This window comes from Bufo gargarizans, chromosome 2, assembly GCF_014858855.1.
Source record: "Bufo gargarizans isolate SCDJY-AF-19 chromosome 2, ASM1485885v1, whole genome shotgun sequence".
Classification (NCBI taxonomy): domain Eukaryota; kingdom Metazoa; phylum Chordata; class Amphibia; order Anura; family Bufonidae; genus Bufo; species Bufo gargarizans.
The window spans coordinates 346439818-346728175 of record NC_058081.1 but is presented as its reverse complement, the minus strand read 5'-3'; the positions used below and the strand labels follow the sequence as shown (position 1 = coordinate 346728175).

The 288358-nt window shown below is 45.0% G+C and overlaps 2 protein-coding genes across 2 annotated transcripts; one reads left to right on the top strand and one right to left on the bottom strand.

Moving 5' to 3' along the window:
- Positions 1-9309: 9309 nt before the first annotated feature.
- On the bottom strand, positions 9310-31587 carry LOC122925889 (eukaryotic translation initiation factor 4E-like). The gene is made up of 8 exons (XM_044277235.1): positions 31570-31587; positions 28491-28585; positions 25946-25957; positions 19968-20063; positions 15444-15507; positions 11825-11938; positions 10581-10720; positions 9310-9622 (listed from the first exon to the last, which is right to left on the bottom strand). The coding sequence occupies exons 1-8, from the start codon at positions 31585-31587 to the stop codon at positions 9508-9510; spliced, it is 654 nt and encodes a 217-aa protein (XP_044133170.1). The 3' UTR covers positions 9310-9507.
- Positions 31588-78083: 46496 nt separating this feature from the next.
- SNCB (synuclein beta) lies at positions 78084-189414 on the top strand. Its single transcript, XM_044277400.1, has 7 exons — positions 78084-78222; positions 78325-78377; positions 79502-79638; positions 107632-107673; positions 138479-138597; positions 168338-168424; positions 189339-189414. The coding sequence occupies exons 3-7, from the start codon at positions 79518-79520 to the stop codon at positions 189369-189371; spliced, it is 402 nt and encodes a 133-aa protein (XP_044133335.1). The 5' UTR covers positions 78084-78222; positions 78325-78377; positions 79502-79517; the 3' UTR covers positions 189372-189414.
- The last annotated feature ends 98944 nt before the right edge of the window (positions 189415-288358 follow it).

Below are 288358 nucleotides of genomic sequence, written 5' to 3'. Positions count from 1 at the left end.
AAGTAGTGCATGTCCTATTATTGTCCACAAATCACAGTTCGAGGCCCCATTCAAGTCAACGGGTCCGCAAAAAAATACAGAACGCACACGGAACACATCCGTATGTCATCCGTTTTTTGCAGATCCATACTCTAGAAATGCTATGCCAAGCCCATATTGCGCATGTGTTTGGTGATTAATAATTTACTGTTTCAGTTTCCGATCCCCAAAAAACGGATCGCATATGGGAACCATACAAATATGTTTTGTGGAATAACGGAACGGAAGAGGACTTAAATCAGAGAAGAAAAAAAACTCCGATACGGAACAGATCCATGAAAAACAGACCGCAAAACAACAACAGTCGTGTGCATGAGCCCGAAAAGGGATTTTTTAGGATTTTAATATTGATGGCCTCAATATCTGATTGGCAGGGGTCTAATACCCACTGACCCGTGACTTGATAAATGTGTGTTCCCATTTTACACCGCAGCCCAGGTCATAGGCCTAGTTCACACGAACATATGGCTTTTATAGTTTTTTGCGGTCCGTTTTTCACAGATCTGTTGTTCCGTTGTGTTTCCGTTTTTCCATATGCCATGTACAGTATACAGTAATTACATAGAAAAAATTGGGCTGGGCATAACATCTTCAATATATGGTTCAGAAAAAACAGAACGGATACGGAAGACATATGGATGCATTTCCATATGTGTTCCGTTTTTTTTTGCAGACCCATTGACTTGAATGGAGCCACGGAACGTGATTTGCGGGCAATAATAGGACATGGTCTATATTTCAACGGAACGGAAATACGGAGTACATTCCGTTTTTTTGGGGCGGAACCATTGAAATGAATGGTTCCGTATACGGAAGACAAAAAAACGTTTGTGTGAACTAGGCCTTATAGTTAGGCTACATGCACACGACTGTATGTGTTTTGCGGTTCGCAAATGTTCCGTATGGCATCCGTTTAATCTATCCTTGTCCGCAAAGTAGAAAAAAAAAATAGGACATGTTCTATTTTTTTTGCGGGGCAACGGAACGGACATACTGATGCGGACAGCACACAGTGTGCTGTCCGCATTTTTTGTGGACCCATTGAAATGAATGGGTCCGCATCCTATCCGCAAAAAAAAACGGAACGGAAACAAACAACGTTCATGTGCATGAGAACTTAGGCTACTTTCACACTAGCGTTAATAGTTTCCGGTATTGAGATCCATCATAGGGTCTCAATACAGGGAAAAAACGCTTCAGTTTTGTCCCCATTCATTGTCAATGGGGACAAAACTGAACTGAACGGAAGGGAACGGAATGCTCCAAAATGCATTCCGTTCCGTTTGGTTGCGTTCTCGTACCTGAGAGCATGCTGTGGTTTCCGTCCTGGGATGCGGAGCAAGACGGATCCTTCATCGCACACAATGCAAGTCAATGGGGATGGATCTGTTTTCTCTGACACAATAGAAAACGGATCCGTCCCCCATCGACTTTCAGTGGAGTTCATGACGGATCCGTCTTGGCTATGTTAGAGATAATACAACCGGATACGTTCATAAGGGATGCAGGCGGTTGTATAATCAGTAACGGAAGCGTTTTTGCTGAGCCCTGCTGGATCCAGTATAAACGCTGGGGTGAAAGTAGCCGTACGTCCAGTGAGATGTGGTGCTGAAGGACCCTGTTAGGACCTTGCAGTGCACCAGACATATGAGGGCACATGTGGGGGAAATTCATCACGGTAGGTGTATTTGAGGTCAGTTTTTGTTGGCGTTGCATCAAATTTATGAAAATAGAACACAGTAAAACGTTTGGCACAAGTGCAATGTGGTTGCACCCATTTCAGTAAGAGTGCACCTGCTGTGGAGCTGTGACTTCAAAAAGTTGCACTCAAAAGTTATCTATTATGAAATCGACACATTTTTACTTCAAATCTGTAGGTGGCGCTGGAAGGCACAATGCTCAAAAGTTAAAATTTTGGCACAAGTGACCCCCCAAAAAGTCCCCCAAACTGCTACTTGTGACCTTTTGAAGGCAGAATTCTGACGTGCAGGGGATGATCAATTCCTTCTATATTCTTAAATGGGATGGGAGGATTTCACAACGTAAAGCTTCTGCACACAAACGTAGGCGTCGCAAGTTGAATGGTTCTGGATCTGTCCCGGCGGCCGCATGGAAGTTGCCCATGCACTGGGGACCGCAAATTGCGGTCTCCAATGCACGGAATGGAACAAATACGTTTGTGTGCAGGAGGCCTAAGGCTGCAGGAGAGATATACACGTGGTATACTTTACTGTATGCTTCTACTCCACTATTCTATATAGCCAAGATGTGTACTAGTCCGGCATATGCCACGTACACATCACATAAGCAGAGGCAGTAGGCCCAATGGCATTTGAGAACCATCTATTGAAAATGTTATGCCCAGCCCAATTTTTTCTATGTAATTACTGTATACACCATACAGAAAAACAGAACAGAAATATCGGAAACAAAAAACGGAATGGATCCGTAAAAAAACGGACCGCAAAACACTGAACAAGCCATACGGTTGTGTGAAAGAGGCCTAAGTGTGAACTGAGCCGTAGCTGACCATGCATGACACACCGACACAAACGCAGATGTTACCAATTGATCTCCAATATTCATGCAGTTAGGGCTCATGCGCGCTATCGTATGATTGGTCGGTATCTGATCCAAGTTTTTTGCGGACTGGATGCAGATGTCCACACTTCCATTCTGCAGCTCTACAAAAAAAGATAGAGAATGTCTTATTTTTTTGCAGACAAGGATAAGACATTTCTACAGTAGTTTGGGGGGAAAACATGGTGGCATGCGTACGGCCAGAATCCATATTTTGGCAGATTTGCACATTAGGTGAATTGATTTTTCAGATATTGTAAAATGGATTACCAACATGATAGCTAGACAGAGGTTTTCATTCAACTCGGGTATCAATGAGAAGACTTCAGTAAAGTCCTGAACAGACTTATCAGATACCCCTGCAGATAATGCACAGGATTTGGCACAAAGATTTGCCAAAAAATGTGGTTAAATATAATCAAAATGTATCATCCGATTAAAAGTCGTCAAAATTATAGCAAGAAGATTGATAAAATAATTAAATTCTAGTTTACGTACCCCAAAATTACACAGCTACAAGGAAAATGTAGTATGGCACCTGTTGAAATGACAGATGTTTCAGGTCCATCACATCAGGAACCCTTTTTGCAGCAGAACCCCACCTTGTTTATTAGGAATCTAAATCATGTAAAAAGCTTAAATCATTTGTTTTAAATGTATTTTAATTTTTTTATTGTACCATCCTGGTGCTGGAAATATTTTGTTTTCTCTCTGAACACTTCTGATGTCTATATGCCATCAAAGCTGTCCAAATGGGACAAGGACCAGAACAGGTTAAGGAGGTTGTCCCATGAACAGGGGTGGACTGGGAAGTTGGGAGAAAAAGGGGTTGTAGGTGGATCCAGCTTGAAAGAAGGCAGGGGAACACGAGTGGGCAGGGACACCAGACGTAGATGGGGCCTGCAATACTGTAGTGCAGAACAAAATACCATAGTGCACAAAATACTGCCACCTTCACCACAGTATTCATCTGTTCACTGTCCTGAGACGGTGATACAGTTGAGTTCAGTACTTGAAGCTCCTAGCATTAATTAATGCCGAGACCATTAGATAGTTATTAGTGTTGAGCGCGAATATTCGAATAGCGAATTTATTTCGCGAATATCGGCACTTCGCTAATTCGCGAATATTTCGAATATAGTGCTATAAATTCGATATTTCGAATATATTTTTTTTTTTTATTATTATATTTTTTCCTTTCCCACTTCCCTAAAGTTGTTCTTACCTGTCCTTTGGATTCCGGGCTTCCTGGCTGCTCCAGTCAGTGCCCGTTGCCGCTTCTGCCGCCTTCCGTGCTCATGGAGCGTCCCCATCACCATGGGAACGTCTCCATATACTAGAATGTACTGTCGGATTTGAGAATTACGTTGAAATCGCAAATGCGATTAATATAACTTGAAATAATCGCATTTGCGATTTCAACGTAATTCTCAAATCCGACAGTACATTCTAGTATATGGAGACGTTCCCATGAGCATGGAATATAGCATTACTAAGTTGAAATCGCCATGCGATTATTTGGTGTTATATTAATCGCATTTGCGATTATTATTATTATTTTTTTTTTTTTTTACTATGGTTGGCGTCAATGGTAGAATTAGCGAATATGATGAATATATTCGTTATATTCCACAAAACGAATATACGAATGTATTCGTCATATTCCACAAAACGAAGATAACGAAGTATTCTCCATCTTCGTTTTAGCTACCTATCCATCAACTTCGCTAATTCTAGCAATCATATAGGAAAGTTTACTATAGAGACAGCTAAGTATAATTCGCTATGCGATTATATGACTGCTTTTTTTATATAAATAGAATAATTATAATACCTGATAATTATTATAATCTATTTATAAAAAAAAAAAGCAAAGTAATATAATCGCATAGCGAATTATACTTATCTGTCTCTATAGTAAACTTTCCTATATGATTGCTAGAATTAGCGAAGTTGATGAATAGGTAGATATAACTGAACATGCAGAATACTTCGTTATCTTCGTTTTGTGGAATATGACGAATACATTCGTATATTCGTTTTGTGGAATATAACGAATATATTCGTCATATTCGCTAATTCTACCATTGAAGCCAACCATAGTAAAAAAAAAAAAAAAAAATTGATAATCGCAAATGCGATTAATATAACACGAAATAATCGCATGGCGATTTCAACTTAGCAGTGCCAACTTAGTTAGCACTGCTATATTCCATGCTCATGGAGCGTCCCCATCACCATGGGAACGTCTCCATATACTAGAATGTACTGTCGGATTTGAGAATTACGTTGAAATCACAAATGCGACTAATATAACTTGAATTAATCGCATTGCTATTTCAATAGGAGAGTAGCCTTTAAGTTAAAAATCGCATGTGCGATTATTTAAATTGCATATTATTCGCGATAACTAGAATAATAACGAATATTCGATTTCGACCGACGAATATAAAACGAATATTCTATCGAATATTCGCGAATTTCGTCGAAATCGAATATGGCACCTGCCGCTCATCACTAATAGTTATATACCTGTCTGGCGGCTGAGCGGAGAGCTTCGGTGGCCCTCTGGAAATCGACCCTTGTAGGTCCTATGGTGAGTCTGCCACTGCCCATGAAAAATAGTCTACATTTTTCAAACCAACCTCTGGATCTTAATACTTTTGTAATTGGTTGTAGTTAAAAACCTAGTATAGCCACCGAGATAGTAAAGGTCCTTTAAATTAGTGACGACTTGCACCTGACAGTGGCGTGCCCAGGGTGTTTGGCACCCGGGGCGGGTCATTTCTCTGGCACCCCCCCACCCCCCACCTCTTACATCCAGGGATATCTCCTGTCATGTAGACCTTCTCTTTCCTCTTCTCCTCCGTTACACCGCCATGAGAAATCCTTTCAGCCGCATCTCATCTCTACAGAGTTTGTAACACAGACACGTTAGATTTCTCAGTTTTTCCATCAACCTCCCCATCCTGGTGTCCCCACAGTGTCATCCTGCTGTCACCCCCAATACTGTGCCTGTTGTGCCCCCCAATGCCCCAGATACTATACTGCTGAAAAAATAGTGACCCTAATAGACATAATTGGGGTCATTTATCAAACTGGTGTAAAGTAGAACTGGATTTCCAAAAGAGCTGTCAAATATGAATGATGGAACCCGATTGGTTGCTATGGGGAACTAAGCCAGTTCTACTTTACACCAGTTTGATAAATTACCCCAAATGTCCCTATAGTGTCTACAGCAGCTATAATGTCCCCTAGAGTGTCCCCAGTAATAGCACCCTATATTGTGCTCCAGGTAATAATCCCTGCATAGTGTCCTCAGAAATAATAGAATTGCCCCTACAATGCCTCCCCAATAGCAACGTCCACCACACAGTAGTGTCCCCCACACTGCTCATATAGTAATTTCCCCCCCACATAGTAATCCCTCCCATAATATTTTGCCCCCCCACGTCCCCCAAAGTTGGCACAACAACCCTAAAAGCTAAATACTTACCTTGCGCCGGGATTTCACTTCAGGCCTATGGCGGTTATCGGCGGCGGGGCAGGGAACCGCTCCGCCGCAGTATGTGGGTGTCAGCGCTTCAGCAATGAGCGCTTCCATCTGTATTGATTGAAGTGCTCATTGTTTCTGGGCCGGCTGGCACCCATGTGAGAGTCAGCACCCGTGGCAGACCGCCCCCCCCCCCCCCCCCTCCCCCGGGCACGCCACTGGCACCTCATGCACATTTCAAGTCTGGATAGGTCCCACAACCCTACCGATTTCTGTGCTCCATCATTCGAACTACACAGCACAATCAACCTTGGGTGTAGCACCATAGCCTTCCAGGGATGGAGCTACACCAAACAGTTAATCATCGGGGGTTTTGTTTGTCAGACCCCCACTGATCAGCAAGTGATAATCTATCCTGAGGTTAGGCCATCACTTAGTAACGATTGGACAGCTTACAGCAGTACCTGTATAGTGCCACCTGCTGTTTGCCCCTTTTCCTCATTTCTCCATCCACCTCAGTCACACCACTGTTCCACCCTTCAACTGCCACCAGTCATATTTTCAGTTAGAACCTGTGACAATTAAAGGATACCTTACTCTGTCTTTCAGCTACGGTAACAGCAGGCAGTGCGGGCGGGCGGCGCTCACTCACTGACATCACGCGCCTGCTCCTCCCACTAGGCAGCGCAGGCGCGTGACGTCAGTGAGTGAGCGCCACCCGCCCGCACTGCCTGCTGTTACCGGAGCTGAAAGACAGAGTAAGGTATCCAGTTAAGAGGTCACCAATGAATAAAGTTACTGATTCGTTTTTAAATGTTCTTCTGTGAGCGGCGTTGCCCTGTATATTCTAACCCCCAGGCAAGCGTCCCCGTCACCATGAATATACCATCGGATCTTCCGATTATACCAGCGGCATATAAGACTGATGGGACAAGGGGGCAAACAAGGCATTTTGCCGCCCCATTGGCAAATGCCTTATTTGCCTCGTGATAGATACGCCACTGGCAGCAGCACTCATTCTGCCAGCCAGAGACCACATTGAGCCCAGGCAGCCACAAGCATTCAGAGTTGCCACTGACTTTCAGGTCGACTCAGCAGCTGCCAGCCCAGGTAATAATTACTATCTGGCCTTGGCATGTTCTGTATATTATGTGAGCTGGCCTGGTATAAGTTATACATCTTCTGGTATATTAAGATGTATAACTGTAAATACCAGCTGTACATATATTATATACAGGAGATACTCAGGTTATACTGTATATCATCTTCTGATAGATATACATCATTGAGATGGCCTTGCGGTTCGCGGTGAACTTTGCGTGTTTGCCGAACATATGGACATATTCACGCCCGCCATATTCTTTTACATTGTGAAGAATTGCGACATTTCAGCACACAGACATAACCGCTACCTTATAAATAAACCTGATCTGGCCGCCAGTGTAGGGAGAGGTTGCTGTGTGGAGCAGGGACAGGCTGTTAGGGCCACAAACGCTAGATAATAGGGCTAAAAAAGTATTTAAGGACTGGTACAGGGTGTGCCATCGATAGGTGTGATACTCTGAGGGGTGCGATATACTTATAATGTACTTTTATAATAATGAGTCAAAAACACATAGCTCTATATAGTGATCACCTGGAAGTCAGGGGCCTAGGGGCTAGGAGCTTACTAGGGCCATTTTTATATAGAGTAAGGTTCCGGACAGGGTCACTCTCATCAGGGCGGGTGGTCTGTGGTTAGGCTATCAGGGCCAGAATAGCACCCCCCTGTAGGGCAATATCAGGGACAGTTCTTTGCCCACTGTCAATACCACATAATCTAGTCCAGGGATGGATGTTTTTTGCTTTCCCTCCTGGATTTATCAATGTGCACTGGAAACCCCCCCCCCCGGATTGTGGTAGGACATCTGGTTTCTGATTTAGTGCCACCGAGCACTTGTTATTGCCTACCACATCTATGCTTATAGGTTAACTTTAATAATTTAATTTCATTTTGAGGGATCTCTTCCATTCACACGTCCACAAAATGGGTCCACATTCGTTCCGCAATTTTGCGGAAAGGGAGAAGACCCATTTATTTTCAATGGGCCGGAATGTGCTGTCCACATCCGCATTTGCGAATCTGTGCTTCCGTTTTCACACAAAAAAAAAAAAGTTATCCTATTCTTGTCCGCAATTGCAGACATTAGGCATTTTCTATTATAGTGCCGGCGATCTGCGGTCCGCAAATTGCAGACTGCACATTGTCAGTGTTTTGCAGATCCGTGTGAATGGACCCTCATAGTAACATTACTAAAGGTTACGTTTCATCTTTATGTATATACTAATGGATTGCCTTCCTTGTACAATGTTATAATATACTTTCTATGTTAGAAAGCATATTATAGTGCATTTGTATTGTGCGGCAGTTGTGTGCGGTTCTGCCGCAATACTGCAGGTATATAGAGGGACAAGCGTTATTGGAACATATCATTTCTACTGGTGTGATATACCAGTCGCCCCCCTAAAATAAAACTGATTGAAGCGGGGTGTTATATACCAATATACTTTCTTTATAGTGCATTTGGGTACTGTAATGAATGGCGATCGCAAATTCGACCACCACATCTGGTATGTCACTGTCCATGTTGTTGGACTATTTGTGCACTTCTAGTAATTATTTCTTGGCTGCAAATATGAGCTGAAGGTTTTTCATGTTTGCCTGCCATTAAAATGAATGGGACCCGTCGCGAAACACACAGCGGGGGGTGGGCCCCATGGATTGTGTGTACACCACTGCCTAGTGTTACACAACCCCCTAATGTATGACACTGCCCTTACCATCACATAGTTCTGTATCTTGGTAAGTACTGAGTGACTGGTAACGATAATCTGAGAGAACAGCTTGTACAGAAACATACTTTACAGATGTTGGGCGACGATAACTAGAGGAAAGCCCAGCTCGCAGTTATCAGCAAAGCTGCAGGTCGCCATCACCGACTCCAGCCCAAACCCTGCGGTCGCCTCATTCTGGAAGGCGAAAAGGCTGTTGTCTATTCCATATGCAGGTTTTGATTTTGGACAGCAATAATAGGAAATTATACAAGGGTTAATTGTGAGGAGGGAGCAAATAATCCTTGTATTACAGCCCTGCTCACATAATCTGCTTGGCAGTGTAAACTATGGGTACGACGTAACAGTGGTCAATACAGAAGTAGTCATTTTTGTCATTTATTTTGTTATGCCATCAAATACAATTTCTGGAAGACCTCATTTAGTCAGGCTCCCGCTCCACAAGTCTGCACTGATTAACACTTTTATTTACACTACACAAAACCATAAATCATGCCCTCTTGACATGGCGACAAAAAAAAGTGCAGATTCTGTAGATAATAAATGCATCATCTGTAGGGTCTTCACACCACAAACTTATTCTTGCTAAGGGAGCTGCTCTTGGTAGCGGTGTCTGCATGTGCTTGATAACCAATGACCACTTTGGAAGACAGGCCCAGCCTCTCCTTGTACACTTTACTGTAGAAAAAAAAAAAAAAAAAGTGCTGAGTGAATGTTTTCACTAGTTATGATCGTATTTCTCTGGTGCTTTCGCTAACAGTATCACGTTTGTGTACATTACTATGCATTTAACCAGTCAGAGATCGGGTCATTTACTCCCCTTCCTGACTAGGTGCAGATAATGCACGAGTCTTAGGCCTCTTTCACACTACCGTATGGCTATTTCAGTGTTTTGCGGTCCGTTTTTCACGGATCCATTCTTTTTTGTTTCCGTTTTTCCGTATGGCATATACAGTATACAGTAATTACATAGAAAAAATTAGGCTGGGCATAACATTTTCAATAGATGGTTCAGAAAAAAACGGAACGGATACGGAAGACATATGGATGCATTTCCGTATGTGTTCAGTTTTTTTGCGGACTCACGGAACGCGATTTGCGGGCAATAGGACATGTTCTATCTTTCAACGGAACAGAAAAACGGAAATGGAATGCATACGGCGTACACTTTTTTTTTGCGGAACCATTTAAATGCACGGTCCGTATACAGAAAGCAAAAAACGGCCCGCAAAACGAAAAAAAAAAACTGTAGTGTGAAAGAGGCCTTAAAAAGCCATACCTTATCGAGTTCAATTATGTACATTTTTGCACCTTTTTCAGTGATACACGGGGCTTCATTTTTATTTGATCTTTTTTGTTTTTTTACATCTACAAAAAAATTTAAAAAAATGAAAAACCTAAAAACAGTACTTTGATTAAAATGTCCCTTCTCTGTAACAGGCTTCTCCTCCTCCCCCCCAATAAATAAAAAAAATAAAATGAAACCAGACAGAATGCTGATTTCCGTTATTTAGTCTCCATTGAACTATATGAGGACAGATTAAAACGGAAAGGTTTCCAGTATATCAAAGCTATAACTGAATTGAAAATGCCTGTGAACCCCCCTCCCCCGAGAGCAGCCTCCACGCAGACTTACCCAATGTGAGTAACCGCTTCTCTGTTTTCAGCCTCTCTGGTCCAGATTGCAATCTTATCTCCTTTTGCCCGAATGTTGATGACCGCGCCACAGACTTCTTCACTGAATTCCTCAAAGGCTTCTCCAATTAGACATAGTAACTGGACAAGGAGGAAACTGCTCATTTAAATACACTTGCAATGGATTTTGATAAAAATATTCTGGACAAAAGTTTGATGAAGTTGGGCACTAGAGATGAGCGAATTCCCGGTTATGAAGTTAATTTGAGATTAGTTTACTGGTAAAAGGTGAATTGTGTTATGGATTCCGTTACCATGGACCATAACGCAATTCTATGACGGAATGCAGAAACAAAATGCCTTTGGAGGCATTTAGTTATTCATTCCGTCATAATAGAAGTCTATGGGCTGCAAAACGGATCTGTCCCATTTCCGTTTTGCAGCCCATAGACTTCTATTAGGACTGAATGAATAACTGAATGCCTCCAAAGGCATTTCGTTTCTGCATTCAGTCATAAAATTGTGTTATGGTCCATGGTAACGAAATCCATAATGCAATTCAGTAAATACCACAACACACACCAGCCCCTCAAAATATGAAATTCGCTCATGGGTTCTCATTTACACATGTAACACCATAACGATTGGAGCGTCAGATACTTCCAGTTCCCTACAGTCAGGATGTTCAAGTGGATGAGGTGTGTATTTTTTTTTTCCCTATCCAGAAAAATTGGTGCCACTATGGGGTTGAGCGCTACTGGGGGGCATTTCATATACAGGGGGAACTGGTGGAAATTCATCTGTTTTTCCATGGCCATTTTTTAGCAGCCATGACTAATTGACTCCCCCCCCCCCCCCCCCACCGTCTTACACAACTGTAGCCTTAGGAGACTGGAACCTGCAACTGCCCAGTGCGACCTTTAAAGTGTTTGTCCCACAGGATAGGTCTGATCACTGGGGGCATGGTCATGTCTGACCAGCATCCCTGATTAACTCAATGTCCCCATGAAGATATAAAAAAGGTACAGACAAAAAAGAAATACACACTAGAATATATTTCGAAAATCTGTTTCCACAAGGCGGTACATCATGTTTTTGTAACAGATTTACACAAAAATCTACAAACACCAGAAAAATTAGACATTTCATATCCTCCCACCAAGGTCATGGGAAATTGGCCTTCACACAATGAAGGGTGTAGAGCACCAGATACAGAGCCTTTGTTTTCTAGCAGCTGTTACTTACAGTCTCAAGCCAAAGGGAGTCCAGGTCACTGTGACGCTGCTGCTTGGAAAGAGTGATGAGCCACCTCCCTCCCCTCTTGTTCCGACTATCTTCCCACATCGGTTCAATCCCATCCTGGGAAAAAAATAAATAAATTAGATAGATATATAGAGAGATAGAGATCTATCTATATCTACATATAATATTACATACAATAATACATACAATATACATACACAATTCTTCAAACCAAACTACTTTTTAAAGCAAAGGCTGCCACAATAACATACAAATGCTAAAACCTCCAAGTAAAGCCTAATAACTGAACTACAGCTGATGTAATTTCCTTACTAGTAGATTGTCATTTTTACTAATGCGTAAAGACTCAAGATAACAGTAACTTTTTCAGAAACCAATTTGATTTTATTTAGTAGTCAAATGCAGAAGGTGATTAACGCGTTAACCATCCAACATGTTCACGCTTCTTTTTGTAACTTATCTTAATACAGACCCTCACCCTCTTCCATATGGAGGTTTGTTGCAGTAATTTCTACTACAAAAAATCCACAACATACATGTAAAACACATACATGTTTATGCAGCAAACACATTTCTGCAATAAACCTGCCAAATTTTGCTGCGGATCTGTAACGCCCTGCTAGGGGGCATTACCACTCTTTGCCCCATCACCATCTTTAATGGTGCTTCCTGCATAATGTGTATTTACCCCTAGGTAATACACAAGGTGTAACTGTATTTGTGACTTCGTATACATTGCACTTAAACCATTACAGTCTACCAGCAGACGTAGTCACTTCTGGAAGTGCCGTGTTAACCAGAATGGAGCCCTTCTTCCATTCTAGCCCCCTCTCTAAGGAGGGAGGAGTTGAGTTAGTTAGAAGTCAGTTAAGAGTACCCCTGTAAGGGGAAGGCTGTGTGCCAGCCAGCAGAGGGCCTGAGGGCCCATGCTACAGGCCCAGAAGCCAGGAGGAAAAGGTTCCCTGGACCCAGATCAACATAAAGATAGAGTCAGACTATTGAAGATTAAGTTGCAGCAGAAATCAGCAAAAGGAAAAGTTCCTATATAATCCAGTCAAGATAGAGCTGAAAGTACAGTTGTAGCAGAGCTAAAAGTGTTTGCCTGCCAGAACTTCATGCCAAATCCTGCTGGTAACCTAGATAAAGCCGGAAGATTGTCCCTTGAGAGTTTATGCCAAGTAAAATTGTAAACCATTTCAATACAAGTCTGGACTCAATTTCTTCACTCACAACCCTGTTTGCACTACTTCAGACTACAATGCCTGGGGTTCTGGATATCCAGGTAGAAACACTGACAAATGCAAAGCTACACCTAAAGGGACACTATAGGCAGCCCTTACACCACTCGCATTCCTACACCTGGTTCCACCATCACCTACATAGGGTGACTTAGTCCCTCGTTGCTGCAATGCAACTGGCGTCAAAAAATAAATAAATTACAATCACCACATCGTAAAGAGACCCCTGGCCCATTTCACCAGTAGTCCGCTGCAGATCCATGGCAAAAACCCTCAACAAAATCAGCTGCATAATTACTTATGGTTTTTGCTGTGGATTTCACCTTCTCCATTGCAGAGGGTGAAATCTACAGCATAAATGGACGTGCTGCAGATTTTAAATCCACACTGCAGTGTACGGTTGAGATTTCTTAAATCTCATTCTCCTCGCTGGTACTGTACAATGCTACAGACTTTCTGCATGAATATCCTCAGCATATCCACCATGCATGAACATACCCTAACATGCACATATGAAGCCGTGTCTAATGCAGGTCTTGGACAATGATGGCCTAGGACTGGCATAGACATGGTTGTTACCCCATTGCAAACAACTCTGACCAATGATTAACCCGTAGAATACCAGCACCGTACATGTAGGGCACTGGTATCAGGGTCACAAATCCCAGCGCTGTACAGCAACGGTGCTCTGATCTGCAGCCACTCGATCAGCTGCAGGGGTCCTACAGTCAGATAGCCAGGACCCCTGCTGACCGCAGCATGTGTGGTATCCTGCCGGATGGCTATCGGGTCCCCACACTTCTGTGACTGGGACCCGATAGCACGGAAGTCAGCCTGATGCCTTCCATGAGCCTGTGAGATCCAGCCCCCTGGATCTCTCAGGCAGGAAGGCTGTAAGTGTATTACAGTGAGTAATACACTTACAGCCAATGCATTACAATACAGAAATACTGTAATGCATTGTAAAGGGGATCAGACCCCAAAAGCATCCTGTTCCCAAAATAAATAAAGTAGGCATTAGGTATCGCCGCGTCCATATTGACCGGCTCTATAAAAATATCACATGATCCACCCAGTCAGGTGAACGCCGTAAATAAAATAAAAACAGTGTCAAAAAAAGCGATTTTCTGGTCTCCTTGCCTCACAAAAAGTGTAATACCAAGTGATCAAGAAGTCTTATGTACCCCAAAATGGTACCAAATAGTCACCTCATCCTGTAAAAGAAAAAAAATCAGCCCCTACTTAAGACCATAGCAAAAAAAGGCTCTCAGAAAATGGCTACACAAAAACAAGATTTTATTCTGTTCAAAAAGGCTTTCACTGTGTAAAAATGTATAAAAGTAATAAACATTAGGTATTGCCGGGTCCATAACAACCTGCTCTATAAAAATAGCACATTATATGCCCCCCCAGGTTAATGCTGTAAAAAAATTGCCAATTTTTCACCTTGCCTCAAACAGATTAATACCAAGCGATCAAAAAGTCTTATGTACCTCAAAATGGTACCAATCAATCTGTCACCTAATCCCACAAAAAAATGAGCCCCCAAATAAAACAATCCCTTCAATCCATCAAAATCTGCACTGCCCAAAAACATTTTATTGGAAGAAACAAAACTTTCATTATAACAGCCAAGTGTTTCCAAAATCTGTAAAACACTTTAAGGGGTGAAATTTACAAAATGGGGTCACTTTGAGGGTTTCCACTGTAGGGGTACGTCAGGGTCTCTTCAAATACAAAATGGTCCCTAAAAACCATTCTAACAAAATCTGCCTCTGTCCACTATGGGGTATTTATGTAAACTGCAGAATCAGTAATAGAGCGAGGTTTATTTTGCCGTCTACCCTTGCTGTGTTGCAAGAAAAAAAATAACAAAAAATAAATAAAATCTACCCAAAAAGTGACATTTTGAAATTTCACCTTCATTTTCCTGAAGGTGAAATTTCATTTTTAATTCTTGTGGAACACCTCAAGGGTTAACAAAGTTTGTAACATCAGTTTTGAATAATTTAAGGGGTGTAGTTTTAAAATGGGGTCATTACCATCTGTCTTAAAAGTAGAGAAATCCAAATTTAGAAAAATTGAGAATTTTTCCCAAACGTTGGGATTTTATAAATAAAGATGAAATATCGACTCAAATTTGCCTCTCATGAAGTACAATGTGTTACAAAAAAAAAAAAAAAAAAAAAGTCTCAGAATGGCTTGGATCAGTAAAAGCGTTCCAAAGTTATTACCACATAAAAGGGACACGTCAGATTAGCAAAAATTGGCCTGGGATTTAAGGTGAAAAGTGGCCCAGTACTGAAAGTGTTAAGCATGGAAAGTACTTTGAAAACAAAGCAATACCTTAAGTGTGGTCTCACCTTAAAGATTGAGTAGTCACAGCCAGATGACAACTTGCTTGCAAGCTGAATATGTGTATACAGTCTGAGAAGGAAACCACAATGGTTAATATATTGATTCAGAGGAATCCCGGGATGCAAGTCCCGTACGTACATTTTGAGTCCAAGTTACTCTGGTTAAAGGTTTATCAATAACTTAAGGGGTTATCCCATGACTAATGTAAAAAAAACAAAAAAACAAACAAACCAGACATCATATAGTACATGACAACCTCTTTCTAGCAAAGCTAGAACCAGCCCTGTACCTCACATGGATCCAGAGTTCTCCTCATTCAATGCGCTGCTAGATTGATATCAAGAAGGCAGCTCAAAGGAAGTGTCTTTTCTGCTGCAGCTAAGGGGGCATGCCCATGCTCTCCCTATCCCAGCTCAGGAGCCAGTTGGAGGATGAAACTGAGCATGTGCGGCCATCTCAGGGAGCAGGTCAGAGAAATCAGAAAAAACAAAACCACCACAAAACCAAAACCACAAACAGCAGGTGGCGCTATACAGATATATTTTATCAAATAACTCAGTGGCTATGCAAGAATAGGCATTCCTATATAGGGCTGTGTGCATTTTGCAAAATGTGTAACACTGCCAGTATTCATGTTTTGCAGACCTGCAACTTGCAGACCTTAAAAAACGGATATGGTTGTGTGACTGAGCCCAGCATGGTCTGTCTCACTGCGAATATACCCTTCCACACTGGCTAAGTTTTTAATTGCATGCAATTGCAAAAGTATTTAAAGCCAGGTGCTTGTTTGAAAACTGTAGAATAGTTTTCATGTGACAACCCCTTTACTCATTTAGAAAAAGGTTATAAAAGTATATGTCCCAAGACATTAGTACAATGAGAGCAAATATATGAAAGACGTTAAAATAAGAAAAAAGTGTTTTTTTAAATGCGCAAGATGAAAAACGTAAAGAGGCGAGTGACCTAAATATAGTAGTGTTGGGCCGAATAACAGTCCAGTAATGCTCAATAGGGTGCACAAAGATGTGGTCATAGTCCCCACTCAGTTGTAAGGGGGACCACTGTGAACACCCTATAATTAATAAAGACCCAGATTTAAAAATACGAATCCCACTGCTACTGGTGATTGGATTTTTATATCCAGTGAGCAGGATAATTGCCACTGCACCAATTATGAGCTGGTGGGATTAGTACTAAAAAGAAGGCTATCCCCTCTGGGATTGGCAGGTAGTCTAAGGCCTCTTTCACACTTGCGTTGTCCGGATCCGGCGTGTACTCCACTTGCCGGAGGTACACGCCGGATCCAGAAAAACGCAAGTGTACTGAAAGCATTTGAAGACGGATCCGTCTTCAAAATGTTTTCAGTGTTACTATGGCAGCCAGGACGCTATTAAAGTTCTGGTTGCCATAGTAGGAGCGGGGGAGCGGTATACTTACAGTGCACGCGGCTCCCGGGGCGCTCCAGAATGACGTCAGAGCGCCCCATGTGCATGGATGACGTGCCATGCGATCACGTCATCCATGCGCCTGGGGCGCCCTGACGTCACTCTGGAGCGCCCCGGGAGCCGCACGGACGGCAAGTATGCTGCTCCCCCGCTCCCCACTACACTTTACCATGGCTGCTAGGACTTTAGCGTCCCGGCAGCCATGGTAACCATTGAGAAAAAGCTAAACGTCGTATCCGGCAATGCGCCGAAACAACGTTTAGCTTAAGGCCGGATCCGGATCAATGCCTTTCAAAGGGCATTAATTCCGGACCCGGCCTTGTGGCAAGTCTTCAGGATTTTTGGCCGGAGCAAAAAGCGCAGCATGCTGCGGTATTTTCTCCGGCCAAAAAATGTTCCGTTCTGGAACTGAAGACATCCTGATGCATCCTGAACGGATTTCACTCTATTCAGAATGCATTAGGATAATCCTGATCAGGATTCTTCAGGCATAGAGCCCTGACGACAGAACTCTATGCCGGAAGAAAAGAATGCAGGTGTGAAAGAGTCCTTAGAGATGTAATGTCTCAAAGAGGAACCCCGTGGGGTAACATTTGCAGCATACCAAACTGTCCAGTACCCAATCAGCCACTGGGCAGTTGAAGTCAGCAAGGGGGAACGGCTGTCCACTTTACTGCCCCTCATATGGTGCACAACAGTAAGAGGTAATTGCTGGTCTGGCCATCGTACCAGCTACCAGCATGCTGGTGGTACAATAGCCAGACCAGCAATTTCCTCTTACTGTTGTGCACCGTACAAGTGTCAGTGTATGAGGGGTGGTAAAGTGCACAGCCTTCAACTGCCCAGTGGCTGATTGGGTACTGGACAGTTTGGTATGCTGCAAATGTTACCCCACTGGGTTCCTCTTTGTGAGACATTACATATCTCTAAGACTACCTGCCAATCCCAGTGGGGATATCCTTTTTTAGTACTAATCCCACCAGCTCATAATTAGTGCAGTGGCAATTATCCTGCTCATTGGATTTTTATATTCAATCACCAGTAGCGGTTGGATTTGTATATTTAAATATATGGGTCTTTATTAATTATAGGGTGTTCACAGTGGTTCCCCCATACAACTACTGTGTGGGGACTCTGAAGACACTACTATATTTAGGTCGCTCACCTTTTTACGTTTTTCATCTTACGCATTTAATAAAACCTTTATTTTTTACGTCCCTTTCATATATTTGCCCTCATTGTGACAACCCCTTTAATTGCAGAGAAAGGCTAATGGTTCCTTCCCAGTCATCATCCCATGTAAAGATGGCCAGCGATCAGGTGACAAATGGGCACATTATATAAATTTTCGCGAGAACACTTCATAAATTGTAAGACTATTATAGTACCCCATTTAAGTAAAAAAGGCCCAAGCAATCGGCAAGCATGCAGACAAATAGATTTTTGAGTAGTTTGCTTAAACAGCTTTCCCTATAACATTAGGGCATGGTGAGGGGCACAAATGGGACCCTTTCCCAACTACTGGCAGTAGTAAAAAGCCACGTCTTAATGACTCTTGGCTCTGAACTGCTACTGTTCATAGAAAACAAAAGTGAGAGAATGTCAAGAAGATAGTTGTAGCAAATACTTGGTTTGTCACATGCCTTTTTAAACATTTATGACCCAAGCAATCCAAAAAGAATCCACTTTGTTTTATCTGCCAATGGGAGATGGAAGTATTGGAAAGTGGAGCGGCCCAAGTCTACTTTCACACTGGCGTTTTGGTTTCAGTTTGTGAGATACATTCAGGGCTCGCACAAGCGGTCCAAAAAGGATCAGTTTTGCCCTAATGCATTCTGAATGGATAAGGATCTGCTCAGAATGCATCAGTTTGCCTCCGTTCCATCTACATTCCGCTTCGGAGGAGGACACCAAAACGCTGCTTACAGCGTTTTGGTGTCCGCCTGACGATGCAGAGGCAAAATGATCCGTCCTGACAGAGATCAGTTTTGGCTTTGTTACAGATAATACAAACGGATCCGTCCCCCATTGACTTTCAATGGGGTTGAAGACAGATCTGTTTTGGCTATGTTACAGATAATACAAACTGATCCGTTCTCAGACGCATGCGGTTGTATTATCTGAATGGAAGCGTTTGTGCAGATCCATGACAGATCCACACCAAGCGCGAGTGTGAAAGTAGCCTAAAACAATTTGTGGCAATACTATGACAAAATTCTCTCTCAAAGTAAGCCAGCCATTGCATGGTATAAAGACTGGACAGTCAAAAGGTTCACCCGATCCATCATAAGGCATCTGCCTCTGAAAAATGTGGTGGAGTTTTAGACAGTGTGTAATTTGACAGATTAGTAAATCTGTTCCACTGTCTGGATGATTCTCCATAGGCCTTCCTTTGGGCTAATACGCATTACCCTCTGTTCTGGACCTGAGCGGATAGATTTCTATGTCTGGACATGTCAGACTTCTCAGTGACACTTCTGAGACCTTACCATGCCAGTCTCTGGATCCATAGCTCCCAATGCTAGTACACTGCTTACCGATTCTCTCTGGCTCTAAGGCACCGACCACCAACTTGTTCTTCCGCAGCCGGATTTAGGCCTCCTTTTGCTCACTCAGTGTCAAGTCCATCTGACATGACATGCTCTCCTCTACCACATCATCTAATGACACATCTGTGTAGGACTGTTAGTAATGGGCCCTGCTGACCGACACCTTCCTCCTGTAAACTGGCATCCAGGAATCCTTATTCCTGGTGCTACCTGCTCTGACAGGGCATGTGGTACTGCCACATGTCATAGTTCACCAGCCTTACAAAACATGGACTAACTGGTTCATGAGGGCCAAAAATTACATGGTGTACCACCACACGAACAGCATTAAACAGGTTCTTAGAGGCACATCTGCACAGTATAAAAACGCAAGGTGGGGGGTTAATTGGGGTCCCACCCACTTAGGGGGGCACTTTGTCACAATTTTGTTGCCCAAAATATTTTTTATGTCATCGGGGACCACTGTATGTAGTAATTTAATACGCACATCCATTTATGCTAGTTCCCACATTCCTGAGGCAATTGATATACTTACGCCCAAAAGTCTTCTACTGTGTTGAATGTTGTAACAAGGCGCAAGTTACACTGCCACGGCTGGCTTTTCACATTTTTGAAGAACCAGAGGGCCCATCTAGAAAAGTGATACAATTATCAGTAATATAGTGAATACTGATCAAATTATGAACTGACATTTCATGAAAGAGCTATACATGGATACTATAGCATTTCAGACCTTGAAGCACTGTCATATCTGACTAGCTGGACTTTCAAATCAACTTACTCTCTTCTCAGCTTGTTTTACTTGCGATGCTCCCACCCTTTTAAAGAATGAATTCCACAGCTGGGAGTATGAGCCGAGATAGCACCGATGCAGGACTATCCACTTAGTACAAAGTTAAAGCAGTACTCTTTCCAAATTCACAAAATGCTAATACACAGAAGCAGCATTGAAGTCTTTTTTAAAATAAAAATATGGACCCACAGATTTCTTTGGTTATGTTACAGATCTGTAACACACAGATCCATAATTTGATCTTGGGGAAAACTGGACATAGACCCTACAGAGACCCTTCCTTGTGAGTCAATGCTCATGGGGCAACCTGAGCCCTCCTCACAGCCACCAGAATGGTAAAGAATAATCTGATGCTCCCCTCCTGACTCCTAAATTCAACTATTACTATCCTGAGGCAACTTGAGTAGGAGGACAGAACATGGCAGCTAACCATGGCCACCACAGAGGGGCTTTTTTTTTGGGGGGGGGGGGGGGGATTTTGGGCTGCTGGGGTATTCTTTTGCTCCACACCATGGTATTTCTTTCTGCTGGGGTGGTATAATGTACCGCAATATGGTATTGCTGGCAATGCCTTTTGTCAATTTGGACCAGACTCCAAAATAAGGCCACTTATTTTTTTCCAGGGCCAATTTTTGTACAGTCTGCCCCTGTATCGTCTTATACACAAGTCCTCAAGTGCCACAATATTAACTTATGCCCTAGTCACAGGAGCATCTGATCAGTGTGGGTCCCACCCCTGAGAACCCCACGAATAGCACCCTGTGCACCAGAAATTAAAAAGGAGCAGCAGGTCGAACATATACTGCTCCATTCATTTTCTATAGGACTACCTGACATAACCAAGTACAGTGCTTGGCCATCTATGGCAGTCCCATACAGAATTAATGGGTTGACCTGCTGTTCCTTTTATACTTCTGCATGGCATCCCCCATTCTCATAACTGATGGGGTACCAATGGTCAGCCTCCACCTATCAGATGCTTATCCCCCATCCTGTAGAAAGGGGATCAGTTAATATCGTTGCACAACCCTTTAAAAGGGAACGGTCACATTCAACATGCTACTTCAGCAGTAGGCAGCATGTGTTAAAGCAAAAGGAGTATAGTAAACATGACAACCTCCCTTTAAACTGAAAGGAGCTAAAGAGAATACCTAACCATCACTTGGCACGCTCTTAGAATGCCTAGATCTTTTTCACCCAAATCCCAATTTCAGAACCATGTCCTTTTGGCCCAACTAAATGTAAATAATATTCTAATGTAAACTGAATAGTTATTGGAGTGCTCTATTGTATCCTGCCAACTGAATGTAGTCAAATCCATTCTCCAGTGACCTGTAAATGGCTCCTCAGTTGGTGGGAGGGTTCATTTCATCTCATAGAAGGAGAGAGAGAATAAAAAAAAAAAAAAGGCTCTTTGTATCCAAGGCTTTAAAGTAGAATAAAAGGAAAGCCTCAAACCATCCGTTACTAAACACATAGCTTAGTACTGCTTAATGCTGTACAGAGGGTTATATCTTGGGCATATAAACGTTCATTTTAGAGAGAATTAGGCCTGGTTCACATTTTGCTTTCTTGCAGCATAGCCTGGCCAGGGGTTTACGGCCTGGTAATAGGTGGGGGTGCCCTTAGTGTCAGTGGGTGTTGGGGTGCAAACAGGGGCCCCTTGAGCAGTATAATGCAGAGGCGGTGCAGGTAAGTTGTGGCACAATGATTAGGCTGGTTGTGGGCGAGAACAAGTCAGCTGGGCAGCTGTTACACAAACACTTGCAAAAAGGCTCCAAGTCTCTTCCCAGGTAGTCTTCAATATTCCCATTTTGGCCAAATGGATGCAAATCTCCAATACTTGCTCTGTATGGCACTACAATGCCCAACTGCGGGATGTAGTTTAACAAATGGCCAGTTTGTCACCTTAGTAGGGTACCTTAAGCTCATCACTCAAAGCTAATTCAGCGCCATCCACAACCAACATATGCATTACCTTCACTGGCTTTTTGTCAATGCGCTGTGAAGTGGCGCTCAACCTTCTGTAAAGTTGTATGCTTCCCTCCCGCAGAGGCTAGCTTGTCTCACATTTAGGGCTCATTCACACTACAGTGCGAAGCCCATGCCTGTATTGCGGACTGCATTTTCGGATCCTCAATACACGGGTCCCGTTCTGTGGCCATTCCACATCACGGATGCGGACCCATTCATTTCAATGGGTCAGCAAATCCAGAGATGCAGAACAGAACACTACGGAGTGCTTTCTGAGTTTCCGTTCTTCCGCACCGCAAAAAGATAAGGCTTGCTTTATCTTTTTGCGGACCCATTCAAGTGAATGGGGCCACGATCCCCATGCAGCTTCTACACAGCAGGTGCCAGTGCTTAGCGGTACACAGCACGGGCTTCACACAGTTGTGTGAACAAGCCCTTACTTTGATTGCCTTTGACTTACAGGGGCTGCTGTGCTCCAATCTGCTGCGAATCCTTGCAATTCCATGCATTGAAGACCGCTCCTCACACATCAACTATCTCTCAGACTCACCACTGTTCCCAGATCAGAAAGGGGGGGGGGGGGGCAGCTCACACCTAGAAACTGGATATAGGGCTGGTAATTTAATGCTGTACCCCATATACAGCTCTTACAAGTTGCTGCACATACACTACTAACAAAAAGGTAGGAATATTTGGCTTTTGGGTGAAATTTATGGAAAACTTAATATCACTGTAGCGTGAACTTCTCACGAAAGTAGAGCATTTACGTAAACATGCAATTGAGATTTCCTCATCTCAATTTATATAAAAGAAAAAAAAAAAAAAGTGGTGGTTATACCCACACAAAAAATGTCAATGTCTCAATAACTTGTCATGTGGCCTTGAGCTTCAATTACAGCTCGACAACATCTCACAAGTCGACTTATCTGCTGAAACATGGCATCCCATTCTTCTTGAAGGGTGGCCCTCAGGTTATTGAGGTTCTGGGGTACAGAGATAAGGGCCTCTATACGACAATCAACTTATCTCATAAGTTTTCAATGTGAGGTCTAGAGAAAGTGCTGGCCCCTCCAGTCTCCAGCAGCCGGTCCCTAATGATGCGATCTTAATGAGCTAGTCCATTATCGTCCATGTAGGTGAAATTAGGTCTGCGTTGTTCATGCAGAGGCACAGTGACTGGATTAATGAGGTTATTCAAGTAGTATGAGCTTGTCACTGTACCATTCACAAAGTGTAGGACAGTTCTGTATTGACTACACACCTGCCCACACTAATACCACCAAAGGCTCATCCGGTAACAACAGTGACGGATGCATAGGCGTCTCCAACATTGTTGGCGGCCATAATTTCTACTCAGTGTGAATCGAGTTTCATCAGTGAACAGCACTGAGGCCCACTGGTCCAACATCCAGTGTAGATGCTCCCTGGCCCATGCAAGATGATGACGCCTGTGCCTGGTGCTGTGGTCCGGTACCTTTGGAGCTTATCTAGCACGCTGATGTAAATGGTTTTGAATGGTCTGAATGTTACACTTGGGCACCTCTAAACTCCCTTAAATGTGCCTAGAGTTGTGCGGCATTCATCATCCAGTTGCGCAGGGCATTGGTCACAATGAAGCAGTCAGTGTTGGATGTGGCCGAAGGACGTCCACTTCTATGCCTTTTCCAGTCTGTTGCAACCTGCTGACACTAAGCTCAGTGGCAAGTTCCATCTGAGACGGATCCGTCTTCAAAATGCGTTCAGTGTTACTATGGCAGCCAGGACGCTATTAAAGTCCTGGTTGCCGTAGTAGTGGGGAGCGGTATACTTACAGTCCGTGTGGCTCCCGGGGCGCTCCAGAATGACGTCAGAGCGCCCCGTGCGCATGGATGACGTGCCATGCGATCCATGCGCGTGGGGCGCCGTGACGTCACTCTGAAGCGCCCCGGGAGCCGCACGGACGGTAAGTATACTGCTTCCCCGCTCCCCACTACACTTTACTATGGCTGCCAGGACTTTAGCGTCCCGGCAGCCATGGTAACCATTCAGAAAAAGCTAAAGGTCGGATCCGGCAATGCCTTTCAAATGGGCATTAATTCCGGATCCGGCCTTGCGGCAAGTGTTCAGGATTTTTGGCCAGAGCAAAAAGCACAGCATGCTGCAGTATTTTCTCCGGCCAAAAAACGTTCTGGTCTGAACTGAAGACATCCTGATGCATCCTGAACGGATTTCTCTCCTTTCAGAATGCATTAGGATAAAACTGATCAGGATTCTTCTGGCATAGAGCCCCGACGACGGAACTCTATGCCGGAAGAAAAGAACGCAGGTGTGAAAGAGCCCTTAGTCTCATGATGTGACAACGTGAACAGCATGATGAGGATGACTTTTTAATACCAATTCTAATTGAACCAGGAAATTTGTCGATTCATGGATCAAACACCTGTTGTGAGTTTTTTTCCGGTAAGCTCCTTGTTAAAGATCAAGTTGTGTAAGAAGTACTCAAAGAATAGGACATGCTCTGTTTTTTTCAAGGACCGCGGAACAGAACTATTAATGCGGACAACACACGTTGTGCTGTCCGCATCTTTTGGGGCCCCATTGACATGAATAGGTCTGCACCCATTAAGCTAAATTGCAGAACAGATGCAGAGCCAGAAATACAGCCATCTGAATGAGCCTTTAAACAGAGAATACCTTTCCAACTGACTCCAGTGCTCGGACATGCAGATTCTGGACCCTCTTGTTCTCCCTTTTGTGCAGTACTGTAAAGTACAGATGGCTTTCTTGATGCAAAGCTCCAAGGAGTGAGGACATGTAGCTTCTCTCACTTAGGCCTCATGCACACGACAGTTTTTTTTCACGGCCCGCAAAACGGGGTTCCGTTGGTCCGTGATCCGTGACCGTTTTTCTGTCCGTGGGTCTTCCTTGATTTTTGGAGGATCCACGGACATGAAAAAAAAGTCATTTTGGTGTCCGCCTGGCCGTGCGGAGCCAAACGGATCCGTCCTGAATTACAATGCAAGTCAATGGGGACGGATCCGTTTGATGTTGACACAATATGGTGCCATTTTAAACGGATCCGTCCCCATTGACTTTCAATGTAAAGTCTGGAGTTCTGTTATACCATCGGATTGGAGTTTTCTCCAATCCGATGGTATATTTTAACTTGTAGCGTCCCCATCACCATGGGAACGCCTCTATGTTAGAATATACTGTCGGATATGAGCTACATCGTGAAACTCATTTCCGACAGTATATTCTAACACAGAGGCGTTCCCATGGTGATGGAGACGCTTCAGATTAGAATATACAAAAAAACTGTGTACATGACTGCCCCCTGCTGCCTGGCAGGTGCTGCCAGGCAGCAGGGGGCAGACCCCCCCCCCCCCTGTTTTTAACTCATTGGTGGCCAGTGGGCCCCCCCTCCCCTGTTGTTAACTCGTTGGTGGCCAGTGTGCGCACCCCCCTCCCTCCCTCTATTGTTTTAATACATTGGGGCCAGTGTGCGCGCGCCCCCCAACCCCCCCTCTATTATTTTAATACATTGGGGCCAGTGTGCGCGCGCCCCCCCAACCCCCCCCTCCCTCCCTCTATTGTTTTAATACATTGGGGCCAGTGTGCGCGCGCCCCCCCAACCCCCCCTCCCTCCCTCTCTCTATTGTTTTAATACATTGGGGCCAGTGTGCGCACCCCCCCAACCCCCCCCCCTCCCTCCCTCTATTGTAATCATCATCGGTGGCAGCGGAGTAGAAGATTTTCATACTTACCTGCTTCTTGCTGCTGCGATGTCTGCGTCCGGCCGGGAGCTCCTCCTACTGGTAAGTGACAGCAATGCGCCGCACAGACCTGTCACTTACCAGTAGGAGGAGCTCCCGGCCGGACGCAGACATCGCAGCAGCAAGAAGCAGGTAAGTATGAAAATCTTCTACTCCGCTGCCACCGATGATGATTACAATAGAGGGAGGGAGGGGGGGGGGGGGGTTGGGGGGGTGCGCACACTGGCCCCAATGTATTAAAACAATAGAGGGAGGGAGGCGCGCGCACACTGGCCCCAATGTATTAAAACAATAGAGGGAGGGAGGGGGGGTTGGGGGGGGCGCGCACACTGGCCCCAATGTATTAAAACAATAGAGGGAGGGAGGGAGGGGGGTGCGCACACTGGCCACCAACGAGTTAACAACAGGGGAGGGGGGGGGCCGCACAATGATATTCAAACTGGGGAGGGGGGGGGGGGTCTGCCCCCTGCTGCCTGGCAGCCCTGATCTCTTACAGGGGGATATGATGGGGTTAATTGTACTATCATATCCCCCTGTAAGAGATCGGGTGCTGCCAGGCAGCAGGGGGCAGTCTTGTACAAAGTTTGCAGTGTATTCTAACTAGAAGCGTCCCCATCACCATGGGAACGCTTCTGTGTTAGAATATACTGTCGGAAATGAGTTTTCACGAAGTGAAAACTTAGATCAGAAAAAGCTTTTATGCAGACGGATCTTCGGATCCGTCTGTATGAAACTAAAACCTACGGCCACGGATCACGGACACGGATGCCAATCTTGTGTGCATCCGTGTTCTTTCACGGACCCATTGACTTGAATGGGCCCGTGAACCGTTGGCCGTGAAAAAAATAGGACAGGTCATATTTTTTTCACGGCCAGGAAACACGGCTCACGGATGCGGCTGCCAAACGGTGCATTTTCCGATTTTTCCACGGACCCATTGAAAGTCAATGGGTCCGTGAAAAAAAACGGAAAACGGCACAACGGCCACGGATGCACACAACGGTCGTGTGCATGAGGCCTTAATCAGCTATCACTAGACACAGGCTGACTCAACTAAGGGCAGACCCAAGTTTATCACATAGCTTCCTACAAAAGCGCGAGTCAGGATTGTTAACCCCCGACTTAGCCATACAAAACTATACTGGGTTATACAATACACCAGAATATTTAACATTTAAATAATACTAAACAATTTTCAAAGTAACCTATGCTGGGGTACTGCAAAAGCAGTAAAATATGAAGAGTAAACCCACTTAAAGCCTTAAAGCCTCTTCTCTTGATAATTGAAGCCACTCCCCTTGGAGCCAGCCTACAGTTCCCTTTGGGCAGTGCCATCATCCTTAAAATGGCTGCAAATGGAGGGGCATGTTGAAACTTTGAAGGCCCAGATTTACTAATGTATCTGTACCTTGAATTGGTATAGATAGTGCTAAATTGTCCCAATTTGTGCAACTACAGTTTCTCCAATTTCTTGACTTGCATGAAAAGCGGCAGGGCTCGGTAGCGAGGGGCCTGGCTTAAGATGAGACTTTAGCACCAAAATGATTAGTACAGAGCTAGAGAAAAGGTATCTCTGCAAGAAGATCATCCAGTCTAAGTCTAGGCAGTCTAAGCTTATGTCATCTATGGTATTCGTAAACTTCTGCAAGAAGATCATCCAGTCTAAGTGTTTATATAGCCCAGGGATCAGCAACCTCAGTCACGCCTGCTGTTCTGAGACTACAACTCCCAGAATCCTCCATTCACTTCTATGGAAGTTAGAACAGCCAAGTGTGCATGCTGGGAGTTATGGTTTCACAACAGATAGTATATGAAAGATCACTGATCCCTGGTATAGACACATAGCTGTGGTTCACCTGATTAAAACTCTGTTTTTCACTCGATCAGATGCTCCGTTCCAGAGATGGGATACTTCTTCAAAGTGCAAATTAGGTGTTTGGTACAATGAAGGTGTCCCCATTGTTCTCATTGCACCAAACACCTAATTTGTATATCAGGAATAACTAACTCAGGAACTGAGCCTCCGATTAACAAAAGAAAAACAATTTTAATTGGGTGAACCACAGCCGTGTCTGTGCAGACAGGAAGGTTGCTAGTGAACGATTCCCTTTAAAGCCTATGTAAAGTGTCCATCCCTTTGATATACTGTATCTAGCTTCTGTACGGGCACATTTTCACATTGCAATCAGGCAAAACACTCCATCTGATGGCCATGTGTGAATATGCTCTAACACTCAGTCATTTATTATCATGAATATAACACATGCCATTTCCTCGTCTGACAGACTAGATCCAGTCTAGCTCACACAAGTCCCAATCAGGGGATAGCAAGTTATTTTCTAACTTAATATTAACCAAAATTAGTTAAGGGTCAACTGGAGGCCTTTTCTAAGCTCCATGAGTACATTTTCCAACCAGAGCCTTCCACATTGCTAGGCTGTGTTTAATCCACCTATCACAGGGCGCCACCTTGTGGACAAACCCTACCAGTTCTCACATAGAATCGAGCTTCAACTAAATTCTGGTTTCTCATTACCTGCTCTGTAAAAGATGCATTTCCACGTGTTCAACAGCAGCCACTTTTTTCTTTTTCTTCTTCTCATCTCGTCGGGGTATATTCTTAATGGTTAACTAGAAGAAAAAGATCACATAGCAAGCATGTTTGTTAGAGGTGGTTGGTACTATGGCCATGCAGGTACATAATGGTGTGCGTTTCATTGCAGCCCAAACACTCAAATCACAATGAATGCATGAAGTTTTGTAAAAATTCCTGTGATCTTCAACTTGTTGCAATCAAACCGTAAATGCACGCTGGAATACCGAAGGTTACTGATCCCCGCCTTAAGGGTATGCCACGGATTTCAAATCTCCAGCAAAATTTGTGACAAATCCGCAGTGGAACTTCCACTGAGGAATCATAACAAAATCCACTGCAGGAAATACACCCATATACTGTATGTCCATACATGATGGAAATCCTGCAGAAAATCTGCAGTGTTTCTCCTGGAAATGGCAAAAATACAATAAATAAGGTGCATTTTTCGTTGCAGATTTCAGAAGTGCTCCTGGGTTGATTCAGATTTCATTGTTAAGAGTGAAACGTGCAATAAAAATCCGCTGCCTACACAGATTTAAAATCTGTACCACAAGTCACTGTCTGCGGAAGGTTTTTCCACTGCGTGAGAATTGCAAAATCCACAGTATATCCTCTGTTACATAGCGGCCAACATAGCAGGTCCACTGAAGATCTGTCCGAAAAAAAGTGAGGATTTGGCTACAGATATGCATCAGATTTTACCCTGTACATTGCAGAGTTAAATCTGCAACAAAAGTTGACATACTGCATGTCAAGTTATGCTGGTCTTTATTAAATGACCCCCACCGTCTGCAGCAACTTCCTGCATCCCAGCTGTTGTGAAACTACAACTCCCAGCATGCTGCATTAAATTCTATGGGAGTCCGAAGCAAGTGTGCATGCCAGGGGTGCTAGTTTCACCACAGCAGGGGTGCTGGAGGTTGCCGTTCCCAGTTTTAGGCCTCATGCACACAACAGTTTTTTTGTGGTCCGCATCCGAGCCTTATTTTTTGCGGCTCGGGTGCAGACCTATTCACTTCAATGGGGCCACAAAAGATGCTGTCCACATCCGTTGCACTGTTCCGTGGCCCCGCAAAAAAAAAAAATTATAGCATGTCCTATTCTTGTAAGAATAAGCATTTCTACAATGGGCTGCCCATTCCGTAAATTGCGAAAGGCACACGGCTTCCGTTTTTTTACGGATCCGCGGACTGCAAAAAAAAACAAAAAAAAAAAAAAACTGAACGGTCGTGTGCATGAGGCCATAGGGTATATGCACATGGCAGAGTAGTTTAGGCAGACTTTCCAGTGGTATCCGCACCAAATCTGATGTGTTAAACGTGGATTTTTATGCATCTTACGCTATGTGTCACAAAGGGTAAAACCTACACTGCTGATCCGCACAATTGATGTTGTAGATTTCCAATGCTGCACCACAGGCCAGTTTCTGCACAGAACATTTCCACACACTACATGAGACTTTGAAAATCTCAGCTGGTAATGTATTACATGGCAGATTTTCTGCACAAAATACCCTAAAATTACTTTGCTGCTGGTCTAAAATATTGCAGACTCTGCACGGAGCCCCACTGTGAGAAATCAAAAGACAGCGGACCTGTTCTATATTCCCCCTATAACCACTCCCTGCTCACCTATACAATGGTCCACACACTGTAGCGTCATTTATTATAGTGTTTTGCGCCTGTTTTAGTTTAATTTTTCCTATTTTAGATTGTCTAATTTTTTTAGGTGCATTTACTAATGAAACTGAAAGTGCACCTGTTTTGGGTGCATTTGCGCCTCTTTCAACAATTCTCAGCTTTAGACAGATTCTGGTGCTTTTTGGCTTATGCATGTAGGTGCACGTTATGCATGAATTAGGCACAGCAATATACTCATTTTTACTCCCTCCAGGGGTAGCATAGTTCCGTTTGTCTGCTTTGTGTTGGGCCGTGCTACAATTTGTTAAAATAGTGGCATCAGCAGGTAGACGTGCACCTTTTCACAGACATATGTATATGGCCGTAACCTTTTAAATCTAGCATACAACCGTTTCACTGCACCAACTCATGAGCCGACCAGTGAGTAGCCCAATTGCACACGATCCACCCGCGCCCTGACAAATATAAAGACGCATCGCCAAGTTCGGAAATACTATGCAGAATAGTGACACTGGTCTAATCACCCTCTAAAAAACAGACAAGCATGAAAAAATAACCCCCCTGCATGGTCACACGCCATAACAGTTATTACATGCAGCTTTTCTGAGAGTTGCCATGATCTGCAGCTTGTTTAGAAGTAGTTCAGTGATAAGCCACATCACAGTACCATAGGAATAACCCACACAAACACCTTGCTCCGACTCGTGGCTTGGAGCTACAAACTATACAGGGGTATTTCAGTTATGTTCTTACCCCTATTCATAAAAAAAAAAGTTGACTGCTCAGAATGCACAAGGCTGGTATCAGTGTTTTGTGGATCCACAATTGGGCAGAGCGGCCGGTTGGGAATGCGTGCAGCCGCTCCACTCTTTTCTATGGGAGGTATTGACAGTCGGGTACAACGCTTTGTTATCTCCGGAACTCCCATAGAAATAAATGGAGTGACAGCGCATATACCTGATCAGCCACTCTGTTCACTTCCACAGGGTACAAGGTCCCCATTCTCATGCTCAATGGGGGTCTCAGCAGTAGGACCTATTTCAACTAGTTCACTCCTTACAAATACAATACAGACAAACATGTCAATACAACAGACATAAGACAACCAAAAAAGTTACAAGCATCTAGCCATCATCTTTTGTGTAACCTGCAGTCCATAGGAATACACGGACTGCATGTACATACATTCAGGAGATATAATGGGGAGGGGGCAATAGCATTACTATCGAGTGCAGCAGGTGTGGAGTATTTTCCAGACATGTTACTCCATAGTCTTTTCTATATACTGTAACTTCAAAACGTCTGTAAAACACAAAAGACTGCTACTGATAACACAACAAGGCACCTAACGCTGTATCTGTCTTCACTCCACCACTTACTCCTTCAGCTGTAGCCATGTTAGGTTAGCAGAGGACAGCCTGGACCACAGCTGCTATCCCACCTTTTATATGGAGCATAATTAGCTCTTAAAGTAGCAGGACATTACTTATAAAGCTAGGTGAATACAGCCATGTCTCTCTCCTATAGGCTAGGTCTACACAGCAATGTATGTCGCGTGACAATAAGTCGCAACTACACTGCAACATGTGTCGCGCAACATTTTTTATAATGGTAGTCTATGGTGTTGCACTGTGACATGCTGCGACTGCAACAGTTGCAGAAAAATCTGTCTTAAATGGCAGTCGCAGCATGTCGCAGTGCGATACCATAGACTACCATTATAAAAATTCTCGCGTGACATTGGTGTGACAAAATGTTGTTGTGTAGACCTAGCCTAAGTCTACATGATGACATTTTGTCGCACCAAATCGCGCAACAATTTTTATAATGGATTTTCTGCAACTGATGGATTTTTTTCTGCAACACCATAGGGCTGTTTGACACGAGCGAGTCCATTGCGGGAATCGCGCTCCGTGTGTGAGTGTGATCCTCTGCTCTGGACTTGCAGGAGCGCACGGCATTATCATGATTTATAATGCTATGTGCCTCTGCTTGGCCTTACTTCCACAGATTCATAGTGACATAAAGCTGTCAGTATGATTCTGTAGAAATAAGGTCAAGCAGAGGCACATAGCATTATAAATCATGATAATGCTGTGCGCTCCTGCAAGTCCAGAGCAGAGGATCACACACACGGAGCGCAATTCCCGCAATGGACTCGCTCGTGTAAAACAGCCTATAGACTACCATTATAAAAATGACCGTATGTGTTTTGCAGTCCACAAAAAAAAAGGATGACCGTATATGGTCCGTAAAAAAAACTGATCGGAGACAAACATTCGTGTGCATGTAGCCTTCGGCTACATGCACACGACGTATGTGTTTTGCGGTCTGCATCCATATGCCATCCATTTTTTATTGCGGATCCATTGTAACAATACCTAAAACGGACAAGAATAGGACATGTTCTATTTTTTTTGCAGGGCTACGGAACGGGCATACTGATGCAGACAGCACACGGTGTGTTTTCTGCATTTTTTGCGGACCCATTGAAATGAATGGATCCGCATCCTATCAGCAAAAAAACGGAACGGACACGGAAACAAACAACGTTCGTGTGCATGAGGCCTTAGTGGCAGGATATTTTACCACTTTTCTTCCAAGCTCTCTGAGACTGGGTTTCCATGTTCAGAGATTTAGATCTCATGCACACGAACGTTGTTTGTTTCCGTGTCCGTTCTGTTGTTTTTTTCGCGGATAGGATGTGGACCCATTCATTTCCATGGATCCAAAAAAAATGCGGATAGCACACCATATGCTGTCCGCATCAGTATGAACGTTCCGTAGCCCTGCAAAAAAAATTAGAACATGTCCTATTCTTGTCCGTTTTAGGCATTGTTACAATAGATATGCAAAAAAAAAAACGGATGGCATATGGATGGACCGCAAAACACAGTCGTGTGCATGTAGCCTTCTGATGCAGTTTTTGAAGCCAAAGCCAGGTGTTGGTCTCCTACTGACAGCCCCGGGAAAATGTGCGGGTGCGTTGTGGGAACACGCGCGATTTTGTAATGCGTTTTGCACTCGGGTGAGAAAAATCAAGCATGTTTGGTACCCAAGCCCGAACTTCTTCACAGAAGTTCGGGCTTGGGATCGGTGTTCTGTAGATTGTATTATTTTCTCTTATAACATGGTTATAAGGGAAAATAATAGCATTCTGAATACAGACTGCTTAGTACAATAGGGCTGGAGGGGTTAAAAAAAATTAAAAAATTTTTTTTTAAAAATATATATATATTTTTTTTTTAACTCACCTTAGTCCACTTGATCGCGAAGCGGCATCTCCTTCTGTCTGTCTTCTGTGCTGTGTGGACTAACAGGACCTGTGGTGACGTCACTCCGGTCATCACATGATGTTTTACCATGGTGATGGATCATGTGATGACCGGAGTGACGTCACCACAGGTCCTGTTCCTCCACACAGCACAGAAGAGATGCCGGGCTGCGCGATCAAGTGGATTAAGGTGAGTTAAATAATTTTTTATTTTTTAACCCCTCCAGCGCTGTTTTACTATGCATTCTGTATTCAGAATGCTATTATTTTCCCTTATAACCATGTTATAAGGGAAAATAATAATGATTGGGTCTCCATCCCGATCGTCTCCTAGCAACCGTGCGTGAAAATCGCACCGCATCCACACTTGCTTGCGGATGCTTGCGATTTTCACGCTTCCCATTCATTTCTATGGGGCCTGCGTTACGTAAAAAACGCATAAGTGATGCGTGAAAATCACCACTCATGTGAACAGCCCCATAGAAATGAATGGGTCGAGAGTCAGTTAGGGTGCAATGCGTTCAACTCACGAATCGCATCCGCGTGGAATACTCGCCCGTGTGAAAGGGGCCTAAAAGTTAGATTTCTGCAGTAATGGGGGCATAGATACAAGTAGGAATAGGCTAGTTAGGTTCAGCTGATATTAGCACATCGCTAATGTCAGCTAGCTTAATAGGGTTAATTCTGGGGACAGAAACCCTTTAAAGGGTTGTCCAGCTTTGGATCCAGTGATGTGATGCTTGGGAGGGGAAACATGGCACCGCTGTGTTCAATAATTGACTGCAGCCACACAGGGGGAGGGGGGGATTTACTGAATGAGCCGGAACTCAGTGGCAGTGGGCAGGTATGTTCCTCTCTTCTGACTGGCGAGGAAGGAGGGAATTACTGCAGCACAGGCCCATTCACTTAAATGGGACTAAACTATGCCTAAGGTTACATGCACACGACCGTATGTGTTTTGCGGTCCGTATGCCATCCGTTTTTTTTGTTTTTTTTTGCGGATCCATTGTAACAATGCATAAAACACAGAAGAATAGGACATGTTTGATTTTTATTGTGGGGCTACGGAACAGACATACACGTTGTGCTGTCCGCATTTTTTGCGGACCCATGGAAATGAATGGGTCCGGATCCTATCCGCAAAATTGAATGGACAAGGAAACAAACAACGTTCGTGTGCATCTAGCCTAAGGCAGTGATGGCTAAACTTCGGCACTCCAGCTGTGGTAAAGCTACGACACCCAAGATGTACACTTGCTTGGCTGTTCTCAGAACGCTATAGAAATGAATGGAGCATTCTGGGAGTCGTAGTTTCACCACAGCTGGAGTGCCAGAGTTTAGCCATCACTGCCTTAGGCTACATGCACACATACGTTGTTTGTTTCCTAGTCCAGTTAGTTTTTTTTGCAGATAGGATGCGGAGGAAGGGCTCACGCGCAGGAATGTGTGCGACCCGTTCCCGTATTGTGGGCCGCAAACAGCCGGCACTGGTCACGTGCGCTCCGTATCACGGAGGTGAACCCATTCACTTGAATGTGTCCGCAAGATACGGAGCGGAAGCCCACGGACATAGTACGGAGTGCTTCCGTCGGATTTTAGTCCGTTCCTCTGCACCGCAAAAAAATTGAACGTGTTCCTTTTTTTTTAGGTGCAGACATAATGTTACAGATCGGGCACACTATTTGCGTTCCACAGCATGGGCTGCACACGAACGTTCGTGTGCATGAGCCCTACGCCATATGACCAATGAATGTGAAGTCACTTGCCTAGGGAGAGGCTTCAGTGACCACCGGAGTGCCACAGTCTTTACAAAAAGCTGATTGGCGGGGTGAGAATTCAGTATTAGGGTTCATGCACATGGCCGTAGCTGCTTTTGTGCTCCGCAAATTGTATGGACACTGGCCGTGTGTGTTCTGCACTTTGCGGAACAGAATGTCCCACCCTCTATAGAATTGTCCTATCCTTGTCCGTAATACTGACAAGAATAGGACAGCACATTGTCCCATTGAAGTGAAGAAGTGAATGGGTCCGCATCCGACCTGCAAAAAATGCGGATCAGAGGCGGCAAAAACAACAGTGTGCATGAGCTCTTACACATTCGGACAACCCCTTTATGGAGGGGCATGATTCACATTTAGGCACAGAATCTGCACAGTTTTTTCTATGTGGTTTTTCCATTCTAAGACCATGTTCATACAACAGATTTTCCACACAGATTTTAGAACATATTATGCACCAAAATCAACACAGAAGCTGCTATGTAACTGATGTATTGTATTACATGCAATGTGTCTGGTTATCCAGCAGGTGGCAGTGTGTCTGGCAGAGAGAGACCTTTAGATAGAATGCAACTTACCAAACCCTTCTCCCCTCTTTTGGGCAGAAATGGGCTGGTCCTGCTTACTACCAAGGGAGGGGTTGCATGAAGTTATATTTAGTCGAGAGTGAAGTTGAGAACTGGAAGGAGAGCAGACATGTTGTAGTAAGGGGATCTCCCCCTCCTGCAGCAGGAGTCTCCCAAGGGAAGCGGCTCCTAAATCACTCCTTACTGTTTATAGCCAAAGGCACCTCGCTCCAAGGTATCAGAACTGTCATAAAGTCCAGCTACCAGATCAAAGCCAGACTAGCACAGCAGAGAAAAAGAAAGCAAGGTATCCAAATTTGTCTGCCAGTTAACCCCAAAACCTGCTGGAGCCAAGAGAAAGACCAAATATTGTCTGGATGCAAGTTTATTCAAGTAAGGCCTCTTTCACACTACCGTTTTTTTTTTTTTTCCGTTTTGCGGGCCGTTTTTTGCGTTCCGTATACGGTCCGTATACGGAACCATTCATTTCAATGGTTCCACAAAAAAAGGGAATGTACTCCGTATGCATTCCGTTTCCGTATTTCCGTTTTTCCGTTCCATTGAAAGTTAGAACATGTCCTATTATTGCCCACAAATCACGTTCCGTGGCTCTATTCAAGTCAATGTGTCCACAAAAACCCCCGAAAACATACGGAAATGCATCCGTATGTCTTCTGTATCCGTTCCGTTTTTGCAAAACCATCTATTGAAAATGTTATGCCCAGCCCAATTTTTTTCATGTAATCACTGTATATGCCATACAGAAAAACAAAACGGAAAAACGGAACGGAGACGGAAACACAACGGAAACAAAAAAACGGAACAATGGATCTGTGAAAAACGGACTGCAAAACACTGAAATAGCCATACGGTAGTGTGAAAGAGGCCTTATGCTGTTAAATTTAAAATCAGGACTCTTACTCCACTAACTATCACTCTCTCCTTTATTGCTACAGAGTCTAACCTTGGGGAGTGACGGTATCCAGGTAGGAGCATCGTGACACACACAAAACTAATAGGAGTGCATCACTACTCTGCATTCCTAAAAACCTGGGATACAATCGGCCTGGGGGGGTGTGGGAGTGTTGGGGCCGCACTTTACACATGGCAAAAAGCAGCTTTCACGCAGTAAGCCTGCATGCACACGAAAATAGTTTGTTTCTGTGTCTGTTCCTTTTTTTTGCGGATAGGAGGCGGACCCATTCAGTCCGCATCAGTATGTCCGTTCCGTAGCCCCGCAGAAAAAATAGAACATGTCCTATTCTTGTCTGTTTTGGGTATTGTTACAATAGATCAGCAAAAAAAAAAACGGATGGCATATGGATGTCATCCTCTTTTTTGCGGATCCGCAATTTTCGGACCGCAAAACACATACGATCGTGAGCATGTAGCCTAAGGCTACATGCACACGAGCGTTGTTTGTTTCTGTGTCCGTTCTGTTTTTTTTGAGGACCATATATGATCAGCTGTCAGCTGTCAACAACACAGGGACTAATTCAGGAGGTAGTAACCTTGGTGGTTCCCCAGCAGCTAAGTCCAGATCCCTGGTTAAAGGGTGAAAACCAAGGGACTTCCAGGTTAATGTCCTTAAGATTAGTCCAAAGCCAAATCTGTTGGTTGACACAGTGGTTTCACATCCACTGCTGTAACACCCTAAACTGGTTGTTTTGTGTGTCTAATTGCTGTGTCTGCCATGTAAATAGGTATCTCCCAGGGAAAGAGAACTATCTCGCTAGCTCTACTTTTTGGAAGTGGCTCCCTACGAGTCAGTGGTGTGCCAAGCGGTGGCGAGGGTTGATCTGCCCTGGGTGCCCGCTGTCAGGGGGTGCCAGGGATCTGCATTCTTGTCACTCACAGCTCAGCTCCCTGCGCTCCTTCTCTTGCGCACCAAATAGTGAAGCAAGGAGCCCTCTGCTCCCTGCTCCACCATTTAGCCTTCAGACACAGATTGCGCTGCCGGCCTGTGTGGGAGGAGCCTGCAGCCCGAGAATATGCATGTGCTCCTCCCACACAGTGCTGCAGCGTGATCTGTGCCTGCAGGATGTGAGCATCAGGAACAGGACAAGGTGAGTAGTATTTACAGTTTATTTTTGTTTTATTAACACAGAAGGGGCACAGAGGGCTTTACTATTGTGTAGGGGGCATAATGGGCGTTATTACTATGAATGGGGCACAGAGGGCTTTACTATTGTGAAGGGGCACAATGGGCAGTACTACTAGAAGGCATTGCTACTATGAAGGGGGGCACAATGGACATTATTACTGTAAATGTAGCACAATTGGCATTACTACTGTGAAGGGGGCACAGAGAGGGCATTACTACTGTGAAAGGGCACACAAAGGGCATTACTACTGTGAAGGGGCACAGAGGGCATTACTACTGTGAAGGGGGCACTACTCCTATGAAGGGACATAACTGTTATGGGGCACTAAGTGGGCATTACTACCCTGAAGGGGGCACAGTGGTGTATTACTACTATGAATGAGGTACATGGGCATTACTACTGTGAAGGGGACACAACAGACACCTGGGGCTAATGTCTGTGACCAGCGATAACGCTGATTGCAAACATTTAACACTTCAGATGCCATGGTCAAATGTGACTACTGCATCTGAGAGCCAAAAACCCAGAAGCGCAGTGTTAATCTGGGGAGCCTTTCATTCCTTGTTGCAGCCTTGGTCCCCCTGAAGGATTCAAGGCTGCTGTACTGTAGCTATTTTCCTATAGAGACCCATAGGAACATAGTGAAATGCTCATAGACTCCAATGCTAATGCATTAGATTATATAAGAAAAGCGATCTGATGATCACATGTTCAGGTTTCCTAGGGGAACTTTTAAAAAGTGTAAAAGAAAGAAAAAAGTTTTTAAACATGGAAATAGAATATACATATATACAGTACAGACCAAAAGTTTGGACACACCTTCTCATTCAAAGAGTTTCCTTTATTTTCATGACTATGAAAATTGTAGATTCACACTGAAGGCATCAAAACTATGAATTAACACATGTGGAATTATATACATAACAAAAAAGTATGAAACAACTGACAATATGTCATATTCTAGGTTCTTCAAAGTAGCCACCTATTGCTTTGTTTACTGCTTTGCACACTCTTGGCATTCTCTTGATGAGCTTCAAGGGGTAGTCACCTGAAATGGTTTTCACTTCACAGGTGTGCCCTGTCAGGTTTAATAAGTGGGATTTCTTGCCTTATAAATGGGGTTGGGACCATCAGTTGAGTTGTGGAGAAGTCAGGTGGATACACAGCTGATAGTCCTACTGAATAGACTGTTAGAATTTGTATTATGGCAAGAAAAAAGCAGCCAAGTAAAAAAAAAAAAAAAAAAAGAGTAGCCATCATTACTTTAAGAAATGAAGGTCAGTCAGTCCGAAAAATTGGGAAAACTTTGAAAGTGCCCCCAAGTGCAGTCACAAAAACCATCAAGCGCTACAAAGGAACTGGCTCACATGCGGACCGCCCCAGGAAAGGAAGACCAAGAGTCACCTCTGCTGCGGAGGATAAGTTCATCCGAGTCACCAGCCTCAGAAATCGCAGGTTAACAGCAGCTCAGATTAGAGACCAGGTCAATGCCACACAGAGTTCTAGCAGCAGACACATCTCTAGAACAACTGTTAAGAGGAGACTGTGAATCAGGCCTTTGTGGTAGAATATCTGCTAGGAAACCACTGCTAAGGACAGGCAAAAAGCAGAAGAGACTTGTTTGGGCTAAAGAACACAAGGAATGGACATTAGACCAGTAGAAATCTGTGCTTTGGTCTGATGAGTCCAAATTTGAGATCTTTGGTTCCAACCACCGTGTCTTTGTGCGACGCAGAAAAGGTGAACGGATGAACTCTACATGCCTGGTTCCCACCGTGAAGCATGGAGGAGAAGGTGTGATGGTGTGGGGGTGCTTTGCTGGTGACTCTGTTGGGGATTTATTCAAAATTGAAGGCATACTGAACCAGCATGGCTACCACAGCATCTTGCAGCAGCATGCTATTCCATCCGGTTTGCGTTTAGTTGGACCATCATTTAATTTTTAACAGGACAATGACCCCAAACACACTCCAGGCTGTGTAAGGGCTATTTGACCATGAAGGAGAGTGATGGGGTGCTGCGCCAGATGACCTGGCCTCCACAGTCACCGGACCTGAACCCAATCGAGATGGTTTGGGGTGAGCTGGACCGTAGAGTGAAGGCAAAAGGGCCAACAAGTGCTAAGCATCTCTGGGAACTCCTTCAAGACTGTTGGAAGACCATTTCAGGTGACTACCTCTTGAAGATCATCAAGAGAATGCCAAGAGTGTGCAAAGCAGTAATCAAAGCAAAAGGTGGCTACTTTGAAGAACCTAGAATATGACATATTTTCAGTTGTTTCACACTTTTTTGTTATGTATATAATTCCACATGTGTTAATTCATAGTTTTGATGCCTTCAGTGTGAATCTACAATTTTCATAGTCATGAAAATAAAGAAAACTCTGAATGAGAAGGTGTGTCCAAACTTTTGGTCTGTACTGTGTGTGTGTGTATATATATATATATATATATATATATCACCTCCCTTTCCCCACAATAAAATAAACAATTAAAAAACAAACTTCATAGGCATCAGATTTACCTTTTTTGTCACTTTACCTCCCCAAATATTTTTAATGAAAATTATTAAGAACGTCACATGCACTCTAAAAACAAAAAAGTTATGGGGATAAAAAAATTGGCGATGCAAAAAAATATTAGTTTTTTCAAAAGTTTATTTATTTTTTCACTATTAAAACACAAGAAAGATATAAATCTGTCATCGTTGTAATTCAGGATGAGCTAAATCGACTTTGGATGAAACATTCAATTCGCATAATACTTTGTTTGAATATCGTACTGAGCGCTCGCTCCGTACAGTATTCAAAGAAGTATTATGTTCCAAAGTTATTACTTTGTGAAATCTCGCGAGACTTCGCATTATAACTTCATAAATCAATTTCTACTGTAAAAAAACTTTTCCAAAACTCTGGCTCGGTTCCAAGTGGTACCTTGGCGTGATAATGTCAATCAAAGTGGAGAGGGAACGGCATTGCAGAGGGTACAGAGCCTCTAGGTGTAACGGCAACACCCACCTTGCTCCTAGAGGCTCATTTGTATATATTAAACAGTCATTTTTTCTCAGCGATGTGGGGACATATGAACATGGGACCAACACAGATGCCTTCAGCTGCCAAGTGCACATGTACCTATCAACTGACTGCAAGCAGAAATCTTGAAATCCTTGAATATTTGACACAGAAACAATATTCGTAAATTGTATAACTTTTCAGCATTGAAAGAATAAATCGTACTTTTTTAAAACGTGCAAAAATGCTGTTTATGCAGTTCCCTAATGTTTCATGTACCATAGATACCCTTACCTATGTAATGTTTCCCGACATCAATATGCTGTCCACCTTGAGTGATTAGGAATACTGTCAGCAGGATGTTTGTATTATTTCCTTTTTTATGTTTTTTCTATGTATTTTACTATGTGCTTTGCTCAATAGAAATGACTGTTATAACACTGTTGCACAGAAACATGCCGAAGCACGCCATCCTTTTTATCTCAATGACACCAGGAATTCTGTAAAATTACCGTGATTTATGTTTCCTCAATTTGTTTTCTTGTTGCGGTGCAATCCAGGAAAAAACAATAGCTTTCTGTATATGCCGTCCAGGGTTTGCTATTTGTAACCATCTCAGTAGATATATTATTGCTTTTAGAACAAGGATTTGTTGTTTCGAGATCACTAATAGAAATGACTGCAGCAGGTTTCTAGTTTTCTCTGCCTAGATGAATAGACATTCTTCTGTCAGCATTTTGACTGTGTCCTTTTCAATCCCTTTACTATACGGAACAATATCTGGATAAGGCCTCATGCAAACAACCGTATTTTTGGTCCACATCAATTTTTTGGAGGATCGGATGCAGACCCATTCATTTCAACGGGGCTACAAAATATGCGGACAGCACACGGTGCAGTCCATTCCGAAACTTTGCTGAAAAGATGTCCTATTCCAGACCTCCCAGGAGTCTCTCTCTTCTAAGGTTTTCAAACCAGCACTTGGATCTGAATACTTTTGTAATTGCATGTAACAAAAAATTTAGCATAGCCACTTAGTTATTCAATAAAATTCATCTGTACAGCGCCACCTGCAGTTAGTTTTTTTTCTTCTACCGTAATTTCTTTGTTTTGCTCACGGAGAAGGCCGCACATGCTCAGTTTCATCCTTCAAATGCCTCCTGAGCAGTGATAGGGAGAGCTGAGACACGCCTCCTTAGCTGCAGCAGAAAAGACACTCCCCTTCAGCTGTCAACTTGATATAAATCTAGCAGAGCAATGAATGAGGAACTCTATGGATCCATGTGAGGTACAGGGCTGGTTCTAGTTTTGTTAGAAAGAGGTTCTCATGTACTATATTATCTCTGATTTTCATTTGTTACATTAGTCATGGGATAAAACCTTTAAGGCTCCATTCAGACGTCCGTAATGTGTTTTGCGGATCCACGGATCCGCAAAACACGAACAGCAACAATGTGTGTTTCCGCATTTTGCGGACCACACATTGCCGGCGCTAATAGAATATGCCTATTCTTTTCCGCAATTGCGGACAAGAATAGGACATGTTCTATTTTTTTCGGGAATGGAATTGCGGACCCGAAAGTGTGGGTCCGCAATTCCAAATCCGGGCAGCACATCGTGCTGCCCTATAGAAATGAATGGGTCCGCAATTCCGTTCCGCAAAATGCAGAACGAAATTGCGGACAAGTAAATGGACTCTAAATGTCCCTCTTTTTGATCTGACAGACAGATCTGCAATTTTACAATTACAATATTTATCCAGAAAGTGTTTGACCCCATCTTGTATATTATTTTATTATTTGAAGCAATTAGAATTTGACAAATTTCTCTATTCAGATATTTTTTGCGCTTTTGTGCACTAAGAAAACTATTAAACTGTATAAATATGTAGGAAAAACAGAGTTGAACGCATTGCACCCGCACTGAATTCATTTCTATGGGGCTGTTCACATGAGCGGTGATTTTGACGCATCACTTATGCATTGCGTGAAAATCGCAGAATGCTCTATTTTGTGGGTTTTTCACGTAACGCAGGCCCCATAGAAATGAATGGGGTTGCGTGAAAATCGCAACCATCCGCAAGCAACTGCGGATGCGGTGCGATTTTCACGCACGGTTGCTCGGAGACGATCGGGATGGAGACCCGATCATTATTATTTTCCCTTATAACATGGTTATAAGGGAAAATAATAGCATTCTGAATACAGAATGCATAGTAAAATAGCGCTGGAGGGGTTAAAAAAAAATTATAAAAAATTGACTCACCTTAATCCACTTTCTCGCGCAGCCGGTATCTCTTCCGTATGTCTTCTGTGCTGTGTGGATGAACAGGACCTGTGGTGACGTCACTCCGGTCATCACATGATCCATCACATGTTCTTTTACCATGGTGATGGATCATGTGATGACCAGAGTGACGTCACCACAGGTCCTGTTCATCCACACAGCACAGAAGACAGACGGAAGAGATGCCGGGCTGCGCGAGCAAGTGGATTAAGGTGAGTTAAATTATTTTATATTTTTTTTAACCCCTCCAGCGCTATTGTACTAAGCATTCTGTATTTAGAATGCTATTATTTTCCCTTATAACCATGTTATCAGGGAAAATAATAATGATCGGGTCTCCATCCCGATCGTCTTCTAGCAACCGTGCGTGAAAATCGCACCGCATCCGCACTTGCTTGCGGATGCTTGCGATTTTCACGCAACCCTATTAATTTCTATGGGGCCTGCGTTACGTGAAAAACGCACAAAGAGGAGCATGCTGCGATTTTCACGCAACACACAAGTGATGCGTGAAAATCACCGCTCATGTGAACAGCCCCATTGAAATGAATGGAAATGGCTCCCTGCACTCGGTCAGTATCTGTGTTTAGTGGATCCGCAATTTGCAGACCACAAAACACTATGGTCGTGTGCATGAGGCCTTAGGCCTAGTTCACACTTCAGTGTTTGGTCAGTGATTTCCATCAGTGATTTGTGAGCCAAAACCAGGTGCAGCTCTAAACATAGAACAGGAGCAGATCTTTCCCTTCTACCTAATGTCTATGGAGGCTCCACTTCTGGTTTTGGCTCACAAATCACTGATGGAAATCACTGACCAAACACTGAAGTGTGAACGAGGCCTTACTCTTCTCAAACAATAATAAAGTGCCTTTTTACACCATGTTTGTCATGTTGTAGGGGTCAACAGAACCCCTGAACATATCACGAGCATACAAAAACCAGGCAAACAGAAGACAAAACGAGACTTTATTAACCCCTGAAGTATCGGGCCCATTTTTGGTTTTGCATTTTTGTTTTTTCTTTCCCATATTCCAATAGCCATAACTTTTTACATTTCCCATTCATATAGCCACATGAGGGCTTATTTTTTGTGGAAGAATAAAAAAAATTATTCTTAATCTGCGGCTAAATAAAAATACAGAATCAAAACCTTTGAAAAAAAATAAAAAATTTCTTTGCAACGTTTTCCGACAGCCGTAACTTTTCTATATTTCCACCCACAGAGCTATATGAGAGCTTGTTTTTTTGCAGGATGAACTATAGTTTTTATTGGTACCATTTTTGTGCTATGTGGGATCTCTTGATCACTGTCATTACATATTTTTTTTTTGGAGGGGGGGACTGAAAAATGGCAAATCTTTTTTTCATTTTATTCTGATCCAGCAATAGTTCAGACAATTTCAGACGCGGCAATACCCAATATGTTTATTTTTTTATTGTTATTATATTTTTTTATGGTTTTATATGTATTATATTTTAATGTTTTTCTTTTTTTTTTTTTATAACTATAAGCCTCCTTAGGGGCATAGAACCTAGGATTAGGATGAATAGGATTTTGACATACTCCTTGCTATGCTTCACAAGTGTCCAGGCTGCCATGGTAACCAATTGGAACCAGTAGCGTGCCTAGAGTGTTTGGCACCCGGGGCGGGTCCTTCCTCTGGTACCCCAATACTTTAAAAAAATTGTACCCCCTCACAGTTATATTGCCCTCATTGTACAACCTTTACAGTAGTTTTGTCCAGATATGTGCCCCCTCACGGTAGTTATGCCCATATTGTGCCCTTGCAAGGTAGTTGTGCCCTCACTGTACAACTTTTACAGTAGTTATGCCCACATTATGCCCCCTTAAAGGGTTTCTACCACTTGCAGATCACATATTTGGTGATCAGACACTAGCGATCCGCTAGTGTCTGATGTAGCTTACAAGCTAATTATTACCTTAATCCGTTCGGCCCATACCTCAAAAAAAGCACTTATATCTTTATGCAAATGAGCCTCTAGGTGCTATGCAGGCGTTTTTCCAGCACCTAGAGGCTCCGTCTACCTTGCAGTTTGCCGCCCAGCGCCTCGCTCCAGCACGCCCATCTTCAACTCTATTCGATCCTCCCCCTGCTTCTGCCTTCCGAAATCTCGCGCCTGCGCCGTTCGTCGCGGCATTCGGCGCAGGCGCAGTCAATGTCTGACCGCTCCGTGCTCAGACATTTCCACTGCGCCTGCGCCGATGACATCGGCGCAGTGGAAATGTCTGAGCACGGAGCGGTCAGACATTGACTGCGCCTGCGCCGAATGCCTCCGAATGCCGCGACGAACGGCGCAGGCGCGGGATTTCTGAAGGCTGAAGCAGGGGGAGGATCGAATACGGTAAGAGATGGGCGTGCTGGAGCGAGGCGCTGGGCGGCAAACTGCAAGGTAGACGGAGCCTCTAGGTGCTGGAAAAACGCCTGCATAGCACCTAGAGGCTCATTTGCATAAAGATATAAGTGCTTTTTTTGAGGTATGGGCCGAACGGATTAAGGTAATAATTAGCTTGTAAGCTACATCAGACACTAGCGGATCGCTAGTGTCTGATCACCAAATATGTGATCTGCAAGTGGTAGAAACCCTTTAAAGTACTTATCCCTTCATTGTGCCCCCTTCACAGTAATTATGCCCTCATTGTGCCCCCCCTCACAGTAGTAATGCCTTATCTGTGCTCCCTTCAAGAGTTGGAATGCCCTTTTTGTGCCTCTTTCACAGTAATTATGCCCTCTCTGTGCCCCTTTCACAGTAGTAATGCCCTATCTATGCCCCCATAACAGTAATAATGCCCTCTGTGCCACCTCACAGTAGTAATGCCCATTTTGCCCCTTCACAGTAATAATGCCCACTCAGTGCCCCATAACAGTTATGCCCACCCAATTCACAGGAGTAATGCTCTTTGTGCCCCCTTAACAGTAGTAATGACATCTGTGCCCCTTCATAGTAGTAATACCCATTGTGCCCCATTCACAGTAATGCTCTCTGTGCCCCCTTCATAGTAATAATGCTCATTGTGCCCCCTTCATAATAGTAATGCACATTGTGCTGCCTTCATAGTAGTAATGCCCATTTCACAGTAGTAATGCCCATTGTGCCCCCTTCATAGTAGTAATGCCCACTGTTCCCCCTAATAGTAGTAATACCCTCTGTGCCCCTTTGTAGTAGTATTGCACTCTGTGCCCCCTTTGTAGTAGTATTGCACTCTGTGCCCCCTTTGTAGTAGTAATGCCCTCTGTGCCCCTTTGTAGTAGTATCAACCTCTGTGCCCCCTTTGTAGTAGTATCACCCTCTGTGCCCCATTTGTAGTAGTATTGCCCTCTGTGCCCCCTTTATAGTAGAAATGCCCTATGTGCCCCCTTTGTAGTAGTAATTCCCTCTGAGCCTCCTTTGTACTAATATCGTCCTCTGTGCCCCTCCATGGTAAAAATGCCCTCTGTGCCCCCTTTGTTTAAAAAAGCAAAACATACACACAGTACCTACTCACCTTGTCCCATTCCTGAAGCTCACATTCCTCTCTCCTCTGCATTCACAGATCACTCTGCAGCCATGTGTGGGTGGAACTTATGCAGATTCCCAGGTTGCAGGCTCCTCCCAAAGTCTCCCTGCTTCACCATTCAGTATGGGAGAGATGGAGTGTCGGGACCTGAGTGACAGGACCGCAGTTCCTGGCGCTCCAGCAACGAGTGCTTCCATCTGTATTGATGGAAACGCTCAATGCTTCTAGGCTCTGGCACTCACTGACAGCGGCACCTGGTGCGGTCCGCACCCCCCCCCCCCCCACCCCTTAGCATGCCACTGATTGGAACCCCATGATTTCACTGCCGGGGCTCTGATCAGTACATTATGCAACATCCCACTCCACACATTACCTCAACCACCGTGACATACCAGTACGTCAGTGGTAAACAGTGGTAGATGGATCACTACTGGAAGAAGTGCAGTGGTTTGATTTAGACAATGGCCTTAGGGCAGGCATGTCCAAACTGCGGCCCTCCAGCTGTTCCAAAACTACAACTCCCAGCATGCCTGGATAGCTTACAGCTATTAGAGCATGCTGGGAGTTGTAGTTTTGCAACAGCTGGAGGGCCGCAGTTTGGACATGCCTGCCTTAGAATTTTTTGTTATCTGTGCTGGTCATCCATTGGGGGACCACTCTGGCACTAGTTTCTCTCCACCTGTCACCTCATCAGGGTTAGACAGGAGGTGAGGCTAGGCACTAGGACAGGGAGTCCCCACCATTAGGGGACGTCCCTGGGCAGAGGACCAGAGTAGGGCAGCAGTGGCAGGCACAATTTCCCCACCACTCACTTTAGTGTGTCTTACTGTGTCATGGCCCACCCTAATGACTATGTATAAGTTTGTTTATTCTCATTAAATTGAGTTATCTAATCATTTAACAGGGTATTACTGCTGGACTTGTTGATTTCCTTACTATTACCCTTATTCTGTATATATTGGTATCTCTATTGCTGGACTTTCATAATAATTCTTTGACCCCAAGTGAACCCTCGATCTTTACAGTACCCCTGATGGTGGGATAGACTTTCCAGAGGGTTCACTAGTTCGCTACCTCCTGTGATGGTCCCGATGCATTTGGCAGAGCCCTGCAAGATAACCAATGCTGGTGAATAACACCAGCGGTCCAAGCACAAAAACAAAACAGGAACTGGAACCCAAACAACCAGAAACATAGGACACAGTTCAGACATAAACTATGCTGAAACACAGATGGACAAAGACAGATGTCTGGATCCCATGCAAAACGGATGCATAGCTGTCACAGACAGAGCTGCTCAGACATGAGACAGGCAGATGCCTGAACCCTATGCGGAACGGATACATGGCGGTTACAGACAGAGCTGCTCAGACATGAGACAGGCAGATGCATGGACCCCATGCAGAACGGATGCATGGTGATCACAGACAGAGCTACATGGACATGACACTGGAACCCATGCTTAAAGGATGCATGGCGTTCCCAGTCAGACAAAGCCAAGACACAGATACATGGTAACATCAATGAATTACCAGGAGAACACCCAGGTCAGAAGCATAGACCCTTCACACAGCCAAGCTGTAGACTGCCTCGGGCACACAGCTCACAGGCCTAAACAGCTGGTTAATGAAAACACCTAATCATGCACATACAGACCATGAAATAGTAACCCTACAAACATAGAGAATACATGTCACAGGAGACAGTTCACACACATCCACAGAACACCACAGCCAGTACGCACCACACAAACAACTAGGATACCCAAAAACCTAGTGTGACAGTGAACTGTACTATACACCAGACACAGTGCACACACAAAAGGCTGCAGCCAGCATACACCACCCAAGCAGCCAGCATACACCCAGCCAGTACGCAAGGGTGGAGGCAACCAGCATACACAGCAACATGTGTCACAAACACAGGGAGTATACACATTTACAGGCCCAGGTTCACACACAAGACTTTAGCCAGCATGCAACACCGAAGGAACAAGCATACACGGCTAACAGCCTGCAGTCAGCCTGCATGGCAATATGTGTCACAGTGAACTGCACCCTGAAAATGTTATTAATCTTTTTAACTCTACATGGCTAGACTTCTTCTTTTACACACAAGGAGTGGATCCTAACTAGGAGAAGAGGACACTTGCATGTGTCTGTATTTGGTCATTGTTCAAGAAACCAATCTTCAGATGCACTTGTTTGCCTACTGTATTTACTTTGTACAGTCTGATAATTAGCACATATGCCCCAGAAGAGCCGGTGCTGAGGATGGGAGTGGTAATGGCTCGGATGAGGTGTTGTCACGTTGATTGGCAGTTTACGTAAACCCAGCCACCTGGAGCCAGTACTTAGTCCAATCACACCATGGAAAAAGCAAGATGGGACATAGTTAAGGGTCGGTTCATTATCAGGACATGCCTGTTTAGTAAGTAAATATCAATTCTAGAGCATCTTAGAACTCCATTTGTGTTGACAGCTGGATGTTACCACTTGGGGGCATTTTCCTACACAGTGTATCACTGCCCAATCAGGGCTACCAATGTCATATTCTATAGGAACACATCTATTGGACAAGGGGAATGGTAATATCCAGTTGTCAATTTAATCTATTTTGGCTGACCACTACTATGCCTTGTGTCAGAAAGTGATGCTTGACTTGGTTGGTTTTATGTATTAAAATGAGGTGTTTTTAATCTCTTTCTTCTATTTTTTCCTTTCTCTGCCCTCTTTCTCTGGACTGTTTCTATTACGGTAATATAGCTTGCTTCTACTAGTTATATTTGCTAATATACTATATAACATGTATTGTATGGTGTGTATATCACATGGTGGTGGTGATGTGAATATTTTGCCATTCTAGTGTATACTCTTGACAAAATGTCTTTTAAAATACTGGTTTGCTTAATAACATCTTTACCACAAATTGCAGTTGAATCCATTGATTGATTTATCATTCTTAACCTCCTTCCTTACATCAAGCGGCGGGCTGGGAGGAGGGGCAGAGAGCCGATTGCCCACTAGGCCGCCCTAAAGCATGTTAAAAACGGCTGCTTGGCCATCTTTAACAAATAATATATACATTTTTTTATTCCTCAGGGCCGCACCGCCAATCACCACAGGCGGCCCGGCCCTGGTTCTAGTTGCCGGCGGCGGTTGGGGGGCAGTAAGAGATGAGCGCTTCCATTGTGGAAGCGCTCATCTCCATATTCATCTGTATCGCCATCCTCAGGACAGTGATACAGATGCCTGTGCTGCGGCGGGGCAGGGGAGGGAGAGGCGTGTCCCTTCCCTGTTTTTCTGATAGGCTGCAAGCACTAATGCCTGCAGCCTATCAGAGGCCGGCCTGGGCGGCGCGATTATGTCATTACCATCGCGAAGTCTGAGCCGGGCAGCACACAGCAGGGACACAGGCCGGAAGAGGCCTGCATCGCATCACTGCTGATGGAGGTAAGTATTAGTGTTTTTTTTTTTTCTTTACGGGGGTAGCTGGCACTATGGGGGCATCTAGCATTTCTTACAACCCCATTTTTTTGGGATGGCACTCTGGGACCAATAAAAAAAATCCCCTTTAGAGCCCCCAGATGGGGGCATCTGGGGGCTCTAAAGGGGATTTTTTTTATTGGCATACTATGGGGGGCACTATAGGGGAGAGCGTCACTATGGGGCATCTGTTGGCACTATAGGAGCATTATTTGGGGGCACTATGGGGAAGTGGGGGCTCTAAAGGGGCCTTTTTTACTGGCACATTATGGGAGGCACTATAGGGGAGAGCGACACTATGAGGCATTATTTGGGGGCACTATGGGGGAGTGGAGCACTATTGGGGCATCTGGTGGCACTAAGAAGGGGCATTTTTTACTGGCACATTATGGGAGACAGGAGCACTATAGGAGCATCTGCTGGGGACACTAAGAAGGGGTATTTTTTACTGTCATATTATGGGGAACACTATGGGGAAGAGGGCACTATGAGGGTATTTATACTGGCATACAATAATGGGGACATTAGCTCAACTGCAGGCACTAAGCGGGGGTACTACTAGGGGGTATTATGGGGAGCTTTACTACTACTGGGGGGCTATGAGGAATAATATTAATAGTATGGGCACTATAAGGGCATTATTACTACTAAGTGTGCTCTGGCAGAGAATTATTTATATTGGTGGGATTTTGGGGAGCACTAGTACTTTGGGGGGGCACCCTGGCATAGTATCAGCTTAGCACAATTATTTTTGGTGGACATTATCTTTATACTATTAGTGTCTGCGCGCAGTTATTTTTTAGAGCACTGTGTGCAATAATTGTTGAAGGGGGCACTATCTGTGTGGTAGTATTTCCAGGGGGACTGTTTCTGCAGTATAGTTATAGTATATTCTGCGGTCTAGTATTGGGGGTGGCAGAAATGGGTGTTCAGAAGATGTGAAGATGATGGAAATGTGGTAAAACTAATGTCTGTTTTTCAATCTCTGCAGAGACAGGAGATGGCTAAAAAATCATCATGGCGGTCTGGTCTGAATGGAGAGGATAAAGAAAGAGAACGTCTACAACAAAGGTGACATCACTGGATGTAAGAGGTATGGGGCGCTATGTAGGAGAGGAGATGCTACAGCTCCTCCTCCTGCCATTTGCAGAAGGAGGATTCAGAGCTGGATGAGGACGGCAAAAGGGGGCAGCAGGCCACAGGTGGGTGGCAGATGGTGGGGGGAACCACAACCCTTGAGCAGGATCTGGGGAGGGAGGAGAGTGGAGGAGCTTCCTGGCTGTAGCCTGCTGTTGTTTATTGCATAATATGAAGCAGGCAGTGCAGCCAGGACAAGCCCACCTCTCTCCGTATGTTGTGTAGAGACAGGCCTCAACAATAGAATTTGTAGCTGTACAGTGTTTGTTGGGAGTGGCCTATTATATGTAGGAGGGGCTTTAAATAATGGGCGGGGCTAAAAAATGTGCACGGCGCACTATGCGTGCCGTGTTTTTCCATTCCCACAGGGCTTTTAGAAATGGGCAGGCAAAAGAATCGGTGCAGCACGCTACACGTGCCGCATTTTTAAATATGAAGGAGGCTTTGAAAAATGGGCGGGTACAAGAATTGGTGCAGCACGCTACACGTGCCACATTGGGGGGCAGTAAATGCAATGTGTTCCTGTATAAAAGAAAATAAAAGTCTGCAAAATAAAAATGGGCCACTTGACTGGATTTGGCCCCTAGGACTAAGGCTGCCAGCCCTCCCCTGCTTACATATGTTTTTACCTGAAAGTTGCAGACCCAAACCATATTGTGATTCTTTAAAGAGGTCCTGTCACCTCTCCTGACATACCTGTTTAATAACTACAGTTGAAACCAGAAGTTTACATACATTATATAAATAGACACATTTGCATGTTTTTCTCAATATCTGACATTAAATCAGAATAAACATTTCCTGTTTTTGGTCAATTATGATTACATAATTATTATTATTTGCCAAATGCCAGAATAGTGAGAGAGAATGTTTAAGGCATTTTTATTACTTTCTGCAAGTCAAAAGTTTACATACATTTCATCATTATTTGGTACCATTGCACTTAAAGGGAATCTGTCACCTGGTTTGACCATATTAAGCTCTCACCATTGCCATGTTTAATAAAATACCTTCTCTCCTGCAGTGGTTTTCTTTCTTATATTCATGCTTTCATTTAGCAAAAAATAAATAAATAATCTTTGTATTATGCAAATGAACCCTGAAGGTGCCCAGAGGGGCGTTATTCATCACCCTCTGAGCCCAGTAACACCCCCTGCAGTGCCTAGACCGCCTTTATTTAGAGCCCAAGCACACCTCCTCGCTATGCAGTATCGTCCCGCAGCCTAGTTTAACGGCGCCGTCCCCTTTGCTACGTCCGCTAATTAATTCAAGCCACGCACCTGGAATCTTCAGTTCGTCCGGCTGAAATCTCGCGCAGGCGCAGTACCGCCTACTGCCTGCGCCTGTGTGATCCAACCGCTCCAAAAGTGTCACTGTACTGCGCCTGCGTGAGATTTCTGATGGACAAACTGAAGATTCCAGGTGCATGGCTTGGCACTGCAGGGGGGCGTTACTTGGCTCAGAGGGTGAAGAATAACGCCCCTCTGGGCACCTTCAGGGTTAATTTGCATAATACAAAGATCACTTTTTTAGCAAAATGAAAGCATGAATATAAGAAAGAAAACCACTGCAGGAGAGAAGGTATTTTTATTAAACATGGCAATGGTGAGAGCTTAATATGGTCAAACCAGGTGACAGATTACTTTTAAACTGTATGACTTGGGTCAAACATTTTGTATATCCTTCCACAAGCTACTCACAATAGTTGGTTGGAATTTGGGCCCATTACTCCTGACAAAACTGGTGTAACTGAGCCATGTTTGTTGGTCGCCTTGCTCGCACCTGCCTTTTCAGCTTTTCCCATAAATTTTCAATAGGATTGAGATGACGACTTTGTGATGGCCACTTCAAAACAGACTTTGTTATCCTTAAGCCACTTTGTAACCAGTTTGGCAGTATGCTTCGGGTCATTGTCCATTTGGAAGACCCATTTCCGCCCAAGCTTTAACTTCCTGGCTGATGTCTTGAGATGTTGCTTCAGTATTTCCACATAATCTTCTTTCCTCATGATGCCATCTATTTTGTGAAGTGCACCAGTCCCTCCTGCTGCAAAACAATCCCACAACATGATGCTGCCACCTCCCGTGTTTCACAGTTGGGATGGTGTCCTTAGGCTTCCAAGCTTCTCCCTTTTTCCTCCAAACGTATCGATGGTCACTATGGCCAAACAGATCAATTTTAGTTTCGTCAGACCACAGGACATGTCTCCAAAAATGTAGGTCTTTGTTCCTTTGTGCATTTGCAAACAGTAATCTGGCTTTTTTATGTTTCTTTTGGAGTAACGGCTTCTTTCTGGCAGAGTGGCCCTTCAGCCAATGTTGATACAGTACTCGTTTCACTGTGGATATTGACACAATCTTACCAGCTTCCGCCATCATCTTCACAAGGTCTTTTGCTTTTCTTCTTGGGTTGATATGGACCAAAACACTGGAACATAGAACCCTTCTCCTTCCCGAGCTGTATGATGGTTGGACATTCCCATCTTGTTTGTACTTGTGTATAATTGTTTGTACAGATGAACGAGGCACCTTTAGGTATCTTGAAATTGCACCCAAGGTTGAGCCAGACTTTTGCAAGTCCACAATTCTCTTCCTGATATCTTGGCTGATTTCTTTAGACTTTCCCATGATGCTACACAAAGAAGCAGTGTGTTTCATGTGTGCATTTAAATACATCAACAGGTGTGTCTCTAATTAATGTTGCCAACAAACCTAACAGAAGCTTCCAAACCTCTAAAACATTAGGGGTGAGGGACTGCTGCTGATCTGACCCTCTAAAACATTAGGGGCAAGCGCCTGCTGATCTGACCATCTAAAACATTAGGAGTGAGGGCCTGCTGCTGAGCTGACCCTCTAAAACATTAGGGGCGAGGGCCTGCTGGTGACCCTCTAAAACATTATGGTTGAGGGCCTGGTTGTGACCCTCAAAAACATTATGGGTGAGGGCCTGGTTGTGACCCTCTTAAACATTATGGATGAGGGCCTGCTGCTGAGCTGACCCTCTAAAACATTCGGAGCGAGGGCAGCCTAGCATGTTGATATGATGAAGAAGGAGGATGAGAAAAGGAAGATTGAACCATATACCCTTTTTAGTGGTGGAAGGGGTGCATGGGAATACAGTGAATTCAATACACCATAAAAGCCACAGTGCCTTTATGTTAAGCCGCTTTCCTCTGGTGGAGTAGAGAAGTCAGGGGCAATACAGGCCTTGTTCATTTTGATAAGATTCAACTTGTCAGCATTTTCAGTTGACAGGCGGATGCGCTTATGGGCAGGCCAGCACCTCCAAGGTGTAGAGCGCCAGTTCACTCCACATGTCCAGCTTGGACACCCAGTAGTTGTAAGGCACACAGGGGAGGGCTGGCAGCCTTAGTCCTGGGGGGAAAATCCAGTCAAGTGGCCCATTTTAGCCCCACCCATTATTAAAAGCCCCTCCTACATATAATAGGCCATTCCCAACAAACACTGTACAGCTGACATTCTATAGTTGAGGCCTGTCTCTACACATCATACGGAGAGGGGAGGCCTCTCCTGGCTGCACTGCCTGCTTCACATTATACAATAAACAGCAGGCTACAGCCAGCAAGCTCCTCCACTCTCCTCCCTCCCCAGATCCTGCTAAAGGCCTGTGGTTCCCCCCCACCATCCACCACCCGCCAGTGGCCTGCTGCCCCCTTTCGCCATCCTCACCCAGCTCTGAATCCTCCTTCTGCAAATGGCAGGGGGAGGAGCCGTAGCATCTCCTCTCCTACATAGCGCCCCATACCTCTTACATCCAGTGATGTCACCTTTGTTGTAGACGTTCTCTTTCTTTATGTTCTCCATTCAGCCCAGACCGCCATGATGATTTTTCTGCCATCACCCGTCTCTGCAGAGATTGAGAAACAGACATTAGTTTCCCACATTTCCATCATCTTCACATCTTCTGAACACCCTTTCCTGCCACCCCCAATACTATAATGCAGAAACAGTCCCACTGGAAATACTACTACCACACAGATAGTGCCCCCTTAAACAATTATTGGCACACAGTGCTCTAAAAAATAACTGCGCCCAGACACTAATAGTATAAAGATAATGTCCCCCAAAAATAATTGTGCTAAGCTGATACTATGACAGGGTGCCCCCAAAGTAACAGTGCTCCCTAAAATCCCACCAATAGAAATAGTTCTCTGCCAGAGCACACTTAGTAGTAATAATGCCCCTATAGTGCCGTAGTAATCATCTTCCTCATAGCCCCCCAGAAGTAGTAAAGCTCCCCATAATACCCCCTAGTAGTAATAATTCTCCCTATAATATGACAGTACATTAAATACCCGCAGTTGAGCTAATATCCCCATAATGTATGCCAGTATAAAATACCCCTATATAGTGCCCCAGTAAATGCCCTCATAGTGCTCCTCTCCCCCTTCTCCATAGTGTCCCCAATGATATGCCAGTAAAAAAAATGCCACTTCTTAGTGCCCCCAGCAGATGCCCCTATAGTGCTTTTCTCCCCCACAATGTGCCAGTAAAAAATGCCCCTTCTAAATGCCACCATATGCCACAATAGTGCTCCACTCCCCCATAGTGCCCCCAAATAATGCCCCATAGTGCCGCTCTCCCCTATAGTGCCTCCCATAATGTGCCAGTAAAAAATGCCCCCTTAGTGCCACCAAATGCCATAGTGCCCCCCATAATGTGCCAATAAAAAAGGCCCCTTTAGAGCCTCCACTTCCACATAGTGCCCCCAAATAATGCCCCTATAGTGACACCAGATGTCCCATAGTGCTGCTCTCCCCTATAGTGCCCCCCATAATGTGCCAATAATTAATAAAGCCCCTTTAGAGCCCCCAGATACCCCCATAGTGCTCCTCTTCCCCATGGTGCCCCTCCATAATGTGCCAGTAAGAAATGCCCCCATAGTGCCAGCTCCCCCCATAGTTCAAGCCCCCCCATAGTGCCAGTCCCCCCCATAGTGCCAGCTCCCCCATAGTGCTAGCCCCCCCAATAGTGCCAGCCCCCCTATAGTGCTAGCTCCCCCATAGTGCCAGCTCCCCCTATAGTGCAAGCCCTCCCCATAGTGCCAGCTCCCCCCATAGTTCCAGCTCCCCCATAGCCATAGTGCTAGCCCCCTCATAGTGCCAGCCCCCCCATAGTGCCAGCTCCTCCATAGTGCCAGTTCCCCCCGCAAAGAAAAACAAACAAGCTGCCCGGCTCAGGCAGCGCGTTGATAATGACGTCATCGCGCTGCCTGAGCCAGCCTCTGATAGGCTGCAGGCATTAGTGACTGCGGCCTATCAGAAGAACAGGGGAGGGACCCGCCTCTTCCTCCCATGCCCCACAGCACAGCCATCTGTATCGCTGTCCTGTGTACAGCGATACAGATGAATATGGAGATGAACGCTTCCACAATGGAAGCGTTCATCTCCTACTGCCCGACGCAATTACATCCAGGGCCGCGCCGCCTGTGGTGATCTGCGGTGCGGCCCTGAGGAATAATAAAAAAAAATTATATATTATTTGTTAAAGACGGCCCAGCGGCCCTTTTTAGCCTGAGGGGCAATTGCCTCCCTACCCCCCGGCCCAGCCCGCCCCTGGGGACAGAGTGACACTGTCTGCTATGTACTGCTTCACCATCTTCCAAAACCTTTTCCTCCTTGTGACACTAGGCTTCACATCAGGGTGAGGGTGCTGGCGGGGTGTCATGAAACTGTCCCAGGCTTTGGAGAGTGTTGCCCTACCTATTTTGGAACTGCTGTGTGTTCCCCTCGTCTCCCCTCATCGGTTGCCCAAGGAACTACGTACTCTGCCGCCAGTGTTGTCAGCTGGAAATTTTTGGAGCAATTTATTCACAAGGACCTTCTGGTATTGCACAATTTTGCTAGTCCTCTCCACCACAGGAATGAGAGATAAGAAATTATTTTTGTAGCGGGGGTCGAGAAAGGTTAACAACCAGTAATCGGTGTTGGCCAAAATGCATATAATGCGAGGGTCACGGGAAAGGCAGTGTGGCAGGCGCAGCACTATGAAGTGCCTTTTGCACTGTGGCATTAGAAGAATTTTGTTATCTCTGACTTTTAGTCTAACCAGACTGTCTATTACTCTGTAATTCCTCTAGTGCCGTTCTATTGAGACAGTAGGTTTAACCACTTCAACCCCGCTAGCTGAAACCCCCTTCATGACCAGAGCACTTTTTACACTTCGGCACTACACTACTTTCACCGTTTATCGCTCGGTCATGCAACTTACCACCCAAATGAATTTTACCTCCTTTTCTTCTCACTAATAGAGCTTTCATTTGGTGGTATTTTATTGCTGCTGATATTTTTACTTTTTTTTGTTATTAATCAAAATTTAACGATTTTTTTGCAAAAAAATGACATTTTTCACTTTCAGCTGTAAAATTTTGCAAAAAAAACGACATCCATATATAAATTTTTCGCCAAATTTATTGTTCTACATGTCTTTGATAAAAAAAAAATGTTTGGGCAAAAAAAAAAATGGTTTGGGTAAAAGTTATAGCGTTTACACACTATGGTACAAAAATGTGAATTTCCGCTTTTTGAAACAGCTATGACTTTCTGAGCACCTGTCATGATTCCTGAGGTTCTACAATGCCCAAACAGTAGAAAAACCCCACAAATGACCCCATTTCAGAAAGTAGACACCCTAAGGTATTCGCTGATGGGCATAGTGAGTTCATAGAACTTTTTATTTTTTGTCACAAGTTAGCGGAAAATGATGATTATTTTTATTTTTATTTTTTTTCTTACAAAGTCTCCTATTCCACTAACTTGCGACAAAAAATAACAAATTCTAGGAACTCACCATGCCCCTCACAGAATACCTTGGGGTGTCTTCTTTCCAAAATGGGGTCACTTGTGGCGTAGTTATACTGCACTGGCAATTTAGGGGCCCAAATGTGTGAGAAGTACTTTGCAATCAAAATCTGTAAAAAATGACCGGTGAAATCCGAAAGGTGCACTTTGGAATGTGGGTCCCTTTGCCCACCTAGGCTGCAAAAAAGTGTGACACATCTGGTATCGCCGTACTCAGGAGAAGTTGGGGAATGTGTTTTGGGGTGTCATTTTACATATACCCATGCTGGGTGAGAGAAATATCTTGGCAAAAGACAACTTTTCCCATTTTTTTTATACAAAGTTGGCATTTGACCAAGATATTTTTCTCACCCAGCATGGGTATATGTAAAATGACACCCCAAAACACGCAGTTTGTACTGCCCTGGCATTTGAGGGTCTCCGCAATCATTACATGTATGGCCAGCATTAGGAGTTTCTGCTATTCTCCTTATATTGTGCATGCAGGTAATGAGATTTTTTTTTCCGTTCAGCCTCTGGGCAGAAAGAAAAAAATGAACGGCACAGATTTCTTCATTCGCATCGATTAATGTGGATGAAAAAATCTCTGCCAAAAAAAAAGAAAGGAGGGGAAAGGCGTCTGCCAGGACATAGGAGCTCCGCCCAACATCCATACCCACTTAGCTCGTATGCTCTGGCAAACCAGATTTCTCCCTTCACATCAATCGATGTGGATGAATAAATCATTGCCGGGATTTTTTTATTTTTTTTTATATATACAAAGTGTTTGCCAAAGCATAGGAACGCCGCCTCCTCCTCAGCTCGTATGCATCGGCAAACGTATCTGTTACTGCAGAGTAGAAATCTCGCGCCGCATACACTGACTTGCGTGTAATCTGACAGCAGCGCAATGCTTCTGTCAGAATGCACATCAGTGCTGCAGCTAGTAGATCGGTTGGTCCACCTGGAAGGTAAAAAAAAAAAAGAAAAAACCAGGCCACAACGCAATAATTTTATTAACTTTGGAACAGAATACATAAACTTTAACTTTTTGAACTAAACATGAACCTGTTTACTTACTGGTGTTTTTTTTTTTACCTTTATAGAACAAACCTCTCCTTCCCCATGGGTCAATGTGCAAAGCGCAAATCGCCCAAAGATGTGGCGAAGTGCGTTATGCACTTTGTCCCATGTGAAAGGAGACGTTTGCAGCAGCTGTGTGAGTGAATGGGCCCTAAATAGCCCTGTGTGCCTGTCCTGGTGAGATGATCCCTATGCTAATAGTGTGTGAGTGGTACTTCCGGAAACACTCTCCAAAGCATAGGGCAGGGTGGTCAGGACAGTCAGGACAGAAATAGCGGGTGTCACGCCTTATTCCACTCCTGCTACAGACATGACATTTTTTTCGGGGTGGCGGTCGGTTTGAGGTACCAGGAACGACACTGGGGAAATGTCGCTCGTGTAGATGGCTAACTACACTGGTGGATGGGGCCACGGAACCTCCTGGGTACAGGAGGTTCGCGATGATCTCTTCCTGAAATTTGAGGAAGGATCCAGTTCTCCCAGCCTTACTGTAGAGAACAAAACTATTGTACAGAGCCAATTGAATTAAATATACAGACACCTTCTTATACCAGCGTCTGGTTCTGCGGGACACTAAATACGGAGCCAACATCTGGTCATTGAAGTCCACCCCTCCCATGTGAAGGTTATAGTCGTGGACTGAGAGGGGCTTTTCAATGACACGGGTTGCTCGCTCAATTTGGATTGTCGTGTCTGCGTGAATGGAGGAGAGCATGTAAACGTCCCGCTTGTCTCTCCATTTCACCGCGAGCAGTTCTTCGTTACACAGTGCGGCCCTCTGCCCCCTTGCAAGACGGGTGGTAACGAGCCGTTGGGGGAAGCCCGCGCGACTAGTTCGCGCGGTACCACAGGCGCCAATCCGTTCTAGAAACAAATGCCTAAAGAGGGCCACACTTGTGTAAAAATTGTCCACATAAAGATGGTACCCCTTGCCGAATAAGGGTGACACCAAGTCCCAAACTGTCTTCCCACTGCTCCCCAGGTAGTCAGGGCAACTGACCGGCTCCAGGGTCTGATCTTTTCCCTCATAGATCCGAAATTTGTGGGTATAGCCTGTGGCCCTTTCACAGAGCCTATACAATTTGACCCCATACCGGGCGCGCTTGCTTGGGATGTATTGTTTGAAGCCAAGGCGCCCGGTAAAATGTATCAGGGACTCGTCTATGCAGATGTTTTGCTCAGGGGTATACAAATCTGCAAATTTCAGGTTGAAATGGTCTATGAGGGGCCGAATTTTGTGGAGCCGGTCAAAAGCAGGGTGGCCTCTGGGACGGGAGGTGCTGTTATCACTAAAGTGCAGGAAACGCAGGATGGTCTCAAATCGTGTCCTGGACATAGCAGCAGAGAACATGGGCATGTAATGAATTGGGCTCGTGGACCAATATGACCGCAATTCATGCTTTTTAGTTAGACCCATGTTGAGGAGGAGGCCCAGAAAAGTTTTAATTTCGGAAACTTGGACTGGTTTCCACCGGAAAGACTGGGCATAAGAGCTTCCCGGGTTAGCGGTTATAAATTGTGTGGCATATCTGTTTAATTCGGCCACAACTAAGTCTAAGAGCTCCGCAGTCAAGAACAGCTCAAAAAATCCCAGGGCCGAACCGATCTGAGCTGTCTCAACCCGAACTCCAGACTGGGCAGTGAAAGGGAAAACTACAGGTGCGGCTGAAGTTGGGGACTGCCAATCAGGGTTTGCCAGCACCTCTGGGATTCTAGGGGCTCTACGGGCACGTCTTTGCGGTGGCTGCGACGGGGTCACTACTGCACGTGCCACCGTACCAGCTTCAACTGCCCTTCTGGTGCTCGCTACTTCACCAGGTTGTACGGCAGTGCTGGTACTAGGTCCAGGAAGGGCTGGGTTGCTGGTGTATGCCTCACCACGTAATCCGACATTACCAGCCCCACTCTGCTGCTCTTGAAGCGGATCCTGCGCAACCAGCGGTCTAGCGACACGGGGCTGGGTACGCCTGGTGCTATCAGGGACCTCGGCCTCCTTGTCTGAACTTTGGGTCAGAGAGCCACTGCTTTCTACAGGTTCGTATTCTGACCCGCTGGATTCATCAGATGAGGGTTCCCACTCCTCATCCGACTGGGTCAGAAGCCTGTAGGCCTCTTCAGAAGAATACCCCCTGTTAGACATTTGGGCAACTAAATTTAGGGGTATTCCCTGAGACTACCCAAGAAAAAAAAAGCAAGCCTGTCTTACAAAGGGGAGGCTAGCGAAGTACCAGAGGCCGCTGCGGTTGATAAAAAATATCAAAACTGATTTTTTTATCGCGGCAGTGCGTGTAAAGTGAATGTGCAGTGATCAAAAAATAATAATTTTTTTGTCACTGCGGTGGGGCGGGCGTGGGCGAACGCACGTGTGGGCGACCGATCAGGCCTGATCGGGCAAACACTGCGTTTTGGGTGGAGGGCGAACTAAAGTGACACTAATACAATTATAGATCTGACCGTGATCAGTTTTGATCACTTTCAGATACTATAAAAGTACAAATGCTGATTAGCGATACGCTAATCAGCGAATAACGGACTGCGGTGCGGTGGGCTGAGCGCTAACTGATCGCTAAACTACCTAACCAAGGGGCCTAAACTATACCTAAAACCTAACGGTCAATACCAGTGAAAAAAAAAAGTGACAGTTTGCACTGATCACTTTTTTCCTTTTCACTAGTGATTGACAGGGGCAAGAAGGGGTGATCAAAGGGTTAATTGGACGCTGGGAGGTGATCTGGGGGCTAAGTGTAGTGTAGTGGGTACTCACAGTGATGTGTGCTCCTCTGCTGGAACCAACCGACCAAAAGAAGGAGCAGAGGAGCACAGCAGCCATATAACTCCATCATATTTACTAATATGATGGGTTATGTGGCTTCTGATAGTTTTTTTTGAAAATCATCAACCTGCCAGCCAATGATTGTGGCCGGCAGGTTAATGACGAACTTCTTCTTTGAATTTTGCCGGCCCGCGATGCGCATGCGCGGGCCGGCTTCCCCGTAAATCTCGCGTCTCGCGAGAGGACGCATCGGCGCGTCCACCCAGAGCTGCACGACCGCCAAGAAGACGCAATCCTGCGTACGGCGGTCGTGAGGAGGTTAAAGAGCACACCAAATGCTTGAAATAAATTTTAATTAACTTAAACTTTTCTTCATATAACCGATAGTCCATGTACATAACATGTGTTGAAAAGATATCACAAAATGGAGGTATGATTAAGATGGTGGTTCAATTGTTCAATCTTGTCATTCAACACAAAATAGTGGATATATTTCTCTCTTGAGTATCTGTACTCTCACTTTAAGTTATTTAAGCACTTTATGATCTCTCTGAGAGATATATCTGAGGTCTAACTAATATTTCTGCTTGCTCAACTTGGTTTGCAGTATGCAATTGCTTATAATCTGGTATGAGCAGTTTGCAGTTTGTATGCAATTTGTATGGAATCTGGTTTGTATGCTTGCAATTTGTATTTGCAATTGTATGGTTGCAATTGGTGGAACTGTAAGTAAACACACTTATCTAGTTCAGTATATAGTTCTAAACACAATACTAACAATATGAACATTATATAACTGCTTTAAATACCTATATTGGCCTCTTGTTCCCATAAAACGCAGTGGAGTGAATGTCTCTTCAGCTCCTGTCTCTGGTGAATAATGATTCTAGCAGCAGGAGCTGGGGGAATTCCCAGGTGCGTGTTTGCCATTTACTTCTTAGCATAAGATTGGCTAAGTATTCTTTCCTCCATCTATTCCAAAACTGTTCTGATAGATATTGAACTCTTCGCCATCTCCTTCTGAAATATAAATCCTCTTTGGTGAACTTGCCAGGCGGTGGCTGTATGTAATCCGACTTAAAGTGAAGTAGATAGTTGGGAGTTAAAGGGTCCAAACTTGTTGGATCGTTGATGTTATCAACTGTAAGTGGACGACTGTTAACAATAAACATTACTTCATAGAATAGGGTCCTAAGTGAAGCATAATCTATTCTTCCGGCGTTCTTTTTCAACACTGAACTTAACACATTTCTCACAGTTCTGATTTGTCTTTCCCAAACTCCTCCTGTATGGCTTGTATGTGGAGCATTCATGTGAAAATCACACTGTTTCTCTAACAAATACTCAGTTACTTTTTCTTTATCGATCTCTTTTACAGCTTTCTTCAATTAATTCTTTGCTCCGACAAAATTAGATCCTTGGTTAGATCTAAGCTCTCTGACGGTACCTCTAATGGCTAGGAAACATCTCAAGGTGTTGATGAATGCGTCAGTTGACATATCTTCTAATATTTCCAGGTGAATCGCTCTGGAACTCAGACATGTAAATATTAGTCCATATCTCTTGTACTCCTTGCGGTTTTGTTTGGTGATGAATGGGCCAAAACAATCCATTCCGCTATAAAGAAATGGTGATGATGGGTTTACACAATCTGCCGGTAAATCTGATATTCTTTGTTCTTCGGTAGGTCTACGCGCCTTTCTGCAGACTACACATTTACTTATATACTTTGCTATAACTTTGCTTCCTTTCACAATCCAGTAACCACCTTCTCTCAAACAGCTTTGGGTAAAACTTCTTCCTTGATGCAAGGATATGTTGTGGTAGTGATCAATAATCAATCTTGTTAAGGTAGAGTTTTTGGGTAGAATTGCTGGATGCTTCACTCTGCTAGGTAATGATGCATTTTCCAGTCTCCCTCCCACCTTCAGTATACCATCCTGCAGAACAAGATTAAGCTTGTACAATGGGTGGTTGTTTGGAAGCCTTTTAGGTTCTTGACTAAGTCTCTTCAACTCTTCACTGTAGAATCTCTGTTGAATGAGTCTTATGACAGTTTCTTCAGCTTTCAGTCTTTCTTCTACATTCAATGATTCCCTCTTTCTGATTCCCTTTGCCAAACTTTGAATTCGAGCTACTACGTTTATGACTGGATTCCATTTTGAGCATCTGGCTAGTCTTTCAAGTATGTCATCTTCACACTGGGCAGCCGCGCTCAATATTTGTACAACTTTTACTTCTGGATCACCCATAGACAATTCTGTGTAACCTTTACTAGGCGTGAATTCCTTTTCCCAAAGGAACTCTGGGCCTGTGAACCAGTTTGAATTTTTCAATTCTGTTACATTCAGGCCTCTTGAAGCATGATCTGCTGGGTTATGCTTTGTGTCAATGTGATGTCAATGTTCTGGATTTGTTATTTCCCGAATTTTCTCAACTCTGTTGGCAACAAAGATATGGAATCTTCGAGCTTAGTTTTTTATGTATCCTAGGACAACTTGTGAGTCTGTCCAAAATATTCGTCATCTATTTTTAATTCTAACTCTTCTCTCAGAAACTTGCTTACTGATGCTGAAACTACGGCTGCTGCCAGTTCAAGTCTTGGTATTTTCTGAATACTGGTAGGTGCAACTCTGGCCTTTCCCATAACCAGGGCACAGTGTATCCTTCATTCTCCTATTAGTCTGATGTAGGAGCACTAACCATAACCATAACTACTGGCATCTGAAAAACGATAAAGTTCTATTTTCTTGTACTTTCCGAAATCATGAGGTACAAAACATCTGGGTATCCGATCTTCTCTCAAGTTTTGCAAGTCTCTTGTCCAACTCTTCCACCTTGGCCTCAAATTTTCAGGTATGGGCTCATCCCATCCCAACTTCTGTCTGCATAATTCTTGCAGTATTTCTTTTGCTCTAAGGATTACTGGGGCCAAGAATCCCAATGGATCAAATATAGAAGCCACTGCGGAAAGAATGGTTCGTCTAGTTGCAACTTTCTCTTCAATAGAAACTTAAAAGAAGAACTTGTCGTTCTCTACATTTCATCCCAATCCAAGTACGTTCTGAACTGGAAGATGATCGTAATTGAGATCTACATTCTTCATTGTTGCTGCACATTTAGAGTCACTGATGGATTCCAATACCTCTCTGTTGTTTGAGATGAATTTGTGAAGGCACAGGTTTCCTCTTGCACATAACTCTTGGCTTTCTTTCACTAGTTTGATTGCAGATTCTGTGGACTCAAGATTTATGAGACCATCATCTACCTAAGTGTTTCTTCAGAAAATTTGCTGCTGATGGGCAATCCTTTTCATTCTGATTGGCCAGGTACTTCATACCATAATTGGCGCAACCTGGAGACGATGCTGCTCCAAACAAGTCTACTATCATTCTGTATTCTGCTGGCTTTGTATCTGTATCTCTATCCTCCCACCATAGAAACCTCTAGAAGTCTCTATCTTTATTCTTCACGATAAACTGGTGGAACATCTTTTCAACATCACACATGGGAACGGGATACTTTCTGAATCTACAGAGTACTCCAGGCAGAGTGTTGTAAGATCTGGTCCTTTTAGTAGATGATCGTTCAATGCAACACTATTGTACTTTGCTGAGCAATAAAATACTACTCTAATCTTATCTGGTTTCTTTGAGTGATAGACACCTTTGGGGTGTACCACACTTCTCTTTATTTAGGTTGGTTTTAGAGTTGGGTGGACACCTGGATGTTCGGGTTTGACGGGTTCGGCCGAACTTCACAAAAAAGTTCGAGTTCGGGACCCGAGCTTGACCCCGAACCCCATTGAAGCAAATGGGGACCCAAACTTTGGAGCACTAAAATGGCTCTAAAAAAGTCATAGAAAGGGCTGGAGGACTGAAAATGGCCTCAAAATGTGGTTAAGCGCATGGCAAGTGCTTAAAATAACATAAAATATGCAAAAATAAAAAATAATAATCTTGAACTAGGAGGACGAGGTACATATGCAGTAGGTGGTTGAGGAGGCGGTGAATGTGGCGGTGTAGGTGGAAGTGGCGGTGGAGGAGGAGGAGGTAGCCAACACTGGTTTTTGGTTTTAAGTTTTAATTTTTTTTTTTGTTTACATTAGGGTGCATTCCAAAACATTGGGAAATATAACCTATGATAACCCCCTCCAGCCGTGCTAAACAAACGTTCAGACAATACAATAACTGCAGGGCAGGACAGCACCTCCAAGGCGTAAAGGGCAAGCTCAGGCCATGTGCACAATTTGGAGACCAAGAAGTTGAAGGGGGCAGACCCATCAGTCAGTATGCGTAGGCGTGTGCACACATACTGCTCCACCATGTCACACGTCCCTGTGATGTCCACGATCCAATTGGATATCTGCTCTATCAACTTTTGATGTTTTTTTCTGCGCCTACCATGTTGATCACGGTTAGCGGCGAATCAGGGTTCCACACCGGAGAGGGAGCGTGAGAAAAGGATACCACATCCAAGGGAGGTCAATGTATGAAATTAAATGTGATCGAGCGAAAATGTGGGACAAATTATTGAAGCCGAACTTCCAAGTAAAGGAGGGGGCGCTCGGCAATTGCCCACTCCAGACTCGGGGAGGTAGTAAAAATAAATAACAATACAGGACTCTTAAGATGCCCTGTTATTGAAATGATTAATAAAAAATTATAGGGAATGTCACTGGGGTATTTTGGATTTGGAAACATTAGACAGGAGAGGCCCTGCTGCCGCTTTGTTGACTCTAGATAACTTCTGCCTGATCGCACGTCCCTGTGACGTCCACAATCCAATTGGATATTTTCTCTATCAACTTTCAAAGTTGTTTTCTGCGCCTACCATGTTGATCACGGTTAGCGGCGAATCAGGGTTCCATGCCGAAGAGGGAGCGTGAGAAAGGGATACCACATCCATGGAGTCAATGGCTGCAATGTGATCGAACTGAAATGTGGGACAAGTTATTAAAGTTGAAGGATCGAATTAAAGGGCCAATTAAAGACGAATTTTAGAAATGTAAGTTCATGTCGCCTATGCAGAGCAGGGATTTTTGTCAAAAATGGGTTAATGTCACACACCAATGGAACAGACGATTTGTAAAAATGTTGGGCCCTGTCAACTATGTAGAGCAGGGGTTTATTCACAGCAAAACTGTGTTCATGTCACCCACCAATTGAACAGGCGATTTTACAAAAAATAAGGTCCCAGTCACCTATGCAGAGCAAGGGTTTGTATACGGCAAAATTGGTAAAATGTCACCTGACAATGTAACAGATGATTTTTTGCAATTTAGGTCCTTGTCACCTATACAGAGCTGGGGTTTATTCATGGCAAAAATGGTAAAATGTCACCCAAGAATGTAACAGACTAATTAGTGAAATGTATTTCCTTGTCCACAATGTAGAGCAGGGGTATATCACAGCCCAAAATTGGTGAATTTCACCCGCCAATGTAACAGACAAATTAGTGAAATTTATTAACCTGTCTACTAGGTAGAGCAGGGGAATATCACAGCCAAAAATTGGTGAATTTCACCCAACAATGTAACAGACAAATTAGTGAAATTTATTAACCTGTCTACTAGGTAGAGCAGGGGTATATCCCAGTTAAAAATTGGTGACTTTGACCAGACAAAGTAACAGACAAGTTAGTGAAATTTATTAATCTGTCTACTAGGTAGAACAGGGGTATATCACAGCCCAAAATTTGGGATATGTAACCCAACAATGTATCAGACAAATTAGTGAAATGACTTAAAATAAAATACGTAAAAATAAAAAAAAATTATCTTGATCTATGAGGTGGAGGTCCATATGGAGTAGGAGGTTGAGGAGGGGGTGGACGTAGCGGTATTGGTGGAAGCAGTGGTGGCGGAGGACGAGGTAGCCAACACTGTTTTTTGGTTATATTTTTATTTTTTTGTTTAAATCAGGGTACACCCCAAAAGAGTGGGAAATATAAAAAATACAACAATGAGCAATTGCGCTGTAGTATAATAAACGCCTGTATACATGTCTATTCTGCACAAGGTACAGACAAGTCCGGTGGGATCCATGCCTGGTTCATTTTAAAGAACGTGAGCTTGTCCACATTGGCTGTGGACAGGTGGCTGTGCTTGTCTGTGATAACGCCCCCTGCTGTGCTAAACACACGTTCAGACAATACACTGGCTGCAGGGCAGGCTAGCACCTCCAAGGTGTAAAGGGCAAGCTCAGGCCATGTGCCCAATTTGGAGACCCATAAGTTGAAGGGGGCAGACCCATCATTCAGTATGTGTAGGCGTGTGCACACATACTTTTCCACCATGTTGCTGAAATGCTGCCTCCTGCTAAGACGTTCCATATCAGCTGGTGGTACTGGTTGTTATGGCATGCTGACAAAGCTTTTTTACATTTCGGCCATGCTAACCCTGCCTTCTGAGGTGCTGGTGGTGCCCCAGCTGCGTTGGTGACCTCTTCCTCCTCCTCTGCCTTCGCCTTTTACTTCCACTTTGCCCCCGCTGTCAGGTGGGAATGCCACCAGCAGCGCATCTACCAGCGTGCGCTTGTACTTGCACATCTTACGATCACGCTCTAGTGACGGAAATAAGGACGGTACGTTGTCCTTGTAAAGGGGAACCAGCAGCGTGGCCACCCAGTAATCAGCACAAGTTAGAATGTGGGAAACTCGGCGGTCGTTGCGGAGACACTGCAGCATGTAATCGCTTATGTGTGCCAGGCTGCCCAGAGGCAACGAAAAGCTGTCCTCTGTGGGAGGTGTATCATCTGTGTCCTCTTTATCCCCCTAGACACGCACCAGTAATTGCCATGAGCTGGTTTGGGTGCCACCCTGCTGTGAACACGGTTCCTCCTCCTCCATCTCCTCATCCTCCACCTTGTCATCCTCCTGAACTGTGCCCTGGCTGGACAATTGTGTACCTGGCGTTTGTGGGTGCAGGAACCCACCCTCGGAGCCACTTGTGAATGACTGGCCTGAAAGCCTATGAAATGATCCCTCTTCCTTCTCCTCCTCCTGTGCCACGTCCTCCTCCATCATCGGCCGAAGCAATTTTTCAAGGAGGCATAGAAGTGGCATAGTAACGCTGAGAACGGGATCATCGGCACTGGCCATGTTGGTGGAGTACTCCTAACAGCGCAACAAGGCACACAGGTTTCGCATGGAGACCCAGTCATTGGTGGTGAAGTGGTGCTGTTCTGCAGAGTGACTCACCCGTGCTGCAGCTGAAACTCCACTATCGCCTGCTGCTGCTCACACAGTCTGGCTAGCATGTTGTAATGACCGGCAACACGCTCAGGGAGGAAAAAGGGAAAGTCCTGCCCAAGGGAGAGGGAAAGGTGGTGACCCCTAACTCTCCTTGCGGCTGGCACCTGACTGCCCTGACGTCCCTAGACGGGTTCCTCACCCGTGCGGCGATCACGTGCCTAAACCCTGGCTTTCCCTGAAATGAACCCTAGATAATGAACGGGTCGGTGGGATCGCTAGTCCTCACCACTGCACTAAGAGGGAAACACCAGGGAGAGGACAGACAAACACAGACAAACACAAACACCCAGGTGGACGACAACAACTGTCCACAAAGGTCCAACAGGGATCCGGAGGGTAGCGTTCTAAAGCAACAATCAGAGAACGCAGCAACACAGCTCCAGTGGGTCAGAATAGATGTCCAGGCAGGAAGCTCTATATCTGGCAACCAGAGAAGTGTGAGAGGGGAATATAAGGAGGATTGGGAGTGCTGGACAAGGAACAGCTGAGAGAAGGAGCTACGGATCCCTGAGTGAGCCAAAAGGGTTTGCAAAGCAAACCCAGAAAGCTACATTAAGGAAACATCCCTATCTTACATAGAGCGTGCAGCCAACCTCTGCGACCTCCTGACCCCGGGTACAACGGAGTCAGGCGTGGCTCTTGACACCCTCGTGACACATGTGCAAGGTGGAGTTCCACCTTGTGGGAACGTCGAATATAAGGCGGTGAGCAAGAAGGCCGAAGTTACGCTGCAGTGCTGACAGGCGAGCAGCAGCAGGGCGAGAACGCCAAAAGTGCGCACAGACGGCCCACACTTTCCGCAGCAGTTCTGACATATCGGGGTAATTTTTAAGGAACCTCTGCACCACCAAATTCAGCACATGCGCCAGGCAAGGGATGTGCGTCAAAACGGCTAGTCCCAGAGCTGCTATGAGATTTCGCCCATTATCGCACACCACCAGGCCGGGCTTGAGGCTCACTGGCATCAACCACTCATCGTTCTGTTGTTCCATGCCTGTCCACAGCTCCTGCGCAGTGTGGGGTTTGTCCCCCAAACAGATACGTTTTAAAATTGCCTGCTGTCGTTTACCCCTAGCTGTGCTGAAGTTGGTGGTGAAGGTGTTACGCTGACCGGATGAGGAGGCGGTAGAGGATGAGGAAGCAGAGTAGGAGGAGGAAACAACAGGGGGCAAACGGAAGAGCCCTGCAATCCTCGGTGGTGGAAGAACATGCGCCAAACTGCTATCCGCCTCAGGCCCAGCCGCCACTGCATTTACCCAGTGTGCTGGTAGGGAGATATAACGTCCCTGACCATGCTTACTGGTCCACGTATCCGTAGTTAGGTGGACCTTGCCACAAATGGCATTGCGCAGTGCACACCTGATTTTGTCTCTCACTTGGTTGTGCAGGGAACAGATGGCTCGCCTGGAAAAGTAGTGGCGGCTGGGCACGACGTACTGTTGGACAGCCACCGCCATAAGGCTTATAAAACTTTCTGTCTACACCAGACGGAATGACAGCATTTCAAAGGCTAGTCATTTTGAAATGCTGGCATTTAGGGCCAGGAATTGCGGGTGGGAAGGGGGGTACTTCCTCTTCCGCTCCAGTGTTTGGGAGATAGAGAGCTGAACGCTTCCATGGGACATTGTGGAGATGCTTGGTGACTCAGGTGATGGTTTTGCTGGCAGATCCTCTGTTTGCGGGGTGGCAGGTGCCACTGTCACTCCAGAGGTGGATGAAGAGGCCGAGACTGTAGCAGAGGAGCAAGCAGGAGGAGCCAGAGACCTTTCTTTGTTTTTGAGGTGTCTATTCCACTGCAGCTCATGCTTTGCACTTAGATGCCTGGTCATGCAGGTTGTGCTCAGGTTGAGAACGTTTATGCCTCGCTTCAGGCTCTGATTGCACAGCGTGCAAACCACTCGTGTCTTGTGTTCAGCACATTGTCTGAGAAACTGCCACGCCAGGGAACTCCTTGGAGCTGGCTTTGGTGTGCTTGGTCCCTTGCTGCGTGGGCAGTAGCAGACATACTAGGGGACGGGTGCTCCGCTTTTGCACCCTGCTCCCTCTTCTGCTGTGCTGGTGGCTCTGTGCGACCACCGCCTCTTCCTCCGAACTACACAGGTCACTCGCATGACCTTGATTCCATGTGGGGTCGAGGACCTCATCGCCTTCCACATCATCTTCTACCCAGTCTTTACCCCTGCCCTCCTTTTCGGTCTGCACACTGCAGAAAGCCGCAGCAGTTGGCACCTGTTTTTCGTCATCATCCGAGACGTGCTGTGGTGGTCCTCCCATGTACTCATCCTGAAACATAAGTGGTTGGGCATCGGGCACTCAATCTCTTCCACTTCTGGGGCAGGGCTATGTGGATGGCCCTGGGAAACCCTGCTAGCAGAGTCATCAAAAAGCAGAAGAGACTGCTCCATGACTTGGGGCTCAGACTGCTTGGCTGATTTGCAAGGGGGTGAGGTGAAGGACTGATGGACATGGGCTGCAGGTGCCAACTCTGATGTTTCAGCAGGAGACTGGGTGGGAGACAATGTGAAGGAACTGGAGGCACTGTCAGCCACCCAAACTACTATCGCCTGTACTTGTTCTGGCCTCACTATTCGTAGAGCCGCATTCTGCCCTGCCAAATAACCCTGAAAGTTCTGTCGCCTACTCACACCTGAGGAAGGTGTTTCACTTGTGCGTGTAGCAGGCACAGATTGACCACGTCCTTTTCCTGCAACAGGAGCTCCACCAGCATCACCACGACCGAGGCCACGTCCCTTATTTGACACTCTCCTCATTCTTTGCATTCACCCACAAAACTAACAGATGGTTTATGTCAGGCAAAAAAATTAATCACTGAGAGTAAGGCATGCCGGTGTCATAAAGAGGAAAAATTTCTTGAGGTCACACAACAGTGTGACAGGCAAATTTTATACAATTACTTCACGGTCACAAAAAATTGTAATTTGTCAACCAACAATGTAACTGCAGTATTGACTGGTTGTATTTCACTAAGACAAATGCAGCTAAGGCTGCAAATTTAGTATCTTGCACAAAATTGGTGTTTTTTTTTATAACAGAATATAACAGCAGTATCTAACGCTTGTATTTCACTGTGACAAATGTAGCAAAGGCCTCAAATTTATTATCTTGCCCAAAATGGGTGTTTTTTTTATAACAGAATATAACAGCAGTATCTAACGCTTGCATTTCACTGTGACAAATGCAGCAAAGGCTGCAAATGTATTATCTTGCCCAAAATGCGTGTTTTTTTTTATAACAGAATATAACAGCAGTATCTAACGCTTGTATTTTACAGTGACAAATGCAGCAGATGTAGTGTATTGCAAAAAATGTTTGGTTTTTTTAAACCCAGAATATAATTGCAGTATTTCAAGCTTGTATTTCACTGTGACAAATGCAGCAAAGGCCACGGATGTAGGGTATTGCCAAAAATTTTAGTTTTTTTTAAACTCAGAATATTATTGCAGTATTTCAAGCTTGTATTTGACTGTCACAAATGCACATATGCTGTGCTGGTGTACTGAACTTGCATAAAATAGCCGCCTACACCCACTTAACTAACAGACGGATAAAAGTTATTTTTCTGTGTCACTGGGCTCAGGGCAGGGTAAAATAATAGCAGCATCCTATCCCTAAACTAATAAGAGCAGAGTGGCGTGCAGCGCTACTTGACTCCAGTTTATATAGAGGCCTGGTCACATGCTGCACTGGCCAATGGCTTCTAATGGCACACGAGTTAAACGCTTGTTGATTGGCTGCTCTGCAGCCTTTCAAAAAGCGCCATTAACTCACCGAACACTGAACCCGAGCTTTTACAAAAAAAGTTCAGGTTCGGGTCCGGGGTCCAAAAATCCTAAAGTTCGGTACGAATCCGAACTTTACAGTTGGGGTTCGCTCAACCCTAGAAGCAGGTATATCGCACCCATCAATCAGTATTTTGTGGAAGCAGTTACATTATATAACACCTCTTAATTAATATTTGATGGAAGCAGGTATATCACACCCTTCAATCTGTATTTTGTGGAAGCAGGTATATCAAACCCCTTAATCAGTATTTAGTGGAAGCAGGCATAGCGCACCCCTCAATCAGTATTTTGTGGAAGCAGGTGTATAGAACCCCATAATCAATATTTAGTAGAAGCAGGTATATCACACCCCTCAATCTGTATTTTGAGGAAGCAGGTCTATAGCACCCCTCAAACAGTATTTTGCAGAAGCAGGTATATCAAACCCCTTAATCAGTATATCGCAGGCCTCAATCAATATTTGGTGGAAGCAGGGATATCGCATCCCTCAATCAGTATTTTGTGGAAGCAGGTATATCGCACCCCTCAATAATTTTTTGGGGGGGCAACAGGTATATCACACCCGTTGCAAATAGTTGTTCCAATAGCGATTGTCCCTCTATATAGCTGCGATATCACAGCAGAACCGCGCACAACTGCTGCACAATACAAATGCACTAAACACTTTCTATGTTAGAAGTATATTATAGGTATATCACACCCCTCAATCAGTTTTTTTGGGGCAACAGGTATATCACACCAGTTGCAATTAGTTATTCCAATAGCTTTTGTCCCTCTATATAGCTGCGGTATCTCAGCAGAACCACACACAACGGCTGCACAATACATATGCACTATAATATACTTTCTATGTTAGAATATCACACCTATCGATAGCACACCTATACCAGTCCTTAAAAGGACTTTTGTGGCCCTATTATTAGCTAGTGTTTGGTGTCCCTGCTCCACAAAGCATCCTCTCCCTACACTGGCAAAACACAGAATGTAAAATGGCTGCCAGATCGGGTTCTGTTATAGGGTGGGGGTGTGCCCATGTTCTGAAACTTCTCAACTGGCTATCCTGTCCCACCTGACGTGTGTGTCATGGGTCAAAGTTCGGCGCAATGCAAAAGAATATAGCGCCAGCGGACATCGCCATATGTTCGCATGTTCGTCGAATCGCGAACGCTTAGAGTTCACCGCAAAACGACCGCCGGGCGAACCGCAAGGCCATCTCTAGTCTCTAACACCTTTCAACACTAAACCCTGCCTAAAAGAAAAACTATTTCTGTCCCTACACTATCTGTCTGCCGCACATTACATTACAGTGAGTGCCAGCACTTCCACGCATGTTTTTTGGCTGCGTACCAGCCAACAAACTTGCGGGGAGGAGACTCTAGCATTGCGCTCGAGCAGACACGATGCTTGAGTCAAAATGGTGTTTGGCCGAGCATGCTCGCCCAACACTACTGCTATACAATGTACAGCACTGTGCTTGGTAAGCTGCGAGAAGACCATGGTACTCACAGGAGCCCCAGTGCTTTCTCAAACAGCTGATCAGTGGGGGTCCCCCCCCCCCCCTCCCGATCAGATAATGATCTATCCGGGGGATATATCATCAGTATCACAATCTCAGAAAACCCCTTTAATATGTGATTTAAAAAAAATGTTGAATATAGCAGCCTTTTAATAAACAAGAACAATTCCTATTGCAACATTATACAGTATGAAAGCATTACTGAAAGCGCTGTTTCCTATAGGTTCACTTTAAGCCTAGGTTCACACCACATGGATGTAAATTCAATGTTTAACATGCAGGGGCGTTGCTAGAGACTCAAAAGATCCGGGGCCCAAGCCCCAATGAATATGGCACAGTTCTATAAATCACCCCCCTCACCTCGCACACCTCATTTAGCTGTACTTGCTATACAGCTGCACATACCTGTCATATCCAGGGCCTCCGGGTCTCCTTCAATGTAGATCTTCTCTGTCATCATCTTCTCTATTTGGTCTGTACAACTTCTTTTAGCCGCCTCGTCTCTGCAGAGTGTGACACACAGACATTTTAGCTTCCTCACATCATCTCCCAACCTGGACTCCCCACAGTGTTATATTGCTGCTCGCTGTGCCCCCCAATACCCCCAAATACTATGCTGAAGAGAAATGAGTGCCCCTATAGTAATAGTGCTCCTCATAGTCCCACCAATAATAATTCCCATGCCCCCATTAGTAATACTGCCCCCCCCAGTGGCGTACAAAGAGAAGTAAGGGCCCCATAGCAAGGATGAAACCGTGCCCCCCACACAGGACAGAAGGGTTTCCACCTAAACCCCTTTCAATGACACTTGGGCCATTTTTCCACTGCCTCATTTGCTAAACGTTGTTCCTTTAGAGGGTAGAGTCCTGATCAAGTTTTCATCTCCAGTAGACAAGGAGATAATCCCAACTAAGACTTAGCCCCCTCTTGCCCTTGGCCCCATAACATGGTCTGCTGCTATGGTAGTTACGCACCTGCTGCCCCCTACAGTGCCCCCAACAGTGATAATGCTCCCCAAGAATGCCCCCATTAGTAATACTGCCCCCTACAGTGCCTCCAACCGTGATAACGCTCCCCAAGAGTCCCCCCATTAGTAGAAGAGCCCTCCAGTATTAATAATACCCTCACAGAGCCCCCAGTAGAAATAAGGCCCCCCTATTATTCCCCCAGTGGTAATAAAGCTCTCTACAGACCCCTCAGTAGTAATAAGGCCAACATCGTGCTCTTAGTAGAAATAAGGCGGATCTATAAGCCCCTCCTATAGAGCTCCCAGTAGTAATAAGAACGCCTAATGTCCCATGGATTTATAATACCCCTACAGTGCCCCCAGTATTTATACTGCCCCCTACTGTTATAATCGTGACCCTGAAGTGTCCCCAGTATTTATAATGCCCCCTGCAGTGCCCCCTGTAGTTATATTCCTCCCCCACCATACAGTCTTATGTAAATAACATCACCTCCTCTCCAGCCTCCTTCAACATAAGGTCCCAAGTAAATAATATCGATCCCTCCCCAGGCGCCTCCAACAGGCAATCTCATGTAAACATCACCCCTTCAACGTTCATTCCCATGTAAATAATATCATTCCACTCCACCAGCCACCTTCAACATACAGTCCTATGTAAATAACATCACTCCCTCCCATAGCTGACATCAACATAAAGTCCCATGTAAATAACATAATCCCCTCCCACAGCCGCCTTCGACATACACTCCTATTTAAATAATATCACCCTGCCCAAGCCCCCTCCAACATTTAGTCCTGTGTAAATAACATCACCCCCTTCCCACAGTCATCATCAACATACAGCCCCATGTAAATAACATGAACCTCTCCTCAGCCACCTCCAACATACAGTTCCATGTAACATCCCTCCCTTCAGCCCTAACATACAGTCTCAGTTAAATAACCACAACTCGCAGCATTGCTCTGCCTCTCCCTTCACTTACCTCTCCTCATACACAGACATCACCACACCTTCTTCCCCTTTGACATCCTCTCCTGCACTGGTCACATGATGGGGACATCATCGCAGGTCCTTCTCAACCACTGCCTCTTTTACTGGTCACATGACCTGTGATGTCACCACAGGTCCTTCAGCTCTTCCAGTGCATTACATTCAATTGTATTGCCGTCCAGAGGACGCAATACAGTTGTATTTATCTGGCAGGCAGGACATTCGGGGCCTGGGACAAAACATCAGGGGCCAAGGCCCCGAATGTTTTACCCTAGCAACATGTCAACATGTATGATGGGAAATTCTCAGGACATGTATGTCTAACATTCCCATGGACTACTATTAACAAAACATATGCCAAAAGAGTGTCCCTTTGGTAAACATTTACCTGATATAATTAGGATTTATGAAGAGCTTTACATTTTCAATATAGCAGTTTGTCAAAAAAATTATACTTCAAGGTATATATTTATTTAATTGGAGGCATTGGCAGATTTTTGCACCTGGATAGACATACAATAGCAAATGTCTGCTTTATATGTCTGTCTGTCTCAACAAACATAATGCCCAAAATGTGATGTAAACCTAGCCTAAAAATCTGAAATACACCTCAAAACTAAAATATAAAACATAGTCTTCAAACAGGTCTCATTGTATGTTTTAAGCATGCACCTATGAGGTGTGCTTAGTATGGCATCATGCCTTTTCTGACCACTACAACCTTTTTTTCATCACCCACTTACCATTTTTGTCTGCCATCTTTGTCCGTTATCGTAACATTGTCACAATATTGTGTTCTTATGATATACTGTATACCTAATCTGCATTAAATGAAGTTGACACAAATTAGTATTATTATTTTATTATATAAATATGCGTTTACATTATTTTATTCTATTATTTATAATTGTATAATAATAATAATGAAGACTGTGATGGTAATGGATTTCTCTGATAAAATGTCTGATAGCCCTATACAGAGACCCTGAAATAGGAAGGAGAGCCCAGCAGGTAGACCACTTTACGTTATAAGTATATCCACCTAACATAAATACAGTCATGTACATTTATACAGATGTAGGCAATTATTACCAGAAGTGGTCTTTCATAAAACGACACTTCATAATATAGATGGCAGAAAGCTATTGGCTCATGGAATGAAAGAAATGAAAAATGGCTCTGCAGTGACCTAGCTATGGGTTCATGGTACTGGCTGACGTTTATCTGACCTTATCATATCTATTGGGAAGAGGGAAGTTACAGAGCATCCTTGCATGAAGGAGAAAAGGTCAGAGACGAGAGCTGAGGGAGGGTTTTGCATTTTACATAAATCATTTTATGGGTATGTTGGGGGCTGGTAGTAAAAGGATAGGTTCTAATGTCTTTTAGCGGCAGAGAGGGGGGAGTTGTTGATGGTGGGCTCCTGCTTCTGGTATCTGTTCTTGGTTGCTCATAGAATCTTCTACCACAAGGGGGTAGACAGCACTCACACAAGCCTTAAGCACTTTGAAGCGTAGCTTCATCTAGGAGACAGAGGCGGGTGTACAGCTGACAGAGTAGCATCCCATGGCTCTGTAGCCCTGATACTGCCTGCTGAGGGACCCCCCTGAGATATCTACATCTGATCTCTCCTTTTCTTCATCATCACATTGAGAAAGAACTGAAACCAATTCACCTCTGAACCCCAGGTAAGGGAGGGTGAGGGGCTGGCAGAGCTGCATTTATAAGGAGCTTCATCACAGCTGCTCCATCTGTCTGACATTTTCCTCTGCCTTTTTTCACACTTGCAGGCCGTCTGTTCCAGCAAAGCCACATCACCTGCAATAAGATTGGGTCTGAGAAGGTCAGTGTTTGTATTTCTAATTTCCTTCTTGTGGTTAATTCAATTGCATTGTTGTCCAACCAAACCTGTTTGCAGGGCCCCTAGGACATGAGAGAGGGAGTGGGGGTAGTTGCATCTTTCATAGGAGAAAAGAGCATTGGTTGTTCTCCTCTGCATCATGCCTGGGTAGATAATTCCAGGTCCTTCTACTAATATTGCTACTTATGATATTGGGAGATCCAGAATATAATACAGCCTAATCTCCCAGTACGTTTTAAGCCTGGGTAACAAACGAAAAATCCTGATGCTTAGGGAGGGTGTAGCTAAGGTGTCCTCAGGGTAATTTCTGATCTATCATGATCTGCTGTCTCTTGTAAAATCACAAGATGACCAAACTGTAGTCTTCTTCATCTTTTCCACCATGGTATATTCAGTGCTCTATTCTCCTTGTATCACATCTACATCTTCTGCTCATGAAAACTGCAATGCTTGTGTACAGGGTAATGCCGGGATTGCTGCACCTCCCCCCGTACCCTTCCTCCTTTATTTTGCAGTGGAAAAAAATCCAGGTTTCAAGGACATGAGGCCAATCTTGCAGAATTATGTTTCTTGATTGATTACACAGGATCACACATGTTGAGTGGATTATTAAAATATGCCACTGTATACACACTTTGCACATACACACAGTCTAAGCGTATTAGTATGACTTTGTATGTGCATCGATTAGTGTTTCTAACAAGGATCTTTGTATGATGGGCACATATAATAGCAGATTACACTGCATACAAAGAACAATATGAACACCTCCATTCAATACATCATATGTATAATAATAATAATAATTTATGGTTAGATTACATTATGTAATTATATTATTGTTGTATTGTATCTATCTATCTATTATCTGCCTATCGATCATGGATATGTGCATTCCCGAGTCTAGAATGAGATGTGTGACATACATTTCCCTGACTCATTGTTCCCCCCGTTCTATCAGAAGGAGGAATGTACTAATCTGATGTGAGTAGGGGTAGCTTCCTATTTGAAAAGCAGGTCAGAGTGAGCTGCAGGGGCTTCTGCTATCACTCTGCTTCCTGTGCTTACACTACTAAGCTGCTGCCTCCTCTCCCTCCTCTCTGCAGACTGCAACAGATCAGAATGGATGTGTTTATGAAAGGCTTTACCAAAGCGAAAGAAGGGGTGGTGGCTGCAGCTGAGAAAACCAAGCAAGGTGTAGCAGAAGCTGCAGAGAAGACCAAGGAAGGTGTTCTATATATGGGTAAGTATCTCAAGTCGATCGTTAACTGGTGCTCCACAAGTAACCACCGTTTGTAATGATTTGTCTAATGGGTTTCCTTTTATGCATAATCCTTGGTGAATGTAATCTGGAGTAAAAAAATAAATGACCATATGCATTATATATGTGTCTTCAAAATTGATATTTCACTATATTGGACATATTGTTTTAGATTTCAGTGAATGGTAGCTTGTTATCCAAAATGTCCAAGAAAGCTGAATAACTTTTCCATCAAAAATGAAAAACAAAAAACAAATAAAAAACATCACAACAGTAAGCAGCCACAAGTTTATATAAAAGTATTTTATAGGATGTCTGTGCCTAAACAGAATAGTAGGGAGCTGTCCAGTGCTGAAACCTTCCACATCATTAGATGTCCTTAATATTGAAGACTATCCTCAGAATAGGTCATCAATATTTGATCAACAGGGGTCCGGCACCTGGGACCCCTGCCAATCAGCTATTTGATGAAAAGGCAGCAGTCCATACGAGCGCCACTTCCTGGTCATTACAGTACGAGTCGTCTCCTGTGGAGTAGCAGCGTAGTGTAATTACAAATACACACTCCATTCACTTAAATGAAGCGAGTACTTGTATTACACTGCACTTCTGAGACAAAGTGCAGCGTAGTGAAAAGGAAGAAGCGATCTCATGGAGCGCCGCCGCCTCTTCAAACAGCTGATCGGCAGGGGTGCCGGGTGGACAAGCCCTTTAAAGGAGTTGTCCCATGACAACAATTTATTCCCTATCCACAGGATACTGACCAGCTGGAGAGCCCGCTGATCACTAGAATGGAGGCCATGCTCCCCCATTTAAATGGTGTTCTAGACAGGCATGCGGATCTGCTGCTGCACTCAATTCAATGAGACTGCTGGAGATAGCCTAGTATAAGCAGGGGATCACGGGCTCTGGATGTAGTGATTGAGGGACCCCAGTGGTTGGAGCCCTGCCAATCAATTATTTATCCCCTATCCTTTGGAGCGTGAAATGTTGTTGTCATGGGACAAACGTTTTAAATGTCTTGTCCAGAAATAGAAAAAGATTCTACTGTTTTCCCAGAAACTGCACCATTCTTGTCTATGGAATTGTAGTGACGTTTTTTCAGAAAATCTGTAGAATGGGCTTATCTGCGGATCAGTAGCCACAGGCAGTGGCGTACCTACCATATAGGCAGACCACACAGCTGCTATGGGGCCCGTGAGGAAGAGGGGCCCGCAGTGGAGGAGAGGCCTTGCCCCCTAATTGCTCCTATCTATCTTTCTAAAGCTGAAGGACCTTTGATTACATCATCACAGGTCCTGTAAGGGAACTGCACAGTGTAAAGTGTAGTTCCCAGGTTAGAACAGTGCATCTGCCAGGACCTGTGATGACATCATCTTCAACATCACAGGTTCTGCAGGATCTAGCAAAGGAACTACACCAAAAATGGTGTAGTTCCTAGATTTGAAAGGTACATCCACCAGGACCTGTGATGACATCATCACAGGTCCTTCAACCACTAACAGCAAGTATTAGAAGTTCACAATCAGCTTTGTATTGATCCATACAGACTGGACTGGAATGGAGTGGTAAGAGGAGGTCCTTCACTTCTCCCCATTTACCCCCCCCCCCCCGCCCTGTTTTTACTCATTGCTCACTCATGTATAATACTTCAGACAGTTTCAGTGACCACTACCTCATGTACCTCACACACAGTGACTAATGTATAACTGGCCACACATTTCTGTAAACACTGCATCCACAGTATTATACCTTGTATGTCTCACATCAATACACTGATCTGTGTGTGTGTATATATATATATATATATATATATATATATACACACACGCTGCATATATTACACAGTATTATAGATGCAATATGTACAGATATATAGTATATCCAGCAGTGTACTGATATGTGAGGTACAAGGTATAATAGATGCAGTGTGTATAGATATATATTATATACAGCAGTATACTGATATTTGAGGTACGAGGTATAATAGATGCAGTGTGTATAGATATATAGTATATACAGCAGTGTACTGATATATTAGGTACGAGGTATAACAGATGAAGTGTGTACAGATATATTGTATATACAGCAGTGGACTGATATGTAAGGTACGAGATATAATTTATACCTCATACCTCACGTCGATACAATGCTGTATTTACTATATACCTGTACACACTGCATCTATTATACCTCGTACCTCACATTTCAGTACCTGCTGTATATACAATATATCTGTACACACTGCATCTATTATACCTCGTACTTCACATATTACACTGCTGCATATACCTGTCCACACTGCATATATTATACCCTGTACCTCACATATCAGTACACTATGGTATATACTATATACCTGTACACACTGCATGTATTATACCTCGTACCTCACATATCAGTACTCTGCTGTATATACTATATATCTATACACACTGCATCTATTATACCTTGTACCTCACATAACAGTACACTGCTGTATACACTATACATCTGTACACACTGCATCTATTATACCTCTTTTGTGTGCCAGGGCTGTTTTGTAATCCCAATCTGGCCCTGATGGCATAAATTATAAAATGCAGCAGCAAGCCTAGTTCATGGAACAAAGGGAGAGGCCTGGAATTGGTAGTGGGAGGGGCTATACAAAAGGAATGGGGGCCCAATTTAGATTCTTGCTATGGGGCCCAGTGATTTCTATGTACGCTCCTGGCCACAGGACTGTCCTACAACGGTTTTGTGAACTGCTGGGCTAGAAGGGAAGACAGAGGTTATCCAACCATTCCTGCTCATTAAAGTCTCATGCACATAAACGTATTTAGAAATAGATAGGTGGTTGGCTCACACCTGGTGGCTATGGTCAGGTGCTACTAACTCACAACTTGGGTGCCCGAACCCAAAGAAAAGGGGATAATGGAAAAGAAAAAGGAGTGGGCACTCACAACATCTGGACCATAGGATACAGGGATATATTTGTTTAATACATTTATTTATTTAATAGGACCTATTGTCCAAATAGATAAAACATTCAAATATGTAAACTCAAATGTAGTAAAACTGGTAGTTGGCACCAACACATAAAATACACTGATGAAAGAATAAAAGTTCTAAGGGTGCAGTCCTTATATCATTGGTGTTCTGAGTTGGCACTTTGAAACACCTAAAATCTTACAGTGGATGAGCCACTATAAATATTGGTGGTCCCGCAGACCGCAGTCTGGATTGGAATGTCCCGAAAGATAGAAATGTCTATGTCTCCAAATAATATTTGGTCTCCTGGTACATGTAGATATATATTTCAAAATGCTCTTCAAAGTTGGTATAACCGCCCAAAGTATGTGGGCCACTTTATGCTAGATTATCAATTCAAGTTCCTACCTTCTTCCAAATTTTCCCTCCCGCTAGCACGTCCTTCCACGAGGAGCGAGTGATGCCAGCTGATACGGCGTCTCCCGTCGCAGGTCTCGGGTTGATGACGTCACTGTATCGCAGGATTGAGCAGGCAGGAATCGTACCTTGACAGTGGCATCCGTAGATATGTACTTGGAGCGGTATTTGTAGTAGGCAATTTTCTATCGCATGGCCATGCAATACTTTTAGTCGAGATCCAGTGGATTAAATGGGCGCTTTTCTTCCTGTCACCGGACGCGTTTCGGGGCGTCTACACCCCTTCCTCAGGGGGGCCATGTGATAAAAAATTGCCTACTACAAATACCGCTCCAAGTACATATCTACGGACGCCACTGTCAAGGTACGATTCCTGCCTGCTCAATCCTGCGATACAGTGACGTCATCAACCCGAGACCTGCGACGGGAGACGCCGTAACAGCTGGCATCACTCGCTCCTCGTGGATGGACGTGCTAGCGGGAGGGAACATTTGGAAGAAGGTAGGAACTTGAATTGATAATCTAGCATAAAGTGGCCCACATACTTTGGGCGGTTATACCAACTTTGAAGAGCATTTTGAAATATATATCTACATGTACCAGGAGACCAAATATTATTTGGAAACATAGACATTTCTATCTTTCGGGACATTCCAATCCAGACTGCGGTCTGCGGGACCACAAATATTTATAGTGGCTCATCCACTGTAAGATTTTAGGTGTTTCAAAGTGCCAACTCAGAACACCAATGATATAAGGACTGCACCCTTAGAACTTTTATTCTTTCATCAGTGTATTTTATGTGTTGGTGCCAACTACCAGTTTTACTACATTTGAGTGTACATATTTGAATGTTTTATCTATTTGTCTTCCGTTTTTTTTACAGGTCCATATATGGAACCATTCATTTCAATGACTCCATGTGCATTCCGTTTCTATATGTCCGCATGTCTGTTCCGCAAAAAATAGAACATGTCCTATTCTTGTCTGTTTTGTGGACAAGGACAGGCATTATTACAATGGATCTGCAAAAAACGGGTGCAACACGGGCATCATATGGATGTCATCCGTTTTATTTGCAGATCCATGTTTTTCGGACCGCAAAATACATACGATGGTGTGCATGAGCCCTAAAAGTAAAGTATTTGTTAAGGCCGATTATCAGACATGAACATTCGTACAAGCGCTCATTCACAATAATTGCCCCTTGTAAAGGTGCCGCTAATTACCCAAAGTATGAGAAAATGCTTCTTCATCGGGTGAAACCATTGTTGTTGTGGCACCAAAATCATCACTTCTGGGCAGCAAATTGCCCTGTATAAACAGGACTCTACTGCCCAGCAATAATGATTCTCTATGGGGACGAGTGACCGCAGTAGTGATTGCTTGTCCCCATACAGAGGGGTTGCTGTATGTAATCTCATGGCTGGTGTTCAAATACACCAATGTTTTCTAACAAATAATTAAATGGTCTAGTGGCTGGTTTTTAATACACTTGCCACAATTAATGTCTTCCCTTTTTTCTAAGCACTTTTAAAAACTGATAAGGTTGGCCTAAAATGATATAGTTGGTGCATGCAATATAATTCAAAGTTTTGGAAAGAATTGTGTAAAATAATATGTTCTGTGTAAGGCAGGGGTATTGCTAAGGACTCAAAGATCCAGAGCGCAAGCTCCAATGAATATGGCCCAGTTCTCTAAGTCGCCCCCACTCCCCGCACACACCGCATTTTACTGTACTTGCTATACAGCAGCACATACCTGTCACATCTAGGGCCTCCCAGGTGACGTCTCCTCTGATGTAGATCTTCTCTGTCATCAGCTTCTCCATTTGTTCCATACTACTTCTTTCAGCTGCGCCTCATCTCTGCAGAGTGTGACACTCAGACATCTTTGCTTCCTCAAATTTCTATCATCATCTCCCAACCTGGAGTACCCACAGGGTTATCCTGCTGCTCGCTGTGCTCCCTAATACCACCAAATACTATCCTGAACAAAAAATGAGTGCCCTTATAGTAATAATGTTCCTCAAAGTCCCACTAATAGTAATTCCCTTCTAGAATGCCCTCATTAGTAATACTGCCCCCTACAGTGCCCCCAACAGTGATAATGCGCCCCAAGAATGCCCGCATTAGTAATACTGACCCCTACAGTGCCCCCAACCATTATAACACTCCCCATCAGTAGAAGAACACTCCAGTATTAATAATACCCTCACAGAGCCCTCAGTAGAAATAAGGCCCCCTATTGTTCCCCCAGTGGTAAAAAAAGGTCTCTACAGACACCTCAGTAGTAATAAGGCCCCCATAGTGCTCTTAGTAGAAATAAGGTAGATTTATAAGTCCTTCCTATAGAGCCTCCTGTAGTAATAAGAATGCCTATAATGTCAGCTGGATTTATAATACCCCTACAGTGCCCACAGTATTTATACTTCCCCTTACTGTTATAATGCTCACCCTGAAGTTCCCCAAGTATTTATAATGCCCACTGCAGTGCCCCCTGTAATGATAGTCCTCCCTCCATCATACAGTCCCATGTAAATAACATCACACCATCTCTTCTGCCCCTTCCAAAATACAGTCCCATGTAAATAACATCACTCCCCTCCCTTCAGCCCCTCCAAAATATAGTCCCATGTAAATAACATTCCTCTCTATCTACAGCCCCCTCTGCCATAGAGTCCCATGTAAATAACATCACACCATCTCTCCAGCCCCCTCCAATATACAGTCCCATGTAAATAACATTCCTCTCTATCTACAGCCCCCTCCAAAATACAGTCCCATGTAAATAACACCACCTCTTCCCCAGCCGCCTTCAACATACAGTCCCAAGTAAACATCACCCGCTCAACATTCAGTCCCATGTAAATAACACAACCCCCCCCACTAGCCACTTTCAACATACAATCCCATGTAAATAACATCGCTTCCTCAACATTCAGTCCTATATAAATAACATCACTCCCTCCCACAGCCGCCATCAACATACAGTCACATGTAAATAACATCACAGGTCGATTATCAGACATGAACATTCGTACAAGTGCTCATTCCCGATAATTGCCCCTTGCTAAGGTGCCGCTAATTACCCGAAGTATAAGCAAATGCTTCTTCATCTGGTGAAACCATTGTTGTTGTGGCACCAAAATCATCACTTCTGGGCAGCAAATTGCTCTACTGCCCAGCAATAATGATTCTCTATGGGGACGAGTGACCGCAGTAGTGATTGCTTGTCCCCATACAGAGGGGTTGCTGTATGTAATCTCATGGCTGGTGTTCAAATACTCCAATGTTTTCTAACAAAGAATTGAATGGTGGCTGGTTTTTAATACACTTTCCACAATTAATGTCTTTCCTTTTTTCTAAGCACTTTTAAAAACTGTCAAGGTTGGCCTAAAATGATATAGTTGGTGCATGCCATATAATTCACAGTTTTGGAAAGAATTGTGTAAAAGAATATGTTCTGCGTAAGGCTACATTCACATCTCCAGCAGGTAAACTGCCGGAGTTACCGTACTGGCATGGCCAGACATCTGCCCACTGCTGCACACCACCCAGTCCCCATTGACTATAATGGATTATTTGGTAGAAAGACGGCGCTTTTGTTGGAAACCCGTCAGATCCCATTGTAGTCAATGTGTGCATTGGTGTCCAGCTATGCCAGAAACGCGTGTGTCTCGCTACTAATTATTATGAATTAGGAAATCCATATGAAAAATCTCATTATTTATATCTATACATCACTAATGTCATCTGCAAAGCTGTAGACAGAATGTATGTACTCATACCAGCCCCTTTCATCAGTGGTGCTTGCAATCTAATTTGTCACACTCCATGCACAGACGCGATTCCATAGAAAACCAGTGGAGTGTGGGAGGAAACCATGCAGATGTTACCCTGTTCATGTTTGAACTGTGGACCAGTGCTGACCAGTGACCATGATGTGTATTTAGTAGTGATGATGAGCAGGGGCAATATTCAAATTTGCGATATTTCGCGAATATTCAGCATTAATTAGCGAATTCGACAATTCACGGTTATTTTCTTGATTGCGAAAATCGGCAATATAATATTCCCGCAATACAGCGTGGGTCACTTTTGCTACATTTTTCAAGCTGCTAGAAGTTTCCTGAGACTGGAGAAAATGGTTGGCACGGCAGAACATTACAATATCTTTATATGCAGTTAGATTGCTCCAATATATTCGCGATTGTGCAAATCGGTAATTAATGTTGCGCATATTTTGGCGCAATACGTGCAACTTCACATTTTAGCAGATCTGACTACATATTTCTGATTGGTGCACTATGTATTGTTGTGAACTTGTACATCACAGCACTATGTCTGTATGTAGCATGCATGTATGGACAGCAGAACCTATCAGCTACACTATATCAGGATATAACCTACACTGACTATCTCCCACTAACTATCTGTAATATATATATATATATATATATATATATATATAAGCTAACTATCTAATGTAGCACAGACCACAGCAATGACACTTCTGTCTCTCTCAGAACTGCAAAAAACTGCACAAAACGGCTTTTGGGGAGGTTCTTATATAGTAAGGGGTAGGCAACTTTCCTATTGGTTGCTAGGGATGTTGCTAAGCCTATCACAGAGATATTGTAGCCTTCTCATTGGCCCACAAGCAAGAAGGGAGGTTACTGATGATAAAAGAAAATCTAGAATATTCAAAATTACGAATATACAGTATATCACTATATTCTACATCTTTGCAAATTCTCGAAGTGGCGATATTCGCGAATAACATTCGTGATTCGAATATTCGCGATCAACACTAGTATTTAGGTCTTGGTCGGCAACCAGTTTCATGATATCTAGGAATAAAATATATAATATAAACTCTACTTGGCATTTCCATATGCAATGTCATACCCATAGTTAGCAGTAGAATGTACTGTATAGCTCAATGTAAAAATAAATGCATGTTTTTTTCTATCCTATCACTAAGTGGATTATTATAGGGAAGGGTTTTATTGCACATCCTTTGCTGAACAACTGCCCAGCATACATTATACGATTATGCAAATCCCAGTGTATAAAGAAGCAGCTTTTCACGGTATACATTCACACCTACATGGCAGGAGAGGTGCCAGCTATGCTTGAGAGAGCAGCATCTCTCAGTAATTAACCAGTGCAAGGATAGCATATAAATGATCTACATATCATTCCACTGGAAAAGGGCAAAGGAACCAGTAAGGATTGATCAGGTTATTAGCAAATGTTGCTTATTACCCTAATAAGCTCCAACCGTGTATGTCCCCGAGTGACACGTCTGTGTACATAGGTAATGATTTCTTCAAATCCTCAGCTGTTCTTTCTGGGTGAACATGGGTTAATTATAGTCAATCTTGGTGTCTCTTTGTGTATAGCTGACTGTGGGTCCCGCTGGGCCTCCTGGATAAAATGCTGAACCAAATTAAATGGCCTCTCTCAAGGTCTGTTTCCTGAGCCATTCATTATACTGACAGTGATTGTTTAAGCTGAAATTACGTGTTAGTGAGATGCTTTTTGTTCTATGATTGTATGTGTTGACATGTATTGTTACTTATGAATTTGTGTTTGTTTTAAAGTCAAGTGAGCAAACATGAATATTATGTGCAGGCTTGGACTGGCCCACCGAGGAGGCAGGGAATTCCTCGGTGGGCCCCCAGTCTCATGCACCCGGAGATAAGACGAAAGAGTCATTATTTCTCTTGTTTCTCAGGATAATTATTGTAGCCACTAGGTGGCAGTATCACACAGTGATGCAGCCTCCTACTGGTGTAAATTGCACGGGAGGCCCTGCAGAATCTTCTAAACTTCCCGGGCTGCTGGCAGTGAAGGAGGAGAGAGCATGTCTGGCCATCCTCCTGCCCTCCCTGCTGTCAGAAAACTGGCTGCTAGAGAGAAGGACTCCTCTGCATTGCTGGGTTGATTTCTCAGGTGTGTGACAGTAGTAAGCTGTAGGAGACTGTAAGGGGGAAATAGGGAATTTGTATATAGCAGATCTAGGAATGTGTGCTGCTCTCTGCAGAGTTCAAAGTGGCATTGGGGGGACTCTGCCATAGGTCCCCCTAATGCCTCTGCATTAGGTGCACCCTCATAAGTGCCCCAGCTCCAGATGCCCCCCAATACCCCCACTCTTTTTTATTTTATTTTATTTTATACATGTCCAAAATATATGGACATTGTCTACCCCTTCTTCCCCACATTTTTTACAACTAAATTGTTTAGATTTATAACATTTTATTAATATCTTGGGGGAGTAGTATAAGCAATATAATATACCCCCACTCTAAATGCACCCCTAATATTGCATCTTTTCCAGTTGCCCCCCTAATACCTCTGCTCCAGGATCACCACTATTACCCTGCCTCAGGCGACCCTAATGCCTCTGCTTTAGGTGCACCCCCATTAGTGCCCCAACTCCAGATGCCCCCACTCTAAATGCACCGCTAATATTGCCTCTTCTCCAATTACCCCTGCTCCAGGATCCACACTAATACCCTGCCTCAGGTGACCCTAATGCCTCTGTTTCGGTTATGACCCTCCGTTTGTGCCCTTTACGCACATTGCTCCTCTAGCACCTTTGCTTGGGCTTTGTTAAAGGTTATGACCTGCAAAGGGGGTTGGACTTATGACTGAAAAATTCTGCGCAGTGCATCACATTTTCCAGTATGGACGCAAATGGTTTACATGGTGGTAGTTATGATATTCCGTATTTACAGGCATCACTGCAGCCATGTAAAAAGATACTGGTGGAGTGGTGGAGGATTTAAAGGGGTTGTCGAGGTTTTCAAGTTATCCTCTCCACACCATAGGGCATAACTGTATGATTAGTGGGGTTCGATTCTGCGACCCTCACTGATCCCAGGAATGGGTCCTGTTCCCCCTTCTTGATTGAGTGGCAGGCCACACATACGCCGTGCTGCTCCATTTATTCTCTTTGGGACCACTGGAATTAGCCAGCGCTGCCATCTCCAGCGACCCCATGGATGGAGAGGCAGGGCATATGCTTGACCTGCCACTCAATCAAGAAGGGGGATCAGTGGGGGCTCCAGAGTTCAGACCTCCACGGATCACTTAGTTATCCCCGATCCTGTGGATACAGGATAACTAGAAAAGTGGACACAGGCCCTTTAACAGGCGAGCGTTTCTATTTTAGTTTGACACATATTTTGGGCCAGATTTTTATCTATGTTTTTTACACCCAAAGAAAACCTTTAAAGATAGGGAATGTGAAAAGGTCCAACAGCTATAACACGACAGGTGATAAGTGTTTCAGCAGTCAGACCCCCAGCAATCTAATATTTATCACCTATCCTGTAGATAGGCAATAGGTCATTATGGTAGGACAATCCTTTTAAATATACTGTAGATTATGTGCAATCTGAGGAGGTTACAATTTGGTAAATTTCATGCCAGACATTTATGCTTAAAAGGGGTTAAAGGGTTTGTCTCATTTCAGTAAATGGCATTTATCATGCAGTTAATACAAGGCACTTACTAATGTATTGTGATTGTCCATATTGCCTCCTTTCGATCACATTATACATTATTACCACTGTGTAATCCAGCAGTTGTGGCTGAGTGATTGGTGTGCGCTGCATGTGTCTTGTTTCTGACTAACTTAAGTGCAGGATATCCATATATGTGTAAATTCTGCCACATATATGTTTGTGCATTTTGCTGTGAATGTCTGCCATCATACTTCATCTTTAATATTTCTGTTGTTACTGTAAGTGCTCATAAACATGACTGTTGGATGTTTTGCAGTCCGCAAATTGCAAATCCGCAAAACATGGATACTGGGTGTGTGCATTCCACATTATGTGGAACAGAACAGCCGGCCTCTAATAGAACAGTCCTATCCTTGTCTGTAATGTGGACAATATTAGGACATGTTCTATCATTTTGCAGAACGGCCATGCGGACATACAGACACAGAATGCACACAGAGTCTTTTTTTTGCTGCCCCATTGAAGTGAAGGGAACAGTACTGACATGGAAAACAAATAAGTTTGTGTGCAGGAGCCCTAAGGTGGGCCCCCAGAATCAGTTGGTGGGCCCTAAGTACCCCAGTCCGACACTGATTATGTGATACAAATGCTAGGTATACATATCAGCTGCCATGACATTTGAGGACCACACCAAAGCATCCAATAAACGACCATAAACTGCCCAATTTGAGATAAATGTGTGCATACTCCATCCATTCCCTCGACTCTCATTTCCAGGGCTACTTCTTTCCTGTATAAATGCCAGATGATCTTATTCTTAAACGGGTTGTGCCTGGATTAAATGTTGTTTTAATATAATTTGGCATGAAAAATAAATTATTTAGTAATTTACTTTGCTTGCACTGTTACAAAAAATGCTCCAGTTGTGAGATATTCTCTTTACCACGTGCCCCCTGGTGTTTAATCTGTATAGTAATGTGCATGTCCACCTACTGAGGTGGACGCACATGCTCGGTTCCATCTTTCAACTGCCACCAAACACATCTACTGTTAGAAGCTGTGACAGTTACAAGGAGAGAGCTGCAGCAAAAAGGCGTCGCTAGCTGCAGACCTGAATGGCCGCACACTAGGAGAGCTCCAGCAACACCTCAGCTTTTAAGCAGCTTATGCCCTTCAGATCGACCCGATTTGTGGATTATTTTATTGGGAACACGCCACATGATGACCAGGGTGAAGAGGGAGCACACTGCGCAAAGCAAGCTGGACTTTTATTTTGACAAAGACCGAGAGCATAATGGTGCAGTTGCAGGAGAAGGAGCGCACGCACATACAACTCCGCCAGTGCCTCCGTCCCCCGCAAAGCCGACAGAGATAGAGCACGAGCGCGGGAGTGAAAAACTCCAAGCACCAGCTACTAGGTCTCCGTCCTCCACACAAAGAGGATCCAGATACTCCCTGCTGACCTGGGGATCAGAAATCACGGTAGAAAATAAGACAGCAGACAGAGAAGCGCCATCTTTTCCTACCGACAGACCCGCTAAGCAGCAGTCTGGAGCGGCATCACAGAGCTCCAGTAAGAAGGTAAACCCAGCACATGGGGCCCCAACCTCTCCACTTCCAGACGCCATTACAGACACCTTTGCCTCCATTCAGACCTCAGACGAACCAGCGTTTGGTTCCCTCATTAAAAACCTGTTACTGGCATTTACCAAGTCCCTACACCAAGACATCATAAAATTACATACCCCTCCCCATGCCAAGCTCCAAGATATAACCGGCAGAGTCGACCATATTGAACAAAAAATTGATGAATTTGCAAATTCCCATAATCATCTTATTGACTCCCACTATGATTTAACTGAAGAGGTCGAGTAATTGAGGGCTAAAGTTACTGACCTGGAAGACCGGTCAAGGAGAAATAACAGAAAATTCAGGGGCATTGCAGAGGACGTCCCTTCGTCAGAACTGTTCTCATTTTTACAATCTTTGCTAAAGCTGCTTCTAAAAGGCTGCGACCCTTGTGAGTTAGTGATCGATCGGGCACATTGTGTAGCTAGGCCTAAGCACATTCCGGATTCTATGCCCAGAAACAAGTTAGCATGTGTTCATTTTTTCCATGTCAAAGAAAAAGCCATGGCGGCTGCCAGGTCCCAGAAAGAACTGTCCTCTCCATATCAACAAGTTAAACTACAGTATATGCGGACCTCTCAGCCATTACTCTCCGTCTGAGAAAACAGCTGCTACCTATCACTTCTGCATTGAGAGATAACAGCATTGCTTACCGCTGGGGATTCCCTGTAAAACTGCTGATTAACCGCAATGAAAAATTCTACTGTGTTACTTCTGTTAAGGAAGGCATACGCATGCTTCAAAAATGGGGTATCTCTACTACAAACATCCACTCTCCCCAAGAGCAAGAAAAGCAGAAGCACATGGATCCAGATTGGCGAATGGTGTCCAGATCACGCCAAAGGGTCGGATGAATTGTTCCAAATACCTTCAACTATGAAGTGTCACGTAGCTGCTACCTGAAAGACTTCCTATGTTGTTAGGTTGCTGCCCCCCAAAAAAGTGCAACTAGTTGTTGCTGTTGGATGTTAGCTCTCAAACTTGCTTATCCCTTGAAATGAGAGGGATTTCCTGTTTTCTTGTGTTTGTTTTTCAACTTTTTGTTTTCCTTACCTTTCTCCAGGTGCATCCACTGCGACCAGATTGTATTCTACTGTGAGATGATTGTCTTTTTGGTCGCTGCGTGCTGGGATGTCGTACCCCAGATCTCCTGGTTGAGGTACCTGCTCCAGTCATCAGCAATGCATTGCTTTATCATGCCGCTTGAATTCGCATCCCTGAACGTCAAGGAACTAAATAGCCCACTTATGCGTTCACTGATGTGGAAAGAGGCTTTAACCCAAAAAGCAGACATTTTCTGCACATCGGAGATTCATCTTTTAGCCTCTGATGCCCATAGAATGCATCATCATAAATTTCCACATATCTTTCAGGCCCACTTTGACAAAAAACAAAGAGGCGTACTGATAGCTATCAAAGATACAGTAGCTTTCACCCAGCAAAAGATCATGGCTGATCCAGGAGGCAGGTACATCATACTTGTAGGTGATTTCAATAACGTCCAATATACTGTGATGGCAATATATGCACCACACAGGCGTCACAGTCTTTTTTCAATAAATTAATGAACAAGGTTGATAAGCTTAAAAAGGGACACTTGGTGGTCTGTGGGGACTTCAATGCAGTACATGACTGTCTTTGGGACACTACCTCTCCTTCAACTTGGAGGTCCCACTCCCTAGCAAAAATGTTATGCAAACAGGACATACAGGGAGTGCAGAATTATTAGGCAAGTTGTATTTTTGAGGATTAATTTTATTATTAAACAACCATGTTCTCAATGAACCCAAAAAACTCATTAATATCAAAGTAAATTAATTTTTTTGGAAGTAGTTTTTAGTTTGTTTTTAGTTTTAGCTATTTTAGGGGGATATCTGTGTGTGCAGGTGACTATTACTGTGCATAATTATTACGCAAATTAACAAAAAACAAATATATACCCATTTCAATTATTTATTTTTACCAGTGAAACCAATATAACATCTCAACATTCACAAATATACATTTCTGACATTCAAAAACAAATCAGTGACCAATATAGCCACCTTTCTTTGCAAGGACACTCAAAAGCCTGCCATCCATGGATTCTGTCAGTGTTTTGATCTGTTCACCATCAACATTGCGTGCAGCAGCAACCACAGCCTCCCAGACACTGTTCAGAGAGGTGTACTGTTTTCCCTCCTTGTAAATCTCACATTTGATGATGGACCACAGGTTCTCAATGGGGTTCAGATCAGGTGAACAAGGAGGCCATGTCATTAGATTTTCTTCTTTTATACCCTTTCTTGCCAGCCACGCTGTGGAGTATTTGGACGCGTGTGATGGAGCATTGTCCTGCATGAAAATCATGTTTTTCTTGAAGGATGCAGACTTCTTCCTGTACCACTGCTTGAAGAAGGTGTCTTCCAGAAACTGGCAGTAGGACTGGGAGTTGAGCTTGACTCCATCCTCAACCCGAAAAGGCCCCACAAGCTCATCTTTGATGATACTAGCCCAAACCAGTACTCCACCTCCACCTTGCTGGCGTCTGAGTCAGACTGGAGCTCTCTGCCCTTTACCAATCCAGCCACGGGCCCATCCATCTGGCCCATCAAGACTCACTCTCATTTTATCAGTCCATAAAACCTTAGAAAAATCAGTCTTGAGATATTTCTTGGCCCAGTCTTGACATTTCAGCTTGTGTGTCTTGTTCAGTGGTGGTCGTCTTTCAGCCTTTCTTACCTTGGCCATGTCTCTGAGTATTGCACACCTTGTGCTTTTGGGCACTCCAGTGATGTTGCAGCTCTGAAATATGGCCAAACTGGTGGCAAGTGGCATCTTGGCAGCTGCATGCTTGACTTTTCTCAGTTCATGGGCAGTTATTTTGCGCCTTGGTTTTTCCACACGCTTCTTGCGACCCTGTTGACTATTTTGAATGAAACGCTTGATTGTTCGATGATCACACTTCATAAGCTTTGCAATTTTAAGAGTGCTGCATCCCTCTGCAAGATATCTCACTATTTTTGACTTTTCTGAGCCTGTCAAGTCCTTCTTTTGACCCATTTTGCCAAAGGGAAGGAAATTGCCTAATAATTATGCACACCTGATATAGGGTGTTGATGTCATGAGACCACACCCCTTCTCATTACAGAGATGCACATCACCTAATATGCTTAATTGGTAGTAGGCTTTCGAGCCTATACAGCTTGGAGTAAGACAACATGCATAAAGAGGATGATGTGGTCAAAATACTCATTTGCCTAATAATTCTGCACTCCCTGTATATGATATTTGGAGAATCCTCCATGAATCTAAGAGGGATTATACATTCTTTTCTCCCAGGCATAAAATGTATTCACGTATAGACCTTTTCCTAATCTCCAGATCCTTACTGTGCAACTCGGTTTGTGCGGTCATAGACACCATCACGTAGTCAGATCATGACACTATCACCCTGACACTAACAGAAATTTTTTAGCTTGACGGAGTGCTGACTGCCACAATAGTAACCCTTCCAAAACCTGAAAAATATCCTGTCTCTCCCCAGAAATTTTGCCCCATATCCCTCTTAAATACTGACACCAAGCTATATGCTAAGATCCTGGCCAATAGACTAACCTCCATTATCCCACACTTAATGGCTATTGACCAGGTTGGATTTGTACATGGACGGCAGACAAAACAATACGCATACTAAACATATTGGACCACATAAATAAGAAACATATTCCTACAGCCATGGTCGCTTTGGATTTTTCGGTATTGACTAAGATGGGATTTGGTACGAAGGCCATTACTGCAATCAAAGCTTTATATTCTAGCCCTACCCTAGCCCGAGTTTTTGTAAACGGCACCATGTCTGACGAGTTCGACATTATGAACGGAACTAGACAAGGCTGCCCACTGTCCCCCATCATCTTCATTCTCACCATAGAACCTCTAGCTCAGGTGATCAGACAATGTCCAGATATTCGAGGAGTAGGCATAGGAGTCAGAGATCATCGAATATCATTATATGCTGATGACATCATTTTATCCCTGACCTCCTAATCATTATCATCAGCATTACAAATCATAAATAATTTTGGCAAACTTTCCTTTTATAAACTAAACTTAGATAAATCCCAAATTCTCCCCCTACATATCACGGAAGCCAACCAACGAAATATAAAGCTTAAATTCCCTTTAGATTGGCAAGAACAAAAAATTTAATACTTAGTCATATATGTAACTTCAAAGAGAAGGGGTCAACATGACAGTGAATTCCTCTGGAATCTCTGGAGTTGTGTATAGAGGACCTAGACCTAGCAATCTGGAAAAATAAAGGAGTGAACATGATCTCTGATCTATTTAAAGACGGCCAGTTACAATCTTTTGAACAAATTCATCAAGTATATGGTATTTCCCATCACAATTTCTATAAATATCTCCGTATTAGGCACTTCTTATCAACTGTCGATCCATTTGGATAAAGGTGGACATGTAAGGACGAGCCCCTAGAATACTTTTCATTTCACAGACATTTGCAATAATAAGGTTTCATGGACTGCGATGACTACTTCCAGCCACCAGATGTTGATGTGTCTTTGGCTAAAGCAGCTGAAGTCTTGTTGGTTTTCAGAAGAAGGAGGGGCGCAGGAAGCTCCAGAGAGACAGCACGTGTGTATGCCCTGAAAAGGAGAGAGGGTCTGTTTGCCAGGTTAGAAGGGCAAGCAGAGACTGACAAATAGGCTGGCTGATTATGCTTTGAGCACTGACTGTTCCTGACACAGAGTTACAGGGAACTCTAAAGTGAAGTTTTGCAGCTGCATCCCTTAGAGGTAAAGACCACGCGTTGGGACCGTCGAGCGTCTGCATCAGGAGCCAGAGGACATCTTCTTTCACCTAGCGGACAAGACAAGCATCCACCTTGTGGGAAAAGAATTAAAAAAATCCACCCCATTCAAATCCTGGGGACTGGAACTCGGCCAATCATTTAATAATGATCAATGGTCACAAGCCCTCTCTTTCGCTACCAAAAGCTTTAAATGCGCACTTCATTATGAATCATACATGAAGACAGTCTTGCGGTGGTATTACACTCCAGAGAGTCTTAGCAAATTATTCCCTGGGACCTCACACCTCTGCTGGAGGGGCTGCAGTCATAAAAGCTCATTGTTACATATACTATGGAAATGCCCATTTCTTACTAATATTTGGAAGCACATCTTTACAGTAATCTCTGATATAACTGATTCTCCTGCAACACAATCTCCTCAGCTAGCTCTGTTGCTTATTGGCATAGAAAGATTCCCCATTAAAGACCGAGTAATAATCGCACATCTCCTGCTAGCAACTAAAATTGCTATAGCTAAATATTGGAAATCAAAAGAGACCCCCAAGATAGAAGAGATAGTCACAAAAGTAGACAAAACGTACTCTTATGAAAAGATCCTATCCTTCACTTGTTCACCCTCCCTAAAATTTAGCAGAATGTGGCAGAGCTGTAAAGGATATAGAGTGGACCATATACAATCCCTCACTCATAGTGGACAAGATTCTCACAATTTTTTTTGCGGACCCATTGACTTCAATGGAGCCACGGAACGTGATTTTCAGGCAATAACAGGACATGCTCTATCTTTCAACGGAACGGAAAAACAGAAATATGGAAATGGAATGCATATGGAGTACATTCCATTTTTTTTGTGGAACCATTGAAATTAATGGTCCCGTATACAAAACGCAAAAAACGGCCCGTAAATGGGGGGGGGGGGGGGGGGGAACGGTTGTGTGAAAGATGCCTGATAGGGAGAGAGTTGTAGCAGAAGAGACATGCCCCCTGAGAAAGGACACTCCTCTGAGCTGCTAGCCTGAAAAATATCTAGCAATTAGGACAATTGGGGCAATGAATGGGGAGATCTCTGGATCCATGCAAGGTACAGGGATAGTTCTAGTTTTGTTAGAGATTGTCATTAGGGATGAACGAATCGACTTTGGATGAAACATCCGAAGTCGATTCGCATCAAACTTCATTCTAATACTGTACGGAGCAGGAGCTCCGTACAGTATTAGAATGTATTGGCTCCAATGAGCCGAAGTTATTGCTTCGCAAAGTCTTGTGAGACTTCGCACAATAACTTCATAAATTAATTTGTACTGTACAAAACCATTTCCTGAACTCTGGTTCGGTTCCAAATAACTTCAGCTCATCAGAGCCAATACATTCTAATACTGTATGGAGCTCCTGCTCCGTACAATATTAGAATGAAGTTTTATGCGAAATCGACTACGGATGTTTCATCCGAAGTCGATTCGCTCATCCCTAATTGTCATGTACAATAATATACTGTATACTTTTCATTTTTTATGTCAGTCATGGGATAACCTTTTTAATTATATTCTCTATCTACAGCTGCCTTACTTTTTAATTCAATCTTTTACTGAAAGTGCATTATGGCAGAAGGCTAACACTTTTGAAGCTGATTTGGCGTTCATTACTTACTGGATTGATTTATAAATCAGTAATGAAAAATTAACATATACAATAGGCTTATCAAAACTGGCAACCAATTAAAACTCTAGATTGAATTTGTTTTCAGCGGCGTTTAAGGAATTATCTAACCTCTGACTGGTTTCTATGGGCAACGAGGACAGTCAGTACTAGACAGTTCTGAGGCTAAATGTGTTCTGTATAGATTGAAGGCAGAAGCATATCTTGAAACACCTGGGCATCAATGCAAAACATATATTAGTGCCCCCTAACATATCATTTATAGTACTAGTCTCCTCATCTTCGGGGCTTCTTAAAGGGGTTTTCTGGTACTTACATATTGATGGCTTATCCTTAGCTTCTTTCGGCAGGTGCCATCTCTGTAAACTATACATTGGTCGGAATTGGAAGCAAAAGTAGTGGTCATGCCAAGGCATTGCATCTCAGCTCTTCTTCAAGTGAAAGGGAGCTGAGCTGTGGTTAGCTGGTGCAGGAACGTAAACCGTGGATAGAGCCTCACCTCCACTTAGTAAGGACCATTACGTTTTTTCTAGGTCTGAAACACGTAGAACCTGTACGTTTTTTTCCTGTATGTGAGAATTTTAACATTAGAATAAAGTGACAATTTTTCAGAAGCTGGATTTCTTCATTTTTTGTCACCTCCACTTAGGGACAGACTGTCCATAGACCCTACCGCCAGGTATGTAATGATCTGACACTCTCTCAATGTTAATTAACAATGGGAGCATGAGGTACTATGTACCCAGCAGAGTACCACAGGTGCCCTCCTGAATTCAATGGTATCACCATTACTAATGGCTTCCTGCCATGGCATTCACCCTCATAGGAAGCATTTTTTTATTTTAACAATAACTCTTACACCTCTTAGGGGACCTGGGATCTTTTGATCACTTGTCCCATTCATCATAATAGAAATCTATTATGGTGAATGGGATTCTGGTTCTCTACCTGCTGAGCTGTGCCTCATACACAGTGCAGCAGACAGATTACTATGACAGGCATGGGAAGCTTCAACAGCTTCCACACTGTCATAGTAAGCGATCAGAACCCACTCATGGGTCAAAGACCCAAGGCATCTCAATCCAACAGAGATCTTTGTTTAATCTGTTTCTTATCAGTGGAAACTGAAGCACAATGAGTCATACTAATACCTTCAACTGTGCTGGGATCTGTCAGGTTTCCTTTTTTTATACTGAATTGAATAAAAAAATAGGCTAGTCTGCCCATCACAAGAAGAGAGTCGACCGAAGCCAACTGAGCAACCAAAAAAGAAGTTAACGTAGGTAAAGATTTTAATAGCGTGTGAAACAATTATAACATCTTGTGTGCGTTTGCATTGCGGCCATGGTAGCTTGCACCTGAACCCCCCCCCCCCCCCCTTTTATACATAGTTTGGAGGTGCTGGTCTCTATTGTCAGTTATAAATAAGGCTTCTTTCGCACTAACTTTATGACTTACGTAGGCTATTTCGGTAGAAAACAGCCTGCTGGAGCTCTCTGGATCAGGAATTGCCCCACTGACTATAATAGGGTCTGATCAAGATTCGTCCACTACCCGCACGCAGCGTTTTTTTGTCCAGCAGAATACAGGCATATTTGCCGGGTAGTGGCTGGATCTCTGCCAGACCCCATTATAGCCTGCCAGAACTCATATCGCAAGTGTGAAACTAGTCTAAAACAAAATAAAATAATGTATAAACTGAATTTGGCAGCACAAAGAACAGTAAAGTCCTCCATTGTACTATTCACCCCCAGAAAACTCAATGATCTTTTGAAAGGCATCTCATTGTCTGCAGTAATAAGGTTGTAACACTATCGATAACATCATTATCGCTTCTTGCTTTAGCAGGCAGCTATGCAGAACTGGACCTGGGGAAGGGGTCTATTTCCTGAGGGGAGGACATATCAGCTCACCTAAATGAGATCAATAAAGACATCTTTAGAAATAACCTCTTGTGCTTGCCCACAATAATTTGTCTGCCTAGGTTTTCGCCAAGAACGTTTCATAGATCTGGAGAATATAATATCTAATAAAAATATATTAAGAGGGAGGACTAATTTATTCTGTTTCTCTTAAAGTGGGATTCCCATATGTCATAAATGATTGGTGAGGGTCTGCTTACAGATTCTGAGAACACATCCACAATGGGCAACCCATCCAAACATCTTCCTCCATTCAGGTGACTGTGGATATGCTGTAGTTCCATGCATAGCGGTTAGGCTACTTTCACACTGGCATTTTGGCTTACCGTTTGTGAGATCCGTTCAGGGCTCTCACAAGCGGTCCAAAACGGATCAGTTTTGCCCTAATGCATTCTGAATGGAAAAGGATCCGTTCAGAATGCATCAGTTTGCCTCCGTTCAGTTTCCATTCCGCTCTGGAGGTGGACACCAAAACACTGCCTGCAGCTTTATGGTATCCGCCTGACGAAACTGAGCCAAACGGATACTGGCACACAGTGTAAGTCAATGGGGACGGATCAGTTTTCTCTGACACAATCTGGCACAATAGAAAACGGATCCGTCTCCGGTTGACTTTACAGATTACAGATAATACAAACGAATCCGTTCATGACGTTGTATTATTGTAACGGATCCGTTTTTGCAGATCCATGACGGATCCGCCCAAAACGCGAGTGTGAAAGTAGCCTTAACTAGCTATGTTTTATATGGAAAGCAGACTTTAAATGTAACTTTTTTAGCGTTCAAAGGACTGGACGCTAAAACTCTGCAAAATAATTTTGTCTTAAATGAGAGCATTGCTTTGTTTAGCTGTAATTAGATAAATCCATTTGGAGGTTTAGGTGTGTTTGTTTGAACACGGAACCTTATCTTATGATATAGCGTAGGTAACTGTATTGGGTGCCACTGAGGCGGAGCACGAGTTATACATAAAAATAAAAAAAACACAAGCTAGGTGAAAAGTATGGATACAGTACTGGAGCTAGAGGAGTCAGTGGACTCTGCTCCAGGGTAGGATGGCTAGTTAGGCCTGTATCAAAAACTTAACGTTTGGAAGAGGAGGGAAATTTGGCGTATTTATATATAAAAATACTTGTGCCTAAATCAAGGCGCTACAGTGCTCTCAGTCCTGTCAGTGTCAGGCGGTGTACAGACACACCACATGAACATGGGCAATGGTAACACCCAGTTGTCAATTTATTCATAGGAATAACAGAGGAATGGCACAGTGTACAGTTGTGTGAAAAAATGCTCCAGAACTATAGTTTCATAGGAGCAGTGATGGCCAGTTCGCCCGGTCTGAAACAAATGCGGTCACATGGAGCAGGCAGTTCCGAGAACAGCCTCCGGGGGCCTTCATTGGGCTGTTCTCGGAACTGCCTGCTCCCAGTGACCGCATTTGTTTCAGACCGGCTCGCGGCACAGGCACAGGTAAGGACTTACCTGTGCATCGCAGGACTTGTGATTTAAGATGGCAGCCCGCATGTGTTCACGGGCGAACACGGAGAACTGGCCATAACTGCATAGGAGATACAAATATTTACTAAAACAGACATGTCAGGAAAACTAACAGGTCCCCTTTAAGGCCACATTTATAAATTGCGCATCTGTTGAGATTATCTACATTCTACATAAAAAATATGCAACAAAACACTATTCACATTATGATTCTGTACAGCTGGCATGGTTTTTTTAAACTCTATTACTGTCCCAGATTACCTATTCATTAATATTTAGCTGAATATTTCACTCCATTCCTACAGCAAAAAATAGGTGCAGCAACCCAAAAGCAGATGGGAGTGGTAGTTGTGCCTCTAAAGGTGGTAGTAGAACTCATAATTTACGGTGTCAGTCCTCACCCTAGCTGTTCATGGGCTGTGTAGTGATAGAACGGCGCAGCCTTTGTTTCTTCATTCAGTAGGACCTGCGCTGACGTCACCGCGCTCACCACGTGGTAAACGCGATTACGTCATCAAAGGTCCTTTTGCAGGTCCTGAAAGAAGAAGAAAGAAGACGATGCTGGCAGCGCGAACAAGTGGATGAGGTGAGTTAATTATTTATTTATTTTTTAACCCCTCAAGCAACATTTTTGTAAACATTCTGTATTAAGAATGCTATTATTTTCCTTTATAACTGTGTTATAAGGGAAAATAATACAGTAAATTGACTTTTATTATCTCCTAGCAACCATGCGTGAAAATCGCATTGCATCCACACTTGCTTGCGGATGGTATGCGATTATTCACTCCTATGGGGCCTGCGTTGCATGAAAAACACAGAATATAGAACATGCTGTGATTTTCACGCAACGCACAAGTGATGCTTGAATATCACCGCTCATCTGAACAGCCCCATTGAAGTGAATGGGTCCGGATTCAGTGCGGGTGCAATGCGTTCACCTCACGCATTGCACCCGCGCGGAAAACTCGCCCATGTGAAAGAGGCCTAAATCCCGTGCCTGCGCAGTGCTGTTTACCCAGCACACAGGGCCGGCAGGAGGAGATGAACGCTGCCTGGCCCTGTCAATCAAGGACAGCAGGGCGTGACATGAGGTGGGAGAACGGCCCCTCTAGGAGCAGGATCAATGCCCCTCCCCCCTGCTCCTAGAGGCTAATTTGCATATCATCAAAGTTAAAACTGTGCAGTAAGGGGCGCATCCATAAGCATAAGAATAGGAGAGTTAGGGTCTGCTGACATAAGTACATTGCTAATGTCAGCCAGTTTAATAGGGTTAATTCTAGTGACAGAAACCCTTTAACTATCTGAGGCTGGCAATGGGCACAACAACAATTTGCACAAGGTGCAATGGAGTGGTGGTCATGAATGCACAATACAGCTCCATTCTCACGGGGCACTTTGTGACACTTGTGGACTCCCATTTTTGTGATCGCTGGGGATCCTAATGGTCAGATCCTATTCTGATGATAGGTGATGAGTGTTAGTGGGATAACCCCTTTAACCCACCATAGAACTATTGAAGGTGCCCATATTGTGGCCATACTATAGATAACAGGATTGGACTGATTCATCAGAGAGCCAGAGGATCCTCCGGCAGGACCAGTCTCTGATACCATAGTGGGCCCCCCAAAAAACATTTGGAGCTGCCTTTGCCTTTAGGGTCTATTTCTTTCACTTAAAATCAGACTTTATTGATAATATATACGGTTTGAGCCCTTAGAATAACTTCCTCTGGCTCATACACAAGCTCATACGCCAGATCATACACCAGCTCATACACAAGCTCATACACCAGCTCATACGCCAGCTCATACACAAGCTCATACGCCAGCTCATACGCCAGCTCATACGCCAGCTCATACACCAGCTCATACACAAGCTCATACACAAGCTCATATACTAGCTCATACACTAGCTCATACACCAGCTCATACACCAGCTCATACACCAGCTCATACACCAGCTCATACACTAGCTCATACACCAGCTCATACACCAGCTCATACACCAGCTCATACACTAGCTCATACGCCAGCTCATACGCCAGCTCATACGCCAGCTCATACACCAGCTCATACACAAGCTCATACACAAGCTCATATACTAGCTCATACACTAGCTCATACACCAGCTCATACACCAGCTCATACACCAGCTCATACACCAGCTCATACACTAGCTCATACACCAGCTCATACACCAGCTCATACACCAGCTCATACACTAGCTCATACGCCAGCTCATACGCCAGCTCATACGCCAGCTCATACACCAGCTCATACACAAGCTCATACACAAGCTCATACACAAGCTCATATACTAGCTCATACACTAGCTCATACACCAGCTCATACACCAGCTCATACACCAGCTCATACACTCGCTCATACACCAGCTCATACACCAGCTCATACACCAGCTCATACACCAGCTCATACACTAGCTCATACACAAGCTCATACACCAGCTCATACACCAGCTCATACACAAGCTTATACACTAGCTCATACACCAGCTCATACACCAGCTCATACACTAGCTCATACACTAGCTCATACACAAGCTCATACACCAGCTCATACACAAGCTCATACACAAGCTCATACACAAGCTCATACGCCAGCTCATACGCCAGCTCATACGCCAGCTCATACACCAGCTCATACACCAGCTCATACGCCAGCTCATACGCCAGCTCATACACAAGCTCATACACCAGCTCATACACCAGCTCATACACAAGCTTATACACTAGCTCATACACCAGCTTATACACTAGCTCATACACTAGCTCATACACTAGCTCATACACAAGCTCATACACCAGCTCATACACAAGCTCATACACAAGCTCATACACAAGCTCATACGCCAGCTCATACGCCAGCTCATACACCAGCTCATACACAAGCTCATACACAAGCTCATATACTAGCTCATACACTAGCTCATACACAAGCTTATACGCCAGCTCATACGCCAGCTCATACACAAGCTCATACACTAGCTCATACACCAGCTCATACACCAGCTCATACACCAGCTCATACACTAGCTCATACACTAGCTCATACACAAGCTCATACACAAGCTCATACACAAGCTCATACACCAGCTCATACACTAGCTCATACGCCAGCTCATACACCAGCTCATACACAAGCTCATACACAAGCTCATACACAAGCTCATACACCAGCTCATACACTAGCTCATACACAAGCTCATACGCCAGCTCATACACAAGCTCATACACAAGCTCATTTATGCCAGTTTCTGGTGTAAAAGATGATAAATGTGCTGGAGCCGAAGGTCCCACCCACATCCAGCCCTGGTCAGTCCCTCATTTCGCAAACTGACAATAGCATGTAAAAAGTCTCTGAACCAGGTTTTGTGACTTTTTACGCCAAATCCATGGCATAGGGGGGATAATAAATCCCCCCTATATGTAAATGCAGAGGTGTGAGTGCATTTTTACTGCTGCAGTAAATGAAATACGTATATGGTATTTGTCAAACTCCCGTTGGTAAACTGCAGAATGCCTGTGATGCTTTGGAAAATCTTGTTGGCATGCAAAGGTTACCATTAGTAAAACAGGTTGGTCAGCTTGGCTGCAAATGAACCCAAGGGTCATGTTATAGTCTAACACTGTTTCATTATGAACTGTTTATGTTGTGGTTTGCAAACATTAAGAATTTATTGCATCTTTCATAGTTGCAGAATGTGATGGGCTAGGATTTAAAAAAAAGAACGCGGCTGCCGAGTACATTCGGATGATCATAACCACATTTGACATCTCCTCATCTCCTATGTGGTTGCCTCATACTAGAAAATATATTTAGCTCCTTTCTCTATACATCATGTATATTTAATCTTTACGCTCAGTGTTTGTATGCAACCCTCCATGCTTTTCATTACTTTGGCTCACTTACCTCAGTACTATATATAGTTACCCGATATTGATCTTTCTCTCGCTTGGACTTTTGTGGTCCGTAATTGATAATCATTCTGCCCTTGTTATAATGGAGCAGCAATATGAACCAATGACGAGATGGGGGGGGGGGGGGTTCAGACTTCCTTAGCCTCCATGTAGACACTGCAGCTAAACTAGTGTCTCAGATCATAGTTCTTCCGTACTGGGTGAGATGGAAAAGAAATGCCTCGGGGGTAGTCATCACTTATATGTAATATCATATCATTCTTGAGATTCTGACTGGTCAGGATAGCATTCTTTTAGGCTTCCATTTCTTCATTTTTGCTTCAATTACTATGACATTGTATGATGTAAGCACAACATTTATAGAGAGTGGGGTAACCACACTTTATATTAGATATGGCCTCTTACTGCACCTGCAAACTGAGAATCCATATCTTCATTATACCCAATGGCAGTGCAGCCCATGATATATTTTATATGAGTTTTCAGGCTACTGATATTGAAGACCTATCCTCATGATAAGTCGTTAATATTCAATCAGTGAGGGTCTGACACCCAACATACCCACTGATCAGCCATTTCCTGCAGCCTCCTATGCTGGAACTAGCACTTTGAATGCAGCAGGAAACACAGCTCCATTCAAAGTGTAGTGGCCGTACTGGGTTACTGCAGCTTAACGCCCATGATAAGGATTAGCAAGATCTTGTAAATTAGGTGTATGTTCATGCATGTGTCTATCAACTGCTTAGCAGATAACCAATAGATGTGTACAGATGCCAATGGGAAGGAATATATTTACAGACAAAAAAAAAACATACACGTCACTATCCATTTCTTTATCAACAGATGCAAAAGTGGAGCCTACCACGGTTTTGTGTCCAGCAAAAAACCCAAACACAGTGACAGATGTTGTGTTTTTTGTTTTTGCATTTTAAATGTCCTTCCATTGGCATCTGTTAAAAATGATGTATTATTAAAATATAAATGTCAGGAGATCTGACGGGTCCTCTTTAGTGACACAGAGGAGATGTTGAGGAGGTTAAGTCCTCTATCTGTATTATTTCATATGTTTATGCTGAACAATTGTGCAGATAGTGTTTGCAGAACTGATTCCATTTGCTTTGTACTTAGAGGTATTCCCATCACATACAATGGGGGCATATCGCTAGGGTATGCCCCCGCCTCTGGGACCTGCACCTACAAGGAGAACGGAGTGAGGAGAGCTGTGGCTGGAGGACCCCTGGTTTCCCGGGGTCCGTCCACCACCAAGAGCTGCTCCCCGCTGCTCCCATAAGTGAATGGAAGCGCACCGCGCACACGCGGCCCTTGCTCCCATTCATTTCTATGGCGCAGACAGAAATAGGCGAGCCAGTGCTTGGCTATTTTCGGCAGCCCCATTGAAATGAATGGAGAGTGGCTGCGCATGTGCAGTGCACCCTCCATTCGTTTACATTTTCGTTGTAAGTGCAGGTCCCAGAGGTGGGACCCGCACCTATCAGACAATGGGGGAATATCCTAGCGATATGCGCCCATTGTATGTGATGGAAAAAACCCTTCAATACTGAAATCTCTTGTATTTTTTGTGTGAACCTATATACAATTTCAATGTAAGTTAACATTTTCTAACAATCCATCTTTTATTCTTTTCTTTTAGGAAGCAAAACCAGAGATGGAGTAGTACAAGGAGTGACTTCAGGTCAGTGTCCCCATTGTCTGAAAGCTGTGTTCTTAGTCCTGCTACAACGACTGCGTGACACAGCACCTCAGGCGGTCAGGCAGCCACAGCCAGCTCTGGTCATAATAGGATCAAAAGCTAATGGGTGACTGAGATAACCCAGGCTGAGCTAATGCAATTAATACAAGTAGCTGCTGCTCATCTTCTGTATGTTTACATCTACATTTGGAAGTAGAAACATGGGATGTCCATAAATTTATGATATGATATGACAGACAAACAGCTTGTTTAGTCACGTGTGGGCTTGAACATACGGAGCTCTGCAGTTTCAGTGCATAATATTTTACATAAATACAGAGAAATCTTCAAAGCTTCTCAGGGAAAGATCTGAGCAAACATCTCAGGAACCCCGCTGGCTCGGCAGAAGTCCTATACAGTATATCAGTCCACTTGTCACAAATAGTCCCTGCCTTTCTGGTGTTGGTTAATGCTACCAAACCAGAATCACTTGAGAATAGCGTACTTTGTACATGTTTGCCTCAGTCTCCTTCTCATGATCCATGGGTTCATTTTCCATATCCTTCATTTATGAAGGGATCTCTAAACAGATTCTGACAATACATTAAAATAAGGGCTGCAGCCAACCTGGATTAAGGCTTCCGAGTCTAGGCGCATCTTCTTGGCCTGCCTCTTGGGTATATATACCCTTGGGTCCTAACCTTCATAATCATACACTAATCAGCTATACTGTAATATGTAAATGTTAGGTGAGCTGAATAACATTGATTATTTCATGACAATGGCACATGCTGAGGTGTGGGACATATTAGGCAGCAAGTGAACAGTCAGTTCTTGATGTCAATGTGTTATGGGCAACCAATAGGATCTGAGTGATTTTGACAAGATACAATTGTGATGGCTAGATCACTGGGTCACAGTATCTCCAACATGGCAGGTCTTGTGTCATGGATGCACATCCCATTGCTGCACATAGGTAGCGAAGGCTAACATGTCTGGTCTGATCCCACAGAAGAATTACTATTAAAACTTAAGGCTGGCTATGACAGAAAGGTGTGAGATCACAATGCATGTGGGGCTGCAACAGAACCATAGAGCAATGAGACATGTACTACCTGTCTAAACATTGTACAGGCCCCTTAATGGCAATGGTATTCCCTAATGTCAGTGGACATTTTCAGCTGGATAATCTGCCTTGTCATACCGCAAAAAGTGTTCACGAATGGTTTGAGGAACATGGCAAAGCGTTCAAGGTGTTGACTTGGCCTCCAAATTCCTCAGAACTCAATCTGATCAAGGATCTATGGTGGGGATCATCAACCTCCGGCACTCCAGCTGTTCTGAAACTACAACTCCCAGAATGCTCCTTTCACTTCTATGGGTGTGACAAGAGTAGCCAAATAAGTGTGCATGCTCAGAGTTGTAGTTTAACAGCAGCTGGCGTGCCAAAGGTTGCTGATCCCTGATCTATTAGATGTGCTAGAAAAACAAGTCAGATTCTTGGAGGCTCCACCAAGAACTTACTTGAGTTAAAGGATGTGCATCTAACATCTTTGTACTAAATACCACAGGGCACCTTCAGAGGTCTTGTGAGGCGTCTATGCCTTGCAGAGTCCTAAGCAGAATTAGTATGGCTGACCTATGGCTGTAGGAGATGCTGTCCTTTTACAAGCAATGTTCTGCTGGTGTAGAAGATGTGGGCCATCTTTTTTAAATGATTTGAAGTATAACACAATTTTTTAAATTATTTGAAGTATAACACATTTAAATTGTATAGTGTTTTGCGTTACCCATTGCATTACCCAAAATGTAAACTGGCAAAAAAAATATTGCACCAAGAAGCAGTTGTTCAAATGAAATGAAACTTTATATATCTGAATGTAATAAAGATATATATAAGTGGTTACAATTAGGGATGAGCGAACTCGAACTGTATAGTTCGGGTTCGTACCGAATTTTGGGGTGTCCGTGACACGGACCCGAACCCGGACATTTTCGTAAAAGTCCGGGTTCGGGTTCGGTGTTCGTCGCTTTCTTCGCGCTTTTGTGACGCTTTCTTGGCGCTTTTTGAAAGGCTGCAAAGCAGCCAATCAACAAGCGTCATACTACTTGCCCCAAGAGGCCATCACAGCCATGCCTACTATTGGCATGGCTGTGATTGGCCAGAGCACCATGTGACCCAGCCTCTATTTAAGCTGGAGTCACATAGCGCCGCCCGTCACTCTGCTCTGATTAGCGTAGGGAGAGGTTGCGGCTGCGACAGTAGGGCGAGATTAGGCAGATTAACTCCTCCAAAGGACTTGATTAACTGATCGATCTGCAGCTGTGGATCATTGAGCTGCTGATCCTCAATTGCTCACTGTTTTTAGGCTGCACAGACCGTTTGTCAGTCACATTTTTCTGGGGTGATCGGCGGCCATTTTGTGTCTTGTGGTGCGCCAGCACAAGCTGCGACCAAGTGCATTTAACCCTCAATGGTGTGGTTGTTTTTTGGCTAAAGCCTACATCAGGGTGAAGCTGTCACACCAAGTGCATTTAACCAGCAATAGTCTGTTCATTTTTTGGCCATATACAAAATCAGGGGCAAGCTGCGCCTGTCACCAAGTGCATTTAACCCTCAATGGTGTGGTTGTTTTTTTGGCTAAAGCCTACATCAGGGTGAAGCTGTCACACCAAGTGCATTTAACCAGCAATAGTCTGTTCATTTTTTGGCCATATACTAAATCAGGGGCAAGCTGCGCCTGTCACCAAGTGCATTTAACCCTCAATGGTGTGGTTGTTTTTTGGCTAAAGCCTACATCAGGGTGAAGCTGTCACACCAAGTGCATTTAACCAGCAATAGTCTGTTTATTTTTTGGCCATATCCCAGTCTAATTCTGTCACTAAATCCATACCGGTCACCCAGCGCCTAAATACTAGGCCTCAAATTTATATCCAGCTAAATCTGTCCCTAGTGCTGTAGCTGGGCGAGTTATTTAGTGTCCGTTCAAGCACATTTCTTGTTCTGGGTTGAAATACAATTCCCAATTTAGCAATTTCATAATTTAGTGGTTTCTGCTATATCAGAGCTATTTGAAATCTATCCCTAAAAGGGTATATAATATTCAAGGTGCACATTGGGTCATTCAGAATAACTTCACACACACCCGCTACTGTGTATTTCCAAGTCTAATTCTGTCACTAAACCCATACCTGTCACGCAGCGCCTAAATACTAGGCCTCAAATTTATATCCAGCTAAATCTGTCCCTAGTGCTGTAGCTGGGCGAGTTATTTAGTGTCCGTTCAAGCACATTTCTTGTTCTGGGTTGAAATACAATTCCCAATTTAGCAATTTCATAATTTAGTGGTTTCTGCTATATCAGAGCTATTTGAAATCTATCCCTAAAAGGGTATATAATATTCAAGGTGCACATTGGGTCATTCAGAATAACTTCACACACACCCGCTACTGTGTATTTCCAAGTCTAATTCTGGCACTAAACCCATACCTGTCACCCAGCGCCTAAATACTAGGCCTCAAATTTATATCCCGCTAAATCTGTCCTTAGTGCTGTAGCTGGGCGAGTTATTTAGTGTCCGTTCAAGCACATTTCTTGTTCTGGGTTGAAATACAATTCCCAATTTAGCAATTTCATAATTTAGTGGTTTCTGCTATATCAGAGCTATTTGAAATCTATCCCTAAAAGGGTATATAATATTCAAGGTGCACATTGGGTCATTCAGAATAACTTCACACACACCCGCTACTGTGTATTTCCAAGTCTAATTCTGGCACTAAACCCATACCTGTCACCCAGCGCCTAAATACTAGGCCTCAAATTTATATCCCGCTAAATCTGTCCTTAGTGCTGTAGCTGGGCGAGTTATTTAGTGTCCGTTCAAGCACATTTCTTGTTCTGGGTTGAAATACAATTCCCAATTTAGCAATTTCATAATTTAGTGGTTTCTGCTATATCAGAGCTATTTGAAATCTATCCCTAAAAGGGTATATAATATTCAAGGTGCACATTGGGTCATTCAGAATAACTTCACACACACCCGCTACTGTGTATTTCCAAGTCTAATTCTGTCACTAAACCCATACCTGTCACGCAGCGCCTAAATACTAGGCCTCAAATTTATATCCAGCTAAATCTGTCCCTAGTGCTGTAGCTGGGCGAGTTATTTAGTGTCCGTTCAAGCACATTTCTTGTTCTGGGTTGAAATACAATTCCCAATTTAGCAATTTCATAATTTAGTGGTTTCTGCTATATCAGAGCTATTTGAAATCTATCCCTAAAAGGGTATATAATATTCAAGGTGCACATTGGGTCATTCAGAATAACTTCACACACACCCGCTACTGTGTATTTCCAAGTCTAATTCTGGCACTAAACCCATACCTGTCACCCAGCGCCTAAATACTAGGCCTCAAATTTATATCCCGCTAAATCTGTCCTTAGTGCTGTAGCTGGGCGAGTTATTTAGTGTCCGTTCAAGCACATTTCTTGTTCTGGGTTGAAATACAATTCCCAATTTAGCAATTTCATAATTTAGTGGTTTCTGCTATATCAGAGCTATTTGAAATCTATCCCTAAAAGGGTATATAATATTCAAGGTGCACATTGGGTCATTCAGAATAACTTCACACACACCCGCTACTGTGTATTTCCAAGTCTAATTCTGGCACTAAACCCATACCTGTCACCCAGCGCCTAAATACTAGGCCTCAAATTTATATCCCGCTAAATCTGTCCTTAGTGCTGTAGCTGGGCGAGTTATTTAGTGTCCGTTCAAGCACATTTCTTGTTCTGGGTTGAAATACAATTCCCAATTTAGCAATTTCATAATTTAGTGGTTTCTGCTATATCAGAGCTATTTGAAATCTATCCCTAAAAGGGTATATAATATTCAAGGTGCACATTGGGTCATTCAGAATAACTTCACACACACCCGCTACTGTGTATTTCCAAGTCTAATTCTGGCACTAAACCCATACCTGTCACCCAGCGCCTAAATACTAGGCCTCAAATTTATATCCCGCTAAATCTGTCCTTAGTGCTGTAGCTGGGCGAGTTATTTAGTGTCCGTTCAAGCACATTTCTTGTTCTGGGTTGAAATACAATTCCCAATTTAGCAATTTCATAATTTAGTGGTTTCTGCTATATCAGAGCTATTTGAAATCTATCCCTAAAAGGGTATATAATATTCAAGGTGCACATAGGGTCATTCAGAATAACTTCACACACACGCTTCTGTGCATTTCCAAGTCTAATTCTGTCACTAAATCCATACCGGTCACCCAGCGCCTAAATACTAGGCCTCAAATTTATATCCAGCTAAATCTGTCCCTAGTGCTGTAGCTGGGCGAGTTATTTAGTGTCCGTTCAAGCACATTTCTTGTTCTGGGTTGAAATACAATTCCCAATTTAGCAATTTCATAATTTAGTGGTTTCTGCTATATCAGAGCTATTTGAAATCTATCCCTAAAAGGGTATATAATATTCAAGGTGCACATAGGGTCATTCAGAATAACTTCACACACCCGCTACTGTGCATTTCCAAATCTAATTCTGTCACTAAACCCATACCTGTCACCCAGCGCCTAAATACTAGGCCTCAAATTTATATCCCGCTAAATCTCTCGTTACCGCTGTCCTGTTGTGGCTGGGAAAGTTATTTAGTGTCCGTCAAAGCACATTTTTTGTTCTGGGTTGAAATACAATTCCCAATTTAGCAATTTCATAATTTAGTCGTTTCTGCTATATCAGAGCTATTTGAAATCTATCCCTAAAAGGGTAGATCATATTGAAGGTGCACATAGGGTCATTCAGAATAACTTCACACACACGCTTCTGTGCATTTCCAAGTCTAATTCTGTCACTAAATCCATACCGGTCACCCAGCGCCTAAATACTAGGCCTCAAATTTATATCCCGCTGAATTTGAATACAATACATTGGGCCAAATAATATATTTGTTGTTGTGGTGAACCATAACAATGAGAAAAACATCTAGTAAGGGACGCGGACGTGGACATGGTCGTGGTGGTGTTAGTGGACCCTCTGGTGCTGGGAGAGGACGTGGCTGTTCTGCCACATCCACACGTCCTAGTGTACCAACTACCTCAGGTCCCAGTAGCCGCCAGAATTTACAGCGATATATGGTGGGGCCCAATGCCGTTCTAAGGATGGTAAGGCCTGAGCAGGTACAGGCATTAGTCAATTGGGTGGCCGACAGTGGATCCAGCACGTTCACATTATCTCCCACCCAGTCTTCTGCAGAAAGCGCACAGATGGCGCCTGAAAACCAACCCCATCAGTCTGTCACATCACCCCCATGCATACCAGGGAAACTGTCTCAGCCTCAAGTTATGCAGCAGTCTCTTATGCTGTTTGAAGACTCCGCTGGCAGGGTTTCCCAAGGGCATCCACCTAGCCCTTCCCCAGCGGTGAAAGACATAGAATGCACTGACGCACAACCACTTATGTTTCCTGATGATGAGGACATGGGAATACCACCTCAGCATGTCTCTGATGATGACGAAACACAGGTGCCAACTGCTGCGTCTTTCTGCAGTGTGCAGACTGAACAGGAGGTCAGGGATCAAGACTGGGTGGAAGACGATGCAGGGGACGATGAGGTCCTAGACCCCACATGGAATGAAGGTCGTGCCACTGACTTTCACAGTTCGGAGGAAGAGGCAGTGGTGAGACCGAGCCAACAGCGTAGCAAAAGAGGGAGCAGTGGGCAAAAGCAGAACACCCGCCGCCAAGAGACTCCGCCTGCTACTGACCGCCGCCATCTGGGACCGAGCACCCCAAAGGCAGCTTCAAGGAGTTCCCTGGCATGGCACTTCTTCAAACAATGTGCTGACGACAAGACCCGAGTGGTTTGCACGCTGTGCCATCAGAGCCTGAAGCGAGGCATTAACGTTCTGAACCTGAGCACAACCTGCATGACCAGGCACCTGCATGCAAAGCATGAACTGCAGTGGAGTAAACACCTTAAAACCAAGGAAGTCACTCAGGCTCCCCCTGCTACCTCTTCTGCTGCTGCCGCCTCGGCCTATTCTGCTGCTGCCGCCTCGGCCTCTTCCTCCGCCTCTGGAGGAACGTTGGCACCTGCCGCCCAGCAAACAGGGGATGTACCACCAACACCACCACCACCACCTCCGTCACCAAGCGTCTCAACCATGTCACACGCCAGCGTTCAGCTCTCCATCTCACAAACATTTGATAGAAAGCGTAAATTCCCACCTAGCCACCCTCGATCCCTGGCCCTGAATGCCAGCATTTCTAAACTACTGGCCTATGAGATGCTGTCATTTAGGCTGGTGGACACAGACAGCTTCAAACAGCTCATGTCGCTTGCTGTCCCACAGTATGTTGTTCCCAGCCGGCACTACTTCTCCAAGAGAGCCGTGCCTTCCCTGCACAACCAAGTATCCGATAAAATCAAGTGTGCACTGCGCAACGCCATCTGTGGCAAGGTCCACCTAACCACAGATACGTGGACCAGTAAGCACGGCCAGGGACGCTATATCTCCCTAACTGCACACTGGGTAAATGTAGTGGCAGCTGGGCCCCAGGCGGAGAGCTGTTTGGCGCACGTCCTTCCGCCGCCAAGGATCGCAGGGCAACATTCTTTGCCTCCTGTTGCCACCTCCTCCTTCTCGGCTTCCTCCTCCTCTTCTTCCACCTGCTCATCCAGTCAGCCACACACCTTCACCACCAACTTCAGCACAGCCCGGGGTAAACGTCAGCAGGCCATTCTGAAACTCATATGTTTGGGGGACAGGCCCCACACCGCACAGGAGTTGTGGCGGGGTATAGAACAACAGACCGACGAGTGGTTGCTGCCGGTGAGCCTCAAGCCCGGCCTGGTGGTGTGTGATAATGGGCGAAATCTCGTTGCAGCTCTGGGACTAGCCAATTTGACGCACATCCCTTGCTTGGCGCATGTGCTGAATTTGGTGGTGCAGAAGTTCATTCACAACTACCCCGACATGTCAGAGCTGCTGCATAAAGTGCGGGCCGTCTGTTCGCGCTTCCGGCGTTCACATCCTGCTGCTGCTCGCCTGTCTGCGCTACAGCGTAACTTCGGCCTTCCCGCTCACCGCCTCATATGCGACGTGCCCACCAGGTGGAACTCCACCTTGCACATGCTGGACAGACTGTGCGAGCAGCAGCAGGCCATAGTGGAGTTTCAGCTGCAGCACGCACGGGTCAGTCGCACTACAGAACAGCACCACTTCACCACCAATGACTGGGCCTCCATGCGAGACCTGTGTGCCCTGTTGCGCTGTTTCGAGTACTCCACCAACATGGCCAGTGGCGATGACACCGTTATCAGCGTTACAATACCACTTCTATGTCTCCTTGAGAAAACACTTAGGGCGATGATGGAAGAGGAGGTGGCCCAGGAGGAGGAGGAGGAGGAGGAGGAAGAGGGGTCATTTTTAGCACTTTCAGGCCAGTCTCTTCGAAGTGACTCAGAGGGAGGTTTTTGGCAACAGCAGAGGCCAGGTACAAATGTGGCCAGCCAGGGCCCACTACTGGAGGACGAGGAGGACGAGGATGAGGAGGAGGTGGAGGAGGATGAGGATGAAGCATGGTCACAGCGGGGTGGCACCCAACGCAGCTCGGGTCCATCACTGGTGCGTGGCTGGGGGGAAAGGCAGGACGATGACGATACGCCTCCCACAGAGGACAGCTTGTCCTTATCCCTGGGCAGCCTGGCACACATGAGCGACTACATGCTGCAGTGCCTGCGCAACGACAGCAGAGTTGCCCACATTTTAACCTGTGCGGACTACTGGGTTGCCACCCTGCTGGATCCACGCTACAAAGACAATGTGCCCACCTTACTTCCTGCACTGGAGCGTGATAGGAAGATGCGCGAGTACAAGCGCACGTTGGTAGACGCGCTACTGAGAGCATTCCCAAATGTCACAGGGGAACAAGTGGAAGCCCAAGGCCAAGGCAGAGGAGGAGCAAGAGGTCGCCAAGGCAGCTGTGTCACGGCCAGCTCCTCTGAGGGCAGGGTTAGCATGGCAGAGATGTGGAAAACTTTTGTCAACACGCCACAGCTAACTGCACCACCACCTGATACGCAACGTGTTAGCAGGAGGCAACATTTCACTAACATGGTGGAACAGTACGTGTGCACACCCCTCCACGTACTGACTGATGGTTCGGCCCCATTCAACTTCTGGGTCTCTAAATTGTCCACGTGGCCAGAGCTAGCCTTTTATGCCTTGGAGGTGCTGGCCTGCCCGGCAGCCAGCGTTTTGTCTGAACGTGTATTCAGCACGGCAGGGGGCGTCATTACAGACAAACGCAGCCGCCTGTCTACAGCCAATGTGGACAAGCTGACGTTCATAAAAATGAACCAGGCATGGATCCCACAGGACCTGTCCGTCCCTTGTCCAGATTAGACATTAACTACCTCCCCATAACCATATATTATTGGACTCCAGGGCACTTCCTCATTCAATCCTATTTTTATTTTCATTTTACCATTATATTGCGATGCTACCCAAAGTTGAATGAACCTCTCCTCTGCCTGTGTGCTAGGCCTAAATATATGCCAATGGACTGTTGCAGTGGTGGCTGACATGAAGCCTGATTCTCTGCTATGACATGCAGACTAATTCTCTGCTGACATGAAGCCAGATTGTCTGTTACGGGACCTCTCTCCTCTGCCTGGGTGCTGGGCCTAAATTTATGACAATGGACTGTTGCAGTGGTGGCTGACGTGAAGCCTCATTCTCTGCTATGACATGCAGACTGATTCTCTGCTGACATGAAGCCAGATTGTCTGTTACGGGACCTCTCTCCTCTGCCTGTGTGCTAGGCCTAAATATATGCCAATGGACTGTTGCAGTGGTGGCTGACGTGAAGCCTGATTCTCTGCTATGACATGCAGACTGATTCTCTGCTGACATGAAGCCAGATCCTCTGTTACGGGACCTCTCTCCTCTGCCTGTGTGTGTGCTGGGCCTAAATATATGCCAATGGACTGTTGCAGTGGTGGCTGACGTGAAGCCTCATTCTCTGCTATGACATGCAGACTAATTCTCTGCTGACATGAAGACAGATTCTCTGTTACGGGACCTCCCTCCTCTGCCTGGGTGCTGGGCCTAAATATATGCCAATGGACTGTTGCAGTGGTGGGTGACGTGAAGCCTCATTCTCTGCTATGACATGCAGACTAATTCTCTGCTGACATGAAGCCAGATTGTCTGTTACGGGACCTCTCTCCTCTGCCTGTGTGTGTGCTGGGCCTAAATATATGCCAATGGACTGTTGCAGTGGTGGCTGACGTGAAGCCTCATTCTCTGCTATGACATGCAGACTAATTCTCTGCTGACATGAAGACAGATTCTCTGTTACGGGACCTCTCTCCTCTGCCTGTGTGTGTGCTGGGCCTAAATATATGCCAATGGACTGTTGCAGTGGTGGCTGACGTGAAGCCTCATTCTCTGCTATGACATGCAGACTAATTCTCTGCTGACATGAAGACAGATTCTCTGTTACGGGACCTCCCTCCTCTGCCTGGGTGCTGGGCCTAAATATATGCCAATGGACTGTTGCAGTGGTGGGTGACGTGAAGCCTGATTCTCTGCTATGACATGCAGACTAATTCTCTGCTGACATGAAGACAGATTCTCTGTTACGGGACCTCTCTCCTCTGCCTGTGTGTGTGCTGGGCCTAAATATATGCCAATGGACTGTTGCAGTGGTGGCTGACGTGAAGCCTCATTCTCTGCTATGACATGCAGACTAATTCTCTGCTGACATGAAGACAGATTCTCTGTTACGGGACCTCCCTCCTCTGCCTGGGTGCTGGGCCTAAATATATGCCAATGGACTGTTGCAGTGGTGGCTGACGTGAAGCCTCATTCTCTGCTATGACATGCAGACTGATTCTCTGCTGACATGAAGCCAGATCGTCTGTTACGGGACCTCTCTGCTCTGCCTGTGTGCTAGGCCTAAATATATGCCAATGGACTGTTGCAGTGGTGGGTGACGTGAAGCCTCATTCTCTGCTATGACATGCAGACTGATTCTCTGCTGTCATGAAGCCAGATTGTCTGTTACGGGACCTCTCTGCTCTGCCTGTGTGCTAGGCCTAAATATATGCCAATGGACTGTTGCAGTGGTGGGTGACGTGAAGCCTCATTCTCTGCTATGACATGCAGACTAATTCTCTGCTGACATGAAGACAGATTCTCTGTTACGGGACCTCCCTCCTCTGCCTGGGTGCTGGGCCTAAATATATGCCAATGGACTGTTGCAGTGGTGGGTGACGTGAAGCCTCATTCTCTGCTATGACATGCAGACTAATTCTCTGCTGACATGAAGCCAGATTGTCTGTTACGGGACCTCTCTCCTCTGCCTGTGTGTGTGCTGGGCCTAAATATATGCCAATGGACTGTTGCAGTGGTGGCTGACGTGAAGCCTCATTCTCTGCTATGACATGCAGACTAATTCTCTGCTGACATGAAGACAGATTCTCTGTTACGGGACCTCTCTCCTCTGCCTGTGTGTGTGCTGGGCCTAAATATATGCCAATGGACTGTTGCAGTGGTGGCTGACGTGAAGCCTCATTCTCTGCTATGACATGCAGACTAATTCTCTGCTGACATGAAGACAGATTCTCTGTTACGGGACCTCCCTCCTCTGCCTGGGTGCTGGGCCTAAATATATGCCAATGGACTGTTGCAGTGGTGGGTGACGTGAAGCCTGATTCTCTGCTATGACATGCAGACTAATTCTCTGCTGACATGAAGACAGATTCTCTGTTACGGGACCTCTCTCCTCTGCCTGTGTGTGTGCTGGGCCTAAATATATGCCAATGGACTGTTGCAGTGGTGGCTGACGTGAAGCCTCATTCTCTGCTATGACATGCAGACTAATTCTCTGCTGACATGAAGACAGATTCTCTGTTACGGGACCTCCCTCCTCTGCCTGGGTGCTGGGCCTAAATATATGCCAATGGACTGTTGCAGTGGTGGCTGACGTGAAGCCTCATTCTCTGCTATGACATGCAGACTGATTCTCTGCTGACATGAAGCCAGATCCTCTGTTACGGGACCTCTCTCCTCTGCCTGTGTGTGTGCTGGGCCTAAATATATGCCAATGGACTGTTGCAGTGGTGGCTGACGTGAAGCCTCATTCTCTGCTATGACATGCAGACTGATTCTCTGCTGACATGAAGCCAGATCGTCTGTTACGGGACCTCTCTGCTCTGCCTGTGTGCTAGGCCTAAATATATGCCAATGGACTGTTGCAGTGGTGGGTGACGTGAAGCCTCATTCTCTGCTATGACATGCAGACTGATTCTCTGCTGTCATGAAGCCAGATTGTCTGTTACGGGACCTCTCTGCTCTGCCTGTGTGCTAGGCCTAAATATATGCCAATGGACTGTTGCAGTGGTGGGTGACGTGAAGCCTCATTCTCTGCTATGACATGCAGACTGATTCTCTGCTGTCATGAAGCCAGATTGTCTGTTACGGGACCTCTCTGCTCTGCCTGTGTGCTAGGCCTAAATATATGCCAATGGACTGTTGCAGTGGTGGGTGACGTGAAGCCTCATTCTCTGCTATGACATGCAGACTGATTCTCTGCTGACATGAAGCCAGATTGTCTGTTACGGGACCTCTCTCCTCTGCCTGTGTGCTAGGCCTAAATATATGCCAATGGACTGTTGCAGTGGTGGCTGACGTGAAGCCTCATTCTCTGCTATGACATGCAGACTAATTCTCTGCTGACATGAAGCCAGATTGTCTGTTACGGGACCTCTCTCCTCTGCCTGGGTGCTGGGCCTAAATTTATGACAATGGACTGTTGCAGTGGTGGCTGACGTGAAGCCTGATTCTCTGCTATGACATGCAGACTGATTCTCTGCTGACATGAAGCCAGATCCTCTGTTACGGGACCTCTCTCCTCTGCCTGTGTGTGTGCTGGGCCTAAATATATGCCAATGGACTGTTGCAGTGGTGGCTGACGTGAAGCCTCATTCTCTGCTATGACATGCAGACTGATTCTCTGCTGACATGAAGCCAGATTCTCTGTTACGGGACCTCTCTCCTCTGCCTGTGTGTGTGCTGGGCCTAAATATATGCCAATGGACTGTTGCAGTGGTGGCTGACGTGAAGCCTCATTCTCTGCTATGACATGCAGACTAATTCTCTGCTGACATGAAGACAGATTCTCTGTTACGGGACCTCTCTCCTCTGCCTGTGTGTGTGCTGGGCCTAAATATATGCCAATGGACTGTTGCAGTGGTGGCTGACGTGAAGCCTCATTCTCTGCTATGACATGCAGACTAATTCTCTGCTGACATGAAGACAGATTCTCTGTTACGGGACCTCTCTCCTCTGCCTGGGTGCCGGGGCCTAAATATCTGAGAATGGACTGTTCCAGTGGTGGGTGACGGGAAGCCAGATTCTCTGCTATGGAACCTCTCTCCAATTGATTTTGGTTAATTTTTATTTATTTAATTTTTAATTTAATTCATTTCCCTATCCACATTTGTTTGCAGGGGATTTACCTACATGTTGCTGCCTTTTGCAGCCCTCTAGCTCTTTCCTGGGCTGTTTTACAGCCTTTTTAGTGCCGAAAAGTTCGGGTCCCCATTGACTTCAATGGGGTTCGGGTTCGGGACGAAGTTCGGATCGGGTTCGGATCCCGAACCCGAACATTTCCGGGATGTTCGGCCGAACTTCTCGAACCCGAACATCCAGGTGTTCGCTCAACTCTAGTTACAATATTAGAGTGAAAGGATAAGATTATTAGAAAAAACTGTGCAAAAAAAAAAAAGAAGCCCTAGCCCGAGACATGGTTGGGCATGGAGACATACAGGTTCTGCATGGTATCCTGAGACATATTTGCGCACAGATGTTGCAGTGGGCCCTGTAGATCCTGCAGACTCATAGGTTGCCGAAGCTGGTGTCTCAGCAGGTCCCATAAATGCTCTATTGGTGATAAATCTGGTGACCTGGAAGGCCAAAAAAGTGTTGCAATCTGTCAGAGACATTCTTAGGAAACTCTTGATGTGTGGGGGTGAGCATTTGCACTGACCCCAAAGGGGGGAAAGCCAGGAGGAGGGAAACGGTAGTTGTGGCACTGAAAGAAGTTGTATTGGTTCACGGTGGCTTTCCTCAATCTATCGCTCCCTGGGGCCCTGCAGTGAATGGAGGGCGCACCCTTTCTTCCCACAGTGCACACCTTTTGGGGCCTCCTGCCTGGTGTTTGGTGGGGGTGCCCTTGATGTTAGGGAAATAAGTGAAAGGCAGAAGGGAAGGCAGATGGATGGTGAAGTCGATGACTGGGCCCATTTTGTTGCAATAAATAAATTCTCTCTTTACTGAATATATAATGGGACTGATTGTTCATATACTGTATCAGGCATAGTTCTGTAGTATGGAGTAGGCTTCTCCCAATAGTTGTGTATAGGCATGAGCAATGATGGTAGTAATCCTCCCTGAGTCGGATAAGAAACAGAACCTGGATTAATTGCAAAAGAAAATATGGTTCCAGTCTATAGTAGTCCAGGTTTCTCATTTATGACATCACTCTAAACTAAGGCAGTGGTAGCTGGCCATGTCAATAGCAGGACATGTAATGGGTACCATGACATCAAGTTTCCTTCTGCTAAGCTCCTGGAAGTGGTGTGACCAGGTGCCACCTGTGTCTGGATGATGGACAACATAAATGTGGTAGCTGCTTGTGCTTGTTGGCAGATCAAAGGATCCTCTGTAACTGTGGTCTGTTTGGCCCATTCAGAGGCTGTTCACCATTTGAACTGCCCTCATGTAACCACTACTCTCAGGATATCCTAACAGCTAGGTCAGAATGTCCTAGATGGAGTGCAATTTGTCTAAACGACCATCCTGCTTCTCTCAGTCTAATGATGTGTCCCCTCTCAAAGTCTGTCAACTGGCAAATATCTTGGAGTGCATTGTAAAGGCATGTGTAGCTGACAATGATCTCTCACTAAGAGGTACACTACCCAAAAGTAGACTCTGAGAGCACTTTTACACCCTCTTGTGGCAACACCCAGTATCTAATCAGACCACTCCTGTAATCATTTACGTATTTGTCTGACACATAACTGCATGCCAAGTTTTGCAGCCATCCAACATTTCTATCTGAGTGCATTATTTATTAATTTATTTTTTTGTCAATGAGTATATTTCTTAAGACGTGGCATACTGGTTAACTGGTGCATATTGACTACTGCACTATTTCCGTTAGCATTTCTAAAAATATCAAATTAAAAAATAAATGCATATTGAGTCACTAAGCTATATAAATGAACATAATATAATAATGTTTTTGCTGCTTAGTATGCATGAAGAACTGTGTCGTCTTTAAAGCAAGGATGATAATAAAATAAAGTTGCTGGATGGGAGCTACTCTCATCAATCAAGCTAGGGCAGGAAGACTATTTGCAACATCTACTCTAATCACTATTTAACAATGTAGTCTGACTCTTAGCTACAAGGTATTGAAGAAAGTAGAGCAAGCTTCTGTCACCGTGTTACATATTATGTTACAGATTTAGGATAGCTGTAGGCTTTGTTACATTATTTAGTTTACTAACTTTTTCAAGCCTAACGTTTCTTTTGTAAGTAAGCTTGTCACCTATAAGTTTATAAATAGTATAAGAAGCAGACAAGGCTTCTAAAGAGTCATATTTGGAAACAAGAATTAATTTCTGTATGACCAATTAGGACCTGTTCACATGATGATCATATGCAGTGACCCAGTGGTTCGCTGCTAAAGGGTAATTCTATGATTTATTGTTACAACTGTCAAATACTTAATTGCTCACACTATATACGTTATGCACTATGTACTACAAAAGGCTCCATGTAGGTGGAAATACAGTGCATTGCAAAAGTATTCACCCCCCTTGACTTTTTTCATGTTTTGTTACATTACAGCCTTAAGTTCAATGTTTTGTTAATCTGAATTTTATGTGATGGATCAGAACACAATAGTCTAAGTTGGTGAAGTGAAATGAGAAAAATATATAAATAAAACTATTGTTTAGAAATTGAAAACAGAAAATTGGCATGTGCGTATGTATTCACCCCCTTTATTAGGAAGCCCATAAAAAGCTCTGGTGCAAGCAATTACCTTCAGAAGTCACATAATTAGTGAAATGATGTCCACCTGTGTGCAATCTAAGTGTCACATGATCTGTCATTACATATACACACCTTTTTTGAAAGGCCCCAGAGGCTGCAACACCTAAGCAAGAGGCATCACTAACCAAACACTGCCATGAAGACCAAGGAACTCTCCAAACAAGTAAAGGACAATGTTGTTGAGAAGTAAAAGTCAGGGTTAGGTTATAAAAAAATACCCAAATCGTTGATGATCCCCAGGAGCACCATCAAATCTATCATAACCAAATGGAAAGAACATGACACAACAGCAAACCTGCCAAGAGACGGCCGCCCACCAAAACTCACGGACCGGGCAAGGAGGGCATTAATCAGAGAGGCAGCACAGAGACCTAAGGTAACCCTGGAGGAGCTGCAGAGTTCCACAGCAAAGAATGGAGTATCTGTACATAGGACAACAATAAGCCGTATGCTCCATAGAGTTGGGCTTTATGGCAGAGTGGCCAGAAGAAAGCCATTACTTTCAGCAAAACACAAAAAGGCACATTGTGAGTTTGCAAAAAGGCATGTGGGAGACTCCTAAAATGTATTGAGGAAGGTGCTCCTGTCTGATGAGACTAAAATTTAACTTTTCGTCCATCAAAGAAAACGCTATGTCTGGCGCAAACCCAACACATCACATCACCCAAAGAACACCATCCCCACAGTGAAACATGGTGGTGGCAGCATCATGCTGTGTGGATGTTCTTCAGCAGCCGGGACTGGGAAACTGGTCAGAGTTGAGGGAAAGATGGATGGTGCTAAGCACAGGGCTATTGCGTTTTTTGAGGCTAGGACGGAGGTTCACCTTCCAGCAGGACAATGCCCCCAAACACACTGTTAAAGCAACACTTGAGTAGTTTAAGGGGAAACATGTAAATGTTTTGGAATGGCCCAGTCAAAGCCCAGATCTCAATCCAATAGAAAATCTGTGGTCAGACTTAAAGATTGCTGTTCACAAGCGCAAACCATCCAACTTGAAGTTGCTGTAGCCGTTTTGCAAGGAGGAATGGGCAAAAATCCCAGTGGAAAGATGTGGCAAGCTCATAGAGACTTATCCAAAGTGACTTGGAGCTGTGATTGCCGCAAAAGGTGTCTCTACTAAGTATTGACTTTAGGGGGTGAATAGTTTTGCACATTTACTTTTTCAGTTATTTTGTCCTATTTGTTGTTTGCTTCACAATAAAAATAAAAAAAAACATCTTCAAAGTTGTGTGCATGTTCTGTAAGTTAAATGATGCAAATCCTCAAACAATTCATGTTAATTCCAGGTTGTGAGGCACCAAAACACGGAAAAAGTCAAAGGGGGGTGAATACTTTTGCAAGGCACTGTAGTTAATTGGCAGTCCTTGGTTATAGTTGCTGGGTAGTCGTCTGGACCTGCCTACCCTCTTGTGTGATGTGGCTATTGTGCAAAGGAGTCTAGTTAAACCACAGAGGAGTGTAGCTAAGAATTTGGGTCTGGATGCATCCTGTGAACTTGGTTGAAGCCTGTGAGTTGCAAACTGCAAGGAAATACAACTATACTAAGAACCAACCTCTGAGGGTGAACAGAACAGACATTTTCAGAAGGTTAAGGACCATTAAGGTAGAGGGGGTGGGCTAGTCAGCAAAGGTAATGTACGCCTATAGCTTTGGACTTTACTGCCCATGGTCAGGGTTAATTGCTTCTGGTGCCATCCACATTTCTAAAACAGACTGGTTATCCAGTCTAGTACTGCACCCTGCAGCTTGGGCATTGCAGATATATGGGAAAAGCATGCTGGTGGTCAATTGAGAAGATTGGATAGTGTATTCACAGAGAGCGTGCAAGAGAGACTTAGACGGTATTAATCTACTGCCTGTCCCAATACACAACCTTTGGTAAAAAGACTCATCATTCTCAGTAAGTTATTTATCATAATCAAGCTGACCTGGTTACTACGTCCATCATATACTGGCCCCCTGCACCTGTCCTCCTGCCTTGCACCCTGTCTACTATCTAGTATCAAGTGCACCCCAGCCACCACCAGGCAGGAGCCCCAAACCAAAGGTGTTCCCCAGGGGAAAAAAAGGGTGCACCCCACTGTACACTGCAGCCGTGGCCTAGGGGAAATCCAGAGTGGTATCAGCCACCGTAAAGACTACTATCCCCCTCATGGCCACCACAGCTACTCTCATCCTATCCATGAGGCACCAGCGGGCCTCCCTCCTGCAGGCCATGCTTGCTACAAAATTCACAGGCAGAATTTTGAAGCAGACACCGCAGCAAAATTAGGCTGGCAGCCGCATGGTGCATGCCTCTTGATGTTTTCAATGAGAAGCATTGCGGGCTTCTGGTTTACAGCCATGACAGTGCCAAGAACAGACATGTCCATTCTTGGCACAGTGTGTGGTTCCACACAGAGTTTTCATTTTTTAAAAACACCACTGTAGTTTTTTTATTTAGCTTTTTGAAGCAATGCCAGAAGTGGATCCAGCAGTAAGGAGAAGTGTTATCCTTCCTTTATATTCTCCATTACTGTTGGAATCACTTCTGGCTTTGCCTACAAAATACTGCATGAAATCTACCACAAAAACTGCAGAGTCTTTCAGAAAGGCCTCATGCACACGACTGTTCAGTTTTTTTGCTGTCCACAAACCGCGGATCCGCAAAAAACGGAAGCCGCCGTGTGCTTTCCTCAATTTGCGGAACGGAACGTGCGGCCCATTGTAGAAATGCCTATTCTTGTCCGCTAAACGGACAAGAATAGGACATGCTATATTTTTTTTGCGGGGCCTCGGAACGGAGCAACGGATGCGGACAGCACACAGAGTTCTGTCCGCATCTTTTGCGGCCCCATTGACGTGAATGGGTCCGCACACGAGCCGCAAAAACTGCGGCTCGGATGCGGACCCGAAAAACGGTTGTGTGCATGAGGCCAAAACCTGATTGAAGTATCATACTGATGTCAGTAAGATGACTAGCTCCCATCTCCTCTTTTTCAGTGTTTGACCAAAATGCATCTAAAAGAAAAGTATTATTTGGAAATTTATTTGATCTATACACACTTGCACATCTAAGACATATTTCACACAAGTAAGTTTTTTGTCCATTTTCACAATGGATAGCATCCAGACTAAACATTGTCACATTGATTTCACATGAGCATTGTCGTTTCTGACCCTCTGTCTGTTCAGGAAAAATCTTCAGCAGTTTTTCATGTAGGACTGGTCCATTCAGTGTGTAAGTGAAAACACCACTGACAGCACAGTATTCTTCCATTTTATTTCATAAATATGGTGCTTGAAAACGGATGTAAGGCCTCTTTCACACTATTTCAGTGCTTTGTGGTCAGTTTTTAACGGATCCGTTGTTTTGCTTTTTTTGTTTCCGTTGTGTTTCCGTTTCCGTTCCGTTTTTCCGTTCTGTTTTTCCGTATGGCATATACAGTATACAGTAATTACACAGAAAAAATTGGGCTGGGCATAACCCTTTCAATAGATGGTTCCGCAAAAACTGAAAACATTTTTTTTTTGCGGACCCATTGACTTGAATGGAGCCACGGAACGTGATTTGCGGGCAATAATAGGACTTGTTCTATCTTTCAACGGAACGGAAAAATTGAAATACGGAAACGGAATGCATACGGAACGAAAAAAACGGCCCGCAAAATGAAAAAAAAAAACGGTAGTGTGAAAGAGGCCTAAAGTAGATGCAATCCTGGTGGAAAAAAACTGAAACACTGAACACAATCAAAAACTGATTCAATTTGCCCTCAAAATTATCAGTTTTTCACTGAACAGACACTGACATATTCTGTATTGCTCATGAGAAAGAGGCCTTGTCACTATGAAAATGCAGTATAATGCAGGCACCATTTTATAGAGCAGAAGAAGCTGAGCAGATTGATATGCAGTATGTATAATTAGAGTTGAGCGAACACCTGGATGTTCGGGTTCGAGAAGTTCGGCCGAACATCCCTGAAATGTATGGGTTCGGGATCCGAACCCGATCCGAACTTCGTCCCGAACCCGAACCCCATTGAAGTCAATGGGGACCCGAACTTTTCGGCACTAAAAAGGCTGTAAAACAGCCCAGGAAAGAGCTAGAGGGCTGCAAAAGGCAGCAACATGTAGGTAAATCCCCTGCAAACAAATGTGGATAGGGAAATGAATTAAATTAAAAATTAAATAAATAAAAATTAACCAAAATCAATTGGAGAGAGGTTCCATAGCAGAGAATCTGGCTTCCCGTCACCCACCACTGGAACAGTCCATTCTCAGATATTTAGGCCCCGGCACCCAGGCAGAGGAGAGAGGTCCCGTAACAGAGAATCTGTCTTCATGTCAGCAGAGAATTAGTCTGCATGTCATAGCAGAGAATGAGGCTTCACGTCAGCCACCACTGCAACAGTCCATTGGCATATATTTAGGCCCAGCACCCAGGCAGAGGAGGGAGGTCCCGTAACAGAGAATCTGTCTTCATGTCAGCAGAGAATTAGTCTGCATGTCATAGCAGAGAATGAGGCTTCACGTCAGCCACCACTGCAACAGTCCATTGGCATATATTTAGGCCCAGCACACACACAGGCAGAGGAGAGAGGTCCCGTAACAGAGAATCTGTCTTCATGTCAGCAGAGAATTAGTCTGCATGTCATAGCAGAGAATCAGGCTTCACGTCACCCACCACTGCAACAGTCCATTGGCATATATTTAGGCCCAGCACCCAGGCAGAGGAGGGAGGTCCCGTAACAGAGAATCTGTCTTCATGTCAGCAGAGAATTAGTCTGCATGTCATAGCAGAGAATGAGGCTTCACGTCAGCCACCACTGCAACAGTCCATTGGCATATATTTAGGCCCAGCACACACACAGGCAGAGGAGAGAGGTCCCGTAACAGAGAATCTGTCTTCATGTCAGCAGAGAATTAGTCTGCATGTCATAGCAGAGAATGAGGCTTCACGTCAGCCACCACTGCAACAGTCCATTGGCATATATTTAGGCCCAGCACACACACAGGCAGAGGAGAGAGGTCCCGTAACAGACAATCTGGCTTCATGTCAGCAGAGAATTAGTCTGCATGTCATAGCAGAGAATGAGGCTTCACGTCACCCACCACTGCAACAGTCCATTGGCATATATTTAGGCCCAGCACCCAGGCAGAGGAGGGAGGTCCCGTAACAGAGAATCTGTCTTCATGTCAGCAGAGAATTAGTCTGCATGTCATAGCAGAGAATGAGGCTTCACGTCAGCCACCACTGCAACAGTCCATTGGCATATATTTAGGCCCAGCACACACACAGGCAGAGGAGAGAGGTCCCGTAACAGAGGATCTGGCTTCATGTCAGCAGAGAATCAGTCTGCATGTCATAGCAGAGAATCAGGCTTCACGTCAGCCACCACTGCAACAGTCCATTGGCATATATTTAGGCCTAGCACACAGGCAGAGGAGAGAGGTCCCGTAACAGACAATCTGGCTTCATGTCAGCAGAGAATCAGTCTGCATGTCATAGCAGAGAATGAGGCTTCACGTCAGCCACCACTGCAACAGTCCATTGTCATAAATTTAGGCCCAGCACCCAGGCAGAGGAGAGAGGTCCCGTAACAGACAATCTGGCTTCATGTCAGCAGAGAATTAGTCTGCATGTCATAGCAGAGAATCAGGCTTCATGTCAGCCACCACTGCAACAGTCCATTGGCATATATTTAGGCCTAGCACACAGGCAGAGGAGAGGTTCATTCAACTTTGGGTAGCATCGCAATATAATGGTAAAATGAAAATAAAAATAGGATTGAATGAGGAAGTGCCCTGGAGTCCAATAATATATGGTTATGGGGAGGTAGTTAATGTCTAATCTGGACAAGGGACGGACAGGTCCTGTGGGATCCATGCCTGGTTCATTTTTATGAACGTCAGCTTGTCCACATTGGCTGTAGACAGGCGGCTGCGTTTGTCTGTAATGACGCCCCCTGCCGTGCTGAATACACGTTCAGACAAAACGCTGGCTGCCGGGCAGGCCAGCACCTCCAAGGCATAAAAGGCTAGCTCTGGCCACGTGGACAATTTAGAGACCCAGAAGTTGAATGGGGCCGAACCATCAGTCAGTACGTGGAGGGGTGTGCACACGTACTGTTCCACCATGTTAGTGAAATGTTGCCTCCTGCTAACACGTTGCGTATCAGGTGGTGGTGCAGTTAGCTGTGGCGTGTTGACAAAAGTTTTCCACATCTCTGCCATGCTAACCCTGCCCTCAGAGGAGCTGGCCGTGACACAGCTGCCTTGGCGACCTCTTGCTCCTCCTCTGCCTTGGCCTTGGGCTTCCACTTGTTCCCCTGTGACATTTGGGAATGCTCTCAGTAGCGCGTCTACCAACGTGCGCTTGTACTCGCGCATCTTCCTATCACGCTCCAGTGCAGGAAGTAAGGTGGGCACATTGTCTTTGTAGCGTGGATCCAGCAGGGTGGCAACCCAGTAGTCCGCACAGGTTAAAATGTGGGCAACTCTGCTGTCGTTGCGCAGGCACTGCAGCATGTAGTCGCTCATGTGTGCCAGGCTGCCCAGGGATAAGGACAAGCTGTCCTCTGTGGGAGGCGTATCGTCATCGTCCTGCCTTTCCCCCCAGCCACGCACCAGTGATGGACCCGAGCTGCGTTAGGGTGCCACCCCGCTGTGACCATGCTTCATCCTCATCCTCCTCCACCTCCTCCTCATCCTCGTCCTCCTCGTCCTCCAGTAGTGGGCCCTGGCTGGCCACATTTGTACCTGGCCTCTGCTGTTGCCAAAAACCTCCCTCTGAGTCACTTCGAAGAGACTGGCCTGAAAGTGCTAAAAATGACCCCTCTTCCTCCTCCTCCTCCTCCTCCTCCTGGGCCACCTCCTCTTCCATCATCACCCTAAGTGTTTTCTCAAGGAGACATAGAAGTGGTATTGTAACGCTGATAACGGTGTCATCGCCACTGGCCATGTTGGTGGAGTACTCGAAACAGCGCAACAGGGCACACAGGTCTCGCATGGAGGCCCAGTCATTGGTGGTGAAGTGGTGCTGTTCTGTAGTGCGACTGACCCGTGCGTGCTGCAGCTGAAACTCCACTATGGCCTGCTGCTGCTCGCACAGTCTGTCCAGCATGTGCAAGGTGGAGTTCCACCTGGTGGGCACGTCGCATATGAGGCGGTGAGCGGGAAGGCCGAAGTTACGCTGTAGCGCAGACAGGCGAGCAGCAGCAGGATGTGAACGCCGGAAGCGCGAACAGACGGCCCGCACTTTATGCAGCAGCTCTGACATGTCGGGGTAGTTGTGAATGAACTTCTGCACCACCAAATTCAGCACATGCGCCAAGCAAGGGATGTGCGTCAAATTGGCTAGTCCCAGAGCTGCAACGAGATTTCGCCCATTATCACTCACCACCAGGCCGGGCTTGAGGCTCACCGGCAGCAACCACTCGTCGGTCTGTTGTTCTATACCCCGCCACAACTCCTGTGCGGTGTGGGGCCTGTCCCCCAAACATATGAGTTTCAGAATGGCCTGCTGACGTTTACCCCGGGCTGTGCTGAAGTTGGTGGTGAAGGTGTGTGGCTGACTGGATGAGCAGGTGGAAGAAGAGGAGGAGGAAGCCGAGAAGGAGGAGGTGGCAACAGGAGGCAAAGAATGTTGCCCTGCGATCCTTGGCGGCGGAAGGACGTGCGCCAAACAGCTCTCCGCCTGGGGCCCAGCTGCCACTACATTTACCCAGTGTGCAGTTAGGGAGATATAGCGTCCCTGGCCGTGCTTACTGGTCCACGTATCTGTGGTTAGGTGGACCTTGCCACAGATGGCGTTGCGCAGTGCACACTTGATTTTATCGGATACTTGGTTGTGCAGGGAAGGCACGGCTCTCTTGGAGAAGTAGTGCCGGCTGGGAACAACATACTGTGGGACAGCAAGCGACATGAGCTGTTTGAAGCTGTCTGTGTCCACCAGCCTAAATGACAGCATTTCATAGGCCAGTAGTTTAGAAATGCTGGCATTCAGGGCCAGGGATCGAGGGTGGCTAGGTGGGAATTTACGCTTTCTATCAAATGTTTGTGAGATGGAGAGCTGAACGCTGGCGTGTGACATGGTTGAGACGCTTGGTGACGGAGGTGGTGGTGGTGGTGTTGGTGGTACATCCCCTGTTTGCTGGGCGGCAGGTGCCAACGTTCCTCCAGAGGCGGAGGAAGAGGCCGAGGCGGCAGCAGCAGAATAGGCCGAGGCGGCAGCAGCAGAAGAGGTAGCAGGGGGAGCCTGAGTGACTTCCTTGGTTTTAAGGTGTTTACTCCACTGCAGTTCATGCTTTGCATGCAGGTGCCTGGTCATGCAGGTTGTGCTCAGGTTCAGAACGTTAATGCCTCGCTTCAGGCTCTGATGGCACAGCGTGCAAACCACTCGGGTCTTGTCGTCAGCACATTGTTTGAAGAAGTGCCATGCCAGGGAACTCCTTGAAGCTGCCTTTGGGGTGCTCGGTCCCAGATGGCGGCGGTCAGTAGCAGGCGGAGTCTCTTGGCGGCGGGTGTTCTGCTTTTGCCCACTGCTCCCTCTTTTGCTACGCTGTTGGCTCGGTCTCACCACTGCCTCTTCCTCCGAACTGTGAAAGTCAGTGGCACGACCTTCATTCCATGTGGGGTCTAGGACCTCATCGTCCCCTGCATCGTCTTCCACCCAGTCTTGATCCCTGACCTCCTGTTCAGTCTGCACACTGCAGAAAGACGCAGCAGTTGGCACCTGTGTTTCGTCATCATCAGAGACATGCTGAGGTGGTATTCCCATGTCCTCATCATCAGGAAACATAAGTGGTTGTGCGTCAGTGCATTCTATGTCTTTCACCGCTGGGGAAGGGCTAGGTGGATGCCCTTGGGAAACCCTGCCAGCGGAGTCTTCAAACAGCATAAGAGACTGCTGCATAACTTGAGGCTGAGACAGTTTCCCTGGTATGCATGGGGGTGATGTGACAGACTGATGGGGTTGGTTTTCAGGCGCCATCTGTGCGCTTTCTGCAGAAGACTGGGTGGGAGATAATGTGAACGTGCTGGATCCACTGTCGGCCACCCAATTGACTAATGCCTGTACCTGCTCAGGCCTTACCATCCTTAGAACGGCATTGGGCCCCACCATATATCGCTGTAAATTCTGGCGGCTACTGGGACCTGAGGTAGTTGGTACACTAGGACGTGTGGATGTGGCAGAACGGCCACGTCCTCTCCCAGCACCAGAGGGTCCACTAACACCACCACGACCATGTCCACGTCCGCGTCCCTTACTAGATGTTTTTCTCATTGTTATGGTTCACCACAACAACAAATATATTATTTGGCCCAATGTATTGTATTCAAATTCAGCGGGATATAAATTTGAGGCCTAGTATTTAGGCGCTGGGTGACCGGTATGGATTTAGTGACAGAATTAGACTTGGAAATGCACAGAAGCGTGTGTGTGAAGTTATTCTGAATGACCCTATGTGCACCTTCAATATGATCTACCCTTTTAGGGATAGATTTCAAATAGCTCTGATATAGCAGAAACGACTAAATTATGAAATTGCTAAATTGGGAATTGTATTTCAACCCAGAACAAAAAATGTGCTTTGACGGACACTAAATAACTTTCCCAGCCACAACAGGACAGCGGTAACGAGAGATTTAGCGGGATATAAATTTGAGGCCTAGTATTTAGGCGCTGGGTGACAGGTATGGGTTTAGTGCCAGAATTAGACTTGGAAATACACAGTAGCGGGTGTGTGTGAAGTTATTCTGAATGACCCAATGTGCACCTTGAATATTATATACCCTTTTAGGGATAGATTTCAAATAGCTCTGATATAGCAGAAACCACTAAATTATGAAATTGCTAAATTGGGAATTGTATTTCAACCCAGAACAAGAAATGTGCTTGAACGGACACTAAATAACTCGCCCAGCTACAGCACTAGGGACAGATTTAGCTGGATATAAATTTGAGGCCTAGTATTTAGGCGCTGGGTGACCGGTATGAATTTAGTGACAGAATTAGACTTGGAAATGCACAGAAGCGTGTGTGTGAAGTTATTCTGAATGACCCTATGTGCACCTTGAATATTATATACCCTTTTAGGGATAGATTTCAAATAGCTCTGATATAGCAGAAACCACTAAATTATGAAATTGCTAAATTGGGAATTGTATTTCAACCCAGAACAAGAAATGTGCTTGAACGGACACTAAATAACTCGCCCAGCTACAGCACTAAGGACAGATTTAGCGGGATATAAATTTGAGGCCTAGTATTTAGGCGCTGGGTGACAGGTATGGGTTTAGTGCCAGAATTAGACTTGGAAATACACAGTAGCGGGTGTGTGTGAAGTTATTCTGAATGACCCAATGTGCACCTTGAATATTATATACCCTTTTAGGGATAGATTTCAAATAGCTCTGATATAGCAGAAACCACTAAATTATGAAATTGCTAAATTGGGAATTGTATTTCAACCCAGAACAAGAAATGTGCTTGAACGGACACTAAATAACTCGCCCAGCTACAGCACTAAGGACAGATTTAGCGGGATATAAATTTGAGGCCTAGTATTTAAGCGCTGGGTGACAGGTATGGGTTTAGTGCCAGAATTAGACTTGGAAATACACAGTAGCGGGTGTGTGTGAAGTTATTCTGAATGACCCAATGTGCACCTTGAATATTATATACCCTTTTAGGGATAGATTTCAAATAGCTCTGATATAGCAGAAACCACTAAATTATGAAATTGCTAAATTGGGAATTGTATTTCAACCCAGAACAAGAAATGTGCTTGAACGGACACTAAATAACTCGCCCAGCTACAGCACTAAGGACAGATTTAGCGGGATATAAATTTGAGGCCTAGTATTTAGGCGCTGGGTGACAGGTATGGGTTTAGTGCCAGAATTAGACTTGGAAATACACAGTAGCGGGTGTGTGTGAAGTTATTCTGAATGACCCAATGTGCACCTTGAATATTATATACCCTTTTAGGGATAGATTTCAAATAGCTCTGATATAGCAGAAACCACTAAATTATGAAATTGCTAAATTGGGAATTGTATTTCAACCCAGAACAAGAAATGTGCTTGAACGGACACTAAATAACTCGCCCAGCTACAGCACTAGGGACAGATTTAGCTGGATATAAATTTGAGGCCTAGTATTTAGGCGCTGCGTGACAGGTATGGGTTTAGTGACAGAATTAGACTTGGAAATACACAGTAGCGGGTGTGTGTGAAGTTATTCTGAATGACCCAATGTGCACCTTGAATATTATATACCCTTTTAGGGATAGATTTCAAATAGCTCTGATATAGCAGAAACCACTAAATTATGAAATTGCTAAATTGGGAATTGTATTTCAACCCAGAACAAGAAATGTGCTTGAACGGACACTAAATAACTCGCCCAGCTACAGCACTAGGGACAGATTTAGCTGGATATAAATTTGAGGCCTAGTATTTAGGCGCTGGGTGACCGGTATGGATTTAGTGACAGAATTAGACTGGGATATGGCCAAAAAATAAACAGACTATTGCTGGTTAAATGCACTTGGTGTGACAGCTTCACCCTGATGTAGGCTTTAGCCAAAAAACAACCACACCATTGAGGGTTAAATGCACTTGGTGACAGGCGCAGCTTGCCCCTGATTTAGTATATGGCCAAAAAATGAACAGACTATTGCTGGTTAAATGCACTTGGTGTGACAGCTTCACCCTGATGTAGGCTTTAGCCAAAAAACAACCACACCATTGAGGGTTAAATGCACTTGGTGACAGGCGCAGCTTGCCCCTGATTTTGTATATGGCCAATAAATGAACAGACTATTGCTGGTTAAATGCACTTGGTGTGACAGCTTCACCCTGATGTAGGCTTTAGCCAAAAAACAACCACACCATTGAGGGTTAAATGCACTTGGTCGCAGCTTGTGCTGGCGCACCACAAGACACAAAATGGCCGCCGATCACCCCAGAAAAATGTGACTGACAAACGGTCTGTGCAGCCTAAAAACAGTGAGCAATTGAGGATCAGCAGCTCAATGATCCACAGCTGCAGATCGATCAGTTAATCAAGTCCTTTGGAGGAGTTAATCTGCCTAATCTCGCCCTACTGTCGCAGCCGCAACCTCTCCCTACGCTAATCAGAGCAGAGTGACGGGCGGCGCTATGTGACTCCAGCTTAAATAGAGGCTGGGTCACATGGTGCTCTGGCCAATCACAGCCATGCCAATAGTAGGCATGGCTGTGATGGCCTCTTGGGGCAAGTAGTATGACGCTTGTTGATTGGCTGCTTTGCAGCCTTTCAAAAAGCGCCAAGAAAGCGTCACAAAAGCGCGAAGAAAGCGACGAACACCGAACCCGAACCCGGACTTTTACGAAAATGTCCGGGTTCGGGTCCGTGTCACGGACACCCCAAAATTCGGTACGAACCCGAACTATACAGTTCGAGTTCGCTCATCCCTATGTATAATTCATTTATATTCCTGCCCATCCTTCCTATTAGTGACTAACAGGACTGATGGGCAGGATGGGCAGTGCCCTCAATAACTGTGTATACATAGCTGTCAATCACTGATAGGACCGCCTCCTGGACTTCAAAGCCCAGAATGAGCAGAAATTTAAATGTATAAATTACAAGATTTACTGAATCTTTTCCCATAAGACTGCTCAATCTCCTTGTTGCTCTTTAACATGGTAGCTTACATTGCATTTTCATGGTGAGAGGTTCGCTTTCAGGCAGCAAAAACACCCACCCACTTCATTAGCTTCTTATTCTCTTGCTATTTGCTATGCTTTGGATTTAGAAATCCAGGTTATGTACACTTTTTTGTTTATTTTGGGGGCATCTAAAATTACAACAAAAATGTGATGTCATTGCAAATAGACTTGATTCCGTATCAGTGCCCCCATGGTTACAGACTACACGCCAGACACATGTAGTCTGATCAGTGTCGGACTGGGGTGCCTAGGGCCCACCAGTAAAATTTATTTTGGAGGCCCAATGTACGAATACATACAAATATTACCTGCTCACATAGCCAAGGGGGGGAACCTGATACCAGATGATTTATCATGGGGGTCCCTGCAGCAACTTTGAGAAGGTAGATCTTGGGGAGAAGAGGACACTGGCAGCTTTCCTCTATAGCTAGAACTCATCTCAGCTACCTGATCGTGTCTATAATAATAAACTGGGTAGTTTCTTTAATAATCTTTAATGTTCATATATGAACATAGGCTGGTTGAGGTGCTGTACATTGAATATATTTATGTAGTGCAGTAAGTTATGTGCTACTTATGCAGGGGGTGGGAGACTAGGGGTCCACCTTGCTCAGGGGTCCACCGGGGGATTCCCCTGTACCCCTGTGGGCCAGTCCGAGCCGGAGTCTGATCCTGCAGACATACTCCCTTCCATTTGCACCCTATTGACAAAAAGCACAGGGCTTGTTTGCACAGTGGTCTGTAACCACAAAGACAGATAGCTCTTCATTGGAGCTGTATACACAACACAGTAAATCAATAATGAGAAGGCAGCACTCCAAAAAATTGTTTTATTCAAGCAATGTCAGCAAATTTCACAAAACAGTCAAGGCTACTTGCATAGTTTATTTTCTTATGCATTATAATATAGATTAATCTCTGAACCCCTAATGCCTCATTCACACATCAGTGCTCGTCCAGTGATTTCCATCAGTGATTGTGAGCCAAAACCAGGAGTGGATCCTACACAAACATAAGGTAGAAGGGAAAGATCTGCACCTGTTCTGTGTTTTGGACCCGTACCTGGTTTTGGCTCACAATCACTAATGGAAATCACTGACCGAACACTGACTGTGTGAACGAAGCCTAACAGATCATAAACACTCATTTATGTTACCTGATAAGGATAAGGCTTTAATGAGTGTTTGTGAGGAGACCAGAGATAAGAGCTACAGACCGAGCCGTCAGAGCAGCTCTCTGACAGATTCAGTGTAAATCATCATAGGGGAGATTTATCAACACTGGTGTAAAGTAGAGCGGGCTTAGGTGCCCATAGCAACCAATCAGATTCCACCTTTATTTCAGAGCTCTTTTAGAAAATGAAAGGTGGAATCTGATTGGTTGCTATGGGAAATTAAGCCAGTTTTCCTTTACACCAGTTTGATAAATCTCCCCCTAAGGGCTCATTCACACGACTGTATGGATGGGTCCACATCCGTTCTGCAATTTTGCGGACCTATTCATCTCAATGGGGCCGCAAAAGTTGCGTACAGTGCACTGTGTGCTGTCCGCGTCCATTGTTCCGTTCTGCAGCCCCGAAAAAAATACCTAGCATGTCCTATTCTTGTCCGCAATCGCGGACAAGAATAGGCATTTCTATAATGGGCCGCCCGTTCCATTACGCAAATTGTGGAACTCACACAGGCAGCATCTGTGCTTTGCGGATCTGCAATTTGTGGACCACAAAACACAGCGGCGGCGTCTAAATGCGCCCTAAGTCTGCTTGTCCGCAAATACAGTTAAAGTGAAAGTTGCCCCCAAAGAGTCTATTGCCTTTAAAGTACTATCTGGCAGGTGGAAAAAATGCAACAAAAACGCTGCTTAAAGAATGCTACAAAAAATGTGTGTGTGGAAGCAGCCATGAGCCACGTGTTTTTACCACCTCAATCCTATGCTTACTTCTTTTCAATGTTCCCAACAGTGGCTGAGAAGACCAAAGAGCAGGCATCTCATCTGGGTGGAGCTGTCATGTCTGGTGCTGGGAACATTGCTGCAGCCACTGGCCTAGTGAAGAAGGATGAATTTCCCTCAGATATAAAGGTGGGATGTTGACAATTTTACTAGAAACTCTTTCATGACTTCTATGTCACCTGTGGGGGACTTTGTATTGCCCCATATCATTCTTACTGGTATACAGGTGCCTTTACATAATTCAGTAATATATGATTGATCTCATTTCAGTAACATGAATCAACATGGAAACACTTGTATACAGCCACTTTACTGCACCTTCACACGTGGCAGATTTTGTTGCAGAAATCTCGGCAACTGCAAATCCGTTCCATTCATATGAATGGGGTTGTTCTAATGCTAAGCCAAGCTCATGGATTTCTTCAAGCCACATTTAGATGAATGGAATTGATATTCAGTCACAGTAATTTCTGCTACAAAATCTGTCGTGTGTGAAGGCACCCTTAGATGGTCAATATTTCGATAGCATATGTTCATGTAAGGTAATAAGTCTAGATTTTGAGAAGTAAGAGTAGTTTTACACTGGCCTTAAACATGTGCCAATCAATGACAAAATGACAACAACTGATGCAAACTGAAAGAAGTATAGTTGGTCATGCTCGTTCAATTTGCATATTGTTGGCAGCACAGCCACAGGTTACATAGAGAGATCTGCTGCCGCCCAGTAAGCATTTTCATGTCCTCAAAAAAGATTTGATCAACCAATAAAGGAGGGTTTATTCATTAATTGGCTGATTGGTAATGTTTGTTAATTTCCCATTATCGGCCTGTGTAATAATCCCTTAAACTCTGGCTGTTGTGTTGGATATTTGTGGTTGTTGTTTTGGATATTTGTGGCTGTTGTGTTGCATATTTGTGGCTGTTGTGTTGCATGCTTGTGGCTGTTGTGTTGGATGTTTGTAGCTGTTATGTTGGATATTTGTGGCTGTTGTGTTGGATACTTCTTGCTGTTTTGGATATTTGTGGATGTTGTGTTGGATATCTATGGCTGTTGTGTTGGATATTTCTGACTCTTGTGTTGTATATTTGTGGCTGTTGTGTTGGATGTTTATGGCTGTTGTGTTGGATGTTTGCAGCTGTTGTGTTAGATGTTTGTGGCTGTTGTGTTGGATGTTTGTGGATGTTGTGTTGGATGTTTGTGGCTGTTGTGTTGGATGTTTGTGGCTGTTGTGTTGGATGTTTGTGGCTGTTGTGTTGGATATTTGTGGCTGTTGTGTTAGATGTTTGCAGCTGTTGTGTTAGATGTTTGTGGCTGTTGTGTTAGATGTTTGCGGCTGTTGTGTTGGATGTTTGTGGCTGTTGTGTTGGGTGTTGGTGGCTGTTGTGTTGGATGTTTTCAGCTGTTGCGTTGGATACTTCTGGCTGTTGTGTTGGATATTTGTGGCTGTTGTGTTGGATGTTTTCAGCTGTTGTGTTGGATACTTCTGGCTGTTGTGTTGGATATTTATTTCACACAATTAAAAAAAATGTAAACATTGATATGTGGATGTGGTGTTGGATGTTTGTGGCTGTTGTGTTGGATGTTTGTGGCTGTTGTGTTGGATGTTTGTGGCTGTTGTGTTGGATATTTGTGGCTGTTGTGTTAGGTGTTTGCAGCTGTTGTGTTAGATGTTTGTGGATGTTGTGTTGGATGTTTGTGGCTGTTGTGTTGGATGTTTGTGGCTGTTGTGTTGGATGTTTGTGGCTGTTGTGTTGGGTGTTGGTGGCTGTTGTGTTGGATGTTTTCAGCTGTTGCGTTGGATACTTCTGGCTGTTGTGTTGGATATTTGTGGCTGTTGTGTTGGATGTTTTCAGCTGTTGTGTTGGATACTTCTGGCTGTTGTGTTGGATATTTATTTCACACAATTAAAAAAAATGTAAACATTGATATTAAAGGGAACCTCTCAGGAGCTTTTCATGAGAAAAGAAACCCAACATGTTCCACCAGCATATGGTATGGTATGTCAGGCAGTGTTGTGCCCCTAATATCAGTCTCTACCCAATGTGAATAGAGTTGGGGCTAATATAATCTGGTCCCCTTTTTCATGGGTCTTAAAGCAGCTATACAATCTACCTCTAGGACATGTAAACCCCTGTGATGAAACAGTTTACCTTATAGATAAAGTATTTCCATATTTCCTATCGGGGTATATGGATATAACCAAGGCCCATGGTCTCCCTCCATGAGTTAGAGTGGAGAGCCTGTAACAAGAATAAGCTCGGGCAGCTCATGGCTGGAGGTGGACCCACAGTGATCAGCTGATCTCCCAGGTGGCCCTCAGATGAGACAAGGCTTGTCGGTGATGTCTGCTGATCCATGTATTGTGTGCCACACTTAAAAATGATTTGGCATGTATATATCCAACAGCCCCATCTTTATCTCCCCAGACATCTGTCATTGAGCGAGCATCTGGAGGCTTCCATACACATTAGATGGTTCGCCAGTCCTTCCTGTTGAAATAGTCAGGTTTGGTTGATATAAACCTAATGTGTGTGCTCGACTTCCGACTTTAGCTATAACCGCAGCAACAAATGCTATCTTTCAATATAGATGGATGAAAGCAGACATTGTAGTAACTTATACATGTTCAGCTATTTTCAGGACCCAAGGGCTTCAAAGGTTTCTGCATCTTTGTTTTTTTATCTTCATGAGTACTTGTTACCAAACATTAGACATTATCTCAGGTGTGCCTAGCAGTAGAGATAATAGATATTAATAGGGGCAGACAAGCAGAAGATAACAGGAGGGACCTCTACAGGAAATCCAAGCCTGCTAGGTGGCTGCTGCAGCGAGCAGTAAGAAGAAAGAATCTTGGAATACACACGCTCCTCAAACAATAAGAGGACCGCTTCCAGCTTAGCTTATAAATAGCAACAGCTGAGAAAATGAGGCCACAGCTTATACCGCCAGGATGAGAGCAAGCACTGACGGAAGGCGCACGCCGAGCTGGAGAATGATTGGAGGGAGTAAGCTTGCCCCCCTCACCCGAGGTTTCCTTTTGATCCTATAAATCCCTCTGTTCATATGACCCGCAGACAGATATGAGTGGCCCTCTCCTCTGCTCCTGCAGATTACACTCAGAATACAGGCTCATTCCCCTGTTTCGCACTGCTTACTAGTCTTGGCCGCGAATATTCTAATAGCGAATATTAATTGCAAATATTGGCACTTCAAGAATTTGCAAATATTTAGAATATAGTGATATATATTTGTAATTTCAAATATTCTAGATTTTTTTTCATCAGTAACCTCCCTTCTTGCTTGTGGGCCAATGAGAAGGCTGCAATATCTCTGTGATAGGTTAGCAACATCCCTAGCAACCAATAGGAAAGTTGCCTACCCCTTACTATATAAGAACCTCCCCAGCAGCCTAAGCAGTATTATGGAGTTCTGAGATAGTCGTTGCTGTGGTCTGTGCTTTCCTGTGTCATTACATTAGATAGTTAGTTAGTTTATATATAATATAGATAGTTAGTGGGAGATAGTTAGTGTAGGTTATATCCTGATATAGTTCTGCTGTCCATACTTACATGTTACATACATAGTGCTGTGATGTCACAAGTTCACAGCAATACTTAGTGCACCAATCACTAATATGTAGTCAGACCTGTTAAAATGTGAAGTTGCCTGTATTGAGCCAAAATATTTGCATCATTAGTGCCGATTTCGCAATCGCAAATATATTGGAGCACTCTAACTGCATATAAAGCTATTGTAATGTTCTGCCGGGCCAACCATTTTCTCCAGTCTCAGGAAACTTCTAGCAGCTTGAAAAATGTAGCTATAGTGACCCACGCCTGCATTTTGCGTACATTATGCGAATATTACATTGCCTATTTTTCGCGATCAAGAAAATAATCTTGAATTTCGCGAATTCGCGAATATATGACGAATATTCTACCAAATATTTGCTAAATATCGCAAATTTGAATATTGCCCCTGCCGCTCATCACTACTGCTTACACGGATTTGTTGTACCTGATGTATTCGTTTTCTGTCTGCAGAGGTGTAGCGCGGTGCTGTGACTCGCAGCAGCCAGGCTTTATTAGATTATTTTCTATGTAAATTGCACACAGCAATGGTGCTACTCACATAGAATTAAACCAATTATTATTTCATTAATTATGCATAGCACAGATACAGGGAGGGTCTTTATTATTTTAATAACTTAACCTTCATTCTTCAGAGGGAAAAATGAAGATAAAGAGATCACAGCTAGCGGTGAAATCAGCTAAAATCAGATCACTCCCTGTACCACAAAAGGCCTGTTATTAAGGCCTCATGTACATGACGGTATTTTTCATCTGTGTGATAGCACACTGACCCATTTACTTCTATGGAGCCATGCAGACATCGTATATCTGTGTGACCGTTCTGCAAATTCTAGAACATGTCCTATTTCGGGGAGTGTTGACATTTCTATTGATGGGAGTGAGAATAATGAGAAAAGCACAGATATCTGTATTTTGTGGTTCCATTGTTATCCGACCAAAATACTGGCCGGGTGCATGAAGCCTTAATGAGAATGATGATTGAAGGGCAATGCAAAATATGGGACACGTTTATGATGGTATACATGTTCATGTTGAATTAGCCGCATTTTTTTTCTACAAATACCCCAGTAAAATAAATGCTGACTTTGATTGATGGGTACAGTTAGCGTATCCCATTGCCTTTTAGTTATTGGAACACCATGATGTTTCCATTGAAAGCAGCATACACTTTCCCTGCATTAGGCTCCATTCACACGTCCGCAAAATGGGTCCGCATCCTTTCCGCAATTTTGCGGAAAGGATGCAGACCCATTCATTCTCTATGGGGACGAAATGTGCTGTCCGCATCCACATTTGCGGATCCGCACTTCCGCATCCGTGCTTCCGTTTCCGCAAAAAAATAGAACATGTCCTATTCTTGTCCGCAATTGCGGACAAGAACAGGCATATTCTATTATGTCGGCAATGTGCGGTCCGCAAAATGCGGAAAGCACATTGCCGCTTTCCGTGTTTTGCGGATCCGTGTCTCCGTGTATCCGCAAAACACATTGCGGACGTGTGAATGGAGCCTTAGCTGTAGACCCCACATGCCATGGCTGCTACGTCAGGCATGGAATGAACCCTCAATTTGCATGCACAATGTGATTAATTTTGGCAGCCATACTACAGAGATAATTGGATGGTGTCCAATCTGAAGAAAATAAACCATTAGTAGATACAATATACTACAAACAGCTCCTTTAGCAGACAATGACGGGCAGCCTTTCACTGGCACACTGCCCTATTAACACTATTAGTATCCCTGTTGAAACCTTTGCATCTCCTCCCTACTGACAGTCATTACACAGGCAAATACAGTACCAGCTGACCCATGTTGTGAAAGGTAGACTTATGGACTTTCCCCTTTACATTGTCTGTAACATCTGTTTAATAGCCATACATCATGTGTTCCACATTGGTCTTTTCTATTGGAATCTTGTGTGTTTACAGGGCATCTGTCAGCAGTTCTGTACCTATGAAACTGGCTGACATGTGCACTTGGCAGCTGAAGACATCTGTGTTGGCCCCATGTTCATATGTGTCCACATTGCTGTGAAAAATAAAGTTTAAATATATGCAAATGAGCCTCTAGGAGCAATTAGGGCGTTGCTGTTAAACCTAGAAGCTCTGCTCTCTCTGCAACTGCCGTGCCCTCTGCACTTTGACAGAACCAGGTATTGAAAACATGATCATGCCTGGCCCTAGATATATAAGGTATTAGGCCTCTTGCACACAAACAATACGGATTAGGTCCGGATGCGTTCAAGGTGCGTTCAGGAAAACTTGCACTATTTCGCAAGCAAGTTCAGTCAGTTTTGTTTGCGATTGCGTTTAGTTGTAGTGATGAGCGGGAGGTGCCATATTCGATTTCGCGATATTTCGCGAATATTCGAATGAATATTCGTGTTATATTCGTCGAAATCGAATATTCGTAATTATTCCAATTATCGCGAATAATATACGAATTTTTTTTCGCGTATTGCGATTATTTATCTTGATAGTATAAGGCAACGTTCCTATGCTAATTGACTATGGCTAGGCTAATATGTGTATTTTACGAAATTTCGTGATTTGCTCTAACTTCGTCTCTTAGAATATTACGAATATTCTAAAAGACGAAGTTAGAGCAATATTACGAAATTTCGTAAAATACACATATAGATTGTAATTTAGCTAATATACTGCTATAATCCCTTTTTTTGCCTCTAATTTTTTTTTTGCCTCTTCTGAACTTAAGTTTTGTAAATTATGTACACTATTAAAAAATAATACTATAGCAGTATATTAGCTTAAATACAATCTATGTGTATTTTACGAAATTTCGTAATATTGCTCTAACTTCGTCTTTTAGAATATTCGTAATATTCTAAAAGACGAAGTTAGAGCAATATTAAGAACATTTGCAAAAGCCGAAATTGCGATGCGAGTAATATAATACGAAATAATCGCATGAAGATTTCAACTTAGCACTGCTATATTCCATATTCTAGCCTAATATGGAATATAGCTGTGCTAAGTTAGCACTGCTATATTCCATACTAGGCTAGAATATGGAATATAGCAGTGCTAAGTTGAAATCTTCATGCGATTATTTCGTATTATATTACTCGCATCGCAATTTCGGCTTTTGCAAATGTTCTTAATATTGCTCTAACTTCGTCTTTTAGAATATTACGAATATTCTAAAAGACGAAGTTAGAGCAATATTACGAAATTTCTAAAAGACGAAGTTAGAGCAATATTACGAAATTTCGTAAAATACACATAGATTGTATTTAAGCTAATATACTGCTATAGTAATATTTTTTAACAGTGTACATATTTTACAAAACTTAAGTTCAGAAGAGGCAAAAAAAATTAGAGGAAAAAAAAGGGATTATAGCACTATATAAGCTAAATTACAATCTATATGTGTATTTTACGAAATTTCGTAATATTGCTCTAACTTCGTCTTTTAGAATATTCGTAATATTCTAAAAGACGAAGTTAGAGCAATATTAAGAACATTTGCAAATTTCGCAAGTTGCGATGCGAGTAATATAACACGAAATAATCGCATGAAGATTTCAACTTAGCACTGCTATATTCCATATTCTAGCCTAGTATGGAATACAGCAGTGCTAACTTAGCACAGCTATATTCCATATTAGGCTAGAATATGGAATATAGCAGTGCTAAATTGAAATCTTCATGCGATTATTTCGTGTTATATTACTCGCATCGCAACTTGCGAAATTTCGTAAAATACACATATAGATTAGATTGTAATTTAGCTAATATGGAATATAGCAGTAAGTTGAAAACGCCACTGACTGGAGCAGACAGGAAGCCAGGAATCCAAAGGACAGGTAAGAACAACTTTAGAGAAGTGGGAAAGAAAAAAAATATTATAATAAAAAAAAAAAAATACGAATATTCGAATTCGCGAATATATAGAACGATATTCTAAATATTCGCGAAATCTCGAAATTGCGATATTCGAGAAAAAAATTCGTAATTCGAATATTCGCGCTCAACACTATTTAGTTGTTCAGTTTTTATTGCGCGAGTGAAATGCGCATTGATGCGTTTTTCCCACGCGTGATAGAAAACTGAATGTTTACAAACAACATCTCTTAGCAACCATCAGTGAAAAACGCATCGCATCCGCAAGCAAGTTTTTCACGCAGCCCCATTCACTTCTATGGGGCCAGGGTTGCGTGAAAAACGCAGAATATAGAGCATGCTGCGACCATGGGTCACATGGCATACGTGCAGCTCAGTCTCTATCAAGTGAATGGGCCTGGGTTGCAATACCAAGCACAGCCACTATACACTGTATGGCTCTGTGCTTGGTATGGTGTGAGGAGACTGCAATTCTCACTAAAAGTGCCAGACCTCTTCAAACAGATAATCAGAGGTGGTGCCAGGACTCAGACCCCCACTGATCAGATATTGATGATCTACCTTGAAGATATGTCATTTATGTTACTTCCAGAAAACCTCTTTTTGGGTACACAATAGTCTACATTAGGCAGAACTGGAGGAGACAAGATGCCGGGACATATGTATAGGAGGTGCAGAGGCAGTTGCAACTTGGTCCTAGTGTTGAGGAGGCTCAAATGCCTCTCTGATACTATACACCTGTGTTATATACACATGGTTAGTGGGGGTTCTCTTACAGATTTGGGGCCCAGGAGCTTTAATTTATGCCAGAGACAAATTACAGTATCTAAGAATACACCAGCTTGTGCTTCAGTTTTAAGAAATTAAGCAGATACCGTATATAGGGCCATGGTTTTGGCAAAAAATGAACATCACAAAAGTCAGAGACCCAAGAGACTAAGTAACTAGGATGTAGAGCCAAGACATGAAGCGGTTATGGACTATAACACGATCAGAAATTAAAAGTAGGTCAGACAAAGACTCATAGTGAAAACAATGTGTTGCTCTCAGTACAGAACTCAGGGAATTGTTAAAACGTACACAGCAAACTCCGAGTCAGATAACAGAAGACATTGGTGGGTGCCAGAGAAGTGAGCAGCAGTTGTACTTTTAAGTAGAGATGAGTGAATTTCTTGAAATTTTTTTGGAGACCTAGTCTAATGAATCGGTCTGAATGTTTGATTCAGGTCTGAATCGATTCTACCAAAAACAAAAGTGCTCCAATAGGCGTGAAAATTGTTGTACGACACTGAGCTCTCCTAGTACTCATATTTCTTCTCTCATCTTTCAATTTTTTTTAATTTTGTCTATCCCCCAACCCCATACCCCCTTCCTTTTCAAGCTCTTTAATGTAATGACAGCACTAGCAAATAATGTCAGAGTGAAAGTGACATATATGGCTATGGGTTAACGCTATGCCATCAGATTTGTCATCAAAAACTTTTCCAAAAATTATCTGCATGCATCCAAAAATTCTCCCTATTTTTTGGGTGCGACCACACTATTCACTGGTATTGTTGCACTAAAATTAGCTTATTTGAGCACTTATATATACTAGAAAAAATGTAGCAGGTTTGTGGTAATAAATACAGGCTTAATTAAACGTCCCCTGGCTGTGACCATATTATACAGTAAAATTGTTTGCATGCTTTTAAACTGTAGAAAAATTGCAACGGGTTCTTTGGAAAGAAAAAGGCACTACTGCTCAGCTTATTTAGCAAAATATATGCTGCTGGTGAGGCTGGGACTATGCCGATAAAACACATCAACTGTACAAGGTTTGGAACAGGTTTTTGTCATGGAACCATGAACCAGACGTACAACAAGAGATAAGTGGAAAATAAGAAGGTTTTATTGAAGAGCAAGCCGTAAGCAAAGTCCGAACGGATGGCTAAACCGAAGCAGGGTCTTGCGGAGACAGAGGTCAGGAACCAGAAGGGTAGTCAGACGAAGCCAGGAACAGGAACCAACGGGGTAGTCAGACGAAGCCGGAATCAGGAACCAACGGGGTAGTCAGACGAAGCCGGAATCAGGAACCAACGGGGTAGTCAGACGAGGCCAGGATCAGGAACCAGAAGCAGCAGCAGTCTTGGAAGCATGTGAACACAGGAGGACCAAGCAAGGAACTGAAGCCACAGACCTCCTATATATATGAGCTGGGCATCCAGCTCCTCCCAGTGGGAAGGAGGAGCCGCAGGGTGGGAGGCTACAAGAAAACCCAGAAACCAAGATGGCCGCCAGCACATGTCAAACGAAGGGAACAGCAAGGAGGTAAGACCATGACAGTACCTCCCCCTCAAGGGCCCCTCCTCCGCGGAGTAAGGAACGGTTTCTGAGGGAAGCGTGCGTGGAAGGCTCGGAGCAAAGCAGGAGCATGGACATCTGCGGAGGGAACCCAGGAACGCTCCTCTGGACCATAACCACGCCAATGGACCAAAAACTGCACCCGGCCGCGGACCAGGCGTGAGTCCAGGATATTGCTCACCTCATACTCCTCACGATTGCCCACTTGGACCGGACGAGGCCGAGGAATCGAGGAAGTGAAACGATTACACACCAGTGGCTTCAACAGGGAGACATGAAACACGTTGGAGATCCGCATGCCAGGAGGAAGCGCAAGGGCATAGGCTACCGGGTTTACCCTGCGAAGCACTCGGAAGGGACCAACAAAGCGAGGCGCCAGCTTGGGAGTGGGCACTCGAAGGTTGAGGTTGCGGGTGGACAACCATACGCGGTCTCCGACCTGGTAGGAAGGAGCGGGCGCTCGTCTGCGATCAGCCTGGAGTTTCTGGCGCTGCGCAGAGACCTCAAGGGACCTCTGGATCTGTACCCAAGAAGCACGTAGGACGGAAAGGTGATCCTCCACAGCCGGAATATCCTGGGGAGAGAATACCTCCGGTAACACGGCAGGTTGGAACCCATAATTGGCCATGAAGGGAGACGTCCCAGAGGAAGAGTTCACCGCCGTGTTCCTGGCAAACTCAGCCCAAGGCAGGAGGTCAACCCAATTGTCTTGGTGATCGGAGACATAGCAACGAAGGAATTGCTCCAAGGCCTGATTGGATCGTTCTGCGGCCCCATTGGACTGAGGGTGGTAGGCCGAGGAGAAAGAGAGATGAATCCCCAACTGGGAGCAAAAGGCGCGCCAGAACCTGGACACAAACTGACTCCCCCGATCCGACACAATCTCCTTGGGCAAACCGTGCAACCGGAAGACCTCCCTGGCAAAAATCGAGGCCAACTCTTGTGCAGAGGGTAACTTCTTGAGAGGAACACAGTGGCACATTTTGGAAAACCGATCCACAATCATGAGAATGACCGTATGGCCTCGGGATGCAGGGAGGTCCACAATGAAATCCATCCCCAGGTGTGACCATGGACGCTCCCCGGTGGCTATGGGTTGCAAAAGGCCCAACGGAAGGTGCCGAGGGGACTTACTCTGGGCACAAACGGAGCATGCCGCTACATATGCGGCGATGTCGGAACGTAGAGAAGGCCACCAGAACAGACGTGAAACCGCCCAGGACAGCTGATTCTTTCCAGGGTGCCCCGCGGCCTTGGAGTTATGGTAGGTTCGCAACAACCGAGTGCGCAACTCCTCAGGCACAAAACATCTGCCGTTGGGTCTCCCAGAGGGAGCACCAGATTGAGCCGCCAAAATCTGCTCACCCAGAGGAGAAGTCAGGCTGGTGCGAATAGCGGCCAGGATCTGATTCGGGGGTATGACCGCAGTCGGAATCGACTCCTCCCCGGACAGCTCGGAGTACTGCCGTGATAAGGCATCCGCTCTGATGTTCTTGGAGCCGGGTAGGTAGGAGACCACGTAATTAAAACGTGACAAGAACAGAGCCCATCTGGCCTGACGTGGTGTCAATCTCTTGGCCTCAGAGAGGTAGGTCAGATTCTTGTGGTCCGTCAGGATGAGAACCGGAACTACCGAGCCCTCGAGCAAGTGCCTCCATTCTTTAAGGGCCTGCACGATGGCCAATAACTCCCTGTCACCAATCTGATAGTTGCACTCCGCGGAAGACAGTTTCCGGGAGTAAAACCCACAAGGAAGCAGAGGACCCTCTGGTGTTCTACGCTGAGACAGGAGGGCGCCTACTCCTGTCTCAGACGCGTCCACCTCGAGGACAAAAGGCAACCCAGGGTTGGGATGCGACAGAATCGGAGCCGACACAAAGGCGGACTTTAGAGCCTCAAAAGCTCGGATGGCCTCGAGCGGCCAGACCTGAGGATTACTGCCCTTCCTGGTCAGATCCGTGAGAGGCTTGGCTAGCATGGAAAAGTCCCTGATGAACTTCCGATAATAATTGGCGAAGCCCAAAAAGCGCTGCAGGGCACGAAGCCCACTGGGCTGGGGCCACTGTAAGACAGCCGAAACCTTCTCAGGATCCATGGAGAACCCCTCAGCGGAAATGATGTAACCTAAGAAGGTTACCTGGGATCGGTGAAATTCGCATTTCTCAAGCTTACCGAACAGCTTGTTCTCTCGTAAGCGTTGCAACACTCGTCTGACATCCAGAATGTGGGCCTCCATGGATGCAGAATATACCAAGATGTCATCCAAATAGACCACCACACACTGCTGCAACAGGTCACGGAAAACATCGTTGATGAATTCCTGGAAGACTGCGGGCGCATTGCACAACCCAAAGGGCATAACCAAGGATTCATAATGACCGGTCCTGGTGTTAAACGCGGTCTTCCACTCATCGCCCGCCTTGATCCTTACCAGGTTATATGCCGCCCTCAGGTCGAGTTTGGTAAAGACCGTGGCCCCTTTGAGGCGATCGAACAGCTCGGAAATCAAGGGTATCGGGTAAGCGTTCTTGATCGTGATGCGATTGAGACCCCTGTAATCGATGCAAGGCCTCAACTCGCCGCCCTTCTTTTTCACAAAGAAAAATCCAGCCCCTGCCGGGGACGAGGATTTGCGAATGTGTCCGCGTGAAAGCGCCTCCCTCACGTACTCCTCCATGGCCTCATTCTCCGCTACCGACAGTGGATAGACTTTGCCACGAGGAGGAACGGCACCGGATTGTAACTCTATGGCACAATCGTATGGGCGGTGCGGAGGTAGGGCAACCGCGCGCACCTTATCGAATACATCCCGGTACTCTTCGTATTCAGGAGGCAACAGAGAGTCCGAGGAAGTACACAGCAACTTGACAGGCCCATGGATGCAACTAGCCCCACACTGCGGTGACCACGAGAGGATCTCGACCGATCTCCAATCGAAAGTCGGATTATGCTTCTGGAGCCAGGGGTACCCCAAGACCACCGAGTAGTGTGGAGACGAAATAACCTGGAGACAGACCGACTCTCTGTGAACGGCACCAATGGCTATCCCCACTGGAAGGGTCTCATGAGTCACGTGTGGCGGCAGAAGGGGTCTGCCGTCTATCGCCTCAAGAGCCAGTGGGGAACCTCGAGGCTGCAGAGGAATGGAATTGGCGGCAACGAACACTCTATCAATGAACAAACCACCAGCACCAGAGTCCACCAACGCCTGGGTCGTCACCGAGCCCCCGACCCAGGAGAGGACAACCGTGATCAGTGGTTTGTCAACACGGGAAACCGGGGACGAGGAGACTCCACCCAAGATCTGCCCCCGACAGGACCTCAGGTGCGAGCGTTCTCCCGGACGGTTCGGACATGCCAACCGAAAATGCCCACCGAGACCACAGTACATGCATCGGCCCTCGCGTCTCCGGAGTACCCTCTCCCCCTCAGACAGGCGAGCAACCCCCCGCTGCATGGGTTCACCCCCAGACAAGTCATCCCCAGGAGGCGTGGGAGGAGAGGGAGGCACGGGTGGGACAGCAAACGTAGGCGCCAATCTGTTAGGAGACCTCCGCAGGCTCTCCTTAAAGGAAGGTCTCTCCCTGAGTCTGGTGTCAATCAAAATCAGGAAAGAAATAAGAGACTCGAGCTCCACTGGTAGGTCCTTAGCTGCAACCTCATCCTTCAAGGCATCCGAGAGACCATGAGAGAAAGCAGCGACCAGAGCCTCATTATTCCAGCCCACCTCTGCTGCCAGGGTACGAAACTCAATGGCGTATTCAGCTACGGATCGTGAACCCTGTCTGATGGACATAAGGAGCTTCGCAGCAGAGGCAGCACGAGCCGGCACATCGAATACCTTCCGAAGAGAAGCAACAAAACCGGAAAACTCGGCAACCACCGGATTGTTGTTCTCCCATAAAGGGCTGGCCCAGGCCAAGGCCTTGTCCGAGAGCAGCGAGATCAAGAAGCCCACCCTTGATCTCTCAGTAGGAAAGGCATGTGGCAGCAACTCGAAGTAAATGCCCACCTGGTTAAGGAAACCTCGGCACTGAGTTGGCTCTCCCCCAAAGCGCTGTGGAAGGGGGGCAGAACCGGTCATACCCTGAAACACCACAGGCGCAGCAACAGGTGTCAGGGTAGACTCTGGCGCAACAACCGGAGCGGCAGTAGGAGCGGGCCCAGGAGCGACAACCGACCCATCGGCAACGGAAGCTAAATGAGCCGTGCGTTCAAGCAGGGTTTGCAACGCCACAGCGAACCGACCCAACAGGTGATCCTGCTGATCAAGTCTGGCAACCAGCGTAGGTAGCGAGGGTGGCCCTGTACCGTCAGAATTCATGGCTTGGTCCTAATGTCATGGAACCATGAACCAGACGTACAACAAGAGATAAGTGGAAAATAAGAAGGTTTTATTGAAGAGCAAGCCGTAAGCAAAGTCCAAACGGATGGCTAAACCGAAGCAGGGTCTTGCGGAGACAGAGGTCAGGAACCAGAAGGGTAGTCAGACGAAGCCAGGAACAGGAACCAACGGGGTAGTCAGACGAAGCCGGAATCAGGAACCAACGGGGTAGTCAGACGAAGCCGGAATCAGGAACCAACGGGGTAGTCAGACGAGGCCAGGATCAGGAACCAGAAGCAGCAGCAGTCTTGGAAGCATGTGAACACAGGAGGACCAAGCAAGGAACTGAAGCCACAGACCTCCTATATATATGAGCTGGGCATCCAGCTCCTCCCAGTGGGAAGGAGGAGCCGCAGGGTGGGAGGCTACAAGAAAACCCAGAAACCAAGATGGCCGCCAGCACATGTCAAACGAAGGGAACAGCAAGGAGGTAAGACCATGACAGTTTTAGCACATAAAAAAGAGTACTTTCTCTTGACATGAAGTTTTAAAAAGCTCCAGCAGCCACCCTCTCTGTAAGACACACAGTACACTAACTGCCCCTATTCTGTACCTACTGATAAACTCTGATTTCTACCTGGCAACCTAACAAAATATATCTTCTTCACAATCACTACACTATCTCTGAAATAACCTAAGATGGCTGTCTTTGTCTGTCTAATTGGTGTCTGTCAGAGACATGGCAGACAAATCTGATCGCATCGGTGGCTGAGCTCACATTGGTGTCTGTGCTTTAGAGCTAACATAGATAGACCATAGATCCTCCCTCCTGATTGGCTGTCAGGCTGACTGCAAAGTATTATGGGCAAGCTTGCCGGCTGGGCCCCAGCTGTGTTCATGTGATCCTCTGTCTTCATCTTCCCCACCCAGTTTCCCTCACTAGTGTGCTGAATTTCAAAAGTAAAACGGCAGGCACCATTTTGCGTGATTCCTCCAAAGGGAATTGCCAAAACGTTGAAGAAGCACCGTTTTGCGTGATTCCTCCAAAGGGAATTGCCAAAACTTTGAAGAAACACTTTTGTGAAATTCGTGATGAATCTGATCACCCATCTCTTCTTCTTTTAACGCAAAAATGAATGGATTCTTTATTAGGTGTCAGCATACTGAGCCTTTTTTTTTTATAGATTTGTACCACTCACCTATGTTTTTTTAGCCTGACTTCTAAAATTAAATGTAAGAAATACAGTACTAAAGAGTTTCCATTTATGTTACTGCAGGCATTCATCAAAATTCAATATCTTGTAGATATATCCCATAGGATAACCCCACATCAACATTTGAAAGAAATTTTAAAAGCTGAGAAAGTGTCTGAGAAAAATGACTCTCCAGCTGCCAGATCAATAAAACGATATTAAATTGGAAAGTGATATGTTCTAAAGTGAAGTGTAACTAGAACACTCTACACGATGCCATTAAATCTGTCATTCATATCTTGTATGGGGGTCATAGCTATTTCCAGTATGAAATATTCTCTACATCCATAATCTTATCACCTGGCTGCTCTAATGAGTGTACAGAAGAGTTGCACACTACTGTGGAACATGTTAGTGCCATATAATTGAATATAATAATAGAGTCATAATCTAGTAAATACTATGATTTTTTACGTCAAAATACAGAAATAACATACAGATATAATATATGGTGTAGTGTGTAAAGAACAGTTACATTCACAAAGTAATTCGTGAAAAAAAACACTAAAGCTGGGTTTACACAGGGCGGTGCAGCGGCCGATTGTCGAGAAGGATGCGTTCCTTCCCGACTGTTGGCTGCTTGTTCAGTGAAGGAGGCCTGCACTATTTACTGCTCAGGAGCCATGATAGGTGGTTCCTGCATGAGCAACAAGACCACCGCGTGATCGGCAGCACATTTAGACAGGGCAAATTATTGGAAATGACCGTCCCCAATAATCTGGACAATTTTTGGTCTAAATGCACTTTAAAGCTGGGTTTACATGGGGTGATGCAGCGGCCGATTGTTGTGGAGAACGCGTTCCTTCCTGACGGTTGGCTGCTCATTCATTGAAGGAGATCACACATTTACATGCAGCTATCTCCTTCACTGTATGAGGACGAGGGATCGTTATTGCGATCCTTCGTCCTACAGAATCATGGCTTCTGAGCAAATTGCTGTTTAGACCAGACAATCTGCTGCCCAGAAACATACAATCTGCTGCCCAGAAACTTGATTGGTGGTGCCGACATTTCACTCGTTAATTTGGTGATCAGTAGCACATTTAGACAGCCAGATGATCGGGAACGACCATACGCAGGAACGATTATTGTTGCATTTAAAGGGAGTCTGTCAGCACATTTCCCATAGCGCTGTAGCCGCAACACAGATGATTAAAACAGTACCTTTATATGTGACTGAATGTTTAAGAGGGGCACACCTGCATCTAAAAATCACATGGAGCTGCAGCCAATACGTTTAATACTATTTATTTGCACCAAATAATAATAATTAAAACAAATGAGGTACCTCAAAAATACAAACCGGATTCCAAAAAAGTTGGGACACTAAACAAATTGTGAATAAAAACTGAATGCAATGATGTGGAGATGGCAAATGTCAATATTTTATTTGTAATAGAACGTAGATGACAGATCAAACGTTTAATCCGAGTAAATGTATCATTTTAAAGGAAAAATACGTTGATTCAAATTTTCACGGTGTCAACAAATCCCCAAAAAGTTGGGACATGTAGCAATAAGAGGCTGGAAAAAGTAAATTTGAGCATAACGAAGAGCTGGAAGACCAATTAAGGCTACTTTCACACTAGCGTTCGATCGGATCCGTTCTGAACGGATCCGATCATATTAATGCAGACGGAGGCTCCGTTCAGAACGGATCCGTCTGCATTAAAATGCCAAAAAAAAGCTAAGTGTGAAAATAGCCTCGGACGGATCCGTCCAGACTTTCAATGTAAAGTCAATGGGGGACGGATCCGCCTGAAGATTGAGCCATATTGTGGCATCTTCAAACGGATCCGTCCCCATTGACTTACATTGTAAGTCTGGACGGATCCGTACGCCTCCGCACGGCCAGGCGGACACCCGAACGCTGCAAGCAGCGTTCAGCTGTCCGCCTGTCCGTGCGGAGGCGAGCGGAGCGGAGACTGAACGCCGCCAGACTGATGCAGTCTGAGCGGATCCGCTCCATTCAGACTGCATCAGGGCTGGACGGCTGCGTTCGGGTCCGCTCGTGAGCCCCTTCAAACGGAGCTCACGAGCGGACATCCGAACGCTAGTGTGAAAGCAGCCTAACACTAATTAGGTCAATTGCCAACATGATTGGGTATAAAAAGAGCTTCTCAGAGTGGCAGTGTCTCTCAGAAGCCAAGATGGGTAGAGGATCACCAATTCCCACAATGTTGCACAGAAAGATAGTGGAGCAATATCAGAAAGGTGTTACCCAGTGAAAAATTGCAAAGACTTTGCATCTATCATCATCAACTGTGCATAACATCATCCGAAGATTCAGAGAATCTGGAACAATCTCTGTGCGTAAGGGTCAAGGCCGTAAAACCATACTGGATGCCCGTGATCTCCGGGCCCTTAAACGACACTGCACCACAAACAGGAATGCTACTGTAAAGGAAATCACAGAATGGGCTCAGGAATACTTCCAGAAACCATTGTCAGTGAACACAATCCACTGTGCCATCCGCCGTTGCCAGCTGAAACTCTACAGTGCAAAGAAGAAGCAATTTCTAAGCAAGATCCACAAGCTCAGGCGTTTTCACTGGGCCAGGGATCATTTAAAATGGAGTGTGGCAAAATGGAAGACTGTTCTGTGGTCAGACGAGTCACGATTTGAAGTTCTTTTTGGAAATCTGGGACGCCATGTCACCTGGACCAAAGAGGACAAGGACAACCCAAGTTGTTATCAACGCTCAGTTCAGAAGCCTGCATCTCTGATGGTATGGGGTTGCATGAGTGCATGTGGCATGGGCAGCTTGCATGTCTGGAAAGGCACCATCAATGCAGAAAAATATATTCAGGTTCTAGAACAACATATGCTCCCATCTAGACGTCATCTCTTTCAGGGAAGACCCTGCATTTTTCAACAAGATAATGCCAGGCCACATTCTGCATCAATCACAACATCATGGCTGCGCAGGAGAAGGATCCGGGTACTGAAATGGCCAGTCTGCAGTCCAGATCTTTCACCTATAGAGAACATTTGGCAAACAAAGAAGGCCCAAGACGATTGAATAGTTAGAGGCCTGTATTAGACAAGAATGGGAGAGCATTCCTATTTCTAAACTTGAGAAACTGGTCTCCTCGGTCCCCAGACGTCTTTTGAGTGATGTAAGGCTACTTTCACACTAGCGTTCGATCGGATCCGTTCTGAACGGATCCGATCATAATAATGCAGACGGAGGCTCCGTTCAGAACGGATCCGTCTGCATTATTTTAGCATATAAAAGCTAAGTGTGAAAATAGCCTCGTACGGATCCGTCCAGACTTTCAATGTAAAGTCAATGGGGGACGGATCCGCCTGAAGATTGAGCCATATTGTGGCATCTTCAAACGGATCCGTCCCCATTGACTTACATTGTAAGTCTGGACGGATCCGCACGGATCCGCACGCCTCCGCACGGCCAGGCGGACACCCGAACGCTGCAAGCAGCGTTCAGCTGTCCGCCTGTCCGTGCGGAGGCGAGCGGAGCGGAGGCTGAACGCCGCCAGACTGATGCAGTCTGAGCGGATCCGCTCCATTCAGACTGCATCAGGGCTGGACGGCTGCGTTCGGGTCCGCTCGTGAGCTCCTTCAAACGGAGCTCACGAGCGGACCGACGAACGCTAGTGTGAAAGTAGCCTTAGAAGGAGGGGAGATGCCACACAGTGGTGAAAATGGCCTTGTCCCAACTTTTTGGGGATTTGTTGACACCATGAAATTCTGATTCAACATATTTTTCCCTTAAAATGGTACATTTTCTCAGTTTAAACTTTTGTTCTGTGATTTATGTTCTATTCTGAATAAAATATTAGAAGTTGGCATCTCCACATCATTGCATTCAGTTTTTATTCACAATTTGTATAGTGTCCCAACTTTTTTGGAATCCGGTTTGTAATAACAATATATTCGCTATACAGTATATTCACTTAAAACCATAAAAATTTATAACCATCTGTAAGGGCTTGATGTTAATGTAATAGAATATCACTAGTTGTAAGTTGCTGTGCAGTAAGGGATCGTGATTATTTGATTTTTTATACAGTCTTTGATACAAATTCCAATGCGCAGGATTGGTTTGGTGCACAATGTCTCTGCTAATAGTGAGTAGATAGCAACTGTAACTGGTGATTGACGAATATGTATACAGTCTCGTTCTTTTAGTTGGTTATCTTCACAGCATGTACCGGATAGTGTGCTGTTAAATATTGCTGTGTGTATACACACTACTCACTGTTCTGGAGCGATGGAGTGACCGATCCCTCGTGCTAAACGCGGCGTCCCACGTGTTGTAGCATAGGTGATTTCAATTCCGGTCCGCTCTTTTGTATAGTTGAACAAAGTGCCGTGGCAGGGAAAAAAACTGTCCGTTTAGACGCCGGGGTCTGAAATGGTTAAGACCCACTCGGATCTTCGGCGTTACTTAGTGTCTGTTGATTTAGACACTGCAGGACTTATGTTTCTTCCTGTCGGCTGTAGAGAAGCGCTTCCAAGAATTCAAATATGTTGCGCAGATTCTATGCTGCGGTTTCTTTCTTTACTCGAGACTTGTGTACCCCAGACGCGTTTTGGAGTTGGCAGTGACTCCTTCCTCAGACTAAATACAAAATCAAATAATCACGATCCCTTACTGCACAGCAACCTATAAATAGTGATATTCCATTACATTTAACATCAAGCTCTTACAGATGGTTATTAATTTTTATGGTTTTAAGTGAATATACTGTATAGCGAATATATTGTTATTATTATTGAGGTACCTCATTTGTTTTAATTATTATTATTTGGTGCAAATAAATAGTATTAAACGTATTGGCTGCAGCTCCATGTGATTTTTAGATGCAGGTGTGCCCCTCTTAAACATTCAGTCACTTATATACCTTAGAAGATTGGGGATATCTTTTAGGGGGAGCACCCATTCCATAACAATTGGAGGGTGAGCCAATCCAATTTTTCAACTAGGTACCTTTATATAAGTCATCGCGTAGGCGCGGGATCTCGCTGAGGGGGAGAGAAAACAGATGGGCGGACAGAGGAAGAGGCTGGGCGGGGATAAGAGCCGAAGAGGCAGAGCTGCCTGGGCACCAACGCAGTGGATGCCGCCCTGGGCACTTGCAAGCCCTCATTTACATATGCATCAAAGTTCGTTTTTGGCAGTTTTAAAAGTCCACAAAAGCATATAAAGGTACCGTTTTAATAATCTGTGTTGCAGCTATAGCGCCATGGGAACTGTTAAAAAGGGGTAAATGTGCTGACAGACTCCCTTTTAAATGCATCTTTATTCTTTTAAGGCATGATTCATATAAGGGGGAATGTATTAACTAGTTTTCTACTGTACAAAAGTTGAAATTTTTTAGTGCAAGTGCCGTTTTGCGCAAAAAAACTAAATGTGTCTTTTTGACCTTTTCCACCTTCCTTGCCAATTTCACAAAAAGTGTGGGGGTATAGGCAGGAGGAGGTGACCGGTGGGCGTCACCTCCATAGCCCAATCATTTAACAACACATGTTGGAACTCTAAAAAACCAGGTGTGGGGGGGCACACTTCAAATGATAACACTCAGAGGGATGATAATCATACAGTTTAATAAAATTAAAATTAAGATTACACCCCTAAAACATACATAAAATGTGGTACATCATTGAATATGTTCCAATTATTTAAAATGCACACTCAATTCGCTGGATGGCTCTGAAAAGCAAAATGGCTCTATAGAGCAATATGAACTGTTGTCCACAATCAGCAAACAATTGATAGTTAGAGTCCGGCACCTTCAGACTCAAGGTGATAGTGTCCTGCAAGTAAGTGGGGCAGATGTATGTATTCACATCCACTGTTAATAACAGTGCCCTCTCAGTCTCATGCCCACACTTGTGCGCTGACAGTCAAGAACTTGAAAATACTGTTGTAAGGTAAACTGCTCCAAACCGAGCCCGGTCTTACCCTTCACCGCTGTTGTAGCGTTGTTCCAGGAGGCCGCACACCCGCAGCGTCCCACGTGGTGTGCTGCTGCCTGTACGCGGCGTCCCACGTGACCTGGTTTCCAAGGGGACCGGATGCAAGCTCGTGTGACGTATAACTTGTGCGTCAGCGTCCACTCTGTACTTTTAGATACGTGACTCTTTCTTTTCTTTGCCGGCTTTCTCGCTTTTTCCTTAGTTGTGTGTAGATCAACGCTTACTCTAGACACCGCCAGACGCGTTTCGGGGTCTCAAGCCCCTTCCTCAGTGGCCTACTGGGTAAGCGGATCTTTGCTCTTTATAACGGGTTAGCTCCACCCTCCTTCATCCATATTGTTTCTGCTTCCACTACTCTATGGGGTGGATTTGCTTTGCAGGAACCGAACAGTCACCATGATGTGTCTTTTTAACATATATCTTATATAAAATACTTTAAAACAATAAATACAATTGCCCCATATCTATAAAATTGATATCAGAGAAGACTACAAGGTCTCACATGAAAAACGCATGTAAAACGCATCAAAACCGCATCGCGTTTCACATGCGTTTTTTCTTAAAATTCACTTTTCCTTGTCTATAACCTCAATTTTGCCATCATATGTTGGGATGACCAGCACCTTCATAGCTGGAACCATACATTTGCCTTTCCTTCAAAGATTTAGAATTTCTTTAATTTTGTGTAGGCGAATGTTACTGATCTCTATGTAGTTAAGAGAAGCCGTCCTGCAGGGAGGGGAAATCACAGTGTCGGTAAAACGGCCAGACTACGATCTCCCATCTCCACAGGACAACCCTCACAAAAACCCAAAGACCTCAAGCTCTGCATTGAGGCCTCTAGGAATGATGGTGTCATACTCGAAGATCCTTCTGGATTCTTGTCGTGACATGTGTGCAATATGGTTTCCCCCTCTCCAGGCTTTTTTAACTTTTTCAATTGCCACAAATTTTAAACCTGTGGGATCACAGTTATGTATTAATTTAAAATGTTTAGATAGAGAGTGCGTCTCCAGGCCTTTTTTGATATTTGCCACATGCTCTGCCACTCTCTTTTTCAGCGTTCTTTTAGTTCTGCCTATATACTGCTTCCTGCATCCACATTGTAGCAGATAGATAACATCTGTGGAATCGCAGGTTAGGCATTCCTGTATCTCCAAACTGAACGTATTAACTGTGGATACCACAGAGCTTGAGCTTGAGCTTGAGGTCTTTGGGTTTTTGTGAGGGTTGTCCTGTGGAGATGGGAGATCGTAGTCTGGCCGTTTTACCGACACTGTGATTTCCCCTCCCCGCAGGACAGCTTCTCTTAACTACATAGAGATCAGTAACATTCGCCTACACAAAATTAAAGAAATTCTAAATCTTTGAAGGAAAGGCAAATGTATGGTTCCAGCTATGAAGGTGCTGGTCATCCCAACATATGATGGCAAAATTGAGGTTATAGACAAGGAAAAGTGAATTTTAAGAAAAAATGCATGTGAAACGCGATGCAGTTTTGATGCGTTTTACATGCGTTTTTCATGTGAGACCTTGTAGTCTTCTCTGATATCAATTTTATAGATATGGGGCAATTGTATTTATTGTTTTAAAGTATTTTATATAAGATATATGTTAAAAAGACACATCATGGTGACTGTTCGGTTCCTGCAAAGCAAATCCACCCCATAGAGTAGTGGAAGCAGAAACAATATGGATGAAGGAGGGTGGAGCTAACCCGTTATAAAGAGCAAAGATCCGCTTACCCAGTAGGCCACTGAGGAAGGGGCTTGAGACCCCGAAACGCGTCTGGCGGTGTCTAGAGTAAGCGTTGATCTACACACAACTAAGGAAAAAGCGAGAAAGCCGGCAAAGAAAAGAAAGAGTCACGTATCTAAAAGTACAGAGTGGACGCTGACGCACAAGTTATACGTCACACGAGCTTGCATCCGGTCCCCTTGGAAACCAGGTCACGTGGGACGCCGCGTACAGGCAGCAGCACACCACGTGGGACGCTGCGGGTGTGCGGCCTCCTGGAACAACGCTACAACAGCGGTGAAGGGTAAGACCGGGCTCGGTTTGGAGCAGTTTACCTTACAACAGTATTTTCAAGTTCTTGACTGTCAGCGCACAAGTGTGGGCATGAGACTGAGAGGGCACTGTTATTAACAGTGGATGTGAATACATACATCTGCCCCACTTACTTGCAGGACACTATCACCTTGAGTCTGAAGGTGCCGGACTCTAACTATCAATTGTTTGCTGATTGTGGACAACAGTTCATATTGCTCTATAGAGCCATTTTGCTTTTCAGAGCCATCCAGCGAATTGAGTGTGCATTTTAAATAATTGGAACATATTCAATGATGTACCACATTTTATGTATGTTTTAGGGGTGTAATCTTAATTTTAATTTTATTAAACTGTATGATTATCATCCCTCTGAGTGTTATCATTTGAAGTGTGCCCCCCCACACCTGGTTTTATAGACAATTCTTTACATTTGGTCCTAAGGGTGGGACCAGGGGGTGTGCACCTTACCCATATAGGAAGAGGGTGAGCCACCGCTGTCGTTTGATTGTCACATGTTGGAACTCATTAGACCAGAAATCCACGCCAGCTCCCTCGCTGGCACACATTTCTTTTTTCTGGTGCACAGAACTTCCAATGATGCACCCTAATTGTTACCTCTTAATAATTATGGTGCAATATACTACAGGGTTTGCTATTGAGAATGTGTTCTGAAAAGCCAGGTGTAATACATTCCCCACATAGGATTTTTGTGGTATTTTTCCAACTTTTGCATTCTTTTATGTATTCTTGAATGTGCGTTTTTGGTGTGTTTTGGTGGGGAAAAATACCAGCTGAAAGTCTTTGGGAATTTTAAAACACAGGGCGCACAAGGTTTCTTTATATATTGTTTTTTTTTTAGTTTGGTGACACATTTTGTGTCTATGGTCTTTTTAAAAAATGCAACATGTTGAAGCAATAGTGCACTTCAAACATATCTGAGGAGAAAATTGCAACTAAAAAAAGCATAAAAAAATCTATGTGACATGCAAGAAAAAACCCATACAGTTTTTTTATCGCATTTTTTAACAGCAATAATGGCCAAACCAAATGCATGTGAGCCCTAAGGGTAGTCTTAGGGTCCATTCACACATCCATAAGTGTTCAGCGGATCCGCAAATTGAGGATCCGCAAAACACAGACACTGGCATATCGTGCTGCCCCATAGAAATGAATGGGTCCGCAATTCCGTTCCGCGGAACGAAATTGCGGACGTGTGAATGGAGCCTTAAAAGGGTTTCTGTCATCAGAAAAATGGGTATTAACCTGGCTGACATTAGCGATGTGCTAATGTCAGCTGAACAGTGAGCCAACAGCCGGCTTCCTCACCTCGCCTGCTCTGAATATGTCGCAGTGAGGAAGCCAGCTGCCGGCGAACGTCCTTCCCTCACTACGCCTGCGCCGAATACTGAACGGGACGGCGCAGGAGTGAGATTTCCCTGGCAGATCGGAGACCAATGCTGGCCTGGCTCTGTCAATCAAGTGTAGAAGGGCGTGGAAATAGGTAAGCGAACGGAGACTCTAGGAGCAGGTGCAATGCACCCCCTGCTACTAGAGGCTTATTTGCATATTGTAAAAGTTAGTTTTTCGAAATAACGGCGGCACATAGTGGCATGGGAATAATATAGTTATGTTCAGCTGACATTAGCACATTGCTAAAGTCAGTCCGGACAAGGAGCGCAGCGGTGGGGGAGGACGTTCATGAAGAGGCTTGGCAGGGCAGGACTGGTGAGGAAAGGGTCAGTGGTGAGTGGGGGCGGAAGCGGAGGTGAGGCGCAAGTTGCTAGGGTGACGGGGGGGCATGGCCAGAGGTGAGAAGGAGGAAGAAGGCGGAAGTGAAAGCAGTGATGGCCAGGAGACTGAATCGCCCACCCGCCCGACCCTGTTGAAAGTGGAAGTTGTGAGGGTTGGTGGTGTTATATGTCGCGGCAGTCGTGGAGGCGGGGGAGGTCCTTGAAGTGGTGAAATATGGTGGTATCTGAGGATGGGAGGGCCCCGCGGGAGGGGCTGGACTCTCATTGAGGAGCTGGTAGGAACTAATTACGCGTCCATCAGTTGCTGCCTCCGAGCTGGGTTCAACGGCTGGGGGCAAGATGGAGACGCAGGTGTTCCAGTGTTTATAAAGTTATTGGGGCTTCTAGGACCTCCCTCGTCAGGGGTTAACTCATGTTATATTTATGTTGTATTTATTTAATAAACGGCTGCTGTGGCCGATTAAATCCAAGCAGTGGTGTGGTGTGTTTATTTATATGGGTTAGGGTGAGGGGTGGAGGTTATGGGATGGGTAGGCTTATAGGACTGAACGAATAGCCAATGCCTGGTTCATGTCAGAGCCAGGTTAATACCGATTTTTCTGATGACAGAAACCCTTTAAATGGGTTTTCCAGAAGCAGAATATGGATGACCTAGCACTGCAACCTCTCCACAGCAATACAAGCACACCCTCACAATGCTGTCTATAAAGGCATGGAGAAGGAGGAGCTGAGGACTGAATGCAGGACATAACACAATCTGCAAATGCAAGGCTCCCAGCAGTTACAGATTGATCATACTTGATTAATGCATTCACACTTTAGGATCCAGAGGAGCAAGAACTGCAGTGACAAGTGAGATCTAAATGGTGCTGGTTCAATGCATTAATGTCAGGCGCAGGATCTTAGCACACTGTGGTTACTGGGCAGTAAATTGACCAATGCTTTCGTATGCCCCTGCTCCCTGTAGACTGCCCTCCACCTTATGTTCCAGGTGCAATTCTCAGCTTTCACCGTAAAGAGGTCATTCCTAATCTAACCATCACAGAAGTTCCTATTACAGGAGTGGAGTGCCCACATGTTGTGCAGAAGATCAATAGATACAAGGCATCCACCGAATGGCACAATTATTTATCATATATTCAGCAATGAAACATCTTATAGCTAGAGATCTAGACATAGACACTATTTTACTGTCAGCTCGTTTACGGGACGTTTTTTGCTTTCCGTATACGGTCTGTACACGGAACCATTCATTTCAATGGTTCCGCAAAAAAAATGGAATGTACTCTGTATGCATTCCGTTTCCGTATTTCCGTTTGCCGGGACCATACTAATGTATTTTAGTGTTGTATAGGAGTTATTGTCATTTATTATATCCAAAGAACTAACTGGATAGTTGGTTTGGTGACCTTTAAACCTAGCTAGATCCAGGATGACATGAGATTGACCAGGTCATTATGATCCTCCAAAGTATATTTGGTAAAGATTGTATATAACATGCATCTTACAAGTGACTATGGTGTATACAGGACCTGTGCGTCTTAAAAACGGATTCAGATATCATGACTAGGGTTGAACGAATCGAAGTATCCGAAGTGAACGTCGATCCGAATTTCAGGGACAATTCAATTCACTGTGAAGCCGAATTTCCTCGTGCTTTGTGGTAAGGGTACTTTCACACTAGCGTTTTTCTTTTCGGGCGCTGAGTTCCGTCCTAGGGGCTCAAATCCGGAAAAGAACTGATCACTTTTATCCTAATGCATTCTGAATGGTGAGCAATCCGTTCAGGATGCATCAGGATGTCTTCAGTTCAGTCTTTTTGACTGATCAGGCTTTTCAGAAAACCGTAGCATGTTGTATTTTTTCCTCCGGCCAAAAATCCTGAACACTTTTTGACATTGACTTGCATTAACGCCGAATTCGCCGCTGTGTGTTCCGTCAAACTGGATCCGGCTTTTGCAAGTTAAATCCGAAAAATGTGAAAAAAAAGTTAAAGTCCATTAATAGTAGATCCATTTTTTCCAATGCATTTTTGCATTGTGATCAAAATCCTGATCAGGATTCAAATGTAATCTGTTTTCACACGTTATTCCGGATCCGGCAGGAGTTCCGGTGACGGAATTGAACGCCGGATTCAAACAACGCTAGTGTGAAAGTAGCCTAACATTTTTTTTTTTTATTTTTTTTTTTCCCTGCAAGGTTGGGAGGGAGGAGGGTGGCTGGGGCGGGTTGGGGAGGATTTTAACATTTAAGATATTATAAATGTCATGTCGATATGTATTTTTGTATCATAAATAAAATATGGAGATTGAAAAAAAAGTAGCCTAACATATCAATTTTCCCTGAAATGATGTAATTTTTTTTAAATATATTCGGCTCATCCATTTGAGCGTGAAGAGGACGCTGCGGCCATCTTGATTGAATATCCCGCTCGAAACCTCTTGCGGTGCGTAATGACGTCATCACGCACCGCAGGAGATTTCGAGCGGGATCTTCTATCAAGATGGCCGCAGCGGCCTCTTGTCTCTCAAATGGATAAGGTATTTTTATTTTTTTAACCCCTGAAAGGCCTCCATTTTTACATCAGATGCTACGATCAGAAATTAATGTGGCATTTAAGCGGTTCAATGACGGGGGGGTGACACGTTCCCCATCATTGCGGCCACTGCTTACAAAGAAAATGCGCTTCGTGACAAAGTAATTAGACGCAAAGCAAATTTATTTGTGAAATTCGTCGCAGCAGCCGAATCAAAGTTTTCATAACTTTGCTCAATGCTAATCATGACCTAACACTTCCAGACAGAAACTGATTACTGAAACTTACTACTAATAGGCCTTCCTTTCACTAACTCTCTTCTCTCCAATCTAATGCAGCAGTCAGGGTCAGCTTTCTGCGCAATGCTATACTAATGCCTCCCGCTGTGCCAGTCACAGCACTGGATGCACATCCACTATAGAATACACATTGAACATATTCATCTCACCTACTGAGATCTCCACACCTAATATTTCCTCCTTCATCTCTATCTACCACCCTATCCGTGCTCTAAATCCTCCACAATCCAAACCTCCCACCTCCATCTCCAAGACTTCTCTTGAGCTGCACCAGCTCTCTAGAATGCTCTACCCCGGACAATCAGATTTATTGCAACATACTCGTAAGTGTGCCCCAAAAAACACATCTCTGCATTTATCAACATTATTTCTCAGAACCTGATCCCTTCATCTGTATGCCCTAAACTCCTTGTATACTTAAAGGGGTTGTTTAACTTCAGCGAATAGCATTTATCATGTAGAGAAAGTTAATACAAGCCACTTACTAATGTATTGTGATTGTCCATTTTGCCTCCTTTGCTGGCTGGATTCATTTTTCCATCACATTATACACTGTGGTTACGACCACCCTGCAATCCATCAATGGTGGACATGCGTGTACACTACAGGAAAAAGCGCTGGCGTATTTAGTGGCCAGGACCGTGGGAGCACACATAGGCTAATGCTTTTTTCCATAGTGTGCAGGCACGACTACCACTGATGGATTGCAGGGTGGTCGTGACCATGGAAATGAGCAGTACATAATGCGATGGAAGAATGAATCTAGCCAGCAAAGCAAGCAATATGGATAATACCTATACATTACTAAGTGCCTTGTATTAACTTTCTCTACATAATAAATGCTATTGCTGAAGTGAGACAATGCCTTTAAGGCTAGTTTCACATTTGCGGCACAGCCGGAGTTCTCCGCATCCAGATGTTACCGGAATGCCCACCATCCCTACTAAAGGGGTTGTCACACGAAAAATATTCTACAGTTTTCAAACCAGCACCCGGATGTGAATACTCTTGTTACTGTATGTACAGTAATTAAACATTTAGCATAGCCACTGAGTAATTCAATAAAATGTTACTGTATAGCATCACTTGCTGTGTTTTTATTTTCTTATTTCTTTGACCTGCTCCCTGAGATGGCCGCACATGCTCAGTTTCATCCTTCAGCTGCCTCCTGAGCTGTGATAGGGAGCCACAGCAGAAAGAACATACCCCCTGAGCTGCAGCAGATAGGACACCCCCCTTGAGCTGTTAGCCTGATGAAATGTTTGCAGAGCAATTAGAGCAATGATTGGGGAGATCTCTGGATCCATGTGAGGTACAGGGCTGGTTCTAGCTTTGTTAGAAAGAGGTTGTCATGTACTATATGATGTCTGATTTTCATTTTTTACATTAATCATGGCATAACCCCTTTAATGCACTTCATATCTCTGCATACACAGATGCTCCTGTTTTATTATGCTATTTAGTGTGAAAATGGCTGAACCATTGTACAAAACAATTATACGGTTATCTCTTGTTTCAACCATATTTCCTCATAGATTGCAAGCTCTGATGAACAGGATGAACTGCTGTGGAATATAAATGAAGGATATCATTATTATTGTAAAGAATAATGGTAACACAGCTTTGCCAAGAGCTGCCATAGCAAATACATAGGTAATGCTCCCTCTGCTGGATAGCTCAGGATCCAACCATGGGAGTTTCTTATACAAATGGCGTTGCGGTTCACGAAAAGGCCACCGGGCAGCCATGTACTGTAAGCAGCTTAAATAGTCAGAAACATTTCAGATCTTAACATATGATGTTTCGGATAACCAATTAGGAAAATACTTGCTTTGTATATAATCAAATTTCTAGCAAAATATTGTCATTTATTGCTTAAAATATCCTCATTATTATTTACTATTCACAGCCTGAAGAAGGCCAGGAAGCTTTGGAAGAACCTGCTGCTGAACCACTGCTGGAGCCAGAAGGGGAGAACTACGAGGAAGCCTCCCAGGTGAGAAATCATATATTATACATAGGATGCGTCAATGAAAACCATCGGCTTTTATATCATTTTCACTGGGCATAAAGGGTGGTAAAGTGGAATATAGTATCACTCTTATCACTGTTTCTTTTTTCAGATTGATACAGCCTCACCAAAACGAAATGTTGAATTCTTTCCAAGTGAGACATCTATCACTGCCTTTTGCAGTGTATAGTACTTCTCAGCATGTCTCTGTTAGGGCTCATGCACACAACCGTATGTGTTTTGTGGTCCACAAAAAATAGGGTCCACAAATAATATGGGTGGTGTGTGTGTGCATTCCCTATTTTGCAGAACGGAACAGCTGGCCCCTAATAGAACAGCACTATCTTTGTCGTAATGCGGACAATAATAGGACATGTTAAATTTTTTTACGGAAATACAGAGATAGGGAAATGGAATGCACATGGAGTAATTTCAGTTTTTTTCCAGACCCATTAAAATGAACGGTTCTGCATACGGTCCGCAAAAAACCTGGAACGGACACAGAAAGAAAATACATTCATGTGCATGAGCCCTGAGGCTGAGTTAGCACTTCAGTTATTTGATCAGTTATTTCCATCAGTGATTTTGGGCCAAAACCAGGTGCAGGCATTTGCGGACTGCACATGGCCGGCGCTATATAGAAAATGCTTATTCTTGTCGGTGATTGAGGGCAAGAATAGGACATGCTCTATATTTTTTGCGGGGCCGCGGAATGGAACTACGGATACAGACAGCACACAGTGTGCTGTCCGCATCTTTTGTAGCCCCATTGAAATTAAAGGGTCCACACCAGTTCTGCACATTTCCGGAACACGTGCTGACCCATTCATATGGTCGTCTGAATAAGCCCTAACTGATGGAAATAACGGATCAAATAACTAAAGTGTGAGTTAGAGCTGAAATAGAATTTTCTGTCTCATAATTGCAGATTGAAAATTGATAGTGTTGCAGAGGCAGACTGGCCACAGACCTTAGGGCTCATTAAAATAGTAAAGAGGATGGGAAGCGGCACAGTCCTCCGTCCACACGTGGTCACCTTGTTAGGCAGGCGTCCATGCGACAACCGTGTCACAACTGCAAATGTGGTGCAGAAGCCTGATCAGCATACAGAAAGTCCATAAATAGTAGACAATAGCAGACGGCTCTGACCACTGTGGATATCGCATTTCTTTATTCGTTTCGATATTCTGTGTACATTCGGATAAGCGGGGGACAAGCTTTCACATGAAGTTGAAAAGCAGTAACAGCTGTTTCGCACTCACGGGCCGTTGACCTTAGGGCTCATGCACATGACCGTTGTTTTGCGGTCCGCAAATTGCGGATCTGCAAAACACTGATACAGGCCTTGTGCATTCCGAATTTTGCAGAATGGAATGGCTGGCCCTGATAGAACAGTCCTAACCTTGTCCGTAATGCTGACAATAATAGGACATGTTTTATTTTTCTGCAGAACAGACATACGGACACGGAATGCACACAGAGTAACTTCCGTTTTTTTGCGGCCCCGTTGAAGTGAATGGTTCCGCATATGGGCAGCAAATAAACTAATATAAAATACGTTCATGTGCATGAGCCCATGTCTGTTCTGTTATTTTTGCGGCCTGTATGTGGAACCATTTACTTCAATGGGGCCGCAAAAAAAAATAAACGGAAAAGACTCCGTGTGCATTTGTATTTGGAAGTCCGCACTGCCGTGCCACATGGTCGTTCCACTTTTTTTTTTTTTTTTCAAGAGCCACTTTTATTTCCCAATCCACCCCTGCAGTGTTGCAAGTAGCAGTCAAGCCAATGATATCCTTATTGCATGTAACAAATAAAACACAGAGCTGAAATACAGATTTATCAGTGCCCCTCCACTGGAGAAATGAACCATTACATGGCGGTCACTCCACTGAGATGTCCATGTATGAGTTTGTCTAGTTCTCTGAAAGACCAATGCTCTGGCTAATATATGACCAGTTACCTCCCTTTATTAACTGAAAACACCTTCGTAGATTATTTAAAACAGCCAGAAGGATCAACCCTATTAAACCCCGGATACTGTCTGATAGGTATCATTTTAATCATCAGGAACAACCATGTCTTCTCATAAATAGGGCTATAGATTTTAACAAATGAACAGTTTATTTAATTATGTTAGTGAAGGCTTCAGTGCTCCGGAGGGTAGGCCCCAGACCCTCAGAGCCCCTCAGATCCTCTGATTTCCACCCTTAGTCACTCCCCCTCCCCTTGACTGACAAGGCAGGCATCCTCAGCATACACAATTCTGAGCATACACTGTTGAGTCTTCGATCTGCACCAGCGCAGTACATCATACATCCCTGTCAGCTTTCTTCATAGGAGAGATGCTAACTGCGTATGCGCCAACTGAAGATTCAGTGGTGCATGCGCAGGATAACAGAGCCCAGCAAGAGGACACTGAGGATGCCTAGCCCTGTCAATCAAGAAAAGGGGGTGTAGCTAAGGGTGGAAAGCAGAGGAGCTGAGGTATTCCGAGGCCCTAGATGCTTGGTGCACTGAACCCCCCATTAGCATAATTAATAAATGGTTGATTTCCCACAAATGGGGGCAAGGGACAGTGGCTCAGGTACGAGATATCTAGCCCTGTCAAGCATTGGCAGGGGGAGCATCCTCAGCTTCGAGGATACCCTGCTGCAGGTGCAGAACTCTTTACATAGGAGTCTACTGATGAACTATTGAAAATGTAAAAAAAATAAATATAACTTCAAATATGACCTGGAAATCAAGTAAAAACTTAAAGGGAATCTTCCACCAGTGACCTCCCTGTCAAACTGTTTGCATAGCCACATAGCTGTGATTCATCTGATTAAAATGCTGTTTTTCTTAAGCTGATCAGAGGCTCCACTTTTTCTTAATATGCAAATTAGACATTTGGTGCAATAAGGGCCCCATTATTGCTCTTGTTGCACACAAGCTCCTTTCATATCTGTAGCCAGCCCCGCCCTGGTTGCCTTACCACTGCCTGGCCCTGGCAATCAAGGCATCCAGGTTTGGCCTGGGCACAGAAAGGAGTCGTACTTGGGTGCAACAAGAGCAATGGTGACGCCCCCATTGCACCAAATGCCTAATGTGCATATTAAGAAAAAGTATCATAACTTGGGAATGGAGCCTCGGATCAACCAAAGAAAAAAAATAGTGGTTCTTTTTAGATGGAATTGGTTTATGTAGCATTTAGAAGCCTAAAGTAACTTAATCACAAGTGGAACATTTCACCCGAGCTACAGCAATTGTTAAGTATGATTAAATGAGCTTAATAATTCATTTCATCCAGGTGCAGAAACGTATGTCTGCCAATAAGCCCAGCAGAAAAGGCGAAACTAATAATACAAGCTATTATAATGTACTTTTCTCCGGAAATTAACCCCTTTGCTGCTAATAAATGTATGCATTGTCTCATACAAGTCGTAGGTGCACAATTGGGCTTTTTATTAAAGTGTTACCTATAACCCCTTAGTGACCAGCTGGCTTTGGGCCTTGAAGAGGACCTTTCACTGGTCCTGATGTTGCAGTATTAGTACCTGACAGTGTAGGGCATGATTAGTAGATGTCAGGGCGCTTTTTTTTTCAGATGCATTGCTCCATGCCCCCGCTGTGCCCCCCATTCACTGTGAGATGACCGGTCGCAGTGGAGAGCGTCACAGCCATGGAGAAGGAGACACCCCTTGAGAAACACGGCCGTCTCCCTCTCCTTCGCTGTGAGCTGGCCAATCGCAGTGGAGAGCGTCACAGCCATGGAGAAGGAGACACCCCTTGAGAAACACAGCCTTCTCCTTCTCCTTCGCTGTGAGCTGGCCAATCGCAGTGGAGAGCGTCACAGCCATGGAGAAGGAGACACCCCTTGAGAAACACGTCCGTCTCCTTCTCCTTCGCTGTGAGCTGGCCAATCGCAGTGGAGAGCGTCACAGCCATGGAGAAGGAGACACCCCTTGAGAAACACGGCCGTCTCCTTCTCCTTCGCTGTGAGCTGGCCAATCGCAGTGGAGAGCGTCACAGCCATGGAGAAGGAGACACCCCTTGAGAAACACGTCCGTCTCCTTCTCCTTCTCCCTCGCTGTGAGCTGGCCAATCGCAGTGGAGAGCGTCACAGCCATGGAGAAGGAGACGCCCCTTGAGAAACACGGCCGTCTCCTTCTCCTTCGCTGTGAGCTGGCCAATCGCAGTGGAGAGCGTCACAGCCATGGAGAAGGAGACACCCCTTGAGAAACAAGGCCTTCTCCTTTGCTGTGAGCTGGCCAATCGCAGTGGAGAGCGCCACAGCCATGGAGAAGGAGACACCCCTTGAGAAACACGTCCGTCTCCTTCTCCTTCTCCTTCGCTGTGAGCTGGCCAATCGCAGTGGAGAGCGTCACAGCCATGGAGAAGGAGACACCCCTTGAGAAACACGGCCATCTCCTTCTCCTTCGCTGTGAGCTGGCCAATCGCAGTGGAGAGCGTCACAGCCATGGAGAAGGAGACACCCCTTGAGAAACAAGGCCTTCTCCTTCGCTGTGAGCTGGCCAATCGCAGTGGAGAGCGTCACAGCCATGGAGAAGGAGACACCCCTTGAGAAACACGTCCGTCTCCTTCTCCTTCTCCTTCGCTGTGAGCTGGCCAATCGCAGTGGAGAGCGTCACAGCCATGGAGAAGGAGACACCCCTTGAGAAACAAGGCCTTCTCCTTCGCTGTGAGCTGGCCAATCGCAGTGGAGAGCGTCACAGCCATGGAGAAGGAGACACCCCTTGAGAAACACGGCCGTCTCCTTCTCCCTTTACTAATGCTATAATTAGCATGCAGGGTGGCAAAAGTGAATGGGGAGCACAACGGGGGAATGGAGCAATGCATCAAAAAAAAAAAAAAAAGCACCTGACATCTACTAGTCATGCCCTACACTAGTCATGCCCTATGTCAGGTACTAATACTGTAACATCAGGACCAGTGAAAGGTCCTCTTTAATGACCAATTTTTTTTTTTCATTTTTTACATAATCGACTTCCAAGAGCTATAACTTTTTTTTCCCATCAATGTAGTCGTATGAGGGATTGTTATTGGGGGTTAAGTTGTAGTTTTTAATGGTGTCATTTTGGGGTACACATAACTTATGACTAACTGATTAACTTTTACTAACTCATTCTGGGAGGGGGTGGGAAAAAACAGCAATATTAATACAGAGTTTTTACGTTATAAATTTAGCTGCAATCATATTTCAGCTTCGGCGCCTCTACATGACTTCGGCAATCCACCGCTAGTTGTGGGGCTTTTTTTATGCCGTTTTATGACACATTTGTTTGATGTGGTTTCTGATCCTGCCAATTTCAATGGGAAGTTTGCATATGGATTTGATGTACAATCCACACCAAGAATGAACACGTTTTCATTTTTCCAACACCTCTCTTTTTAAAACCGAAAGTGGAAAAAAAAGCAGCGCTGTGTAAATCAAGCTCAATTAAGTGGTTTTTCCATTGAAATCAAAGAGGATGATTTGCAAGCATTTTAGGTGGGATTTTTTGGTGTGGAAGCCACACCAAAATTCATGCCAACAAAACAGGAACACAGCCCTCTTCATGCTGAAGGTACCCAAGCTGCAGAGAAGCAATGAAACCTCTGATTAAGGCCTCATGCACATGTCCTAGTCTTGTCCGCATTTTGCAGACAAGAATAGGCAGTTATATTAATGGCTGTCCGTGCCGTTCCACAAATTGCATAACGCACACAGACGCCATCCGTGTTTTGCAGATCCGCAATTTGCGGACCAGCAAAACATGGATGGCGTCTGTGTGCGTTCCGCAATTTGTGGAACGGCACAGACAGCCATTAATATAACTGACTATTCTTGTCTGCAAAATGCGGACAAGACTAGGACAGGTTATATTTTTTTGCTGACAACGGAACGGAGCGACGGAGTGCTGTCCCCATCTTTTGTGGCCCCATTGAAGTGAATAGGTCTGCATCCGAGCCACCAAAACTGTGGCTCAGATGCGGACCAAAACAATGGCCGTGTGCATGAGGCCTAACTGGAGCTTGAGGACCTTTGATTATGTCACCAGGAGCCAGACCAGAAAAAGCAGAAATGTGTTTATGAATGCAGCAAAGCTGTGTGTGTATTCAGCAGTGCTGTGTGTATGCAGAAGACCTGTTTTTGTATGCAGTCTGATACAACCAATGTTGGGGTCTATTTATTTTAAATATATAAAAGTACATCTATTCATCCTTGCTTTTGGGGTGAATTTGCAGTCTGATGCAACCAACATAAGGGAGCTGTGTTTCCTTCCCATCATCTACTGGTCCTAATGCTCCTGCTCCTTCTCTTCCTACTCCCTATCAGTGATTTTGTCAGCAATCGATCCCAGAGGCAATTGCAAATAGACAACAGTATGTGTGCACTCATCCAAAGGTGCTCCTGGCCAAGTTGCTGGTACTACAGTCCCTCCCTGTCCATGTGGTGGACTCTGCGCCTTTCAGAGAAATGATGGCTTGTGCCGAGCCAAGGTGGAGAATCTCAAGCAGTACCAGCCCTGCACACGTATGTCGAACAGAAGGTGATCCAGTTCTTCAGCCTGTCGGTGTCTGCTAAAGTTCATGGCAGCGCCGACGTATGCGCTGTAACTACAATCAAGGTCAACATATGTCCTTTACAGCCCATTGGGTAAATGTAGTTCCTGCCCAGCCACACCTGCAACTTGGCCAGGTGACGGCACTTCCGCCTCCACGTTCTCAAGCTGTGGGTCCTGCGCCAGTGTCCTCTGCTGCCTCCTCATCCTCCACCTTGTCCTCAGGCTCCACTGCAGGCACAATTCGGAGCACTCCCCTGTGTAACTTTGACGTTAGCCAGTGGAAGATCATGCGTGACACCTGCCGTTTGCTCCGGCCCTTTGAGGAGGCCACTTTATTTATCAGTCACCAGGACTACGGGATAAACAACGTCATTTCACTGCTTCATGTCCTGGAACAGATGCTGCTAAATCTGTCTGCCAAGGGGACAGGAGAGGTGGCACCTACATCTCACGGCCACCTGAGCCCTGTGGAGGCTGAATTGAGGAGGAGGAGGATATTCACGCACTAGCAATATATACAGAAATGGGTGGTTTTTCTGCAGAAGTGACAAGAGAGGAGGAGCTGGCGGAGGTAGAGGGCGATGAGGAAGACCAGGCAGATGACCCCAAGGCACAATGGCAGTATGCAGTGGAGATGGAGGCAGGGAGTCCCTCCGAGTCCCTTGCACAAATGTCTCGATGCATTCTCGGTTGCTTACGTAGTCACAATTTAGCAGAGGGATGACTACTGGCTCGCCACCATGTTAGACCCTCACTACCGGTCCAAAATGGGGGCCTTTTTTACACCCGCTGAGAGGGAGGATAAACTGAACTACTATCGAGAATCCTATGTAGTCAGTTGGCCACTGCCTATGTGCGCCATCTTCCATCACCTCACAAAGGTCTGACCGGGGTGCGCTCTCTGGTCACGTTCCAATGCCATGACTGGTGGAAGGGGGTGGGGGGTCAGTAGCAGTACCAGCTCCATCATCAGCAACTTAAGTCTAGAGTGTCTGATGAGCACTTTTCTTCACCCACCTAGTGAAGAAACCACCCACCAGCAGTAGCAAGACATGAAGCAGAACCTGAGTCAGCAGGTGGTGGCATACTTAGACTGCACCCTGCCATCCCACATGGAAGATCCCCTGGACTACTGGGCAGCCAAACTTGATTTGTGTCCGCAACTGGCCGAGTTTGCCCTGGTCCCGGGCTACTTGAGAAACCTTGACGTGGTGCCCGGGCTTAGACATGTTCTACACCGTAGGACATGTTGACTAATCTCTCAATTTTAAAATCAGTTTGAGGGTTTAGTGAGACTGCAGAGTGCACCTGTATTTGTTATTGTTTTGTTATATTGTTATATTGATTATGACATCCGCACTTGTTACCTTGTGTGAGATGTCTATTGTGGTACTTGTGGTTCGCCGCAGGCATCCTCCACCATATGCATTTTGCTGGGGATCGCCATTAGCAACGGGCCACAAGTGCAGGATTTGCTGCCCTGTATATATGCACGACTGCATGTGGGTTTGAGCACCTCCTGCTAATGCTACCTTGTCCTTTCGAGTTTGCCCTGGCCAAGCCTACCTGCCCTTCCAGTAGTGTGGCATCAGAGCTTAGTGCGGCTTAGTGTGGTGTTTAGTGCGGCTGGGGGGATAGTTACCCCAAGGAGAACTTGCCTTTCCACCCAAAATGTGGACAGACTGACCTTTGTGAAGATTTGCGTGGATCAGCCAGGATTTTCACACGTCAGTGCCTGATGCATCAGACTAGATCATTCTGGGTGCCACTCTCAAACTTTGTGAAAAGAGACCCGTTTCTTCTGGCCACCTGCTTCAGCCACTATTCGGATGTTGCCACCCGCCTGATGCCACATACTTGCTGCCATGTGCTCCTACTGCCACCCACCATCTTGAGCTGTTACTGCCACTGCTTCTGCCCCCCACCTCTCCACTCTGTCACTGGGCCACTGTGTTGACTCCTCATGCTGTTGCCACCTCACCACTGTGGCACTGGGCTGTTATTGTCCCTGTTTGACCTTGTTGACATCGGCATTTATTTTACCTTTCTTCTGATCTGTCAGAAGGACAGAAAAATGAGAAACACCACAGAACTTTGGAGCAGCCGTAAGGTTTGTATCACATGGTCCCCATTTTGCATCAGGATTGGATCATGATTTGGAAGCCCAAAACAGGAGTGGGTACAAAACATAGAAGACATGCAAATTCTCTTCATGTGTCATCTCTGTTTTGGATCCACTCCTGTTTGTTTGTTTTTTGCCTTACTGATGGATTACTGAGCAAATGCTGATCGTGTGAAGGGGGATGCTCAAAAGACAGGATCCATTTTTGGGGGATTGTTCTGACAGATGAGAAGGGCAAAATAAACAGTCACGTCAACACAAACTTACTCTTGACACCCTCTCCACTTTGTCAGGGGGCTCTACTGCACGGTTCTTTATACCTGATGCTAACATTGACCTGTGAGGCTGAGTTCATGCTTGAGTTATTTGGTCAGTTTTGGCCCCGTAACTAACCAAATGAGTGAAGTGATTCTAAGAGTGACGCCTGTCGTCTGCATGTAATAATGACTCACAGTATTATTTCACTACCACAGCAGACTCCCTTTGCGTGTTACTGCAAGGCACAGTGTCCTACACCACTACAAAGGCTCTCTGCAGCCAGGAAATAGCAGTTTTTTTTTAACACAATTCATCATTAATAAATTCGGATCAAATCAAATCTTTTTGAGAAATTTGGTGAACCATCCGAATCAAATTTTTGAGAAATTAACTAATCTCTAGTGATGATCATGGAGAGTAAAAAAAATTGTACCAAAAATAAATAATCCAGCAGAACAAGCATGGCGGATACTCCAAAGCAACGACAGGAGATACATTTACTTGAGTAGGTACATTTAATGAGGTGAATACACGCACAATTGCTGTTTCTTACAATGGTCAGCAGATGACACGCTAAGGTTAATAGGAGCTGACCAAAACTATTAACCCCCTCTATGCTAGACCTCAAAGTTACTGACCTTGATCCCTCCACTTCAGTAAACAATCAGGGAAGGTTTAATAAGTAGAATTTATATATATATATATATATATATATATATAAATTTATTTTTTTCTGATGTGCATCTTATAGTCAGGTGCATCGTATAGTCCGAATAATACCGTATATACTTTCCACAGCTGTAAATTTAGTTGTAGAAATTTAAGCCATGTTGTAAATCCCCCTGCACATTATGCTAGAGAAGCACTGGTGGTGCCCCCAGTACCCCACTACTCAGTGTTTAAAGCAGTTGCCCCATTCCGCCCTTTCTATGACGCGAGGGACAAAGCGCCACTCCTTGGTGGCCCTCTTATGGAAACTGCCTAGTGGGATGGCACTCCACTGTTTCCACAACTCCCATTGTACTGAACAGAGAGCAAACGGCAAAGTGGAGAGCCTGCTTCCTGCTCGGCTACTTCCGAAAGAAAGGCCACCTAGGGACTGCGCTCAGTGCGGCAGTATTCACACTTATATGTAAGTCAGGACCAGGGTCAGCAGTTTTCTAACATAACATAGGGTTATAAAGGAACATCATCCATTATAATATACATGCCATATATGTGTATTACATGTAACCATTTGCCAGTCCTACATACACTGTAGCTTTTGTACATTTACCAGTGATCCTTGGAATTTCTGTATTATATATGGTTATAAAGTCAAGCAATATCCATAGAGGCAGCAAGGGACTTGGGCACTGTGATCTGTGGAAATAAGGAGGGCTGAGAGTAGACATGTTCAGCCTAGGCTCAGCTATAAATAGGGAAGACGAGCTGTTATTTCATTACCCAGCTCTCCCTCTGGTGGATACTGATGAAAGCTCACATCCTACATTTGCTACCACTGCTTTTTATTTATCAGTATAAGCCCTCTAGTGGCCTCTAGCAAATCCCTAATTACTAAATCCATATCTACTGTACAGGCGAATTGACACGCGAAAGTGCTTGTTGCATCAGGTTAATTACAGTGGCTAGAAATGCTATATTATAACACCATAAGTGAGAATATGTTAACCAGCAGCAGTACTGCAAAGAAGGTGGGTTAAAAAGGGTGTCCCAGTCAACAGATATTAATGAACAATCCCCAGGAGAGTATTAGTATCAGATTGTTTCTGTAGGACAGTGATAATTGTGTCCCAGTGTCTCCTACCTGGGTACAGCTGGACTCCTGGCTCACTTGCAAAAAATTTGTAGTGATAGTAGGAGTATTAGAGGAATTTAGCAGAAGAAATGATGTCCAGGCCTTTAGATTAAGTTCAAACGTTTCTTTACTTGATATAACTTTCATCCAAGCGGTATACAGCTTTAGTCTTTTGGTCCCAGCAGGTTTTGGTGCAATAAGCAGGACATTGGTATGGTGGCCAATGATGCAGTGGGTCAGGGTATACAGACGTGGACAAAATTGTTGGTACCCTTTGGTCAATGAAAGAAAAAGTCACAATGGTCACAGAAATAACTTTAATCTGACAAAAGTAATAATAAATTAAAATTCTATAAATGTTAACCAATGAAAGTCAGACATTGTTTTTCAACCATGCTTCAACAGAATTATGTAAAAAAATAAACTCATGAAACAGGCATGGACAAAAATGATGGTACCCCTAACTTAATATTTTGTTGCGCAACCTTTTGAGGCAATCACTGCAATCAAACGCTTCCTGTAACTGTCAATGAGACATCTGCACCTCTCAGCAGGTATTTTGGCCCACTCCTCATGAGCAAACTGCTCCAGTTGTGTCCGGTTTGAAGGGTGCCTTTTCCAGACTGCATGTTTCAGCTCCTTCCAAAGATGCTCAATAGGATTGAGGTCAGGGCTCATAGAAGGCCACTTTAGAATAGTCCAATTTTTTCCTCTTAGCCATTCTTGGGTGTTTTTAGCGGTGTGTTTTGGGTCATTGTCCTGTTGCAAGACCCATGACCTGCGACTGAGACCAAGCTTTCTGACACTGGCTAGTACATTTCTCTCTAGAATTCCTTGATAGTCTTGAGATTTCATTGTACCCTGCACAGATTCAAGACACCCTGTGCCAGACGCAGCAAAGCAGCCCCAGAACATAACAGAGCCTCCTCCATGTTTCACAGTAGGGACAGTGTTCTTTTCTTGATATGCTTCATTTTTTCGTCTGTGAACATACAGCTGATGTGCCTTGGCAAAAACTTCGATTTTTGTCTCATCTGTCCACAGGACATTCTCCCAGAAGCTTTGTGGCTTGTCAACATGTAGTTTGGCATATTCCAGTCTTGCTTTTTTATGATTCGTTTTCAACAATGGTGTCCTCCTTGGTCGTCTCCCATGTAGTCCACTTTGGCTCAAACAACGACGGATGGTGCGATCTGACACTGATGTTCCTTGAGCATGAAGTTCACCTTGAATCTCTTTAGAAGTCTTTCTAGGCTCTTTTGTTACCATTCGGATTATCCGTCTCTTAGATTTGTCATCAATTTTCCTCCTGCGGCCACGTCCAGGGAGGTTGGCTACAGTCCCATGGATCTTAAACTTATGAATAATATGTGCAACTGTACTCACAGGAACATCTAGTTGCTTGGAGATGGTCTTATAGCCTTTACCTTTAACATGCTTGTCTATAATTTTCTTTCTGATCTCTTGAGACAGCTCTTTCCTTTGCTTCCTCTGGTCCATGTCGAGTGTGGTACACACCATATCACCAAACAACACAGTGATTACCTGGAGCCATATATATAGGCCCAATGGCTGATTACAAGGTTGTAGACACCTGTGATGCTAATTAGTGGACACACCTTGAATTAACATGTCCCTTTGGTCACATTATGTTCTGTGTTTTCTAGGGGTACCATCATTTTTGTCCATGCCTGTTTCATGAGTTTATTTTTTTACATAATTCTGTTGAAGCATGGTTGAAAAACAATGTCTGACTTTCATTGGTTAACATTTATAGAATTTTAATTTATTATTACTTTTGTCAGATTAAAGTTATTTCTGTGACCATTGTGACTTTTTCTTTCATTGACCAAAGGGTACCAACAATTTTGTCCACGTCTGTATGTATATAAGTTTATGGTTTGTTCGTGATGCCAGTTGCAGCTTGCGCAGGTACTGTAGCAGGGCCCTTTAAGATGTAATAACTCACGTACCAGAAATAGTTATCTTGTAAGAAGCCAACCCCCCGTTCCACTGAGAACCACAGGACAGTTCCGGTTCGACTAATCAACTTGGGATCCCCTGGCTGAGGGTCATCCACCACTTGTTTGACCCTCTCCTCGACGGCGGACTTGTATTCCCAAGCCGTCTAGGCGAAAGCGGTGATCTCGTGGGGCACCTCAGGGTTCAGGCTTGCTATCTTGTTGAGAGTAGCACTGGGCGGTGGCGTGGATACACCAGCCGCCCCCGCCGCACCAGTAGGTGACGTCAGCGGTGCAGGCCTTGGCCTGGTGGTGGTTGCTGGGGTCGCAGGACGCGGTGCAGTGGCAGACGCGGACCGGGCTGGGGCCTCAGGGAACGTGGCAGCTCCTACCTGTGGTTGCGGCCGGGCGGCCGGTTCCGGTGCCGTCAAGGGGTGCCATCTATGTCTTGTCGATGGCGTGAGTAGCTGCGTCAGTGGCGTCCTCCGCGGGAACAGGTACAACATCGACTTCCATCTTTACTGGCACATCGTCTTCCGTGGTGGCACTTGGCATAGCGGAGGGATCCACAGCCTCCGGGAACTTGATCAAGTCCTGGCTATCCACATCAGGGACCGGAACGTCAGCGGCGGATGCTGGTCAGGGATGCTGGTCAGGGTAGGTGACACAGACTCTTTAGCTGCGGAGGATCCACTGCCTCCGGGCCAGTACCGAAGATAGAGGGACCGTGTCTCTTTAGCAGCTGGGAGACCTGGATCTCCAGCGGATATTCTGGGTAGACTGGCTCTCCCCCAATGGACATCTGGTTCCACTAAGGATGGGGGTACGCCATCTTCGCTTCCTTCTGGAACACCCAAACTGCCAGATCTAAGGGTGTAGCCCAGAGGGAGGAGTCTTTATCACCTCGGCTAACAATAGAAAGTTCACTGGGGGAAGTCTTTAGTTTTCCTGCTTCCAGGGGGGCGTATTCGACATCTTAGCACTCTTGAGAGGGCGTTCCTGTCTTTCCCCGCTTCTGGGCATGAAGGAGCAGCGCCATTTTGCGAATATGGCGAATTTAACATTGACGAATTAACCCTTTGAATGCTGGAGCGCACGTCTAGCGCTTTCTGCCAGAGCAATACAGCAATAAAGTCACTTTCAGGGTTTTTGCACAATTTTCAGAACTTGCAGCACTGTGAAACATGCGTTTGGATCCATTCACATACACAATTGGATCCGATCCTGTTGTTTGGGATGGCACACAATTCAATCCGATCCTGTTCCTGTGACGCCACTTATGCAATGAGCAGGACACTGGTACGGTGGCTAATGATGCAGTGGGCCAGGATATATGTATATAAGTTTATGACTTGTTCGTGACGCCAATTGCAGCTTGCGCAGGTACTGTAGCAGGGCCCTTTTAAGATGTAATAACTCACGTACCAGGTGAGGAATGCCAGAGTGGGGATAGTGTCTCTGTGTAATAGGTATGGTGTCAATGGTGTCTCCTACCTTGGTACTGCTGGACTCCTGGATCCTGGCTCACTTGCAATAAAATGAGTGTTGTTAATAGGAGTAACTGAGGAACTTTGGTAATAGTAAATGAGATCCAGGCTGGAGATATAATTCAACTTGTCTTTACTGAATAGCAGCAGTAATCCATACACGTTAAAACAATAGTCTTGGGTCCCAGCAGGTATAGGCAATGTATGGCAGGGATTAATATCTCTTCTGCAGCTATAATATATGCCTGGAGAATCTGGCAGGTACTTGTCTTCTGCTCTGTCTATCTTCTGCTTGTAATGGGCCTGAGTAGCTGAGGAGGGATTTGGCTTCTCCTGGACTCTGGATATGTACTCACAGCTTGGCTCACAGGGAATGCTTCTTCCTGGAGGCTGGAGGTGGCTGCCTGCTTGTCAACCAGCTGAGGCTGATGGCTCAGGCTGGGAAGGTTCTCTGGTCTCAACCGAGACAGGGTCCTGATTTGGGATCCCTATTTTCTGGGAGCTCCTACTAACACAGCCTTTCCCCTTGCAGGGAGAGCTGGAACAGTCACTAACTTCCTTCTCCTCCCCATGAGACAGGACATGGGACCGGCCCACTTCTGCTCACAGAGGGGGGAGACTAAACTGGAATGAACTATTCCAGTCTAGCAATACTAAACTGGCTATGGACCTGATCACACATTGCTGCCACCTGCTGGTGTACAGGGAAATTACAGCATAATATAAAACAGGCCTAGAAATACATAAAATGACATTAATGACAATATACTTATATAGACAGACAATAAAATTACACTTAACATGTTGTAGCAGGAAAAGAGAGTTTAGTAACATACTTCGAGATGTTACATTGGCAATCATTGGCAGGAATGAATGCTTCTGCTTTAAATTTGGAGCTTGCAGGATAAAAATGTCTGCTTGGTAGCTCTGTAAATGTGGCAGGGTTAGCTTATGCACTTATATGGTAACTTCTGCTGTGTGGAGACAGACTAGCTGGGGAGGAAATGGCTTCTCCTAGGCACTCTGGACTCTCACAGATGGTTTCTCAGGGGATGCTTTCTTCCTGGAACTCTGGAGTTTGTCTGTAGTTTCTGCTGTCTTCATCCAGCTGAGCTGAAGGTGCTCAAGCTGGGTATATGGCCAAGTCTCAGCCGAGACTAGGTCCTTGCTGTCTTTCCTATGCAGGGGAACTCCTCACACACACAGCCTACCCCTAGCAGGGGGTGGGTTACACTGACTCTAACTTTCTTCTCCACCCATGCTACAGGATGTGGGACCAGCCCACCTCTCCACACAGGAGGGAGCTAAGCTGGAATAATCCATTCCAGCTCAGATTCACTAAACTGTGACTAGTACCTTGCCAATCTGTTGCCGCCACCTACTGGTAACCAGGCAAATTACATGAACAATTGCGTTTAACATGGATTTATATGCACATTTGTGGAGGACATAATATAAATTACATTTGATGGCATTGTAAAATCCCTTAAATGATAGTAGCGGTGTAGAGCCGTGTAGTAACACAACTCTGGGGTGTTACAGATGGATCCAAAATCAGAAGGCTCCGTACACTGTGTATTGGTCACACTGACATACTGAAGCTCAGCTCCCGTTCAAGTGACCTAGGTCATCACTGTCTACAGACCGTAAAAACCCTTGGACTTAAAAGACTTTTATCAAATTATAAAAATGTTTGGGTTTCTGTTTCATCTAGATAGATAGATGGATAGATAGAACTGAAATTATCTATCTATCTTCTATTTCATATATATCTACACTCTTCGACATTGAAATTGCAGTACCAAGAAGGACTAAATGTAAGGTTATGCAAATCAAGAAAATAGCTGTTGTCACCAAAATTTGCAGATAATCAAATTTGCAAGCACCTAGCTCCAAACTGTGGCATGTGGAAGGAGCATAAAATCCAGACTGGAAGCAAAGTTTTTTTTATCCACATGAAACTTAAAAAATCGGATCAAGTCATGTGGGATGATTGTGTGATGCCTCCTGTTCATTGACGTGCCAGTTATCCCGAACCCTTGAACTGAGAGGCCTTGGTTTATCACTCCGGCAGGTCGCTACAGATCTTAGGCCTATGGCAAGAGGTGCACAGAGGTGAACTTCTGCACGGATGGATGGTCTGATTGAAGGAATGGCTTGTAATAATCAATCCTCTACTGCAAGTGAAATCAGACATCACTTCCCAAGCCTAGGGTGGCAAACAGTTTCTACACAAACCATCAGAAGGCATCTGCACCACACTGGGCTACGAGCAGATGTCCAGCTATAGGAGTTCCATTGATGTCACGTCACTGCTCTCAAATGCTATTATGGTGCACAGCAAGACAGCAATGGAGGCTGGAATGGAGGTCTATCCTCTTCAGCGATGAGTCCCGCTTTTGTCTCGGATGCAATGATTACTGGAGATTGGTCTGGAGACCACGTGGCCAATGTCATGAAGAGGCCTGTACAAGGGAATGTCACACTGATCCTACTTCTGGGATTATGGTGTGGGGTGGCATAAGGTACAGTAGCCAGACCCAAAGTGTTCCAGGAGACACCAGGTTGTATGTTGCTTGTGCTACTGTGAGCAGCCTGTGTGGCCTAAAAGTGCTACTATGGCCTGCAACATCTCTGGACTTTTCTTTCATTGAGCATATTTGAGACATCATTTGTTGGCAATTGCAAATGGAGCTGCAGCAGCGGATCTTGATGATTTGTGTGCCCAAGTACATTCAGTGTGGCAGAACATTTCTCAGAGAACCATTAATAACCTCATAGAAAGCATGCCAAGTGTGTGTGTTTTTGAGCATGATCCTAACACACAATACTGAATAAACCAAGATAGATTGAACGTTTTGTTTCCAATTTTTATCCTTTGCATATCATTACCATGTCTATCGATCCTGTAATTCCACAACTTTTCCTTCTTGGTATTGTAATTTCAATGTTGAGACGTCTATACTGTATATCTCATATCTATCTATCATCTACAGTCAGGTCCATAAATATTGGGACATCAACACAATTTTAGCATTTTTGGCTCTATACACCACCACAATGGATTTTAAATGAAACAAACAAGATGTTCTTTAACTGCAGACTGTCAGCTTTAATTTGAGGGTATTTACATCCAAATAAGGTGAACGGTGTAGGAATTACAACAGTTTGCATATGTGCCTCCCACTAGTTAAGGAACCAAAAGTAATGGAACAGAATAATAATCATAATCATAAATCAAACTTTCACTTTTTAATACTTGGTTGCAAATCCTTTGCAGTCAATTACAGCCTGAAGTCTGGAACGCATAGACATCACCAGACGCTGGGTTTCATCCCTGGTAATGCTCTGCCAGGCCTCTACTGCAACTGTCATCAATAAATACAAAAGAACCAGTTCCATTGGCAGCCATACATGCCCACGCCATGACACTACCACCACCACGCTTCACTGATGAGGTGGTATGCTTAGGATCATGAGCAGTTCCTTTCCTTCTCCATACTCTTCTCTTCCCATTACTCTGGTACAAGTTGATCTTGGTCTCATCTGTCCATAAGATGTTGTTCCAGAACTGTGAAGGCTTTTTTAGATGTCGTTTGGCAAACTGTAATCTGGCCTTCCTGTTTTTGAGGCTCACCAATGGTTTACATCTTGTGGTGAACCCTCTGTATTCACTCTGGTGAAGTCTTCTCTTGATTGTTCACTTTGACACATATACACCTACCTCCTGGAAAGTGTTCTGAAGAGTACTTTCTTGACCAGGGAAAAAATTCTTCAGTCATCCACCACAGTTGTTTTCCGTGGTCTTCCGGGTCTTTTGGTGTTGCTGAGCTCACCGGTGCGTTCCTTCTTTTTAAGAATGTTCCAAGCAGTTGTTTTGGCCACGCCTAATGTTTTTGCTATATCTCTGATGGGGTTGTTGTGTTTTTTCAGCCTAATAATGTCTTGCTTCACTGATAGTGACAGCTCTTTGGATCTCATCTTGAGAGTTGGCAGCAACAGATTCCAAATGCAAATAGCACACTTGAAATGAACTCTGGACCTTTTATCTGCTCATTGTAATTGGCATAATGAGGGAATAACACACATCTGGCCATGGAACAGCTGAGAATCCAATTGCCCCATTACTTTTGGTATCTTAATAAGTGGGAGGCACATATGCAAACTGTTGTAATTCCTACACTGTTCACTGTTCACCTGATTTGGATGTAAATACCCTCAAATTAAAGCTGACGTTCTGCAGTTAAAGCACATCGTGTTCGTTTCATTTCAAATCCATTGTGGTAGTATATAGAATAAAAAATGTTACAATTGTGTTGATGTCCCAATATTTATGGACCTAACTGTATCTTAAATCTATCCAACTATCTATCTAGCATATATTTAGTCTATCAGGGCTATTTTCACCTTTAAACCTTTAAACTAATTATAGCACTAGTTGGGGATGAAAACATCTACAAAGATACCTTTATTTATACATTGACCAAGGTCTCAACAGATCAACTTGCAATTTTAATATGCAAACAGACCACACTGACGTATAATGAGTTCTGTCATGGTGTCCATCATTTCACCAGAAAAATAGCACTGCATTGTGATGAAATCTACCATGAAGCCTCCAAAACAGATGTAAGGGGTACCACCAAAACACTATTTGTTATTTATACTGTGAGTTCTTGTATACCATAGATCAGGAGTAGGCAACATCCGGCACTCCAGCTATTGTAAAACTCCCAGCATGCATACTGGCACTGCTCTTCTAAGAACTCTAATAGAAATGAATATAGCATGCTGGGAATTGTAGTTTCACAACAGCTGGAGTGCCGAACGTTGTCAATCCCTGCCATAGATGAACACTGCAGCCAGTGACAGATTAAGTGGCTTATACTACTATAAATGTACGATACTGCTCTTTACATGTGCTAGGATGAGCTGTCAGCACACTTGCACAGATAATGCTATCAATCCCTTATAACACCTCCCCTGTGTACAGCTATCAATGACTGACAGCTATCTATGTATACACACTTAGACAGAGAATGCTATCAGTCACAGATAACACCTCCCCTGTGTACAACTATCAGAGACTAACAGCTATCTCTGTATACACACTTACACAGAGAATGCTATAAATCACTGATAACATCTCCTCGTGTACAGCTATCAGTGACTGACAGCTATCTATGTATACACACTTACACAGAGAATGCTATCACAGATAACACCTCCCCTGTGTACAACTATCAGAGACTAACAGCTATCTCTGTATACACACTTACACAGAGAATGCTATAAATCACTGATAACATCTCCTCGTGTACAGCTATCAGTGAATGACATCTATCTATGTATACACACTTACACAGAGAATGCTATCACAGATAACACCTCCTGTGTGTACAACTATCAGTGACTGACAGCTATCTATGTATACACACTTACACAGAGAATTCTATCAATCACTGATAACACCTCCCTCATGCACACCTATCAGTGACTAACAGCTAGCTCTGTATACACACTTACACAGGGAATGCTACCAATCACTGATAACTTCTCCCTTGCGTATAACTATCAGTGACTGACAGCTATGTATGTATACACACTTACACAGAGAATGCTATCAATCACTGATAACACCTCCCCCGTGTACAACTATCAGTGACTGACAGCTATATACGTATACACACTTACACAGGGAATTCTATCAATCACTGATAACACCTCCCCCGTGTACAACTGTCAGTGACTGACAGCTATCTGTTTACACACTTACACAGAGAATGCTATCAATCACTGATAATACCTCCCCTGTGTACAACTGAAGTCCGAAAAAAACTGAAATTTTTATATATAAAACAGAAGTTTTACTTAATCTTTTTCCATAAAACTATATATCAATCTGCCCCGCTCCTTCTGCTCTACAACATGCTGCCAGTGTACTGTACCAGGCTTTAACAGAGCTGGCACAGGCAGGAGCAGTGTTGTGTTATGTGAACTCCTGCTTCTGCTCTCTTGACTTTGCTACAGCCTTGCATATCATAGCGATGTATTTTACTAGGGCATCTAAAAAAAATAAAGTATATTACAAATATTCTTTTTATCACATTTATGGTAGGTTTTAATAAAGTTTAGGTGAAAGATTTGGTTGTCTTTAAGCACCGTACGAAATGGTAATTTGTACTGATCATGCCTTTAAAAGGAGGACATCAATAATAAGTACTGCAAAAAGGGCACAATCTATGGCTGGCCCTGACAGTAATGTATGTTATCAGAAAGAAACATTTCTGAATCATTTAACAAAATGTTACCGTAATTGACTTCTCAGTTGAGATTTCAGCCATAGTAATATTATTTCGGATTTTCAGTGTGAATAATACAGTGAAAAACTGCAAGAATTTTTAGAACAATGCACTTGGATGTTGGGTAGAGTTTTAAAAGCCCCATCCATTCATAGCATAAAAAACCTTGAGCCTATGTTTTTAGACAGGGGCCTCCATGAACACTGGATATTCCCTCTGTGTCTGTGTTTGTCATCCCCTGTCAAAGGAGCTTGCTGTCATATATTGCATCACATGAAAAAAGATCCCATCATTATTCACCCAGAGATTTTTTATTTTTGGGTTAAACACTAGGGAATTTGTGAGGAGTATACAGTACAATTAAGTATTGGAAAACACCTGTTTAAATGCTATACTAAACCATTATCTCTTGTTTTGCAGGATGATTACCAGGAATACGAACCAGAAGCATAACATCCCTTCACTCTGGACCCAGCCACCAGCAGCATCAGCACAAAGATAGCTATAATGAAGATACTAATAACAAAAAAAAAAGTCCCCATATCCCTAATACCCTGTCTTACCCCAAGAGGAGTATGGTGTACCCATTCTCTTTTCTCCAAAAGCGAGCTCTTCCTCTACAACACCTTCAGAGAGCCTCATGTGAAGTGGTTTTATGTATGGTAATTCTTAGCATTGAGTCATAGTCCAAGCAAAACTGGTGTTTCAAATAACAAAAAGCCCTTTGTAATGTATGAACCCATGAATGCATTGTACTTGTCTTTGCAGTCATAAGGCCCCCGGGAAATAATTTCTGTTTCCCTCCCAGAGAATAATTGCCGGGGGTTTTTGGTGAATTTTGTCTACCATAATTTTCTTTTGTTCTGGTGTGTCCCTTTGTTCAGGAGCAGAAGGGCCTGCAACCTCCTGTACCTGAACTTGCTGATACTCTTTTGTGTCTACCTACATAAGTAAAGCATGTTCTAACTTTTTATAAAGAGACGGTGAAAAACACCTACAAATGTTCTTTCCTTCCTAACAAAATGGCTGCCTTAAATTTGTGCCCTGCACTTCTTTGGTGGTAGCTGAGTTGAGGGAAAAAACGCCAAAAAAATGTAGTCGTGGATGACTGACCTTTGACATAGTTTATTCAGTGTTATAATGTGATATTTCTTTTGCTGTTGTTTTTTTTATACATATATACACATATCTGCAAACATATAAATGGGTTAACTTATTTGTGACTGTTCTATAAAAACAGATAAAAATCTGTGAGAGTCCACACAGAATCTTTTCAATGTCCTTGTGTTCCAAATAATTTTGCAAAAGGAATAAAAAAAATAATTAACCAAACGGTTCTTGTGTATGTGACTTGATGCGTTAATGGCATGATAAGGACTAGGACACTGGGAAGGTGTGGTAGGCACCCATCTAAGGCGCATCACAAATACATGGAAAAGGAGGACAATTTTAAAGAGGACCTTTTAAATATTTCTAACATGTCTGTCCTAGTAAATCATTGTATTCTTCATAATATAACAATTATGTAGCATATTTTTGTTAAGATTCTGCATTATACCATTCCTCTGTTATTCCTTTAATGAAAGAAATGTATCAATAAATTGACAACTGGATGTTACTAACTGGGGGTGCAATATGACGCCTCCCCCCAGGGCCCTCTATAATGGGACCCAGGTTTAGTAGGAATTCTGAGTGGTGTAGTGGGGCCTAAATGTCTCTTTATGTGTGTCACGGTGCTCCTACCTGGATACTGCTGGACCCCAGGCTTTGGCTCTGAAGCAATAAATAGGGGGAATAATTGAGGGATTTGAAAAGAATTGAGTCCAGACCTGGAGATTAAGTTAACAGCAGCTTTACTTTGAATAAACGTTTCTTCAAACAGTCTTCAGGCTTTGTCTTGGTTCCAGCAGGCTTTAGCATATAACTGGCAGGCAAACTCAATTCTGCTCTCTTTCTCTTTGACTCTGCTGTACTGACAAGCTTAAACAGTATATTTGCTTTCTTCTTGATGCTGCACTTTCTCTCTGTAGTCTGACTCTAGGTTATGCCAGGAAACGTTCCTCCTGGCTCCTGAGGCTTCAAGCTTTGGCCTCCATGGCCAGTAGAGCTTAAGGTGGTCTGGCTGGCATGGGCACAACCAGCAGAGACGTGCCCCTGCACACACTATCCTTAGCTGGGGGTAAACTAAACTAATCACTATCACTGAAAACGACTACCTAAAAATTAACTTTTATTAGAATAATCTAAAATAAATTATCCCTAACAAAGGGATACACAATAGTGCAAAAACAAGTATAACAAGACACAAAACAGACTACACAAAACAGAGCAAGTCTGGATCAGACGGACGGCTAAGCTTGAGGAAGATGGGGGGGGGGGGAAAGCACCGGGGCAACACGTGCTGAATCAGTGTCTGTCCCTGTGATGTCCCTTGTAAAATCCTCAGCCCGGAGATGTGCCTTGATGGTAGGAACACTCCGTCCACGTGCCTATACTGTCTATCCTTATGGTGCCCTTGGTATACTAGCCCATATGGATATTTGGGTACTAGTTTATATTAGATACTGGTTGTCATACCACGTGTCCCGACGCGTTTCCCCCCCTCTTCTCATTCAAAGGGGGTTCATCAGGGGACATATATGTAAATCAGTGTCAAACGGACACAAAAAGTGCTCAACAAATATCAAAAAAGGATGGATCAAGCATAAATAATAAACTGGAGGCCAGACCAAGACAGCATCCACCAGATGCAAAAGACCACACGGACGGTTGGTTAAATGATAAAGCAACCATAAAGTAGTTAAGAATATACTTAGCTGATGGTCAAGATGAAGGTCAAGCTGAGTGGTCCAGGATGATCGTCTTGGGAAGGGCCTCCAGGGGGCAAAAAATGATGTGGCTCCAATTTGTTTTAAATTTCCCACCTTCCTGTAAGATTGGTTATTTGCTTATGAATGATAACTTAATCTGTGACCAACATCAATTTACTATGGTTATCATTCACTGGGTTGTATTAGGAAGGTACCCATATCTTTGATTCCTACGATTTTATTCAATTTACATATATGACTACCATCCACATTTACAATTATAGCCGTAAACTAAACTAACTCTAACTGGTCCCCACCCCACCTGCTGGTGAACCAGGCACATTACACAAACATAACAGTTGCATAAAGATATTAGGAATGCACATTGTGAAGGACCTGAACAAAATAAATAAGATGACGCTGTGTTAGCCCATTAGAGATAGTAGCAGGGTGCAGGAGTGGTTAACACTACTCTGGGGTGTTACAGGGGGGGTTTTCACACACACTCATACTGTATAATTGCTGCTAGTCAGACTGTTTAAAGGCGCATCCTTTTGATAGGGGGGAATAATAACACCCACTTGTCAATGTATTCATACATTTGTAGGAGGAATATAATGAAAGAGGGTTATAATGAAGGGCACTTCCTCTTATGAGAAAATCAAATAGGAAAGAATTTATCACACCCTGCAACCAACAATTCTGCCTTCACAAAGCTGGAAAATAGAGTTCACTGAGGGATAAAGTTACATCCTACCTATGAAAGTCTATGGAGAGATGAAGAAAAGGAGTGTGCTGTTGCAGGGAAATAAAGGCACAGACATGCATAAAACCTGCTGATGGCTATAGTATGTTTTCTATTACATCCCAATGCCGGCTCCACAACTACACTACTCGATACTGCTCTTCTATGCCGTCCATGCTACTGCTGCTTCTTAGGGTGCCCTTAAAAGAGATAGGGAGGGTGGGAGAATCATTTCTGTGTGCAGTGTAAAAAAGACTTGATAGCAGCTAGTGTGAACCCAATTTTTAAGGGAAAACTGGGAATTTTAGATGGAGCGAGATATTTCTTTATTGAGAAATATGAAACAAAATGCAGATTTCAAGTCATATAATGTCCAGTTTGGCATTATTACTCATTTAAACACACAAACGTTTAACCATCAAAGGATACCTGTCATTTCAGGTGACTTTTCAGAATAAGTGACTGATGAATGATTTCTCATTTGGGATACTCATCTTACTATCTTAGAAACTACAGTGAAATATAGAATATCAGCAAATATCAAGTCAATTAATGCACTAGAATTGTGAATAGAATCATAAATTTGGATATTGATAATTCATTTTGGGTGATATCCCTGTGACAACTCTTCTTCTCAACTTTGTTCCTGCGGTTGAGAGTCAGTGTTAACGTAATGCTGGTCATGCATCAGCTGCAATGTTGCATCACTGTGTAAGCCGTGTACCGGGGTGGGCTCCCCAGGATACAGTGAAGTCACAAATGAGGAAAGCAACTCAAACACCAGTTTTGCCCCGAAAAAGTACGTAGTCATGAACGCAACCAAAGATGCTGGTTACACACAAATAAATCTACATACACCTAGCCAGGGGGCTGGGGCCCTTGTGCTGTACATCATGGCGCCTTCCGGTGGATTCTGGAGGTATTAGCGGTAAATTTACCTACTGGCGGGCTTAAATAGATCAGCCACCCCTTACCTGTTATTATTCTCGGGAACAATTGTATGGGTGCGTAATGCGGGCTAACCTGCAGTACAGCACAACAGCTTACAATCTTATTCCATGCTATAATATTCCCCCAATAACTGATCCAATAGCACGTGCCTATAGTGTTTGTTCTGAGTGAACACCAGCCTGACTTGAATTTGTTGTGATGCTTATCAGCTCTCCAGTGTGAACTGCAACTTTAACTGTGAAGTCATTGTTATGAGTAGTCAATAATACTTATGGCCAGACACAAATAGACAACCTAACTGACTACAGGCCTGGTCTCAGTCTCTAGGATCCTAGGTGCAAAAACTGTGTACGATATGTGATGAGATGCATGCACGATTAGTCTTACCGACCCGGGTCTGCTATGTATAAGCTGGTGACTGTGGATGGAACAAGGGTTTCTCCAACAAGCATGCAGTACCGCAGTGTCTGTGGCTTTACTCCTCCGCTCTTATCTGAGTTCCTGGCAGCAGTTCCCCTTCCTCTGGATAAGATCAGGGTAATGGACACGTCCAGATCCCCTTGGCTGCAGCTCTGGTCCCTGGAGGATGCTTAGATGTTGAGGGATTCTCATCACACAGCTCCTGTATGCCTCTTCCAAGCTCACCCTAAGATGGCTGCTGCATCCGTTCCTCCCCAGGCTTTGTAACTCCACCCCTGAGTTTTCAACATCAGATGAATCTATAAATGCAGTCCTTTTAGCTATGCTTACTAAACAGCAGCCTCTTGTGGCCAAACAGCAGAATGTCAGCCCAAATCATTTAACTTCATTTACACAAATACAATGTCCAATGAGTGCTGTTTCCTCATCTCACAACTGAAGTGGCAAAATCACATCACATCACTATATATGTATAATGATCTTTCAAAACTAATGTGCTTACAAATCAATACATAGCTTTACATAATTGAGAATAAAGTTCAAAATTTAATATGCATCTGTGGTTACTCAGTTGGAGTTAGCAGAAGAATGTTTTGAAAGCAACCCTCCAGTCCAATGTTCTTCCCATGCAGTCTGTGATCCTACATTCTAGTCTCGAATCAGATTCCATTCAAGATGGCCACCACTGTCTCAGATTGCTCTAGGAGCATAGGAAAATCTAAGAGGAAGGAGGGGTGAATTGAGGGAAGCTGCAGCATTATCTCTACCTTGGTGCATGTGTGACCCCTGCAACTGAGAGGGGAGCATGTTAATCATATTACAATCATTGCCTGTGTGTGAGACTGAGCAGCAGGGGGCGGCATATGATTGCTTCAGCATACACAGCACAGCTCTGACAACACATCGGAGACAGAACACCCACTCGCTAAGCATAAAAAAGAGAAGGATTGAAAAAAATATTAAATTTGGTCTGGGTATGATTTCTGAGGCTTTTCAGTACAGAAGCTACATCAGTAATTATTTAGCACTTTTTCTGGAGCATGTGAATGGGGATGTAATATCATATTCACACGTATTACTGATAGAATTGTTGGATATTCAATGTGAATTTATCCCCTTTGTGCTATATGGTGGATAGTTGGATACATCCATCATATGCGCAAGTAGGTATGCATGGAATGGGCACATGAACTGAACCTACATCATACAATTCAGATGTGGCAGCGTAAGGCTCCTTGCAGACGAGCGTGTGCGGATTAGGTCTGGATGCGTTCAGTGAAAATTGCGCGATTTTGCAAAGTCATTCAGTTTTGTCCGCGATCTCATTCAGTTTTTATCGCGCGGGGGCCATGCGATTTAATGTGTTTTGCACACATGTGATAAAAAACTGAAGGTATACAAACAACATCTCTAGCAACCATCTGTGAAAAACGCATCGCATCCGCATTTGCTTGCTGTGATTTTCACTCAACGCACAAGTGATGCAGGAAAACCAACGCACATGTACACAGCCCCATTGAAATTAATGGGTCGGATTACGTGCGGGCGCAATGCGTTCACATCACACAGGTATACTCGCTCGTGTGAAAGGATCCCCCCAATACTTGACCACATACCTCTTACATCCAGGGATATCTGCTGTCATGTACACTTTCTTTTTCCTCTTCTCCTCCATTAGACCGCCATGACATGTATTAGTGGCAAAAGAAAAATATATTTGCCGTTCAGCGGTGCAGTTATATGTTCTAAAGCCTTTTTTGGGGTGTATTAGTGGCAAAAGAAAAATATATTTGCCATTCAGCTGTGCAGTATGTCTGACAGAGAAATGTGTCAGGCCCTGCACAGGGAAGTGGCAGAGGCCTAAATGTCTCTGGCGCAAGCAGAGGTCGCAACAGAATAAGGGGCTGTGGCAGCAGGGGTCACTTCGAGAGGCCTGAACTCCTAGTGTCAGCTGGCGGTCGTGTCGTGACCAGCAACCCAGCGGTTCATGAATGGTTGATTCGATCTTTGACTTTGTGACAAATGACATCAGACACCCCAGACAAGAGTCAGTGGGTTTGTCATACACAACCCTTAGTCGGCATGGCCTGGGAGAAGGCCCTGTGCCCTCAACTCTCCTCAACTTGTCTCGTCCTTTTCTGTTCCCTCAGCCAGAGAAGTATTGTATGCTGTGGGCTCAGCTCCACTATACAGTGAGGACGAGCTACTAGAAGACAGTCAGCAGCTACTGGCAAGTTGCTGGTGCTGTAGTCCCTCCCTTTCCATGTGGTGGACTCTGCACCTTTCAGAGAACTGATGGCTTGTGCCAAGCCGAGGTGGAGAGTCCCAAGCTGTCATTTCTTTGCCAAAAAGGCAGTACCAGCCCTGCGAACACATGTAGAACAGAAGATGGGCCAGTCCTTGAGCCTGTTGGTGTCTGCCGCAGCACCTATGTGTGGAGCTGTAACTACAGTTAGGGACAATACATTTCCTTTACGGCCCACTGTGTGAATGTGGCTCCTGCACAGCCACACCAGCAACTTGGTCAGGTGATGCCGCTTCCGCCTCAATATTCTCACATCGTTGGTCCTGCTACAATGTCCGCCTCTGCCTCCTTATCCTCCACTGTGTCCTCAGCCTCCACTGCAGGGAAAATTCACAGTGCTCCTCCAGCATACCACATGTGCAAGGAACGGCGGTGTCATGCTGTTCTGCACCTCGTTTGCCTGGGCGAACGGAGTCACACAGGGGAGGAACTGCTCTGTGTCCTTCATCAAGAAATCGAACTGAAAATCCGAACCAAAAAGGATGTCGGTGCTCCGTCAAGGAGGGCTGAGCCATGCTCCCTGCATGGTCAACGTGTTCAATCTGGTTGTCAAGCGGTTCCTGAAGTCTTCCACCCATCTGCAAGAGATCCTAGAGATGGCCAGGAAAGTTTAGATGCACTTCATACTTACATATTTATTCCCAGAGAATTCTTGTACAGTCACTCAGAATTGAGAAATCTCGTTGGAAGAACGAGTAAAAACTTTTCAAGAAATCTACAGTACGTCCAGTTGCCTTGATTTATTCTTTACAGATACATGCACTTCAGCCACTCGTACACCATAAAGCACACCCTCCTTTAACTGCAGCAGCAGAACGGCATCCCCCAGCATAGGCTGAATTGCGACGTTTCCACCTATTGCAATTCCACCCTCCATATGTTGGACCGACTATACGAACATATAAAGGCCATAAACGATTTCTTGATGATCCAAGCGGACAGGAGTACTTCCCTGTGTAACTTCGATGTAAGCCAGTGGCAGCTCATACGTGACACCTGCCGTTTGCTCAGACCCTTTGAGGAGGCCACGTTATTTGTCAGTCGCCAGGACTACGGGATGAACAACGTCATTCCACTGCTTCATATCCTGGAACATATGCTGGTAAATCTGCCTGGTCAGGGAAATGTAGACTAGTAATTGATGAACATTGGCCAGGACAGTTTGCGAACCGTGTGTTTGCAGCGGGCCCCATAGACTGGAATGGCAGGCGAACCTGAAAAAACAGTGACATACTAGATGTATTATTCTAATTTGCAATCTCCATTCATAATTTTTTTCAATGCGAAAAATCAGAAATGTAATTTTTGCGTATGCGCATGCGCAAAATGGGCTCGGCCTACTAAAGCAACTGGTTTGCACCAGACCGAAGTTGGATGCGATCAGTAAAGATGGTTGGCAACAATTTTTGCAACGTTGAGGAAGAACTTTTCACTGTAAGTAATTTGACATTAAAGAATTGTATTTGATTACATTTCACATACATGTTAGAACAATTGCTGTAAATGCAGATTAAGTGTTTAAAAAAAAGTTACAAAAATTCCTAATGATGCGATTTTTTTTTTTTTTCACGGTACACACAACTTCACATTTTATAAGGTCTCATGCGATATTAGTGATTGTTGCACTAAGTATTGTTGTGAGAACTTGCCAGTACAGGCCCCAAAAATTAGCCAATAGGCATTCACCTGACAGCACACAACTTTGTAGGATTTTGTGGCTGGAGGGACATAAGGCTGTCACAGGATAAAAATGTAACTGTCGCCAGTTCAGGCCACAAAAATTAGGCATTTCAATGGACATAAAAGGCCTTATATACCACTGTATTTACCTAAGACAGGGACCATGATTTGTTCTGGGTGGTGGCGGATATTTGTGGGCTGTCATGAGGAAATTCAATCAAACGTGGTCAACTTGTCTCATGTGTTGAATTCCTCCGAGATTCTATGTTAGAAAGTATAAGTATATTACACCCCTCAGTATATCACACCTATCGATAGCACACCTATACCATTCCTTAAAATAACTTTTATGGCCCTATTAGCTAGCGTTTGGCATCCCGAACAGTCTGTCCTTGCTCCACACAGCAACCTCTCCCTACACTGGCAAAAGACTGAATGTAAAATAGTGGCCAGATCAGGTTTATTTATAAGGTAGGGGGTATATCCATGTGCTGAAGCGTCTCAATTGGCTGTCCTGTACCACCTGATGGATGTGTCATGGGTCAAAGTTCTTTACAATGTAAAAGAATATGGTGGGAGCGAATATCGCCATATGTTCGGCGAATCGCGAACACGCAAGACCATCTCTACTGGAGACGTGGCGCCTATATCTCACGGCTACATGAGCCCTGCGGGGGCTGAACTGGAGGAGGTAGAAGAGAAGGACATTGGAGAACAAGCAATGTGTAGAGAATTGGGTGGTTTTTTCTACACAGGTGACAGGAGGGGAGGAGCAGGAGCACCTAGAGGCGCTACAGGGCAATGAAGAAGAGGAGGCAGAGGACCCAGACACACCGTGGCATTATGCAGTGGAGATGGAGGCAGGGAGTCCACTTGCACAAAAGGCCCGATGCATGCTCACTTGGTTGCGTAGTGACAGCTAAATTGTCACCATTCGGCAGAGGGATGACTTCTCGCTCTCCACCTTGTTTGACCCTCGCTACCGGTCCAAAATGGGGGCCTTTTTTTACACCCGCTGAGAGAGAGGACAAACTGAACTACTATAGAGACATCCTATGTAGTCAGTTGGCCGCTGCCTATCTGCGCCATCGTCCATCCTCTCGCAGGTCTGACCTGGGGTGCCCTCAAGTTCCACTGCCATGGCAGCTGAAGGGGTGGCTGGGTGGGGCAGAAGCAGTACGAGCTCCATCAGCAGCAACTTGAGTCTAGAGTCGCTGGTGAGCAGCTTTCTTCACCCGCATAGTGAAGAAACTACTCATCAGCAGCTAGACATAGAGCAGGACCTGAACAGGCAGGTGGTGGCATACTTGGACAGCAACCTGCCACCCTACATTGAAGATCCGCTGGACTACTGGGCAGCCAAATTGGATTTTTGGCCACAACTGGCAGAGTTTGCCCTGGAAAAGCTGTCCTGCCCGGCCAGTAGCGTGGCATTAGAGTGGGTGTTTAGTGCGGCAGCGGCCATAGCTACCCCAAGAAGAACTCACCTGTCCACCCAAAATGTGGAGAGACTGACCTTTGTCAAGATGAATCGGGCGTAAATCAACTAGGATTTGCACCCACCAATGCCTGATGCATCAGACTAGATCATCCATGGTGCCACACCAACACTTTAACAAAATAGACTGGTTTCTTCTGGCTACCTGCCTCAGCTACTATTCTGATGCTGCCACCCGCCTGATGCTACACATCTGATGCCAGGTGCTCCTTCTTTCACCCAGCACCTTCATCTGGTACTGGTATTGCCACCCACCTCCTCACTCACCGGGTCACTATGTGGTCTCCTGATGCTGCTGCCACCTCCACACTATGTCACTTTACCACTCTGTGATCTGCTGACACCGCCACACCATGTCACCTTGTTACTCTGTGGTGTCCTCATGCTGCTGCCATCTCCACACTGTCACCTTGCCACTCTGTGGTCTTCTGATGCTGCTGTCACCTCCACACTATGTCACCTTGTTATTCCGTGGTGTCCTCATGCTGCTGCCATCTCCACACTATGTCACCTTGCCACTCTGTGGTCTCTTCATGCTGCTGCCACCTCCACGCTATGTCACCTTGCCACTCTGTGGTCTCCTCATGCTGCTGCCACCTCCACACTATGTCACCCTTCCACTCTGTAGCCACCTGATGCTGGCACCACCTCCACACTGTCATTGTGCCACTCTGTGGCCTCCTGATGCTGCAGCTGCCACCTCCAAACTGTCATTGTATAACTCTATGGCCTCTTGATGCTGCTGCCACCTCCACACTATGTCACCTTGCCACTCTCTGGTCTCCTTAAGCTGCTGCCACCTCCACACTTTGTCACCTTGCTACTCTGTGGCCTCCTGATATGCTGCCACCACCTCCACACTGTCATTGTTACATTCTGTGGCCTCCTCCTGATGCTGCTGCTGCCACCACCTCCAAACTCTGTCATTGTGCCACTCTGTGGCCTCCTGATGCTGCTGCTGCCACTTCCACACTGTGTTTGTGCCACTCTGTGGCCTCCTCATGCTGCTTCCACCTCACCACTCTGTCATAGGGCCACTCTGTGAACTTCTCATGCTGTTTCCACCCTCCCCACTTCATGACTGGGCCACTATTTTGCCTTTCGGCCTGGCTGACATCATCATTTATTTGACCCTTCTTCTGATCTTTCAGAAGGAAGGAAAAATGAGACGCACAATGGATACTGTCCATGTAGCAGCTGTAAGGCCTGTATGGTCCCATCAGAATTGGCTTGTGATTTGGTAGCCAAATGCAGGAATGGGTACAAAACACAGAAGACATGCAAATATTCCATTCACGTGTCACCTCTGCTTTGGATCCATTCCTGATTTTTTGGGCATTAGCAATACTGATCGATTACTGACTAAATTCTGACCGAGTAAAGGCGGATGCTCAACAGTTAGGATCCCTTTTTTGGGGGTTATTATTCTGACGGATCAGAGGAAGGATAAAATAATCAGTGACGTCAACACAAACTTACTGCTGACACCCTCTCCACTCTGTCGGGGGCTCTACTTGTATAAGCGTTTAATAGAACTGGTTCTGTAGACATCTATGTGGAATCAGCTGACGACAATGTAAAAGGAGTGCGCTACTTCTTGGCGCTAACATCGACCTGTTAACTTATACTTAAGTTATTTGGTCAGTTTTGGCCCCGTGACTGCCCAAATAAGTTAAATGTGCAGTGATTCTAAAAGCGACGCCTGTCATCTGAATGTCATACTGACTCACAGTATTATTTCACTATCAGAGCAGACTCCCTATGCATGTTAGTGCAAGGCACAGTGTTGTACACCACTATAAAGGCTCTCTGCAGCCAGGAAATAGCATTTTTTTAACGAAATTCGCTACGAATAAATTCGGATCAAACCAAATTTTTAAAAAAAATTCAGTTAATCGGCCAAATCGAAATTTTTTAAAATTTGCTCATCTCGTCCTATTACACCTGCAGATGTAGCAGACGATTGTCAGTGGAGGAGACCGCTGCTATTACATGCAGCGATCTCCTCCTCAGTATGGGGACGGACGATGGCTAATGCCATTGCTCATCCCCATACTGATTCATTGCTGGCAGCAGAGTGCTGATCACATTTGCAGTACTTTACACCAGTGTAGATCTTCTTCAGTGTCTATTACCTCCTGCCCAAGGTACATGATCTTCCCAGAGTGGCGATATGCCATCGCACTTTTTACTACTATTATCCAGCTATGCCCTGGTTCAACCCCTTTAACCCTTTCCTGACCTCTGCCATACATCTTCAGTCATAATTTAAAGATGGAGCCTGCTCAGAAGCTGAGGGGTCCCCATAGTCGCCATGTGCCTACAATGGCAGACACCCAGAAGCAAGGTCCATGATCAGCGATAACGCAGATGCCGTAGTCAACTGCAACCTTGGCATCTGAGCGGTAAAGCACTGGAGATGCTGCCTTCCCAAGGCCTGAATAGTTCCCCCACGCCAAGATGGAGGGAGCCTTTTCAGTTAGTTGCTATGGCAGCCTCAGACCTCCTAAGGGACCTGAGGCCTATAATAGCAAAGTTCATATGGAACCCTGCCACAGGAACACAATAACTCTCCAAAATGTTGCAATGTTAAATCATCGCAGCCTATGTTGGAAGCATTCAGATGATTGCATGTTAAAGTCCTCTAGGGGGACTTAACCCCTTAAGGACCGGGCTCATTTTCACCTTAAGGACCAGGCAATTTTTTGCAAATCTGACCAGTGTCACTTTATGTGTGAATAACTTTAAAACGCTTTTACTTACCCAGGCCATTCAGAATTTATTTTTTCATCACATATTGTACTTCATGACACTGGTAAAATGGAGTAAAAAAATACAAAATTTACCAAAAATGTGGAAAAAAATTTAAATTTCCCCAAGTTTCAACTTCTCTACTTAAAATACATAGTAATACCTCCAAAAATAGTTATTACTTTACATTCCCCATATGTCTACTCCATGTTAGGATCTTTTTTGGGAATGACATTTTATTTTTTGGGGACTATACAAGGCTTAGAAGTAAATCTTGACATTTTCAAAAACCCACTTTTTAAGGACCAGTTCAGGTTTGAAGTCACTTTGTGAGACTTACATAATAGAAACCACCAAAAAATGACCCCATTCTAGAAACTGCACCCCTCAAGTCATTTAAAACTGATTTTACAAACGTTGTTAACCCTTTTGGTGTTCCACAAGAGTTATTGGCAAATGGAGATAACATTTCAGAATTTTGATTTTTGGGCAAATTTTCCATTTTAATCAATTTTTTTCCAGTTACAAAGCAAGGGTTTACAGCCAAACAAAACTTAATATTTATTGCCCTGATTCTGTAGTTTGCAGAAATGTGTACACAGTAAAGCGTAGAGGGAAAGGAGCGCTGTGTTGTTTTTGGAAGGCAGATTTTGCTGGACTGGTTTATTTACATCCTGTCCCATTTGAAGCCCCCCTGAAGCACCCCTAGAGTAGAAACTTCATAAAAGTGACCCCATCTAAGAAACCCTTATCTAGCAGTGGGTGCATAAGGTCCCACACAAGTTTCCCGCTAACACCCAGAATGGGGGGACAATACGGGACTCTCGCCCCTTGTACACACAAAACATGGAAGTGTACCTTGAGGTACTCTCACAAAGTTTGTACAGCTTCACGCCATACCTCGCCCGCTTAGAGGGAACATACTGGCGGAAAATGAGTCTCCCCTTGAAAGCAATGAGAGACTCATGAACCGCGATCTCCCTTCCAGGTACATAGGCCTCCAAAAATTTGGCCCCAAAGTGATCGATGACGGCCTGATTTTGTACAGGCAGTCATAGGCAGGATCACCTTGCACCTTGGGGGGGACATGCTGCATTATCATTATAATGCAGACATTTCCGGATGGCTTTAAACCGGGTACGTGTCATGGCCGTACTGTAAAGTGGGGTCTGGTAGAAGACGTCCCCACTTTACAGTAATGCCTGACACTAGTCTGACTAGGCCCATGTGCAGCACGAGGCCCACAAAACGTCCTCATCTCGGCTGCAGTGACTGGAGTCCAGCCACCAGCCCTAGCCAAAAAGGAGCCCGGGTGTTGAGCAATGAACTGTTGGGCGAACACGTTCGTTTGCTCCACCATCAGATTCACACTGAAGTGGTCACTGAAAAAAAGACTGAAAGAGTCATATTCAGTGAAGCCTACTGTGGGAATCTGGATTCCTGCTTGGCCAACAAAATCAGGAATGACAGGCTCAAAATGCTCTGGGGTACACCATGCAAGTTCACCGGTAGGGGTGGACTTAACTGGTGGGCCAGAAAACTAGTACGAGCCCCAAAGCTGCTCGTACTAGTGTGGGCCACAGGGTCCCTGGCATGGCGGTCTCCTTGCTCCGCCTGGCGGCGTCTCCGCCGCCTTGGGGGCTCATCATCATCACTAGATGATGAGGATGACGCGGATGACAAAAGGAAAGTGGGGTCATCCGCGTGGACCCCAGACACCCAATTAGGGTGATGCAACAATATAACTTAAAACATTTTTTCCCACTAAACTCTCCCTGAATATCCCTGCCTAACCTAACTTTTCCCTAAGTACCTTTTAGTGCCAGATAGCACTGTGGAGGGTCAGAAGGGGGGTACTGGGTACAGATGGGGGTGCTGGGTCTAGAGATCCGATTCAGGCTCCTCTCTCCTCACGCCCGGACACAGAAAGGAGGAGGACAGGAGAGCGGCAGCAAGTTAAAGCTCCCGCCTGCCTTGCAGCCAATCAGAAGCGATCTTGAGAGGTGATGTAACCATCACCTCTCAGGATTGTAGGATGGTGATCGGTGGTGTATTATCACACCACCGATCACCATCCTGTCCCGGGTTATTTGGGTCATGAGAGACCCAAATAACCCGGAAACACAGCAAACCGCAGGTCTGAATTGACCTGCAGTTTGCCGCGATCGCCGATATGGGGGGGGGGGGGTCACAGAACATTGTCCCAGGGTGCCTGCTGATTGATTTCAGCAGGCACCCAGATCCGATCACTGCACGGCGGTGATCGGAAATACACATGACGTATCGGTTCGTCATGTGTCCTTAAGTACCGGGACATCATGTGTCCCCAACAGGTTAAAATAAGTGTTACGTTTTTTTTTTATATATATATATATATATATTTTTTTTTTATTAAAATCACTCCCTTTCCCCATATGAAATATAAACTTTTTTAGCATGTCCACATCTCAAAATGCCCATGCTATTAAAATATAAAATTATTTATCTCATATGGTGAATGGCGTAATGGAAACATTTTTGTTTATGATTGCATTCTACTCATGTTTGCCCAAAAATTATTTTTTCAATTGGCTTTTATTAAAAATATTGAGTAGTGTTGATCGAGCACCAAAGTGCTCGGGTGCTCAAATAGAATACTTTGGGATGCTCGGCACCCAAGATCAATGGAAGTCAATGGGAGAACCCGAGCATTAAACCAGGCACTTCCTGATCTAAAGAGGAGAGGGTGTCTGGTTCAAAGGGAAAGGTCAGAAATTGATGGAAACACCACTGAAATGGTTCGGGAACAGCATGGGGAGGATGTCTGGATGCATCTTGGATTCCCAGGTCGCTGCTGGGAATGATGTTGTCCGAGTAGTACGCACAAACCCGAAGATAAAATCGATTTTAGAGGAAAAATTGTTAGGAAACATTCCTTCCTGTATTTTTACTTGAATATAAAGCTGACAAAAATTACAAGGAAGAAGCATTCTGATACAACCTGTATAGCACATAAAAGAGGGTATCATACACACCCTTGAAAAATGATGATGGACACCCTTGAAAACTTGCTGGTGACCCTCAAAAATATTAGGGGTGAGGGCCTGCTGCTGATCTGACCATCTAAAACATTATGGGCGAGGGCCTGCTGGTGACCCTCTAAAACATTAGGGGTGAGGGTCTGCTGCTGAGTAGGATGATGTACAGGAGATGTAGCGCAGGTAATGTCACTGTCACCAGCAGCAAAAAAAATTACACTGAATGTCACATATTTAGGATGCGCAAACCTTATACAGGAGATGTAGCACAGGTAATATCACTGTCACCAGCGGCTTTGAAATAATTTTACAATGAATGCCACAGATATTTAGGTTGCGCAAACATTATACAGCAGATGTAGCACAGGTAATGTCGCTGTCACCATCGGCTACGAAAAAATTACACTGAATGTCACAGATATTTAGGATGCGCAAATGTAACACAACAGATGTAGCAGAGGTTGTGTCACTGTCAGCAGCAGCCAAACAATTGCACGCAATTTAGCGCAGGTTGCACTAATAATATTTATATTGCAGCCAGAATAAACAATAGTCCTTGAAAGGACTTTTGGGTCTCTAACACCTTTCACCACTAAACACTGCCTAAAAAAAAAAAAAAACACAATTCCTGTCCCTACACTATCTATCCCTTCTGCTGCAGCTCTCTCTGATTAAGACTGAGCCGAACCACGTGTTATAGTGTGCTATATAGCACCCGATGACACGTTCCAGCCAGCCAATCACTGTAATGCCAGTAACCAACATGGCTACGGCATTACAGTGAGTGGAAGTACTCCCCCACATGTTTAATGGCTGCGTCGCGATGCTCGAGTGAAAATGGTGTTCGGCCGAGCATGCTCGCCCAACACTAATATTGAGCCATTCTGTCACAAAGGTTTAACTGTTTTTTTAACTGTGTAAATGGTACTTTTACTTTGTGCCGGTCATCAAATAAACTTTATCTCTAAACTACTGAGATGTCATAAAAACTTATTTAGGCCACATTGTTATCAGTAAAATAAGAACCTAGCTATAATGACTGTTTATAAGGTCAGAGAGCAGAGCTAAGGAATCCATCTGCTCCTGGTCTGACGGAACAGAAAGAAAATTACGGATCCGTTTTCTTTTGTGTCAGAAAAAACTTATTCTGTCCGCGATGGGGACGCAACCAAATGAAACATAATGCATTCTGGTGCATTCCGTTTAGTTCCATTTTGTCCTCATTGACAATGAATAGGGACAAAACGGAAGTGTTTTCCTCCACTATTGAGATCCTATGATGGATCTCAATAATGGAAAGGGAAAGCGCAGATGTAAAAGTAGCTTAATTTGTGCTAATGCAGCGACAGGGCCGCAGGGACAATATGTGTGAATTATGGTGGACCAATGGGTGTAGTAGCAGTCCTTCCTGGGCTGTCGTGCAGTGAATGGAAGGACAGCACCAGTTCCTTCAGTGCACACTCTGTTGTCCAGGGACCCCTGCCAGATGGTGGTTGAGGTGCCCTTGGTGGTGTGAGTTTAAGGTGCTGTGGGGGGAAGAGTCCCTGGTGTTCATGACGCCAGCACCGTATGGTGCAAATAGGTGAAAAGTTTGCACAATAAGGAGACCAGTTCTCTTAACAAATTCCCAGTACTTTACTGAAGCTGATCCAAATATCATTGTTGTGCACAAAAGTCATTTACAGCAAGTCGGCTTCTACAATGGCTCAGGTTAGTTCCCAAAAATTGCATAAGGAGTAGTTTTCCTCTATAACAACCAATCCCTTGCTTCTCTAGGCTGGAGGGATGTACTATCTCTGCTGTACTGTATAGTCATATACTTCTCTATCCTCTCTCTAAGAATACTATCTCCTGACAGGTCTTTCTGTCTTTGGTTATGGTGGGCAGCTGGTAGCTTAGAATCTCTACACCTAATGCAAAGCCTGATAAACGACAATTACCTTTCTTTGCCAGTATTATTACTCACTTTCTGGGTTGCCTGGATCTTCTGTAATCTTTCCCTTCTATGCACTGGTACATGGAACTAACTCTGGAGTTTTAATAACTCTGCAAAATGGCTACTGAGGTGCAGCTTTTCCTCAGACATCACACTCTCTTCGTTCTTCTTCTCTTCTCAGAGACACCCTAATCCTAGCCCTGACTCCTATCCGTATGAACAGACCTTGAGGGTAGGAATGTTCATACACTGTAACCTATGATCCCGGAGACCCTGAATTACCCTGGAATAGTGTTAGGGCTTGAGGCAACCTGTACCTTCCCATATAAAAGAACAAGTGTCTTCCTGAGGCCTAGTAACAAAAGACAGAGGGGAAACATCAAAATATAAAAGGGAAGTAACACAACTTCTGAAGTAAATGTGCAAAAGTTTTAGCATTAGGTAGACCTGGCAATGCTATAAAGTGCGACATTTTAGTAAAGCGATCAAAAACCTCCAGATGAACAGTTTTTCCTGAAGAATTCAGTAAATCTGTGATAAAATCAATGGATAAATGAGTCCAAGGTCTGGACGGGATGGGCAACGGATATAAAGATCCGGAAGGCCGAGTATGTGTCACACCTTAGCATGTGCAGAAGTACTACAAGCTGACACATAGTCCTCAACACACTTATGCAACCCTGGCCACCAGAATATACGTGAGATGAGATCGACAGTGGATCTGCTCCCAGGATGTCCTGTGGGAACTGTACAGTGATGTTCCTCGAACACCTTGTGACGTAATTCAGAAGGAACAAACAACTTCCCAAGAGGGCAAGAATCGGTGCATCTCCCTGGGCCTCCAACACCTCTGCCTCAAGGTTGAGATATAGGGCGGATATTTCTACCCCTTCAGACAATATCGGACCAGGATGTTTCGAATCACAACCCCCCCTCCCCAGGAAAGGTAAGTGACAAAGCATCAGCCTTGACCTTCTTAACCCCAGGGCGATAGGTGACAATGAAATTAAATCTGGTAAAAAAACAACGATCAGCTGGCCTGCCTTGGGTTCAGTCGCTTAGCCAACTCCAGGTAAGCCAGATCAGTAAGCACAGTAATAGGATGAATTGCTCCTTCCAACCAATGAAGCCATTCCTCAAAAGCCAACTTAATGGCCATCAATTCTCTACTACCCACGTCATAATTCCTTTCTGCAGCCGAGAGTTTCTTAGAGAAGAATGCACATGGGCACCATTTACTAGGTGAAGAACCCTGCGACAAGACTGCTCCTACCCTTACCTCGGATGCGTCAATTTCAACAAAAAATGGCTGTGACACATCCGGTTTCACCAGTATAGGAGCAGAAGTAAAACATTTGTTCACCACTGAAAAGGCTTGCAATGCCTCATCAGACCAGGTTAGTACAAAATCCCTAGCGGACCCTATCTGGGTATGGATATACTATAGGCACTTATGACGCCCAGAGTATGAGAATATATCAAATTCTCAATAAACACTGGCACATCCTCCAGGTGGATCATGATATACGGGATGTGATAACTACACATCCTAGTATCATGTATCGTAGAGGAAAAAACCTCAAGGACAGTCTTGTGCACCTTTTTTTTGCTACTGAACATCTCTCCACTACATGGCTCAAGTAAAAAACAGTGGGTACACATCCATGTGGTAGGTGCTCATTCTATTATTTCATCAAGAATTCAAAGACCTTTATCAATCCAGTCGACAACAAGGAATATCACATTAAAGAATTCATCAATTGTCAATCAAAAGGCATCATCTATATTGCTCAGTGTCCATGTCCCAAAATTTATGTGGGCAAAATAATATAACAGTATAGGCGGCGTATCTGCCAACATGTCAGCAGTATAAATACCAAAGCAGACACTGCCATATCCAGGCATGTGAGACAATTCCATGACAGTAACCCCGGTTGTCTGAGAATTTGGGGTATATGCAAAAAGTCTCTTGGGGTGAAAAAGGGAAACTTGGATAGAATCCTATTACAGGAAGAAACAAAGTGGATCTATAGACTGGATAGTCTAAGTCCGAAAGGCCTAAATGAGGGCTTAAAGGGAGTCTGTCACCAGCATTTCACTTTTTTAACCCTTCCCACAGCTCCCTTGCATGCTTACAGTTAATAAAAAAACGTTACCTCTGGCATCAATCCTGGACTTATAGAACCATCAAAAACGATCTTTATAAGATATGCAAATGAGGGCTCGCAAGTGCCTAGGGGCTGCGTTACTCTCTTAGGTGCCCTGCTTGCTCAGCCTTTTCATTCCTTTGGCCTGCGCATGCGCACTGCGATGCCCATTCCTTGTACGGCATCACAGTAACTATTGCGCATGCGCTGGCTAACGACGAGAAAACACAACAAAGGAGGCGTTCCATCGGCGCATGCGCATTAATTACTGTGATGCCGTACAAGTAATGGGCATCGCAGTGTGCATGCGCCGGCCAAAGGAATGAGTGCGCAGGCGCGGGATATCGGCAGAATAACAAGTTAGTAGAAAGGCGGTCAGAGGGAAAGGATGGGCGGGCGGAGGGTAGGAAGGGGCGGGGGGACGCAATGAAAAGGCTGAGCAAGCAGGGCACCTAAGAGAGTAACGCCGCCCCTGGGCACTTGCGAGCCCTCATTTGCATATCTTATAAAGATCGTTTTTGCTGGTTCTATAAGTCCAGGATTGATGCCAGAGGTAACGTTTTTATTAACTGTAAGCATGCTAGGGAGCTGTGGGAAGGGTTAAAAAAGTGAAATGCTTTAACTTATACATTGTTTTTATAATTGCTGAAGACCATTTTTCAAAATGCAGTCGCATATTATTAGAAGTGAGCGATGAGTGTGTTGCCCATAAATGGCCTGCATATACTTTTATCTGATGTATACAAATAATTATGATAGAGGTGGTGTTGTCATATACTCACCTGGGGTCCTCCTTGATATTTCGCTCTACAGTGCAATCTCTGGCATTGATCATAAATATTAACATCACAATAATATTGCGCTGGCATTATCAACCTCCACTGTTTCCTGAGTTTCACTATACATACCATTACTATTCATGCATGTTGCACTATTGTAGTGCTGCACATTCCTGTTATGACTGAAGTCAATGTCTGATAGCATTAACACTCACCAATTTACTAAAAAGTGTCCAGCACTGGTGGAATCCCTGCGCACGAAACAGATGTGCAGGACCAGTATCATGTATAGCAATGGCTGTCAGCATTCAGATCTCTAAGTCCCCGGGCATCGATTCTCTGCGCATTTCTAAGTCCCGGCGCAGCCTATATCTTCGATCTTCTGTGCAGGACATGCACAGTACTCGGGCGGATCTCTAAGTCCCGGCGCAGGCTCATAGGTAGTAATGAGGTAGGTTTGATTATAAGTCCATGCGCTTTCTTTTCATGCACATTACATCATATGGCACGCCTCCCCAGCATATTGCTATAAGTGGAGTGTTGGGGAGGAGATAGATCTTTGAGCGATGTCATAGGTGCATCCCATGGTGAAGTATTTTCAGACACAGCACGTCCTTTTAACTTATTGGACTATAACCTTGTCAATAGAACTAGCAGTGCATTTATACCTGGTTTGCAGCACTCTCCCTCATTGCTGCCCAATACCACTGATGAAGCCAGTTTAGCTGCTGAAACATGTCGAGTGGCAGTTAGTAGGTTTAAGGTGTCTGTTTCCAGTCCAGTGTCTGTCCTTTAGCAAGCAGTTATGTAAGCAGTGTATGGTGTTACATTATCAATAGTGAGATATCAATTGCCAGTGACCAAAACTGGTAAACACGTCATGTTTAGTACCAGCCTAAGACTGATTACATCGATATGGTAGGCGCATAATGGAAACAGTTCACATCCTTGCTAGCTACTAAGGAAGTACCACACAAACACAATTGGTACACGGACTGGTCACAGCTGAATTTTAACCCTTTGATTTCGCTCACATGGCAGTTTTAATAGGTTTCAGTAAAGGTTACGTTTTACAGGGGGAGATTATCTGGGTTAAGTTTGGTTACCTAGCCCCTTGGCTTTATCTAATTGTTTCAGACCAGGCTGAGACATCCGAACCTTTCCTAGTCATGTCCGTTAAAGGTTTAACCACAGTGGAGTAGTTCAAAATGAATTTACGGTAGTAGTTGGTGAACCCCAAAAACCGCATAAGCAATTTCAGATTTTCTGGTCAATCCCGGTTAGAGAATAAATTAGTATGTCATCCAGACACACAACAACAAACCTCCCCACCAGATTATGAAAGATATCAGGAGCATTAGTTAACCCAAACGGCATGACCAGATTCTCAAAATGACCCTCTGGGGTATTAAACGCCGTCTTCCAGTCATCCCCTTCCTTGATCCTGACCAGATTATATGCCCCCCTTAAGTCCAACTTGGAAAACACCTTGGCGCCAACAATTTGATTAAACAAGTCAGGAATCAAAGGAAGGGGGTACGGATCACAGACCGTAATCCGATTGAGCTCACGGAAGTCCAGCCATGGCCTAAGAGTTCCATCTTTCTTCTTTTCAAAGAAAAACCCTGCTTCCAGTGGGGATTTGGAAGGTCCAATATGTCCCTTTGCCAACCTTTTGACAATATACTCTCGCATGGCCGCTCTTTCGGGTTCGGAAAGGTTATATAACCTAGATTTGGGCAACTTCGCTCCAGGAATAAGATTGATAGGACAGTCATATTCCCGATATGGGGGTAAATCCTGCCAACCACTCAGAAAATACATCAGAAAAATTAGAAATGAAAGTGAATAGAATAGAATAGAATGTGTTGGCAGATAAGAACCATTTGGCCCATCTAGTCTGCCAAATATACTGAATACTATGAATAGTCCCTGGCCCTATCTTATATGAAGGATGGCCTTATGCCTATCCCATGCATGCTTAAACTCCTCCACTGTATTTGCAGCTACCACTTCTGTAGGAAGGCTATTCCATGCATCCACTACTCTCTTAGTAAAGTAATACTTCCTGATATTACTTTTAAACCTTTGCCCCTCTAATTTAAAATTATGTCCTCTTGTAGCAGTTTTTCTCCTTTTAAATATTCTCTCCTCTTTTACCTTGTTTATTCCCTTTATGTATTTAATATTATATATCCCCCAGTTTAGTAGCTCTTCTCTGAACTCTCTCCAAAGTATCAATATCCTTCTGGAGATATGGTCTCCAGTACTGAGCACAATACTCCAAATGAGGGAGAGTAGAGCGGCATGAGCACCTCCCTCTTTCTACTGCTAATGCCTCTCCCTATACACCCAAACATTCTGCTAGCATTTCCTGCTGCTCTATGACATTGTCTGATGACCCCTAAATCCCTTTCTTCAGATACTGAGGTTAGGACTGTATCACTGATTTTATATTCTGCTCTTGGGTTTTTACACCCCAGGTGCATCATCTTGCAACATTAAATTTTAGTTGCCAGATATTTGACCATTCCTCTAGTTTTCCTAAATCATTTTCCATTTGGTGTATCCCTCCAGAAACATCAACCCTGTTACAAATCTTTGTGTCATCAGCAAAAAGACACACCTTACCATCAAGGCCTTCTGCAATTTCACTGATAAAGATATTAAACAATATGGGTCCCAGAACAGATCCCTGAGGTACCCCATTGGTAACAAGACCATGGTCTGAATATACTCCATTGACTATAACCCTCTGCTGTCTGTCCCTCAGCCAATGCCTAATCCATTCAACAATATGGGAGTCCAAGCACAAAGACTGCAATTTATTGATAAGCCTTTTATGTGGGACAGTATAAAAAGCCTTACTAAAGTCTAGAAAAGCGGTCTACTGATCTCCCTGAAGTAAACCCATGCTGTTTTTCATCTTTCAATTCATGGGATTTTAGATGTTCCACAATCTCGCCTCTCCTTAAGTATGGATTCCATTAATTTCCCCACTATTGATGTCAGCCTTACTGGCCTATAGTTGCCCGATTCCTCCCTACTACCTTTCTTGTGAATGGGCACAACATTTGCTCATTTCCAATCTTTTGAGACGACTTCTGTTACCAGTGATTGGTTAAATAAATCTGTTAATGGTTTTGCTAGTCCACCGCTAAGCTCTTTTAATTGCTTTGGGTGTATCCCATCAGGTGCCTGTGACTTATTAGTATTAATTTTAGACAGCTGACTTAGAACCTTTTCCTCTGTAAAGACACATGCATCAAAAGATTCATTAGTCTTCCTTCCTAACTGAGGTTCTTTTCCTTCATTTTCCTTTATAATGATAACGTCCCCTTTCAATGACATTTTAGCTATTTTCTCAACTAGTAGATCATCTAATTCTTTGACTTGGCTAGGTGGTCTATATATCACACCTACACAAGTTACCTTATGATTATCAAGCTGCAACGTAACCCAAACTGACTCTAAATCCATCTTGCTAACTTGTATTAAATTATATTTTACACTATCTTTCACATACAGGGCCACCCCTCCCCCTTCTTGCCTTCTCTGTCTTTCCTGTATAGAGAGAACCCTGGTATTGTTATATCCCAGTCATTACTCCGATTGAACCATGTCTCAGTAACAGACACTAAATCTATATTCTCAGATGCCACTATAGACTCAAGTTCATTGATCTTATTCCCTAAACTGTGAGCATTTGTAGACAAGACTCTGAGCTTGTCATTTCTTAACCTATGTGCTACTAACATCTTCTGGCATTATTCTGGGGGGCAGTCGGACTGCTGGATTATCACTATTTTGCCTTCCTTTCCTATTTTAAATGCTCTTTAGCAAATACTTTGAACTGTTCACCGAGGACATTCGTTCCCTTGAGAGAAAGATGCAAACCATCTTTCTTATACAGTTCTTTTCTATTCCAACGAGAGCTAACATGAGACACAAAGCCAAACCCTTGGTTCTGACACCATTTACCAAACCAAGTGGGTACAGCTTTAGTGGTTAAGACAGAAAGAGAGGTATTAAGACAGTTGTCCATGCAATAATCACTCCAATCGAGAATCTGTCTCGCTTGCCAGTCAATGGTAGGATTACGTTTGCTTAACAAAGGTAAACCCAGAACCAACGGAGCAGGCAGACCCTCCAGCACAAAACACGAGATGGATTCCTGATGAAAATCATCTACTCTTAAACGTATGTCCAGCACCATCTGTGACAAACATTTCTGAGTAAGTGGTGCGGAGTCTATTGCAAACACTGAAATATTTTTTTCTAATTCACTTGCTGTTAACCCATGCATACGGACAAACTGACCATCAACTAGGTTAACCCCTGCCCCACTGTCAATAAACACCTCAATTCCCACAGTTTTGTACTCTGGCGCAATCTCGGCAGACAGGAGAAATCGGGTACAACCAGTAAATGACAAAAGCAATTTCTCTGAGTCTCCACCCATACCACCAAGAGTAAGATGGGGATTACACATATTTTTTTCTTGATTTCACCTTGAAGCGCAACGTAAGGACAAATATTAACAAAATGTCCCCTTTTTCCACAGGAAAAACATACTCCCTTCTTATGACTAAAACTTTGTAAGCAGTGCCAGGGTTAGCTCCGCCTAACTGCATAGGTTTGTGACCAGACATAAACTCAGGAGTTTCTCCACCCAAAGTGTCAGAGGAAGCCGCCACGTTATATGATGATTCGTCCTGAGAGGGAGGGACCTTAGATCTTTCTCTCAGGCGTCTATCAATATGTACGGCAAGAGACATAGCTGCTTCCAATGACTCAGGATTTTTGTGAAACGTCAACTTTAGCCTCTTGGATAATCCCTGACAGAATTGGCTACGGAGAGCTGGATCATTCCTCTCCGTATCCATAGCCCATCTCTTAAATTCAGAGTAATAGATCTCTGCAAAACGCTCTCCCTGCCATAAACCACATAACTTAGTCTCAGCCAGGGAGGTCCAATCTGGATCATCGTAGATAAGACCTAGAGCTCTGAAAAATTTATCTACCGACCGGAGGGACTGTGATCCGGTTGGTAGAGAAAAAGCCCACGACTGAGCGTCCCCTTTAAGCAACAAATTGAGAATACCAATTCTTTGACTCTCATCCCCAGATGAGAGCGGATGTAACCTAAAGTACAATTTACACAACTCCTTGAACCAAATGAAATTATCGCTTCCTGCTGAAAATCTGTCCGGAAGTGCAACGTTAGGTTCAAGACAGGCCTGTTAACTACTACTGGCACCAGCAGCCTGTGATCCCTGGATCTGCGTGTGGAGGTCGACTACCTCCAAAGACAGACCCTGCAATTGTCTAGCTAGTGCAGCAATAGAATCCATAGCCTCACTGACACAAACAAAAATGATGATTTTTGGCGGTTAATAATGTCACGTAAGTGATGTGGGAGGGAACTCCACACCGACAACAGGAGAGAAGGGAAAAGAAACTAGGCCCCAAAGTTATGGAAAGAGGAATGGACACCACCTATGGAAACCCTAATCCTAGCCCTGATGCCTATCAGTATAAATGGACCTTGAGGGTAGGAATGTTCATACACTGGAACCTATGACCCTGGAGACTCTGACTTGCCCTGGAATAGTGTCAGGGCTTGAGACGACCTGTACCTTCCCATATGAAAGAACAAGCGTCTCCCTGAGGCCTAGTAACAAAAGACAGAGGGGAAACATCAAAATATAAAAGGGAAGTAACACTTAACTTCTGAAGTAAATGGACAAGCAGGAACTCAGAAGAGGACCATACACTAGCACTTCCAATACCAAACTAAAGCTATCAACCGCATAGCACGATGGGTGAAGCCAGACTAAATAGAGGAGCAGGAATGACCACTAAGCTACACCTGAGGCAAGAGGTGTGGTCATTACCAGAAACAACACTGAAAACAAGTGAAACCAAAGAGGCTGTCAGATCACATCACGTGCAGCCAGTCTCTTAGATCTTCTGATACCTGTCACTTTAGAGACCGTGACAGCAACTTTATGGGAACTCAGGCACAAGCACATTTTCATGAAACACAATCACAGTATTAAGCAGTCTGTTTCAGGACACTGCACTAATAAAAGGAATATAACAGGGGAAGATATATATATAGATATATAGAAATCATGTGCAACATTCATCTGCAGAATTTATTCAGCACTAAACTTATGAGGCAGCTTTTTAGAAAATGAAATGTTTAGGCAGAAGTCTGTTACAGAGGGTGGAAAAAGTAGGGTGAACATACTGAGAGAGGGGGTAGAGGAGGTTGGGGAAAGATAATAATGTAGATTTGCACTGTTTTTGAGTGGGAGCTGACTGGAAACAGATTTTTCCATACAGTTGATAGTATAATTGCCTCTGTCTTGTTCACCTTCTGCTGAGTGATGTTAATAACTGCAAAATATGTTCATAATATGCCATTTTCTTGAAAGGACCACTAAAAATGTACCCTTTCACTCTCATTAAGGACATAATGCACCTCTGATAGCCAGCACTGTTTTCACACGTTGCACATGTTTTAAAACATACTAAATTATGTACATATATTTGCTGAAAGTAGACACCTGGCACATTGTCAAAATTTTACACCACATTTTATAAAAACATGCACTCTCACATAATTTTGTATCAAAAATATTTTTTTTTCATTATAAGTGCAGGACAAACGTCTCACCCTCCTATAAATAAAATGATGTGTCTAAGGCCTCATGCACACGGCCGTTGTGTGGCCGTTCTGTGCATTGGGGACCGCAATTTGCGGTCCCCAATTGAAGGGAAACATCAGTCCAGCGGCCGGGACCGCGTCTGCACCGTAGAAAAATAGAACATGTTCTATTATTTTGTGGTGCGGAGGCACGGACAGAAACACTACGGAAGCACTTCGTAGTGCTTCCGTGGGCTTTCGATCCATGCTTCCATTTCGCACCGTACCGCATCTCCTGGATTTAAGTAAATGGGTCCGCATCCGTGATGCAGGGAGCACGCGGCCAGTGCCCGTGTATTGCGGACCCACCATCAGATCATGAGAGCTGAAGATAATGTACCCCCAACCCCTATATGTTTTTATGATTCAATTTTGCAGGTATCAAAAATAAATCCAAGCAGGAGATTACACACAGAAACAATGTAAAAATAAGAGATCATGGTATGCAAAGTTTATGTATATCACAAGGGTCTATCAGAATCTTTCTGGTACAGCATAAAGACACCATAATAATTCATATGCACACCCTGCTACTGTCTCTAATTGTTAACAAAGTATCTAATCTGTGTATTTATTTCCAAGTCCTGTGCTATTGTGCATTTATAGTATTGCTATAAACTGTTATGTTCATGTAATGTGCCTGGTTCAGTGACAGTGTATCTGGCAGAGAGAGTACCTTTAGATAGAATGGAACTTTCCACTCCATTCTTCCCCCTTTTGGGCAGTAGTGGGCTGGTCCTGTTTCCTACCAAGGGAGGGGTTGCAAGAAGTAATAGTTGAGTTTAGTTGTAATCTAGTGGAGTCTAGTGTTGGAAGCAGACAAGTCAAGATGGTGCAGGGAGTGGAAGAAGCTCATAGAGCCAGTGCCGTACCTTCAATAGAGGCAGACCACGGGTGCTATGGGGCCCCTGGGGGAAGGGGGCCTGCATTGGAAGATAGGCCACGTCCACTAATTACACTTGTATGTCTCCCTGTGAGAGGAGAATATAGGACATGGAGAAGGACCTCTGGAAGCCAAGGAATAGCAGAGCAGTGAAGTCTGAAGGACCTTTGGTGATGTCATCATCATGTGACTAGTGCAGAGGACTGGTGAAAGACCTGTGGGATGTGGCAGTGAGGGGGCGGAGGTTAGTGGTGTCCTGGGATAACCCATATAACATCCTAGAAAAGCTGTGAGTTGTAGTTCTGTCCTGTTATATCCCTCTCCATGTAATTTCAACTTATGCCCTAGTACAGTCTGGTAATGCTGGGAGTTGTAGTTCTATCCTATTATGTCCCTCTCCATGGAATTTCAACTTATGCACTAGTACAGTCTGGTAATGCTGGGATTTGTAGTTCTCTCCTTTTATACCCCATCTCTGTAATATATACTGATGCCCCATAATAATCTGGCCATACTTGGGGTTTTAGTTATTTTGTTTTGAAGCTCTGACCTAGTAAAACTGGTGCTCCATAATAATCTGGACATGCTGGAAGTTGTGGTTCTCTCTTCTTAGGCTGGGTTCACATCACTGTTTAGTTTTCCGTTTTATGTGCAGGAATAAAATAACGGATCTCCGACAGAAATGGCATAAACGGATGCCAAATGTGCATAACGGATGCTTGAAATACAGGATCTTTTTTTTTTCTCTTTGTTCTTCTGACTGATCGGAAGTACGGAAAACTAAACAGTGATATGAACCCAGCCTTATACTCTCTCTCTGTAATATTCACTTGTATCCAATAATAACAGCCTGGACATACTGGGAGTTGTAGTTCTCTCCACTTGTACCTCTCCCCGTATTGCCCTCTAATTTTCAATAATAACAATCTGATGATGAGACTTATAGTTCATACTCATTATTATAATGTTCTGCAGCTTCTGAGGTATGTATTAAGCTTCAGTTCACATCTGTGCTGGTGACATTCGCTGTTCAACCCTGTCCTAGGAGCACAACAATCAACATCACCATAGTTCCAGATCTGGCCCTTCATGGACAACAACACCTGACGGATCCCGCTGGCTATGATGAGATCTGATAGGTTACAATCTGCCAGGCTATAAAATGGTGTCCAGCATTTATGACCTGAACTGCGAATGAGGCCCCTAACACAAATGCGATCAAAGCCTTGTATGTTCTCTAGCATCAGATTATGATGTTCTGCAGCAGCTGAGGTGTGTATTAGGAGGTTCTGCAGTAGCTGAGGTGTGTATTAGGAGGTTCTGCAGGAGTCAGAGAAACATCAGTTGTGACTGGATTAAGGCTACTTTCACACTTGCGGCAGCAGGATCTGGCAGGCTGTTCTGGCAGTTCTGTAGCGGCTTACATGTGTGTAAGTAGGTTTTGCAGAAGCTGAGGTGTGCATTAGGAGGTTCTTCAGCAGCTGAGGTGTGTATTAGGAGGTTCTTCAGCAGCTGAGGTGTGTACTAGGTGGTTCTGCAGCAGCTGAGGTGTGTACTAGGAGGTTCTTCAGCAGCTGAGGTGTGTACTAGGAGGTTCTGCAGCAGCTGAGATGTGTATTATGAGGTTCTGCAGCATTTGAGGGGTATGTTATGAGGTTCTGCAGTTGCTGAGGGTGTGTATTAGGAGGTTCTGCAGCAGCTGAGGTGTGTATTAGGAGGTTCTGCAGCAGCTGAGGTGTGTATTAGAAGGTTCTGCAGCAGCTGAGGTGTGTATTAGGAGGTTCTGCAAAAAACATCAGTTGTGACTGGATTAAGGCTACTTTCACACTTGCGGCCGCAGGATCCGGCAGGCTGGAAAAGTATTCTGGATTACCTGCTGGACATTTAGCAGAGCAAAAAGACAAAATTATTCCCATTGCGCATTTTTTTTTTGTTGCACCATTTTTCCCTTTTTACCTCCTTCTCAGGTTATCTGAGACGTTAAATACAAAAGTTAAGCAACATTTCAAGCTATGTATCCTGAAAGACTGACTTCTGTGCCTATTTTATGCAATACTCATGTTTACAATGCCAGAAAAATTTGTACTTTGACCCTTTGGATTACAAATGTTTTTACCTCAATATTGAGCTGGACTTTGCCCCAATGGACTTTGCTATGGACTGTATTACTTATTCCAAGATAATCGCCCAGTTTTGTCATCGTCAAGCAAAGAAGAGAACAACGCCCATTATTCCCTTTGCGCCAATGTATTAACATGTGATAACTTGTGATATTTTGATAATATATATAATATAATGTGGAATTTTGAGATATATATGTGTGCGGCACATGTTTTGGTGTAACGGTTTTTGCGGTTTTGGTGTTACGGCGAGGAGATCCACAGCACCTAGCAAGTCTAAAGTCGAGGCCGAGTTTAATTAAAGCAGTGGGGAATGTAGTGTCCCACTTATGTGTGTATGGTCTACTCCAAATTGCTATATGCCCCTTCATGTCATCTTGCACTAATCACTCTATTTTCCTTTGTCAGTGCTTCAAAATTCCTATTACACTAGAGGTCACTATAACACCATTCATATACAATTATAGAACACTTTCTGTAAATCCAATAAATTTCATTTCACTTCTCAAATATCATTGTGTGTGTCTCCTATATGATATATTTAACTGACATTTTTTATCGTAACAAGCAACGATTTATTCAGGAAAATCATTACGATTAACAAGGTTGCCCAAACTTTCGCATCCCACTGTAGGTCAACCACAGGAAGTTAGTTTAGATTAGGAGTGAGGAGATTGGGAGTGAGGAAGGAGGAAGAGAGGAGACAGACTTTGCTCTTTTCTCCTGGGACTACCAGGAGGTAAGCTACTTGAAATTTTGGATTCCAGAAGCAGGATTTGGTAATCCTACATTGTAGAGTCAAGGCCAGGCACTACTTGGACTATAGTTCAGACAACCTTTTCAAAGAATGGGGCAGAGAGTTTGCCTGCCATGAGGGAGACCGCCCTTGGGTTGTATAATATTAGTACCAGAGGATCTATATTATTGTAAGACTGAATAGCCAGAGCAAGATCAGGAACCAAGTAAAGTATCATCATCACTCCTGCATAAGGTAACCTGGAACCTACATACATCACCTCACAGAGCCTACTAATTGGGATTTGCAGCTTTATCATCTTTACCATCATCATGTAAGACAAAGTACTGCTATTGAATAATACTTATTGCAAGACTACAACTTACAAATAAAGTTCCAGTTTGGTTCAACTACTGCCTCTCATTATTCTACTTCATTTCCTAATTGCACCTAACAGTGCTGGCATCACGGACATAGGGGCCCAGCCACCAAAGCACCTTAAGCATACCCATTACCATCAAGGGCACCTCAACTTCCACCTGGCTGGTGTTCTCTACAATAGAGAGTCCCCCAGAGGATTTAGTGCTCTCTTCCCTTCCACTTCACGCCGGCCCAGGGAGCTTCAGAAAAGTGAGTACAACTACTGCACTCATTCGGCACACCACAGTAACACTCACTGTGCCCTGTGGCCTAGAGGTCACAAGTGTTTAGAGCAATCTTCCTTACAATGTACTTCCCTAGCTTACTTGTTCTTAAAAACTCAGGCATGAGGTGCACTTTTCTTTAGGAAAGGCAATCACAGCATGGACCCTAAATGTCAGACTATACTCTGCACCTTTTTTGAACAGATTGCAATATGCTTCCACAGTGTCCCCTTCAGGATACGAATCAAGCTGCTGCATAAATATATCCAGGGCCGAAAGTCTTTACATAACTGGACAATATGACTGTAGACATGACCTCTACAGAACCTCTACTCCTCATTAGGGATGAGCGAACTCGAACTGTATAGTTCGGGTTCGTACCGAATTTTGGGGTGTCCGTGACACGGACCCGAACCCGGACATTTTCGTAAAAGTCCGGGTTCGGGTTCGGTGTTCGTCGCTTTCTTGGCGCTTTTGTGACGCTTTCTTGGCGCTTTTTGAAAGGCTGCAAAGCAGCCAATCAACAAGCGTCATACTACTTGCCCCAAGAGGCCGTCACAGCCATGCCTACTATTGGCATGGCTGTGATTGGCCAGAGCACCATGTGACCCAGCCTCTATTTAAGCTGGAGTCACATAGCGCCGCCCGTCACTCTGCTCTGATTAGCGTAGGGAGAGGTTGCGGCTGCGACAGTAGGGCGAGATTAGGCAGATTAACTCCTCCAAAGGACTTGATTAATCGATCGATCTGCAGCTGTGCATCATTGAGCTGCTGAAATTCAATTGCTCACTGTTTTTAGGCTGCCCAGACCGTTTGTCAGTCACTTTTTTCTGGGCTGATCGGCGGCCATTTTGTGTCTTGTGCGGTGCTGCGACCAAGTGCATCCAAGCTGCGACCAACTGCATTTAACCCTCAATGGTGTGGTTGTTTTTTGGCTAAAGCCTACATCAGGGTGAAGCTGTCACACCAAGTGCATTTAACCAGCAATAGTCTGTTTATTTTTTGGCCATATACTACATCAGGGGCAAGCTGCGCCTGTCACCAAGTGCATTTAACCCTCAATGGTGTGGTTGTTTTTTGGCTAAAGCCTACATCAGGGTGAAGCTGTCACACCAAGTGCATTTAACCAGCAATAGTCTGTTTATTTTTTGGCCATATACTAAATCAGGGGCAAACTGCGCCCGTCACCAAGTGCATTTAACCAGCAATAGTCTGTTCATTTTTTGGCCATATACTACATCAGGGGCAAGCTGCGCCCGTCACCAAGTGCATATAACCCTCAGTAGTGTGGTTGGTCAAGCTGTCACACCAAGTGCATTTAACCAGCAATAGTCTGTTCATTTTTTGGCCATATACTACATCAGGGGCAAGCTGCACCCGTCACCAAGTGCATTTAACCCTCAGTAGTGTGGTTGGTCAAGCTGTCACACCAAGTGCATTTAACCAGCAATAGTCTGTTCATTTTTTGGCCATATACTACATCAGAGGCAAGCTGCGCCTGTCACCAAGTGCATTTAACCCTCAATGGTGTGGTTGTTTTTTTGGCTAAAGCCTACATCAGGGTGAAGCTGTCACACCAAATGCATTTAACCAGCAATAGTCTGTTTATTTTTTGGCCATATACTAAATCAGGGGCAAACTGCGCCCGTCACCAAGTGCATTTAACCAGCAATAGTCTGTTCATTTTTTGGCCATATACTACATCAGGGGCAAGCTGCGCCCGTCACCAAGTGCATATAACCCTCAGTAGTGTGGTTGGTCAAGCTGTCACACCAAGTGCATTTAACCAGCAATAGTCTGTTCATTTTTTGGCCATATACTACATCAGGGGCAAGCTGCACCCGTCACCAAGTGCATTTAACCCTCAGTAGTGTGGTTGGTCAAGCTGTCACACCAAGTGCATTTAACCAGCAATAGTCTGTTCATTTTTTGGCCATATACTACATCAGGGGCAAGCTGCGTCTGTCACCAAGTGCATTTAACCCTCAATGGTGTGGTTGTTTTTTGGCTAAAGCCTACATCAGGGTGAAGCTGTCACACCAAATGCATTTAACCAGCAATAGTCTGTTAATTTTTTGGCCATATACTAAATCAGGGGCAAGCTGCGCCCGTCACCAAGTGCATTTAACCAGCAATAGTCTGTTCATTTTTTGGCCATATACTACATCAGGGGCAAGCTGCGCCCATCACCAAGTGCATTTAACCCTCAGTAGTGTGGTTGGTCAAGCTGTCACACCAAGTGCATTTAACCAGCAATAGTCTGTTCATTTTTTGGCCATATACTACATCAGGGGCAAGCTGCGCCTGTCACCAAGTGCATTTAACCCTCAGTGGTGTGGTTGTTTTTTGGCTAAAGCCTACATCAGGGTGAAGCTGTCACACCAAGTGCATTTAACCAGCAATAGTCTGTTCATTTTTTGGCCATATACTACATCAGGGGCAAGCTGCGCCCGTCACCAAGTGCATTTAACCCTCAGTAGTGTGATTGGTCAAGCTGTCACACCAAGTGCATTTAACCAGCAATAGTGTGGTTATTTTTTGGCCATATCCCAGTCTAATTCTGTCACTAAATCCATACCGGTCACCCAGCGCCTAAATACTAGGCCTCAAATTTATATCCCGCTAAATCTGTCGTTACCGCTGTACTGTTGTGGCTGGGCAAGTTATTTAGTGTCCGTCAAAGCACATTTTTTGTTCAGGGTTAAAATACAATTCCCAATTTAGCAATTTCATAATTTAGTGGTTTCTGCTATATCAGAGCTATTTGAAATCTATCCCTAAAAGGGTATATAATATTCAAGGTGCACATAGGGTCATTCAGAATAACTTCACACACACGCTACTGTGCATTTCCAAGTCTAATTCTGTTAGTAAATCCATACTGGTCACCCAGCGCCTAAATACTAGGCCTCAAATTTATATCCCGCTAAATCTGTCGTTACCGCTGTCCTGTTGTGGATGGGCAAGTTATTTAGTGTCCGTCAAAGCACATTTGTTGTTCTGGGTTGAAATACAATTCCCAATTTAGCAATTTCATAATTTAGTGGTTTCTGCTATATCAGAGCTATTTGAAATCTATCCCTAAAAGGGTATATAATATTCAAGGTGCACATAGGGTCATTCAGAATAACTTCACACACACGCTACTGTGCATTTCCAAGTCTAATTCTGTTACTAAATCCATACCGGTCACCCAGCGCCTAAATACTAGGCCTCAAATTTATATCCCGCTAAATCTGTCGTTACCGCTGTACTGTTGTGGATGGGCAAGTTATTTAGTGTCCGTGAAAGCACATTTTTTGTTCTGGGTTGAAATACAATTCCCAATTTAGCAATTTCATAATTTAGTGGTTTCTGCTATATCAGAGCTATTTGAAATCTATCCCTAAAAGGGTATATAATATTCAAGGTGCACATAGGGTCATTCAGAATAACTTCACACACACGCTACTGTGCATTTCCAAGTCTAATTCTGTTAGTAAATCCATACCGGTCACCCAGCGCCTAAATACTAGGCCTCAAATTTATATCCCGCTAAATCTGTCGTTACCGCTGTCCTGTTGTGGATGGGCAAGTTATTTAGTGTCCGTCAAAGCACATTTTTTGTTCTGGGTTGAAATACAATTCCCAATTTAGCAATTTCATAATTTAGTGGTTTCTGCTATATCAGAGCTATTTGAAATCTATCCCTAAAAGGGTATATAATATTCAAGGTGCACATAGGGTCATTCAGAATAACTTCACACACACGCTACTGTGCATTTCCAAGTCTAATTCTGTCACTAAATCCATACCGGTCACCCAGCGCCTAAATACTAGGCCTCAAATTTATATCCCGCTGAATTTGAATACAATACATTGGGCCAAATAATATTATATATAATAGTGGACCCTCTGGTGCTGGGAGAGGACGTGGCCGTTCTGCCACATCCACACGTCCTAGTGTACCAACTACCTCAGGTCCCAGTAGCCGCCAGAATTTACAGCGATATATGGTGGGGCCCAATGCCGTTCTAAGGATGGTAAGGCCTGAGCAGGTACAGGCATTAGTCAATTGGGTGGCCGACAGTGGATCCAGCACGTTCACATTATCTCCCACCCAGTCTTCTGCAGAAAGCGCACAGATGGCGCCTGAAAACCAACCCCATCAGTCTGTCACATCACCCCCATGCATACCAGGGAAACTGTCTCAGCCTCAAGTTATGCAGCAGTCTCTTATGCTGTTTGAAGACTCCGCTGGCAGGGTTTCCCAAGGGCATCCACTTAGCCCTTCCCCAGCGGTGAAAGACATAGAATGCACTGACTCACAACCACTTATGTTTCCTGATGATGAGGACATGGGAATACCACCTCAGCATGTCTCTGATGATGACGAAACAACAAACAGGTGCCAACTGCTGCGTCTTTCTGCAGTGTGCAGACTGAACAGGAGGTCAGGGATCAAGACTGGGTGGAAGACGATGCAGGGGACGATGAGGTCCTAGACCCCACATGGAATGAAGGTCGTGCCACTGACTTTCACAGTTCGGAGGAAGAGGCAGTGGTGAGACCGAGCCAACAGCGTAGCAAAAGAGGGAGCAGTGGGCAAAAGCAGAACACCCGCCGCCAAGAGACTCCGCCTGCTACTGACCGCCGCCATCTGGGACCGAGCACCCCAAAGGCAGCTTCAAGGAGTTCCCTGGCATGGCACTTCTTCAAACAATGTGCTGACGACAAGACCCGAGTGGTTTGCACGCTGTGCCATCAGAGCCTGAAGCAAGGCATTAACGTTCTGAACCTGAGCACAACCTGCATGACCAGGCACCTGCATGCAAAGCATGAACTGCAGTGGAGTAAACACCTTAAAACCAAGGAAGTCACTCAGGCTCCCCCTGCTACCTCTTCTGCTGCTGCCGCCTCGGCCTCTTCCTCTGCCTCTGGAGGAACGTTGGCACCTGCCGCCCAGCAAACAGGGGATGTACCACCAACACCACCACCACCTCCGTCACCAAGTGTCTCAACCATGTCACACGGCAGCGTTCAGCTCTCCATCTCACAAACATTTGAGAGAAAGCGTAAATTCCCACCTAGCCACCCTCGATCCCTGGCCCTGAATGCCAGCATTTCTAAACTACTGGCCTATGAAATGCTGTCATTTAGGCTGGTGGACATAGACAGCTTCAAACAGCTCATGTCGCTTGCTGTCCCACAGTATGTTGTTCCCAGCCGCCACTACTTCTCCAAGAGAGCCGTGCCTTCCCTGCACAACCAAGTATCCGATAAAATCAAGTGTGCACTGCGCAACGCCATCTGTAGCAAGGTCCACCTAACCACAGATACGTGGACCAGTAAGCACGGCCAGGGACGCTATATCTCCCTAACTGCACACTGGGTAAATGTAGTGGCAGCTGGGCCCCAGGCGGAGAGCTGTTTGGCGCACGTCCTTCCGCCGCCAAGGATCGCAGGGCAACATTCTTTGCCTCCTGTTGCCACCTCCTCCTTCTCGGCTTCCTCCTCCTCTTCTTCCACCTGCTCATCCAGTCAGCCACACACCTTCACCACCAACTTCAGCACAGCCCGGGGTAAACGTCAGCAGGCCATTCTGAAACTCATATGTTTGGGGGACAGGCCCCACACCGCACAGGAGTTGTGGCGGGGTATAGAACAACAGACCGACGAGTGGTTGCTGCCGGTGAGCCTCAAGCCCGGCCTGGTGGTGTGTGATAATGGGCGAAATCTCGTTGCAGCTCTGGGACTAGCCAATTTGACGCACATCCCTTGCTTGGCGCATGTGCTGAATTTGGTGGTGCAGAAGTTCATTCACAACTACCCCGACATGTCAGAGCTGCTGCATAAAGTGCGGGCCGTCTGTTCGTGCTCCCGGCGTTCACATCCTGCCGCTGCTCGCCTGTCTGCGCTACAGCGTAACTTCGGCCTTCCCGCTCACCGCCTCATATGCGACGTGCCCACCAGGTGGAACTCCACCTTGCACATGCTGGACAGACTGTGCGAGCAGCAGCAGGCCATAGTGGAGTTTCAGCTGCAGCACGCACGGGTCAGTCGCACTACAGAACAGCACCACTTCACCACCAATGACTGGGCCTCCATGCGAGACCTGTGTGCCCTGTTGCGCTGTTTCGAGTACTCCACCAACATGGCCAGTGGCGATGACGCTGTTATCAGCGTTACAATACCACTTCTATGTCTCCTTGAGAAAACACTTAGGGCGATGATGGAAGAGGAGGTGGCCCAGGAGGAGGAGGAGGAGGAGGAGGAGGAGGAGGAAGAGGGGTCATTTTTAGCACTTTCAGGCCAGTCTCTTCGAAGTGACTCAGAGGGAGGTTTTTGGCAACAGCAGAGGCCAGGTACAAATGTGGCCAGACAGGGCCCACTACTGGAGGACGAGGAGGACAAGGATGAGGAGGAGGTGGAGGAGGATGAGGATGAAGCATGGTCATAGCGGGGTGGCACCCAACGCAGCTCGGGTCCATCACTGGTGCGTGGCTGGGGGGAAAGGCAGGACAATGACGATACGCCTCCCACAGAGGACAGCTTGTCCTTACCCCTGGGCAGCCTGGCACACATGAGCGACTACATGCTGCAGTGCCTGCACAACGACAGCAGAGTTGCCCATATTTTAACCTGTGCGGACTACTGGGTTGCCACCCTGCTGGATCCACGCTACAAAGACAATGTGCCCACCTTACTTCCTGCACTGGAGCGTGATAGGAAGATGCGCGAGTACAAGCGCACGTTGGTAGACGCGCTACTGAGAGCATTCCCAAATGTCACAGGGGAACAAGTGGAAGGCCAAGGCAGAGGAGGAGCAAGAGGTCGCCAAGGCAGCTGTGTCACGGCCAGCTCCTCTGAGGGCAGGGTTAGCATGGCAGAGATGTGGAAAACTTTTGTCAACACGCCACAGCTAACTGCACCACCACCTGATACGCAACGTGTTAGCAGGAGGCAACATTTCACTAACATGGTGGAACAGTACGTGTGCACACCCCTCCACGTACTGACTGATGGTTCGGCCCCATTCAACTTCTGGGTCTCTAAATTGTCCACGTGGCCAGAGCTAGCCTTTTATGCCTTGGAGGTGCTGGCCTGCCCGGCGGCCAGCGTTTTGTCTGAACGTGTATTCAGCACGGCAGGGGGCGTCATTACAGACAAACGCAGCCGCCTGTCTACAGCCAATGTGGACAAGCTGACGTTCATAAAAATGAACCAGGCATGGATCCCACAGGACCTGTCCGTCCCTTGTCCAGATTAGACATTAACTACCTCCCCTTAACCATATATTATTGGACTCCAGGGCACTTCCTCATTCAATCCTATTTTTATTTTCATTTTACCATTATATTGCGAGGCTACCCAAAGTTGAATGAACCTCTCCTCTGTCTGGGTGACGGGGCTTAAATATATGCCAATGGACTGTTCCAATGTTGGGTGACGTGAAGCCTGATTCTCTGCTATTACATGCAGACTAATTCTCTGCTGACATGAAGACAGATTCTCTGTTACGGGACCTCTCTCCTCTGCCTGGGTGCTGGGCCTAAATATCTGACAATGGACTGTTGCAGTGGTGGCTAACGTGAAGCCTGATTTTCTGCTATGACATGCAGACTGATTCTCTGCTGACATGAAGCCAGATCCTCTGTTACGGGACCTCTCTCCTCTGCCTGTGTGCTGGGCCTAAATATATGCCAATGGACTGTTGCAGTGGTGGCTGACGTGAAGCCTCATTCTCTGCTATGACATGCAGACTAATTCTCTGCTGACATGAAGCCAGATTGTCTGTTACGGGACCTCTCTCCTCTGCCTGGGTGCTGGGCCTAAATTTATGAAAATGGACTCTTACAGTGGTGGGTGACGTGAAGCCTGATTCTCTGCTATGACATGAAGACTGATTCTCTGCTGACATGAAGCCAGATCCTCTGTTATGGGACCTCTCTCCTCTGCCTGGGTGCTGGGCCTAAATATCTGACAATGGACTGTTGCATTCGTGGCTGACGTGAAGCCTGATTCTCTGCTATGACATGCAGACTAATTCTCTGCTGACATGAAGCCAGATTGTCTGTTACGGGACCTCTCTCCTCTGCCTGGGTGCTGGGCCTAAATTTATGAAAATGGACTGTTGCAGTGGTGGGTGACGTGAAGCCTGATTCTCTGCTATGACATGAAGACTGATTCTCTGCTGACATGAAGCCAGATTGTCTGTTACGGGACCTCTCTCCTCTGCCTGGGTGCTGGGCCTAAATTTATGAAAATGGACTCTTACAGTGGTGGGTGACGTGAAGCCTGATTCTCTGCTATGACATGAAGACTTATTCTCTGCTATGACATGAAGACTGATTCTCTGCTGACATGAAGCCAGATTGTCTGTTACGGGACCTCTCTCCTCTGCCTGGGTGCTGGGCCTAAATATCTGACAATGGACTGTTGCATTGGTGGCTGACGTGAAGCCTGATTCTCTGCTATGACATGCAGACTAATTCTCTGCTGACATGAAGCCAGATTGTCTGTTACGGGACCTCTCTCCTCTGCCAGGGTGCTGGGCCTAAATTTATGAAAATGGACTGTTGCAGTGGTGGGTGACATGAAGCCTGATTCTCTGCTATGACATGAAGACTGATTCTCTGCTGACATGAAGCCAGATTGTCTGTTACGGGACCTCTCTCCTCTGCCTGGGTGCTGGGCCTAAATTTATGACAATGGACTGTTGCAGTGGTGGCTGACGTGAAGCCTGATTCTCTGCTATGACATGCAGACTGATTCTCTGCTGACATGAAGCCAGATCCTCTGTTACGGGACCTCTCTCCTCTGCCTGGGTGCTGGGCCTAAATATCTGACAATGGACTGTTGCATTGGTGGCTGACGTGAAGCCTGATTCTCTGCTATGACATGCAGACTAATTCTCTGCTGACATGAAGCCAGATTGTCTGTTACGGGACCTCTCTCCTCTGCCTGGGTGCTGGGCCTAAATTTATGAAAATGGACTCTTACAGTGGTGGGTGACGTGAAGCCTGATTCTCTGCTATGACATGAAGACTGATTCTCTGCTGACATGAAGCCAGATCCTCTGTTACGGAACCTCTCTCCTCTGCCTGGGTGCTGGGCCTAAATATCTGACAATGGACTGTTGCATTGGTGGCTGACGTGAAGCCTGATTCTCTGCTATGACATGCAGACTAATTCTCTGCTGACATGAAGCCAGATTGTCTGTTACGGGACCTCTCTCCTCTGCCTGGGTGCTGGGCCTAAATTTATGAAAATGGACTCTTACAGTGGTGGGTGACGTGAAGCCTGATTCTCTGCTATGACATGAAGACTGATTCTCTGCTGACATGAAGCCAGATTGTCTGTTACGGGACCTCTCTCCTCTGCCTGGGTGCTGGGCCTAAATTTATGAAAATGGACTCTTACAGTGGTGGGTGACGTGAAGCCTGATTCTCTGCTATGACATGAAGACTGATTCTCTGCTGACATGAAGCCAGATTGTCTGTTACGGGACCTCTCTCCTCTGCCTTGGTGCTGGGCCTAAATTTATGAAAATGGACTCTTACAGTGGTGGGTGACGTGAAGCCTGATTCTCTGCTATGACATGAAGACTGATTCTCTGCTGACATGAAGCCAGATTGTCTGTTACGGGACCTCTCTCCTCTGCCTGGGTGCTGGGCCTAAATTTATGAAAATGGACTCTTACAGTGGTGGGTGACGTGAAGCCTGATTCTCTGCTATGACATGAAGACTGATTCTCTGCTATGACATGAAGACTGATTCTCTGCTGACATGAAGCCAGATTGTCTGTTACGGGACCTCTCTCCTCTGCCTGGGTGCTGGGCCTAAATTTATGAAAATGGACTCTTACAGTGGTGGGTGACGTGAAGCCTGATTCTCTGCTATGACATGAAGACTGATTCTCTGCTGACATGAAGCCAGATCCTCTGTTACGGGACCTCTCTCCTCTGCCTGGGTGCTGGGCCTAAATATCTGACAATGGACTGTTGCATTGGTGGCTGACGTGAAGCCTGATTCTCTGCTATGACATGCAGACTAATTCTCTGCTGACATGAAGCCAGATTGTCTGTTACGGGACCTCTCTCCTCTGCCTGGGTGCTGGGCCTAAATTTATGAAAATGGACTGTTGCAGTGGTGGGTGACGTGAAGCCTGATTCTCTGCTATGACATGAAGACTGATTCTCTGCTGACATGAAGCCAGATTGTCTGTTACGGGACCTCTCTCCTCTGCCTGGGTGCCGGGGCCTAAATATCTGAGAATGGACTGTTCCAGTAGTGGGTGACGGGAAGCCAGATTCTCTGCTATGGGACCTCTCTCCAATTGATTTTGGTTAATTTTTATTTATTTAATTTTTATTTTAATTTATTTCCCTATCCACATTTGTTTGCAGGGGATTTACCTACATGTTGCTGCCTTTTGCAGCCCTCTAGCCCTTTCCTGGGCTGTTTTACAGCCGTTTTAGTGCCGAAAAGTTCGGGTCCCCATTGACTTCAATGGGGTTCGGGTTCGGGACGAAGTTCGGATCGGGTTCGGATCCCGAATCCCGGAAGTTCGGCCGAACTTCTCGAACCCGAACATCCAGGTGTTCGCTCAACTCTACTCTTAATCTCTCTCTTTCTCTCATGACCTGCTTTACAAGTTCTTTACTGGCCTCCCCGTGACTGGCACCTAATCAATGGCTGGCCTCTCTGTCAGCTATCCAATTTTGCTTCTGCTCTATCTGCTGGCATGTGTTATGCCAGCAGTCCATGTAAGATCTTTATGATAGATAATTGCATGCCCTCATACTTAGACTGTGTGACAACTCCCTATCTCCCACATCGTAATTTCTCTCTGCGAAGGAGTTTCTTTGAGAAAAAGGCACACGGTCGCCATTTGGCAGGAGAGGGACCCTGAGACATACCCACCTCAGAAACGTCCACCTCAACAATGAAAGGTAGAGAGACATCAGGTTGTACCAAGATGGGAGTGGAAGTAAAACTCTTTGAAACTAGAAAAGGCCTTACGCGCATCTACCGACCAGGAGGAAAAATCTACCCCCTTTTTAGTCATATCAGTGAGTGGCTTAACAACAGAGGAATAATTCAAAATGAACTTCCTGCAATAATTGGCAAAACCCAAAAAATGCATCAGCGCCTTCTGATTCTCAGGAAGCTCCCAATCAAGCACAGCGCGGACCTTCTCAGGGTCCATGCGAATACCAGAAGCGGAGAGAAATAAACCCAGAAATTGAATTTCTGGAACCGCAAACACACATTTTTCCAGTTTAGCGTGCAATTTATTCTCCTGCAGAATGAGCAAGACCTGACGTAGGTGGTCCCTATGAGTTTTGAAATCAGGAGGAAAAAATCTAAATGTCATCTAGATACACTAGTACAAATTTCCCCATTACATGATAAAAAATGCTGTTCACAAAATGTTGGAAGACGGCTGGAGCATTCATAAAACCAAAGGGCATAACCAAATTCTCAAAATGGCCCTCAGGCCGTCTTCCATTCATTCCCTTCCCTGACCCTGACCAGGTTGTATGCCCCTCTCAAATCTAACTTAGAAAAAACTTTAGCCCCAACAATCTGGTTAAACAGGTCCGGGATCAGAGGAAGCGGATAAGGGTCCCGAATTGTGATAGTGTTCAGCTCCCTGAAATCCAGACATGGTCTTAAAGAACCATCTTTTTTCTTAACAAAAAAAAAAAACTACGGCAACAGGTGACTTCGAGGGTCGGATGTGTCCCTTTCTCAGGCTCTCAGAGATATGCGTACGCATAGCGACCCTTTCAGGTTGGGAGAGATTGTATAAATGAGATTTAGGCAGCTTGGCGCCTGGGATGAGATTAATAGGGTAATTGTACTCTCGGTGAGGGGGCAGCTCCTGGACACCACTCTCTGAAAACACATCCAAAAATTCTGAGAGAAAAGATGGTAGAGTCTTGGTAGAAACCTCTGAAAGAGACGCCGAGAGGCAATTCTCTCTGCAAAAGTCACTCCAATCATTTATTTGCCTTGCTTGCCAATCAATGATGGGGTTATGTTTAGTGAGCCAGGGTAGCCCCAACACTAGAGGCGTAGGTAATCCGCTTAGGACAAAACATGAGACATCCTCAACATGAGCATCACCCACAGTCAAACAGATATTGTGAACTATGCCCTTTAACGATTTTTGAGAAAGTGGAGCGGAATCGATAGCAAAAACAGGTATATCTTTTCCCAAAGTGCATACTTGGAAACCATGTGTTATAGCAAATTGAATATCAAGGAGATTGACAGCTGCTCCACTATCTACAAAAATCTCACAAAAAATGTTCTTGCTCTCTAGCGCCACCCTGGCAGGTAGGACAAAACTGAAACTTTCTCATGAAAGGCAAATGCATATTTCAATCCCTCCGAAAGACCATAGCAAAATTGACTTCAGAGTGCAGCATCATTCCAACCAGTATCAGCTGCCCATCTCTGAAATTCTGAACAGTATATCTCAGCAGACTGTTTACCCTGGCATAAAAGACGCAGTTTAGATTCAGCCAGAGCAATACGATCCGGGTCATCATATATCTGACCCAGGGCTGCAAAAAATTCATCCACCGAGCGGAGGGGCCGTGCCCCGACCGGCAGCGAAAAGGCCCAAAACTGAGCGTTATCCCTGAGCAGCGAGATGATGATCCGCACCCTCTGCTCCTCACCACTAGAGGAATGCGGAAGTAGGTGAAAATGGAGTTTGCAAGCCTCACTAAAACGAACAAAATTCTCACTACCCCGGAGAACGTATCCGGGAGAGAGATCTTAGGCTCAGAACAAACTCCATGAACGCAAGCTGAACCGGTCACATGAAACTGAGATACAGTTTTACGGAGATCTGCTACCTCCAGTGAAAGACCCTGCATGCGTTCAGTCAAGATTGAAACTGGATCCATGCTTAAGACGGTTTTGGCGGTTTATAATGTCACGGATGGTGTTGCAGAAAACTAGAAGACACAAATAAAGATCCGACTGACTTGATCCCAAACTAAGGAACATAAGGGTGAGCCCTATAAAAGCCCTAGAGCTCTTCCTGACTGCTCAGCCCATGCAAAGATCTTTATGATAGATAATTGCATGCCCTCGTACCTAGACTGTATGACACCTGAAAACCCTATAATAGTGAGGGGACACGACCACCGGTTCCCTACACTTAATACGGAGGGAGTCAGGGTCACCTAGGATCAAGCCAACAGGAAAACACAAATAAAGGAACAGACTTATCTGGAGAACCAGCAGTTGCAGCATCTAGCAGTGAGCACAATCCAGGAAGTTGCATAAACTGCAAAGTGATGCAGTATGGGAGGGGATATAAAGGGATGCAATCAGTGCAACTAGATTACAGCTGAGAGAGGGAAACGAGATGACAAAACGAAACCAAAACAAAAGAACCTCAAGCAAGAGGTACTGAAGAACATCTGTCAGAGCTTCTCAGAGATCTGGCGGTGACAGTAAGGTGCTTTTGCGACTGGGCCCCTGGTTCCTGACGCCAGCACCATTAGGTGCAAAAGGTTGGTGGAAGTAGTTAAAATGCTGCTATAGAATAAGGGATACTAGAGCTTTTAACAACCTCCCAATACTTTACTGAAGCTGTTCCACAGATCATCAAGGTATGCAACAGTCATTTACATAAAGGCAGCTTTCACAGTGATTCACATTAGTTCCCAGAAGTTGCATAAGGAATCGTCTTCTATAACAATCAGTCTTTCCCTCTCTTATTTCTCCAGGTTGGAAGGATGAACTATCTCTGTTGTACTGTATAATGCTGTACTTCTTTATCCTCTTCTAGGAATACTATACTAAGACAAATGGCCCTTTTGTCTTCAATTATGGTGGGTAGCTTGTAGCTTTGAATCCCTCCACCTGATGCAAAGGAGTCTGGAGTCTGATAACTGACAGTTACCTTCCTTTGTCAATATCCTCATTCCCTCTCTCGGTTGCCTGGAGATACTGTGATCTTTTCACTTTTATGGGCTGGTGCATGGAACTAACTATGGAGATTTTATATCTCAGCAAAATGGCTGCTGAGGTTCAGCTTGTCCTCAGACATCATCACACACTGACCTTCTTCTTCCTGCACTGTGCACTGAGTTAGGGGCAGAGTTAGCCCTGGTAGGCTTGTTAGAACCTTTATGCACGGGGAACGTCTGTGTGCGGCTGGTGTGGCGTGCTCTCCTGCCGTCGGGATGGGGACGGCGGCGGTTGTAGTCGCAGGGAGTGGGGGTGGTCAAGGTGCTTGGGAGGAGGTCAGGCTGGTGGACGCTGCTAAGGGGGAGGTCTATGTGTGCTTTGAGGGGCCGTTGGGAGCTCATTTAAAGGTTGAGGTCAGGGAAAAGATTTGGAAGGACGAATATGTCGAGATATTCTCGTTGCTTCCGTTGGACAAATTTCAATTGGATAGGGTGAAGCCGTTTGAGAGTAAGAAGGAGGAGGAGAAGCGGAGATACAGGCTGATTCCGCATACTTTTTTGAATTGGTTGCAGACTTTTGCTATTCTTGCTAGTGTGGTGGGTGAAAAGGCGCTGAACATTGTTCGGCTCTTTTTTGCTACATGGATGCCATAGGGGAGGTGTATCGGACGTATGGTGGCTCAGGTATGACGAGCAGTTTCGCCACAGGAAGGCGGTTAGGCCTAGTATTCGGTGGGATCATAAGGATATAGGTCTGTGGATGCGATTGATGACGGCCCCGAAGTGCGTGAGCCAGCCCTTTCGGGGGTTGGCCGGGGGTTCCTCGGCGTCAGAAGCAGCAGGGGGGGTCAAGAAGGGTTGTTGCTGGCAGTTCAACAAGGGTTACTGCAAGTACGTTTCCGACTGTCGTTTCAAACGCGAGTGCTCCGGTTGTGGCAGTGCCCATAGCTTGGTGCGGTGTTTCAAGCGTCGTAGAGGGATGGAGTTCGAGGTTGCTCAGAAGAGGGGTGACCCCGGTGAGGGTGGACGTGATGGAGCCATTTCTAGAGATGTACCCAAATAGTGAGGCGGCGGCTTTATTGTTGGCTGGGTTTCGGGATGGTTTTAGGATTCCGTGTTCGGCAGTGGGAACGGGAGTTGCAGTGCGTAATTTGTCCTCGGCATTGCTGCGGCCTGAGGTGGTTTCTAAAAAAAATTGCGAAGGAGGTGTCAGCTGGGAGGGTTGTGGGCCCCTTTGTCGAGTGTCCTTTGCCGGATTTGTGGGTTTCACCTTTGGGGTTGGTCCCGAAGAAGGAGCCCAACAAATTTTGGCTCATTCATAATTTGTCTTACCCGGCGGGGTATAGATGATGGGTTATGTTCAGTGTCATATACGTCGTTTGATGAGGCGATTCGGTGGGTGCGTCGTTTTGGGCAGGGTGCATTGTTGGCAAAGACGGATATTGAGGCTGCGTTCCGCTTGCTACCGATTCACCCGGATAGTTTTCGTTTGCTTGGTTTTAAATGGGAGGGGCAGTTTTTTGTGGATTGTTGTTTACCTATGGGATGTGCTATCTCGTGTTCGCTGTTTGAAACGTTTAGTTCTTTTATGGAATGGGTAGTGCGGCAGGAGGTGGGATGGAGTTGTGTTGCATTACCTCGATGATTTTTTAGGGCCGGCAGGATCGAGGGTGTGTTCGGTTTTGTTGATGAAGCGGGTGTCTGGGAGTTTTCGGGTACCGTTGGTGCGTGAGAAAACGGAGGGCCCGTCTACGAAGGTGAAGTTTTTGGGGATTGAGATTGATAGCATAGCTATGGAGTGTCGGTTGCCTTTGGATAAGGTGGATGACTTGCGTTGTGAAGTGGGTTTGCTGCGGAATGCAAAAAAAGTGCAGCTTAGACAGGTTCAGTCCGTTTTGGGTAAATTGAACTTTGCCTGTAGGATTTTGTCTATGGGTCAGGTTTTTTGTAGGCGCTTGTCTATGGCCACCGCGAGGGTGAAGGCCCCGTTTCATTTTGTGCGGCTGTCGGCTGAGGTGCGTGCGGATATGGAGGTGTGGGAGCGTTTTTTGAGTGACTTCAATGGCAGTTCAGGGTGGATGGAGACGCCCATTTATAATGTGGATTTGGAGTTGTTTACGGACGCGTCAGGTTCGTGTGGTTACGGGGCCTTTTGTCAGGGGCAGTGGAGCGCGGGGGCTTGGCCGGAGGAATGGAGGGTTGCTGGTTTGCTTGGGAACTTGGCTTTGTTGCAGTTGTTCCCTATTGTTTTAGCTACCGATTTGTAGGGGAATTTGTTGAGGAATAAGCGGGTGCGTTTTTGTTGCGACAATTTAGGGGTGGTGCAGGCGGTGAATAGTCAGTCGGCATATTCGCCCCCGGTGGTGTGGTTACTTCGTCATTTGGTTTTGAACGGTTTGAAGTTGAATGCTTGTTTTGTGCCAGTACATGTACCTGGGGTTGCTAGATCTATTGCTGATGCTCTTTCTCGTTTCCAGTGGGATCGTTTTCGCAGCTTGGTTCCGGGCGCGGATGTGACGGGTCTGCTGTGTCCTCAGTGGCTCTGGAGCGTGGCTTTGGGGTCTCGTTAGATCTGATTGAACGGTCCGTGAGTAGCAGTACATGGTCGGCTTATTCTTCTGTGTGGTCGCAGTGGGAACGTTTGATGGAGCAGGTGGGGGGATGCAAGGGGGTTGAGGATTTTCACTCGTTGCTGGTTTACTTTGTGGGTATGTCATTTAGCGATGGTTTGTCTTTCTCTGTTGCTGCTAAAAAGGTGGCGGCTTTGTCTTTTTGGTTGCGGATGCGAGGTTTGGCCGATGTGTCCCGGAGTTTTTTTGGTGAGACAAGCTTTGAAGGGGTATCGTCGCAGTGTGGTGAGGAAGGATTCCCAACGCCCGGTTTCTTTTCAGGTTCTGCAGTTATTGTGGGATCGGGCGGGGAGTGTGTGCTTTCTTTGGGGCCTTTCGGGTTTCTGAGCTGGTGGCTGCTAGTCGTGTGCGTGGGGGTGGTTTATTGCAGGAGGATGTGAGTATTTACGAAGATGGATTGCGGTGTGTTTTGCGTAGGTCCAAAACGGACGAGGTGGGCAGGGGGGTGTGCATTTTGTTGTGGCCTCTGCCGGGATCGGTGGTGTGCCCAGTTCGATGTTTGGAGGACTTTCTGGCGCTTTGGCCGTGTGGGGGGGGGGGCTGTATTGTTGGTACATTTGGATGGCTCGGCTTTGTCTCGCTATAAGTTTGTAGCAGTTTTTCGGAAGTGTTTGACAGCAGTGGGTTATGTGGCGAATGAGTTTGCGTCTCATTCCTTTCGTATTGGCGCGGCTACGGAGGCCGCTAGATGGGGTTTGGGTGAGGATGTCATTATGCGGATTGGCCGGTGGGAGTCTGCGTGTTTTCATTCGTATATTCGTCCTCACATGTTGTAAGGTTGGTTTGTGGATGGGGAGTGCTGTCTGTTAGTGAATCGTTAATTGCATGTTTGGGTCACTGTTTCTTTTGTTTGTTTGCAGGTTCGCGTTCTTGTTTGGCGTGGATTTTCGGCCATTCTTATGTATACTGGGGAGCGTTAAGAGCGGACGTGCGGAGAAGTGGTGGGCAGTTAGGTTTCCAGCCGGATGAGTTGCAGGTCCGGTGGATCGGTTTGCGGGGTATGTTGTGGGGGCGTGTGTTGCCTGAATTCCATGCTTTTGCCTCCTTGGACAGGTGTCCTGATATTGTGGTTTTGAATGTGGGTGGGAATGAATTAGGTGTTCGCCGCTCGAGGGATGTCATCCGGGATATCAAATTGGATCTGTTGCGTTTAATGGAGGAGTTCCCGGATTTGTTGGTTGTGTGGTCGGAAGTGGTAGCGAGGAGTTCATGGCGTTTTGCGAGGTCAGTGGACCGAATCAACAAGGCTCGGGCGAAGTTGAACAAGGAGGTAGGGCGTTTCGTACGGCGGCAGGGCGGTTTTGTGGTTCGCCACAGGGAGTTGGAGGTGGCTTTGCCTCAATTTCTCAGGTCTGACGGGGTGCACCTTAATGAGATTGGTATTGATTTGTGGGCACTGGGGCTTCAGGAGGGTTTGGAGACAGCGTTCAGGGTGTGGCGGAACGTCCATAGGTGAGGTGTCTCCTATGTGCGTCAATGGCAGGTTAACGGGGGGGTCCTGGAAGGCAATACTATGTTAGGGTTGCCTTCTAGGATCCTTCCGCAAAGTGAATGTTATTACATTGTATTTATATGTTTGTATTTATTTGTTGATATTTATTAATGTATGCTTTAAAATGTTGTTGGAGTATTATTGCTGTTTAATAAACGGCTGCTATGACCTTTCCACCAAGAATTATGGACTACGTGTGTTAATGGGGTTGAGAGGAGTTGTGGGTGGTGTTAAGGGTCTGGGAAGATCTTACCTCCCTAAGTCAACATATAGCCAATGTAATTCGGAGCTAACTTCAGCATAAAGATGAGCAAGGAGTTCTGGAAGTGATGATATGGCCCCCACAGAGACCTGATTGCAACATAGAGTCTGTCTGGGCTTACATGAAGAGAGAGAAGGATCTTTGTAAGCCTACATCCACAGAAGATCGGTGGTTAGTACTTAACAATGTTTGGAACAACCCTGCTGAGTTCCTTCGAAAACTGTGTGCAAGTGTACCTAGAAGAAATGATGCTGCTTTGAAGGTAAAGAGTGGTCACACAAAATATTGATTTGATTTAAATTTCTGTCACAGGGCGCCGGCTTCACGCTCCTTCCCTTCGCTGCCGCTGGCGCCCTGCTATAACTTTGGAGCAAGGACATGCACTGTGTCCTCGTCTCCAGGGCAACGGGGGGCAGGGAGGACCCGGTAGTGCACGCCTTCTTAGCGTGGTTGGCGTCCTCCGCTCACGTAGTTTCGGTTAAAAGTCTGAGTGCTGAACTGAGCACTCGGCAGGATGCAGGGGGATGAGTCATGTGACACTGGTTACGTCACATGAATCCCTCTCTCTCCTATTTAACAGGCAGCCTGCTGGCCACAGGTTGCCTGTGATTAAGGTCCTATACCTTGTGTATACTCCGTTGGCAATTTACTTGGTATTTGTATTTCGGCTTGTTACTCGATTTTGTCTCTTGCTTGCTCCTTTTGTACTGATTGCATCTCCTGGTATTTGACTTCTGCTTGACTTTGACTTATCCTCTCTTGCTTCCTGTCTCTTGCTTGCTTCTCCTGGCATTGACTCTCGGATTGTACTTTGACGCTGGTACCGCCTTGACTTCCTGGTTTTGACCTTGCTAGTTCGACCTCTGTTTGTTTATTCCTCCGCACTTACGCAGGTTAGGGATCGCCACCCAGTTGCGCTCCGTTGCGTAGGACGGGTAAGTGCAAGTAGGCAGGGACAGGAGTGGGTGGAGTCAGTTTGCACCTTCCCTATTCCCCTACTTGTGACAATTTCTCTTTTGTTCATTCACTTTGTATTTTGTTAATTGGTAAAAATATTCTATTGACCTTTCTATTTTTGAAAACTTTATTACCGTACTTTGCAGCATTTTCCCAGATCTGGGAAATCACGATTAGGTACGCAATTGCAGTCAGTTTAGACTGCGATTGCGTTCCAATGTTCAGTTTTGCATGCGCGTGATAAAAAAACGACTGTGGTACCCAGCCCCGAACTTCTTCACAGAAGTTCAGGTTTGGGTTCGGTGTTGTGTAGATGTTATTATTTTCCCTTATAACATGGTTATAAGTGAAAATAATAGCATTCTGAATATAGAATGCTTAGTAGGTGATCAATTGAGGGTTAAAAAAAATATAAAAAAATTAACTCACCTTCTCCTCTTGATCGCGTAGTTCCCGGTCTCTTCTATAATGATGAACTACTGGCTAAAGGACCTGTGGTGACGTCAGATCACATGCTCCAATCACATGGTCCATCACCGGTGATGGAGCATGTGATTGGAGCATGTGATCTGACGTCACCACAGGTCCTTTAGCCGGTAGTTCATCATTAAAGAAGTAAAGAAGAGAACGGGAACTACGCGATCAAGAGGAGAAGGTGAGTTAATTTTTATATTTTTTTTAACCCTCAATTGATCACCTACTAATCATTTTGTATTCAGAATGCTATTATTTTCCCTTATAACCATGTTATAAGGGAAAATAATACAGTGAATAGACTGTCACCTAGCAACCGCGCGTGAAAAACGCACCGCATCCGCACTTGCTTGCGGATGCTTGCGATTTTCACTCAGCCCTATTCACTTCTATGGGGCCTGCGTTGCGTGATAAGCGCACAATATAGAGCATGCTGCGATTTTCACGCAACGCATAAGTGATGCGTGAAAATCACAGTTCATGTGCACAGCCCCATAGAAATGAATAATCTGTCTCCTCCAGAGGTCTTCTAATGACCTCATGGGGGACACAATATCTGCCAAAAATAAATTAAAATATAAATAATTAAAAAATACAAATACATTTTTTTTTAAATGCTGTCGCTAACGGAAACCATTGCCATAGTCATAATGATTTAATAATAAGAATTTGCGGTTTTCCCCAAATTAAACCTGAAAAAAGGGAAGAACCATATGCTGTCAAGTAAAAACATCACAAAACTTATTTTGGTAGTACAAACAAATAAAAAAGTTAGGGCTTATTTACATGACTGTGGTTTGGTCACGCATCAGAGCCATATTTTTTTGCGGCTCGGGTGCGGACCCATTCACTTCAATGCGGCTGCAAAAGATGCGGACAGCACTTTGAAAAGACAACATTGCTTACCGGTAATTGTTTTTCTCGATACCCATGACGGCACCCCATGCGACCAGGGACCTCCCATCCGGGACAGGAAACCTGAGAAGATAAAAGGTTCACACCCCCACCAAGCACCAGTGATAGTAATAAACAGTACTCCGGAGGTGAATACACGTAAGAAAGAGAGAGAGAGAGATCCAATACGGTACATTATATCTCTTCAATACTCAAGAGAGAAACTCTCAGAAACCTATAAGGAAGTAGCGGGCTACTCCGCATATAACCTAATAAAGGGTAACTAAAAAGCCTATTAGTTTTTTTTTGTTATTTTTTGTTAGGGAAGGTAAAATTTTGGGGGTGCCGTCATGGGTATCGAGAAAAACAATTACCGGTAAGCAATGTTGTCTTCCCCTCACCCATGACGGCACCCCATGCCAGATAGACTATTAATGAGAAACTAGGGGGGGACAACCGCCTGAAGCACCTTCCTACCAAAGGCGGAATCCGTGTGAAGTTGGAGCCTGTAATGCTTTAAAAAAGTATGTTGCGAGCTCCAAGTTGCTGCTCTACAAATTTGGGCCAGGACGTAGCTACCGCTCGGGTGGAGTGGGCTCTAAACCCTGAAGGGGGGCGAGAGACCCTGCGCTAAATAGGCTTCGGAAATAGCCCTTTTAACCCATCTAGCAATAACTGCCGTGGACACTTTCCGCCCCTTATTCCTACCCCAAAACTGAATAAGGAGGTTTTCTTCCAACCTCCAGGCCGAGGTAGACTCCAAATAAGCAAGCAGACATCTTTTGACGTCCAGGCAATGATACTCCCTTTCTAAACTATTAGAGGGATTAGGGCAAAAGGATGGAAGGACAACATCCTGACTTCTATGGAAGTCCGAAACCACCTTTAGCTGGAAGGACGGGAGAGGCCTAATAATAACTTTGTCGTCCAAGACCTGGGTATAAGGAGGAAAAGCCGAGAAAGCTTGAATCTCTGAGATCCTCCTAGCTGAAGTAATGGCCAGTAAAAAGGACATCTTAAAGGAGAGCATATCTATGGGTATGTCTGACAAGGGCTCAAAAGGTTTCTGTGACAGGGCCGTCAAGACTGTGTTTAGGTCCCAAGGAGGGGACAAGGGTCTTATCGAAGGGCGGATCCAAGGATGCAGGGCCAGCTGGGAATCGAAGAAGTAACTTAAGGCTGCCACATGTACTCTTAGGGTGGAAGCCCTAAGCTCCTTATCCAAGCCAGCTTGTCAAAAGTCTAGGACCCTAGAGACATTTGGAGGAGAGAAGGGGTCAGGATTGATCCCTAAAAAGGAGGAAAAGACTTCCCAGATTTTATCATATTTTCTGGCTGTGGTGGCTTTCCTACTTCCCAAAATGGTGGATACTATAGATTGGGACAGACCCCGACCTAACCAAATCTCCCTCTCAGCCTCCATGCTGCCAGATGCAAAATTTCTGGATTGGGATGCAGGATCGGGCCTTGATATAATAGATCCTCCCGAGGGGGCAGAATCCAAGGGGGGGCTATTGCTAGGTCCAGGAGGCAGGAGTGCCAGGACCTTTTCGGCCACACTGGGGCCACTAGGGTAATTGTCGCTTTCTCCCTCTGGACTTTTTTCAGGACCTGTGGAATTAGGGAAAAAGGAGGGAAGGCGTAACCCACCTCCTGAGTCCAGTTCTGTGCTAATCCGTCTAAAGCTGTTGGATTGTCCAGACGATTTATGGAGAAGAACCTTTCCACTTTCCTGTTCTTTCTGGAGGCAAATAGGTCGACCGTGGGGAGGCCGAATTTCTGCGTTAACTGGGAGAAGACCTCTGGGTTTAGGCAGCAGTCTCCCTGTTTTAGCTGGGTGCGACTCGGCTACTATGTTCTCTTTCCCCTTTATGTGGACTGCCGACAGGGATAGATGTTTCTGTTCCGCTAACTGAAAGATCTGGTGACAGAGTGTTGCCAGAGAAGGTACCCTTGTTCCGCCTTGATGGTTGATGTATGCCACTGTTGTCAAGTTGTCCGAGTATAGAATTATGTTCCTGAAGGATATGTCCGGAGTTATCGCTTTTAAGGCAATTTCTACTGCTTTTAGTTCTTTGAAGTTCGAGGTGGCTTTCCTGGTATTCAAATCCCACCTCCCTTGCCAACCTTTGTTCTCCGAGTGGGCCCCCCAACCCCACGGGCTGGCGTCCGTTGTTATTACTATCGGATCCTGAAAGGACCATGGTACTCCTGCTGAGAGATTCTCTGTCATAGTCCACCAAAGAAGAGACACTCTCGCCTCTGCGGATAAGTGGAAAATCCGGTCCAACGACTGCTTGCAGCCGTCCCATTGGCGCAGGATGCATGATTGTAGCTTCCTTGTGTGGGCCTGCGCATATAGGACCGCTGGAAAGGTTGCTGTCAGGTGGCCCAGCACTGCCATTGCCCTCCTGAACGAGCAGAGCTAGGATCTGAAAAGATCCCAAACATGCTCCCTGATGGAGAATATCTTGGCGGACGGAAGGAAGGACTTTTCTACTCGGGAGTCTAAAAGGATGCCTAAAAATACACAATTCTGAGATGGTGTTAGGCAAGACTTTTCCCAATTTATTTTCCAGCCCAAGCTCTTTAACAGGGCGCAGGAAACTCCGATGTTTTGAATCAAGCCTTCCTTGGTCTGGGAAATAAACAGGAAGTCGTCTAAATATGGCAGCAACGGAACCCCTGACAACCTTAGGAAGGAGGCTACTTCCGCAATCACTTTTGTGAAGATTCTGGGGGCTTGAGAAACCCCAAAAGGCAGGGCTCTGTATTGCAGGTGCAGACATTCCCCCTGAACCCAGACTGCTGTCCTCAAATATTTTTGGGAGGACACATGAATTGGCACGTGGTAGTACGCGTCCTCTAAGTCCAGAGTCGCCATCCAGCAATCCTTTGATAGATCTATGGCCGACCTTATGTCTCCATGCGAAATTTCTTGTAGCTGAGGAATCTGTTTAATTTCTTCAGGTTTAGGATTACCCAGAAGGAGCCATTGGGTTTTTTCACTAAAAAAAGAGGGGAGTAAAAACCCCTGCCCCTCTCTGCCTGCGGAACCGGGACAACCACCCCTTTTCGCAGAAGCAGCAGGACCTCTGACTCTAAGGCCTGTCTCTTGACTAGATCCTTGGGGTAATCTGTCAGTATGAACGAATCCTGGGGACGAGTCAGAAGCTCCAGCCGGAACCCCTCTCCAATCCCTCCCAGGATCCAGCCGTTCTTGGTTATGTTTTTCCAGGCTGGGAGAAAGAGAGATAATCTTCCCCCTACCTGGGGTTCGGCGTCATTGCTTATCTTTGGGTCTTTGATCTTGGGGCTTAAAAAGGAAACCTCCGGATTTCTTAGGAAATTTATCCTTTTCCCTTCTATCATACTGCCTACCCTTTTGCCTTTTACCTTGGTATCTACGAAAAAAGGGGGGGCGTTGAGGAGCTGGAAAACCCTTCTTCTTGTCTGAGGCTTTTTCAAGTATATCGTCGAGGGAAGATCCAAAGAGCCTGTCACCCTCACAGGGGATAGAGCATAACCTAGCCTTAGAACCCTGATCAGCTTTTCAGGACTTCAGCCAAATAGCTCTTCTAGCCGCATTGGACATGGCGGATGATCTGGCTGAGAACCTAACTATATCTGTGGGGGCATCGGCTAAAAAATCGACAGCCTTAAAAATGGTGGGAAGGGAGGCCAAAACTTCTTCTCTTGGCTTCTTCTCACTGAGATGCTGTTCTAACTGTTCCAGCCAGATATGCAGTGACCTAGAGACCCATGACGCTACAACCGCCGGTCTCAAGCAGGTAGAGGATGATTCCCAGGCCTTCTTTAAATAAAAATCAGCTTTTTTATCCAGAGGATCAGACAGGCTACCCAGGTCATTAAACGGTAGAGCAGACTTCTTGGCAATCTTCGCCACCGGAGCGTCAACAGTAGGGGCCTTGTCCCAACAGGCTGCTACTTTCTCATCAAAGGGATATTTCCTTTTAACGGAGCTTGGAATAAAAAACTTCCTATCAGGATTCTTCCATTCCTTTTTAATTAATGCCTGAACATTCTCGTGAATGGTGAAAACCCTCTGCTTTCTGGGACCTAACCCCTGAAAGGCAATATCTGCTGTCGACTTCTAACTGCATAGTTGCTCTGACCGCTTTAAGGAGGTTTTGGGTATCTTCGGGTGAGAAGTAGGAACCCCCTGTTTCTTCCTCTGCTGACGAAGTAGCATCATTAGAGAGTAACTGGCCTGCTTCTCTTTCCTCCACGTCAGAATGGTCTATATCCAAATCCCTAATATCCGGAGATTTTTCCGGAGACCGCGGGCGATTCTTACTCAAGGATTTTAAGGAGGCTTTCACCTCAGATCTTATTAAAGACCGCATATTCTTGGAAAGGCTCTGGGACTCCTCCGCCACCAACTTATCGATACATGGGGTGCTTAACGGCTTAGAATAGGAGGAAGCTAGGGGGGCCTTACATCCTGCACACTCCTTATGCTTCGTTTTAGAGGCCGCTTTTTTGGGGGTCTTTGCCACCTACACAAATCAAGCAGATAACACCCCATTAATAAGAAAAGGATACATCTCACCAAAGATCCTTTTTTAGCCCCCACTCCTCAGGACTGGTACCGGACTCGCGGGCCTTGAGGGTTCCAGGGGTTCGGCACGTCCGTCTGCAGGCTCTGACATCTTTGCTGGAAACCAAGAGCCTCTTCAGCACCACACTGTGTGCCACATCAGCCGGCTGGGTTCCCCCCCTCTGACCCATTTATATTTTAAAGGACGCGCCAGGGCACACATCGGCGCTTTACCCGACTTCCGGGTCAAGCCCCGCCCCCCGCGTCGGGGCGCGCGCAGACGCCCCCTCCGACAGGAAGACGGGCAACCCGGGAGCAAGGAGGGATGTGGGGGAAGAAGGCCAGACTATAGGCAGCAGCCCCGGAGAGCATAACGCCACCTGGGGGAGGCCACCCACCGGATAAGAACCTGGGCCTCCCCCCGGCTGCAGGTGAGAACCGACGTGAAGCTTCCCAGGGACTTCCTATCCGGAGGACAGGAAACCTGAACTGGTGCTTGGTGGGGGTGTGAACCTTTTATCTTCTCAGGTTTCCTGTCCCAGATGGGAGGTCCCTGGTCGCATGGGGTGCCGTCATGGGTGAGGGGAAATTATGTCATGTTCTATTCTTGTCTGTTTTGCAGACATGAATAGGCATTTCTATAAAGGGCGGCATCTGTGTTTTGTGGACCGTTTTGTGAACAAGCCCTTATAGTCACTAAACCACCATGTGCACAAAATCACAAAAATTGCCTAGAAATTCAGACCTCTTTTTAGGCCCGGTCATGAAGGGCTTAAAGAGGTATTCCCATCTCAGACAATGGGAGCATATCGCTACGATATGCCCCCATTGTCTGATAGGAGCGGGTCCTCTGGGACACGCACCTACAACGAGAATGAAGTGTGGAGTGCTGTGGCTGGAGGACCCCGGATTTTTCAGGGGTCCGTCCACAACCAAGGGCTCCTCGCAGAGAAGTAAATGGGAGCGCATCGTGCATGCGTGGCCCTTGCTCCCTTTCATTACTATGGGGCAGATGGCAATAGCCGAGCCAGTGCTCGGCTATTTTCAGCGGCCCCATAGAGATTAATGGAGGGCGGCTGCGCATGCGCAGTGCGCCCTCTGTTTATTTCCCGGCTCCGTTCTCATTGTAGGTGCGGGTTCCAGCAGTGGGACCCGCAACTATCAGACAATGGGGGCATATCCTAGTGATATGCCCCCATTGTCTGAGATGGGAAAACCCCTTTAAGTTAATATAAGCATATGGCAAAGAAAATATGACACACAGTTCATTTATATCATTCTTCCCCTTTAAGTTAATATAAGCATATAGCAAAGAAAATATGACACACAGTTCATTTATATCATTCCTCCCCTTTAAGTTAATATAAGCATATGGCAAAGAAAATATGACACACAGTTCATTTATATCATTCCTGTGAGTGCTCCTATGGAGTACTGGCTGTTCTGTGTGAGTCATGGGATACACATGCTGAAGTGAAATTAATACTGTCCGCATCTTCAACTTTAAATCAGTCAGGTTAGAATATAGTATGCAAGCCAAAGAGCATACCTTGTCTAAAAAAAAAAAGAAGGTAAGCGTTGGCTGATGGCATCCCTTTCTAGCCCCTGAACATGCCCACATCGCTAGGCCATTCTGGGATATTGAGTATGATGGACAATGTATCCTGCTTAAATGGCTTATCCCATGATTGATGTAAAAAATGAAAATCAGACATCATATAGTACATGGCAATCTCTAACAAAGCCAGAAACAGCCCTGTACCTCACACGGATCTATAAATCTCCCCATTCATTGCTCCAATTGCTCTGTTAGATTATCTTCAGCCCAGTAGCTCAATGGGTGTGCCCTTTCTGCTGCAGCTTTATCCCTGTAACTGCCACAGCATCTAACAGAAGGTATGGCTGGTAGCAGTTGAAGATTTAAACTAAGCACATTTGACCAGCTCAGTGAGATGGATAAAAAAAAAATAAGGAAAAGAACAGGTGGCACTATACAGATATATTTTATTGAATAGCTCACTGGCTATACTAAATGTATAATTACATGCAATTACAAAAGTATTCAGATCCAGGTGCTGGTTTGAAAAATGTAGAATATGTTTCACGACACAACCCTTTTAAGTTTTTTTTTTTAACCGATCACCAAAATGACTCGTTAAAAGTGGTTGCCAAAATAGAAGTATATTGCTGTGGAGGGTGCAATGACTTGGTGCAGACTGATACATTGCTGTTTGTCTGAAATAATTTTAATCTCTATCGGTTGCCCTCTTGTGGTGAGAGGAAGAACTGTTTATAGATCTAATGATACAACACTGCAGAAACACTATGGGGCACATTTTGGGGCAATTTAGATGCCACTCTTAATAAGGCCCTATAGCTGGTGCTATATCGCCGAAGTTATGTAGAGGCACAAGCCGATTCTAAATGCAGAGGCACAAACGTTGATTCTAAATGCAAGACAGCTTCCTTGCCGGCTTACATTTACTGTATACAATTTTCTACGCCTAAACCAGGCTCAGAAAATGACGAATGAGACGGGCCTGCTGGCCTGTCCCCTTCCCTGCCTACACCACACCCACTTTTTTAGACCTGGCGTGAGCGGGTAAGAGGTCATAGATTCTGCCGCACCATGACGTGCGACAGAATCTACACTAGATATACACCACAAAGGTGGCATATATCTGGTCATAAAGGATCACCTATAAAACTATCCTGATTTATGTAAACCATCCTGTAGGGCATATTCAGTTTTGTTGTAGTCCCTATTTCAAGAGAGAAGGCATTTGCATGTTGATACACTCATTATATATCACGACCGGATTGCCGATCACATATGTGACGCAAAGGGAGGAAAAAGGAAGGCCCTGTCCAAGGGAGAGGGAAAGATGGTGACCCCTAACTCACCTTGAGGCTGGCACCTGACTGCCCTGACATCCCTAGACGGGTTTCTCACCCGTACATCGATCACGTGCCTAAACCCTGGCTTTCCCTAAGATGAGCCCTACGTAGTGAATAGGGCGGTGGGAACACTAGTCCGCACCACTAACACTAAGGGGAAACACTAGGGAGAAGACAGACAATACTGACAAACACATATAGTCCCAGGTGGGCTACAACAAACAAACAACAGGGATCCGGAGGGTAACGCTCTGGTACGACAACCAGGGATAACAGCTACACAGCTCCAGTGGGTCAGTATAGAAGTCCAGGCAGGAAACTCTATATCTGGCAACCAGAGAAGTGGGAGAGGGGAATACAAGGAGGTTGGGAGTGCTGGAGAAGAAACAGCTGAGGAGAAGAAGCTACGGATCCTTGAGTGAGACAAAAAGGATTGCAAGGCAAACCCAGAAAGCTACCATTAAGTAACAGCACTATCTTTAGACATAGAGAGCACAGCCACCCGCTGCGACTTCCTGACCCTCGGTATAACGGAGTCAGACGTGGCTCTTGACACCCTCGTGACATTATACAGATATGAATAAAGTTATTTGTGATGCTTTTTTTTCCAGGGATTTGGGATTCTAGAACTATGATGCTTTATCTAAGGCTAGAAAATAACACCGCCACCTTCCTTTGTGTTAAAACGCTATTCACCTAGTAGTTCCTTCTGCTCAGTTTAGGAAAACTCTCTTAACTGAAAGTTATGAAAATCAGTTATGTAAGTGAATATTCATCCAAAGGAAAGGAAATCCAGCACCAGGACTGATGCTATGATTAAGATCATGCCTGTGATTAAAAAGCGTTAGTGTTAGGCCCCTTTCACACGGGCGAGATTTCCGCGCGGATGCGATGCGTGAGTTGAACACATTGCACCCGCACTGAATACCGACCCATTCATTTCTATGGTGCTGTTCACATGAGCAGTGATTTTCACGCATCAAGTATGCATTGCGTGAAAATCGCAGCATGCTCTATATTGTGCGATTTTCACGTAACGCATGCCCCATAGAAATTAATGGGGTTGCGTGAAGATCGCAAGCATCCACAAGCAAGTGCAGATGCGGTGCGATTTTCACGCACGGTTGCTAGGAGACGATCGGGATGGAGACCCGATCATTATTATTTTCCCTTATAACATGGTTATAAGGGAAAATAATAGCATTCTGAATACAGAATGCCTAGTCAAATAGCGCTGGAGGGGTTAAAAAAAATTAAAAATTATTTAAAGGGAACCTGTCACCCAAAAATCGCCTATTAAGCTGTTTACAGTACCTTATAGTGCTGTATAGTCGTTTCTTGATGCACTTTTTGTTCGTTTTGCCGCATGTATGCTCACTCAGAAATCGTTGTTATATTCAGCTGCTGCCCCGTGCTTCAAGTCAGGCTTGAAGTCACGGGGGCAGCGGCCTCGGCGTCTTACATGGCCCTCTCCCCGCCCCCTGCCTCTGTGACTGACACCCGAACTCCGAATCCGAGACCGCGCTCAACGGCCGCATGCGCAGTAAAGGGCGGCAGGAGCGCGGTCCCGGCTGCCGCGCGTACTACTCGCCGTCTTACTTTCGCCGCACTGCGCATGCGCCCGACATCCTGTATCAAACGCGCCCGCGCCCAGATGCCGGGCGCGGGCGCGTTTGATACAGGATGTCGGGCGCATGCGCAGTGCGGCGAAAGTAAGACGGCGCGTAGTACGCGCGGCAGCCGGGACCGCGCTCCTGCCGCCCTTTACTGCGCATGCGGCCGTTGAGCGCGGTCTCGGATTCGGAGTTCGGGTGTCAGTCACAGAGGCAGGGGGCGGGGAGAGGGCCATGTAAGACGCCGAGGCCGCTGCCCCCGTGACTTCAAGCCTGACTTGAAGCACGGGGCAGCAGCTGAATATAACAACGATTTCTGAGTGAGCATACATGCGGCAAAACGAACAAAAAGTGCATCAAGAAACGACTATACAGCACTATAAGGTACTGTAAACAGCTTAATAGGCGATTTTTGGGTGACAGGTTCCCTTTAACTCAGCTTAGTCCACTTGATTGCGTAGCCCGGCATCTCGTCTGTCTCCTTTGCTGAACAGGACCTGGGGTGAGCATTAATTACATGAAAAGGACCTGTGATGACGTCACTCCGGTCATCACATGTTCCATCACATGATCCATCACCATGGTAAAAGATCATGTGATAGAACATGTGATGACCGGAGTGACGTCATCACAGGTCCTGTTCATGTAATTAATGCTCACCACAGGTCCTGTTCAGCAAAGGAGACAGAAGGAGATGCCGGGCTACGCGAACAAGTGGATTAAGGTGAGTTAAATAATTTTTATTTATTTTTTTAACCCCTCCAGCGCTATTGTACTATGCAGTCTGTATTCAAAATGCTATTATTTTCCCTTATAACCATGTTATAAGGGAAAATAATACAATCTACAGAACACCGATCCCAAGCCCGAACTTCTGTGAAGAAGTTGTGCGATTTTTTTCACACAACTGCAAAACGCATTACAATGTTTTGCACTCGCGCAGAAAAATCACGGGTGTTCCCGTAACGCACCCGCACATTTTCCCGCAACGCCCGTGTGAAAGAGGCCTTAGTGTACCCATTTCTTCTGTGGATGATTTTATTCACAATGGAAAGACGACGGCAAGTTTTAGTATAGACACTGACGAGTGAGTTCAGTGTGAGAAACTCGCAGCATGTGGCAGTGGGAGTTTCTGTTCTGAACTCTGCTCCTCATTACAATGAATTATAATGCGGTGAGTCTCTGCGAGACCTGAAATCTATTGAATTAAACTGACATATTGCTGTCAGTCTAATTCAGCAGATACAAGTCCAACAGGGACACACAGCATTATAAATCATTATAATGCTATGCGATCCTGTCAGAGGAGCAGAGTTCATAATGGGAACCAACACTGCCACATGCATCGAGTTTGGGTATTTTCACACTAGCGTTATTCTTTTCCGGTATTGAAATCCGGCAAAGGGTCTTAATACCGGGAAAAAAATGCATCAGTTTTGTCCTAATGCATTCTGAATTGTTCAGTATGCATCAGGATGTCTTCCGTTCCGTCCCTTGTACGGTATTTGACCGGACAAAATACCTCAGTTTGCTGCAGTATTTTTGCCGGACAAAATCCCGGAACAATACCGCACTTGTGGGACCCGGCATTAATTTCCATAAAGATGTATTAATGCCGGATACCATGTGTTCCGGAAATTGACTCATCGCCGGATCCGGTTTTTCAGTCTGCGCATGCACAGGTTTCTCTTTTGATCTTTGAAAAAAAATGTAATACCAGATCCGTTATTCCAGATGATACCGGATGTGCTGGATCCGGAAAAAAAAGCTTTTCATTTGTATATGCCTGCTGGATTCTAACAACGCTAGTGTGAAAGTACCCTTTCTCACACTGAACTCACTCGTCTGTGTCTGGCTCCTGGTGCTGAATGACATTTCCTTTGGATGTATGTGCAACGTAATCTTAGTGAGATCCATGATACTGGCAAGCTGGTTTCTTTCTTTCATCTCACAAGGGCTTATTCACACCTTTCTGTCTTGTTGCATGCTGCCTGGCTTCAAAAAGAATTTGCTGAGTTTCATACTATGCTCCTGCCTAAGAGCTGGTGAATTGGGTTTCTGTATTGAAGGATTATTTTCTTCTTGTAAAGTTAAAGCATGCAATGGCATTAGGATATCTCATCACCAGGGGTGGATTGGCCATACACCTTACCGGGAAATTTCCTGGTGGGCCGATGTCCAGGGGCTGCCTTAGCCCTCCTCACCACCGGCCAGTGGAAGTTTTTGGGGATGTATTTTGTGCTGTTGGCAGTATTTTGTGATGGACTGTGGTATTTGACTCTGTTGGGGTGGTATAATGTGCCACAATATGGTATTGCCCCATCTACTTGTATTAGGCCCTGCATTCCACAAATTGGACCCGACTAAAAAATGGGTCCACTTTTAGTATTTTTTCCAGGGCCGCTTTAATTTCCAAGTACACCCCTGCCCATCACGTTATGATAAGTGAGGATCCAGTCTTGAGAATGAAGGTGCTGCAGTGCTGGTTTAGTGCTGTGTCACCTGCAATGTTTTTTCTGCACAGTGGCACTCTTGACCACCAGATGTACATGGGATTGGCAATTCACTTGAACAGGACTGTGCGAACTGTTACCTACACAGTGGGTGGCCAGTATTGCTGCTGTGCGTGGAAATCAGTGCAGTGGTGAACCAGCTGAAGTCCCTTCATTCTCAAGATCAGTGGAGGATCGAGAGCTGAAACCTCCAAACATCGCAAAGTGATGGAGTCACTTAATAAGATAGGAATAACTCTTTCCCTAAACCAACACCACTACCTCATAACACTGTGAACAATGTCTCATGATTCAGGAGTACACATGCTGTTATTAGTCCCCGGTTGCCTAGTCTTGAGTTATGGTCACCACCATACTGTCTACAATTATCTTAGAATTACTTTACAATGTCTAGAGTCATACGAGTACATACTTCATTATTTATCAAAGGAAGTCTGTCACCTTCTAAATAGGCATGCTGCAAGTAGGCATGCAGCCATCTGTGGTAGGGGCTCTAAAACATAGCCATGCCTTTCTTGGCAAAATGTGGTCCCCTTAAAGGATAACTGTCATATTTTTTATTTATTTGCTAGTTTATTAGAGCTAGGCATGTATACCTGAGTTATTCTGTTAATGATTGCTAAAAGATCTGTAATTACCTTATAATAACAGATTTTATTAATGTCTCCTGTCCCTTTCTACTGTTCCCTTAAAGGGATTCTGTCACCTCCCCTAAGCCAAAAAACGATTTTAAAGCAGCCATGAAGCACAGCTTAGGCTACTTTCACACTAGCGTTCGTCGGTCCGCTCGTGAGCTCCGTTTGAAGGGGCTCACGAGCGGACCCGAACGCTTCCGTCCAGCCCTGATGCAGTCTGAATGGATGCGGATCCGCTCAGACTGCATCAGTCTGGCGGCGTTCAGCCTCCGCTCCGCTCGCCTCCGCACGGACAGGCGGACAGCTGAACGCTGCTTGCAGCGTTCGGGTGTCCGCCTGGCCGTGCGGAGGCGTGCGGATCCGTCCAGACTTACAAAGTAAGTCAATGGGGACGGATCCGTTTGAAGATGCCACAATATGGCTCAATCTTCAGGCGGATCCGTCCCCCATTGACTTTACATTGAAAGTCTGGACGGATCCGTACGAGGCTATTTTCACACTTAGCTTCTATATGCTAAAATAATGCAGACGGATCCGTTCTGAACGGAGCCTCCGTCTGCATTATTATGATCGGACCCGAACGCTTCCGTCCAGCCCTGATGCAGTCTGAATGGATGCGGATCCGCTCAGACTGCATCAGTCTGGCGGCGTTCAGCCTCCGCTCCGCTCGCCTCCGCACGGACAGGCGGACAGCTGTGGCAGGCAGACTGGAGAAAGCGCAGGGTGCAGCAGCCGATCGGCAATCCTCTGCGCTTCCTACCAGGCTGACTGAGGGAAAGAGCGAACATCGGACGTCACTGGGCTCGGCGCATGCCCAGTGACGAAGATGAAGCTGCCTGCCCTCAGTCTCCTGCTGATCGCACAGGCGCAGCCCTCAGTGGGTACTGCGCCTGTGCGAAAGTTCGTTCGGCGTGAGGGAAGGGGAGGAGAAGGAGGAGAGGCTGTGGCAGGCTGGGGGCGGTTAGACAGTGCAAGGAAGGCGGGCTGGGCACTGAAAGAGGGGCGGTACTGGGCTCTCTAAGAAGAAAAAAACGCCCCTCTGGGCACCTTCAGGACACATTTACATATCAATCAAAGTCGTTTTTTGCAGTAACTGCTGGACGGATTTCAAGATAAAAGAGCACAGCCTAATCCAGGTAAGCTGTGCTTCATGGCTGCTTTAAAATCGTTTTTTGGCTTAGGGGAGGTGACAGAATCCCTTTAAAAGACCGTTTCTAGGGCTCATCTGTCTCCCAACTTAATGTTAACAGAAGACAGAGGGGCGGTCCTTCACATTGCATGCCTGCATTAGGCTTCAGAGTGAGGAGGCGTGTCTCTCAGTAATCCAATCTGATTGGCTGGCAGGAAGCTGCTGGCTACAGCAAGTGTGTATGGGAAGTAAGGGAAGGCAGTTTTGGCCTCAAAGAACTGGCAGAGGAGCCATCTTGAGAAGATCCTCATATTGTAGGATTCAAGACAGCCGTAACTAAGGGGAAAACTCAAGGAAAACGGTGGTATGTGAAGAAACTAAAGATTGCTTTATGCATAATGCTGCTGCTGCAGCAGTAACATATGCTACGATTGATTTTTTATTGAAAATATGAGAGTTATCCTTTAAGGCTGCATTCACACCTGTGTGTGTTTTGTGGTCCGCAAATTGCGGATACACGAAAAAATAAACGGATGGCGTTCCGTATGACATGCAGGTTTTTTTTTTGCGGATCCATTGTAACAATGCCTTGTTAGCAAAATGGACAAGAATAGGACATGTTCTATCTTTTTTGCAGTGTGTTGTCCGCATTTATTGCGGACCCATTGAAATGAATGGGCCTGCATCCTATCCGCTAAAAAAATGAAACGGACACGTAAACAAAATACGGTCATGTGAATGTAGCCTAAAAATGCTTTGTTTTTATGCAAATAAGGTTTTTGGACACCTATGGGTGGGCTGCTTAGCTGGTGCACTACCGGTCTGCCTTAGTGTAGCCCAACTCATTCCCTTCTTGTCATATGGTAACACCTTCTAAAACAAATGAGTTGCCCAGTATTGCCTTTTTGTTTTAAATACCACTCCCTCCCTGCGGAGACCATTGAAGAGATGCATACTTACCTGCTCTCTGCTGTTTTCTGGCTCTGTTGGTGCCCCTTTGTCTTTACTGCACTTCAGTCTTAACATGTCAAGTTCCAGCAGGAACAAGGGTTACGTTCTGCTACAGCCAATGACTTTCCTCCTCAGTGATGTGTCACTTGGGCACATCACTGCTAATACCAGCCAGAACTGAGTAGTGGAAACAGGGTTGTTATGCTTCACTTCACAGGTCTAGTTGGGAGGGGTGTCCCATTTTTAGGTTATGTTCATACGTTTTCTCATAGATGTACATAGTTTTAGCTTTCCAGAACACACAGATGCTGAAAGCTGTTGCTCAAAATCAGACTGTTACAGTAACATCTGCTTATGTTTCTATTCTACCTACAGTTGTGGTCAAAAAGTTTTGAGACAAACAAAAATTTTGGTTTGCAGCTTCAGAGTTTTTGAATCTTTTTGTCAGATGCTTCTGAGGTACAATTTTACTCATTTCATACTTTTATTTACTTTTATGAACAAATACATCAAGTTTATTGAAAGACTCAATATTTCCAGTGTTTAATTTTCTTTTTCAAGACTTCTGCAATTCGCCCTGCCATTCTGGATATCAGCTTCTGGGCAAAAACCTGACTTTTAACACCCATTCTTGCTTAATCCGTGCTTGGCGTTTTGAGGATTGACCGCAGGATCTCAGTGGGAAAGAGATCTTGGGAGTTTCCTGGCCATAGACGCAAAATATCAATGTTTTGTTAACTGAGCCACTAAGGTTATCACTTTTACCTTGTGACATGGTACTCCGTCATTGCGGGAAAAAGCATTGTTCATCACCAAATTCTTCCTAGATTGTTGAGAGAAGTTGCTGTTGGAGGATGTTTGGATACCATTCTTTATTCATGGCAGAGTTTTAGGCAAATTTTAAATGAGCCTACTCTTTTGGATGAGAAGCAACCCATCACATGAATGTCCTCATGATGCTTTACTGTTGGCATGATACAGGACTCATGGTATCACTCACCTTTTCTTTTCCAATAATTTTTCCAGATGTCTCAAACAGTCTGAGAAAATCACTTTACCCCTGTCCTCTGCAGTCCAATCACCATACTTTCTGCAGAATGTCAGTCTGTCCTTCATGTTTTTTTTTGGAGCCCTTGCAACCCTTCTTGATACCAGTCCATCCTCAAAAAACCTTTAGGCCTCATGCACACGACTTATTTTTTTGCAGTCTGCAAAAAGGGGTTCCGCTGTTCCGTGATCCGTGTCCGTTTTTGTTTCCGTGTGTCTTCCCTTATTTTTGGAGGATCTCCAGACATGAAGGAAAGTAAAAAAAAATCTCAGTCAAGTTTGCCATGCTAATGATAGGAATAAAACTGACACGGACGCGGATAACAATCTTGTGTGCCTCCGCATTTTTTCACTGACCCATTGACTTGAATGGGTCCGCAAACCGTTTTACGTGAAAAAAATAGGACAGGTTATATTTTTTGGACGGACTGAAACCACGGATCCCGGACGAGGACCCATTGAAAGTCAATGGGTCCGCAGAAAATAGCAAAAAAAGGAACAACGGACACGGAATGAAACAACGGTCGTGTGCATGAGGCCTTATTTTGTATATTTTCCTGAGAAAGATCTACACTGATGGCGACCTGATTTTGTACCTGATCGTCCTGGCACTTGCTGGACTTTCTTGGGCACTCTGAAGCCTTCATCACAGAATTTGAACCTCTCTATTTAAAGATTTTGATGATCCTATAAGGCCCCTTTCACACGGGCGAGTATTCCGCGCAGATGCGATGCGTGAGTTGAACGCATTGCACCCGCACTGAATACCGACCCATTCATTTCTATGGGGTTGTTCACATGAGCTGTGATTTTCACGCATCACTTATGCGTGAAAATTCATAGAAATGAATGGGGTTGTGTGAAAATCGCAAGCATCCGCAAGCAAGTGCGGATGCGGTGCGATTTTCACGCACGGTTGCTAGGAGACGATCGGGATGGAGACCCGATCATTATTATTTTCCCTTATAACCTGGTTATAAGGGAAAATAATAGCATTCTGAATACAGAATCACCATGGTAAAAGATCATGTGACGTACCATGTGATGACCGGAGTGACGTCATCAAAGGTCTTTACCTGTATTTAATGCTCACCACAGGTCCTATTCAACAAAGGAGACAGAAGGAGATGCCGGGCTTCACGATCAAGTGGACTAAGGTGAGTTAAATTATTTTTTATTTTTTTTTAACCGCTCCAGCGCTATTTTACTATACATTCTGTATTCAGAATGCTATTATTTTCCCTTATAACCATGTTATAAGGGAAAATAATGCAATCTACAGAACACTGATCCCAAATCCTGAACTTCTGTGAAGAAGTTCGGGTTTGGGTACCAAACATGCGCGATTTTTTTCACGCGAGTGCAAAACGCAATACAATGTTTTGCACTCACGCAGAAAAATCGTGGGTGTTCCCGTGACGCACCCGCACATTTTCCCGCAATGCCCGTGTGAAAGGGGCCTAAATGGTTGATTTTGGTCGAATTTTACAAGCAGCAATAGCCTTGCTTGTGAAGTCCTTTAATACAAAGCAATTATGACTGTACATATTTCCTTCGAGGTAACCATGTTTAATTGAAAAAGACAATTTCAAGCGCCACTTCCCTTTTAAAGCAACTAGTCTGCTAATTCAATCAGCATGATAGAAAGATATTAGCTGCCTTGTCTGAACAAAAAGATTGCTGAAATTATGTTAGCAGGCCATTTTGTGGCAGGGCTGAAATGCAGTGGAAATATTTTTTGTTTATTTTCATGGCAAGGAATGACTTCAATTAATTGCAATGCATCTGATCACTCTTCATAACAATCTAGAGTAAAAAGCTATGTACAGCTTTGGGGACATTATTTTATTTTTGTATTTTTACTAATTTTGGGTTGATTATTATTTTTTCTTCAATTGGTGTTTATTACAAATATTCAGCCATTTCTGATATATAAGAGTTAAAAAAACATTCTGTTTGCAAGCTGTGACTTTTTTTTTTATCCCATCAGCTGGTGGGCATGTGTACTTCTTATCTTTGGCCTCCTGACAACTCATAAACACTTAGTCAAGCTATATTCTTATCAGTTTGATAAGAATTGAGCTATAGTTAGTGTTTATGAGGTCAGGGGATCAGACATTAGAGCTCTACAGGAGCTGGCAGCTGATGGGATTCAAAGAAAACAGAACATGACAGCTTGTGAATAGCCCAAAACAATTAAAATACCCGAGTTAAATCATAAAGATGTCCCGAAGGTGTACATAGCCTGTATTGCATATTGACCCCATAAAAACTGAAGCAGCAAAATTTGTGAAAACCAAAATTTGTGTCAGTCTCAAAACTTTTGGCCATGGTTGTATGGCCATGGCTCATCTCCACAAAACTGTAAAGGGTCCAGATTAGAGCGAACTTTCAATGCAATTATTACCAATAATAATATCTGCTTTTAATATCTGCTTGTATGACTAGCTAGTATAGTCAGTGGCATATCCGATTGGTGCATTTTTTTCTGTGATTTATATAATTATATTTTCATCCGCACAATGCTCCATTTTCTGTAGGATGCCTTTGTGGTGCATGTGGACCGCGCCGGCATCCTCCATTGTACGCCTTTTTTTGCTGGGGATGGTCGTTTGCTGCGGTTGCCACTATATTTCTGTGATTTTGTTTTATATGTATTGAATGTGCCTTTACCTGGCATTTAAACATTCTTTTGCACCTGGTAGCCTCCATCACACGGACTGATATGGGTGTGGCTTACAGTCTTGCTTTATTCACATTGCATTAGTTATCCTGCAATGCGGTTGTGTGGAAGCTTGGCTGTGAGATGGATTTCATCACCTTCAGGCTGGAGTGAAAGAATAGATTGTTCAAAAGAACTCAATTAATTCAAGCGTGGTACTGTAACAGGATGTTATCACTGTGAGTTCATGAAATTTCTTCCCTCTAAGGGGGCAGATGGCTTACCCTTGTTGGGACCTCCGCAAGGATAGTTGAGAGTCTCCTGAGGTGGAGACAGAGTCTGGGACTTGTGAAGGAGATTCAGCAATCAGACTTGGTTCTGCAGAAGCAGTTATCTGGCATTAGGACTCGGACTTGAGGCTAAAGAAACCCCTGAAGTGGGTCAAGCTTGGAAGGCAACTCTGTTGGGGTCTCGCTTTCTAGAGACAATGGCAGCTCGGTGACTTATCCACCTCCCTTGGCTGCTCCTGAACAGGTTCCTGCAGGCATCTCTTGAGCCGGTTGCAGTATACTTGCTGAATACCTTTACCTTCTCTCTGGATTTTGTAGACCTCCGATGAGGGGGCTTTCACCACTGTATATGTCTCGCACTCCCAGCGACTATCCAGTTTGCAGAGTGATTGTTTTTTAGCCAGACCTGATAGCAATGGCTCAGCATGTACATGGAGATAAAAGTCCTGTTTTTGCTGGGCCTTTTCTATTTTGTCCACTATTTCGTTGGTGTCCTCCAGGTGCCGCTGATGTTCTTTCCTGTTCCAGTCAGATTGGGGGAGGAGTGGTTCAGAGTCCCGAACAGGGACATCCAGGGCGAGGTCTGCAGGCAAACGACCATGTATTCCAAACATGAGATAGTATAGAGTGTACGCGGTGGAGCAAAGAGTTCTGTTATTGTACAGATACACTAATTCAGGGAGAAGCAATGGCCACTCGGCCCTCTTGTGAGGTGGCACAGCCTTGAGCACATTGATCAGGGTCTGGTTCACCTTCTTGCATGGACCATTCCCCTAAGGGTGATATGCTGTGGTCCTCAGTTTTTTGCAGTTGTACAGGACACAAAGTTCATAGAATAACTGAGACTCAAATGCAGATCCTTGGTCAGTTAGTACCTTGTCAGGACACCCATATGGCAAAATAAAGCTCTTCCACATGGCAGCAACCATAGTTTCAGCAGTTAAATCTTTTACAGGTACAGTCACAATGAACTTGGTGTAGTGGTCTATGATTGTCATAGCATAGATGTACCCGGATCTGCTGGGTTCCAGTTTCACACGGTCAATGGCCACTCCTACTCACTATTGGATGAAGGGGGACTTGATGTTCATCTCTTCCCCCTCTATCCACAGAACAGGTGGGACACCTGCCAATCCAGTAGAAGCACTGCCTGAAGGTGGCTTCTGTCTTTTTGGTTCCAAAATGACCGGACCTGTTATGTCTTTCAACTTCTTAGCATCTCTTCAGGCATCGCTATCTGATGAAGGTGCTCACAGGTGACTGGATCAAGCGTCCTCCTGAGGAGCAGATATTTTTGTAGGAAGAATAGTTTCCATTGTCACCAGAGACAAACTAGCTCCGAGCCAGCTTTCCGCTGCCGGATTCTCTCTGGTACATGCCCACTGGAAAAATAATCCAACAGTTCTCTGATTACTCTACTCTCTGCTTGTAGTTTTAGCCACAGTTACTTATCAACTGGACATGAGGGGGTCACAGATCTGTGGAAAACTAGTGGTTTTAGTGGCCTGTCGCCTAGTATGTTGGGCTTCCTGTCGAGCAAACTGGGAATACAACATTGGCCTTTCCACGTCTTCCCACTGATCATCTGTAGAAATTAGTTTCTTCTGGGCGGGTAGCATATACAAGGTGTCATTGTTCATGCGGCGGTCGAGCTGGTCATCGACTTCAGGAAGAGAAGGGTAGATCCCCCCCGACCTACATTCGCGGATCTGAAGTCGCAAGGGTACCGAGCGCCCGCCTCCTAGGCATGACAATCTCTGAGGACCTATCCTGGCGTCCCAACATCTCGTCCATCATAAAGAAGGCTCACCAGCGGCTCTACTTCCTATGACAACTGAGTAAGTTCGGCATGACACAGGACCTACTGAAGTCCTTCTACTCCTGTACCGTCGAGTCGGTACTGTGCTCGTCTCTTCTGGTTTGGTATGCTGGCTCATCAGCCAGTGACAAGCGCAAACTACAAAGGGTAATCAGCTCGGCGGAGAGAACTACTCGACTGCCACTACCACCCCTTGACTCTATCTTCTCCAACAGACCGCTCTCCAGGGCTGAAAATATCCAATGACCACTCCCATCCAGGCCATCATCTCTTCAGACGTCTAAAGTCCGGCCGCAGGTATCAGGCCATCCCTGCAAGGACATCGAGAAGGCTGAACACTTTCTTCCTAACGGCTGTAAGACTGCTGAACTCACTACGCCCCATCTCCTGCCCATAATCCCTCGCCCCTGATGTGCCCATTGCATAACCCTCCCCCCTTCTCCCCCTAGTACTATGCCTGTACCTGTGCCTAACCCAATTCCGAGCACGATCGACTGTGTCGTGTTTGGCGAATAAAGCTGATTCTGATTCTGACACTTCACTTATTTGGGCAGTTATGGGGCCAAAACTAACCAAATAACTCAAGTGTGAACTCAGCCTTACAGGTCGATGTTAGCACCAGGTATAAAGAACCGTGCAGAGGCCCAAGAGCCTAATGTAGCATAAAAGAGCACACTGCTTTTACACTATCGTCAACTGATTCCACATAGATATCTACAGAATCTTTATCGCTTATACAAGTAAAGCCCCCCTGACAGAGTGGAGAGGGTGTCAGCAGTAAGTTTGTTTGGACATCACTGATTATTTTGCCCTTCCTCTGATCTGTCAGAACATTAACCACCATAAAAACATATCCTGTTTGTTGAGCATCCGCCTTCACTCGGTCAGCATTTGGTCAGTAATCCATCAGTATTGCTAAAGGCAAAAAAAAACAAGAGTGGATCCAAAACAGAGATGACACTTGAATGGAATATTAGCATGTTTTCTGTATTTTGTATCCACTCCTGCTTTTGACTACCAAATCATAAGCCATTTCTGATGGGACCATACAGACCTGACAGCTGCTACACAGAGAGGATTCGTTGTGCGTCTCTTTTTTTTCTGATGATGTCAATCAGGCCAAAATTTACATAGTGTTAAGGTGGCAGCAGCATGAGGAAGCCACAGAATGGCCCAGTGACCTAGTGTGGAGTTGGCAGCAGCATGAGGAGACCACAGAGTGGCCCAGTGAGATAGTGTTGAGTTAGCATCAGCATGAGGAGGCCACAGAGTGGCCCAGAGACATAGTGTTGAGTTAGCAGCAGCATGAGGAGACCAAAGAGTGGTAAGGTGACAGTGTGGAGGTAGCAGCAGCAGCATAATCATAAGGAGGCCACAGCACCCAGCCAAATCCAGTTTGGCTGCCCAGTAGTCCAGCGGATCTTCCATGTGGGGTGGCAGGGTGCTATCCAAGTATGCCACCACTTACAACAGTGACATAGTGTTGAGTCAGCAGCAGCATGAGGAGGCCACTGAGTGGCCCAGTGACATAGTGTTGAGTTAGCAGGAGCATGAGGAGGCCACAGAGTGGCAAGGTGACATAGTGTGGAGGTGGCAGAAGCAGCATGAGGAGGCCACAGAGTGGCACAATGACAGAGTGTGGGGGTGACAGCAGCAGCATGAGAAGACGTGAGTGGTGAGGTGGCAGCAGCATCAGGAGACCACAGAGTGACCCGTGATAAAGTGGTATGGTGGGTGGCAATAACAGTACCCGCTGACGATGGTGGATGTAAGAAGGAGCACTTGGCATCAGATGTGTGGCATCAGGCCATTGGCAGCATCAGAATAGTAGCTGAGGAAGGTAGCCAGAAAAAACTGTCTCTTTTGTCAAGGTTTGGGTGAGGCAGCATGTATATGATCTAATCTGATGCATCAGGCATTGGTGGGTGGAAATCCTGGTTGATCCACGCCTGATTCATCTTGACAAAGAACAGTCTCTCCACATTTTGGGTGGACAGGTAAGTTCTCCTTGGGGTAACTATGGCCCCTGCCGCACTAAACACTCGTTCTGATGCCACACTACTGTCTGGGCAGGACAGCTTTTCCAGGGCAAACCCAGTTGCAGCCACAAATCCAGTTTGGCTGCCCAGTAGTCCAGCGGATCTTCCATGTGGGGTGGCAGGGTGCTATCCAAGTATGCCACCAGTTGCTGGTTCAGGTTCTGTTCCAGGTCTAGCTGCAGCTGCTGGTGAGTAGTTTCTCCACTAGGCGGGTTAAAAAAGCTGCTCATCATCGATGCTAGACTCAAGCTTCTGCTGATGGAGCTGGTATTGCTCCTACCCCCACCCCCCCAGCCCGCCACAGCAGCTATGGAAGTGGCATGAGAGTGCAGAGGGGGGGGACGGGGTCAGACCTGTGAGAGGATGGACGATGGCGCAGATAGGCAGCGGCCAACTGACTACATAGGATGTCTCTATAGTAGTTCAGTTTGTCCTCCCTCTCAGCGGGTGTAAAAAAGGCCCCCATTTTGGACTGGTAGCGAGGATCCAACAAGATGGAAAGTCAGAAGTCATTTTTCTGCCGAATGGTGACAATTCGGCTGTCACTACCCAAGCAAGTGAACATGCAGCGGGCCATTTGTGCAAGTGACTCGGAGAGACTCCCTGCCTCCATCTACACTGCATACTGCCACGGTGTGCCTGGGTCATCTACCTCGTCTTCCTCATCTACCTCTTGCTCCTCTGGCTGCTCCTGCTCCACCTCTCCTGTAACCTGTGTAGAAAAACCACCCATTTTGCTACATATTGCTTGTGCTTAAATGTCCTCCTCCTCCTCCAGTTCTGCCTCCACAGTGCTCATGTGGCCGTGAGATGTAGGCGCCACGGTCTCCAGTCCCATGACCAGCCAGATTTACCAGCATCCATTCCAGGATATGAAGTAGTGAAATGACATTGTTCATCCCATAGTCCTGACGACTGACAAATAACGTGGCATCCTCAAAGGGCCTGAGCAAACGGCAAGTGTCATGCATGAGCTGCCACTGTCTGACATCGAACTTACACAGGGGAGTACTCCTGTCCACTTGGATCATCGTTTAAGGCTTTTCTCCGTTCGTATAGTCGGTCCAACATATGGAGGGTGGAATTCCAACGGGTCGAAACGTCGCATATCAGCCTATGTTGGGGGACACCATTCTACCACTGCAGCTCAAGGAGGGTGTGCTTGGCAGTGTACGAGTGGCTGAAGTGCATGCAAAGTTTCCTGGCCATTTTTAGAATGTCTTGCAGATAGGTGTAAGACTTCAGGAATCGCTTGACAACCAGATTGAACACGTACGCCATGCAAGGCGCATGGCTTAGCCCTCTTTGACGCAGCACCGACACCATGTTCTTCCTGTTGTCGGTCACCATGATTCCGATTTTGAGTTGTTGTGGAGAAAGCCAGGATTCTATTTCATGATGGAGGATACGGAGCAGTTCCTTCCCTGTGTGACTCTGTTCAGCCAGGCAAACAAGGTATAGAACAGCGTGACACCGCCGTGCAGGACCAATGGCGTGGGAATGTGGAGGCGGAAGCAGCATCACCTTGCTAAGTTGCTGTTTTGGCAGGAACCACATTTACCCAGGGGGCTGTAAAGGACATACAGTATATTGTCCTTGACCGTAGTTACAGCTCCACACGTCGGGGCTGCCGACACCGACAAGCTCAAGGACTGGCCCACCTTCTGTTCTACATATTTGTGCAGGGCTGGTACTGCCTTTTTGGCAAAGAAATGATAGCTTGAGACTCTCGACCTCGGCACAAGCCATCAGTTCTCTGAAAGGTGCAGAGTCCACCACTTGGAAAGGGAGGGACTACAGCACCAGCAACTTGGCCAGGAGCACGTTCAGTTTCTGCACCTTTGGATTAGTGCACGCATACTGTTGTCTCTTGGCAATCGCTTCGGTGATCGATTGCTGACTGAATGACTGACAAGGAGTAGGAGGGCGAGGAGCAGAAGCATCAGGACCTGTAGATGACGGGAAGGACAGACAGCTCCCTTTGGCTGATATGGTGGAGCCTTGACTGCCTTAAATCGGGTGCATGCCACAGGGTGATACAGCAGTTGTTGTGGCATGCTGGACCACCACATTGGAGCCACGGTTCTCCAAAGCCACTTTATGGTGACGCTGTATAAGTTAACGCAGGGCCGTGGTGCCAACATTGGCACCCTGGCCATGCTTCACCTTCTGCCCACAGATTTAGCAAATGGCCCTGTTCGCCTCCTCCGGCGGCTTAACAAAAAACTGCCACACCGCTGAGTAGGTGTTTTACCCCGAACACTCCGCACTGATGGACTGCCACTGTTTCTGTGATTCCCTGCACCACTACTTTGCGGGCAGGTAGGCTCCTGCAAAGCGGGTGGTCTACCCTGGGCACGTTTGGCTCCCGACCTCCCACTGCCTCCACTCTGCTGACTCCCGGCCACGCTACCGACTTGCTGGCTCAAACCCTGCCTCACGTGCAAGCTGCCACCCTCTTCTCCCAATGACGATGAAGCCCTTTCGTCACAGGGCTACCATTTGCAATCAGCTACATAATCATCGAGTACTGTCTACACGTCACTGATGTCCTCCTCAACGGTCTCTGAGCCAGGAGCCTGACCGCTCACAACACCAGCTCCCACGCCACTCTCCTCATCACTACTTGCCCGCCAACGGAGGAAGCGGCAGATGTCTCCTCCACTTGGCTGGCCAGTAGCTGCTGACTGTCCTCTAATAGCTCATCCTTGTTGTATAGTGAAGCTGAGCCCACAGCACATAATACTTCTCTGGCTGAGGGAACAGAAAAGGACAGAGGCAGGTTGAGGACAGATGAGGGCACAGGGCCTGCTCCTGGGCCATGTCAACAAAGGGTTGTGTCTGACAAACCAACCGGCTTTTGGCTGGGGGTGTCTGATGTCACTTGGGACGAAGTGGATTACTGAGTTAAACATTCAAGAACCGCTGGGTTGCTGGTAAAGACATGACCGTTAGATGACACCGGGAGCTCAGGCCTCTCGAAGTAACCCCTACTGCCATGTCCCCTAACTCTGCTGCAACCTGTGTCTGCGCCAGAATCATTTAGTCCTCTGCCATTCCCCTGTGCAGGGCCTGTCACTTCTCTGTCTGACATACTGTTAGATCAAATAAATAAATAAAAAGGAAATAAATACACCTCAAAAAAGGCTGTAATTTTCTCCCTTCACCACACAACAGCTAATAAGCCCCTTCCCCCCACTAATACATGCCAGAAAAAGGCTTTAGAACATTTAACTTCACCACTGAACAACAAATAAGCCCTTATTTTTTTCCACTAATACACCCCAAAAAAGGCTTTAGAACATATAACTGCACCTCTGAACGGCAAATAATACTTTTTGTTTTCCACTAATACATGCCAAAAAAGGCTGCAATTTTCTCACTTCACCACACAATGGCTAAAAAGCCCCTTTTTTCCAGTAATACACCCCGAAAAAGGCTTTAGAACATATAACGGCACAGCTGAACAGCAAATAAGCCCTTATTTGTTTCCACTTAAACACACCAAAAAAGACTTTAGAACATATAACTGCACCGCTGAACGGCAAATAATAATTTTTGTTTTCTGCTAATACACGCCAAAATAGGCTGTCATTTTCTCACTTCACCACACAACGGCTAATAAGCCCTTTTTTTCCACTAATACACCCCAAAAAAGGCTTTAGAACATATAACTGCACAGCTGAACAACAAATAAGCCCTTATTTTTTCCACTTATACACGCCAAAACAGGCTTTATAGCATATAACTGCACCGCTGAACGGCAAATAATACATTTTGTTTTCACTAATACACGCCAAAAAAGGTTGTAATTTTCTCACTTCACCGCACAACGGCAAAGCCCTTATTTTTTTCCACTTATACACACCAAAAAAGGCTTTATAACATATAACAGCACTGCTGTACAGCAAATAAGCCCTTATTTTTTTCCACTAATACACACCAAAAAAGGCTGCAATTTACACCACTCAACGGCTAATAAGCCCCTTTTTTCCGCTAATATACCCCAAAAATGCTTTAGAACATATAACTGCACCGCTGAACAGCAAATAATACGTTTTGCTTTCCACTAACACATGCCAAAAAAGGCTGTAATTTTGTCACTTCACCACACAACAGCTAATAAGCCCTTTTTCTTTTTTTCACTAATACACCTCGAAAAAGGCTTTAGAAGATATAACTGCACCGCTGAACGGCAAATAAGCCCTTATTTTTTTACCACTTATGCATGTAACAAAAAGGCTTTAGAACATATAACTGCACCGCTAAACTGCAAATAATACTTTTTGTTTTCCACTAATACACGCCAAAAAACGCTTTAGAACATATAACTGCACCGCTGAATGGCAAATAAGCCCTTATTTTTTTTCCACTAATGCACGCCAAGAAAAAAGGCCGTAATTTTCTCACTTCACCACACAACGGTTAATAAGCCACCTTATTTCTACTAATACACCCCAAAAATGCTTTAGAATATATAACTGCACCACTGAACGGCAAATAATACATTTTGTTTTCCACTAATACACGCTAAAAAAGGATGTAATTTTCTCACTTCACCGCACAACGGCAAAGCCCTTTTTTTTGCACTAATACATCCCAAAAAAGGCTTTAGAACATGTGACTGCACTGCTGAATGCTAATAAGCCCTTTTTTTTCCAACTTAAACACACCAAAAAAGGCTTTATAACATATAACTGCACCGCTGAACGGGAAATAAGCCTTTATATTTTTCCACTTATACATGCCAAAAAGGGCTTTAGAACATATCACTGCACCGCTGAACGGAAAATAATACCTTTTGCTTTCCACTAATACTTGCCAAAAAAGGCTGTAATTTTCTCACATCACCGCACAACAGCTAATAAGCCCTTTTTTTTTTTGCACTAGTACACAGCAAAAAAGGCTTTATAACATATAACTGCACCACTGAACGGGAAATAAGCCTTTATTTCTTTCCACTAATACACGCCAAAAAAGTCTTTAGAACATATAACTGCACCACTGAACAGCAAATAAGCCCTTATTTTTTTCCACTAATACACGCCAAAAAAGACTGTATTGTTCTCACTGCACCACACAACGGCTAATGAGACCCCCTTTTTTCCACTAATACACCCCAAAAATGCTTTAGAACATATAACTGCACCGCTGAACGGCAAGTAATACGTTTTGTTTTCCACTAATACATGCCAAAAAAAGGCTGTAGTTTTCTAACTTCACTGCACAACGGCTAATAAGCCCTTTTTTTTTTTGCACTAATACACCCCAAAAAAGGCTTTAGAACATATAACCGCTGAACGGCAAATAACCCCTTATTTTTTTTTTTTCACTAATTCCCCCCCAAAAAAGACTTTAGAACATATAACTGCACCGGACAAGGGCTAATAAGACGTATAAATATTTCCTAGTAATACACCCTGTTAATGGCTGTATCATACAGCACTTGCAATGGTTTGCTGGAATTACAGAGGTATCATCTATTTCAAACCTGAAAGCAGCAGTATAATGGCAATTTGGATACCCAGTCAGTGCAGAAAGGATTTTTCCTATTACCCAGGCTGTACACTATCCTGTTGGACCCTGTTCTCCTTTTATAGTGTGGTATAATTTTTCCCTATCCTTTCCCTACACTTCTAATGATCTTTCCCTGAACTTCTATTCAGCAAAATAAAAGTTTTCAAGTCTTTCCTAGTACTTTCCCTAGCGCTTGCTAATGACTCTCCCTGCACTAAGTACACTGGAAAATGGCTGAATCCAAGATGGCTGAGGCTATTTATAAGGCTGTGACATCACAGGGCTGGCTGGCTGCTGATTGGCTGCATGCATGGCATTATGAGTGATCCCTCATTCCCAGAGTTCTTTGCTCCATGTCCTAACACGTGCAGCAGCCATTTTAGGAAAAAATGGGATTCGTTACCACAAAGCATCAGGAAATTCGGATTTGGTGCAAATTGAATTTTTCCTGAAATTCAGATCGAATTCCACTTGGTCAACTTTGATTCGCTCATCTCTAGCAATGACTTTTTCAATTCTGGCTCATGCCTGAGATAGTACAGCTCCTAAACCTTCCTTCTGGCATCTGTATACAGGCAGAATGGCAGGCCATAGTCAGGGTAACCCAGAACTGGTGGCTCTGTAAGCTTCTCTTTTAACAGTAGAAAAGCGGACTCTTTCTTCATTCCACTCTAACGGTATCTTAGCTCCTGGATAGGCTCTGCAATTTGAGTGAAGTGCGGTATAAATCTCTGGTAGTAACTTGCAAATTCGAGGAAGCTATTGACTTCTTTGTGTTAGGAGCTGGCCAACTTCTTACCACAGCTATCTTATGGGGGTCCGGTTTTACGCCCTCCGCACTTACAACATGTCCCAGATATTTCACTTGGGGCTTCAGTAGGTTGCACTTTGAAGGCTTTACTTTCAATCCATATTGGGCCAGAGTCTGGAACACCTTAGTCAGGTGCAGCAAATGCTCTTTGTAGGTCTTGGAGTAGATAATCACATCATCCAAGTACAGTAATACGGTCTCAAAGTTTCTGTGCCCAAGACATCTCTACATGAGTCTCTTAAATGTCCAACAGACATTGCACAGCCTGAATGGCATGTAGTTGAACTCAAACAGATCTGGGAAGTGAAAGCCATTTTCTCTTTATCTTCAGATGCTATGGGGACTTGCCAATAGCCACTGGTTAGATCCAAAGTCAAGAAAGAAGCAGCGGATCCCAGGGCTGCCAGAGATTCCTCAATTTGTGGCAGGGGGTACATATCTGTGTGGGTAATGTTGTTGATCTTGTGGTAATCCACACAGAAATGGAAACTTTTTCACAAGGACCAGAGGGACATCCCAAGGGCCGTGACTATCCTGGATGACGTTAGCTGTCTCCATAACCTGAACCATCTTCTTTACCTGCAGGTACATGGCAGGAGGCACCGGCCTGTATCTCTCTTTGATGGGAGAATAAGTGTCGGTTGAATAGTGTTCTGTATTAAGCGAGTTTGATCATAGTCCAGTAGGCGTTTGCTGAAGACTTGACGGTGCTAAGTCCAATACACCTTTGATCTGTTCGGCAGAGGTCGTGACATCTCCAACATGTAGTTTGGCCCACCAGGGCTGCTCAGGAGCATCTTTGGCTGCATATGCTGTTTGTAACGATTGTTGTGTAGCAGCAGTAGGGGGATGCAGGATATGCTGCTGACTGATGTGATATATACAGGCCACTGGGTATTACTATTTAAATTCCTTGGCTTGATCACATAGATTGACCAAGCGTATGAGTACCTCTCTTTGTGACACAATGACCAAGCTGCTAGCGGCCAGGACAAAAGGATGATCTTGTAGATGCAGGGGTTCCACGAGGGCTTGGTAATCCTGACCTCAGATACTGATTCAGGCCTTGCATCATATCAGGGTCTATGCTCCAGGGTGTAGTTTGATAGGTTGAGCATCTTTGATGTGGACAGGGCAGATTTCTCCCTGTTAGTTGCTGAATTTTTGGGGCGCGGCTAGCACCTAGATGGTCTGGTGTATGACGAGTTACCAGGGGTGCGGTTGATAGGGTTTTCTTTAAGGCTTCCAGCACTTCAGTGTAACAGTTGGTGACTACATTCATCCCCAAAACCACAGGACAATTTTCATTTCCCAGGACCTTGTAGTGGGAGTTCTGTATCTCCAATCTGTAAGGTAGGCTCTTAATAGCCTTGTATAGGTATCGATTGGCTGTTTGTAGCTATGATGTGGATTCAGGATTTTGTGGGTTGTGTCAACTGGGCTCCAGAATTTTTCGAATGCAAATTGACGGATGGTAGTGACTTGAGATCCAGTATCAATTAAAGCTGGAAACATCACTCCTTTGATGTCACATATCTAGGCAAAAAGGCGGGGTCTTTGGGGCCTAGTACTTTTTCTCCTGAGGGGCGGTCCTTGGCCTCAGGGGATACCCATTTAACAGCTAGCAGTCCGTTTTCTGTGTGTCCATGCTTATGAAAATACTGGCCTATGAGCTTCCTTTTGTCTGGATAGCCGGGGTCTGAAAACCTACTGGTCAGCCAACATTGATCTTCTCGTGGACCAGGTGTAGGGCGGTCTCTTGATATGGAAGTCCCTCTACCGGCTTTGGGCTGCTGTTCAAGTTGCTCTAGCTGCTTCCTCTTCCTCTCCACATTCTCGGCTAGAAGGGAGACTTGAGCAGTCAGGGCGGCAATGGCATCTGGGACAGGCACGTGAGTCCCATGCTTGGCTATTTGGGAGTCTCCTTTGACTGCTGTTGTTTTCCAAAGAAGTGTATTTTATACTCAGAGGCTGTCCTAGTCTCAAAGGTAGTACTGAGTCGATCTAGGATCTGCTCAGGTGTCCTTTGCTCTTGATGAGGCTAGGGCTTGACCTCCTGTAACTAGCCAATTAGGATTTCCACTTTCTGGTCCTCAGATACTGGATATGGCTTAAAAGTAGCCAATATTTTATCACAGAATACCCTGATTGTATGGGGTTCTCCTTAATAACATGAGAGCCAAGGGGCCCCAAAATAGTATGGCATAGTGAAAAGCATGATGCAGGCGGCTGCAGCTGATGGTGGCCTTATGGTACATGATGGTAGGCAGGCAGCAGCAGTAGTGGCATGATGGATGCAGTGGCATGACGCACACTTCAATAGACACGAACAGTGGCAACATTGGGTACTGTCAACAAGGTCTCAGCTGGAGTGTAAAAATATTTCCAAATCTAGGCTTGGTTCATTCTATCAAAAGTTATGTTTTGACACTGGCAGAGAACAATTTTGTCAGTTTTGGTGTAATACCCCGGAGTGGTATTACTATTCTTTCACTCCGCTACTGTCTTTTATTCTAGCACCAATGTTATGCTTGTATTTATTTCCAGGTCCTTCACCATGGTGCATTGATAATACTATTATGCAACAGTTTTTTACCAGCAGGTGGCAGCATATATGTCACAGACGTTCCCGCGACAGGTGCCAGGAGATCAGTGAGACTGGCAACACGTAGTTTGATCTGACAGGTTCCTTGTGGATCAATTTGTGTCTGTGTTGTTTCTGGTAATGGCCACACCCCTTGCCTCAGTGGAGTTCCTGTGCTTCCATAGCCATTTGAAGTTAAGTGTCTCCTTCCCCTGTTGTTTATTGTTCGGGTTTTCGTGTGTTGTTCTTTTCCCTGCCATTTGTGTTTAGGCCTGAGTGAGACTCCGTTTGGAGGAACAGGTTGTCTCCTGTCCTGCCATTAGTACCAGGGTCCTACAGGGGGAGTTAGGTCTTAAGGTTCCTGTGTATGAACTCACCTACCTCAGGGGTCAGTTCATACTTGCAGTTAGTCAGTACTTTGATTAGGGTTTCTCTAGGAAGTGACCTGCTCATTTCCCTAGTTATGAGGCCTTTTTCCCTTACCCCTTTCCCTCCTATGTTCGATGTAGGTTTGCCTCCCACAACGAAGCGTGACAGTATATGGCAGAGAGAGAGAGAGAGAGAGAGACAAATACTTAGATAGACTGGAACTCTCCATTCCATTCTCCTCACTTTGGGCAGAAGTGGGCCAGCCCGGCTTCCTACCAGAAGGGAGTGATTGCAGTTCTAGATTGTTCCAGTTTGGCCTCCATATTGGAGCTGAGAAGGCATGAATGATATAGCAGCCAGAGGAAGGTGTTCTTCGGCTAGAGCAGGAGCCACCAAAGGGAAGTAGCTTGTAGAGCACCAGGCCCCCATGCTAATTTAATTTACTAAGTGTCAGGGGGAGGATAACAGCACAAGGCACCCCAATCCAAGGATACAAGAACCGACCAAAAGTCCAGTAACTAGACCCAAGCAGTGTTTAGCACAGCAGAGAGAAAGAAAGTAGAGTTATTAAGCAAGCATGTCAGCCCAGCATAGAAAGAGAGAAAGGACAGTTACCAAGTTTGCCTGCCAGTTTATGCCAAAGTCTTCTGGAACCAAGAGAAAGCCTGAATGTAAGAAAAGCCTGAATATGGAATTAAGTTTACCCAAGTAAATCTGCTGTTAAAGTTTACCAAGGCCTGGACTCAAGTTATTCTTCATCCCCTAACTCAACTATCACCCCTTTATTTGCTTCGGAGCCTAAGCCTGGGGTCCCACTGTATCCAGGTAGGAGCACCTTGACACATATAGGCCGCACCACAGCTCTCGGCATTCCACTAAACCTAGGCAGCAAGAGGGCCCTGGGGGGTGGCATGTTGCATTAGTGTGACCACGCCCCCTGCATGCTGAAAAATTTCCCCAAAATGACACTGGAGAATGGAAGAAGAAGGACAGCATACTGTGCCAGTTTGGACCACTGTTTAAATCTGCCTGCCCAGAAATCTATGGAGTCAGGGAACAGGGTATGCACAGGAGACAGTCCACAGGGTAGGTATGCCTGAACCTGGGCACTGAGGGGGGAGGTCTCAGCTTGCTGATTGGCCTCAACTTGCCACGGCATGTGAAAAACCTATGTTAAGGAGACCGAACTGGATGCTTCTGCTGCTGCTGTTTCTGCTGCTTGTGGCGGCAGGAGGGGGGTGACTCTGAGGGAGGGGGTGGAGAGCGGCCTCCCTTTTATACATGCTGGCGGTAGGCATCTGCTTGACGAAAGCTACAGAAAGCTACGTACACAGTGTTTCCTGGTTATAATGTTATTTGACCTCCCTTTCGGAAAGCATTTCCCCTTTGCTTTGATAGCAAGGGTCTACAAGCATGGCTACCCAGTAATAATTAGACTGCTCGATGTCAATGATACGCCTGTCATGGTAGTAAGCAAGCTAGTCTACAGGTCGCTATTCTGGCCATGAACGTCAGCATCTGTTCTAACATACATATGAGGGGGATGTGGGAAAAATGTAGCATGAATGGCAGGAACTTCCCGACCTGGAAACAACACATGCTTCCTGTTGAGGTGGTCTGGTGCATGACAAAAACATGGCTTTCCACTTCTTGTACGGATGCACTAGCATGTGCAATGTTCAATTCCAGTGAGTTGCAACATCGCAGAATAAGTGGTGTAGCTGCAAGGCGTCATTCCTCACAACATGTGAATGGCTGAAAAGAGGGATAGTCTCCTGGGCATTGGCAGCACCCTGCGCAAGATCAGTTTACTTTTTATAAAAGCCATAGAGGGAGCATATATTTACCCTAGTTTCAGGGCGGCCAGGATGTTGCACCATTGTTGCTGATCACCTTGCCCAGTTGGAGTTGGCTACTTTACAACTGCTCGCCTGTGTGGCTAATTTCGACCCATGCCAATCAGCTCTAACACCACATGGCAATGCTTGACTTGACACATATGTTATAGAAGTCTCCCAATGTAGCAGAGGACAAGAAAGAGAAGTAGGTGATGATGATGATGACAATAACACTGTATTGCTTGGGAATGCAGTTTGGCACCACAAAGACGACCAGGAGAAGGAGGACAGACTTGTCCTCATTGGGAATACTGGCCAGTTTTAATTGCCCAGGATCCTGTAATGTCACCTCATGTGCTACAATAGAGGTCTGGTATCTATGATCGTGTTTGAACGGCCATGGCTTATTTGAATCCTGCACATCTTGCACATGGCTGTGGTTTTGTGTACCCGCCTTGTGGAGAAAAACATGCCGTATGGGACTTGCTCGCCCAGAGCTACAGGCAGCTGAGCCTTGTCTAGGCCCTGGCATGTTTTGGGCCTAACTGACGCACATTGTCATCGGCATCATGTTGTCTCCTCCTCAGCACCCCTATCCAGCTTCTAGGTCCAATCCAGCATAAAATCTTATTCAGAATTCTCACCCTTCCTGACACTTTTATCAGACCAAGATTAGTCCCCTCCCCTGTTGCTGCATTTGCCCCGGCTGCCATCGTAGCTGTCTTCAATGCCAATGCCATGGCCACTTTTAGTACCACCAACACATCTATGCATGGGATCCCCAGACTCCTCCTGAACCTCCTCCTCAGGCCAGCCCAAATGGTGACTGCTCTTACACAAGTCGTCAACAGGGGGAATTTCTTGACTGTCTGCCATAGGGCATAGTGAAGTTTTCTTGCCACTTCTTAGAAAAAAGGAAGGCGCCCCACAAGGAAGGGGCAGTGTAGACAGAAAGGACTCCACTTAAAGTCTTTTTTGAGGCTGCAAGGAGGAGCACGAGGAACGCTATGACCCCTGGCTTCGGTACAGTGTCAGATTCAGAAGTCATCTCCACATCATCCTGCTGTGACTGAGAGGAGGAGTGAAACATTCAGTCCACAATCTCATCCTTTTTCTCCTCAATGATAATGTTGCACCTTTCTAAGTCAGGGACAACTGCAACCTACTACTACTATGTCTGTATGGATAGCTATGGCAGATACTGCCCACATTCTGGCCCTTGGTCTTTTGTTTTGGAACCCTTCCATTGTCCTGACATTTTTGTCCGACCCTCGCTGATGTTGGAGCACCAGGCCAATGAGGAAGTGCGCCGGGGCTCCCGTACCTCAAGGTGCACGGGTGGCAGCATTACCTGGCCTGCAGACATGCCAGCGGGAGATCCTTTATGTCTCAATATAAAGAATTTACTGTGATCTGGTTCCTCTTACTGTACCTAGCGATATTTGAAGACTCCCTTGGCTTTGATTTTCTGGATTGGACTTTGTGACTAGGTTTTAAGCTTCTTGTGTTTGGTATCACATTTGATCTCCTGGTTCTTACTCAGTGTGTTTTGGTTTTCTCGTTTGCCTCTGGCGTACTTGTACTGTGTTTACTGTCTGGCTTTTGACCCTTTTTCCGTATGACTACTCTCATCGTGTTTGATTGTCTTTTTATCCCTGTTTGTGTGTTGCCCTTCACATATTGCAGTATAGGGACTGTCGTCCAGTTGTGGGTAACTGCCTAGGGTAATTGTGCAAGTAGGTAGGGATAGTGAGTCCAGGCAGTTTAGGGCTGCACTATCCCTGTTTGTGTGTGATGGTAGTTGTTTTCCTGACAGAGGTGCAATACAATATCCTTCCTTTTCCACAAACACACTAAAGACACTGCTACTGACAATTGACTTTGGAAATAATGCAATATTGGCGCCACTAACGGATTTGGGCCTAATGTATTTTGTGCGTAAAAATATGCAGATTCAGAAAAAAGCTTTCTGTAGTGTAAAACTATGTTACTATGTTACTATGTAGTGTAAAACACAAGTTTTCAACCTATTAAGCAATTATATCCCAACCACCACACCAACACTTGAACTGTCTGGAGATGTACCAGCACAGATTTCTGCCTAGTATATCACTTTATCACTCAGAGATGTAAACCATTAGGTGCCCTTTGTATTGTAAGACACACTAATATGCTATTTTCCCAAACTGAAAACTGAGATAAATACATTTTAAATGTCTGGAGATGCAACAACACTGATTTCTGCCTAGTATTTCACATTATCACTCAGAGATGTAAAACGTGTGCTACCCTTTCTATTGTAAGTCACACTAATATGCTATTTCCCCAAACTTAAACCAAAAAAAGATAAAATTGGAAGTGTCTGCAGATGCACCGACACAGATTTCGGACTAGTATTTCAGGATATAAACCGCTAGTCCGCTACCCTTTGTATTGTAAGGCACACAAATATGCTATTTTCCCAAACTCAAAACTAATTATTTTGAAATGTCTGGGTATGCACGGACATGGATTTTATACCAGTATTTCATGTTATCACTCAGAGATATAATCGTCTGCTATACTGTGTTTTGTAAGACACACTACACTAATATGCTTTTTTCTAAACTTAAACAAAAAAGCTAATGAACTGTCTGGAGATGCCCTGACTTGGATTTCGGACTAGGAGTTGACGGTTTCACTGAAATTTCTAATGCTATCGTTGTTTCCAACCCGCCCCCCCCAACCACTATAAAACAAAAAGTATTTGTGTTAAAATGGCAAAAAAAAAGTCATCTGTAGCTGTGTAATAAGGCAGTAATTGCAGATGGAACATACTACCAGGCACACCCAGCCTCAGCCCCTCACTTCTCGCTCCCTGGCTGACAGCTTTCCCTGCCTTTCCCTATTCTACATAATTCTTCATTCTAGCCTCTCTGACAGTAGAATAGAAGCTTAATTGTGACTAGGCTTGAGCAAATCAACCTTTGGATCTGAAGTCAATTCATTCAAATACTTTGATTTTAATGCTGTATCTGTAAAACATTAAAATGTATTGGCTATGTGGAACCAAAGTTATTCTCGCCAAAGCTGTGCAAGACTTTTGTTAATTCCTACTGTATGCATAGCTGCATATTGAAAAACAATGTAAAATAGTAATCTAAACTGGGCTTTGGTAAAGAGGTACTAGTCAGTACCAAAGCCCAGTTCGGATTGCTATTTTAAATAGTTTTTCAATGCGCAAATATGCATACAGTAGGAATTAACTGAAGTCTCGCGCTACTTCAGTCGAAACTAACTTTGGCTCCACGGAGCCAATACATTTAAATACTGTATGGATACAGCATTAAAATTAAAGTATTTGAACGAATCAACTTTGGATCTTTGATCCAAAGGTCGAATCGCTCAAGCCTAATTGTGACCCTAAGATCGTTGTCTGTCAGACACTGCATAGACCCATCCACCCTCATTCACAGCCCAACACAGAACGACTTTCTGTAAGGACACCTGCAAGGGCATGTTGTGCTTCAGAACTGATTGGCTTATCCAGACTGTCTTGGAGCAAATCAGGACAGGTTCCCCTACCCCCTTACTTCCTCTTAGGGTCACTTGAGCATTCTTCTTCCTCCCTAGTGCTTTTGCCCACCAACATGTGCAATAAAATAGCGCTGCACTATGTTTCTCTGGATTCATGCAAAACGAACCTGAAAAGATTCAGGTTGGGTGCTGGACGAAATTTTGGTAAGTTTGCAACGAACTGGTTCGCTTATCTTTTATATAAACCTATATTTCATATTTGCGATATCTGTGTCATGTTCTAACAAGGGTCCACCGACCCCTAGAACATATCTCAGGCATAACACACCAAGGTAAGCAGACAGACAAAGCAAGGACCAACAACGAATACTTTATTAACAGAGAACTAGACATGGCAAGATACTTGACCAGCAGATAATGAACCAGTAGAAGGTAATACCACTGGACCAAGAGCACTAGTTTGACTTGGGGCCAAACCCAGAGGGCAGAGACTCAGTGAGCCCCATTCTTCACAGAGCCCCTGATGGTGGGGATGAACTTAGCCAAGCACTCACTTGTAGAACCTCCAGTATGGTCCCGGTGCAATTGGCCACTTACCTGAAGAGACTGACGGTGCAGGCACAAGCCGTCAACACAAACATAAGGACTGGAACCCAGGCACACAAACTAGAACCCAAACATCACTGCACAGGACACAGTTCAGACAAGACAAATGGGAACCATAACACAAGCAAATGCCTGGATCCCATGCGGAACAGATGCTTGGTGGTCACAGGCCGAGCTGCCTAGACAGACAGACAAGCAGATGCCTGGACCCCATGCAGAACGACACATGGCGGTCACAGGCAGAGCTACCCAGACAAGCAGATGCCTGAACCTCATGCAGAACAGCATATGGTGGTAACAGGGAGAGCTGCCCCAACAGGCAGACAAGCAGATGCCTGGACACCATGAGGAACAACACATGTCAGTCACCGGCAGAGATGCACACAGACTAGATGTCCTCCCTCTGGAGAACCCAGAAGCCCTCTCACTGAATTCAGAGACTTGGACTAGCAGATGCCTGTTCCCCATGCAGAGTTAGTCCATGGGCAATAAGACAGCTGCACCACAAGACACAGAACCAGACAAAGAGACCTTGATTTTTCAGTAGGTGACCACACAGACAGGGCAGATGGAATATTCCAAGGTCAAGAGCATAGCTCCTGCACCCAGCGAAGCTGGAGACAGACCCACACAAACCCACAGCTCACACGTATATAAAGAGCACGATAACAAGATCATCTGACACCTAGCAGACGCACCCAGACCATTAACCCCACCAGAACCGAGACAACAGAGAGGGGGGCATGCATACACAAGTTCACACACAGGCTGACACAACTACACGTAGGTCATGGCAACCAACCTGCACAGAATACACCGAAGCCAGTACCCCAAAGAGCAACTATAGAGAGTACATACTGCAATCCATGACACAGTGAACTACACTGTGACAATCTGTTTTCATCCATTAAAATTTTACCTGTACCCTTCACTTATACTGCAGACCGCGTTGAAGGACTCTAAAATGTCCACCCCACCTGTAGTGTGGAAAAGTAATGTGTACTTGAAATACTCCTAGTGTGCATTGAACCCCTTTCAGATGCTATGATTTGGTTTTCTATTGTAATGTGTACTCACTGTTATATCAAGCAGGTAATTTGTTTTGTGATAATACAACATAATCATTTCTTCAATGAATTATGTGCACAGTTTATAAAGAGACAGGTCATGATCCACTCATTTTCTAACTCCTTCAGACAGTTATGCCTGAAGCTGGTTTGATGACCCCAACAAGGTTACAATGGAGACTCAGCCGCACAGTTCTTCTTTTGCCGAACACAACTCCTGCATCCCATCTGCAAACTTTACATCTGGTTAAGCTGTCTACTTTCTGCACGGCTTCATGCATGAGTCAATGGGGCAGTCTTGCAGATAAAGCAGTCAGTCATGTGCAAAAAGTCAGAGATTGGATGGGAGGGGGATGCTCTCTAGCAGCCTAAAGAAATATCATTTTTTTCTGCCAAAAATAAGTATAATTCATTTACCAGTGCAAGATAAATCAAGCAGCTATCTTGTGTAGCAGCACATATCCGTACCTTAGTTTATGAGTCTAATGCAACCAGTTACCTTCTGCTAGAACAACGGATATACATTCAGCAATCATGAATAAAGGAAAGAAAAATCCATGCTCTCAATTGAACACATACAAACATAATTTACAGCTAGTCTAGAACAATTATCTGTATATGGTAGCAGTTTATCAGTTACAGATTCCTAGATTGGTTGAACTGGTACCTTCAACAGAAGACTTGATTGGTATTTCAATATCTACAAAATCTGTTGGTTCATGCAAAATAACACTGGCGAAATAACACTGGCTTTTCACTACAAGTCACATCTTGCATCAGTTTATCCATTAAAGCGGTTTCCCAATTTGGAAAACCCATGGACATGTACTCTGTTAAGACATATAAAGAGAGGTCCACAGGCTTAAGACCCCAATCTAAGAGCCACAGTGGAGCACAGTGGACTTCAACCACCTAAGTATTATATTGTGTATGTTGTACAAATTTAGCAATATCATGCTGTCCATGAAATAATAGTCATTATTAGTCATGTAAAGAACTGCTTCTAATTTTGTAAGCTGAGCAGGTTGGCTGGAGAGTATGAGTCATAATTAGAGTTGAGCGAACACCTGGATGTTCGGGTTCGAGAAGTTCGGCCGAACATCCCGGAAATGTTCGGGTTCGGGATCCGAACCCGATCCGAACTTCGTCCCGAACCCGAACCCCATTGAAGTCAATGGGGACCCGAACTTTTCGGCACTAAAAAGGCTGTAAAACAGCCCAGGAAAGAGCTAGAGGGCTGCAAAAGGCAGCAACATGTAGGTAAATCCCCTGCAAACAAATGTGGATAGGGAAATGAATTAAAATAAAAATTAAATAAATAAAAATTAACCAAAATCAATTGGAGAGAGGTTCCATAGCAGAGAATCTGGCTTCCCGTCACCCACCACTGGAACAATTCTAGTAAGAAGCAGGGCGGCAATACCAGAGGGTTAGACGGATCGTTAGTGATAGGGATATGTGTCAAACAAGATTAGACGATATGACCAATAAATTTAGAGAGCGAGGCTACCCCCCTGATCTATTGAAAATACAGCGTAATAAAGCTGAGATTACACCACCAGATAGAACTAAGAAAGAAACAAGGATCCCCTTAGTGATTAAATACCATCCCTGGTCCCAGCGCCTTAGGACTATTGTTAATCAACATTGGCACATATTATCTAAGTCCTATCCACGGATAGGAGAGTTCCAGAGGCCACCCATGATATGCTATAAACGGGCAGAAAATATTAGGGATAAAATAGTCCGGGCGGATGTGGGAAGTAATAAAATAGAAAGAGGACAGAGTACTTTATCTACACCTAGACGGGGCACTTTTCCTTGTTTAAACTGTGTCAATTGTTCCAGCGTTATAAAGGGTTCATGTTTCTCCCACCCTCACTCAGGTGAAAATATTCCAATAAGGGGCACGTTCACTTGTGATAGTAGATTTGTGGTTTACATTCTTAAATGTCCATGTGGATTACTATATGTGGGGGAAACCTCAATGAGAATGAAGGACAGACTAAGTAAACACAAATCTACTATCCGTAAACAGAATTTATTACTCCCAATACCCCTTCATTTTTATGATAAAAAACACAACATCTCGCAGTTGAGGTATCAGATTATTGAAGGTGTATCATTACCCCGTCGAGGGGGTGACAGAAATAAATTGTTATTGAAAAGGGAGGCTTACTGGATCCATCGTCTTCAGACAATGGAGCCCAGGGGCCTCAATCGTGAGTACAATGTGTCCTGCTTCCTATAAGGCATTCGGCCTTATGCAATCTGATAAATATATTTCTTTTTTTCTTCAGCGTGATTAATCACTGCAAGAATGGACTATGTGACTGAAAATCTTCGCCAGTATAGAGTGGATATGTTTTTTGCGAATTTTCAATTGCGAATTTTCAGTTGCGAATTTTCAGTTGCGAATTTTCAATTGCGAATTTTCAATTTTCAATTGCGAATTTTCAGTTGCGAATTTTCAATTGCGAATTTTTCAATGCGAATTTTTCATTGCGATTATTTGATATGCGAATTTTATTTAATGAGGGAGGCGGAGCTTCTTTGATGATGTCAGTTCCTTTGTGTTTCATTTATGTATAAATAGCTGGAGTGTAAGATGTTTTATGCAGTCTGATGAAAGCACATCTGTGCTGAAACGCGTCACTATGCCATTTTGAATATGTGACTGAATAAATCTACATTGTGATCTACATCAGCGAAGTGCCGGTCCTTTCCTTTGAAACCACCACTGGAACAGTCCATTCTCAGATATTTAGGCCCCGGCACCCAGGCAGAGGAGAGAGGTCCCGTAACAGAGAATCTGTCTTCATGTCAGCAGAGAATTAGTCTGCATGTCATAGCAGAGAATGAGGCTTCACGTCAGCCACCACTGCAACAGTCCATTGGCATATATTTAGGCCTAGCACACAGGCAGAGGAGAGGTTCATTCAACTTTGGGTAGCCTCGCAATATAATGGTAAAATGAAAATAAAAATAGGATTGAATGAGGAAGTGCCCTGGAGTCCAATAATATATGGTTATGGGGAGGTAGTTAATGTCTAATCTGGACAAGGGACGGACAGGTCCTGTGGGATCCATGCCTGGTTCATTTTTATGAACGTCAGCTTGTCCACATTGGCTGTAGACAGGCGGCTGCGTTTGTCTGTAATGACGCCCCCTGCCGTGCTGAATACACGTTCAGACAAAACGCTGGCTGCCGGGCAGGCCAGCACCTCCAAGGCATAAAAGGCTAGCTCTGGCCACGTGGACAATTTAGAGACCCAGAAGTTGAATGGGGCCGAACCATCAGTCAGTACGTGGAGGGGTGTGCACACGTACTGTTCCACCATGTTAGTGAAATGTTGCCTCCTGCTAACACGTTGCGTATCAGGTGGTGGTGCAGTTAGCTGTGGCGTGTTGACAAAAGTTTTCCACATCTCTGCCATGCTAACCCTGCCCTCAGAGGAGCTGGCCGTGACACAGCTGCCTTGGCGACCTCTTGCTCCTCCTCTGCCTTGGCCTTGGGCTTCCACTTGTTCCCCTGTGACATTTGGGAATGCTCTCAGTAGCGCGTCTACCAACGTGCGCTTGTACTCGCGCATCTTCCTATCACGCTCCAGTGCAGGAAGTAAGGTGGGCACATTGTCTTTGTAGCGTGGATCCAGCAGGGTGGCAACCCAGTAGTCCGCACAGGTTAAAATGTGGGCAACTCTGCTGTCGTTGCGCAGGCACTGCAGCATGTAGTCGCTCATGTGTGCCAGGCTGCCCAGGGGTAAGGACAAGCTGTCCTCTGTGGGAGGCGTATCGTCATCGTCCTGCCTTTCCCCCCAGCCACGCACCAGTGATGGACCCGAGCTGCGTTGGGTGCCACCCCGCTGTGACCATGCTTCATCCTCATCCTCCTCCACCTCCTCCTCATCCTCGTCCTCCTCGTCCTCCAGTAGTGGGCCCTGGCTGGCCACATTTGTACCTGGCCTCTGCTGTTGCCAAAAACCTCCCTCTGAGTCACTTCGAAGAGACTGGCCTGAAAGTGCTAAAAATGACCCCTCTTCCTCCTCCTCCTCCTCCTCCTCCTGGGCCACCTCCTCTTCCATCATCGCCCTAAGTGTTTTCTCAAGGAGACATAGAAGTGGTATTGTAACGCTGATAACGGTGTCATCGCCACTGGCCATGTTGGTGGAGTACTCGAAACAGCGCAACAGGGCACACAGGTCTCGCATGGAGGCCCAGTCATTGGTGGTGAAGTGGTGCTGTTCTGTAGTGCGACTGACCCGTGCGTGCTGCAGCTGAAACTCCACTATGGCCTGCTGCTGCTCGCACAGTCTGTCCAGCATGTGCAAGGTGGAGTTCCACCTGGTGGGCACGTCGCATATGAGGCGGTGAGCGGGAAGGCCGAAGTTACGCTGTAGCGCAGACAGGCGAGCAGCAGCAGGATGTGAACGCCGGAAGCGCGAACAGACGGCCCGCACTTTATGCAGCAGCTCTGACATGTCGGGGTAGTTGTGAATGAACTTCTGCACCACCAAATTCAGCACATGCGCCAAGCAAGGGATGTGCGTCAAATTGGCTAGTCCCAGAGCTGCAACGAGATTTCGCCCATTATCACACACCACCAGGCCGGGCTTGAGGCTCACCGGCAGCAACCACTCGTCGGTCTGTTGTTCAATACCCCGCCACAACTCCTGTGCGGTGTGGGGCCTGTCCCCCAAACATATGAGTTTCAGAATGGCCTGCTGACGTTTACCCCGGGCTGTGCTGAAGTTGGTGGTGAAGGTGTGTGGCTGACTGGATGAGCAGGTGGAAGAAGAGGAGGAGGAAGCCGAGAAGGAGGAGGTGGCAACAGGAGGCAAAGAATGTTGCCCTGCGATCCTTGGCGGCGGAAGGACGTGCGCCAAACAGCTCTCCGCCTGGGGCCCAGCTGCCACTACATTTACCCAGTGTGCAGTTAGGGAGATATAGCGTCCCTGGCCGTGCTTACTGGTCCACGTATCTGTGGTTAGGTGGACCTTGCTACAGATGGCGTTGCGCAGTGCACACTTGATTTTATGGGATACTTGGTTGTGCAGGGAAGGCACGGCTCTCTTGGAGAAGTAGTGCCGGCTGGGAACAACATACTGTGGGACAGCAAGCGACATGAGCTGTTTGAAGCTGTCTGTGTCCACCAGCCTAAATGACAGCATTTCATAGGCCAGTAGTTTAGAAATGCTGGCATTCAGGGCCAGGGATCGAGGGTGGCTAGGTGGGAATTTACGCTTTCTATCAAATGTTTGTGAGATGGAGAGCTGAACGCTGGCGTGTGACATGGTTGAGACGCTTGGTGACGGAGGTGGTGGTGGTGGTGTTGGTGGTACATCCCCTGTTTGCTGGGCGGCAGGTGCCAACGTTCCTCCAGAGGCGGAGGAAGAGGCCGAGGCGGCAGCAGCAGAATAGGCCGAGGCGGCAGCAGCAGAAGAGGTAGCAGGGGGAGCCTGAGTGACTTCCTTGGTTTTAAGGTGTTTACTCCACTGCAGTTCATGCTTTGCATGCAGGTGCCTGGTCATGCAGGTTGTGCTCAGGTTCAGAACGTTAATGCCTCGCTTCAGGCTCTGATGGCACAGCGTGCAAACCACTCGGGTCTTGTCGTCAGCACATTGTTTGAAGAAGTGCCATGCCAGGGAACTCCTTGAAGCTGCCTTTGGGGTGCTCGGTCCCAGATGGCGGCGGTCAGTAGCAGGCGGAGTCTCTTGGCGGCGGGTGTTCTGCTTTTGCCCACTGCTCCCTCTTTTGCTACGCTGTTGGCTCGGTCTCACCACTGCCTCTTCCTCCGAACTGTGAAAGTCAGTGGCACGACCTTCATTCCATGTGGGGTCTAGGACCTCATCGTCCCCTGCATCGTCTTCCACCCAGTCTTGATCCCTGACCTCCTGTTCAGTCTGCACACTGCAGAAAGACGCAGCAGTTGGCACCTGTGTTTCGTCATCATCAGAGACATGCTGAGGTGGTATTCCCATGTCCTCATCATCAGGAAACATAAGTAGTTGTGCGTCAGTGCATTCTATGTCTTTCACCGCTGGGGAAGGGCTAGGTGGATGCCCTTGGGAAACCCTGCCAGCGGAGTCTTCAAACAGCATAAGAGACTGCTGCATAACTTGAGGCTGAGACAGTTTCCCTGGTATGCATGGGGGTGATGTGACAGACTGATGGGGTTGGTTTTCAGGCGCCATCTGTGCGCTTTCTGCAGAAGACTGGGTGGGAGATAATGTGAACGTGCTGGATCCACTGTCGGCCACCCAATTGACTAATGCCTGTACCTGCTCAGGCCTTACCATCCTTAGAACGGCATTGGGCCCCACCATATATCGCTGTAAATTCTGGCGGCTACTGGGACCTGAGGTAGTTGGTACACTAGGACGTGTGGATGTGGCAGAACGGCCACGTCCTCTCCCAGCACCAGAGGGTCCACTAACACCACCACGACCATGTCCACGTCCGCGTCCCTTACTAGATGTTTTTCTCATTGTTATGGTTCACCACAACAACAAATATATTATTTGGCCCAATGTATTGTATTCAAATTCAGCGGGATATAAATTTGAGGCCTAGTATTTAGGCGCTGGGTGACCGGTATGGATTTAGTGACAGAATTAGACTTGGAAATGCACAGAAGCGTGTGTGTGTGAAGTTATTCTGAATGACCCAATGTGCACCTTGAATATTATATACCCTTTTAGGGATAGATTTCAAATAGCTCTGATATAGCAGAAACCACTAAATTATGAAATTGCTAAATTGGGAATTGTATTTCAACCCAGAACAAGAAATGTGCTTGAACGGACACTAAATAACTCGCCCAGCTACAGCACTAACGAGAGATTTAGCAGGATATAAATTTGAGGCCTAGTATTTAGGCGCTGGGTGACAGGTATGGGTTTAGTGACAGAATTAGACTTGGAAATACACAGTAGCGGGTGTGTGTGAAGTTATTCTGAATGACCCAATGTGCACCTTGAATATTATATACCCTTTTAGGGATAGATTTCAAATAGCTCTGATATAGCAGAAACCACTAAATTATGAAATTGCTAAATTGGGAATTGTATTTCAACCCAGAACAAGAAATGTGCTTGAACGGACACTAAATAACTCGCCCAGCTACAGCACTAACGAGAGATTTAGCAGGATATAAATTTGAGGCCTAGTATTTAGGCGCTGGGTGACAGGTATGGGTTTAGTGACAGAATTAGACTTGGAAATGCACAGTAGCGGGTGTGTGAAGTTATTCTGAATGTCCCTATGTGCACCTTCAATATGATCTACCCTTTTAGGGATAGATTTCAAATAGCTCTGATATAGCAGAAACCACTAAATTATGAAATTGCTAAATTGGGAATTGTATTTCAACCCAGAACAAGAAATGTGCTTGAACGGACACTAAATAACTCGCCCAGCTACAGCACTAAGGACAGATTTAGCAGGATATAAATTTGAGGCCTAGTATTTAGGCGCTGGGTGACAGGTATGGGTTTAGTGACAGAATTAGACTTGGAAATACACAGTAGCGGGTGTGTGTGAAGTTATTCTGAATGACCCAATGTGCACCTTGAATATTATATACCCTTTTAGGGATAGATTTCAAATAGCTCTGATATAGCAGAAACCACTAAATTATGAAATTGCTAAATTGGGAATTGTATTTCAACCCAGAACAAGAAATGTGCTTGAACGGACACTAAATAACTCGCCCAGCTACAGCACTAACGAGAGATTTAGCAGGATATAAATTTGAGGCCTAGTATTTAGGCGCTGGGTGACAGGTATGGGTTTAGTGACAGAATTAGACTTGGAAATACACAGTAGCGGGTGTGTGTGAAGTTATTCTGAATGACCCAATGTGCACCTTGAATATTATATACCCTTTTAGGGATAGATTTCAAATAGCTCTGATATAGCAGAAACCACTAAATTATGAAATTGCTAAATTGGGAATTGTATTTCAACCCAGAACAAGAAATGTGCTTGAACGGACACTAAATAACTCGCCCAGCTACAGCACTAACGAGAGATTTAGCAGGATATAAATTTGAGGCCTAGTATTTAGGCGCTGGGTGACAGGTATGGGTTTAGTGACAGAATTAGACTTGGAAATACACAGTAGCGGGTGTGTGTGAAGTTATTCTGAATGACCCAATGTGCACCTTGAATATTATATACCCTTTTAGGGATAGATTTCAAATAGCTCT

What these genes read in the sequence shown, in the direction of transcription:
- LOC122925889 (XM_044277235.1), bottom strand. An exon ending in GTGACTACTCAATCTTTAAG is followed by an intron (nt 11,939 to 15,443) that starts GTGAGACCACAC and finishes TTTTTTTCCCAG; the next exon opens with GATGGGATTGAACCGATGTG. An exon ending in GAAGCGGTTACTCACATTGG is followed by an intron (nt 9,623 to 10,580) that starts GTAAGTCTGCGT and finishes TTTTTTCTACAG; the next exon opens with TAAAGTGTACAAGGAGAGGC.
- SNCB (XM_044277400.1), top strand. Translation starts at nt 79,518, where the DNA reads ATGGATGTGTTTATGAAAGGCTTTACCAAAGCGAAAGAAGGGGTGGTG. An exon ending in GGAAGGTGTTCTATATATGG is followed by an intron (nt 79,639 to 107,631) that starts GTAAGTATCTCA and finishes CTTTTCTTTTAG; the next exon opens with GAAGCAAAACCAGAGATGGA. An exon ending in ACTACGAGGAAGCCTCCCAG is followed by an intron (nt 168,425 to 189,338) that starts GTGAGAAATCAT and finishes CTTGTTTTGCAG; the next exon opens with GATGATTACCAGGAATACGA.